The following is a 287021-nucleotide window of genomic DNA, read 5'->3' on the forward strand; positions in this document are numbered from 1 at the left end:
TCCTGGGGGAAACCCAGCAACTGATGGGGGACACGGTAAGCAGCTGCAATCGACTCAGAAGCTTGGCGTGGGGCCCAGGGCCTCCTTCCCATCCTCTCGCCATGCGCTGGCCTGGTAGCAAGGAGCCTAGTGGGGACTTCTGGACTTCATGGACTTCTGTTCTTAGGATGTGGTGCTCTGCTATCACTCCTGGGAAGGACAGGAGAGTCCCCTAAGTGCCCTCTGGGAACCTTTCCTGCCCCACAGAGCTGCACCCATTTCCCCATGGTCTAGTGTCCATGTCACCCCAGCCACCATCGAGAGTTGCTCCCATCCCTGGCAGCCTGGGAGGCCAAGGACTGAGTGGTGATGGTGACTGACTGAGGCACATGGGCGTGGGAAGCTGGTCTTGCTGCTGGTAAGGCTGGACCCGCTCTCGAGAGATTGGGAGGATTCAGTTGGCAGGGGCTGCTGACCTGCCCCATTCAACAAGGCTGCCATCCTGTGGTTTCAGCTTTTGTCACTGGGGTGTGTTGGGGAAAGGTCTCAAGCTCTCCCCATCCCACTTCACTGCTGCCAGAATCCCTCCCGCCCCCCACCACCCTTCTAGAGCCCCCGCCCTGCCCTACCTGGGTGGGGATGGAGGTAGGGGTGGAAGAGAGGGTTCTCCGAACTTGAGCGGTGTCCCCAGGTGGGTTGGAGGTGGAACAGCTGTCACGGGCACTGATGGGGAGGTGGCAGGAGCTCACCCGACAAGGAGGGGGGTTGGCACTGGAGGTCACTAGAGAGGACAGCAAGCCTCCATCCTGGGGGTCAGGAGGGTGAATCTACCACTCAGACATGAGCAGCTGCTGGGTGGAAATGATGGTGCTGGTTCCAGGTGCTCTTCATCCTCCCTGATTTCTGGGGAGTGTCTCAGTCTCTGACATGTTCTCGTTCCCCTGCAGCACGAGGATGTCACAGCCAAGGTCATGTGCCAGCTTCACATCATCCGGCACTTGCACCAGATGCCCGAGGCGCTGCAAGGACTGTGGCTCATCTGACGCTCTTCAAGGTTCCCCTCCCTGTTCAGCAAGTCCCGCTCCCTGCTGCAGGTACTGCTCTGTCTCACTGTAAATGCCAGGCTAGTGGAAGCGGAAATGGAGGCCCTGGCATTCGCAGAAACTCTCTCCCCTCTCTGTGGAGCTGTGTCCTTCCCTTGGCCCCCCAAATTCCTTCATCTGGGGCAGGAGCTCTTTCCCTCACACCCATATCCCTCCCCTCTTTCCTTGATCTCACCCCCATCCCATTCCCCGTGCTCCCAGGCAGAGATCTTCCTGCCCCATATGGCGCAGAAGGACCTTTGGGTCAGGGCTACAGACTGCGTGCCCAACTGAAGCTCAGGAAGCTCCACATTTGAAGAGGTGAGGATGGGACAGAGGCTCAGGGCTAGCTTCATCTCCTGCCCTTTATTCTTCCTTTAGCCCTTCTCTGGGCTCTCCGAGTCTGAGATAAAGAGGAGCCTCCTCCCCCCGTGTCTTCTAGGCCCTGGGGTGTGCGACAGCCTCCCAGATGGGTGCAGTCAGAAGCTGAACCACCTTAGGAGCAGTGGGGACAGGTCCCTTGTCCAAGGAAGCCAAGCAGTGATAGTTCTCAAAGAGGCTGAGAAGGAAGACCCCGCTCCCTCTTGGAGGTAAGAGCCATTGACTTCTTTGGGCATCTGGGTTTCTTGGGGGAGAAATGGGATCCCTGCTGCATAGCCTGGCTGGGAGCTTCCCCCGTCCCTGGGACAGAGAGATCTCCATCAATGTGCCAACCTTGTTTTTTTCCAAGCAAGAGGCTCCCCAGAGAACTCCTCCTCAAACCTCTTCTCCTGGCAGGGTTTCTGGGAGGAGGCTCCCGTCCCTCAGTCTCCAACTCCATCATGCAGTCTCTTTCACCTAACATCTCTGCCCTCCAGCTCCCCTTCCCGCAGCAGGACAAACGGACCTTCAGCTCCTAGAGAACAGACTCTGACCTCCTTCTGATCAGCAATGGGGTTTCCCCATCCCCTCAGCAAACCTGTCAGCCGGGCTGGACCAGATTTGAAGGAGGAGGTATCTAACAGGTTGGCCTGGCCAATGGCTGCCTATCCTGGGGCTAGGCCAAATTGATGATCAAGTGAGCCCCACCTGAGAGGAAACAAGGGAAAACAGCATCAAAAGTCCAGAAGCAGAGTGAGCTGTTCAGTAGACGGCCTTGGGCCAAACCCTGGAGTCCAGGGTAGGACTGGCTTCTCTCACTGTCCCTAAGGAAGGGGACATAGAAGACCAGAGAAACCCAAGAAGGGCAACCTGAACCGAAATCAGGCTGAGGTAGAACTCCCCATGAGGGTGGAAGACCTTGTTTCTGTTCAAGACATTTTGGGACTTTGTTTGCAAGGAGCACAACCCAGGAAGGAGTGGAGTAAAGGACAGTCACCTGGTTGGAGGGCTGAGTTCCCAGCCAACAAACTGCAAGAGTGAGTATGAGCGGGGTTGCTCGCCCAGAGAGAAAGCGGTGACACGAGGCCTGGCCAGCATCTAGCGGTGAGTGAACTCTGGTACACACCCAAAGTGGCCGTGTCTAGAGCCCTGTGTAGGCTCTTCTGTGGGAAGTTCCCATGGGTCAGTGGGGCCGGAATCTCTCCTGCTCCTTTGGTCTCTGGGCTTCCCACAAGATGTCTGGTGAACTGCCCTTGGACTTTGGGCCCAGCACCGCTCAGAAATTATTCGCTACCTTCAGAGAGACAGGGCACAGCTCAGCCTGTTGGGTAGGCTGGAGAATCACACTTCACTCGAACACACAACACTGAGGTGGTTTGGGAAGCATAGTAACAAAGAAGAGATTTAAGTGATACTAAGCAAGAGAAAGAGACACATTTCAAAGAGAGAAACAAAACACAACACACTTTGTAGTGACTAAAACTGAATCTTAACAAGTCACAATCTTTGCCTAAGCAGTTTCCAGACTAACATCTCAGCTTTCCAAACAGATCTTCTTTGATGTCTCTGTAGGGTAGAAAACTTCTCTGTCGAATCCGCTGATTTGATTGCTTCGTCTTCTGGTTTCAGAACCTCTGTTCTCCTTCTGGGCTGCCTGGACCCTGATTGTAACATCTCTCTGGCCCAGCCTCTTACACAGATGTCTGCTGCAGCCAGCCCAGTGCAGGGAGCAGTGAGGACAGATGATCTCCTCCTGTCAGACCAACCAACAGGGGTCCCATTGAGGCTTAGATGGAAGATCCCAGGCATCTCCTGGAGGTAAGAACCGTCCACTCTTCTGGGCACTTGGGGCTGTTGCAAGAAAGAGGGGGCTCCTGTTCCATAGCCTATTTGTCCTCATGACTGTGTTTCTTTCTTCTCAGAGGATGCGCCCGGGACCCTGGAGACTGTTTTGTGCAGGAGGTTTGAGCGGGGAGAGATCACTCACTGTCCTGACCCCTGGGTCATTAACCCGGGTCTGCAGGGTTCCTGGGAGCAGCCACCCTCCAGCACGCCACCTGGAAGCCTACGAAAAACTGCTTACCTAGGACTGACGAAGTCCAGACCCAGTTTGAGGCTCCTATTGGCAGAGTCCCAGAGCAGCTAATTGGCCCCCAGGACCTCCTTAAAACAGCAGCAGGAACAAGAAGCTGTCTGAACAGCTGAGCTCCTCCCCGGCTCTGGATCGTGTGTTGGCTGTTCCTGCTCCCACCCCCCAGGCTTGATTTCCTGGCATCCTGACTCGGGGTGACTCATCTGACTTGAGGTGCTGAACACAATTTAGTCTTTTGCTTCTGCCCTTCCAGTGTCCTGACCCAGCTGACTCTCGACTCCTGTCTCGTGAGTGTGGACTCTGCCTCTGACCACTAGGTCTGGCTGCCCATGACCCAGCTATGACACTGACTTTTCTACAATTCCTCCAATGCCCTTTTCTGCTCTCCAGCTCTGCTCTCCCAGCAAGACACACCGATGCCTTGGCTCCCAGAGTCCTGCTTGCCTGCTAGTCAAGGGCTCATGGGGAGTGTTTGTCTTGCCCCCTCCCCCACCACAGCTGCTTGTCCTCGGGGACTCTCCCTAGCGCAGAGGAGAATCCGTCCTGGCAGCAATTCAGGAAGTCACAGAGGGATGGTCTGCTCAGCTCTCTCTGCAATGCCACTGCCCAAGAGCATTACAAGTGGGTGCCCAGTGACTGCGCCGGCAGCTCCTTGAGACACTCCTGGGGGCAGGGTAGTTGTGTTTCACGATGACCGCGGGAAGCCATGCGAAGAGTGCGGCATTGAGGAGACTCACCTGCTGTCCCAAAGGGTTTCTGTTCTCCTGCACGGTCAGACCATGGGGCCAGGTTGCAGAATGGGGAAGAGCTGGTTGGTGATGAGTCGGAGGATTCACCATACAGGTGGTAGCAGCTGCAGATCCTGGAGTCCCTGTGGTCGGGTTACCATGCGTCCGGAGTTTCCCGGACATGTCCGGCTTTTTGGGTTTTAAATTGCCCTCAGGGAGGAATTGGTAAAACTCTCCAAAGGGCCGGGATTTCCCTCCCAATGCAGCACTCTGGGGGAGGAGGGGGAGCTGCGCACTCTGTGGGGGAGCACGGCACTGTGTCTGGCTCCGCACCCCAGACACACTGCTCTGAGCAGCAGGGTACGGGGGCCGGGGGGGCTGGAGAAGGGGCATGGGGTCCCAAGGGACAGTCAGGAGACAGGGAGCAGGAGGGGTTGGATGGATGAGAGGTTCTGGGGGGAGCCTGTCAGGGGGTGGGCATATGAAGAAGGGTCCGGGGAGTGAAGGGACAGGGAGCGGGAGGGGTTGGACGGGGCGGAGGTTCGGGGGGGAGTCAGGGGCAGGAAGCAGGGGGGATTAGATGGGTTGGGGATTCTGCGGGGGCAGTCAGGGGACAGGGAGTGGTTGGATGGGTGTGGGAGAGCCAGGGGTCTGTCAGGGGGCGGGGGTGCGGATAGGGGGCGGGGCAGTCAGAGGACAGGTAGGGCATGGAGTTCAAGGGGGGCAGTTAGGGTGGAGGGGTCTAAGGAGGGGGCAGTTGGAGAAAGGGAGAAGGAAGACTTAAATAAAGGGCAGGGTCCTGGGAGGGGGTGATCAGGGGACAAGGAGCAGGGGGGGTTGGATGGGACGGCGGTTCTGTGAGGGGCAGTCAGGGGGCAGGAAGTGGGAGGGAGTAGATAGGTGGCAGGGCTACCACTCCTCCCCCGCCCTCGGAGTGTCCTCTTTTTTGAAAGTTCAAATATGGTAACCCTAACCTATGGGCCAAGCCTCCACTCCTGAGAGTTCAGGCGAACCTCCCCCTGTTCTCAGGGAGTCTTTGGCTTTCGCGGCTGGGCCTGCCTGCCGAGACAGAGGACTCAGTGTTTCCATTAGGCTGCTCAGTTGCAAATGCAGCCACCCAAAGAGGTAAAGAATGGAAGCGAAAGAGCAAAGCTGGACCCTCCACTGAGCTCCTGCAATCAAGTGAGCACAGCCTGGGAGAGACGAGAGAAAGCTTCAAGGTGGCTGGTGGCTGCATGGAGCCAGGGGAGGAGAAATAAATAGTTCATGATGAATCCTACGGACTTTGTCTTGTGTGGTGAAGGGTTTAAAATGGGTCTAGTTACTATCACATTCAACTTTACAATCCCTGTGTCTGATTGAAGGGCAGGTCTAGAAAGGTCAGAGGTTGCTCGAGGAACTTCAAGTCTCAGATTCTGTCCCTATTGCCTGCTTTGACCAGCTGATCTCAACCCAACACCGCCCTCAGGTGGTCGCAGTGGTGAGCTTTTCCCTCTTTTTCTGGATTCACCGCGGGCATGGGGACAGGATACATGTGGCCAAGGAAATGGAGAGGCATGGGGGTCACTTGCAGAGGCATGCAGAGAACTTGCAGAGTTGCCTGTTCATGCAGTTCCTATGGGGGAAGCACGGTAGGGTACCGTGCACTCCGGGGCACCATTTCCAATTTTGGTGGTGGCGGGGAGGATAATTTCACCATGATTCCAGGGGCTACTTAGGCACCTGAAAACTCTAGTGTTTTGACAGATAACTTAGCAATGAGCTGACAGGAACACTTGCCAGACTGCTTTCTGGGGAAGACAGCTAGAAGAATGGATCCAGGGAATGGTTCTGTAGCTCTGAGCTGTTTGGACACTTTCAGGGAACATTCCCGATGCAAGACAGAGATCCCCAAAGTTATCCTGGGTAACCCTGAGAGACTTATGGAAAACTAGCAGATCCCACATCTCTGCTGTCACTTTGCACGGACAAACTCAGACTGTCCGAACCTGTTCATGTATTTTACCTGCTTTAACCTCTCAAGAACTTTCACGTATAAAAGAAAGAAAATTAAATAAATGACATAGGTACACCGATAAAGGGCTGTAGTGTAAAGCCGATCTCAGAGTTGTCCCATTGAAATGGAATTATTCACAGCAGTAATTAAAGTTAAATATGCACGTAAGTGTTTCCAGGCCCAAGATTAAGGCCATAGCTTATGAGAGGTGCAGATGCAAGAAGAGAAGAGCTGTGCAAAAACTGAAATGCCACTTGGAACCTGGCCCAAACAATGCATCATGAAAAATAAACTCATCTTCTTATACAGTAACAGAGCTGGTTCAAAAGGGTTTTACACTGACAATGCAACCTTTGAACTAAAAATGCCACTTTGGATTACATTGATCATTTGAAAAAAGTTACCTCTTTAAAAAAAAACATTTGGGATTTCTCTGCCCACTTGAGAGAGAACATGGAGTTTTTCCCACCAAAACGAAACAAAAATTTGATCATTAAAAACATTTCCAAATAAGTTGGAAGAATATGGGGGGGGGAGTGGTTTCTTCTTCAATTTTCATGACCCTCTCCACCCTCCCTATTTTTGACCAGTTCTAATTGTGAATAAATGTCTGTCTATACATGAATGATAAATATGTCTGCTACTGAAACATTTACAAACAATGGCTCTCATCAGGAGCACTGAGGTCACATTACGCAGAGAAACATCCAGGCCTGCAGGGTTCACATTCTCCAAGACATAAACCGCCCCAGGACGGGAATGTCACACACAACACAGCATGACTGGCCCGTGTTGGTTAGGTGCATGTTTTGCTGTTGCTGGCAAATTGTGCTTTTCTGAGGGTGGGGGGAGTTATATTTGAAAGGAGTTCTTCATCCTCTCCCACTCTCATCCAGGGGTGCCGGAACAGGGGAGACCAGGGCCCACCACTTTTTACTGGCCATAAGTGTGTGCGACTGGATGATGAGGGAGAGAAGGGAGTGGGGAGGGCAGTGTTTTGGGGGCAAGGGGCGGCATGAAGTGGGAGCTCAGGGAGAAAGGCGGTGGGAGGGGTCCTCAGGGAAAAGGGCAGTTTGAGGGGGCAGGACCTCGAGGAGAAGGGGTGGCACAGAGGGTGGGCCACAGTTTTTGTGCCAGCAGCCCCCCCCACACACACTGCGGGGAGCTCAGATTCCTGGGAATCCTGCGGACTTCCAGGCTACTGGGAGGGATGAGTCAGCAGCTTCCTGAAGACGAGTTGGGAATAGGCAAACACTTTCCCTCTACCTTTCCAAAACCCACACAGGTATAGTAAGACTAGCACCCCCACCACTGCCACCACTCCACGCACCATGAGACGATTCCAGGACACTGGCTCTGAAACAAAAGAGAGAGAAAGGCCCCATGACTAAGGGACTCCGTTAAATCATCCCACTGCTGCCATGAGGATCCCAGAAGATGAAGACGTTCCTGGGGTACAGTAAGAGCTGAGTTGGGTCGAGTGCACATGGGCAGCACTCAGAGCAGCGGGAATGAGATCTCCAGGCTCATTATCCCCATCGGCCAACCTGACGGAGGGAGAAAGGTGAGCCCGGCAAAGCAGCCCCTGTTCCAGACTCTGGGAACTGGGATTTTTAAGATGCTCCAAGATGGGGTCCCTCAGGTTCTTAAGGTTAGAGGGGACGGTTAGGATCATCTCCTCCAGTGTCTCCTGAAGCGTGGGGAAGGGCTAGCCATGGTGGGAAGGGTGGGGTTTGAAGATGTATAGAGGAAAATGGGGGCTGGGGTCACTAACACATTGCTGATGGGTAAGGGGCACGATTGGTTTCTTTGCCTTGAGGAGGGGTCTCAGCTTTTAAAAGTTTTGGGAAGAATAATTTAGTCTGAGCCCTGGCATAACCCAGGCCAGAGAACGTCGCCTACTGATTCCTGCACCCAGTCCAGTGATTTATGGCACTGACTTGGCATTGAGAAGGATTTTATCGTAGGCTTACATCTAGCTGCAGAAGAGAAAGGGCATTAGAAGCTGAAAGACCCCAGAAGTGGCTCTGGTTTTCTACTCAAAATAACCACCCGGGGCTGATTTTCCCCAGCCCAGCACCTTGCAGTCATGCACCCAGCGCCTACTGAGTTCGGTGTGCAGGCAGGCTCCCAAATCCAGACAGTGGCACGTCACATCCGCTTTGCCCTGGTGTCAGGGACTGCCCTGAGCGCCCACCCTGCAAACACTTACGCACCTGAGCCCTCCCAGTGCGATCCAAGGCTACTCCTACAGTTGGAGTTAAACATGTGGTTAAAGCGTTTGCAGAGGTTCCAGAGAGCTGAGGCTCCATGTAAAAGGAACTATACTTCAGTTATTCCAATCTTGGGTTTATGAGATGCTCCTGCCCGCCCCCTCCCTTCACAGCTGAGTCTCCCACCCAGTGGAATTCTCCAAGGAACTTCCCACTCCGAGACCCTACACACTGTGTCCAGCGCTAGCTGTCCCTCTGGCCCAATCCCATGCTTCAGGACATAGTCTGAACGCCACCGAGGTCAGTAATTAATTCCCCACCTGCATTTACAGCATGGTAAAACTAGCCATGTATGTTACAGCGGGTTCTTGCTTTTCCTGGAAGCATCAGATATTGTCCCCTGGGCTGGACCAGACAGGACAGCAGCCTGAAATGCCCTGCGGCATTGACTTGAACTCAGACTGACCCTGTGGAAAACGGGCTCAGCCACCTGGACAATTAGGTAATCTTGGCGAGCTGTGAGATTTCAAACAAGTTGTATTTGAGTTTGGCTTGGCAATCCTGGGTCAGGGACTGACGTGAGGGGTTGGGAGACAATAAAGGGAAAGGGTCTGAGAAAGGGCGTCCCTTACAATAAATCGTTCAACCAGTCACTGTTGAAGTGAGATGCTTTACAGATGCTCACAGACAGGCTCTCCCACCAGCTAAGAATTTGGACACTCTGGCTCCCTGCTGGGACCACCTTTGCTATTCACTTGCAAACAGGGTGGATAAAAATCAATGATTTAAAAAAAAATAAAAAAAATTGGATTTTTTTGATAAAATGGTTTTTGCCCCTCAAAAAGCTATCTAAAGATAGTTTTAATTAAGATACATTCTAGCTCAAAGATCTCTCATCATGGAATAGGGATGATAAATTCTAATTCTATAGTATGAGACAATATATTCATGTAATGTTTAAGAAAAGTTTTGTAAATGAGTTCCAATACTTCATGGATGAAGGACCCAATCTTATGGGGTTCCACAGGCTTCTGTATAGATTGTGTAGGTTAATCTTTCTATCTACCCAATGGGATTCAGTGCTCAGTCTAGAAGATACCATCAGAGATGCTTGGTTTTGCAGTTCTCAAACTGTGGATTTGTGTCTCCAGAGGTAATATGCTTGTTAACAGCAAAAATGTTTTCAAATAAATAAATAAATATGGAGAGATGATATACAGCCTGGCAAGAAAATCCTCCAAATATTAACGATTAACCTGTTGAATTGGAGATATTTATGAAGTCATTGGGAGGGGAACTATCTGCTTCAATAACCTTGGGTAAATGAAATAACCAAACAATCATTCATTTTCTGAGATAGCTGTACAACTCATCTGAAAAGTTTTCAGAATAAATCACCCTTTAAAAATGTATAGTGTGTACCTTCTAAAAATGAAACCTACATCTATCTCTGAGTTGTGAAGAACATGTATTAAGGTTATAACAACCAACAAGAATACACTTTTATGTAGAAATCCATGATTAAATCGAGTCTTCCTGACTAGTGATTTAAATCAATTTGATTTAAAATCAAATCCACCCTGTTTTTGCTGACCAACAGGCAGTTCTGCTCCCCAGGCCCTTCCGGGGTGTCACTGCCCCAAACTCAGCTGTTAGAAAACCAGGAAATGCTCAGCTGAGATCTTCCCCATGTAACACTAGGAAAGAATCTTAGCACTACAGCGGAAAACGAACCACAGAGCTCTGCTAACCAGGAGGAGCTCAGTTATAGGTGCCGGTTCCCCCTTCAGGTGGTCTTGTTCCTGAAGGTACCTCTCCCCTTGACAACCCTTCACTCCCCACCCATTGCACTTCATGCAATTCTGCTGCAGGGCAGCACAACGGGAAGTGTGCAATGCAATCATTCTCATGTCCTTCCGTCCATTCTTGGTCCTGTAAGGACACTGAAGTGCCAGGCCTTCAGCAGCTGCAGTGAGAGCGAGAGGGTCTCACACTCTTGTGCATCAGGCCACGTTTATAGAGCCCTGTGCGAGTACAACATTTGTTTCTGCACACGATCCACGGCTACGAAGCGGATCTCTGCAGATTTGCAGGGCGCTGCCCATTTATACCTGGATTTAGGAGCCGAACTCTGGGCATTATTTTGCAAAACCTGCTCAAGACTTTTAGAGCTTTTTCGTAGCAAACCATGGCGTTTTTTAAACCCCCGACATTCCATGACTGAGCAAAACATCTCCAGGAACATCAACAATGCTGGCTCGAAGAGAGGTAGGACTCTTCTTAAACAAAAAGATTTTAAACGAACAACTTGCTACCAAAAAGTTTGAGATATTTGCTGTGGCAGAACAAAGGGGGTTTTGATCTAAAAGAATGTGACCCCAAGCTTCTTACAATTCGTTCTACAGGCATGGGGCTTGTGCATTTTCTGCTGGGGCTTGGCCGGACAAAGAGCCAGAGCTCAGCCCTAACAATCAACCGGGAGAGCGGAGTCAGAGGTGAGGAAGGCCTGGGAAGATCCTGAGACAGGGAATGAAGGGGTGTCACATCCACCTGCTCCTTCCTGTAGGTAGATCACAGAAAGATCTAGAGGTGAGTGCTGGGGTTTCCCTGCCATGAGTGGGCAGCGTGCAATTAACAAGGGCTGCTTCTCATACTCACACACACCCCCCATCACGCCATGCACACCTCTCACGCCGGCACCAGATCTGATTTCATCTCATGCATTTACACAGCACATCTCTGCAAGCAGATTATCACCCCCAGGGTCCATAACTCCAGTTAACTCTGCAGTGAGGACATGCTCCCCCCAGCCCCAAGACCTTAAAACCCAAGGTCGACTCCCCCTGCTCGAGAAGACACACGCTTCAACCCTGCCCCACCCCGCAGCCCCAGTTCCCTAACCTGGGGCTTGCCAGGGGATTCTCTGCTTGTGATCAAGTGGGGCTGGCTGGATGCAAGGCGCTGGCCAGTCCTCTCTGTCTCCAGCTGCTAAACTGCATTCAAAGAAAGTTTACAAAATAATCCCTCCCCCCTCCTCTGTGTGTTCTTTCCACGCGCTCTTCCCTCCGTCCCTATTCTCTGCGCCTCTCAGTCTCGCCTGCTCAGCCAGCAGCTGGGGATTTGCAAATCAATAAATAAAAATAAAAAAACTGGACAAAAAAGCCCCAAATATTTTCTGTAAAATCGACATGGGCAGGACCACCAGTGCTGGACCTAGCGGGGCCGCCCCCCCCCCCCCCCCCGGCTTGAAGCGGTTTCCATCTTATCCAGGGTTTACAGTTTGGCTCAGTGGCTCTCTGCCCCCTCACTGTACAAATGGTTCCAGCGCCCCTGGGCGGGACAGGGCCTGAAGAAAGGGGCATGCGGAGGTGTTGGGAACACATGGGCCCTGCAGCTCCCCCCCGCCATGCCCCCCCCCCCGCCCGCCCCAGCTCTACCTTCTCTAACCCCCAGACAACACACCTCCCCCTCCCCTTTTCTGCTTAGGACTCCAGCCCCACTGAACGGGCCAGACCGGAGATGGAATCTCTTCCCTGAAGTGCCATCCAAAAACCCAGAGGGGCGGGCTGGAAGGAAGAGCCCCAGAAACACCCCGACCCACGGCATGGCAGAGGTGCAAAAGGAACGGGCGAGATCGGCGGCAACTTCACCAAAAGCTAAGGCCAGCCCCCCGTCACCTGACTCTACGAAAGCGCAGTAAGCTGGTGGTGTAAACGGGGCATGGGCAGTTCCACCAGACGATCAACAGAGCCGGTTAGAGATTCATTTAACAACTCCGGAATGGCTTTGCAATGGGAGGAGAGTTTTCCGAGCCATGCTTTGCTTCCTGAGGCGGTCAAGATTTGAGCTTTACTAGAGGATTGTACAGGATTCAGGCATTCTCTAGTTCCTCCTTTGTCAGCCCCTTGCCCTAACACCCTGCCTGCCCTGGGTGCTCAGCTGAGCTCTCCCTCGCTGCACGGTGCAAAACCAGAACTATCCCATTACTCTCCCCTGCTGTGTCTCTCTCCCTCTCTCCCCTCAGGCCAGGCTGCTGCTGCCCCAGGGGAGCTCACTGGGGTCGGGGGTGTCTCTGTGCTGGGTCCCCGGGGCTGTTGCAGACCCTTCCTCCTGCTGGGGCTGGAGGCCCTGTTCAAGCTCCCCTTGGAGAGAAGCGCGCTGTGTTCACAGGAGCAGGACCAGCCCCGCAAACCGACCGCCCGGCTGTCCCAGAGGTTCCCGAGCCCAGCGCTCACCCCCAGCCCAGCCGCATCCAGCAGCTTCTCCCTGCGCCAAGGCACCGCAGCCCGTGGGGCATCTTCAGGGCAGCGGAGCTCCAGGTACTGCCGCTTCTCTGCCCAGGAAAGGGATGGGGAGAGGCTGATGCTGACCCTGTGGGGCTGAGCTGAGCAGCAGCAAGTGCAGCCAGTCCCTGTGGGGATCCCCGATGGCTCCCTGGCTCCAGCTGCTGTTTGGGAGGCAGGGAAGGGGCCCTACAGCCAGGCAGGCTGCACAGCTGCACGCCCCATAGAATCATAGAATCATAGAATATCAGGGTTGGAAGGGACCCCAGAAGGTCATCTAGTCCAACCCCCTGCTCAAAGCAGGACCAATTCCCAGTTAAATCATCCCAGCCAGGGCTTTGTCAAGCCTGACCTTAAAAACCTCTAAGGAAGGAGATTCTACCACCTCCCTAGGTAACGCATTCCAGTGTTTCACCACCCTCTTAGTGAAAAAGTTTTTCCTAATATCCAATCTAAACCTCCCCCACTACAACTTGAGACCATTACTCCTCGTTCTGTCATCTGCTACCATTGAGAACAGTCTAGAGCCATCCTCTTTGGAACCCCCTTTCAGGTAGTTGAAAGCAGCTATCAAATCCCCCCTCATTCTTCTCTTCTGCAGGCTAAACAATCCCAGCTCCCTCAGCCTCTCCTCATAACTCATGTGTTCCAGTCCCCTAATCATTTTTGTTGCCCTTCGCTGGACTCTCTCCAATTTATCCACATCCTTCTTGAAGTGTGGGGCCCAAAACTGGACACAGTACTCCAGATGAGGCCTCACCAATGTCGAATAGAGGGGAACGATCACGTCCCTCGATCTGCTCGCTATGCCCCTACTTATACATCCCAAAATGCCATTGGCCTTTTTGGCAACAAGGGCACACTGCTGACTCATATCCAGCTTCTCGTCCACTGTCACCCCTAGGTCCTTTTCTGCAGAACTGCTGCCTAGCCATTCGGTCCCTAGTCTGTAGCTGTGCATTGGGTTCTTCCGTCCTAAGTGCAGGACCCTGCACTTATCCTTATTGAACCTCATCAGATTCCTTTTGGCCCAATCTTCCAATTGGTCTAGGTCCTTCTGTATCCTATCCCTCCCCTCCAGCGTATCTACCACTCCTCCCAGTTTAGTATCATCCGCAAATTTGCTGAGAGTGCAATCCACACCATCCTCCAGATCATTTATGAAGATATTGAATAAAACCGGCCCCAGGACCGACCCTTGGGGCACTCCACTTGATACCGGCTGCCAACTAGACATGGAGCCATTGATCACTACCCGTTGAGCCCGACAATTTAGCCAGCTTTCTACCCACCTTATAGTGCATTCATCCAGCCCATACTTCCTTAACTTGCTGACAAGAATACTATGGGAGACCGTGTCAAAAGCGTTGCTAAAGTCAAGAAACAATACATCCACTGCTTTCCCTTCATCCACAGAACCAGTAATCTCATCATAAAAGGCGATTAGATTAGTCAGGCATGACCTTCCCTTGGTGAATCCATGCTGGCTGTTCCTGATCACTTTCCTCTCATGCAAGTGCTTCAGGATTGATTCTTTGAGGACCTGCTCCATGATTTTTCCAGGGACTGAGGTGAGGCTGACTGGCCTGTAGTTCCCAGGATCTTCCTTCTTCCCTTTTTTAAAGATTGGCACTACATTAGCCTTTTTCCAGTCATCCGGGACTTCCCCGGTTCGTCACGAGTTTTCAAAGATAATGGCCAGTGGCTCTGCAATCACAGCTGCCAATTCCTGGGGCTGGTGCTGGGGCTGGTAGGGAGGTATGGGGAGGTGGGGATTTCACAGCAACTTTAACTAATACACTGAAATGTTTCCATCAACATTTTGTGCTAGGGAAAATTGGGTGTTCGATTAAAGACAATTTTTTGTGGAAAGTGTCATTTTAACAGGAAAAAATCAATTTTTTGTTGGAAAATTCAAAAACCAAAAATGGTTTGGATGATGTGGGGGTTTTTGTTTTGTTTCTTCCCCAATTTGGGACTAACTGTTTTCCGGTGCTGGTAGAAGGTTTTGGCGGGGTTGGCCATTCTTGGCAGAAGTTTTTCATGATCTTGCTCTCCTGGATGGGGAGAAAAGCTTGAAAAGGTGATCCCCCGCCCCAAAAGGCTCCAACACCAGGAGCTGGAGAACAGAACCCAAACTTGTTGGCTTAAAACCAACGAGACTTTAAAAACAATCGTTTTTCAGGGGGTCTCTGACTTGTGATTTTTTTTTTTGGTCACTTGCAATTTGCCACGTGGGATAGAACCAGCTTGGGCAGGATCCAGATGTTAGCCCATCTAGAGAGGCCTGGCAGTGGCTCATACACAGCAGCTGTGGGAGTTAGGGACAGGAGAGTGATTTTCTGAAATTACTCCTAGCAAGGGAAGGAGCCGGGGAAATGCAGTATACCCTGGGGAATCAGGGACACTCAGGGGGAGGCCACAATGACGCTGCTCAGGAGTTTTGCTCTGACATGCTCAGCCCTCGTGGAACAGAGCCCCCGGCCTTCCCCTCCACGGGCACTGACTTATTTTTCCCCGTAGATGCTCCACCCTGTTCGGCCCTTAGCCCCTACTCTTGTTCCACCTCTTTCCCAGGGCACCAACACCTCACCGCGCTCTTCACCCTTGTATCTCTCCAAAGCCAGCCAGCCAGAGCGGGGTGGCACCTCCTCCCACCCCACAACGACCCCTTGCTGCAACTGTCATGAGTAAGTATCGGGGAATGAACCCCTCTGCTAGGGCTCTCCCAGGCCGGGATCTCATTGTCTGGGGGCGGGGGGGATTTGCTGGGGGGTGTCTCTGTTTTGCGCTCTCCCAGCTCCGCTCTTCTTTCTCTGTTAATCCTCCTGGGGTGGAAGCCACCTTCCAGCTCTCCGCTGACCTGCCTGTGCCCCTCTCCTCTCTCTGCCAGGCCTCTGCCTTCACTGGGAGCTCTCGCTGGGGTGGGGCTGCTGCGGACTCTGCTCTGAGCTCTGCCTGCGTATGGGGGAGCTGCACTGGAGCCCCTGGAGGGGTCAGGGACCGCAGGGAGAGCCAGCATCTCGCAGGGTTTCCTATTTCACACCGATCTCTGCACCATTGCTGCACCCAGGGCCCACTGCGCTGGGAGAACCATTGAGGGCCTGACTCTGGGGAGTGGCTTTGCCAGGAGCTGTGTCCTCCAAGAATCGGCCCAGAGATGTCTGGAAACTAGGCCACGGTCTGAGATTGACTTGCTTATTCTGATACCTGTTGCTCCCAGGCTTCCCCCAGCTGCTCTTGGCCAGCGGATGCAGCTCGTTGTCCCCATCTAGTGGCCACATCCCAGCTTTTCGCTCCCTCTTGCTTTTCTGTCAGTGAGCTCAGCAGTAGGCAAGGCGCTGTAGAAGACACTGTGAGGGGAGGAGAATTAAATTCATGGAGGTGTTGCCGGCACCCAGTGCCAGAGGCGAACAACAGCAGGGGGGGTTTGTTACCCGGTATGCATCACTTAATAATCACAACGGGGTGGAGAAGCAGAAAAGTTTATTTGCAGTTGCAAACAAGGTACAGGGGGAATAGAATTTTAAATTTTGCACATTAGAGCAGGTCATTACACACACTTTTATATTCCTTAATGCGACTGCACTACACATTAGGTAATTAAAACTTTGCACAAATATTTTGCTTTTTTTATATGGTTTACAAGAATGTTTATTTTTTGCAACTTTTAACAAGCATTTTTAGCAACTTAACCAACCAGCACATCTTGTTTGGCCTTGTAGCTGTTTTTTTTATTATTTTTAACTTGGCGTTAGCAAACTTTACACTATGAGGCATTATATGCGGCTGCAACATTGTTTTAAGAGCAAAAGAGCTTACTCAAACCAGCCAGGCCTGAATTTTATTAAGGGGGGTTGAGAAGAAGCTCTTAGGGCTTTAGCAGGGAGACTTTTTTGACCTTTATGGCCTTTTATTTTTTTAATTTAACTAGTGGCCATGCCCTGGGGTTTTTAACAATTTTTTTTTTGAGAATATTTATTTTTATTGCTTGAGTTTTTTTATTTTTATTTACTTACCAGCGGGCTATGCATAAAATTAAGATTTTTAAAACTATGCAAAATAAGCATTTTTACCAGGACTATATATAACATAGTAAATATAACATGATTCATACAGGAAAAAAAACTTAAATAATAGGCTAAATAACTTATTTAGCTACGGGGAAAGGCTTCAACTAGAAAATTAGCTTAGCTAATTTTCTCTGGTATGCTGATGAATGCTCTTTGCTAGCTGCTTTAGGCGTTGGAAATCAGCTTTTACGGACGGCTCTGCATCTGTTATATTAAAGCAACACATGCTTGCAAACTCCTGGCATAGGCGACCATGGCGTAGAAGTAAATAGTCTACAGCCAGCCTGTTCTGTAGCATGCCCTGACGTACTTCCCCTAACTCATGTGAGAGTTGGGCCAGGACGGCTGAGGTTAAATTAATGGCCTTTGCCACTGTGCAGGCAAGGTGCTCTACTGCGTGGTAATTATGCACCACAAGCCCAGGGATACTAACGAAAGAAAAGGCCAGAGCTGCTGCCTTAGTCTCTGAGAATAAGGTTCTCTGAGAACGACGTTGCGTTCACTGCACTCTGGGCCAGTGCCAGCCAGGTATCTACGGGTACAATGCTTGAAATAGCAGTACCGGTTAGGCACATGGCTAAGAGGGGGAATAAAATATACTTTTTTATTTATTTTTTTGCTTTTTTGGTGGGCTGCTGTTTAAATAGTAATTTTAGTCTAATATCTTCACTGGAGGGGGCTGAATGCACGGTCTACCTTTCAGCCGGGGGGCGGGAGGGGGGGGGTTGACACGTCTTTCAGCTGGGTATAATGAATCTAATTCTTATGTCCCTCGGCCTTTGCGGCCGTGTGGGAGACCAGCAGGACGGTATAGGGTCCCTTCCACTTTTTCTGGAGGGGCTCGTCTTTCCAGGTACGTACGAGCACTGAATCACCAGGCTGCAGGGAGTGGATGGGTGAGTCCAAGGGTAGAGGCTGGGAATCCTTAGCATACCTGTGAAGAGACAAAGAACAGCAGAGCACGGCTGCGGAGCAGAACTAGGGGCAGGGCATCAGGCCACCGTAGGGAGGCCTCCTGGCATACTTTCGAGAGATGTTGCTTAAGGGTCTGATTGATCCACTTCACTACCCCACTGGCTTGAGGTCTCCAGGGTGTATGGAGTTTTCAGGGAATCTGTACGGTGTCTGAGATGCTTTTGTCATAAATATAAAGGGAAGGGTAAACCCCTTTGAAATCCCTCCTGGCCAGGGGAAAGCTCCTCTCACCTGTAAAGGGTTAAGAAGCTAAAGGTAACCTCGCTGGCACCTGACCAAAATGACCAATGAGGAGACAAGATACTTTCAAAAGCTGGGAGGAGGGAGAGAAACAAAGGGTCTGTGTCTGTCTGTATGCTGCGCTTGCCAGGGACAGAACAGGAATGGAGTCTTAGAACTTTTAGTAAGTAATCTAGCTAGGTATGTGTTAGATTATGATTTCTTTAAATGGCTGAGAAAAGAATTGTGCTGAATAGAATAACTATTTCTGTCTGTGTATCTTTTTTGTAACTTAAGGTTTTGCCTAGAGGGGTTCTCTATGTTTTTGAATCTAATTACCCTGTAAGATATCTACCATCCTGATTTTACAGGGGGGATTTCTTTATTTCTATTTACTTCTATTTTTTATTAAAAGTCTTCTTGTAAAACACTGAATGCTTTTTCATTGTTCTCAGATCCAAGGGTTTGGGTCTGTGGTCACCTATGCAAATTGGTGAGGCTTTTTATCCAACATTTCCCAGGAAAAGGGGGGTGCAAGTGTTGGGAGGATTGTTCATTGTTCTTAAGATCCAAGGGTCTGGGTCTGTAGTCACCTAGGCAAATTGGTGAGGCTTTTTACCAAACCTTGTCCAGGAAGTGGGGTGCAAGGTTTTGGGAAGTATTTTGGGGGGAAGGATGCGTCCAAACAGCTCTTCCCCAGTAACCAGTATTCGTTTGGTGGTGGTAGTGGCCAGTCCAAGGATAACGGATGTAATATTTTGTACCTTGGGGAAGTTTTGACCTAAGCTGGTAAAGATAAGCTTAGGAGGTTTTTCATGCAGGTCCCCACATCGGTACCCTAGAGTTCAGAGTGGGGGAGGAACCGTGACATTGTGGCACAGTGGTGGGATTAACCTGAAATCATTTTGAGATCCAGTTGAGATTTTTTGAACTAGAAATACAGATTTTAAAAAGGAATTTTTAGGAAGTCCAGGAAGCAGCTTTGAAACTGAAAGCAGCTTGGTTTCTCTCTGCTTTGTGGCCAAGCAGAGACAAAAGGGGATTATCTTGTGAATTGCAGGTTTTCTTTGCCTGGAGGCAGGGTACTTAACTCCTGCAGGGAAATTCACAGTCTTCCAACCCAGAGGTTTTTTTTTTTCTTTTCTTCCTAAAAGTAAATAGGGGGGGTGTGCTCTACCCATTTGCCTGGAGACAAAAGTGGCAGGGTTTTTTTCAGGATTTTGATTTTTTTTTTGTTTTACAAGGAGCACAGGTTTGAAAAGAAATTTTTTTTTTCTTTGGGCTGGGTAAGCAGGTTTCCAAGTAGTTGGAGGTTTTTTGCTTTAATTTGGGCCCAGAGCAGAGACAAGGGAATTGTCTTTTTCTGTAGGCTGACAATCACTATCAGAGAATAGGTATTCTATTCCAGCACAGCAAAATTTTACAGCCAAGTTTTGTTTGTTTATTTCTAAACCTCGGGTGTAAAGTTAGTTAAAAACAGAGAGGTTAGAATGGCCAAATCCTCGGCTCGACTACAGCTGGAATTAGCCAAATTTCAGGCTGAGGAAAAACAAAGGGAACATGAAAGACAGATAGAACTCATGCGGCTGGAGAAGGAGGTACAGGAGGCTGCCCACAAGAGGGAAATGGAGGCAAGGAAGCATGTGGAGGAGATGGAGAGGATAAAGGCCCAGCAGAATATACCAACAAACCCTAGCAATCCTTCTCCAGGTACCACTTCCCATCCCAGAAAGTTCCCCACCTACAAGGCAGGTGATGATGCTGAGGCCTTCTTAGAAAACTTCGAAAGGGCCTGCCTTGGGTACAACATCTCTACTGACCAATACATGGTAGAGCTGAGGCCGCAGCTCAGTGGACCCTTAGCTGAGGTGGCAGCTGAAATGCCTAAAGAACATATGAACAAGTATGAACTGTTTAAATCCAAGGCGAGAGTCAGAATGGGGATAACACCTGAGCAGTCTCGTCAGAGGTTCCGAGCCCTAAGGTGGAAACCAGACATGTCATTTACCCGACATGCCTACCACATTGTGAAACATTGGGATGCCTGGATATCAGGAGCAAGTGTTGAATCTCCAGTAAATTTGCCCTTCCTAATGCAAATGGAACAATTCTTAGAGGGTGTTCCTGAGGAAATAGAAAGATACATCCTAGATGGGAAACCCAAAACTGTAATCGAGGCAGGAGAGATTGGAGCCAGATGGGTGGAGGTGGCAGAGAAGAAGAAAACTGGTCGCAGTTGGAGCGGAGACCAGAAGGGACCACCCCAGACCACACCCTATTACCGGGGGCCGCCCAAAGCCCCACCTACCTCCCAAAGAACCCTCCAGACCCCTTATCGTCCCACCACCCCGTTCTCCAGCAACCCACCTCGCCCCGGTGACCCGTCAGCTGGACGATGTTTTAAATGTAACGAGCTGGGGCATGTAAAGGCCAACTGCCCCAAGAACCCCAACAGATTACAGTTCATTGCACCGGAATCACACCAGAGGTTCACAGGCCCAGATACCTCCCAGATACCCTTGGAGCGGAGGGAAACTGAGTGTGGGCGGGAAGAAGGTCACCGCGTGGAGGGACACCGGAGCACAAGTGTCAGCTATCCATGCTTCCTTAGTGGACCCCAATTTAATCAACCCAGAGATCCAAGTGACGATTCAACCCTTCAAGTCCAACTCTTTCAATTTGCCTACAGCCAAGTTGCCTGTCCAGTACAAGGGCTGGTCAGGAATGTGGACTTTTGCAGTCTATGATGATTATCCCATCCCCATGCTGTTGGGGGAAGACTTGGCCAATCATGTGAAGCAGGCCAAGAGGGTGGGAACGGTCACCCGCAGCCAGGCTAAACAAGCCGTGAGGCCTAGCTCTGTTCCGGAAACTTCTATCAGAACCCGGTCAGAGGTGATGGACCCGGACCCCAGGCCAATGTCTGCAACAGCAGTAGTGGATCCAGTCCCAGAGACCCAGACGGAACCAGTCCCAGAACCGGAACCAGCCGAACAACCAACACCAGACCCCGTGTCAGCACTGAATCCAGTACTTGCAACCTCAACACCAGAGGGTCCCACTGAACCTGAACTGGCAGCAGCCGATAACCCTACCCAAGAAGCTCAGCCGGAGCCTGAATCCCAACATAGTGCACCAGCGGAGAGCGGTTCACAGTCAACAGAAGCAGCTCCATCCTCTATATCGCTTCCAGAGGGACCAAGCCTAGGTCCACAATCCAATGAGGAACTGATGTCTCCAGCATCAAGGGAACAGTTCCAGACTGAACAGGAAGCAGATGAAAGCCTCCAGAGAGCTTGGACGGCGGCACGGAGCAACCCACCGCCTCTCAGCTCTTCTAATCGATCCAGGTTTGTTGTAGAAAGAGGACTTTTATACAAGGAAACTCTTTCTGGTGGACACCAGGAAGACTGGCATCCTCAGAGACAGTTGGTAGTTCCAACTAAATACCGGGCCAAGCTCTTGAGCTTAGCCCACGATCACCCTAGTGGCCATGCTGGGGTGAACAGGACCAAAGACCGTTTGGGGGGGTCATTCCACTGGGAGGGAATGGGCAAGGATGTTTCTACCTATGTCCAGTCTTGTGAGGTGTGCCAAAGAGTGGGAAAACCCCAAGACCAGGTCAAAGCCCCTCTCCAGCCACTCCCCATCATTGAAGTTCCATTTCAGCAAGTAGCTGTGGATATTCTGGGTCCTTTTCCGAAAAAGACACCCAGAGGAAAGCAGTACATACTGACTTTCATGGATTTTGCCACCCGATGGCCGGAAGCAGTAGCTCTAAGCAACACCAGGGCTAAAAGTGTGTGCCAGGCACTAGCAGACATTTTTGCCAGGGTAGGTTGGCCCTCCGACATCCTCACAGATGCAGGGACTAATTTCCTGGCAGGAACTATGAAAAACCTTTGGGAAGCTCATGGGGTAAATCACTTGGTTGCCACTCCTTACCATCATCAAACAAATGGCATGGTGGAGAAGTTTAATGGAACTTTGGGGGCCATGATACGTAAATTCGTAAATGAGCACTCCAATGATTGGGACCTAGTATTGCAGCAGTTGCTCTTTGCCTACAGAGCTGTACCACATCCCAGTTTAGGGTTTTCCCCATTTGAACTTGTATATGGCCGTGAGGTTAAGGGGCCATTGCAGTTGGTGAAGCAGCAATGGGAGGGATTTACACCTTCTCCAGGAACTAACATTCTGGACTTTGTAACCAACCTACAAAACACCCTCCGAACCTCTTTAGCCCTTGCTAGAGAAAACTTACAGGATGCTCAAAAAGAGCAAAAAGCCTGGTATGATAAACATGCCAGAGAGCGTTCCTTCAAAGTAGGAGACCAGGTCATGGTCTTAAAGGCGCTCCAGGCCCATAAAATGGAAGCATCGTGGGAAGGGCCATTCATGGTCCAGGAGCGCCTGGGAGCTGTTAATTATCTCATAGCATTCCCCACCTCCAACCGAAAGCCTAAGGTGTACCATATTAATTCTCTAAAGCCCTCTTATTCCAGAGAATTAAAGGTGTTGCGGTTCAGTGATGAGACAGAACACAGCTTTTTGCAAGCAAGCAGGCTGGTCAGCGGAGATGGGCTGTTCTGCCCCCCCTGCCTTCCACCTTCTCCTTTTATTATATTTCTCCCCCTATGCATTACACACTGCTACACAAAGGAATGTATGACGTTGATTCATATGCTTAGTTACCATCCTCTATCTACTACAATCCTGGTTCTCAGGCCTTGAGCCCAGGCTAAAGAAACCTCCCACAGTTGCTGTCCAAACAATCAAGTTCTCAGGGTTCATATCTAGCCCTTGTCCTTGGATAGAGCAATGTGTGCATTGCTCCTAGGAAACAGTCAGGGTGTGCCCCGCCTGCTTCCAGGTGAAATAGCTAGACATTAACCCTTCAAAAGGTTTGTCAGTTTACAGCCCAGGGAGGAGACGACGCTGAGTGGCCTGAAGGTGTCTATTACGAAGGGAAATGTGCTGGTGGTGTGGAAGAGGTGAACCTCTCCATGACCCTTGGGCGTATGCAGCGACAGCAGATCCAGGAGCTGTGCACTAGCTACGCGCCAACGTTCTCAGCCACCCCAGGACTGACTGAATGGGCATACCACTCCATTGACACAGGTAATGCTCACCCAATTAGGGTCCACCCTTACCGGGTGTCTCCTCAAGCTAAAACTGCTATAGAACGGGAGATCCAGGATATGTTACAGATGGGTGTAATCCGCCCCTCTGAAAGTGCATGGGCATCTCCAGTGGTTCTAGTTCCCAAACCAGATGGGGAAATACGTTTTTGCGTGGACTACCGTAAGCTAAATGCTGTAACTCGCCCAGACAACTATCCAATGCCACGCACTGATGAACTATTAGAGAAACTGGGACGGGCCCAGTTCATCTCTACCTTGGACTTAACCAAGGGGTACTGGCAGGTACCGCTAGATGAATCTGCCAAGGAAAGGTCAGCCTTCATCACACATCTCGGGCTGTATGAATTTAATGTACTCCCTTTCGGGCTGCGAAATGCACCCGCCACTTTCCAAAGACTTGTAGATGGTCTCCTAGCGGGATTAGGAGAATATGCAGTCGCCTACCTTGACGATGTGGCCATATTTTCGGATTCCTGGGCAGACCACCTGGAACATCTACAAAAAGTCCTTGAGCGCATAAGGGAGGCAGGACTAACTGTTAAGGCTAAGAAGTGTCAAATAGGCCTAAACAGAATGACTTACCTTGGACACCAGGTGGGTCAAGGAACTATCAGCCCCCTACAGGCCAAAGTGGATGCTATCCAAAAGTGGCCTGTCCCAAAGTCAAAGAAACAGGTTCAATCCTTCTTAGGCTTGGCCGGTTATTACAGACGATTTGTACCGCACTACAGCCAAATCGCTGCCCCACTGACAGACCTAACCAAAAAGAAACAGCCAAATGCTGTTCAGTGGACCGGAAAGTGTCAGAAGGCCTTTAACCAGCTTAAAGCAACACTCATGTCTGACCCTGTACTAAGGGCCCCAGACTTTGACAAACCGTTCCTAGTAACCACAGATGCATCCGAGCGTGGTGTGGGAGCAGTTTTAATGCAGAAAGGACCTGATCAAGAATTCCACCCTGTAGTGTTTCTCAGCAAAAAACTGTCTGAGAGGGAAAGCAACTGGTCAGTCACTGAAAAAGAATGTTATGCCATTGTCTACGCTCTGGAAAAGCTACACCCATATGTTTGGGGACGGCGTTTCCACCTGCAAACTGATCATGCTGCACTAAAGTGGCTTCACACCGTCAAAGAAACTAACAAAAAACTTCTTCGGTGGAGTTTAGCTCTCCAAGATTTTGATTTCGACATCCAACACATCTCAGGAGCTTCTAACAAAGTGGCTGATGCACTCTCCCGTGAAAGTTTCCCAGAATCAACTGGTTAAAATTGTCCTTGAGATGTGGAAAATATTGTTAGTCTTTATGTACTTGGTAGTATATTTAGAGATGCATGTGTCTTATTAACTCTGTTTTCCTAGAGCTCCAGGAAGAAATCCCAGGCAGTGTTTCACCCTAGCTGAGATTTGGGGGGCGTGTCATAAATATAAAGGGAAGGGTAAACCCCTTTGAAATCCCTCCTGGCCAGGGGAAAGCTCCTCTCACCTGTAAAGGGTTAAGAAGCTAAAGGTAACCTCGCTGGCACCTGACCAAAATGACCAATGAGGAGACAAGATACTTTCAAAAGCTGGGAGGAGGGAGAGAAACAAAGGGTCTGTGTCTGTCTGTAGTCGTCTTGGCCAGGGACAGAACAGGAATGGAGTCTTAGAACTTTTAGTAAGTAATCTAGCTAGGTATGTGTTAGATTATGATTTCTTTAAATGGCTGAGAAAAGAATTGTGCTGAATAGAATAACTATTTCTGTCTGTGTATCTTTTTTGTAACTTAAGGTTTTGCCTAGAGGGGTTCTCTATGTTTTTGAATCTAATTACCCTGTAAGATACCTACCATCCTGATTTTACAGGGGGGATTTCTTTATTTCTATTTACTTCTATTTTTTATTAAAAGTCTTCTTGTAAAACACTGAATGCTTTTTCATTGTTCTCAGATCCAAGGGTTTGGGTCTGTGGTCACCTATGCAAATTGGTGAGGCTTTTTATCCAACATTTCCCAGGAAAAGGGGGGTGCAAGTGTTGGGAGGATTGTTCATTGTTCTTAAGATCCAAGGGTCTGGGTCTGTAGTCACCTAGGCAAATTGGTGAGGCTTTTTACCAAACCTTGTCCAGGAAGTGGGGTGCAAGGTTTTGGGAAGTATTTTGGGGGGAAGGACGCGTCCAAACAGCTCTTCCCCAGTAACCAGTATTAGTTTGGTGGTGGTAGTGGCCAGTCCAAGGATAACGGATGTAATATTTTGTACCTTGGGGAAGTTTTGACCTAAGCTGGTAAAGATAAGCTTAGGAGGTTTTTCATGCAGGTCCCCACATCGGTACCCTAGAGTTCAGAGTGGGGGAGGAACCGTGACAGCTTTGGACGATTTTTGACGTGAAGTGTGTTTTATTGTCAGATTTTATTCACTGGGGAAGTCCAAAGGGAGGAATAATCTTTTTAACAAACTTGAGAGCCACTGTCCTGGCAGTGCAATTGCGACATGGAAAGGTTTCTGACCATCTGCTGAATCCATTTACTATGACAAGGAGATACTTGAACTTTTGGGTCCGGGGAAACTTAGCAAAGTCTATTTGCCACACCCGTCCGGGGCCTGGAGTGGGTTCCAGGGCCGCTGGTGGTACTGGGTGTCCTGATTGGGGGTTATTCTTTTGACAGACTAGGCATTTTGTTTGTACTTGGGCAGCTAGGGCTCTGAGTCTGGAGGTTATGAAGTACTTTTTTATTACTTGGATAAGTGCCTCCCTGCCAGCATGAGTGGTTTGATGTAATTTTTGTAATACTGGCAGAATTAGGCCCTTTGGTAAGAGGACTTTCCCTTCTGGGGAATGAAGCCATCCCTCCTTTTCCTGGAGACCAAGTTTGTCAGCTAGCTGTTTCTCCTCCCCAGAATACTGAGGGGTCGGGAGCTTCCCCACTGATGGGATAAGGGCATGCATATAGGTGTTTTTAGTCTGAGGGAACAGCAGGGTGGCAGCATGCTTTGCCTCTTTATCTGCCCTGGCATTACCCCTGGTCACATCTTGATCCTCCCTCTGATGGGCCTTATAGTGTCCCACTGCCACTTCCAAAGGGAGTTGCACTGCCTCTAGAAGCCGGAGGATTTGGGGCCCGTACTTGACTGGGGAGCCTTGGGCTGTCAGCATTCCCCTCTGCTTCCACAGGCCAGCAGGAGCATGCAGCACCCCAAAAGCATATTTGGAATCAGTGAAAATATTGACCTGTTTTTTTTTTTGGACAGTTCGAGTGCACGGGTCAGGGCCACTAGCTCAGCCAAGTGGGCAGAGGTCCCAGCGGGCAAACTTTCAGCTTCCACGGTGTCACTGAGGGTTACAATAGCATAACCCGCCGTTTTTTGCTCATTTATTACCACGCTGCTACTATCAATGTACCACTCATAATCTGCATTTGGGAGGGGCACATCCTTCAAGTCCGGGCGGCTAGAATATTGGGCATCTATGATTTTTAAACAGTCATGTTTCTGTTTCTCAGTTTTTGGTAAGAGGGTGGCAGGGTTAAGGGATGGACAAGGCTGCAGCGTGACCTCAGGGTTCTCTAAGAGCTTTGCTTGGTATCTTGCCATACGCGCTTGTGTGAGCCAGAGGCCGCCCTTAACATCCAGTAAAGCGCGTACCATGTGTGGTGTAAAAATCTGTATTGTTCCCCCTAGTGTCAGTTTCTCTGCTTGTGCCAGGGTCAGGGCGGTGGCTGCCACTGCCCGCAGGCACGCTGGCCAGCCCTTGGCTACTTGGTCCAGTTATTTCAAAAAATATGCCACCGGACGTTTTCATGCTCCTAGCAGCTGTGTGAGTACTTCCAGGGCCACCTCCTTTCGTTCATGTACATACAACTGAAATGGCTTGGAGAGATCTGGCAGACCTAGAGCCGGGGCTTCCATTAGCTTTTTTTTTAGGATTTTAAATGCCCTGTCAGCCTCTGGTGTCCAATGAAAGGGGTCATGGTCTGCTCCTTTTACACAGTCGTACAGGGGTCTAGCCTATAGTTCAGACTCTGGGATTTATATTCTACAGAAGCCTGCCATCCCCAGAAATGCTCTGAGCCGCTTGCGATTACTCGGGATAGGAACTTGGCATATGGCTTTTATTTTTTTATTTGAAAGCTGGCGTTCCCCCTGCTGTATGTAGAACCCGAGGTACTGTACCTGCGGGAGAGCAATCTGAGCCTTACTTCGTGCTACCCGATATCTTTGGAGTCCCACAAAATTCAGGAGACTAAAAAATCTATTTCTTCATTTCCCACCCGCATTTTTACTTGGGGTTCCGGGGGTAGGATGATCTGTTTCCCCTGACACCCTTATTTTTGTTTTTTTATCGCCATCATAGAGGTACTTCCCCTTTTCTTTTTGTTTGGGCACTTATTTTTTTAGTGTCCCTATTGCCGACACAGGGCACACTGATTGCGCCCCAGTCGTCTTTTTCGCGGGCCTGGACGTCCGTGTCCACGGCCCCTTTTTTTTGTTTACTTTCCTTCGTGCCTGCCTGCACTGCCGCTACCATTAATTTTACTTGCTTTTTTTTTTTTTTACTTCTTTTAAACTATGCACTTGATTTGCTGCTTCTAAAATCTGTGCCATGGTCATACTTATCAAATCCTCCTTTTTCTGTAGCTTTCTCTTAATGTCGGGGGCTGCCCTGCTTGTAAATAGTTTTTTAATAATTGCCTCAGTTTGTGGATTATTAGGATCTGCATTGGTATACTGTTGGATCGTGTTTCGAATGTGCTGCAAAAAAGCTGCAGGGCTTTCCTTTGGATCCTGCACTACCTTCTATGGTTTAGTTTAATTATTCTGTCTGACAGCTGCATGACGGAGTCTATACAGTAGCAGCTCCTTATAGAAGGTGTGGTGGGTCATAGCCTGATTGTCATTTGGGTCCCACCTAGGATTTTTTATAGGAACTTGATTATCTGGGATCGGGACATTGTTACGGTCTTGGTCATATCGCCTTTTCGCTTTTTTCCTTGCTTTAGCTATGACCTGTTCTTGTTTAACCTCAGTCAATAATGTTTGCTGAAGGACATTACAATCATCCCAGCCTGGCTTGTATCTGCTAAGACATCCCTCAAAGACCGATACCAACTTGCTTGGGTTGATAGAAAATTCTCCATCCTGTGCTTTGAAAGCGGCCAGGTCCATAGGATTAAAAGATGCATGAGTATAGACCTGCATGGTAAGAGCTTGTCCTTTCTATTGCATTAGGGGCGATTTTAGTCTTGGTAAGTAACGGGTATATTCCAGCAGATGGAGCCTGAACCCCACTATGAGCTTCACTAAGAATCTTACTTTGAGCCTCGCTCTGTGTGGGTGTAGGGGCCGAAGAAGACACCGGATCTGCCATTACATTTGGGGTGGGGATCCGGGGACTGACATTAATTGCTACAGGGCCAATCGGGGTTAAATTACAGCATTGTAAAATATCAGTACGAGACTATAAGGTTATAAACAAGTAAGCATACAAATGCTTATTCTACTTCCCCGTTCGCTGACAGAACAGGAGTAACTGGAGGATTGTATTATGATTTAGTGATCCTCCGGGAGGCCACTGTTCTTGGTCCTCTAATTGGTACTGAGGCCAGTCAACTGTACAAAATCGCTTTAATTTACCCTTAGTCATTGGATCTGATCCAAATATCTTCCAATTTACTAAAATACACTCTAGGGGCGTGCATCGTACCGTACCTCCCGTGCTCTGTTCCTGTCCGATACCTACAGGGTAACTGTGGGTGTCCCCAGGTTCCAACAGAGCATATAATCCGGATTTCAAAAGGTTCCTACCTTATCCAAGGGACCGGTTCCCCAACATTGCCCGCAGCTGCTCCTCCCCTATATCCAAGGAACAGGTTCCTCACCGTCTCCCACAGCTGCTTCTCCACTATGTGAGTGTCTTGCACCGTCGTTCCCTCCGTGGTTGATCAAACTCCTTCTCCTCTGAGGCCCCCAATGAACTCACCGGTGTGTGCTGGGCGTCGGTTGTCGCTGCAATCCTCGACTTCCAGAAGGGATCTGGGCAAGGCTAAATTGCATCCTCGTCACCCCACGTTGGGACTCCAAAAGCTGTTGCCGGCACCCAGTGCCAGAGGCAAACAACAGCGGGGGGGGTTCGTTACCCGGTGTGCGTCACTCAATAATCACAACGGGGTGGGGAAGCAGAAAAGTTTATTTGCAGCTGCAAACAAGGTACAGGGAGAATAGAATCTCAAATCCTGCACATCAGAGCAGGTCATTACACACATTTATATTCCTTAATGCTACTGCACTACACATCAGCCAATCAAAACTTTGCACAAATACTCTGCCTTTCTTATATGGGTTAGGACAATGTTTATTTCCTGCAACCTCTAACAAGCATTCCTAGCAACTTAAAGAACCAGCACATCCTGTCTGGCCTTGTAGCTCTCTCTCCTATTATCTTTAACTTGGTGTCAGCAAACCTTACACTATGGGGCATTGTCTGCATCTGCAACATTGTTTTAAGAGCAAAAGAGCTTACTCAAACCAGCCAGGCCTGAATTCTATTAAGGGGGGTTGAGAAGAAGCCCTTAGGCCTTTAGCAGGGAGACCTCTTCGACCCTTATGGCCTTCCATCTCCTCAACTTAACTAGTGGCCATGCCCTGGGGTCTCCAACAGAGGTAAATGGAAAAGGGGATGTAACCAAAGGTAGATGGGGCCAGACTAACCTGAGCTCTTTCTTTGAGCTGAGAACTGGTTGTTTAGAGAAGGGAAATGCAGCAGATCTAATATACTTGGACTTCAGTAAAGCATTTGATACGGTATCACGTGGGAAATTCTTAGCTAAATTAGAGAAGACGGGGATCAGTACAAGAATTGTAAGGCGGGTAAGGAACCAATTAAAGGGGAGAAGTCTGGAAACTCAAATATGGGATCGGAGGGAGGTTCCTAATGGAGTTCTTCAAGGATCTGTTTTGGGATCCATCTTCATTAATCTCTTTATTAATGGTGTTAACCCAAAAAGTAGGAGAGTGATAACAAAACTTACTGATGATTAAAAAGCTGGGAAACATGGTCTGTCCAGAGGGGGTAGAATATTATACAGGAAGATCTGGATGACCTTGAAGACTGGAGTACCAGAAGAAGGATGACATTTAAAGGTACCAGGTGCAAAATCCTGCACTTAGGGTCTAATAAGAAGAATTTCTTCTTGATGCTGGGGCTCATCAGTTGGAGGCGACAGAGGAGGGGCGAGACCTTGATGTGTTGGTCGATTATACGGTGACTGAGCCACCCATGTGATGTGGCCATGAAAAAGGCAAATGTGATGCTAGGATACATCAGCTGAGGCACTTCCAGTCGAGACAGAGAAGTACGAAAGTACATGGCCCTGGAGAGCCCTCCTCTAGAATCCTGTGTATGATTCTGATCATTCGAGAAAGATGAATTCAGAGTGAAACAGGTACAGAGAAGAGTTCTCAGGATGATCAGGGAATGGAGGGCCTGTCTCACGAGAGAAGGCTGGGAGAGCTGGGCTGGTTTAGTCTAGCAAAACAAAGGCTGAGAGGGGATCTGATGGCTCTCCATAAATACATCGGGGTAAAGACCAGGGAGGGTGGAGAGCTGTTCTAGCTAAAGGACAATGTAGGCCCAAGAACAAAGGCGAATCAACTGGCCAAGAACAAGGTCAGGCTGGGAGATTAGAAAGTTTCTAACCATTTGAGGAGGGAGGTTCTGGAACAGCCTCCCAATAGGGGCAAACTTTATTAGTTGTAAGAGAGCATTGGACACATTTGAGTGTGACTGTATGAGAGGGTTGCTTGTGGGATGGGGGTGGACTGGGCAACCCTGAGGGTCTTGTCTCGTATATGTCTTATGGTCCCAAGTCTCTTGCTTCAGCTGGTCACATGCAGGGGTCAGGAAGAGATGTTCCTCGCCAGTGTATTCTGGGTTCGGTGGAGTGTGTGTAAGGTGGGTAAGGAACAGAAAGGAAGCCCTGCTGGAGCTGCGAATGGGTTTGGCTGGTGTGGGGTTGCAATTGGCGTGTTACTAATGAACGGTGAAGCCTTGAGTTATGGAGCTCACTCGAAGTGAGTGCCAAGGAAACCTGCACACCGCCCCGCTGTGTATCCTGTATCTGCCACAGAAGGAGTGAAGAGAATCAAGAGAGCTGTCTGGGGTGACCTAAGGCCAGAACCGCAGGGGGCTCTGGGGTGGGACTGAGGAGTATTGACAAAACTGGGCTAGCAGGGAGCTGCTGGTCGGGATTGAGGGGCATGAGATCTTTGTCTACAGTGAAATGGTTGTCCAATTCGGTTCCTAGTTTGATGTTTTTGCCTTCATCCCTCCACCTGCATGAGCAGCACAAACCTCTGCGCACTTGGCCTCTAACCCAGCCACAGGGCTCTGTGCTTGTAGATTTCAACCATGCTTCGTACTTTGCTGTGAATATCACATTGCAGCTGCCAATGGGAGATGCTGCCAGGGATTTCTATGGAGCAGCAGATAGCCCAAAAGCCAGGGCTCCGACGGAGCCCCAACACGACCCTGACAGCAGCGACATGGAGGAGATGGAGGTGGAGGAGATGGGAGAATGGGAGGGCGAGGAGATGGATGTGGATTAGAACATCTGGGATTTGAGAAGTGCTGGGTGTGCATATGGCACCATACGATGCACCCACACGAGAGGGGCTTCCTCACCTCTCACTGTTTACAGAGCTAGGCATCTCAGGGGTTCTCTTATATATATATTATTATTCCTTTCTTCTTTGCACTTACACACTTTGAGCAGATTTAGGAATGAATAAATGTTCCGTTTCCAGTGGTGCCAACAGCTCTGGGATTCGGACACGATACGGGAACAGGAGGGTAACGTGCATCAAATCTCTTCAATCCAGACAGCGTGATCAGCATGGGCAGCAGGTGTCATGGGGCTGTGGGCACTGAGGTTGCAGTGCCCCGGGGCTGGGGTCTCGCCCCCCGACCTCTGCCATCCAGTGCTGGGGCTGTGGGCTGTGGTGAGGGTGCTTTGGGCTCCTGCGGGGGAGAGGTAGGTAGAAGGGGAGGGAGGGGGGCAGAAGGGGAGTGGCGGGACCTCAGGCACAAGGGGAAGGGCCAGGGGCTAGGCTTCCTGGGTGGCCAACTCACTGGCAGCCAGTGCTGATCGCAGAGTAGACAAATGATCGTCAGGCTTTGTGCTGACCAGGTCTAAGTCAGAGCAGCCTTGGGGCTGCTCTAATGTACATTCCGCTCCACGTAGGCCCGGGTAAGCTGAGAATAGCTGTACTACAATGCCTTCTGGCCATGGGAAGCAGAGCAGTTGAGGCCTTTCCACCAGCCAGGGAAGCCTCTATCTGCAGGTATCCTCTGAGGGTATTGACCCTGTGACATTGCACTTCATAAGCTTTATAAAAATGTTTAAGTGTGAATACGATGTAACTGGAATATGCTTTATGCAAAAGGTCTCTCTAAGTTTTGTAATGAGACCTTACAAATCTACTGAGTGTGTTCATCCTATTTGGATGAATGTGTCATTCTTGTATCTGAAATTAGGAATATGAGATATCACTCTGAGGTCCTACTGTAGTTATGCAAAGTGTGGGCCATTAATGGTGGCTTAGAATCTTGATGGCTCCCATTAGCTAGGACAACTGACTGTAGATGGCTCTGTTCACCTGCAAGCCTTCACCGCATACGTGCGGGCCAGTCCTGAAAGAATGGAGGGGGGCTCACAGGACATGTGAACATGTCACATGATACTTGAATCCGTCTTTAACCTGGTGCTTTTCCATTTAGAAGGAGGAGTGGAAACCCAGAGAGACCGTGAGAGGATTCCCGCCTTGTGCCAAAGATATCAAAGGGAGTGGAACAGAACAAAGGGGGCTGCCAGTCATAAGAAATCCCCGAGTTACCACCTGAGCTGGAACAAGGCTGTACCAGGGGAAAGGATTGGGCCCAGACTGGAGGGAGTCCAGTCTGGGAAAGAAGCTTATTGGAACATCTCTCAGGGTGAGATTTATCTGTATTCCGTTTCTTAATGTATTAGGCTTCGACTTACGTGTTTTGTTTTATTTTTCCTGGTAACTTATTTGTTCTGTCTGTTATTACTTGAAACCATTTAAATCCTACTTTTTATATTTAATGAAATCACTTTTGTTTATTAATTAACCCAGAGTAAGTGATTAATACCTGGGGGAGCAAACAGCTGGGCATCTCTCCCTATCAGTGTTATAGAGGGTGGACAATTTGAGTTTACCCTGTATAAACTTTATACAGAGTAAAACGGATTTATTTGGGGTTTGGATCCCATTGGGAGCTAGTTGCTGGAGACAGGTGACCTGTTGAGCAGTTTTGGGTTAAAGTCTGCAGTGTTGGGGGTGTGGCCCAGACCTGGGTCTGTGTTTGCAGCTGGCAAGCATGTCTGGCTCAACAAGGCAGGGTTCTGGAGTCCCAAGCTGGAAGGGAAAATGGGCTCAGAGGCAAATTCAGCACGTCAGGTGACAGGGCATTGCAGGTGTTCTCCTCACCCTGGTCGAATGCCTTGTGCGGGTTGTACCTGGGGGGTGCAGGGGTGGAATGAGCCGGGGACGTCTGCCCGTTTGAGTGATCCATAGCAGGCATACGAGGCACTTTTGGGGGAGCCTTGTCCAGGCCTGCCATGGGTCAGCTCTCTCAAACCACCACCCCTGGCAGCGCAAGCCTGACCTTCCAGCCCCCTGCAGGCCTCGCTCTCTGTGTACAGGTTAGCGATCGACACTCCCAAAACCTCTGAGCGTCCCTCGGGAGTGCTCAGCCCGTTCCCCGGAGCACATGCAGAACTGTGACTCTAATCCCACAGGCGCGGTCCACAGCAGCTTGTAAGATTCAATTCAGGCCAACCACTCTATTGAGAACACAGCAATTAGATATACAGAAAACAGGAATGAGTTTATTATCAAAGAACAGAGATGCAAGTGAGAGTGAATAAATACTGGTAACACCCATTGTTTCATGTTCTGTGTGTATATAAATCTCCCCATTGTATTTTCCACTGAATGCATCCGATGAAGTGAGCTGGAGCTCACGAAAGCTTATGCTCAAATAAATTGGTTAGTCTCTAAGGTGCCACAAGTCCTCCTTTTCTTTTTGCAAATACTGGAAAGTAATGGTAACATAGGATTTTGTTTTCTAACACTTTCTAGAGCCGGGGTTCTCACAAATTTTTGGCAGCCTCAGAATGAGGCTCTGACAATACTGAACTAACTGTAGGAAAAACAAATAAATAAATTACATGTGCATATTTACATAGGGATTTTTTGCAGACTCAATAATAAATATAAGGTACAGTTGTGTCTTATCTTTACTGGACCTAAACACAGAACAAACCAGTGCTTTGCACAGTCTTGTCTTTTTTGTTGTTCTTTTGCTTTTTTGGTCAAAGGTGGACGGCTGTACAACAATTCTGAACTAAATTTAAAAATGCTTTACATAATAGAAAGGATAATGACTAATAACGAAAGAATGAATTTTTCCTCAGTCCCTGGAAAAATCATGGAGCAGGTCCTCAAAGAATCAATCCTGAAGCACTTGCATGAGAGGAAAGTGATCAGGAACAGCCAGCATGGATTCACCAAGGGAAGGTCATGCCTGACTAATCTAATCGCCTTTTATGATGAGATTACTGGTTCTGTGGATGAAGGGAAAGCAGTGGATGTATTGTTTCTTGACTTTAGCAAAGCTTTTGACACGGTCTCCCATAGTATTCTTGTCAGCAAGTTAAGGAAGTATGGGCTGGATGAATGCACCATAAGGTGGGTAGAAAGCTGGCTAAATTGTCGGGCTCAACGGGTAGTGATCAATGGCTCCATGTCTAGTTGGCAGCCGGTATCAAGTGGAGTGCCCCAGGGGTCGGTCCTGGGGCCGGTTTTATTCAATATCTTCATAAATGATCTGGAGGATGGTGTGGATTGCACTCTCAGCAAATTTGCGGATGATACTAAACTGGGAGGAGTGGTAGATACGCTGGAGGGGAGGGATAGGATACAGAAGGACCTAGACCAATTGGAAGATTGGGCCAAAAGGAATCTGATGAGGTTCAATAAGGATAAGTGCAGGGTCCTGCACTTAGGACGGAAGAACCCAATGCACAGCTACAGACTAGGGACCGAATGGCTAGGCAGCAGTTCTGCAGAAAAGGACCTAGGGGTGACAGTGGACGAGAAGCTGGATATGAGTCAGCAGTGTGCCCTTGTTGCCAAGAAGGCCAATGGCATTTTGGGATGTATAAGTAGGGGCATAGCGAGCAGATCGAGGGACGTGATCGTTCCCCTCTATTCGACATTGGTGAGGCCTCATCTGGAGTACTGTGTCCAGTTTTGGGCCCCACACTTCAAGAAGGATGTGGATAAATTGGAGAGAGTCCAGCGAAGGGGAACAAAAATGATTAGGGGACTGGAACACATGAGTTATGAGGAGAGGCTGAGGGAGCTGGGATTGTTTAGCCTGCAGAAGAGAAGAATGAGGGGGGATTTGATAGCTGCTTTCAACTACCTGAAAGGGGGTTCCAAAGAGGATGGCTCTAGACTGTTCTCAATGGTAGCAGATGACAGAACGAGGAGTAATGGTCTCAAGTTGCAGTGGGGGAGGTTTAGATTGGATATTAGGAAAAACTTTTTCACTAAGAGGGTGGTGAAACACTGGAATGCGTTACCTAGGGAGGTGGTAGAATCTCCTTCCTTAGAGGTTTTTAAGGTCAGGCTTGACAAAGCCCTGGCTGGGATGATTTAACTGGGAATTGGTCCTGCTTTGAGCAGGGGGTTGGACTAGATGACCTTCTGGGGTCCCTTCCAACCCTGATATTCTATGATTCTATGATTCTAATATATCTGCCAATATGTCCAAAGTTTCTTTCACACAAAAAAACCCCCAGTCAACATAGCCCAGTAATAATAATGATAACAGTAACAACAAAATCTGAGCCGTTGCTGTTGTCTTTTCAGCTTGGTTTTTGCATCATTTAACAGCTTGCGCCTCTGAAGCTCACCGTAGTAATTTGGTTCAACTTCCCTTGCACAAGTGCTGTAGGGACGTTGCACGACATACATTTCAATTTGATGAATTTCTCTCTCACACTGCAACTTGTTCAGAAATGGGATCAGATGGCTTCGGAAACACAGGAAAGTGCCTTTCCCCCTGGTGCTGAAGTGTTTCTTTTTCTTTCTATGTTTTGCTTTTCTGAGCAGAAGGTCCCAGAGGAGCCACCTGCTGTCACATTCAAGGTCATTTTCTGGCACTAGATTACCTGAAATACTTTCTGATACCCAGTCACATTTTAACTTTTTCACCTCCCTCCCCACCCCCATGAACAATCGCAACCTACCCAAACACCACGCAGTGAGATGGCCCATAGCCACTTACAGAGCTACAATAACATGAGATGTAAACACAGTGGTTAGAGGTCTATAAAATCATGAGTAGTGCAGAGAAAGTGACTAAGGAAAAGCTATTTACTTGTTCCCATAACACAAGAATTAGGGGCCACCAAATGAAATTAATGGGCACCAGGTTTAAAACAAATAAAAGGAAGTTCTTCCTCACACAGCGCACAGTCAACCTGTGGAACTCCTTGCCTGAGGAGGTTGTGAAGGCTAGGACTATAACAGGGTTTAAAAGAGAACTGGATAAATTCATGGAAGTTAAGTCCATGAATGGCTATTAGCTAGGATGGGTAAGGAATGGTGTCCCTAGCCTCTGTTTGTCAGAGGGTGGAGATGGATGGCGGGAGACAGATCACTTGATCATTGCCTGTTAGGTTCACTCCCTCTGGGGCACCTGGCGTTGGCCGCTGTTGGCAGACAGGATACTGGGCTGGATGGACCTTTGCTCTGACCCAGTATGGCCGTTCTTATGTTCTTAGCCAAAGAATACACTTTGTGACTTGAAAGAAAACCACACGTATGTAGCTCAGCTCTGCCGGCATGGTACTATTTAAAAGGGAGCACGCATGAGGATTTATGGCATTTAGAAGACACCTTTAATACTGAACATCTGAGCGATTGTTGGGGCACTTTGGAGGCTCTTGTGGCTGCAAAACAATCAGCTGCTGGCTGCATTTGAGAAATGCTGTTCTGGAGTCTAAATGAACAAGGCCTTCCCTTAGCCACATGCTGGGGAAATGAGGTAAGACTCCTTCTCATGAGATCACTCCCTCTCAGCTGCAGAGAAAAGCTTGACAACGTAACCCTGAGTTTAAAAGGTTCAAAAGCAGAAGGCACATACGGAGTTTAAACGAGACACACTTATTGCTTGAGGGCCCCACTGCCTGATTTTGAGATCTTGGCTTGTTCAAGTAGGTGTGAGTTGTATAAGTGTCACTTCTAGGAGTCTCATTTTGAGCCCCTTTCGAGTGCAGTCTCTTTTCCCATCTGTCAAGGTTTCTTCCCCACTTTGAACTCTAAGGTACAAATGTGGGGACCTGCATGAAAACCTCCTAAGCTTACTTTACCAGCTTAGGTTAAAACTTCCCCAAGGTACAAACTATTTGACCCTTGGACTTCCACTGCCACCACCAAAAGTTTAACCGGGTTTCTGGGAAAGTGTTGTTTGGAAACGTCTTTCCCCCCAAAATCCTCCCCAAAACCTTGCACCCCACTTCCTGGGGAACGTTTGGTAAAAATCCTCACCAATTTGCATAGGTGACCACAGACCCAAGCCCTTGGATCTTAGAACAATGACAAAAGGATTCAGTTCTTGAAAAGAAACATTTTAATAGAAGAAACAGTAAAAAGAAAAGGATCACCTCTGTAAGATCAGGATGGTAAATACCTTACAGGGTAATTAGATTCAAAACATAGAGAATCCCTCTAGGCAAAACCTTAGGTTACAAAAAGACACACGGACAGGAATATTCATTCTATTCAGCTCAACATATTTTATCAGCCATTTAAAGAAATCATAAGCTAACGCATATCTAGCTAGATTACTTACTAAGTTCTAAGACTCCATTCCTGTTCTGTCCCTGGCAAAAGCCTCACCCAGACAGACACAGACCCCTTTGATGTTCTCCCTCTTTCCAGCTTTTGAAAGTATCTTGTCTCCTCATTGGTCATTTTGGTCAGGTGCCAGCGAGGTTATCCTAGCTTCTTAACCCTTTACAGGTGAAAGGATTTTTCCTCTGGCCAGGAGGGATTTTAAAGGTGTGTACCCTTCCCTTTATATTTATGACACCATCACATACACTTCAGGTTTGCTACAGATCCACCGTCTTCCCATGTAGCACCGTGAGCTGCTGACCCCTTTCTCGTCGTTCAGATACGCGCAGTCACCTCCTCCTCTTAAGTGAAACCTGCCACACAGAAGCCAGGGAGCTGCAGTCAGGCAGAGGCTGGGCATTTCACACCAGTCCCAGCCAGGGGAGCCGTTCTCCACAGTGCAGGCCTGAGTGCGGAGCAGCTACTCTCCCAGCCCCTCAGAAGCAGAGCTCAGGACAGCGGGGGCTTTGCAGAACCGCTGACTGTTCCTGACCCTCTATGCTGAGCAGCCCACAGGGGTGCTGAAGAATGGACAGTCCCCAGCAGGACAGAGAGAATTTGTTAGACTGATTGTCAAAAGGGACCGGCCCTCTAACAAGAGGGGCAGACCATCACCAGAACCAGACGACTGAGCAGGAAAAGCGGGGGACAGGAAGGATCTCGCCTCCTTGAAACACATGGAGCAGAACCAAGATGACACTGAAAGAAGAAATTGCATTCAGGGGTTTCCTTCTCCGTTTATCTATAACTCTTGAGCTTTCCATTGGGCATGGGGGAAAAAGAGAGTGTTGAAGAAGTTCCTTTGTGAAAGCATGTGTTCCTTGTTTGTAACCCTCACGTGAGTCTCCCAGAGTTCATCTGGTGTGGAGGGTGGAGCTCTAGGGACAACATGCCTCTCGGGAGATTTGGGAGGGTTCAGCACTGGTTTTGGATCCTACAGCAGCTGATCTGGAGGGTCCCACATCCTAAGGAGCATACCAGACAGGGAGTCTGTACCCCAGGAGAATGCCACAGAGGCTCGAACTCAGGACAGTGTCTGGTAGCTCTTCAGACCCAGTGAGGCTGGAAGCAGGTGGGATCCAAAGGTTGGGTCCAATACAGCAGAATGGGGACTGTCCATTGGGGAGCCCTGACCCAGCGCCAAAAGAGCCTGATTTTTCAAAGTACTGAAGTAACCCAGACCAGAGAAGTGGGGGGGGTCTCCATCCCCCTCTAATGGCTGGCCTGCAAAAGAGCTTTATCAATCGGGGGGGAGTTTCAGTTAAAGAAGTGGATTCTTTCGCTCCTATGGCAGAGGCTCATGCTTCTACTGCTGAAGTCCCAGGGTTCAAGCAGCGCTGGTTTTGTGATCACACTTGGAGCCCACTGAAACCCATCGCGGGGTGGTGGCTGGGCAGCCATCACTACTGTACCCCGTTCCCGTGGGAGCCCCAGGCGTCCAGCACCTGTGAACCGCAGGCTCCTTTAACATCGGTGCCTTGTTGCGGATTCAGAGGCCTCACCAGCCAAGTCACTCAAACCTGCTGGCTGCAATCCCCAGCGGGACCTGCACCTGCCATGCAGTGCTCGGCATGCTGCCCTCTCTAGCGGCCACTGTTAACCTGAGCTCCCTGCTGCCTCCTTTCCCCAGGGGGGGTCAGACACCCCAGGGACCTTGCTGAAGAGGGCTGGGGGAGAACAGCGAGTGTCCCAGCTGAAATCCCAGCGCGCTGCGAGGGCATCTCTGGCTATGGCGGGCTCCGTCTCCGGCCCAGCACCATGCTGCGGGGAGGAGCCGAGAGTTCAGGGACACGCCGGCTCCCATCGGTCTCCGATACACGCAGGACGCGAACGGACCAGGGTCGTGTCTGGTGGTTTCACTAGCACTGAATGGTGGATCTACCTGAGCTCAAACCGCTCAGACACCAGAATCCCCAAGCCCAGGGAATTTGTCCAGAGGGGTGAGAGAGACTCACAGGTGGTTGAATTTGGTGCCATTGGCCCATTTCCAGGGCTGACCCTGCTCCCTCCAGAGGCCGATCCAGTGGTCATAGACACCCTTATGGCGCAGCAGGAACGCCTTAAAGAAAGCTGAGGGACAGCAGGTATCAGCCCCACCTCCCATGCTCCCCCCCACCGCCCCTCCAGGGCTCTGTGCTGCAGAGAATCCCAGTCACATATTGAAGTGTGCTCAGTTTATTTTCAGGGGGGATTTTCCCCTCCTTCTTGCAAAGCACAAGATCCCCCGGGCAGTCTTAACCCTCCCACCACACACAGCAGCCCCACCCCGGTGCTCCCAGTCACCCACACCCCAAGTCCCCCTGAGCTGGGGGCAGCTGTTGGGTCTGAGCTCTCTGCAGAGACGTCTCTTCTCACAGAGCAGCCACTGCTCACCCCAGCAAGGCAGGAGGAGGGAGGGAGGCAAGCTGAAGTGGGAGGGGTCAATGTGAAAGGATCCCCTCCTCCCCCGCCTCCTCAGCTGGCTGCTCCTTTCCCATCCCCACAACAGGAGCACTGGCTGGGTTCTCAGTTCCACTCCAGCAGCCAGCAGGCCAGGAGATGCTTGAGCCAGCCCTGCCCTAGACAGAAGCTGTCTCCCTATTTGGGGAGGGGGGCAGCGGAGAATGGGCAATCCCTGTGATCACACACAGACAGTAGGGCCCTGGGCCCAGCCAGGGCTGGCGTTCAGCGGCTGGAAGTTCATTCACTCCGGCCTCCCAGCACGGGAGGGCTCAGAGCTGCTCCTCACTCCACGGGGCAGAGCCCAGGTCCTGCTGCAGCAGCCATCCCTGTGCCCAGATTAGTGTCTGGCAACTCGAGAGTCTCTCACCGTTTCCTGCTCAGTGTCGATCCCAGCCAGGGAGGCACCCAGGGCAGAGCAGCGGCTTCGGCTGTCGGTCCAGCTCCCTTCCGTCTCTGAGAAATAGTAGCATTTCCCTTGGTATCCCATCCAGCCGTCCGGGCACGAGGGGCTCGCAGGGGGGCACAGATCAGCTGATGAAAGCTGAGAGGTCAGCGCTGAGAATGAGACAGTCACATGGAGGGTAAGAATTGCAACGAGAATTGGGCATTTGACTGGTACAAAAATTGGTCAACTGACCAGTCAAATCTGTCAAAGAGTGGTCAGATATTTTAAAATACCAATTTATCAGAATTGGTTACCTCCCGCCAGGAAGAAAAAAGAGCAAGATGTCATTGTCTCCAGTAGGTTTAGCTTTCGATAGATACGGATCTACCTAATTTTTTTAAAAATGTACTTCACTGAGTTATTTTAGCTCAGAAAAAAAAGGCAAAACAATGAAACCAAGTTCTGGAAAACACCAGTGAGGCTCCAAGACGCAATCCGAAAGGCAGGCTGCCTCCTACCCCCAGGGCTCTCGCTGGAGCATTTGACTGCGGCCAAACAGGCAGTCAATTGACCGGCTTGCCAAGCCCATTGGGACCCCCAGCTGGGGCTGGTCCACTGCAATCAGATGCAGGGGGACGGAGACGTTTGTCACTGTAAATTTGCCTGGCAAGAAGGATTCCAGGGACACTCCCAGCCTGGGAGGGACTGACACAGCTCAGAGCATTTCACCCCAGGCACAAGATCAACAGCTGGACGTTCAACCTAGCAACAAACAGCAGGTGAACAACTGAGAAGAATGTGGGAACTTTCACTCAGGGACATGAAAGCCACAAGGGGGCGCCAGAAACCACAGCCACGGGAAATGACCTGTTGCACTGTGGGCCAGGAATGATGGAACTTAATTCACCTCCTACCTGCAGACTTTTCTCTCCCCAAACACAGCAGCAAGAAAGGCACTTTCTGGAAGCCCTCACGGCAGTGTAACCCTTTCAGAGCCATGAAAGAGCAGCAGTGGGGTCACCCATAAGTGACACCAAAGAGGATTTGAAAGGCCTGTCTAGTTGAGAGGAGTTGGACTCAAACCCCTCCAGATGTTTTCGAGCACGTCACTTTTGTTTGCACCACAGTAACTCGGTAGCTGGTTTTCAAGCCTTCCCATGTGGCTGGCGCTCAGCGAGGAACAGACACTCTAAGTTGGGAAGAGTTAGGAAACGTGGCAGCGGTGATCAGAAAGCGAGCATGTGTTCACCTCACTCACAAGGCATGTCTGACCCTGTAGATTTCACTGTCCAGTGCACGGTAGCCCACACCCCTGCCCTACTGAACTGAGCAGAGAAGTCAGTGACTAACAGTTGATGGCACAGGCTGTCTCCACCATCCATCTCCAGCTCAGATGCCACATGTTCTGCAGAGCTCCCTGCACCTGCAGGTGTGTAACCAACCCTAAGCTCACAGATTCCCACCTTACACAGTGAGAACCAATGCTGCCCATTGCAACAGCCTGCCATTACAGCAGGGAGCTGGGATTCAGGGCGCATCTGTATCCGAGCAATCTGCACCAGTATAATCACAGTGACGCAGTGACATCAGGGCAAACACCTCCTGGAGATGCGCTGGAGCAGTGCGGCTCGCTCTGGTAACTTCCTGCAGCAAACTGCACCAAGGCAAGCTCCTTTGTGCACCAGTGCAGTGCGTCTGCTTTAGCGGTTTGCACCAATTCAACTGCACGGATGTCATGACATCGGCACAGAGGATTCCTAATGCAGACGGAGCTGGATTCAATCCCCTCTGCCAGCTGCTAAACCCTCCTGGGGCCCAGTGATCGGATCCCAGGACAATAGAGAAATCCCACCCCCGACATTCCCCAGCACGCCCTGCCCCAGACAACGGGGGGATACAACAGGGTTCATGTTCACCGCAAACAGACGCCCTCTGCATGAGCACACGCTGTCTGTGCAGCCCGGGGGAGTGAATGGTGCTAAGGGACCCTTCCTGGCCAAGCTCAGCGATTGGGGGGTTTCCACACTGCGCTGGTGGAGGGGTCTTGACTTAATTCTATGGCTCATTTCAATAACACGGCAGCACCTGCCGCCCGGCCACAGGCATGACCTGAAGATCCAGGAAGGCCAAGCTGGTAACCTCAGAGCAACACAGGGAAGGCAAAGGGCTCAGGGTTGCACTGCATCCTGTCCCACTGGACACCCTGGTCAGGGACTGCTTCATGGCGCGTGGCAAAGGTGACTTGGGTCCAAAGTGCTCAGAGATGGGCTGGGGGGGCTAATGTCAGTCAGATCATCCTGACACAGAGAGTGCCCAGGTGCAGGGGTCTGGGAGGAAGATCCCCCAGGAATCCTCTGCCCCAGGGGCAGAAGCCGGACAGGCCGGGAGGAGAGAGTGAGTGTGGCAGGTCACGGGGGAATGGGATGCGCGGAGATCGTAGATGGAGGGGAAGGGAGCGGGGCGGAAGCTGGGAACTCACCTGCCAGAGCAATGATGGCAGCAATCAACGCAGACCATACAACTATCACTGCAACCACAACTCTACAGGTTGGACTTTTCTTGCAGTTCCAAGGAGGGTCTGAAACAGAAAGACCCGTCAGGCAGGGCTGGGAGGACACGTCTCACTGACAGCACCGGGGCTGGAGCTGCCCTGGAACATGCACCGTTCTTGTCTAGTTTTTGTAAAGCTCTCCAACACCACTTTCTACAAACCATTACCCTCTGATCCCACTGAGGGTTTCCAAAAGTTAGTGCCTGTCTCACCCACCGCAACCTGCAAGGTCTCGTGCCAGCAAAGGGAAGCTGCTCCCAGATCTGGAGCTGCATTCGCATGTCCTGAGGGCTGTCCTGCACCATGGTTACCACGGGCAGGTAGGTCATCAACCTCCATCTCTGTCCCAGCTGCAGGATGGCCTCTGGTTCCTGCTCCCTCAGGCACCTGGAGATACTGAAAAAGGGGTGGGGTTGGCAGAGCAGGAGAACACCCCATGAGGTTAAGAAATGGCAGTGAGAGCCTTTTCCCTCCCTGGGAGATTATGGTGTCCCTCTGTGGGGACTCCCTTCCTGGCAGATGCTATTGAGCTATTGAAAGAGCTCAGCCTGTTTAGATTATAAAAAAGATTGGGTGGTGACATCATAGAAGTGTTGAAGTGACTTCATGGAGAGAAAATATTGGGTATTAAAGGGCTCATTAATCTAGCAGAGAAAAGAATAACAAGACCCAGTGGCTGAAACTCAAAAGAGACCAATTCGTATTAGAAAGAGGGCACACATATTCAACAGTGAGGACGAATCACCAAAGGAAGAAACTAGAAAGGGAAGTGGTGGGAATTCCCCACCTCTTGATGTCTTCTAATGAAGACTAGATGCCTTTCTGGAACGTGTGTAGTCAAAAATTAGCTCCTATGCTCTACAGAAAGCATGTGATATGCAGGGGGTCAGATGACACGCTCTAATGGTCTCTTCTGTCCATAAAGTCTTCTAATTGATAAAAAATGAGCGTAGCATGGGGAGAAGCCTCTGATGTTTTACTGTGTTCGGCTTGAGCCCACAATGAACGCTCATTGAGAGGGGTGATCCAGGGGAAGCAGCTGAAACATCCAATGTGGCTGGACAGGGGCAGGACATCAGCACTGCAGGGGAGGGGTGGGTGTGGCAGTGACATCACAAGGGCCTTTGGCAGGACCTCAGCCTATTGGACAAAGGTGGTAGGGAGGCGATGACCTCACAGAGAGATCTTGACATCAGCCAGGCAGGACAGGGGTGCAGGACAGGGGCAAGCTCGGAGATCCCTGTGGCTTTGCTTCAGCACGTCTCCTTCTCGAGGTCTCTCCTAGAGGACTGAGAGAGCATTCACTTTCACATTCGTGAGCGCAAGGAGGACCCTCTTCGGAGTTTTCTCCTTTTCTTTTAGTGGTTTTGCTCGAAAACAGACGTCCCTGTATAGAAGGTAAGAGCCTCGGAGAGGTTTGGAACCTGTTCAGTCTGATCCATCAGGTGTCGGCTGATTTTTAGGAATGGAAAACACTAGATTGCGGGGGCAGCATTTTATTTCTGACCTAAGACTTTGTCCCTTAGAATTACTGGGGACATTGGGGTTTCTCCTTTTTGTTTTCCCTTTTCCTGTCTCTCCCTCCTTTCTTGTCTTCTCTTGCATCTTTGTCCTTTCCCCCTGCTTTCCTTTCACCACCAGGACCTGTCTGTGCGTGTGGAGTTGGGGACGGAGGGGGGGAGGGGGGGTTGCACTCCAACTCTCATTGCGGGAGGCCCTCCCAAAGACATGTGGCTGGAATAGTGCTCTAAGAGTGACTCCCTCCGGTGGTGACCCGGGACATCTGGTGAGAACTCTCAGCTTTCTGCTTCTCAGAGTCTCAATGCTGATTGGGGGAGTTTGGGGCTATTGTGAGGGAGGAGGCTCAGGTCCTTGTGACCCTCTTTTAAGACCAAGGAAATAGGGCGTAACCAAACATGTATTTGATTGCTCTTGCCGCTTTTCTCCATTCATTGTCTTGGAGTAATTCACGATTCTCTCTCTAATGGGCTAGTTCTTCTAAAATACTTACTAAAGAATTAGGTTTTAATAAAGCCAAATGCAACCCCATACCTCCAGTAACAAAGGAGTCAGGCGGCACCCTACAGAATTGGGGACAATCCGCTGGAAAGCAGTGACCCTGAAAAGGATTTTGGGGTCATAGTGGACAAGCTGTTCAACATGAGCTGTCAATGTGAAACTGTGTTAAAAAAGGTTAAAGCCATTCTTGGCTGGATAGAGTAGTGAGGATGGAAAGGGAAGTGAAAGAGCATTGGTGAGACTGATGTTGGAATGTTGAATCCAGTTCTTGTGTCCACATTTTGAATATTATGTTAAAACAATTGGAGAGGGTGCAGAAAAGATTCATAACTGAGTGATGGGATGATGCCCTATTATGAGACATTGAAAAAGCTCAATCTGCTTAGTATATACAAGAGAAGAATGAGAAGTGAGTTGCTTGACTTCATGGAGAGAAAATGTTGAGTATAAAAGGGCTCTTTTATGTCTCAGAGAAAGGCATGACAAAACCCCATGGATGGAAGCAGAAATCAGAAAAAGGATAATGACAATAAGACCCAGATTTGTAAGAGGGTGGTGTTAGGGGGCTTATTCCTTCACCCACTTACTTCCCTGGTCCTTCTCACATGAACAGAGAGCAACAATACCCGAAGTCCAAAGGTGCAAACAATTCGATGTTTATTGGGGTGAACTTCCAGCAAGCATGATTCCAGTTTCCTTCCTTAGTATCCTCCTTCCCAGCTCTGACACCACAGAGCCTTACGCCTATGTCCCTGTTCCGATTCCTGCCCTTAGCCAAGCATGATTCCAACTTCCTTACTCCCATTCCCTGTTCCCATTTCCCCCTTTAGCAAAACATGATTCCAATTTTCTTACCCCCATTCCCTGTTCCCATCTCCCCCTTTAGCAAAACATGATTCCAATTTTCTTACCCCCATTCCCTGTTCCCATCTCACACACCCACATGCCCACCTCCACCCACACCCCCCCCCCCATTGACTACAGATTATATAGTAAAACTTGAGTTCTGCTTAGCTATACCTTAACCAATCATTTTCCTGAAATTTAACTAACCAATCCTAACATATTGTAACATGATTATGTCACCAATTATATCCCACCACCTCAATTAGTTTACACCTAGCAAAAGTAAAAATACAGCAGACAGGAACAATCACAGAACCAGACAGAGATTATACAGACAAACAACAGCAAAGTGGGAACTATAATGACAAAACAATACAGAAGTGAGGATTTCACATCCCAGCTATTGATAAGTGAGTTCTTGCCAGACAGGATGCTATCAAACTAAGTTTCCTTTTACATTTTCTAGGCACTTCCCTTTCTCTGGAGGTGATAGGAATACAATCCTGTCCTGATAGTGCCTAACAGCCTTTTTTTCAGCACCTTATTTCAATGTGACTAGTTTGGAATGTGAGGATGTGACCGTTCGCTTCCCAGCTTATGGCTGCCTCTGCTGCTTAGCCAAAGGCCTGAGCCTAAGAACAGGGCCTCAGACTGTCACAGTAAGAGAAGGCCCTTACACCAGCAGACAGTGATTTTGATTCTTTCTTTTATACCTCTATCACTAGCCAAGTGATAAGAATACACCTAAATTCTTAGAGTATAGGCCTTTACAGACAGGCCTGAATATCTATATCCTAACAGGTGGTTTGTCATTGGCACAAAGTACCAAGAGAAATGATGGCTTCTCCATCTCTTGATCTCTTCGAATAAAGACTAGATGCCTTTCTGGAAAATGTTTGAGTAAAAGAAAAGCCCAGCTCTTCTGACATACAGGAGGCCTTAGGATACGCAGGGGATCAGATTAAATGCTCGAATGGTTCCTTCTGGCCATAAAGTCAACTAACTTGTGAAAACCTAATTGCGGCCTGGGGAAGAACTTCTGTGTTCTACTATGTAGTCGGTGTCACCCCACAAGGAAGTGACATTGAGTGGGGTGATCCAGGGGAAGCGGCTGAAACATCCAATGTAGCTGGACAGGGGCAGGACATCAGCACTGCAGGGGAGTGGTGGGTGTGGCAGTGACATCACAAGAGCCTTTGGCAGGACCTCAGCCTATTGGACAAAGGTGGTGGGGAGGCGATGACCTCACAGAGAGAACTTGACATCAGCCAGGCAGGACAGGGGTGCAGGACAGGGGCAAGCTCGGAGATCCCTGTGGCTTTGCTTCAGCACGTCTCCTTCTCGAGGTCTCTCCTGGAGGACTGAGAGAGCATTCACTTGCACGTACGTGAGCGCAAGGAGGACCCTCTTTGGAGTTTTCTCCTTTTCTTTTAGTGGATTTGCTCGAAAACAGACGTCCCTGTATAGAAGGTAAGAGCCTCGGAGAGGTTTGGAACCTGTTCAGTCTGATCCATCAGGTGCTGGCTGATTTTTAGGAAAGGAAAACATTAGATTGTGGGGGCAGTATTTTATTTCCGACCTAGGATTTTGTCCCTTAGAATTACTGGGGACATTGGGGTTTCTCCTTTTTGTTTTCCCTTTTCCTCTGTCCCTCCTACCTTTCTCTTCTTGCTTCCTTTGTCCTTTTCCTCTGCTCTCCTCCCACCACCAGGAGCTCTGTGTGTGGAGCGGGGTCCGGGGGGGTTGTGGGAGGCCCTCACAGAGAGGTGAGACTGGACTAGTGCTCCGAGAGTGATCCCCTCGGTGGTGACCGGGGCCATTCTTTGGGCTATTTAATGAGAACCCTTAGCCTCCCACCCCTCAAAGTCTCAACCTTGATTGGCTGAGGAGGGGGCTATTGACAGGGAGGAAACTCTGGTCTTTGTTGTTCTCTTTTATGACCAAGCAAATAAGTCACAATCAGTTATACGTTTGACCAATGTGGATGCTGCTCTCCATTCATTGTCTCGGAGCAGTTCATGATCCTCTCGAACATTCCAGTTCTTCTGAAATAATTGCTGAATAATTACTATGAACAATTGTTGGTCTGTAGCTCATTTGAGAGCAATTCTGCTACTGACTGGCTGCATCAGCTAAGACAAGTCCCTGCTCCTTTCTCAGCCTTCGTTTCTCCTTCTGTCAAGAATGAATAACAATCCTCTCCCACCTACCTCACCATGGGTGGATGCTGGGGATCCACTGAACAGTGTCACTCGGAGCAGTGCAGACTAGGGGGTGTCCTATCACACTGAGCCATATCAGATTATAACCTAATATTCAATTTGATTTGTATTTTATTGTTTTGAAATTGTGAAAAGCAGCAACTACTTAGCTCAGACTGAAGCATCTCATCCAATTTTCTAGAGCATAGTGTCTCCCCTTTGTGTATGACGAGACAGTTGAATGCACTGTGACGGACAGGAGATGCTCTTGTTTTGCAAACAGATATTTTTGCAAAGAATTTTCATCCTACTTGTTATGATTTCAAGAAACAAAGTGGTTTCGTTTGAATGGATTTTCTGACAGAAAAAGGTTTCCATGAAAATGTTCACACCTTATTTCCTGGGCCTTATCCCTGCCTCTGGGGGGTTGTTGTCTGTTAGTTAGAACAGGAATCAGGACAGTTGTCTTCTCTTTCTGGCTCCGTCACCGCTTCGCTGTGTGACACCTTGGGTAGGTCCAATGGGAACAGGGTCAATTCTCTAACTCCAGGCAGCAGGAAGCCTGGGTGAGATAAGGGATGTTAAGGCCATCTGCGAAGGAGAAAGGGATGTTTCCAGGTGTTGAATGTCAAGAACTCTAAACTTTGCTAAAATGGATAGTCTCGAGAAACAAGAACTAGTTGGGGCCAAACTTTAACCATTGTCTTTTATAAAGCCCATTCAGGAATGTGAGTCCCAGAGAGCCATAGAGAGGGGGAGCAACTTGCCCAAAGTCCCACAGATCAAGAGGCAGCAATGGAAGCAGGAGTGACACTCTCTCTCAAAGGCAGGGGGACCAGACATTAGGGCCTGGTTTCAATTGCCAGCTGTGGGAGGGAGTGTGCGGCAGTGGTCAGTGAAAGGGTCCATCCATGGCTCTGACACTCGGTGTGACCCTGTGGTCGCAGCTGAGGCCCGTTTGCCGTCAGTAGGGTTGGGGTCCCATGGCTACAGCCCAGTGGGTTTGGGAGGCTCCAGGAAGGTGAGTAAAGTGCTGGGATGTCAGGATCCCAGAGGCGCTGTCACCTCCGCCCTAGGGCCGTGTTCTGCACCCCCTGCTGCTGGCTGAGTTTCTCCGTCCCTTGGCAATCAGACAGACTCTTGTTTTCACAGCCAGTCGATCGCCCTCCTGTCATCACCCTGCCTGCTGGCTGGGCAGGGTAACTCCTGAGGTCACCACACTCTCCAGCCTGCCTTGGGCTTGGAGAGTGAGGAGGAGGGTGAGGGACGTCTGCTGACCCTGAACATCTGCCATCCATTGTACCATCACTGAGAGCACGTGAGTGGCATTCGGGTTCCATTCGGGTTCCTCGGTGTGTTCCCCTCTCTGTCTGGGGGAGAGACTATCTCCAAAGGGGGATTTCATTTGCAAACAGCCCCCAAGAGCCCCTCACTCTTAGGCCAGGCAGGGGCTTCTCCAGAGCCGTCTCCAGTGTGTTTGGAAAGGTTCCAGCAATGGGGCTTCCCAGCCCTTCCCCTCCCAGCCCTTCCCTCCCAACCCTTCCCCAGGCTGAGAGTCTCTGAGGTGAGCCAGACCCTGTGAGCTGCTGAGCCTGGAAATCAATGGGGAATGAGGAGGGCTCTGTGCTTCCTGTGCCGAGGGCCTTTGTGACTTTGATGTGAGGAATGATTTCCCAGGAGAAGTCCGGACTCCTGGCTTCTGTTCCTTCTCTAGCCTGGGCGGGAGAGTGGCCTGGGACGACAGGAGGGGACTGCTTCTCCAGAGTAACCGATGGTCTTTGGGACTGACCTCATTGCTGGAAAAGGATGAGACTTCCTGGCTATTGCAGCAGCAGGGATTACGAGGGGGAACGTTGGGAGCGGATCATGCAATGAACTCCTGCCCGTGTGTGTAGATGGCACTCCCTGCACTCCTGTGCGGGCAGAGGGGGCGGCTGTGGTTGGAGGAGGGAGGAGGAGGGACGGAAAAGGCCCAGGAGTGAAAGGCTGCCTTGAGCCCAGTCTCACCCCTGCTCCCCGCTCGGTTCCAGGATGGCCAGGCTCCTGCGGATGTTGCGGAGGAAGGCTCTGCAGGTGGCCCCAGAGCCTGAGGGAAGCAGCTGCCGTCTTCCCAAGGGGCAGAGCAACCCCTGCATTCCTGCTGGCGGGGAAGCAGCTCCCGTCCAGGCCAGACGGCGGAAGTGCCCGGCCTTCTGGAAAAGGACCCCGGCTCCCGGCGCAGGCGCCGAGCTGGGAGAGGCCCCGACCAGGCCCCTATGGAGCTGGCCCAGGCTGCGGTTTCGCAGACAGGACCCATCCCAGGAGGGGCGCCGGGCAGGGTGGCTCTGGGGCTTGTTGTGTGGGCAGCAGCGGCCCCAGGAGCCCAGACCTCCTTCCCATCAGGAGGCATCGCCCTGTCCGGTCTCTGAGGACCTTCCAGCCCCTGCAGGCCAGGAGGGGGAAGGTCCCTGTCCCAGCACGGGCAGCTCAGCATGGGACAGCGGCAGCACCTGGGCATCTGGCAGCAGCCAGGCCAATGGAGGCCACTGCTTTGTTCCAGGTGAGGAGCCGGGCTGGGCTCCGGGAGGGCTGAGGACGGGATGTGAACACCCTGGGCCCAGATGCTCTCCCAGGGATACGGGCGGGGGGTCCCAGGCCAGGTGTCTGGCCTGAGCCCCGCGAACCCCACGGACAGCAGCAGCCATCACACAGCTGCCCCTTCCACACGGGGACCTGGGGGTGGGGGCATGAAGAGCTTCTGCCACTTTGGTCCTTGCTGCTCCAGGGCCGGGGGAATCGGCACCTCCCCTGGAGTCCTGGCCAGTGGAGGGGGGGTTCTTCTCTGGGCTTCTGCAGCTGTTGGGGGCTGAAGGCATCCCTGAGAGGGAGGTTTGGGGCCCCATCTGCCCTGGGTGCCTGAGGTGGGAAGGGGGTCTTGAATCCTGCTCTGCCCACCACGCCCCTGTCCTTCCCTCCCTGGTGCAGGGACCCCCCTGGATTCGGAGCAGGAGGAAGGGGTGGACGTGGCCAAAGATGAAGCTGCTCTCAAGGTCATCCGAGAGCAGCTCCAGTGCAGAGATAAGGTACAAATGTTCCCCACTGGGCTGGAACCAAGATTGCCCTGTCCCTTCCCAGCATCCCCACCCCCTGCCGAGGGTCTTGTGCCTCCTGATCCACCACCCCCAATGGGACCCTTTTACATCCATGATGTGGGACCCCCAAGATGGGGGTGTCCCACAACAGCCAAGGTCATCTCCCCCCACAGGAACTGTTCCAGTTCCTGATCCTGCTTGTGTAGGAGTAGTGGGGGATTTGGACAATAGGCGGGTCCCCACAATCCCCCATTGAGGCCTGAGCCCTGGAGCTGGTGTGGGTGGGGCAGGAAGGTCCCTCATTAACAGGTTCTCTCTCGCTATACCCCACTCCCGGTGGGTACAGGATGAGGGGCAGCAGCTCCTGTTCCTTCAGGCCATCTACCCCGCATGTCTGGCTGCACGGGAGAGAGGGGAGGACACGCTGGAGCCGCGCTGCTGCAAGGCGGCTGTGGTGAAGAGGATCGTGGTGAGTGAGACACGCCATACGGCAGCTGGAGGGAGGGGGAGAATTGTGGGGCTGGGGGGCAGCTGAGAGTGGGGGACAAGGAATCTCATGGTTCCAGCTCAGTCGTCGGGATGGGGCTGAATGGGGGCAGTTTTGACAGGGAGGAGGAGAGAAGGGGATTGGGAGTGAGCTGGGCAGGAATCCGAGAAGGGGGACAAGTCGGATGGGCAGGAAGGAATTGGAGGAGCGGGAGGTGGTGGGGGATCCTGCTGGCCATGTGGGGCACTGGCTGTGTCATCTCCTCACTGGGAGGCGTCAGTCGGGCCTGAATCTCACACGCTCCTTTGTCTCTTTCACGTCTCACAGGAGCTCATCGAGGAGCTTCCCGATGACTCGTCACCCAGCGCCGTCCTCGCCCACTCCCTGGCTGCAGTGGGCTACCTCTGGTACTGAGACAGCCCCACCCCCCCACCCTGCCGGCTCCCCTCACCCCAGTGCTGCTCAGGCCCAAGGCTGGGAGTCACCATCACTGTCCCTCCCAAGTCACCTCCCAAGAGTGGTGCCTCTGGCAGAGATGGTGGGGTGGGGAGGGTCACTCTCTCCTGGCAGGGCTCTTCTTTTCACTCCCATAACATGACAGGGGCCTTGGGGAGGGGCTCATTCCCGGGCTCCGATACAGGAGGGGCAGCAGGCTCCAGGGAACAGCAGCTATTCCTGTCCTGCCACTGTCTGTCTGGGACACCTTGGCCTTGTCATTCCCTTGCGAAGTGCCTCAGTTTCCATTCTCGCCAGACTGTGCCTCTATCCCTGTGGCTTGGTGTCTGTGTTGGCGACAGTCCCACCCAGTACTGCACAGTCTAATACCAGCTCCTCTCTCTTGCCAGCACCATGAAACCTGCCCTGGAGCCAGCCCTAGAGACCCACCTCTTGCGAGCTGCCCTTCACTCCGTCTTCACCCTGGGCACGGAGAAGGACACCACCGGCATCCAGGTACCTCCTCCTCCATCCTCCTCCTCTTCCAGAGTAGTCCTTGGTCCCTACTCCCTTGATTAGCTGGAGCTCCAGATTTAGGGGTGGGGTAGTGGAGATGGAACAAGCTGCAGGCTTGGATCCTTCCCTCCAGCAGGGAAGAGATTACCCCTCCCTGGGGGATTTTTCTTTCTTTCTTTCTTTCTTTCTTTCTTTCTTTCTTTCTTTCTTTCTTTCTTTCTTTCTTTCTTTCTTTCTTTCTTTCTTTCTTTCTTTCTTTCTTTCCTAAGCCGTGTTTGGCCCAGAAGCCCAGGTTCCATCCATAGCAACTTGGCTGTTTCATACTCTTCTGCCTACAAGGCCCTCTGCAGAGACCTGCTAAGCTCATGGATTAAAGGTCCAGGGGTCATCAATTCTTGCAAATTGCCTGCAGTGGGATGTGAAGGAGAGAGGCCAGGAGATGTGTTTGGGAGTCTCCCCAGTGCTTCCCAGAGACCCCTCTTCCCATCCTGTGGCAGGTGTAGGCCCAGGTTCCCTAAGTCTGACCCATGCTTTGCAGACTCTGCAGAAAGTCATCCCAGAGGTCCTGGATGCCATGCTGGGGAACCTGCTGGCAGAATCCCCAGACACAGACAGGCTCCACTTCATCTTGGAGGTGAGCCCCATTTCACCGTAACTCTTTGGGGGACTGGTAAGGAGAGACTGGAAGATCCATTTTCTACTCTGTCCTCCTAGCTGGGTCCCCAGTGGGCTGTCCTTGGTTGGTGGGTCAGTGCAATGTAGTGTCAGGTCCTTCCTTCTTGAGGAACAGAGGAAGGAGCTGGGACTCCAAGCCAGAGCTCTGCCTGGTTCTGCTGAGCACTAAGCACAGGGCTCCTGGCTGTCTTGGGGAGAGAGAGTCTGAAAATCCACCCTTCCCCCTCCCCTCCAACACACAGAGCCCATGAGATTAGGGAGCTACTTCTCAGAGAAGAGGCACATGCTCCTTCCTAGAGAAACAGGAGGGCCCCAGGGAATCAGCCCTTCCCTCTGATCTGCTCTGAAATTCCTGGGGGGATTGTGCTCTCAGTCACTCCCTACTTCCCCCCAAGGATTTGCATAGCAGGGAAGGGCCGAGGGTTCAGTCTTCTTTCTGGTGAACTGTTCAGGAATCAGGAATTCTGGGAGGATGGGACCAGCCCCTAGATTGTCCCAATCTAGAGAGACGCGGAGAAGTTGTGACCTGAAGGGTACAAGCTGCATCCTGGGGGAAAGAATCCCCTTCTAAAGCTCTGCCATCAAGGACTCAGCTATTCCCCCCTGCGCAGAATGTCTCAGGCCCCTGGGGCTGGAGGCGTGGGGGGCTCATTTGTAAAGCAGGAGCAGCTGGCCACTGAGTCTGACCTGCCTCCTTTCCCCACAGCATATCAACCTCTGGGTCGTGTCCAGGGTGTCGCAGGAGCGAGCCAGGGCCATCAGGAGCAGCACAGCCCTGCTGAGATACACAGTCACTCTCCCTGAGTTTGACGTAAGTGAGTTCCGAGCCCAGCTTGCTGGCTCCAGGCGGAGGCGGGCTGGCTCCAGCGGGCTGCAGGATCTGCTGCTGCTGCCGGGGCTGTGGCTTAGGAGGGTTCTTCATGGGGAGGCAGAGTCAGAGCAGGACTGAGCTAGCTTGAGTCAAGTTCTTCTTGTCCTGGTTCAGTGTTGACCCTGGGCCTTTAAGGGGACCATGCTCCAGCCCCTGCTTGGCATCCCGGGCTCCCTTGGCAGCAGAGCAAATGAAGGCTCGATCTCAAGCTCCTCTCCCCCAGCATCTCCTGTAGAGGGGCTAAGGGGAAGGAGCCCTCTGGCCCAGGGTGGACAGGGAGCTGAGAGGAAAATGCTGATGGAGTCCCCTCTGCTCTCCCTTCCATTAGATCTCAGCCAAGTTCCCTCAGATGGGTCGCCATGTGGCCCAGCTGGCTCTATTTGTCAGCGATCCAGACAAGGACATCAGCCGGCAGGCCAGGGAGGGGACTTACCGGCTCTACCAACTGCTGCTCCAACAGAAGGGTAAGGAACCCAGCTGGGACACGGAACCCAATAGGGGACTGAGAGTGACCATATGTTGATAATGGGACCCTAGACCATTTCTCTCAGACTGACCCCAGCCGGAGGACAAGTCTCTCTCTGCCTCTGTTCTTCTCCACTCCACTGTGGAGCCACCAATGGGATTGGAAGGACACAGAAACTGCAACCAGAATGAGGAGAAAAGTCGCTCTCTCTCTCTCTCTCTCTTCCAGGTCTGACCATACATGACGCGGAAGATCTCTGGTGCTATGACTGGCACCAGGACAGAAGGCTCTTAGGCTACAAGAATACAGCCAGAGTGGGGGAGGTAAGGGCACTGTGCCAGGGCATGACACAGCTCAGGGAGTGTAGCTGGCTGGGTTCCCTGCAGTGGAGGCCTCCTGAAGACAGGAAAAGAGCCCGCTCCTTATTTCCAGCTCAGAGTTCCTCATCCAGCAACCAGTGGGACACGCTGGTGCGAAAGGTCCCACACTGGGACTGGGCCAGGAGTCTCCTTGTTCTTGTCAGGCTGCAGGTTGGATTCCCCTTGAAGAAACCAAGGAGCTGCAGATGCCATTCCCAGCGAGGAGAGAAATCACTAAGCTGCGGGGAAGAGACCTTTGGTCTGTCAGCTCCAACCCCCTCCTCCCCTCAACAACACACGCACACTCCTCTAGCCGCTGAGGTGCAGGAGATCTCTCTGCTGGAAGCAAGACAGAGTCCCCTGTCGTCTCTGTGCCCTGCACAGCAGAGTGGGCCTGCTCACACACATTAGAGATCCATTTCCAGCCCATCCTGGCCCCTGCCATAAATTGCCTTCCCGAAAGAGCCACTGGAGGCTTTGGTCCCTCAGCATCTGCGACCTTTTAATAAAGGGGCTTCCGTGAGCCCTGGGACCCTGAAAGCCTCCTGGGGAATGAACTGCCTTGGCCACAGCAGCTCTCTTCCCCGCCCTTTGGGGTACTAGACGCCATTGTACCGCCAGGACTTGGAGGCTGGCTCTGGGCAATCTACTCGAGCCTCATGTCCTCTTGGTTTTAGGTCTTTGAAAAATTCTTCTCCGTCGGGCAGAGAAGATCCTTCGTACAGACAGCATTGCTGGCCATCCACGACCCCCTGCTGCGTGTCAGCCAGGCTGGGCTGGTGCTGGTCTACTCCCTCCTGGGGGAAGCCCAGCAACTGATGGGGGACACGGTAAGCAGCTGCAATCGACTCAGAAGCTTGGGGTGGGACCCAGGGCTTCATTCCCATCCTCTCGCCATTTGCTGGCCTGGTAGCAAGGAGCCTAGTGGGGACTTCTGGACTTCATGGACTTCTGTTCTTAGGATGTGGTGCTCTGCTATCACTCCTGGGAAGGACAGGAGAGTCCCCTAAGTGCCCTCTGGGAACCTTTCCTGCCCAACAGAGCTGCACCCATTTCCCCATGGCCTAGTGTCCATGTCACCCCAGCCACCATCGAGAGTTGCTCCCATCCCTGGCATCCTGGGAGGCCAAGGACTGACTGGTGATGGTGACTGACTGAGGCACATGGGCGTGGAAAGCTGGTCTTGCTGCTGGTAGGGCTGGACCCGCTCTCGAGAGATTGGGAGGATTCAGTCGTCAGGGGCTGCTGACCTGCCCCATTCACCAGGGCTGCCATCCTGTGGTTTCAGGTTTTGTCACTGGGGTGTCTTGGGGAAAGGTCTCAAGCTCTCCCCATTCCACTTCACTGCTGCCAGAATCCCTCCCACCCCCCGCCACCCTTCTAGAGCCCCCTCCCTGCCCTACCTGGGTGGGGATGGAGGTAGGGGTGGAAGAGAGGGTTCTCCGAACTTGAGCGGTGTCCCCAGGTGGGTTGGAGGTGGAACAGCTGTCAGGGGCACTGATGGGGAAGTGGCAGGAGCTCACCCTACAAGGAGGGGGTTTGGCACTGAAGGTCACTAGAGAGGACAGCAAGCCTCCATCCTGGGGGTCAGGAGGGTGAATCTACCACTCAGACATGAGCAGCTGCTGGGTGGAAATGATGGTGCTGGTTCCAGGTGCCCTTCATCCTCCCTGATTCCTGGGGAGTGTCTCAGTCTCTGACATGTTCTCGTTCCCCTGCAGCATGAGGATGTCACAGCCAAGGTCATGGGCCAGCTTCACATGATTCGGCACTTGCGCCAGATGCCCGAGGCGCTGCAAGGGCTGTGGCTCATCTGATGCTCTTCAAGGTTCCCCTCCCTGTTCAGCAAGTCCCGCTCCCTGCTGCAGGTACTGCTGTGTCTCACTATAAATGGGGGACTAGTGGAAGCAGAAATGGAGGCCCCTGGCACTCATAGGAACTCTCTCCCCTCTCTGTGGAGCTGTGTCCTTCCCGCGGCCCCCCAGATACCTTCATCTGGGGCAGGAGCTCTTTCCCTCACACCCATATCCCTCCCCTCTTTCCTTGATCTCACCCCCATCCCATTTCCCGTGCTCCCAGGCAGAGATCTTCCTGCCCCATATGGCGCAGAAGGACCTTTGGGTCAGGGCTACAGACTGTCTGCCCAACTGAAGCTCAGGAAGCTCCACCTTTGAGGAGGTGAGGATGGGACAGAGGCTCAGGGCTAGCTTCATCTCCTGCCCTTTATTCTTCCTTTGGCCCTTCTCTGGGCTCTCAGAGTCTGACATGAAGAGGAGCCTCCTCCCCGCATGTCTTCTAGGCCCTGGGGTGTGTGACAGCCTCCCAGATGGGTGCAGTCAGAAGCTGAAGCACCTCAGGGAGCAGTGGGGACAGGTCCCTTGTCCTAGGAAGCCAAGCAGTAGTAGTTCTCAAAGAGGCCTAGAGGGAAGAGCCCACTCCCTCTTGGAGGTAAGAGCCATTGACTTCTTTGGGCAAAATGGGTTTCTTGGGGGAGAAATGGGATCCCTGCTGCATAGCCTGGCTGGGAGCTTCCCCCATCCCTGGGACAGAGACATCTTCATCAGTGTGCCACCCTTGTTTTTTTCCAAGCAGGAGGCTCCCCAGAGAACTCCTCCTCAAACCTCTTCTCCTGGGAGCGTTTCTGGGAGGAGGCTCCTGTCCCTCAGTCTCCAACTCCATCATGCAGTCTCTTTCACCTAACATCTCCGCTCTCCAGCTCCACTTGCCGCAGCAGGACAAACGGACCTTCAGCTCGTAGGGAACAGACTCTGACCTCCTTCTGATCAGCAATGGGGTTTCACCATCCCCTCAGCAAACCTGTCAGCCGGGCTGGACCGGATTTGAAGGAGGAGGGTATCTAACAGGGTGGCCTGGCCTATGGCTGCCTAGCCTGGGGCTAGGCCAAATTGATGATCAAGTGAGCCCCACCTGAGAGGAAACAAGGGAAAACAGCAGCAAAAGTCCAGAAGCAGAGCGAGCTGTTCAGGAGATGGCCTTGGGCCAAACCCTGGAGTCCAGGGTAGGACTGGCTTCTCTCACCGTCCCTAAGGAAGGGGACATAGAAGACCATAGAAACCCAAGAAGGGCAACCCGAACCGAAATCAGGCTGAGGAAGAACTCCCCACGAGGGTGGAAGGCCTTGTTTCTGTTCAAGACATTTTGGGACTTTGTTTGCAAGGAGCACGACCCAGGAAGGAGTGGAGTAAAGGACAGTCACCTGGTTGGAGGGCTGAGTTCCCAGCCAACAAACTGCAAGAGTGAGTATGAGCGGGGTTGCTAGCCCAGCGAGAAAGCAATGACATGAGGCCTGGCCAGCATCTAGCGGTGAGTGAACTCTGGTACACACCCAAAGTGGCCGTGTCTAGAGCCCTGAGTAGGCTCTTCTGTGGGAATTTCCCATGGGTCAGTGGGGCCGGAATCTCTCCTGCTCCTTTGGTCTCTTTGGGCTTCCCACAAGATGTCTGGTAAACTGCCCTTGGACTCTGGGCCCAGCACCGCTCAGAAATTATTCGCTACCTTCAGAGAGACAGGGCACAGCTCAGCCTGTTGGGTAGGCTGGAGAATCACACTTCACTCGAACACACAACACTGAGGTGGTTTGGGAAGTATAGTAACAAAGAAGAGATTTAAGTGATACTAAGCAAGAGAAAGAGACAAATTTCAAAGAGAGAAACAAAACACAACACACTTTGTAGTGACTAAAACTGAATCTTAACAAGTCACAATCTTTGCCTTAGCAGTTTCCAGACTAACATATCAGCTTTCCTAACAGACCTTCTTTGATGTCCCTGTAGGGTAGAAAACGTCTCTGTCGAATCCGCTGATTTGATTGCTTCGTCTTCTGGTTTCAGACCCTCTGTTATCCTTCTGGGGTGCCTGGACCCTGATTGTAACATCTCTCTGGCCCAGCCTCTTACACAGATGTGTGCTGCAGCCAGCCCAGCGCAGGGAGCAGTGGGGACAGATGATCTCCTTCTGTCAGACCAAGCAACAGGGTCCCATTGAGGCTTAGATGGAAGATCCCAGGCATCTCCTGGAGGTAAGAACCGTCCACTCTTCTGGGCACTTGGGGCTGTTGCAAGAAAGAGGGGGCTCCTGTTCCATAGCCTATTTGTCCTCATGACTGTGTTTTTTTCTTCTCAGAGGATGCGCCCAGGACCCTGGAGACTGTTTCGTGCAGGAGGTTTGAGCAGGGAGAGATCACTCACTGTCCTGACCCCTGGGTCATTAACCCGGGTCTGCAGGGTTCCTGGGAGCAGCCACCCTCCAGCACGCCACCTGGAAGCCTACGAAAAACTGCTTACCTAGGACTGACAAAGTCCAGACCCAGTTTGAGGCTCCTATTGGCAGAGTCCCAGAGCAGCTAATCGGCCCCCGGGACCTCCTTAAACCAGCAGCAGGAACAAGAAGCTGTCTGAACAGCCGAGATCCTCCCCGGCTCTGGACCGTGTGTTGGCTGTTCCTGCTCCCACTCCCCAGGCTTGATTTTCTGGCATCTGGACTCAGGGTGACTCACCTGACTTGAGATTCTGAACACAATTTGGTCTTTTGCTTCTGCTGTTCCAGTGTCCTGACCCAGCTGACTCTCGACTCCTGTCTTGTGAGTGTGGACTCTGCCTCTGACCACTAGGTCTGGCTGCCCATGACCCGGCCATGACAATGACTTTTCTACAATTCCTCCAATGCCCTTTTCTGCTCTCCAGCTCTGCTCTCCCAGCAAGACACACCGATGCCTTGGCTCCCAGAGTCCTGCTTACCTGCTAGTCAAGGGCTCATGGGGAGTGTTTGTCTTGCCCCCTCCCCCACCACAGCTGCTTGTCCTCGGGGACTCTCCCTAGCGCAGAGGAGAATCCGTCCTGGCAGCAATTCAGGAAGTCACAGAAGGGACGGTCTGCTCAGCTCCCTCTGCAATGCCACTGCCCGAGAGCATTACGAGTGGGTGCCCAGTGACTGCGCCGGCAGCTCCTTGAGAGACTCCTGGGGGCAGGGTAGTCGTGTTTCACGATGACCGCGGGAAGCCATGCAAAGAGTGCAGCATTGAGAAGACTCTCCTGCTGTCCCAAAGGGTTTCTGTTCTCCTGCACGGTCAGACCATGGGGCCAGGCTGCAGAAAGGGGAAGAGCTGTTTGGTGATGAGTCCAAGGATTCACCATAAAGGTGGCAGCAGCTGCAGATCCTGGAGTCCCTGTGGTCGGGTTACCATGCGTCCGGAGTTTCCCGGACATGTCCGGCTTTTTGGGTTTTAAATTGCCCTCAGGGAGGAATTGGTAAAACTCTCCAAAGGGCCGGGATTTCCCTCCCAATGCAGCACTCTGGGGGCGGAGGGGGAGCTGCGCACTCTGTGGGGGAGCACGGCACTGTGTCTGGCTCCGCACCCCAGACACACTGCTCTGAGCAGCAGGGTACGGGGGCCGGGGGGGCTGGAGAAGGGGCATGGGGTCCCAAGGGACAGTCAGTGGACAGGGAGCAGGAGGGGTTGGATGGATGAGGGGTTCTGGAGGGAGCCTGTCAGGGGGTGGGCATATGAAGAGGGGTCGGGGGAGTCAAGGGACAGGGAGCGGGGGGGTTGGACAGGGCGGAGGTATGCAGGGGAGTCAGGGTCAGGGAGCAGGAGGATTGGATGGGTTGGGGGTTCTGCGGGGGCAGTAAGGGGACAGGGAGTGGTTGGATGGGTGTGGGAGAGCCAGGGGTCTGTCAGGGGGTGGGAGTGCGGATAGGGGGCAGGGCACTCAGGGGACAGGTAGGGGCTGGAGTTCTAGGGGGGCAGTTAGGGTGGAGGGGTCTAAGGAGGGGGCAGTTGGAGACAGGGAGAAGGAAGACTTAAATAAAGGGCAGGGTCCTGGGAGGGGGCGATCAGGGGACAAGGAGCAGGGGGGGTTGGATGGGTTGGCGGTTGTGTGGGGGGCAGTCAGGGGGCAGGAAGTGGGAGGGAGTAGATAGGTGGCAGGGCTACCACTCCCCCCCCACCCTCGGAGTGTCCTCTTTTTTGAAAGTTCAAATATGGTAACCCTACCCTATGGGCCCAGCCTCCACTCCTGAGAGTTCAGGCGAACCTCCCCCTGTTCTCAGGGAGTCTTTGGCTTTGGCGGCTGGGCCTGCCTGCCGAGACAGAGGACTCAGTGTTTCCATTAGGCTGCTCAGTTGCCAATGCAGCCACCCAAAGACGTGAAGAATGGAAGCGAAAGAGCAAAGCTGGACCCTCCGCTGATCTCCTGCAATCAAGTGAGCCCAGCCTGGGAGAGACGAGAGAAAGCTTCAAGGTGGCTGGTGGCTGCAGGGAGCCAGGGGAGGAGAAATAAATAGTTCATGATGAATCCTACGGGCTTTGTCTTGTGTGGTGAAGGGTTTCAAATGGGTCTAGTTACTATCACATTCAACTTTACAATCACTGTGTCTGATTGAAGGGCAGGTCTAGAAAGGGCAGAGGTCACTCAAGGAGCTTCAAGTCTCAGATTCTGTCCCTACTGCCTGCTTTGACCAGCTGATCTCAACCCAACAGCTCCCTCAGGTGGTCGCAGTGGTGAGCTCTTTCCCTCTTTTTCTGGATTCACCGCCGGCATGGGGACAGGATACATGTGGCCAAGGAAATGGAGAGGCATGGGGGTCACTTGCAGAGGCATGCAGAGAACTTGCAGAGTTTCCTGTTCATGCAGTTCCTATGGGGGAAGCACGGTAGCACGGGGCACGATTTCCAATTTTGGTGGTGGCAGGGAGGATAATTTCACCCTGATTCCAGGGGCTACTTAGGCACGTGAAAACTCTGCTGTTTTGACAGATAACTTAGCAATGAGCTGACAGGAACTCTTGCCAGACTGCTTTCCGGGGAAGACAGCTATAAGAATGGATCCAGGAAATGGTTCTGTAGCTCTAAACTGTTTGGACACTTTCAGGGAACATTCCCGATGCAAGACTGAGATCCCCAAAGTTATCCTGGGTAACCCTGAGAGACTTATGGAAAACTAGCAGATCCCACATCTCTGCTGTCACTTTGCACTGACAAACTCGGACTGTCCGAACCTGTTCATGTATTTTACCTGCTTTAACCTCTCAAGAACTTTCACATATAAAAGAAAGAAAATTAAATAAACGACATAGTTACACCGATATAGGGCCGTAGCGTAAACCCGACCTCAGAGTTGTCCCATTGAAATGGAATTATTCACAGCAGTAATTAAAGTTAAACATGAACGTAAGTGTTTCCAGGCCCAAGATTAAGGCCACAGGTTATGAGAGGTGCAGATGCAAGAAGAGAAGAGCTGTGCAAAAACTGAAATGCCACTTGGAACCTGGCCCAAACAATGCATCATGAAAAATAAACTCATCTTGTTATACAGTAACAGAACTGGTTCAAAAGGGTTTTACACTGACAATGCAACCTTTGAACTAAAAATGCCACTTTGGATTACATTGATCATTTGAAAAAAGTTACCTCTTTAAAAAAAACATTTTGGATTTCTCTGCCCACTTGAGAGAGAATGTGGAGTTTTTCCCACCAAAATGAAACAAAAATTTGATCATTAAAAACATTTCCAAATAAGTTTGAAGAATATGGGGGGGGAGAGTGGTTTCTTCTTCAACTTTCATGAACCTCTCCACCCTCGCTATGTCTGTCTGTATGTCCATGAATGATAAATGTCTGTATGTACATGAATGATAAATATGTCCGCTACTGAAACTTTTACAAACAACGGCTCTCATCAGGAGCACTGAGGTCACATTACGCAGAGAAACACCCAGGCCTGCAGGGTTCACATTCTCCAAGACATAAACCGCCCCAGGACGGGAATGTCACACACAACACAGTGTGACTGGCCCGGGTTGGTTAGGTGCATGTTTTGCTGTTGCTGGCAAATTGTGCTGTTTTAAGGTGGGGGGGAGTTATATTTGAAATGAGTTCTTCATCCTCTCCCACTCTCATCTAGGGGTCCCGGAACAGGGGAGACCAGGGCCCACCACTTTTTACTGGCCATAAGTGTGAGCGACTGGATGATGGGGGAGAGAAGGGAGTGAGCGGGGGCAGTGTTTTGGGGGCAAGGGGCGGCATGAAGTGGGAGCTCAGGGAAAAAGGCGGTGTGAGGGGGGGCCTCAGGGAAAGGAGCGGTTTGAGGGGGCAGGACCTCGAGGAGAAGGGGTGGCACAGGGGCTGGGCCACAGTTTGGGTGCCAGCAGCCCCCCCACACACACTTTTAGGAAGCTTTTGCCCATCCTGCCCTCATCCCAAATTAATTTGTTGCAGTAAGAAAACTTTGAGCAACAAGGAGACTTAGAGACCCACAATATAACCGCCAAAATCCTCACCTGCCCCTCGAGCTGGGCAAACAGAATTTTTTGGTAGCTGGCAATTCCAAAAAAGAGTTGGAAAAAAAACGGTTTCAGGTTGAACAAAACTAACATTTTTCCAAATTTTTGATGAACCAAAAAGCTTTAAAAAAAAAAAAAAAAGACCCAGGAACATTTCAAGGGTTGTAACTTTTTGAATCTTTAAAATAAAATTGAAGGACATTTTTAAACAAAAAAATGTTTCAAACTGAAAAATCAAAATGGTTTGTTTGGAAAGCGTCTAAACGAAATGCTTCGACTTTTTAAGAACTGTGGGGAGGGTCTGGACGTGAACAATTCAGCAGACCGGATACGAATTCGCAAACAGGTCTCCTTCCCCATTATCCAGGGCTGAGTTTCGATTCCTGTTTCTGGTTCCCTGGGCCTGGTCCCCGTCCCTGTCACACACTGCGGGGAGCTCAGATTCCTGGGAATCCTGCCGACTTCCAGGCTGCGGGGAGGGATGAGTCAGCAGCTTCCTGAAGACGAGTCGCAAGTAGGCAAACACTTTCCCTCTTCCTTTCCAAAACCCACATCGGTACAGTAAGACTAGCACCCCCACCGCTGCCACCACTCCACGCACCAGGAGACGATTCCAGGACACTGGCTCTGAAACAAAAGAGAGAGAAAGGCCCCATGACTAAGGGACTTCGTTAAATCATCCCACTGCTGCCATGAGGATCCCAGAAGATGAAGACATTCCTGGGATACAGGAAGAGCTGAGTTGGGTCGTGTGCACATGGGCACCACTCAGAACAGCGGGAATGAGATCTCCAGGCTCATTATCCCCATCGGCCAACCTGACGGAGGGAGAAAGGTGAGCCCGGCAAAGCAGCCCCGTTACAGAGTCTGCGAACCGTGATTTTTAAGATGCTCCAGGATGGGGTCCCTCAGCTCTTAAGGTTAGAGGGAACGGTTAGGATCATCTCCTCCAGCGTCTTCTGAAGCCTGGGGAAAGGCTAGCCGTGGTGGGAAGGGTGGGGTTTGAAGATGTATCCATGAAAATGGGGGGTGGGGTCGCTAACACATTGCTGACAGGTGAGGGGCACGATTGGTTTCTTTGCCTTGAGGAGGGGTCTCAGCTTTTAAAAGTTTTGGGAAGAATAATTTAGTCTGAGCCCTGGCATAACCCAGGCCAGAGAACGTCGCCTACTGATTCCTGCACCCACTCCAGTGATTTATGACACTGACTTGGCATTGAGAAGGATTTTATCATAGGCTTAAATCCAGTTGCAGAAGGGAAAGGGCATTAGAAGCTGAAAGACCCCAGAAGTGGCTCTGGTTTTCTTCTCAAAATAACCACCCGGGGCTGATTTTCCCCAGCCCAGCGCCTTGCAGTCATGCACCCACCACCTAGTGAATTTGGTGTGCAGGCAGGCTCCCAAATCCAGACAGTGGCACTTCACATCCACTTTGCCCTGGCGTCAGGGACTGCCCTGAGCGCCCATCCTGCAAACACTTACGCACCTGAGCCCTCCCACTGCGATCCAAGGCTACTCCTATGGATGGAGTTAAACACGTGGCTAAAGCATTTGCAGAGGTTCCAGAGAGCTGAGGCTCCATGTAAAAGGAACATTACTTCAGTTATTCCAATCTTGGGTTTATGAGATGCTCCTGCTCGCCCCCTCCCTTCACAGCTGAGTCTCCCACCCAGTGGAATTCTCCAAGGAACTTCCCACTCTGAGACCCTAGACACTGTGTCCAGCGCTAGCTGTCCCTCTGGCCCAATCCCATGCTTCAGGACATAGTCTGAATGCCACGGAGGTCAGTAATGAATTCCCCACCTGCATTTACAGCATGGTAAAACTAGCCATGTATGTTACAGCCGTTCTTGCTTTTCCTGGAAGCATCAGATATTGTCGCTGGGCTGGACCAGACAGGACAGCAGCCTGAAATGCCCTACGGCATTGGCTTGAACTCAGACTGACCCTGTGGAAAACAGGCTACAGCTCCCTTTAAAAAAAAATAAAATAAAAAATTAATTCATAAGGAAGACTAGAGGTAAAATTTCCAAGTCCACTTAAGTCACTTTGGTGCTTTTGAAAATTGTGCCCTCTAAAATCAGCCCCGATCCCTGTAGCGGCCACTCCTGTAAGCTGTCAAGTTCTGGCCCATTCCTGTAAGTTTGCGTTTGTGGCGTTTTTAATACAAGCCGCATTACATGCCACAAAGAACCCTGGGTGGTAAATTTTGAAATACAACAAGAACAACAGGAAGAGGAAAAATATGCTCCACACATGCAAGTTGATCAAGTTCGTGTTGTCATAGGAAACTTAACTTGTGTGTCCGAACCGCACAACATTACTGCTGCACTCATATTGGTTTTGCATCTCATTATTTTTAAATAGCAAAGAGAAAAAAATAATGGGCTTAATAACGGTGCCATCTGGGCTTTGAGTTTTACCAACTCTTCACAGCAGAAGAAAGATTGGCGTTCTCCATTGCCTTATGCCTGGGTCTGAATTCTCAGCAGTGCCAAGTTTTCACTTGGCTCAGCAGAGAGGGATGAGAAAAGGGGGCTTGAAGTCACCCTTTTGTTCCCCCAAGATTCGGCTGGCTGGTGCCTGAAATAGCACCTGACATAAAACGTAGAGCACCGTTGAGGCTGCTCTAAGTTACACTGGCTGTCGTGGCAGCAGTTCTGAGCCAGCATTATGCACCACACTCTCTTTGCTACCACACCAAGTCCCCAGACTAAGGATTGGGAGGCGGCAGGTGACATAGGGAGACACACCAGCTTTGTGCAACCGAAGAATTTCTAAGCTGCCCCTTATGGGCAGTTGGCATGAGGCCCAGGATCAAACTCCTTGTGCCGTGATGGGTGGGTGAGGGAAGAGTTCTGGGCCCCAATCCAGCCATACCCTGATCCTGGTGTGTGTAATTTACACTAGTGTCTGCAGTTCTTTTGGTATTTCATGCTCACTTTGCATCAGTGTAAAGGTGACACAAACAAAGTGCAAGGCAACAGAGAGTCCAGCCCCCGCCCTCCCCCCACACTGATCGCTTTAACTAGAAGTTTCAATTGCAACCAAAATTGTGGAGAGATTTAAAAAAAAAACAACCCAGAATCACAGGAGCTCTGGTAATCAAGTGATCCATCCCCTGTCACCCATTCCCAGCTTCTTGAAAATATAGACTAGGGAAACCATCCCTGCCCATGCTAGCTAATAGCAGTTGAGGGACCTGTCCTCCATGAAATTATCTAGTTCTTTTTTGAACCCTGTTATAGTCTTGGCCTTCACAACATCCTCTGGCAAGGAGTTCCACAGGTTGACTCTCCATTGTGTGAAGAAATACTTCCTTTTGTTTCTTTTAAACCCGCTGCCTCTTAATTTCATTGGGTGACCCCTGGTTCTTGTGTTATGAGAAAGAGTAAACAACACTTCCTGATTTACTTTCTCCACATCAGTCATGATTTTTTACACCTCTATCTTATCCCCCATTAGTCATCTCTTTTCCAAGGTGAAAAGTCCCAGTCTTATTAATCTCTCCTCACACAGAAGCTGCTCCACGTCCCTCATCATTTTTCTCACCCTTTTCTGTACTAATGGAGGCAGCGAGGCCTAGAGCGCTGGACTCGGAGTCCCGTTGCTGTGGGAAGTGTCTGTACTAAAGGGCTGCAGCAGCTATCTAGACAAATTGGAGGATTGGGCCAAAAGAAATCTGATGAGGTTCAATAAGGATAAGTGCAGGGTCCTGCACTTAGGACGGAAGAACCCAATGCACAGCTACAGACTAGGGACCGAATGGCTAGGCAGCAGTTCTGCGGAAAAGGACCTAGGGGTGACAGTGGACGAGAAGCTGGATATGAGTCAGCAGTGTGCCCTTGTTGCCAAGAAGGCCAATGGCATTTTGGGATGTATAAGTAGGGGCATAGCGAGCAGATCGAGGGACGTGATCGTTCCCCTCTATTCGACATTGGTGAGGCCTCATCTGGAGTACTGTGTCCAGTTTTGGGCCCCACACTTCAAGAAGGATATGGATAAATTGGAGAGAGTCCAGCGAAGGGGAACAAAAATGATTAGGGGACTGGAACACATGAGTTATGAGGAGAGGCTGAGGGAGCTGGGATTGTTTAGCCTGCAGAAGAGAAGAATGAGGGGGGATTTGATAGCTGCTTTCAACTACCTGAAAGGGGGTTCCAAAGAGGATGGCTCTAGACTGTTCTCAATGGTAGCAGATGACAGAACGAGGAGTAATGGTCTCAAGTTGCAGTGGGGGAGGTTTAGATTGGATATTAGGAAAAACTTTTTCACTAAGAGGGTGGTGAAACACTGGAATGCGTTACCTAGGGAGGTGGTAGAATCTCCTTCCTTAGAGGTTTTTAAGGTCAGGCTTGAGAAAGCCCTGGCTGGGATGATTTAACTGGGAATTGGTCCTGCTTCGAGCAGGGGGTTGGACTAGATGACCTTCTGGGGTCCCTTCCAACCCTGATATTCTATGATTCTATGATTCTATCGTGTTTTAAGTGCAGACAGAGCCTGAGCCGTAAAGCAGGTTCCTTCCCACCTCCTCCCTTTGCAGAAAACACCCCTCGGCTTCAACATCGACAGAATCCTCATGCAAAGCGATTTCTTCTCCAGGCCGTCTACAAGCCTCTCTCCTTGCAACTTGAAGAAAACTGAATGGTTGACAAACAGGGCCTCAGAGACCTGATCTGCTACATGCCCCGCCTACCCGTGACAGGCACCCATAACTAGCTTTCAAGCTCCTTCCCCTCTCTCCCTGCACGGGCACAGTGTGATCTGCTTGGCGTCTGAGTCTCACACCGGCTGAGCAGCAGGCAAACCTAGAATCAAAGTGGTTCATAACGTGGTCATTTGATCTCCCCCAAAGGGCTGGGGGTCGCCCTGCACTCTGCTGGAGAACTCTCAGCCATCTAAAAAAAGAACAGGAGGACTTGTGGCACCTCAGAGACTAATAAATTTATCTGAGCATAAGCTTTCCTGAGCTACAGCTCACTTCATCGGATGCATTTAAAACCCTGCTGCAGTGATCTGAGCACCCTTGGCTGTATGGAAAGCAGATCAACTTTAGCTGGTTGGGGGTTTTGTTAGGGGGAGGAGGGGATCTCAGAAATCCCTTGTCCAAATGGCCCTGTGCCCCCCCCGAGGCACACAAACTGTCAAGGCTCCAAGTCAGTGGGTGGATTTCAGAGCAGGCAGGAGATCGGTGCTTTAGGCAGAGAGCTGGCGCTTTGCTAGAATAAAATCTCTTCAGCTGCCCTCCAGTAAGATCCCGTCCTTCAGCGCCTCGTCCCCAGTGCTTGCTTGGGACCCCAAGTGAGGGTCAGCCCCAGACCCCCCCCCACACGGCGGGCTGAGACACGCGGCGCTGCTGGGACGGCAGTTCAGAGGGGGTGTTAGGACACTTTGGCCCATCAGTTAAAAGACAAAGAAACGAAGTCTGCCCTGGGGACCAACGGAGACGTCTTCTCTCACTGCAGAGAAAAATCACTTCCCCTTCCACCCCAAAACGATCTGCGCTCGTGATTTGTTGCCCAGCAGCAGAGCTCTTGTCTCGGGAGGCAACTTCAGCTCCTGCAGGTTACCCGCCTATTTTGCCCCCCTTAACCCTCCTTCCATCTGGTCCGCGCACAGCCCCCTCCCCAATAGACCCCGCGCGACTCCCTCCCCCATCTGGTCAGCAGACAGCCCCCACCCCAATCGACCCCGCCCCATCCCCTCCCCAATACCCCCACCTGATCAGCGCACAGCGCCCTCCCCAATAGACCCCACCTGCCCCCGCTCCCATCTGGTCAGTGCACAGCCCACTCCCCAATAACCCCACCCGAACCTCCTCCCCCATCTGGTCAGCACACAGCCCCCTCCCCAATAGACCCTGCGTTCCCCAGTGTGATCGATGCACCCACCCAACTCTTCTCCCCCTCCAACCCGGCACCTCCCTGCTCGCCCTCTCCCCGATCCGTGCACAACACCAGCCCCTCCTCACCTGCTGGAGGAGACCCCCAGCCCCCAATCGCTCCGTGGGCAGCCGGCGCCTGGAGCCCGGCTCGCAGCTCGCCCAGGCTCATGTCCCCTGGAGCCAGAGCCCCCGCCCCCCGGGGAGCGGGCTCAGAGTGACCCCGGCGGGCAGGCAGAGGGAGCAGCGAGGGGACGGGCTGCCCCGCTGGGAGCCGCCAGGCTCGGGGAGAGGGTCCCGCGGCTGCAGCCCCGCTCAGCTGGGCAGGTCAGCAACACGGAAGGGAAACGCACCCAGCTGTCTGCCCCCAGGGAGCTTCTTTTCCATGGGTCCAGATGATGAAGATGTCAACAATATAGCGTAAGTAGAGTAGGGGCATTAGGGGACGAGAGCTGAGGAAGTGTTGTTCTAAGTCAGCCATAAAAATGTTGGCATACTGTGGGGCCATGAGGGTACCCACAGCAGTGCTGCTGATTTGAAGGTATACATTGTCCCAAATGTGAAAGAGTTATGGGTGAGGACAAAGTCACAAAGTTCAGCCAGCATGTTTGCCGTGATATTATCGGGGATACTGTTCCTGATGGCTTGTAGTCCATCTTTGTGTGGAATGTTGGTGTTGAGAGCTTCTACATCCATAGTGGCCAGGATGGTGTTTTCAGGAAGATCACCGATGGATTGTAGTTTCCTCAGGAAGTCAGTGGTGTCTGGAAGATAGCTGGGAGTGCTGGTAGCATAGGGCCTGAGGAGGGAGTCTACATAGCCAGACAATCTCGCTGTCAGGGTGCCAATGCTTGAGATGATGGGGCGCCCAGGATTTCCAGGTTTAAGGATCTTGGGTAGCAGATAGAATACCCCAGGTCGGGGTTCCAGGGGTGTGTCTGTGCTGATTTGTTCTTGTGCTTTTTCAGGGAGCTTCTTGAGCAAATGCTGTAGTTTCTTTTGGTAACCCTCAGTGGGATCAAAGGGTAATGGCTTGTAGAAAGTGGTGTTGGAGAGCTGCCAAGCAGCCTCTTGTTCATATTCCGACCTATTCATGATGACAACAGCACCTCCTTTGTCAGCCTTTTTGATTATGATGTCTGAGCTGTTTCTGAGGCTGTGGATGGCGTTGTGTTCTGCACGGCTGAGGTTATGGGGCAAGGGATGCTGCTTTTCCACTATTTCAGCCCATGCACGTCTGTAGAAGTCCAGTCTGTTGTTTCAACCTTCAGGAGGAGTTCACCTAGAATCCTTCTTTTTGTAGTGTTGGTAGCAAGGTCTCTGTGGGTTAGTATGTTGTTCAGAGGTGTTTTGGAAATATTCCTTGAGTGGGAGACGTTGAAAATAGGATTCTAGGTCACCACAGAATTGTATCGTGGGGGTGGAGGGGCAGAAGGAGAGGCCCCGAGATAGGACAGATTCTTCTGCTGGGCTAAGACTATAGTTGGAGAGATTAACAATATTGCCGGGTGGGTTAAGGGAACCACTGTTGTGGCCCCTTGTGGCGTGTAGTAGTTTAGAGAGTTTAGTGTCCTTTTTCTTTTGTAGAGAAGCAAAGTGTGTGTTGTAAATGGCTTGTCTAGTTTTTGTAAAGTCCAGCCATGAGGAAGTTTGTGTGGAAGGTTGGTTTTTTATGAGAGTATCCAGCTTTGAGAGCTCATTCTTAATCTTTCCCTGTTTGCTGTAGAGGATGTTGATCAGGTGGTTCCGCAGTTTCTTTGAGAGCGTGTGGCACAGGCTGTCAGCATAGTCTGTGTGGTATGTAGATTGTAATGGAGTTTTTACCTTCAGTCCTTTTGGTATGGTGTCCATCTGTTTGCATTTGGAAAGGAAGATGATGTCTGTCTGTATCTGTATGAGTTTTTTCATGAAGTTGATAGATTTCCACTCCATACGGCTAAATTCAGTGCCTTGCACCATGACAGGTTTCAGAGTAGCAGCCCTGTTAGTCTGTATTTGCAAAAAGAAAAGGAGTACTTGTGCACCTTGTTTGATGCAATAGAGAAGGGGGAGCCGGGTTAAATGGAGGCGGGGCTGAGGGCAGGGGGCATGTGCATCGGCCGCTGTTGTGAGGAAATCGGGCACTGGCGTTTCAGCTGTGGCTGAGGTCGTGCTGTGGCTGTGAACTCACCCGGCGGGATGCGGCTGCAAGCCGGCCTGGCTGGTGCGCGGGACCTCACCTCCTTCCCCACGGCTGCGCCGCTGGGCGCTATTCCTGTGGGTGAGACGCTCCCGGTCCCAGGGGTCCCTGAAAGAGCCACCCAGGGCTTGGGGGGGAGGGTGGGTGCTGCTGGCTGCTCCGCGGTGGCTCGCTCTCTGCGCGGCGGGGTTTGCGGGCTGGTTACAGTCACAGCCGGGCTGGGGCGAGGGGGCACAGTGGGCCCGAATGGGGTGGTGGCCGGGAGGGGAAGGGCTCGGGGCTGGGGACTGAATGGGGGTCGGGGCTCCAAATAGGGAGAGTGGGGCTGGAATGGGGGTGGAGCTCGGGCGGGTGTCTAGGAACCGCATGGGGGTGGGGCTCCAAATGGGGGGCTCGGGCGGTGGCTGGGGACCGCATGGGGAGGGCAGCGCTGTGGCAGGGGCCGGTTCTTGGCCGAAGGGAGGTGGATTCTGGGCCAAAAGGGGGCGATTTGGGGGGCGGGCCCCGGGCCGAAGGGCGGGGGGGGTTTGAGAGCCCCCCCGGGAAGGGAAAGGAAGGGTCGGGCAGAGGAGCGCAGGACACTGGTTCAAGTCCCGCCCTGCCAGGAGGGGGCTGGGCCAGGGACAGGGCTGTTTCGAGCCCCAGCCCCGTCCCCTTATGATATCCCTACTCACACTTACTTCTAGGAGGATTGTGTGTGTGAGGAGGGTCTTCTCCCCCACCCCCCAGCTGGGTGCCTGTCACTGGTGGGTGGGGCCTGTAGGAGATCAGGTCTCTGCGGCCCTGGGGGCGGAGGGGCCGATAGGAGTTAAGGGGTTTTAATCATCATGGCACCACCTCTGGCATACTGCATACTGGGCAGGCAACGAGAAACCACAAATGGCCTCCCCCACCCCTGACCTGTCCTGCTTGGTCTGTCTCGGGTTCAGATCGTCTGGAGCAGGGACGGGGAGCCAGGGCCAGGACCTCTGCCTCGGCTTTGCTGCTGCCAAATCGGACCCACTCAGACCGAGAGGAGCCGACCCCAGCCCAGCACCTGCAGCAGCGTCTGTGGCCTGAGTGTCGCTGAGAGGGACAATGGGACCAGCAGCTGGGTTGCTGAGAGCGAAGATCCGCTGTAGGAGTTGTGTGTTAATGGCAATGGACACCTGGAGCCTGGAGGGAACCCAGGTAATGGGGCATCTCTGCCTGGGGGCAGGCTGGAGAGAGACACTGAGACTGCCTGGGGTGCTGGAAGGGGGCGTGGCCCTCCCACTTTTTGTCACTGGCCCCGCCCCTCCTCCTCCTCTTCCCCCTGAGGTCCCCCCACCCCACCTCTGGCTGGCAGCTGCAGTGCAGACAGTTGCAGGGAGCTGTGGATGACCCTCCACTTGCCTGGGGTGGGGGGCCGAGAGCAGCCCTGGTCCGTATCCCTCCCCGCAGGCTCCCTGCCCAGAGCAGGGGGAGTGTCTGTACTTCCCCACAGCTGCTGCTCTTACCATGGCCCTGCTGCTGCTCTGAGGCCCTGCTACCCAGCCAGAGCCGGATCTTGGTAACAGCCCCAGGGTAGCTCTAGGGAGCCATGGACCCTCCATCTGCCCTTGGTGGGGGGGTCTGCCTGACCCTCTGGGCTCCCCTCCCAGAGCGTCTGACTGAAGGAGCAATCAACAGAACGGTGCATGTTCCAGGGCAGCTCCAGCCCCGGTGCTGTCAGTGAGACGTGTCCTCCCAGCCCTGCCTGACGGGTCTGTCTGTTTCAGACCCTCGTTGGAACTGCAAGAAAAGTCCAACCCCTAGAGTTGTGGTTGCACTGACAGTTGTATCATCTGCTTTGATCGCTGCCATCATTGCTCTGGCAGGTGAGTTCCCAGCTTCCGCCCCGCTCCCTTCCCCTCCATCTACGATCTCCGTGCATCCCATTCCTCCGTGACCTACCACGGTCCCTCTCTCCTCCCGGCCTGTCCGGCTTCTGCCCCTTGGACAGAGGATTCCTGGGGGATGTTCCTCCCCGACCCTCCTCCTGCTCCCTCCCAGACCCCTGCACGTGGGCACTCTCTGTGTCGGGACGATTTGACTGACATTAGCCCCCCCAGCCCATCTCTGAGCACTTTGGACCCAAGTCGCCTTTGCCATGCGCCATGAAACAGTCCCTGACCGGGGTGTCCAATGGGACAGGGTGCACCGCATCCCTGAGCCCTTTGCCTTCCCTGTGTTGCTCTGAGGTTACCAGCCTGGCCTTCCTGGATCTTCAGGTCACGCCTGTGGCCGGGCGGCAGGTGCTGCCGTGTTATTGAAATGAGCCGTAGAATTAAGTCTAGACCCCTCCACCAGCGCAGTGTGGAAACCCACCAATCGCTGAGCTTGGCCATGAAGGGTCCCTTAGCACCATTCACACCCCCGGGCTGCCCAGACAGCGTGTGCTTGTGCAGAGGGCGTCTGTTTGCGGTGAACATGAACCCTGCTGTATCCCCCCGTCGTCTGGCGCAGGGCGTGCTGGAGACTGTCGGGGATGGGATTTCTCTACTGCCCTGGGATCTGATCACTGGGCCCCAGGAGGGTTTAGCAGCTGGCAGAGGGGATTGAATCCAGGTCTGTCTGCATTAGGAATCCTCTGTGCCGATGTCATGACATCCGTGCAGTTGAATTGGTGCAAACCGCTAAAGCAGACGCACTGCACTGGTGCACAAAGGAGCTTGCCTTGGTGCAGTTCGCTGCAGGAAGTTACCAGAGCGAGCCGCACTGCTCCAGCGCATCTCCAGGAGGTGCTTGCCCGGATGTCACTGCAACACTGTGATTATACTGGTGCAGATTGCTCTGATATAGATGGGCCCTGAATCCCAGCTCCCTGCTGTAATGGCAGGCTGTTGCAATGGGCAGCATTGGCTCTCACTGTGTAAGGTGGGAATCTGTGAGCTTAGGGTTGGTTACACACCTGCAGGTGCAGGGAGCTCTGCAGAACATGTGGCATCTGAGCTGGAGATGGATGGTGGAGACAGCCTGTGCCATCAACTGTTAGTCACTGACTTCTCTGCTCAGTTCAGTAGGGCAGGGGTGTGGGCTACCGTGCACTGGACAGTTAAATCTACAGGGTCAGACATGCCTTGTGCGTGAGTGAACACATGCTCATTTTCTGATCACCGCTGCCACGTTTCCTAAGTCTTCCCGACTTAGAGTGCCTGTTCCTTTTAAATAGTACCATGCCGGCAGAGCTGAGCTACATCGGTGTGGTTTTCTTTGAAGTCGCAAAGTGTATTCTTTCGCTAAGAACATAAGAACGGCCTTACTGGGTCAGAGCAAAGGTCCATCCAGCCCAGTATCCTGTCTGCCGACAGCGGCCAATGCCAGGGGCCCCAGAGGGAGTGAACCTAACTGGCAATGATCAAGTGATCTCTCTCCCGCCATCCATCTCCACCCTCTGACAAACAGAGGCTAGGCACACCATTCCTTACCCATTCTGGCTAATAGCCATTAATGGACTTAACTTCCATGAATTTATCCAGTTCTCTTTTAAACCCTAGCCTTCACAACCTCGCCTTCACAACCTCCCCAGGCAAGGAGTTCCAGAGGTTGACTGTGCGCTGTGTGAAGAAGAACTTCCTTTTATTTGTTTTAAACCTGGTGCCCATTAATTTCATTTGGTGGCCCCTAGTTCTTGTGTTATGGGAACAAGTAAATAGCTTTTCCTTAGTCACTTTCTCCGCACCACTCATGATTTTATAGACCTCTAACCACTGTGTTTACATCTCATGTTATTGTAGCTCTGTAAGTGGCTATGGGCCATCTCACTGCGTGGTGTTTGGGTAGGTTGCGATTGTTCATGGGGCTGGGGGGGGAGAGGTGAAAGAGTTATAAATGTGACTGGGTATCAGAAAGTATTTCAAATAATCTAGTGCCAGAAAATGACCTTGAATGTGACAGCAGGTGGCTCCTCTGGGACCTTCTGCTAAGAAAAGCAAAACAGAGAAAGAAAAATGAACACTTCAGCACCAGGGGGAAAGGCAGTTTACTGTGTTTCTGAAGCCATCTGATTCCATTTCTGAGCAAGTTGCAGTGTGAGAGAGAAATTCATCAAATTGAAATGTATGTCGTGCAACATCCATACTGCACTTGTGCAAGGGAAGTTGAACAAAATTATCACGGTGAGTTTCAGAGGCGCAAGCTGTTAAATGATGCAAAAACCAAGCTGAAAAGACAACAGTAACGGCTCAGATTTTGTTGTTACTGTTATCATTATTATTACTGGGCTAGGTTGATTGGGTTTTTTTGTCTGTGAAAGAAATTTTGGACATATTGGCAGATACCTTCTTTCATTATTATTTGGACTTCTATTATGTAAAGGATTTTTAAATTTAGTTCAGAATTGTTGTACAGCAGTCCACCTTTGACCAAAAAAGCAAAAGAACAACAAAAAAGACAAGACTGCGCAAAGCACTGGTTTGTTCTGTGTTTAGGTCCAGTAAAGATAAGACACAACTGTTCCTTATATTTATTATTTAGTCTGCAAAAAATCCCTACGTAAATATGCACATGTAATTTATTTGTTTGTTTTTCCTACAGTTAGTTAAGTATTGTCAGAGCCGCATGCTGAGGCTGCCAAAAATTTGTGAGAACCCCGGCTCTAGAAAGTGTGAGGATTTTGTTTTCTATGTAACCATTACTTTCCAGTATTTATTCACTCTCGCTTGCATCTCTGTTCTTTGATAATAAACTCATTCCTGTTTTCTGTATATCTAAGTGCTGTGTTCTCAATAGAGTGGTTGGCCTGAATTGAATCTTACAAGCTGCTGTGGACCGCGCCTCTGGGGTTAGAGTCACAGTTCTGCATGTGCTCCGTGGAACGGGCTGAGCACTCCAGAGGGACGCTCAGAGGCTTTGGGGGTGTCTATCGCTAACCTGTACACAGAGAGCGAGGCCTGCAGGGGGCTGGAAGGTCGGGCTTGCGCTGCCAGGAGTGGTGAATTAGCCTCTTAAGTCCCCTTGTGAATCCAGCCCTACCGTTCATTGGGACAAGTCCTCAGCTCCCTGAAGCTGTCCCGTTACCCAGGTCGCACGGTGCAGGTTTCCTCTCACCCATCAGACTTCGTTTTTAAAGGAAAGCTGAGATGCAGGAGATCAAGGTGGCGCTTCCAATGAACAAGTACCAGGTCACCCACCCCATGGGATTCAGCCTCGTATGGTCCTTGCTCCAGACCCCCAACTCTGTGGGTCTCAAGCAGGGGTACACGTATCCCTGGGGTACACAGAGCTCTTCCGAGGAGTAGGTCAACTCATCTAGATATTGGCCTAGTTTTACAACGGGCTACATAAAAAGCACTAGCGAAGTCAGTGCAAACTAAAATTTCAGACAGACACTGACTTGTTTACACTGTTCTATATGCAATACACTGACATGTAAGTACAATACTTATTTCCAATGGATTTATTTTATAATTGAATGGTAAAAATGAGAGTCAGCCATTTTTCAGCAATAGTGGCTGTGGCAACATTTGTATTTTCATGTCGGATTTTCAAAGCAAGTCATTTTTAAGCCACGTAAAACTTGGGGTACGCAAGAGAAATCAGACTCCTGAAAGGGGTGCAGTGGTCTGGAAAGGTTGAGAGCCACTGCCCTAACTCATCTCACAGCCTGGGACGTCTTCTCGACTGACGCTCCGCAGGAAAGCTAGAGATGAAAGACAACACCAGAGCCCAGCTTCCCAGTACAGGGAGGGGGAGGAAAGACTCACCCCTGGGCCTTTCCTTGTTACAGGGACCCACAGTGACACGGACTCTCTCTCACTCTGCAGCTTCTCAGGCTCTGCAGATGGGAACAGCTACGGGTGGATAAAAGGCAGCCAGGTTCTGTCTGAGACGTGTGCTGCGGAGCTCAAATGGATCTACCAGAAAGAAGCGGCCATGATATAAACAGCGCAACTGAGGATCCACATTTGTGTATCTGTAATGTGAATTACCCCCCTGTGAAGACTCCTGGGTAGGGCCCTACCAAATTCACCCATCCAGTTTGGTAAATTTCACGATCATGAGATTTTTAAAAGTCTTTTACATTTCACAGTTTTAGCTATTTCAATCTGAAATGTCACCCTGTTGTAACTGTGTGGATCCCATCCCAGAAGAGAGTCATGGGGGGTCTCAAGGCTATTGGGGGAGGGGTGTCACGGTATTGCGACCCTGACTTCGGCACTGCTCCTGGCAGTGGTGCTACCTTCAGAGCTGGGCTCCCGGCCGGCGGCCACGGAGCTTTCTGCTGCTGGGGGAGGTTCCTGGAGGTGGCTCTGATCTGGCCCTGGGAGCAGCCCATGCAGGGGACGAGGTCCTGTTCCTCCCCAGCCCAGCCCGAACTTGCAGCTAGTTCCTGGCACACGATAGGAGCCCCTGCCCGGGACGCTCCCAGCCCTGCCCCTCCCCCGTTCCAGGGTCCAGCCCTGCCACTAGGATAGTCCACTAGGATGCTGGCAGGGGGGTAAGCCTTGGGCAACAGGGTCTAAAGTGGCAGAGAAATAAGCCACTGGGCGTTTCTTTTCTCCGTGCATCTGAGTGAGAACTCCAAGTGCACACCTAGATTGTACGTGGCAGAAAAGGGTAAAAGGCTTAGAATAGTCAGGCAGCCCTAAGGCAGGGGCAGAAGCCAAACCCTGTTTGAGGGAAACAAAGACTATCCTAGCTCTGTATCTAGTTAATGTTCACCTGAATTTCCCCCAAATCGAGCATTTGATTCTTGACAATGTTTCATACAGAGAAACTCCAGGCAGGGAGTGAGAGTCCTATGATGAGCACATTTCCAATGCCCACCCTGGTAGCTTACTAGCTCTCTCCATTGCTTTCTATGCCATTGTGTAATGTCCTACAAGGCTTCCTCAGGGCTTCAAGGTTTCCTTCTTGAAACTTGAAACTTGATCAGGTAACAGGCCCCTGATCTGATTACCCAAAACCCCCAACCAGAACCTACCTACCTGCCTACTTACTTATTTTTTAATGAATTAACCCTGAAATTCTCACCATGCTGTATCTTTGGTCTGGGTTTGTTGCTAGAAGGAGCTTCTCAGTAATATGAAGATGGAATAAAAACATACCAGATTGATGACAAAGTTCAAACATGTTGGCCTTGTCTTGACACAGAATGTAATATGGGGTGATTATTTCTTCCCTGCATGGGGGGCAATGTTTAAATGTTTATGGCAATGCCATAAAATTATGAAAAAAGGTACCAAGTGGTAATATTGCACAAAATTACCCCCTCCACACAAAAAATTAATAGTAAATTATAAAAATACTGTAAAGGCACATCTGTCTCCAACATGTGTCTTAACCACAAAATACAGGTTGTGTGTCAATGCTCATAAAAATTAAAAAAACTTACACATATAAAAAAATTGGGATCCCTTTAGTTTCCAGGAAACGCAAACCCATAAAAAAAGGTTAACACTTTCATAAACATGCACAAAATGTAGGTATCAACAAAATCACATTATTTAAAAAAATGCCCAACATGTAAAAATTGAGCTCCCTATGGAAGACTCCAGCAGAAACCATCCCTCTACTAATAATCAAGCCATAAAAGACCCATTCAATCCCTAACACTCTTAAGAAAGTATAACTATATTTGTAACTTGTGCAGAGGTCTGTATAAAGTTTCTGTATGCTTGGGTAATTATAACTTTAATAAAACTTATAAAATAAAATAAACCTTGCATTGGTAAATGTATGTGTGGTCACTACCTTTGGTCTTTGTGTTCCTAAAAACTCTAAATCTAAAGCAAGTAGCAAAGGTAACTTTCACTGTGTTAAGCTTAAAACTGTAGCTGCCAGAGCCGAACCCACGGTGGTGTAATACCACATTGCAAAATTCACTTTAAATAAAATTAAAGGCTACCCCCTGACAGCTGCAGCCCTCAATACCAGCTCCAGCACCACCTTCAGCACCATCCCCACTGCCTGCAGACCGACTTCCATGCTACCACGTCCAGCAGCCACTGGAAAACTCTGGGGTTGGGTGGGCTCTGAGCAATGCATGGAGTGAAATGGGCAGATGTACCATGTGCATTCCACCCCCATAAAACAGCATTCAATAAGATCAACATTTTGACTAGGGGGAAGGAGAACTGGAGGTGCCCTTCTGACTTCCAGTTCCACTATTAGTGAGCCCATGGAGCTTGGACTTTAGCTATTGGTCCCCTTTCGCACAGGAAGAAAAGGAGGACTTGTGGCACCTTAGAGACTAACCAATTTACTTGAGCATAAGCTTTCGTGAGCTACAGCTCACTTCATCAGATGCTCATGCTCCAATAAATTGGTTAGTCTCTAAGGTGCCACAAGGACTCCTTTTCTTTTTGCGAATACAGACTAACATGGCTGCTACTCTGAAACCTGTCCTTTTGCACAGGGTTGCACTTTATTTCACACTGCACACTTCTGAAGAATTATTTGTGGACAGGAAGTTATGGTGCCTGCAATGGTCTTTGGGTTATTTCAGCATTTTGTTTTGTTAATGAATTGGCTGGCTTGGACAATACATTGGCATATGAGTGTCAGGAAATAAAGGAAGAGTCAGGAAGTTGTATCCAAAGATTTTAAATAAAATATCAGATTCTTTTAAAAGCAACAGCAAATAACCAAGAGCAAATCAGCACATAGGAAATAGACACAATGCCAATGTACAGCATTACAGTCCCTCATCACATCTCCACATCACCCAGTGCTGCAAGGATGTAGGTGTGTAAGCCATCCCTTGTTTCCCTTGTTCACCTGGACCCAACCTCTGTGATGACAGCAGGAGCGATGGAAGCTCCATAAAAGTGTGGGGAGCCACCGGCACCTAAACTCTGGCCCTGCCCTCCCCCACTACCCCTTTTCCCAATGCCCTGCTCCCACATCACCCCTTCCTCCTGAGCCCCCACCCTCACACCACCTCTGCCCCGTAAGGCCCTACCCCTGCTCACTCCTCTCTGCCCCCGCATCGCTTGCTCTTACGGCTTGTTAAAAGTTGGAGGGCATAGTCCCCCATTTTTAAAAGTGATGGGGCCATGGACCCCTGACTCCCCATTCCAGCACCCCTGGATGACAGGTGCACATTCTGGATGTCTGTATGGGACTGCAACCAGCAGTGTCTTTCTCCTTGCAGATGCTAGGCAGAGCACAGCAGACCACAGCCATATGGATGGCACTGGCTATGTTGGTGTCCAAATGGTCTGTTGGTGGCACCATATTGCCTTCAGCCTGCCAAATGTGCACTCCATGTCCCTAGAAATCCTAGTGCCAAACACGAAACTACAGCATTCATGTCAACACACGTGTATGGAGTACGGATCATGTGCAGCTCGGCAGTGTGGACTTTTACAAGTGGACTTGACTAATGTGTGCACATGCCTGCAAGGCAGGATGGAGCACACGCTGCAGTGTAGACACACCCTTAGCTACTAACCTGACCAGTGGCTAGAGTTCTCTTGGATTGCAGAGGCTAGTGACAGACAGGCTGCACAATCTTAGGACCAAGGAAATTGGCTTGTCTTCCTCCATCTCTGCTCTCAATGGCTCTTAAATCCAGGGACACCACCCCTCTTCCAGGTTTATAGAAGGCTATAGAAGGTTTATAGAAGGCTCTGCAGAAACATTGGAGACCTCCAGCATCTTAGGATGAGGATGTGTGAGGCTAGACTGGCTGATGACAAGTGTCCCAGAGGGGTATTTCTTCCTGTGTCTCAGGGACACAGTCTGAGCTGTGATTGCAAATCCCAGACCCAGAGCCAAGGGTGGATTTTCTCCCCAGCAAAGGAAGCCGGTGGGAAAGTGAATATCAGTACCCCTTTATCAGCATCAAAAAATGCCACCTTCCCCACTTCATAGTCCAGAGAAACCCGGATCCTCTTGGGCACCTGCTTCAGGGCCAATGGGGAGCAAGGAGAAGTGACAGCGAGGTACTGATTCCCCCAATGGCCCACAGCCCAGATCCCCTCCTCAGTGCTAAATATGATCTCTCCTTTCCTCCTCACAGACTCTCTAGCGATCCCCACAGCCCAGTATCCCCCATGTCCCACCTCCACCTCCCAGTAATGTCTCCCTGAGTTGAACCCCTCGTAGCCCAGCACACAACGTTCATATTCAAATCTCTTAGGATTGTCGAGGCAATCCAGCCGTGTGAATAGCCGTTTAACACTTTTGCAATCCACAGACAGGAGAAGATGGGGATGAACTGTGTCTGGATCCAAGTCACATTCTCTGGGAAAGAAAAAATCAGAGCATTAAGGGCAGAGCTCAGCCCTGCGGGAGAGTTTGATCATGTCAGTGACAGAATCTGCCCCAGATGGAGTGTGACTTAGGGAATCGCCTTCCTCCAGAATTTACCAGGTTGGAATGGGGAGCAGCTCTGAGATCTCAGCACAGTGCAGGGGAGAGTCACTCCCCTGACAGAGATGTGTCAGTAACAGAGTGAAGGGATCAGCTGGGCCAGGCCTCAGAATCAGGGTCTATCCCCTCCTGGCCCCACCTCTCCCCATGGAGGGGACTAGTATCCCTGGGGGGACACAGCAGATTATATGAAGTCAAGAATATTGACACAGCTCCCCCCCCCCCAAGTGCTTTATTTCCAGCATGAGTCCTTTTGTTTCCCAGCTGCTTCCTCCTTTCAATGTGATATGGGCCTCCTCACTCTCCTCCCCTCTCCAAATGCTGGATCTCTGACGTGCTCCTTCCTCAGACAGCAACAGGCCACATGGGGCAAGGACTTGACATGCCTCAGATTTCACTGCTCAGCAGCAGGTCCCGTTTCTCCCAAGGGCGGCTGCTCTGGGGAACTGCACTCACCCTCCTGTTAATTGCTATCATCTTCAAAACTGCTCATCATCCCACCCTTCCCTTCCCTTCCCTTCCCTTCCCTTCCCTTCCCTTCCCTTCCCTTCCCTTCCTCTCCTTCCCACCACCACCTTCACTCCCCCACCCATCTCTCCTCCACTGCTCGCTCTGGCTCATGTGCAGGAAGCAGGATCTTCCTCCCCTACATTTTATTTCCTCACTTACCCCAGCCCCTCTAGCTGTAATTCTAGTCAACACTTTTCCCATCTCCATCATCATGGTATCTAGACACCAGACACAGAATTCAGTTGCTCCTTGTCTGCAGAGCATAGCTCTGTCCCTCTCCCAGGCAGTGAGGGCTGAAGAAAAGTGAGGAGGAGACATGAGCAGGAGCAGGAAGGCAATTGATGGGAAGACAGGGCAGGCCTTGGCCCTGGGGTAGCAGCTGGGCAGGGTCATGTTCCATTGTACAATGACTGGGAGGTGCTCTCAGAAAGCCCTTCAGGGGGCAGGGCACATGCAGACAGAGGAGTGGGAGGAGCTGTGTATGATCTGGATGCATTGTGCTGTGGCAGGACATAGGCATAAAACCTGCCTCACATCCTGATGCGCACCAACATACAGGATGCTTGTGAGGTCTGCCCTGAACTACTCACTGCTGCAATCAAGGAGAAGGTGCAACATTTTCTTATGAAAGGTGATGGACATTGATACAGTATGATCTTCAATTACCTTTTTCCAGAGGGGCAGCAAGCTTTCTCCAGCCTGAAACCAACCACATAATCAGAGATGAGAATTCCCCAGAACAAATTCTCTAGGATTCAATAGGGTACAGAATGGTACACTGAGGGAAAAATAGATTTATAATGTCTATCAGATGTTTATGATAAAATAAAGAATCAGAAACACACCTAGATTGTGTAAGTGCTTCTCTCACAGAGGCTACACCTTTAACACACTCTTTTGTATTATGTCAGGTTCCATTAACTATGCAACTGTCAAAAAACTTACGATCTGATTTTTCAACGGACACATTAGAATTAGGATGCAAAATACCTGGTCAGAAAAGCCTGAACCTGGTCCCACCGAGGTCAGTGAAAAATCTCCCATCTATTTCAGAGGGAGCAGAATAGAACATATATGTGCAGCAATCGTGAAAAGATGGCTGCACGTGCTTAACTTTACAGATCGGAGTCACTCCACTGAGTCCCATGAGTTCTACTCAGATACAGCAAGTCAAATCTGAAAGCTAATCCTAATTTTTGAATTAAAAGTGTTTTTCTTGACAAATTGCCTTTTTCAGAAACAAACATTTTTCTTCAAAACATTGCCAATTTAATTTCAATTTTATGACAAAGATCCACTTTCCACTTCTTTTCTGCACTATTTCTCAGTACTGTCAGGATCAAAGTTAAATCTGACAGCTCCTTTCTTTTCAAATCCCTTATCTTATTTTGTTTATTCTGTGTGACATTGATCAGCCTTACCTCTATTCCACATTTTTTAAAATCGAAATTGAAAAAAGAAAAACAACCTCCCCCAAGAAATAAATAATCAGAAAAACAACCCTGCCCCCCCAAAATCAATCAACCTAACAAAAAAACTAAATAAACGTCAACACCACAATGACAACAAAACTCTCTGATCAGTATACAACTGCATGCAAAAAATAGAAAGAAGCAAAAGAAGACTTACCAAGCTCTGCAGTAAGTTTCCCTAAAAATGTAGAGAAATAAATATTCATTATTATATCCAGTTTTATCATCCAGAGCTTCTATCCCCCTGGATACACAGTTGAAAGGCTGTATTCTCTATGTATGAAATTCACACTATCGGTAAAGAGGGCAGTGTCTGAGTTATGGGAGTGTTGGGCAGAGAGATGTTACAATTGACAATACTTAGCTGTGATGATTCAAAAAGGGCTTGGTTTTAAACCTGAAAGTTGCTAGGAACTTTTTCCTCCCTGGAATAGATGCATTTATTTACTTCCCTGGCATGGGGTGTTTCTGTAGGGCCCAGCACTATAGAGCTCAGGTGCACTGCACTTTGTTAGCAAAAAGAGATTTCAGTAAAGATACCACAGGCAGGACACAGAGCACCTCTGAAGCCTCGCAATGGCCAGTGTACTCACTTTGATCTCAGCTGCAGCTCCTGCACATCCCCTATCTGGAATCTACAAAATCCTGGCCTGGCGGCTTCACTCCCATTTCTCTGCCGACCTGATACTTGTCATGTGACAATGGTAAAGCTCAACAGAGTCATTTTCTATATCACTGACCAGATCATGTTGTTATAATAAGGAAACAGAGCTATCCCTAAAACTCCTCAGTCTCTATCTTCATTTCTCCCTGTACTTCACTGTCCAGCCCCAGCTTCTGGCTTCCTGCATAGATTTATAGTACATATAGCCACACACACACACACCTCTTTCTCAGCAGTTGTTGACGTTATTTTGGCAGGTGTTAATAGGATTGTGATCCAAAGAGGATCACAGACTTTGTTAAACCCAAGCATCTGCCTTCAGGTTCAGTAGAAAGAATCATTATGGCCTTTTGTGTTGTGATCCAGCTAGAAATAATGAAAACTACTGCCCAGTGCACTGGGCACAAAGCCAACCCAGGTAGATTAACAGGGCTATCACTGATAGTGAACTCAGGGGCTAAAAGACCGTGTGTGTGTGTGTGTGTGTGCGCACGTGCGTGCATGTGTGTTTGTTGGAGGTAGAAAACCAAAAGAAACCTGGCAAAGGAGTTATGGGTGTGAACGGAAGCAGATAGGGCTCCTTGGGCACAGAGCTCACTACAGTGGAAGATTGGGGATTTTCTGAGCAAGGAAACTGTCTGCTGTTGTTGGTTTCTACTGTGTTCTAGGATAAAAGACTTTCCTCTACATATTCTGTAAATAACAAGATGACACCAAGAATAGACCTAACTTGTATCTATCAGAAACAACTCTGCACAAAGGGGAAAAACTGATACCAAGCTGGCATGAAGCCCTTCCCCGCTGTGCAGGAGGGCACAGAGTCCCCCTTGTCTCCCACTTAATGTCACCTCCCGCAGGAGGGGAATTTCACCCTCAGTGAAGATACATCTTAAATCATGTTCTCTATGTTCTCATCTCCTACCTATTGAATTATCATCAATACATTATTGTGATATTTCATGTGAGTTTCAAGTTGGTGTTCCTTTATTACCAATAATCACAACAACAAAAATTAACAGCAAACAACTTCATAGAACAGTTTCTATTAGGAGAAAACATTTGAAAAGCAAGTTGTTTAAGAATATTTACAGTTAATGTAGATTGAAAGAAATGTTTTCATTATATGAATCCTTAGCACCTCGATAAACATTAAATTTTTGTTTCACTAATCATGTGACTACATTGGAGTTCAATATCAAAGAGTGAGTATTTCCAAGTTGTGAAAGTTCTGAATTCCCAGCAGAATTAGAGCCCAGTCCTGCTTCCTGGCATATCCTACATATCCAGCAACTTTGTTGGGAGCTTTAGGGGTGCAAGGAGTGTAATTTCAGGCCCTAATATTATCAACTGTATTGTTCTAGGACTTGTGCATTTAGTGCTTGATCCTTCACTCCCTGAAGTCAATGACAAAGCTCTTATTGATGATAGTGGTGTTTCTGGTTCTAAAATCTCTCCCATAATAAATAATAAATAATAAATAATAATAATAATGAGGAGACAAATTTGTGGAAAATTTTACTTGTTGGAGGAAAGATAATGACACCAATGTCGGTATCACATTTCCCAAACAAATAAATAAATAAAATAAACAGCGATAAATAAAAATTATTACTAGAAAATATGAATGGCCATACTGGGTCAGACCAAAGGTCCATCTAGCCCAGTATCCTGTCTTCCGACAGTGGCCAATGCCAGGTGCCCCCAGAGGGAATGAACAAAACAGGTAATCATCAAGTGATCATCCCATAGCCCATTCCCATCTTCTGGCAAACAGAGGCTTAGGGACACCATCCCTGCCCATCCTGGCTAATAGCCATTGATGGACCTATCATCCATGAACTTATCTAGTTCTTTTTTGAACCTTGTTATAGGCTTGGCCTTCACAACATCCTCTGGCAAAGAATTCCACAGGTTGACTCTGCGTTGTGTGAAGAAATACTTCCTTTTGTTTCTTTTAAACCTGCTGCCTATTAATTTCATTTTATGACCCCCTAGTTCTTGTGTTATGAGAAGGAGTAAATAACACTTCCTTATTTATTTTCTCCACACCAGTGATGATTTTATAGACCTCAATCATACCTCCCCTCAGTTGTTTCTTTTCCAAGCTGAAAAGTCCCAGTTTTATTAATGTCTCCTCATACGGAAGCTGTTCCATATCCCTAATAAATTTTGTTGCCCTTTTCTGAACCTTTTCCAATCCCAACATATATTTTTTGAGATGGGGTGACTACATCTGCATGCAGTATTCAAGATGTACCATGGATTTACACAGAGGTATCTATCCCTTTCTTAATGATTCACAACATTCTGTTTGCTTTTTTGACTGATGCTTCACATTAAGTGGATGTTTTCAGAAAACTATCCATAATGACTCCAAGCCCTGGTCTACACTAGGACTTTAGGTCGAATTTAGCAGCATTAAATCGATGTAAACCTGCACCCGTCCACACGATGAAGCCCTTTATTTCGACTTAAAGGGCTCTTAAAATCGATTTCCTTACTCCATCCCTGACAAGTGGATTAGCGCTTAAATCGACCTTGCCGGCTCGAATTTGGGGTACTGTGGACACAATTCGACGGTATTGGCCTCCAGGAGCTATCCCAGAGTGCTCCACTGTGACTGCTCTGGACAGCACTCTCAACTCAGATGCACTGGCCAGGTAGACAGGAAAAGAATCGCAAACTTTTGAATCTCATTTCCTGTTTGGCCAGCGTGGCAAGCTGCAGGTGACCATGCAGAGCTCATCAGCAGAGGTGACCATGATGGAGTCCCAGAATCGCAAAAGAGCTCCAGCATGGACTGAACGGGAGGTACGGGATCTGATCGCTGTATGGGGAGAGGAATCCGTGCTATCAGAACTCCATTCCAGTTTTCGAAATGCCAAAACCTTTGTCAAAATCTCCCAGGGCATGAAGGACAGAGGCCATAACAGGGACCCAAAGCAGTGCCGCGTGAAACTTAAGGCGCTGAGGCAAGCCTACCAGAAAACCAGAGAGGCGAATGGCCGCTCCGGATCAGAGCCCCAAACATGCCGCTTCTATGATGAGCTGCATGCCATTTTAGGGGGTTCAGCCACCACTACCCCAGCCGTGTTGTTTGACTCCTTCAATGGAGATGGAGGCAATACGGAAGCAGGTTTTGGGGACGAAGAAGATGATGATGAGGAGGAGGTTGTAGATAGCTCACAGCAAGCAAGCGGAGAAACCGGTTTTCCCGACAGCCAGGAACGGTTTCTCACCCTGGACCTGGAGCCAGTACCCCCCGGACCCACCCAAGGCTGCCTCCTGGACCCGGCAGGAGGAGAAGGGACCTCCAGTGAGTGTACCTTTTAAAATACTATACATGGTTTAAAAGCAAGCATGTGAAAGGATTAATTTGCCCAGGCATTCACGGCTCTCCTGGATGTACTCCCAAAACCTTTGCAAAAGGTTTCTGGGGAGGGCAGCCTTATTGCGTCCTCCATGGTAGGACACTTTACCACTCCAGGCCAGTAGCATGTACTCGGGAATCATTGTACAACAAAGCATTGCAGTGTATGTTTGCTGGCGTTCAAACAACATCCGTTCTTTATCTCTCTGTGTTATCCTCAGGAGAGTGATATCATTCATGGTCACCTGGTTGAAATAGGATGCTTTTCTTCAGGGGACACTCGGAGGTGCCCGTTCCTGCTGGGTTGTTTGCCTGTGGCTGAACAGAAATGTTCCCCACTGTGAGCCACGGGGAGGAGGGAGGGTTGAGGGGGTAGCCACGCGGTGGGGGGAGGCAAAATGCGACCTTGTAACGAAAGCACATGTGCTATGTATGTAATGTTAACAGCAAGGTTTACCCTGAAAGACTGTAGCCACTGTTTTATAAAATGTGTCTTTTTAAATACTGCTGTCCCTTTTTTTTCTCCGCCAGCTGCATGTGTTTCAATGATCACAGGATCTTCTCCTTCCCAGAGGCTAGTGAAGATTAGAAAGAAAAAAAAAACGCACTTATGATGAAATGTTCTCTGAGCTCACGTTGTCCTCCCACACTGACAGAGCACAGAGGAATGCATGGAGGCAAATAATGTCAGAGTGCAGGAAAGCACAAAATGACCGGGAGGAGAGGTGGCGGGCTGAAGAGAGTAAGTGGCGGGCTGAAGAGAGTAAGTGACGGGCTGAAGAGAGGGCTGAAGCTGAAAGGTGGTGGCAGCGTGATGAGAGGAGGCAGGATTCAATGCTGAGGCTGCTGGAGGATCAAACTAATATGCTCCAGAGTATGGCTGAGCTGCAGCAAAGGCAGCTGGAGCACAGACTGCCACTACAGCCCCTGTGTAACTAACCACCCTCCTCCCCAAGTTCCATAGCCTCCACACCCAGACGCCCAAGAACGCGGTGGGGGGGTCTCCGGCCAACCAGCCACTCCACCACAGAGGATTGCCCAAAAAACAGAAGGCTGGCATTCAATAAATTTTAAAGTTGTAAACTTTTAAAGTGCTGGGTGGCATTTTCATTCCCTCCTCCACCACCCCTCCTGGGCTACCTTGGTAGTCATCCCCCTATTTGTGTGATGAATAAATAAAGAATGCATGAATGTGAAGCAACAATGACTTTATTGACTCTGCAAGCAGTGATCGAAGGGAGGAGGGGAGGGTGGTTAGCTTACAGGGAAGTAGAGTGAACCAAGGGGCGGGGGGTTTCATTGAGGAGAAACAAACAGAACTTTCACACCGTAGCCTGGCCAGTCATGAAACTGGTTTTCAAAGCTTCTCTGATGCGCACCGCGCCCTCCTGTGCTCTTCTAACCACCCTGGTGTCTGGCTGCACGTAACCAGCAGCCAGACGATTTGCCTCAACCTCCCACCCCTCCATAAATGTCTCCCTCTTACTCTCACAGATATTATGGAGTGCACAGCAAGCAGTAATAACAGTGGGAATATTGGTTTCGCTGAGGTCTAAGCGAGTCAGTAAACTGCGCCAGCGCGCCTTTAAACGTCCAAATGCACATTCTACCACCATTCTGCACTTGCTCAGCCTGTAGTTGAACAGCTCTTGACTACTGTCCAGGCTGCCTGTGTATGGCTTCATGAGCCATGGCATTAAGGGGTAGGCTGGGTCCCCAAGGATACATATAGGCATTTCAACATCCCCAACAGTTATCTTCTGGTCTGGGAATAAAGTCCCTTCCTGCAGCTTTTGAAACAGACCAGAGTTCCTGAAGATGCGAGCGTCATGTACCTTTCCCGGCCATCCCACACTGATGTTGGTGAAACGTCCCTTGTGATCCACCAGAGCTTGCAGCACTATTTAAAAGTACCCCTTGCAGTTTATGTAGTCGCTGGCTTGGTGCTCCGGTGCCAAGATAGGGATATGGGTTCCATCTATGGCCCACCACAGTTAGGGAATCCCATTGCAGCAAAGCCATCCACTATGACCTGCACATTTCCCAGGGTCACTGCCCTTGATATCAGCAGATCTTTGATTGCGTGGGCTACTTGCATCATAGCAGCCCCCACAGTAGATTTGCCCAATCCAAATTGATTCCCAGCTGACTGGTAGCTGTCTGGCGTTGCAAGCTTCCACAGGGCTATCGCCACTCGCTTCTCAACTGTGAGGGCTGCTCTCATCTTGGTATTCATGCGCTTCAGGGCAGGGGAAAGCAAGTCACAAAGTTCCATGAAAGTGCCCTTACGCATGCGAAAGTTTCGCAGCCACTGGGAATCGTCCCAGACCTGCAACACGATGCGGTCCCACCAGTCTGTGCTTGTTTCCCAAGCCCAGAATCGGTGTTCCACTGCATGAACCTGCCCCATTAGCACCATGATGCATGCACTGGCAGGGCCCATGCTTTCAGAGAAATCTGTGTCCATGTCCTGATCACTCACGTGACCACACTGACATCGCCTCCTCGCCCAGTATCGCTCTGCCAGGTTCTGGTGCTGCATATACTGCTGGATAATGTGTGTGGTGTTTAATGTGCTCCTAATTGCCAAAGTGAGCTGAGCGGCCTCCATGCTTGCCTTGGTATGGCATCCACACAGAAAAAAGTCACGGAACGATTGTCTGCCGTTGCTCTGACGGAGGGAGGGGCGACTGACGACATGGCTTACAGGGTTGGCTTACAGGGAATTAAAATCAACAAAGGGGGTGGCTTTACATCAAGGAGTATTTCAGGCAGGACTTCACGGAGGGTTCCAATAAGAAATGGTGCACCTAAGTAATTGTTCTTATTGGAACAAGCAGGTTGGTCTGGCCTCTGATTGATACATGGCTAGATTTACCTTGCTGCACCTTCTCTGTGAGTGACTGCAGTGTGACCTAGAGGAATGAGTCCCCTAGACGGGGCGGGAGGGGGGGAAGCGAATGAGTACAAAACAAATCTAGTCTTTTTCTTGTTTTGATCCACTCCATCTATCTTTTACATCTTTGGCTGGCAGCAGACGGTGCAGAAGGACTGCAAGCCATCCACATCTCATGGTTGCTCGGCAGGAGATGGTACAATAGGACTGCTAGCTATCCATATCGCCTCCTGCTCACCATAAGATGGTTCAATAGGACTGACTGCAGGACTAAAGAGAATGACCTGGTCAAGTCACTTCTAATGTAGTCCCTGCACCCATGTCTGCCCAGGTGCTCCTGGCCGACATGGCCAGGAGCACCTCGGACATGACGATGACGGCTACCAGTCCTATTGTACAGTCTGCTGCCACAAGGCAAGGGGTTGCTGCTGCTGAGTAGCAATGCAGTACCACGTCTGCCAGCACCCAGTAGACATACGGTGACGGTTACCTGAGCGGGCTCCATGCTTGCCGTGGTATGGTGTCTGCACAGGTAACTCAAGAAAAAAGGTGCGAAACGATTGTCTGCCCTTGCTTTCATGGAGGGAGGGAGGGAACGGAGGCCTGATGATATGTACCCAGAACCACCCGCGACAATGTTTTAGCCCCATCAGGCATTGGGATCTCAACCCAGAATTCCAATGGGCAGCAGAGACTGCGGGAACTGTGGGATAGCTACCCACAGTGCAACACTCCGGAAGTCGACGTTTGCCTTGGTACTGTGGAAGCACTCCACCGAGTTAATGCACTTAGAGCATTTTCTGTGGGGACACACACACTCGAATATATAAAAACGATTTCTAAAAAAACGACTTCTATAAATTCGACCTAATTTTGTAGTGTAGACATACCCTAAGCAAGTGATTTTTAAGTCAGGAGAAACTTGTGGTATGCAAGACAAATCAGACTCCTGAAAGGGGTGCAGTGGTCTGGAAAGGTTGAGAGCCACTGCCCTAACTCATCTCACAGCCTGGGACGTCTTCTCTTTTCACTTTTCTCTAATTGTATGTGTCCCGTTATATATAAATGTGAAGGCTCAGCTGGTGTAACTCAGTGAAGTTCCTTTGCAAGGACATTTCCATACAAAACCATTATTTTTTGTTGCTTCTACATTTTTCATGTTACTTTTTAGTTTTTCAGATGTAGCCTTACTGCTTTTATTAGAAGAAAATCTTGCATTATATTTTCCTTTATAATGTTTACCTTTTATTTTAAATAAATAAATAGTGATACCAATGAAACATGCAAAAATCATCAGGATCACCGACAGAGCCACCATCCATGGATTCGCCTTTGGGAAAAAGGCAGCTGTAAAAGAAAACCCCAGAGGGACTCACATAACTCTGTAAGTAAGGGCAAAAATCAAAGGATTCCACATCATATAAAGCTACCTCCAGCAGGAGTAGTCTAAAACAAAGGTGGAAATACAGCCCTGTCTGCAGTGCACAGAGCACCAGAAACCTATATTACAAGGACTCCAACCAACACAGGCATCAATTCACAGATCAGCGTATGAATCAGCCTGGTTTAATTCACTGCTGTTGTTGCACAAAGAGACAACCTTGTCCAATGCCTAAAGCACTGGCTTCAGACTCAGGAGACTGAATTATGTTCCCCACACTTCTGGTGCCCTGCTGTATGAGCTTTACTATGTCATTTCCCCTCTGTTGCTCTATTTCCTGTCCAGTCTTTTGCTTGTCTTGTTCATTTAGTTTAGAACTATCATAGTTTATTTGTACAGTGCTCAGCACACTGGGGCTGCAATCATGGGCGGTGCGTAATGGAGGCTTGGGGAGAGGCCAGAAGCGGGAGTGCAGTGGCGGATTACCGCACAGACCCACAGGGCCTATGCCCAGGGGTCCTGGCCAATTTGGGGCCCCCGGAAAAATCCCCACTGCAACAGCCTTGGGGGTGGAGGAGCTCTTACTCCAGGGCCACAGTGGGGACACAGAGCCTTTCTGGACTCGGGGTGGCAGCAGACAGGGTGGAAAGGAACAAGCGGGGTGTGGGCCTCGAGAGAAGAGGTGGAGTGGGGGTGGAATGGGGGCAGGTTCGTGGTTGGAACAGGGGCAGGCTCACAGGGGAAGGGGTGGAATGGGGTGGGGCCACGGATAGGGCCTTGGGAGGAATGGTGGAACGGGGGATGGGCTCTGGGCTTGGCGCTCTGGCCAGGGCCAATTGCTCTGCTGCAGTCCCGGCCATGGGTGAGAGCTCAGCCCCAGCTGGGGCTATGCTCTGAGCCCCTCCTCTCCATGGTCCCAAAAGAGCTCTCAGGCAGAAGCAAAAGCAGAAGCTCCCCCTGCAGTTCCCAGCTGCCTCTCCTCATAGTCACAGCTCCCAGCTTGCCGGCTCCGGCAGCTGTCACACAGGGCGACACCATGTGACCAAGCAGGGCCAGCAAATCCTGGCAAAAGTCTGGGGGAGCATGTGACCCCATGTGTCCCGCCGTGTCACCACTGCAGGGAGGAAGGTCTCGGGTTTCAGCCCCACTCCTGAAGCCCCAAGCCCCAGCAGGTGCTTCCCATGGGGCTGAAGCCCTGAGACCCCCCTCCCCACAGATTTGAAGCCCCAAACTCCTGCAGTCATGCCCCAGCTCTCAAACTTCTGAAGATTGTCATATGTGGCTTGGAGAGTCAGTAAGTTTGGCCACCTCTGCTATACAGTATAGGTGGGATCTTCAAAAGTGTCTGAATTATTTAGGAGCATGAGTCTTGTTGACTTTCAGGATACTTTTTGAAAATTCCACCATTGGTTTGTTTCTTTTGTAGGGTTTTTTTTCTAAATATCATACTCTAGCCTTCATTGCTATTGATACATTTTAATGTAGTTAACCAATCTGCTGTTGTATTTTTTCTGTTGCTGATCACAGTGTGTTGCTTTGGTGGTAACTGACCTGATATATAAAATAATGTTGATTCCTTTTTTTGGTTGGTGTGGGTGCTCTTGACTACGCAAGACAAGTTCTGGTGTGAATTCTCTGTAATAACGATGGAATTTTCAATGTCAAACAGCTCATTGGCTTCTTTGGAATTTGTTTCAGAGAGCGATGGTAAATGCTGTCCACTGGCATCTCTCCACAGCACCTCAGGCTGTGGGTACCAGCCAACCGATCGACACACCACCCGGATCCCTCCATCCTGATAATCCTCAACAGAGATGTGAGGAGCAGTGCCTGAAGCTAGAGAAAATTAATAAATCAGTATTAATTTATGCACATGTTCAGCCTGGAGGATAAACATTTAAACTTTCCTTTTATTCCCTATACTCATGGACTCAGGAAACAATATGAGCAAGAAATTATAATTATTTCATGGAGCGGGAAGGGAAAACTTTTTCCTTCACTAGTTTTCCATTCCAGGATCTACACATGGCAAAACATTGTATTTCATGATTTCATGAATCCGTTAGCTGGTAAATGATCTTAACACTAACGGATAAAGAAAAAGATTGAGAAAAATAAAAGTTATATTTCAAATGTACCTTCAGGTGAAATATCTCTTCTTTGATCATATACAGTCTGCTTTAGCTAGCCCTATGGGTACATGTCAAAGACAGAGGAGAAAAGTCTGTCCATGTCTGGTCAAGTTTAACCCAGAGCTCAGTATGTGTGGCTGCTCCTAAGCCCCTCTTCACTGGTGAAAAGCAGTGGAGGAGGAATGGGCTTTCACAGGAGGAATTGTTCTCCCTCCTTAAAGTTTTAGCAGCCTTCACCAGAATGAAACGAGATAGCACCAGAGTGACAAGGAGCCAGCAGAACACTAGCCACTCATTTTCAGACGTGGAGTAGCTAGTGTACCCCTTATCCAATGTACTTCATGTTTGGATGAAGAATCATTCCTCGCAACGGACTTGGGGAAATTTTTCAAAACCACCCAAATGACATAGGAACTTAAATCCGATTTACAAAAGTGACACACTGGAGTTACTGCTAGGAAATAAATTGAAGGTAACAGGAAATTTTGAATAGTAAAATGCAAATAAGAATCACTGAGAACGCTCTCCAAAGGAAATACAGGCACATAGAACTATAGGATTGGAAGGGAACTCAAAAGGTCATCTAGTCCAGCGGTTCTCAGCCAGGGGTCTGTGGCCCCACAGGGGGCTATGAGCAGGTTTCAAGGGGTCCACCAAACAGGGTCAGCATTAGACTTGCTGGGGCCCAGGGCAGAAAGCCAAAGCCCCCACCCTGCTGTGCATGGCTGAAACCTGAGACCCGTCACACGAGGTTGAAGCCGAAGCCTGAGCAAGGTAGCTTCGCAGGGCCCCCTGTGGTGTGGGGCCCTGGGCAATTGACCTGCTTGCTATCCCCTAATCCTGGCCCTGGCTTTTAAATGCAGAAAAACAGTGATTGTGGCACAATTGGACTGTAGAGTTTTTACAGCAAGTTGTGGGGGAGGGGGCTCAGAAAGAAAAATGTTGAGAACCCTTGATCTTGTCCACTCACCCACACTGAGACAAGATTAAATACTCCTAGGCCATCCCAAACTCGTGTCTGTGAAACCTCCTTCTTAAAAAACCTACAATTGCAAGAATTCCATGACCTGCCTAGGTTACCTGTTCCAGTGCTTAACTATCTTCATAGTTAGAAAGATTTTCCTGCTATGTAGCCTAAATCTCCTTTTTTTTCCACTGCAGCATCATACTGTTGGCTCCATATTCACTTTGTGGTCCACTAAAATCTCCACATCCTTTTCTGCAGCATTGCTGCACAGACAGTTATTCCCATATTGTATTTGTGCATTTATTTTTTCCTTCCTACGTGTATTTCTCTTTGCATGTTTTTACTCAATTTCATGTTGTTGATTTCAGACCAATACTCCAGTTTATCAAGATCATTTTGAATTCTAATCCTGCCCTCCAAAGGGACTGCATCTTTCCCAGCTTGGTGACATCTGCACATTTTATAAGTGTACTCTCTACTGCATCATCTAAGTAATTAATGAAAATATTGAATAGTACCGGACCGAGGAATGACCCATGTGGGATCCCATTTGATACATCCTCCTAATTTAACAGCAAACAACTGATAACTACTCTTTGGGTTCAATTTTTTAATCAGGTTGTGCACCCACCTTCTAGCAATTTCAGCCAAACCACATTTCCCTGGTTTGCTTATGAGATTGTCATGTGGGATTGTGCCAACAGCCTTACTAAAAATTAAGATAGATCACATCTATTGCTTCCCCACACGCTACTGACCTGACACCTTTAGTTCCAATTGGGCTTCTTCATAATCCATACCCTCTTGAACAAAACAGCTATACTGTCCTTCATCAGAAGGTCTGATATTGAAAATTCTCAAGGCAACATTTCCATCGGTGAGACCATCTTTAAAGAGCTCTGTCCTCCGCTGATATTCTGACATCTGCTGCCCATACTGGTCCTTTCCATCACTATAGCGATGAACAAATGGAGAGAGTTGGGACCGGAACCACGTCACCTCCATGTTCTCAGCGCTCATCTTGGGGGACAGGTGACAGGGTAACACAATCTCTTCTCCCACAGTGGCAATGACAGGCTGGTCAGGTCCAACCACTTTAAAACGAGCTAAGAAATGTACCAGGATACAAGGAAGATAAACTCAGAGAAAGCATGGGAAATTCATATACATTTCTTTAACAATACACACAAACAACAAGATCTATTTCATGTATTTTATATTCCATGGGGCATGAAATTATATATGGAGTTTACAAGAAATAATGCATTTCCACAACTGTAAATTATTCGCAAAAAGAAAAGGAGTACTTGTGGCACCTTAGAGACTAACTCATTTATTTGAGCATAAGCTTTCGTGAGCTACAGCTCACTTCATCGGATGCATTCAGTGGAAGTGAGCTGTAGTTCACGAAAGCTTATGCTCAAATAAATTGGTTAGTCTCTAAGGTGCCACAAGTACTCCTTTTCTTTTTGCGAATACAGACTAACACGGCTGCTACTCTGTTAAATTATTGTTATACCAGATGTAGGGTGAAACCTCATTGAATCTGGTGGGTGTAATAGCCACCCTTCATTCAGAATAAATGATAGAAGCAATGAAGCTCCTTTATGGAGTAAAGTAGCTGAAACTTTCAGAGCCACCACTCAAATTACATGCCATGTGCAAGTCTGGTCAAGAGCTGAGCTATGTGGGCATAGTGCAAATACAGAGGGATGGGTATTGCTTTGGTAGAGCTGTGTGCTTGTGTGTGAGAGCAGAAGCAGAGAAAAAACACTAAAGAAGCAGACAGAAAAGGCTGCAAAGAAAGGCCAGAGACAGCCAGAAAAGCACTTGAAGCATGTGAAAGCTAAGAGAGAACTTGTTGGGCAAAGTTTTGGTTGAAAGCGGCTTGGAATTGTGAGCAAAGAAATTGCCTCCTGCTGTTTGATTCCTACTGTGTTCAATGATGCGGGACTTTGTGTACATTCTATGTAAATAAAAAGGATTTCATCAAATAAATACCTGACTCCATCAGCAATTTCTCTTTCTAATGGAAAGAACCCATAAGACCCTGAATACTGGCTACCCACTCATGTCTAAAGGGTTAATATTATGTTTATGTAAGCAGGGTCTGAATGAATGCTTCCCTGACAGCTAGCTGGGAGTGTGTTTATGTAAATACAATTTGTTCCTGCTCTGCTTACATATTCAACAGATGCAGAGGTGTCAAAGTGATCAACTTTAACTGGTGTTGGGTACAAATCACCTTAGTACTGAATGCAGGAGTAGTGAAATGCTGTTACCAATGTTGTAATTATTGTTGGAATACAGAGAAGCAGTACTGTGGTTAACCTGTCCCAAATAAGGGGGACCATCCTCAGTTGAAAGAACCTTGTTAAGCCAGGGGCTCAAATGTCAGCGCCCTGTGAAAGTAAGAGGGGTGGGGACAAGTATCCCAGTGAGAAGGCAGCACACCCTCACCAAGGGTCCTACCTAGACTGGTTCAACCTGTTCCTCCCCACAGGTCAAATAATAGCATTAAATAGGCTTCATTAGAACCCTCTTTGTTAATTTAATTGTTCGATCAGAGCTGAAATCATTTGTGGTGCGACTGTGTTTCTGCCCTGCCTGCTAAGAGCTAAAATTACTAAGAAACTGATGTGCAGAGGACACAGCAGAGAGGCAGATGGCAGCAGAAGGTGACTGACAGCTGGTGAATGAGTGGCTGTTGAGGCAGAGAGGCGCAACAAGCAGCCAGCAGGGCAGTGGCAAAGAAGCGTGATGAGTGGCTAGCAGGGCAGCTGGTGGAGAAGCAAGGTGAGCGGCCAACAGGGCGGCTGGTGGAGAGGTGTGCCAACAGCGGTGACCAAGCAGCCAGCAGGCTGACAGTGGAGAGGCGCGGTGAGCATGGTGAGCAGACATCTGGCAGGGTGGCTGGCAGAGAGGGGCAGCGAGCGAGTGCCCGAGCAGCGCTACAAGTAAGGAGCCTCTTTACCCCCTCTCCACACAAGGTGGGAGGTGAAGTCTGTAGATGCACCTCTGAACTCTGGGTCTGCACTAACCAAGGACAGCAACTGTGAGTGGGGTGCAGAGAAGGGTTGGGCATGTGAAGGGGGCTTTTGGGTTGCTGGACTTAAGAACCTGAGGGGAAAGGACACTGCCCAACCTACTTGGGGTTGGGTCGTTTACCCATGGTTTATTTTTATGGACCCTAGTTGCAGTGTTTTCCCAAATTAACACCCAGTTGCTTCCCTCCTTTTATTAAAGTTTCTTTTCTATACTCAGACTCTATGCTTGTGAGTGGGGAAGTATTGCCTCTCAGAGACACCCAGGGGTGGTGTGTAAATTTCCTAGGATACTGGGTGGAGGATTGAGCCAGTTCTGTGTTGTATCAACAGAAAGGAACCCCTAGATATTGAACATGGCCCTGACTGCTGCTGGCTCCACCAGGCAGAAAGATTATATTTTAAAAAATACTGAAATACATTCCCAGCACTTGTCATGGGGAGCAAGTGAGAGGATCACAAAATGTCCCCAACCCCAGTTACAGTGACAGGGTGATAAGGTTCAGTCACTCTACATTGTGCTCTGAAATGTGCCACAACATAAAAGAAAATTAACTCAGAGAGAAAAATTACTTTTCTTTTGCCTCCTCAGTCCTGTCAGCCTCATGCAGTAGTGTGCTATGCAAATAAAATAGGATTAGATCTGATAAATTAGGCAACGAAATTTGGAGGAAATTTTAAAGGGCTGGAAACCTGATCCCAATCCCATTGAACCAATGGAACAGTTCTCATTTACTTCAATGGGATTTGGATCAGCCCTAATGGGCTCTCCTTTTGTTGCTCAGGTTCACAGGCTGTGGAAGCCTTTAATCTCCAGAGGGCTAGTTTCAATTTAAGATAGTGCAAAGTGTAGCATCCTACTTGGTTAGCTGTGCTCTGCACATGGGACACTGTGTACCTGACCTCTGTGATATGCTCTTACTTCCAGTATATTTTGTGTGCACTTCAAAGCACTGGTTTTTGACATATGAAGCATTAAGTGGTTTGGGACCAGATTAGTGCCTCTTTCCTAATGTGATGTCCCAGAGACTGAGAGCAGATGGAGTGTCTGAGCTAACAACCCCACGGGTTCTAATGGGACATTTTCAATAAAGGGTCGTCAGCTGTGTATCTCATTTACCCTCTTGTTCAACCTACTGACTTATAGTCCCTGCTCTCTCTAGGTGTTTGAGAAGGGAATGAGTGGAAGAGGACATCAGTGCATTAAGATGAGTTAGACAGTTATTAGTCCTGAAGGTTTGGACAGGCAGTGAAGACACTTTTTAAAAAAACACTGTTGTTTCTGTTTGGAATTTGGGTTGTTTTTTGTTTAGCCTTCTGTTTACAACTAAACATCTTACTGGGCATCTTTTCAAACCCCTGCTATTTATTTACTTAGATTTTTATCCTCCTTCAATAATAGAGTGTTATCCATTGCTGACAACTTTTAAAAACACATGCATGAATAAGCAAATCTAAAAACTATCCCAAGAACAATGCAACAACCCAGCAACAGGATAAGCAGAGCAAAATTGAATAAAGAAGTTGCCAATCTTGCTTTGTGGTTCTGTTTACACACTGTAAGTAGTTCCATTGTCTTCAAGTGAAGCCCATTTGTAAGTCACTGTAAGCCTAGATAAATCATATAAGAAACTATAGAAAGAGATGGGATTCCTACCTGATTCCAACCTGTGAAGAGAACAAGTAATGAAGAAAATAATCAAATCAGGCAGAGAGCATCTGGCTGTGGTGCTATGGCAGAATGAGAGAACCTGCATCCTCATGGGAACTTGGTCTAGATAACAGGATGGACATGGAGAAAAACAAACAAACATCATAGTAAACAAAACAGTGATTATGAGATGCTGGTTATTGGATTTTGAGGGACAGAAGATCACAGAGGACACAAATAAAATGGGATATATGCATTGCCAAGTAAATTTATTGTGTTATGCAGTTAGAGCAACCATTCCATTAAAGTTGAAAACATGTTTCTATTATGAGTCCGAGTTTGTCCCATTCCCACCCAATCCACACTGCTCCCCACCTCGAGGTCGCTGCTTCCCCCACTCCTCTATATCCTGCTTCTCCCCTCTGGGTCCTCCCTGCCCAAAGGTTCCTGCTTTTCCTCAATTCCACTTTCCCCTCTCCAGATGCCTGCTTTCCCCAACTCTGGTTCCCTGATTCCTCTCTCCCTCCATTTTCCCCTCTCCAGGGGAGAGCCCTAATCACTAGGCTATTGACTAGCCTGAGATGGAAAAAGAAAAGGAGTACTTGTGGCACCTTAGTGACCAACCAATTTATCTGTAGCCTGAGATGGAGTTTTTTCAATCTTTCCTGGTGGATCTGTTCCACTTTGAGTAAATAATGAAATATTTATTAGAGCAGGAACTTGAACCTGAGTCTTCTACAGCCAAGAGGAGGGCTCTCATCACCAAGCCACCCTCTCTCCTCCACTGCAGCACTGCTGAACATATAATTTAATACAGAGTGGAACAGCTCCAGCAAGAGAGCCTGAGAAACAGAGACAGAGAAATGTACAGGCAATGAGCCAGAAAAGTCACAATACATTCAACTGCAGTGAGAGTCCTGGAGCTTCTTTTATTCCTTTGATAAATTCAGAACTTCTCTTCACATCAGCAGGAGATTTGCCATGGTTAACTCCAGCTGCTAGTTACTAGTTCTGCCTCACTAGTATACCATAACAGAAATATCCAAGAAAAAAAGCTCAGAGACATGGGATGCTTTCATGGAAGTATCTGAATGATCCTATTACATGCATTCCTCTTCCCCCCTTCTCCTTCCTCTCTACCCACTTCCTTCCTTCCCCATCTCTAGCCCTCTCCTCTGAACTTTGCTTCTATTCTTTACTTCATAATTTTTCTTTAACTAGTTGATTTTCCATAAGCAGATTTTGTTTGTAAATTGTTTAATGCAAATAATTGAGGTATATTTTGACCATTCATATTATATATATATATATATATATATATATATATATATATATATATATATATATATAATTAAATGTTTCAAGTATGGCTAACATTAGGTAGCAAATGGTTAATATATCATGAGAATTTAATATAGTTTATTATGTTTGTTTTTTCTCTGTATATATTTATATTTTAAAAAATTAAAAAAACAAAACAAAGAAAATAAGACTCAACTCCAGGAGGTTTACAAGGAAAAGGTACCAGGAGGGGGATTGCCTCGGAGAGAAAATAAAATCACGCTGCTCTGTAGAACCTTGCTGATCCACAGATGCAAGGAGTCCCCAGGTCCAGCAATGCACTGGAATCATGAGGGGTTAGGGGGTAGATGTTCCCGGTACACTGGAAACATGAGGAGGGTGGGGTGAGGTAGATGTTCCCGGTGCACTGGAATCATGGGGGGCGGGGAGGGGGCTAGATGTTTCTGGTACACTGGAATCGTGAGGAGGATGGGGTGGGGTAAATGCGAACAAAGCAGCTGTGTCCTTATCGTAATGCTCCAACCTGCCAGCAGCAGCAGCCAGAGCCCAGAGCTGCTTCCTGAGCCTGGATGGAGGGGCTGCCTCTGCTACTGAAATCAGGTTCAAAGAAATAAAAGTTCAAAGAAATAAAGCTAAGGGGAAGGGCGGGCATGAAATGGTTGATTTTCCCTGTGCAGTTTGTTGCTAGACTGAGAACTGAATTCCAGCATTGCAGTGACTGATCTGGTAAAGTTGTTTTAATTCATCGTGTCTGTATTTTCTGCAGGGTATTTTGCTGTAGTGAGATCAGACACATTTCAGCTTCTTCTGCTATCAAAAAGCTAAGCAGTTTGCTTTCCCTTTTAACTTTGAAAGAATCAGTGAAGGAAATAAAATGGTGCGAACCCACCCTTTGGCTGGGGCTCTTGATCTATTGAATTAAGCCTCCTTTTCCACAACATCCTTTCTGTAAACCCAGAGGCACAGTCTGACTTCTGTATTTGCAGGGTAGAGGGCTTAATAAGTACAGGTCTGACTTTGGATGCGCTCTGCAAGTCCCCCAGGAGTTCACCCGGCTGTGAACCAAGCAGCACTTGGGGATGCAGGGGGAGCAGCAGCGCAGAGCTCAGGGAGGAAGCCCCTGGACACCCGGCTCCCCTCCCCTCCTGCCAGGCGCTGAGGGCACTCGGCTGCTGTGGGGACATCCCATGTGCATCTCTGTCAAGGGGAAATGACTCTGGCGGGCTGTGGAGCGCTCTGATAAAAGCTCCTGCAGCTGCCTCTTTCCTTCCCCTTTTCTCTGAAAACCATGTTTTTTCCCCAGCAAAGTGACCACCCCGGCTGCAGCCCCAGCACAGAACGGGTGCTCTGGCCAGCATGAGCCTCCTGCTGCCTGCACCAAGACCGGTAGGGCCAGATTTAGGGAAAATGGCACTCTGGGTGAACTTGTATTTTGCTGCCCCCCACATCACCCCTGGCCCCACAGGCTTACTGGGATCCCCCCACCACCTCTGGACCCTGCTGCTTCCCCACGTTTGTATTGAAGAGGTGCCACAGGTCAGCCCTGGCACAAATTAAGAATTGTCAGGCGGCCTGATACCAGCAGCTCCTGGCCGCGTGCCCAGCTCTGACGGCAACGCCACCACCAGCAGCAGCACAGAAGTAAGGGTGGCCTGGTAGATGCTGTATTGCCACCCTTACTTCTGTGCTGCTGCTGTGGCTCCTGGTGCCTGATGCTCTGCCCGCGGCTCAAGGTCGGTTTCATGCTGTCACAAGGAGGCTGCATCTTGCCAGAGCCCAGGGCCCTCCTGCAGCTCTCTGGACACTACTGGCTCACCGGGGTGCCATTTCAGATTTTGTGGGGTGGGGGCAACTTTAACCATGGTTCCAGAGACTACTTAGGCACCTGAAGACTCTTGGGTTTTTTGCAGATAATAACTTAGGAATTAGCTGACAGGAGCACTACGTCTAATTGTTACATAAAGAAAGAACAAATATATACAAACTCCAATTAAAGCCACATTTTAAGTTTATATGTAAATTTAGATCAGGAGATAATACAGCAAGATATTCCCAATCCCAAACCTTGAGGTATCAGTTCTGAAGCTTTAACACAGATATCAGAAACACAAGTTTGATACGTTGTACACTATCGTTAATAATAAAAATAAATAAAATCTGACTCTGTGTCCCTGCCATTATCTACTCTATTTTAGTCAATTGTTTTTCACTCCCCCAAAAAAGTATTTACTTAATTGTAACATACATGATGAAGGTTTTTTCTCTTTTATTAAGAATGGGAATTTATTTTTCTAATTATTTTGGCATTTATGTTTACCAATCACAACCATGTATGTGACTCACGAACATTTGACTCCATCATTGCTGTTAGGTATCATAATTGGAACTGCATTTATTTTCATATGAATTTTAAGGTTTTTTTACAGATATAACTAAAAATACTACTTGAAAATAAGTGACTTTCATCTGCCCAGGGTCTAAAGTTATGTGTTTAGCTAATGTTTTTTAACCTGGCAGTGCTCAGGTGAGTACAAGCTAAAGTTATATTCTAAGAGGATGTTATTATTTGATTATACCATTTTAAATAATTAATGACAAAGCACAAAATAGTAATAAAAATAAGGAAAATTACTGCAGCCAGGACAGATTAGACATTTTAGAACTCACTACTCAATGAATTAAATATAAGCATAAGAGGGAAATAAAATTATGAAATGCCCGCTGTTAGGGGGCTTATTCCTTCACCCACTTACTTCCCTGGTCCTTCTCGCATGAACAGAGAGCAACAATACCCGAAGTCCAAAGGTGCAAACAATTCGATGTTTATTGGGGTGAACTTCCAGCAAGCATGATTCCAGTTTCCTTCCTTAGTATCCTCCTTCCCAGCTCTGACACCACAAAGCCTTACACCTGTGTCCCTGTTCCCATTCCTGCCCTTAGCCAAACATGATTCCAACTTCCTTACTCCCATTCCCTGTTCCCATTTCCCCCTTTAGCAAAACATGATTCCAATTTTCTTACCCCCATTCCCTGTTCCCATCTCCCCCTTTAGCAAAACAAGATTCCAATTTTCTTACCCCCATTCCCTGTTCCCATCTCCCCCTTTAGCAAAACATGATTCCAATTTTCTTACCCCCATTCCCTGTTCCCATCTCACACCCCCACATGCCCACCCCCACCCACACCCCGTCACTTCCTCATTGACTACAGATTATATAGTAAAACTTGAGTTCTGCTTAGCTATACCTTAACCAATCATTTTCCTGAAATTTAACTAACCAATCCTAACATATTGTAACATGATTATGTAACCAATTATATCCCACCACCTCAATTAGTTTACACCCAGCAAAATTAATTATACAGCAGACAGGAACAATCACAGAACCAGACAGAGATTATACAGACAAACAACAGCAAAGTGGGAACTATAATGACAAAACAATACAGAAGTGAGGATTTCACATCCCAGCTATTGATAAGTGAGTTCTTGCCAGACAGGATGCTATCAAACTAAGTTTCCTTTTACATTTTCTAGGCACTTCCCTTTCTCTGGAGGTGATAGGAATACAATCCTGTCCTGATAGTGCCTGACAGCCCAATAGCACCTTATTTCAATGTGACTAGTTTGGAATGTGAGGATGTGACCGTTCGCTTCCCAGCTTATGGCTGCCTCTGCTGCTTAGCCAAAGGCCTTAGCCTAAGAACAGGGCCTCAGACTGTCACAGTAAGAGAAGGCCCTTACACCAGCAGACAGTGATTTTGATTCTTTCTTTTATACCTCTATCACTAGCCAAGTGATAAGAATACACCTAAATTCTTAGAGTACAGGCCTTTGCAGACAGGCCTGAATATCTATATCCTAACACCCGCCCCCCCCCACAGCAGACAGGAGGCTCCCAGGAGCAGCTTGGCCGGGTCGGTTCCAAGCAGGGAGGTGGGTGGGGACAGATGGCCGGCCGCAGATGGCCGAAGAGCAGCGGGGGAAGGAGGGACAGGACACCCCTGCTCCGGAGGCACCAGCCAGCACATCATAGAATCATAGAATATCAGGGTTGGAAGGGACCTCAGGAGGTCATCTCGTCCAACCCCCTGCCCAGAGCAGGACCAATCCCCAACTAAATCATCCCAGCAGGGCTTTGTCAAGCCTGACCTTAAAAACTTCTAAGGAAGGAGATTCCACCACTGGTAATGCATTCCAGTGTTTCACCACCCTCCTAGTGAAAAAGTTTTTCCTAATATCCAACCTAAACCTCCCCCACTGCAACTTGAGACCATTACTCCTTGTTCTGTCATCTGCTACCACTGAGAACAGTCTAGATCCATCCTCTTTGGAACCCCCTTTCAGGTAGTTGAAAGCAGCTATCAAATCCCTCCTCATTCTTCTCTTCCGTAGGCTAAACAATCCCAGTTCACAGAATCACAGAGTTGGAAGGGACCTCAGGAGGTCATCTAGTCCAACCCCCTGCTCAAAGCAGGACCAGTCCCCAGTGTTTGCCCCAGATCCCTAAATGGCCCCCTCAAGGATTGAACTCACAACTCTGGGTTTAGCAGGCCAATGCTCAAACCACTGAGTTATCCCTCCCCCCTCAGCCTCTCCTCATAAGTCATGTGTTCCAGTCCCCTAATCATTTTTGTTTCCCTCCACTGGACTCTCTCCAATTTTTCCAAATCCTTCTTGTAGCGTGGGGCCCAAAACTGGACACAGTACTCCAGATGAGGCCTCACCAATGTCAAATAGAGGGGAACGATCCCGTCCCTCGATCTGCTGGCAAATGCCCCTACTTATACATCCCAAAATGCCATTGGCCTTCTTGGCAACAACGGCACACTGTTGACTCATATCCAGCTTCTCGTCCACTGTAACCCCTAGGTCCTTTTCTGCAGAACTGCTGCCTAGCCATTCGGTCCCCTAGTCTGTAGCGGTGCCTGGGATTCTTCCGTCCTAAGTGCAGGACTCTGCACTTGTCCTTGTTGAACCTCACCAGACTTTGGGCTACTGCAGTGGCTGCAGTTCTTCTGCATGGCTTGGCACTACTAGAAACCTGTTCCACAATGCTTGGGACTGGGAAGCAAATTCCCTGCTGCAGAACTGCTTCCCCACATCGGAGCCTGAGTTTTGTGGAAGACTTAGTGCTGGTTCCCATGTGATGCTGGACATCACCCACAGTAGGAACAAGTACTCCGGAGATCCCAGGTCTGTGGCCATGTGCCTCAGGCCACTGAAACAGGCTGCCCACCATAACAGCATACCCAGGGAAGACTCAGAACTGAAACACAAATCAAAGGAGAAAACAAACACCTACCCTGTCTCAAGTGTCTGTAAGAAACATCTCAGCAGTTCCAGGATCTTTGTAAAAAAGAAAAGGAGGACTTGTGGCCCCTTAGAGACTAACAAATTTATTTGAGCATAAGCTTTCGTGAGCTACAGGTCACTTCATCCTTGTAGGTTCCCATCTCCCCCTGCCTTGAAGATACAATTAACGAAGAAGATTCTAAACTATGAATTCAAGTATCAGGGGGTAGCCGTGTTAGTCTGTATCCACAAAAACAACAAGCAGTTCAGATGCAGACGTGGTTTTTTTACCCACAAAAGCTTATGCCCAGATAAATCTGTTAGTCTTTAAGGTGCCGCCAGGGCTGGGTCAGATCAACCCCCAGGAACTTCCCCTGCCTGCAGGAAGCTCTGCACTGTGAAGGGGTCTCGGTGGGGGGGTTCCAGGTGAGAGGGGATGAAGGTCAGTGGCGGGGGCTGCGTGTGGGGGTTCTAGATAGATGGGGGTTGGGCAGACAGGGGGAGCAGCTCCCCATACATTGACCCCTTCTCCCACCTGCACCCCACACTGAGCCTCTCTGCGTTGGGAGCCCTATACACCCAGAATCCCTCATCAAGCAACCTGAACCCAAACCCCCACCCCCAAGCCTCACCCCGTGCATCAGGAGCCCCTCGCACCCAGAATCCCCCCACCAAGCCCCCTGAACCCTGCCCATTGAGCCTCATACCATGCATAGGTATCTCTAACCCACTGAACCCCAAACAGCGGCAGCCTGACCCACCAAGTCCCACTCCCCCAACCCCTCCCCCCCGCACACACACACTGAGCCCTAACCACCTTCACCTGGACTCCCCTGTAGAGTCCCAGTCCCCCTGCACCCAGAACCCCGCACCAAGCCCCTGTATATCCAGATTCTCACACATACCTGCCCCCCACCCCCACTCAGCTGCCCGCACCCAGATTGCACCACACAGAACCCTGGTACTCTTGAGGAATTCTGTACCGAAAAAGTAAATATTTTAAAATTCTGAGAAGTTAGGCATATTTTATTTTTCAAAATGACACAGTAACACAATAACAATATAATCACACCATTTTCAATTATTTTGGTAATTTATTTCAATGTATTTGGTGATTATACTGTGTTATCTTGAAAAATAAAATTTATAGAATTTTGCAGAATTTTAAGATATTGTTTGCACAATTTTTATTTTTTTGGTACAGAATTTTTAAATTTTGGTGCAGAATTCCCTCAGGAGTACTATTTGAAATCGTCAGCCTCCATTCAAATCTGGTTTGAGCTTAGCCAAAAGAGGAGTTTCACTGATTTTCTGACTAATTGCCCCATGCTAGCTCAGAGGACCAATCAAGGGTAGGGAAAGGCTGGGTGGAACAACAGGTTTTGAGGCTAAGTTTTGGGGTGACTTTACTTCTGCAGCGTTTTGCATTCCAGAGTCTCCTTGTGCTGTAGCGTGAACCCTCACTTCCACGCTGGGGAGTTTTGGCAGACCTAACTCAGGATTTCTGAGGTTTGTCCACTGGGGAGAGTGACTTACTGCAGGGCAACTATCAAGGAGCAGGGTTACCAACCACTCCCTTCTGCTGGCTGCTTGGCAGTTCCTGAGCCTGCTTCAGCATCTGGACCTGCTCTGTGATATCTGCTGCAGCCACTGCCTTCAGTCACCCTCAGACTCTGCTACAAAGGGGGTGGGGGGAAGGGTAGACAGAGGGAGCCCAAATGGGAGGGGAGAGATGACAGAATGTGTTCAGGGGCCAAACTGTTTCCAGAAATGGGTCAGACAGGTGGAAGCAAGGGAAGGAGAGAGTCAAAGGGGCAAAGTCAGGGGTAGGAGCCTGGGTTAAGAATTGCAGGGATGCAATGCCAGACAGGGGCAGGGGGGATAAAAGTTGTCACAAATGGAACATGTTTCCAGAACTGACCATCATAGAATATAAGGGTTGGAAGGGACCTCAGTGTGAGGATATAGATATTCAGGCTTGTCTGTAAAGGCCTATACTCTAAGAATTTAAGTGTATTCTTATCACTTGGCTAGTTATAGAGGAATAAAAGAAAGAATCAAAATCACTGTCTGCTGGTGTAAGGGCCTTCTCTTACTGTGACAGTCTGAGGCCCTGTTCTTAGGCTAAGGCCTTTGGCTAAGCAGCAGAGGCAGCCATAAGCTGGGAAGCGAACGGTCACATCCTCACATTCCAAACTAGTCACATTGAAAGAAGGTGCTATTGCGCTGTTAGGAATAAAATCCTGTCCTGATAATGCCTATCGCCTCCAGAGAAAGGGCAGTGCCTAGAAGATGTAAAAGGAAACTTAGTTTGATAGCATCCTGTCTGGCAAGAACTCACTTATCAATAGCTGGGATGTGAAATCCTCATTTCTGTATTTGTTCTATCACTGTAGTCCCCATTTCCCCATTGTTTGTATAATCTCTGTCTGGTTCTGTGATTGTTTCTGTCTGCGACATAATTAATTTTGATGGGTGTAAACTAATTAAGGTGGTGGGATATAATTCATTACATAATCATGTTACAATATGTTAGGATTGGTTAGTTAAATTTCAGGAAAATGATTGGTTAAGGTATAGCTAAGCGGAACTCAAGTTTTACTATATAGTCTGCAGTCAATCAGGAAGTGGGTGTGTGGGGTAGAAATGGGAACAGGGAATGGGGGTGGGGAAACTGGAATCATGTTTTGCTAAAGGGGGAAATGGGAACAGGGAATGGGGGTGGGGAAATTGGAATCATGTTTGGCTAAGGGCAGGAATGGGAACAGGGACACAGGTGTCAGGCTCTGTGGTGTCAGAGCTGGGAAGGGGGACACTAAGGAAGGAAACTGGAATCATGCTTGCTGGAAGTTCATCCCAATAAACATCGAATTGTTTGCACCTTTGGACTTCGGGTATTGTTGCTCTCTGTTCATGCGAGAAGGACCAGGGAAGTAAGTGGGTGAAGGAATAAGCCCCCTAACACTCAGGAGGTCATCTAGTCCAACCCCCTGCTCAAAGCAGGACCAATCCCCAAATAAATCATTCTAGTCAGGGCTTTGTTAAGCCAGGCCTTAAAAACCTCTAAGGATGGAGATTCCACTACCTCCCTAGGTAACCCATTCCAGTGCTTCACAACCCTCCTAGTGAAATAGTTTTTCCTAATATCCAACCTAGACCTCCCCCGCTGCAACTTGAGACCATTACTCCTTGTTCTGTCATCTGCCACCACTGAGAACAGTCTAGCTCCATCGTCTTTGGAACCCCCCTTCAGGTAGTTGAAGGCAGCAGGCTGCTATCAAATCCTCCCCCTCACTCTTCTTTTCTGCAGACTAAATAATTCCAGTTCTCTCAGCCTCTCCTCATAAATCATGTGCTCCAGCCCCCTAATCATTTTTGTTACCCTCCGCTGGACTCTCTCCAATTTTTCCACATCCTTCTTGTAGTGTGGGGCCCAAAACTGGACACAGTACTCCAGATGAAGCCTCACCAATGCCAAATAGAGGGGGAATGATCATGTTCCTCAATCTGCTGGCAATGTTCCCACTTATACAGCCCAAAATGCTGTTAGCCTTCTGGGCAACAAGGTCACACTGTTGACTCATATCCAGCTTCTCGTCCACCTAGGTCTTTTTCTGCAGAACTGCTGCTGAGCCCTGGTCTACACTACGAGTTTAGGTCGAATTTAGTAGCGTTAGATCAATTTAATCCTGCACCCTTCCACATGACAAAGCCATTTTTGTCGACTTAAAGGGCTTTTAAAATTGATTTCTGTACTCCTCCCTGATGAGGGGATTAGCGCTGATATAGACATTGCCAAGTCGAATTTGGGGTAGTGTGGATGCAATTTGACGGTATTGGCCTCCGGGAGCTATCCCACAGTGCTCCATTGTGACCACTCTGGACAGCACTCTCAACTCGGATGCTCTGGCCAGGTACACAGGAAAAGCCCCGCGAACTTTTGAATTTCATTTCCTGTTTGGCCAGCGTGGCGAGCTCATCAGCAGAGGTGACCATGCAGTCCCAGAATCACAAAGGAGCTCCAGCATGGACCAAATGGGAGGTACTGGATCCGATCCCTATATGGGGAGACAAATCCGTGCTATCAGAACTCCGTTCCAAAAGACAAAATGTCAAAATATTTGAAAAAATCTCCAAGGGCATGATGGACAGAGGCTACAACAGGGACACACAGCAGTACTGTGTGAAAATTAAGGCGCTCAGGCAAGCCTACCAAAGAGCTAAACGGCTACTCCGGGTCAGAGCCCCAGACATGCCGCTTCTATGATGAGCTGCATGCAATTCTAGGGGGTACCCCTACCACTACCCCACCCCTGTCTGGGGACTCCAGCAAGAGGGGAGTCTCAAGCAAAAGGGATGAGGATTTTGGGGACGAGGAAGATGATGATGAGGAGGAGGATAGCGCACAGCAGGCAAGCGGAGAATCCCTTCTCCCGACAGCCAGGAATTGTTTATCACCCTGGAGCCAACCCTCCCAAGGTGGGCTCCCAGACCATGAAGCCGGAGAAGGCACCTCTGGTGAGTGTACCTTTGTAAATATAATACATGGTTTAAAAGCAAGCATGTCTAATGATTAATTTGCCATGAAGACTTAGGATGCATTTGCGGCCAGTACAGCTACGGGAAAAGTCTGTTAACGTGTCTGGGGATGGAGCGGAAATCCTCCAGGGACATTATTAAGGGGACATTCAGAGGTGGCTGTTCCTGCTGGGCTGTTTGCCTGTGCTGAAAAGAAATCATCCCCGCTTTTAGTTACGTGGTGGGGGGACCCGTTCACGCTGAGCTGTTCACGTTTGGCTGGCAGGGATCTTCCCTGATACTAGTCACATGGTGGAAGGAGGGGTGAAGCAATCATCCCAGAGAATTGGAGGACGGGGGTTTAGTTGGGTTTGTTCTGCATGTCAACCCGAAAACTGCAGTCCCTCCTTTTAAATGGCCAGCCCAACGGGTGCTTGGTATGGGAAAGGAGGGAGCTGCTGTGTGAAGCCATTCCCACATGTTATGAAGGTTGAAGAAGCTGAAAGACTGTGGCTTACCATGGCCGCCTGCAAGCCGAATTCTGTTGCCCGGCCCAGCGTGTGTGATCTCTCACACCAAACCGGCACACCCTCAATATAAGAGGCAAAATGCAACCTTGTACCGAAAGCACATGTGCTATGTAATGTTAACAGCTTGGTTCACCGTGAAAGAGTCTACCCATTGTTCTCTAAAATGTGTCTTTTTAAATACTAATCTCCCTTTTTTTCCTCCCACAGCTGCAAATGTTTCAATGCTCCCCCTATCATCTCCATCTCAGAGGCTAGCGCAGATAAGAAGGTGAAAAAACGCACTCGCGATGAAATGTTCTCTGAGCTCATGCAGTCCTCCCGCACTGAAAGAGCTCAGCAGAATGCATGGAGGCAAACAATGGCAGAGTCCAGGAAAGCAGAAAATGAACGCAAGGACAGGAGGGATGAGCAAAATGAGAGGTGGCGACAGCGTGATGAGAGAAGGCAGGATGCAATGCAGAGGCTACTGGGGGATCAAACTGATATGCTCCGGTGTCTGATGGAGATGCAGGAAAGGCAGCAGGAGCACAGATGGCCGCTGCAGCCCCTGTGTAACTGCCCGCCCTTCTCCCCAAGTTCCATCGCCTCCTCACCCAGACGCCCAAGAACGCGGGGGATGGCTCCGGGCACCCAACCACTCCACCCCAGAGGACTGCCCAAGCAACAGAAGGCTGGCATTCAATAAGTTTTGAAGTGCAGTGTGGCCTTGTCCTTCCCTTCTGCCCCACCCCTCCTGGGCTACCTTGGAAGTTATCCCCCTATTTGTGTGATGAATTAATAAAGAATGCATAATCTTGAAACAACGACTTTATTGCCTCTGCAAGCGGTCCAATCCTCTAATTTGCCTAAGTCCCTCTGTATCCTATCCCTACCCTCCAGCATATCTACCACTCCTCCCAGTTTAGTGTTGTCTGCAAACTTGCTGAGGGTGCAATCCACACCATCCTCCAGATCATTAATGAAGATATTGAACAAAACCAGCCCCAGGACCGACTCTTGGGGCACTCCATCTCAGCACTCCCACCCTTCCCCCAGAGTTCCCAAAGGCAGAGTTGAGCCCCATGTCTAGACAAGGCTGCCCTTCTCTGTCTGGAATGATGCAGTCAGCTTCTAAGGGAGGTCTCATTCAGTGACAGATTTTACACCCACACCATCCTATAGTGCAAGTTTATTCTTTATGATCCTATGGCTTCAATGCTGACTGAGTTCCTGGTTTGTCCATCCCCTGAGCCCAGGGCGTGTTCCCAGGGAAGGTCAAGTGATGAATTCATATGGGGAGCAATGAATGCTCACTTCTGCAGGAAAAGAACTATAATCAAATAAAAAGAATGAGGAGTCCTTGTGGCACCTTAGAGACTAACAAATTTATTTGAGCATAAGCTTCCATGGGCTAAAACCCACTTCATCGCAACACCCATTGTTTCATGTTCTCTGTGTATAGATATATCTTCCTACTGTATTTTCCACTGCATGCATCCCATGAAGTGGGTTTTAGCCCACGGAAGCTTATGCCCAAATAAATTTGTTAGTCGCTAAGGTGCCACAAGGACTCCTCGTTCTTTTTGCTGATACAGACTAACACAGCTGCCACTCTGAGACCTATAGTCACTGGAACAGAGTTCTGCACCCTGCATCTTCTATCTGCCAGTGCCCTGACCACCAGGGTACAGAGTCATTGTTGCTTTCTTCACTTTCTTGCTCTGGCTCAGTGACTTTTCATTATTTATTCACAGTGGAACAGCTTCACCAGGAGAGACTAAGGGAACCTCTCATCAGAACATTCTATAGCTCAGTGCTTGGGGCTTTCATCTAAGGCAGATGTGAACAAACTATGACCCGCGGGCCACATCCGGCCTGCCCGTCCTCAAGGGACCGTCCTGCCCGGCCCTTGAGCTCCCGGCCAGGGAGGCTAGCCCCCGACCCTTCCCCTGCTGCCCCCCCTCCCCCGCAGGCACTCCGGCCATGGTGGCGGCACAGCTGCCAGTCCTGGCGCTCTGAGCAGCATGGTAAGGGGGCAGGGAGCGCGGGGGGGCGGGGGGGGGGTTGGATAGGGGCAGGGGTCCCAGGGGGCGGTCAGGGGACAAGGAACAGGGGGGGTTGGATGGGTCGGGGATTCTGAGTGGAATTCTGAGGGGGGCAGTCAGGGGGCGGGAAGTGGAAGGGGGCGGATAGGGGGCAGGGCCCTGGCTGTTTGGGGAGGCCCTCCGTACAGTTTCACAACCCTGATGTGGCCCTTGGGCCAAAAAGTTTGCCCACCCCTGACCTAAGGAGTCACTTGCACTCAGTAGGAGACCCTTTCTCCCCACCAAGCAGAGTGTAATTGAACCTAAATCTCCCACTCCCACTAGTCTAAAAGTTATAAAGGATCTGCCTCTGGATTTTGCATGAGTCCCATTCCAGTATGCTCAGAACACATATAACGGATCAGGCCCCACAGGTGTCCCACTGCCTGTCTTCTGGTTTAAGGATCCCACTGGTGCTTAGACATGAGTTAGGTGACTGGATGCCTAGAGTGAGGCAGCAGTGCTCATGCCCAGAAGCAGAAACTTAGATGCCATGTTGGCATTCAGTGAGTTTCATGTGCCTAGAGGGGTAGGTGGCAGCTAAGCAGGGGTTGTCTGGATTTCACTGGCACCTAATTCTGGGAGTTAGGCACCTAAATCTGGGCTTTAGGCACCTAAGTCCCTTAGTGATCTGGGTTTTCACCTCTCTGTGCCTCAGTTTCTCTATCTGTAAAATGGGGATAGTGAAATTTATGTCCATTGTAAAATACTTGAGGTCCAATGATGAAAAGACAGAAGCTGACAGGCATGAGATTGTTTTTCAACATGAGTGACTGGATCAGTTTCAGAGGAAGAAGAAGGATTGCAAGTGCTTTGGAGAATAGGATTAAAATTCAAAATGATTTGGACAAACTGGAGAAAGGTCTGAAGTAAATCAGATGAAATTCAATAAGGACAAATGCAAAATACTACACTTAGGAAGGAACAATCATTGCACGCATACAAAATGGGAAATGACTGCCTAGGAAGGAGTATTGCGGAAAGGGATTGGGGGTCATAGTGGATTGCAAGCTAAATATGAGTCAACACTGTAACGCTGTTGCAAAAAAAACAAACATCATTCTGGGATGTATTAGCAGGAATGTTGTAAGCAAGACATGCAAAAAAAAAAGGAGGACTTGTGGCACCTTAGAAACTAAAAAATTTATTTGAGCATAAGCTTTCGTGAGCTATAGCTTACTTCATTGGATGCATTCAGTGGAAAATATAGTGGGGAGATATATACAGAGAACATGAAACAATGGGTGTTACCATACGCTCTGTAACGAGAGTGATCAGGTAAGGTGAGCTATTACCAACAGGAGAGTGGGGGGGGGACTTTTGTAGTGATAATCAAGGTGAGCCATTTTCAGCAGTTTACAAGAACATCTGAGGAACGGGGGGTAGGGGGGAACATGGGGAAATAGTTTTACTTTGTGTAATGACCCATCCACTCCCAGTCTTTATTCAAGCCTAAGTTAATTGTATCCAGTTTGCAAATTAATTCCAATTCAGCAGTCTCTTCTTGGAGTCTGTTTTTGAAGTTTTTTTGTTGAAGAATTGCCACTTTTAGGTTTGTAATCGAGTGACCAAAGAGATTGAAGTGTTCTCCGACTGGTTTTTGAATGTTGTAATTCTTGACGTCTGATTTGTGTCCATTTATTCTTTTACATAGAGACTGTCCAGTTTGGCCAATGTACATGGCAGAGGGGAATTGCTATCACATTGGTAGATGTGCAGACATGAGAAGTAATTCTTCCGCTCTACTCTGTGCTGATTAGGCCTCAGCTGGAGTATTGTGTCCAGTTTTGAGTGCCACATTTCCGGAAAGATGTGGACAAATTGGAGAAAGTCCGGAGAAGAGCAACAAAAATGATTAAAGGGCTAGAAAATGTGACCTATGAGGGAGGATTGAAAAAAATTGGGTTTGTTTAGTCTGGAGAAGAGAAGACTGAGGGGGGGCATGATAACAGCCTTCAAGATATAAGGTTGTTACGAGGAGGAGGGAGAAAAATTGTTCTCCTTAACCTCTGAGGATAAGACAAGAAGCAATGGGCTTAAATTGCAGCAAGGGTGGTTTAGGTTGGACATTAGGAAAAACTTCCTAACTGTCAGAGTGGTTGTCAAGGTTCCTCCCCCACTCTGAACTCTAGGGTACAGATGTGGAGACTTCCATGAAAGACCCCCTAAGCTTATTCTTACCAGCTTAGGTTAAAAACTTCCCCAAGGTACAAGGTTTGCCTTGTCCTTGAACAGTATGCTGCCACCACCAAGCGTTTTAAACAAAGAACAGGGAAAGAGACCTCTTGGAGTCATCTTCCCCCAGAATATCCCCCCCCCCAAGCTCTACACCCTGTTTCCTGGGAAAGGCTTGATAAGAATCCTCACCAACTGGTACAGGTGAACACAGACCCAAACCCTTGGATCTTAAGAACAATGAAAAATCAATCAGGTTCTTAAAAGAAGAATTCTGATTAAAGAAAAGGTAAAAGAATCACCTGTGTAAAATCAGGATGGTAAATACCTTACAGGGCAATCAGATTCAAAACATAGAGAATCCCTCTAGGCAAAACCTTAAGTTACAAAAAGATACAAAAAGAGGAATACACATTCCCGCCATCACAGCTTATTTTACAGGCCATTAAACAAAAGAAAATCTAACGCATTTTCTAGCTAGATTACTTACTAACTTTACAGGAGTTGTAAGGCTTGCATTCCTGGTCTGTTCCCAGCAAAAGCATCACACAGACAGACCAATCCCTTTGTCCCCCCCTCCAGATTTGAAAGTATCTTGTCCTCTCATTGGTCATTTTGGGTCAGGTGCCAGCGAGGGTACCTTAGCTTCTCAACCCTTTACAGGTGAAAGGGTTTTGCCTCTGGCCAGGAGGGATTTTATAGCACTGTATACAGACAGGTGGTTACCCTTCCCTTTATATTTATGACAGTGGTTAAGCACTGGAATAAATTGCCTAGGGAGGTGGTGGAATCTCCATCATTGGGGATTTTTAAGAACAGGTTGGACAAACATCTGTCAGGGATGGTCTAGATAATACTTAGTCTTGCCTTGAGTGCAGGGGACTGGACTAGATGACCTCTCAAGGTCCCTTCCCGTTCTAGGATTTCTATGATTCTATGATTCTAATTTCTGCTAGCCGGACTGGGGAAACTGGAAAGGGAGACTGTGAAGAAATGAGGTGAAAATGCCACCAAATTTTCCAAAGAAATTTCCCATCTTAACAAGCTGATCAGTGAGATGGAAGGGAAGTGCCAGCAGCCAACAGCCAGCAAGTGAATTCCTGCAGGGGAAGAAGCTTATCTAAGAAATGCAGGTGGAGAAGCTTATCTAAGAAATGCAAACAGACCTGGAGAAAGGAGGGGCTGTGGGCAGCTGGATTAAAAAGCTGAGCACAGAAAGCGTGCATTCAGAGGCAGCCTGAACCTTTTCGAGCAGGCCTGAAAAATGACACATTTTCACCCCTATGACATATACTCAATTCCTGTCCACCATTATCTCCTGACTCTGCACAGGACTGGCCTAGTGAGCAGGGCTAGGGTCAGTGAGATGATCTTAGAAAGACTTTACTGACTTAGTGTGTGTGTGTGCGTGTGCATCTGTGCATGCATCCTCTTTTACGCGGCTCCTGCTGCAGAGAAAATGATAGTCCAGTAGTTCAGGTGTTGGTTAACCTGAGAGACCCAGGCTTAATTCCTGCTCTGTGTGAACTTAGACAAGTCATTTCTTCTGCCTGTGCCTGACTTTTCCTCTTCTAAAGTAGGAATAAAAACCCTTCCCCACCTTCCAGAGGTGTTGTGAGACTGAACGTATCAAAGCTTGGGAGGTGCTCAGATAGTGCAGGGATGAGAGCCGGAGAAGCACCTGCAGTAGCTAGAAGTGGAGGCATTTCCTTCCCACATCAAAGCACTAACAAATCACATTGGGTTGTCTCCAACTTTCCTGATTTCACCCTGACTCTTTCAATAGCTGGCATTTCTCTTAATGCCCCAGCTCTTGCAATCCTATGGTGAGAGGAGAATCTCAGCTCTCATTCTAACAACAGTCAGTTTCTTGCTCTTGTGGTGAAGTAGAAAAACTTGAGAACACGACTAGAAGAAAATCTCAGTGCTCAGAAAACCAAAAAGTCCAAAATGTATTTTTTTAGAAAATAAATCTCATGTTTCCTTTAGTTAATCTCATGATTTTTGAACACTTGGTGCTTGCAAAATTGCATTGGCATTGATCAGTTTATGTTTTCCGGTCTTTCTTTCTTTCTTTCTTTCTTTCTTTCTTTCTTTCTTTCTTTCTTTCTTTCTTTCTTTCTTTCTTTCTTTCTTTCTTTCTTTCCAAATAGTGCAAATATATCAAAATACCAGATTTATCATAACACACAAAGTAAGTAAAGAGGGTTAGACTAAAGGGAGGGGAGGAGAAGCAACTTACCTACGTTAAGGGTCTACATTAATATAGACCTCTAAAAAGTGAGCCCAAATGTCTTTGAATTTTTCAGGCCTTCCCCCTGTACAGAATGCTGGTCATTCATTAGGTGTGAGCTCAGCCATATCACTGAGCTGGGCATAAATGTTTGGTGTGGACTGAGTTGTCCATTTTTGCAGGACTAATTTTCCAGTAACCAAAGCTGCACACTGGAACCACACCCCCTTCTTACCAAATATTCCTGATACATGGAGGTTATGTCCAAGAATAAAACATAAGAGGGAGGGCTCCAACTTAGCATCCAATATCAATTTGGTCCTTTTACCCACCTCATCCCAGAATTTCCCAAAGCATATGAGCTATTGTAGCACCAAGACAGTTAAATTTCTAATAGTGATCAACATTTAGGAAGCCCTCTACCATTAGCCTATGTGGGGACCAGTTTATTTGAAAGGTGGTCTGCAGTTGCTTTCTTTAACAGTAGATACAATTGTATTCCATTGCGTCGGAGATATCTGTGTATCCAAATCTCTATTCCAAGCAGCTCTTGAGTTATCAGTCTTTGACTGAGCTTTTTAGGCCAGAAAACCGTAAAAGGATAAAACCGCTGGCTGAATAAATCCAGGAAGTTTCCTACAAAATAATAAACGTTCTGGAGGTTCTGGAGCTCCCAATACATCCAGTCCAAATACATTGGTAAACCAATGTTTTAACTGTTATTTAAATGTTCCAGAACAGGGCAAGGCAAATTGTTACTGTAGGTCTACAAATGGTTTAAACTGATTACTGTCAATTAGCCAAGACACAGTCATAATTCCTCTCTCCATCCAATCCCTCCACATCAAAGTTTTGCCATTGATTTTAAATACAGTATTACACCAGAGAACTGCTTCTACATGGAAGGAAGAATGGAAGCAGAACTTTCTAACTACATTTGACCAGGCTTGTTCTGCAGCAACTCTTGTAGGAGCTCATGAGCCAATAAATCTATAATAATTTGAACCTACAATCATAGGCACAGACTTTCACTGTTCCCGGTGGGTGGTTGACCCCACCCCCGCCCCTGGCCCTGCCTCTGCACAGCCCTCACCCCACCCCCATCCCATCCCTTTCCCAAAATCCCCGTTCCATTCCACCCCCTTCCCAGAAGACCCAGCCCCTGCCCCCCCTCTTCTCTGCCTCCTCCCCTGAGCCCACCGTGTCCCCGCTCCTCCCTGCTCCCTCCTGGAAAGTCCTAAGTGCTGCCAAACAGCACTGGGAGGTAGGCAGAGGAGTGGAGACATGGCTTGTTTGTGGGGGGGAAGGAGTTGAGGTGGGATGGGGGGTGAGGGGAGCTTGGCTGCCAGTGGGTGCAGAGTGCTCACTAATTTTTCCCTGTGGGTGCTCCAGCCCCGGAGCACCGGTGGAGTCGGTGCCTATGCCTACAATGCATGAAAAGGGGAGAGAGAGTACTAATTCTCGTTCAATGTAAATTCACGGTGGGGTTAGTACAGTTATATGTAACAGCCCCAAAGATGACTTAACAAAAAGGAGGTAGAATAATTAAGGCTAAGATGTGTAATAAACTTGTTGGATCATATTAAAGAAGTTCTGTATTAAAATCACAAATGAGTTTGATTCCCCATAGTTCAAATTCCAGGGTATTACTAATTAAGAGGTCTCTTGGTTTTTGGTACTGTTTCTCTCCCTCTATGTGTGAAACTTGCAAGCTGCTAACTGTGTTAGTACATTCTAAGACAGAGTCTGTTCTCAAAGCAATTCACAGAGAGAGAGACTCAAAACAATACTCTAACAACAGAAACAGCACCCAGAGACTCCCCGCCCTTTTGTTGTATTAACAATTGTCATTAAAATAGAGATAGAGGATGGATGTGGATGGATGCTTGGTGTGGATAATAACTGAATGATCAGGGAGGTGCCAGCCTAAGAATCCAGTGTCCATCGGCTGAAGAAGGCGTCAAGTGGAAATAACCAGAGGACCCCCCCTCCCCGGAGGGCAGACTGGAATCCACCCAACAGCCTCAAGAATGGGAGAACCAAAGAACAAGATAACATCTTGGAGCCATCAGGAATGTGCTATCTGCTGATTGATTCAGCAACAGCATGATGAAGCAATTCCCATAGACTGGCATAGGAAGAAATTCCTATAAAAATAGACTCTAAAAAGTGAGAACTTTGGGGTCTGATTCTGCAAACCAACTTCCAGGAGCATCAGATGAGCATCTGACAAGGCCCTGCTCCCTCCTCATGTCCAGGCCACCTGGCCAGTGGCTTGGCATGAGCAACTCTAAGGCTGGTAACTATGATAACAACCTTGCAGAACCTGTGTGTGTGTGTTTGTATGAATGAATGTGTGAATAAATATGAGACTGAATGGAATGTTATAGCTATAACTAACTGCTTACTATGATTCTTTCTGTATTCACAATAAATGTGGTATTTTGCCTTTTTCCCTTTAATAAGATCCTGCTGGTTTTTATTTTATTGGTATAACAAACTAAAATTCATGGAAGCCGTGACCTGTCTGTGACTTTTGCTGCCGCAGCTTCATGGTTTCTCCTGCCACCATGGTGGCTGGGAGCTGCGGGGTTTCCCCCTGCCCCTCCCCGTGTGCAAGGCTGTCATGCATGTGCATCGCTGGAATCTTGCCAGGGCCCTGCTGGCTGCCAGCTCTAGTCCCTTGGCCCCAGGGCCTGAAGCAGAAAAGGTCACAGAGGGTTCCTTGACTTCTGTGACCTCCATGACATAAACATAGCATTAAGGACAATTAGTCAAGTAGGGGAAATGAAATCCCCACAGAGATAGGGGGACGGGGGAGCTGTAATTTGTTCAGAGCCAAGCTAGGTTTCTTGGCTGCTCCTGAAAGAAATATTCTAAAAATATTATTGAATTTCTTAAAATAAATGAGGAATGGAAACAGGGAGACAGCTCAGGACTTATGACATTCTGGGAACAACGGTCATTTCCAAAGCAGCCTTAGTGTCAATGAGCATCAGACTTTTAAAACACTGATTCCAGTTTAAGTAAGTTTTTAGCATGTAAAAAGAAAAGGAGGACTTGTGGGACCTTAGAGACTAACAAATTTATTAGAGCATAAGCTTTCGTGAGCTATAGCTCATTTCATCGGATGTAGCTCACGAAAGCTTATGCTCTAATAAATTTGTTAGTCTCTAAGGTGCCACAAGTCCTCCTTTTCTTTTTACGGATACAAACACGGCTGCTACTCCGAAACCTGTTTTTAGCATGTGAATTTCACTTCACTCCTTAGACATATAGCCCCAGCTCCTGCAAGCTCATCATCACAGGCAGATGCTAATGCCCATATGAAGCCCCCGTGACTCTCCACACCAGCACAGGGGGCTGACTGCAGGATCAGAATCCTAATGGTATTGTTTTCACAAAAGCCTCCAGGGCTGTAATGTTACCAGCTTTCCTGCTTTTTCAATTCTCAATCAGTTTCTCAACTTTCAATGAACTAGTCATTGAACTAAACTAGTTGAATAAACTCTAAAGAAGAAAATATTCTCTCTTCACCTGCATAAGAGAACACTGCTCTCTAAAGCCGGTTTAGCATTTCAACAAACTCTGGTTCCAGGTTCCTAGCCTGTGACTTCCACCAGTTCAGTGGTTTGCCTTTCTTTAAAACTTCTCCGGGACATGTGTACTGCTTGAATATTATTTTATGTATATCTAATTTAAATGCTTTTAGTAGATTAGAGATCGAGTTTAGGCCATAACATATGTTGTCATAATTTTCAATTTAATTTTCATTTGATACATTTTGATCCCTCAGGGAGCACTCAGGCCATAGTCTTTTCTCTGGAACCACGAGGGCTAGAAATGTAATTCTACTTTAAATGAAATCTGAAATTTGCACAATCTCAAAACTAGAGATGCCAGGCTTCAGAAAAATCACCAAATATTGTGAGACAAAATAAAATCCCCAAACTCACAAGAATATTATGTGAGCTGACAATACTGTAGCTGGACAAAAAAAGTTCAACAAAAATGATTTTTCACATGATTTTTAGGAAAATATTCAAAATGATTTTTCTGATCATTTCAATGAAATTATGCTAAATGAAAAAAAATATTTCACATTGATTCAAAATGAGACATTGTAATTAAATGGAATAAAAGATTTTATTAACCAGTTCTCCTATCCTTTCTAAAAAGAAACACAGAGGGGGAAATGATAGTTGAAGAAAAAGAAAAACTAAAAACAAAATTTTGTTTTAATAATATTTGATTAAAAATTGAAAAATCCATAAAATATTTCAAATAAAATAGAAATAATTTTAAAATACATTTTCACAATAATAATTCCATTTTTCCCACCTAGCTTTACTTCTATGGATTTCTTTATGAAATCTCACCTCCAATGGATTTTCACACAAAAGGAGCTTATCTGTCACACAATATATAAATTTGCCTCTTCTTTATTATGTTATGAAATCCCCTATTCAGCAACACTCTCAAACACAGGATCAAACTTAGACACATGCTTAATTCCCATGATTTAATCAGGAGAAAAGGATGCAATTTTCTATTTTGATTGATTCTGGAAATAATTTTCCTTTTTTCCCTTGAAAGTATCAGAAGCAAAAGGATTCAGCCCCACAGTCAGCTCTAGAAAACTGAAATGACAACAGGCAGAAAAATAGACTGATAACCACTGGATTTGGCGCAGTAACTTTCTTCCTGTATTCTAAATACTGGAAGTTATTTTTTTACAAATCTTTTCCCTGACATCACTGAGAACAGAATGAGGCCCAGGGTTCTTCAATAAAACAAAATAGCAAAATAAACAAATTATTAATTCAACCTGCTGTACAAATCTCATGGTACACTGCTACGAAAATGAGCAATGCATTTGAATGTTAATCAATTTGAATGTACATGTATTGTAGTGTTAATAAAGAGTGAAACAAATTACAAGTTCTATTGGTAATAAAGACAAGTTTTTGAGCCATAAAGACCTGAAGAAGAGCTCTGTGTAGCTTGAAAATGTGTCTCTTTCACCAACAGAAGTTGGTCCAATAAAAGATATTACCTTACCCACCAGGTGTCTCTAAGTTCATCAAAACTCAGACTTCTGAAAACCAGGACATACAGAGTTAATGCAGAGTTGACTCTGCTCCACTGGAGCTGGCAATACTTACGATGAATTTTCTGCATACACTCCAACGGCCTTCACTGTGTTAGGTACACCTGTGTTGAGTGGTGGATGAATTAGGTGGAGCACCTTGGGAGATCTCTGAGTCTGATATGAGGAGAGTGGGGGGGTTAGTTTGAGAAGTGTCTCAGAGCTCTGATTGTGATATGAAATCTGAGTCTGCACACACACACCCATACTCCATATACGCTATCAAAGGAAAGAGGGGCATCTTTAAAAATCTAGCCATTAGAGCCCAGTTCTGCTTCCTCGTATCTCACATATTCTCATTGGCTTTGTTGGGAGTTCTGGTGGTGCAAAAAGTGGAATTGCTGGACCTCAAATTATCAGCATTACAGTAACTCGTCACCTAACACTGTAATTATGTTCCTGAAAAATGTGAATTTATGCAAAATGATATTAAGCAAATCCAATTTCCCCATAAGAATTAATGTAAATAGGGGGAGTTAGGTTTCAGGGAAATTTTTTTCACCAGACAAAAGACATTATATACATATACAGTATAAATTTTAAACAATTTTAAATGAACAGTTTAATATTGTACACAGCAATAAATGATTGTGAAGCTTGGTTGAGGTGGTGGAATAGGAGGGTGGAATATTTCCCAGGGAATGCCTTGCTGCTAAATGATGAACTAGCACTCAGCTGAGCCCTCAAGGGTTAATAGGCTGTTGTTAATGTAGCCTTACACTCTACAAGGCAGCATGGACTGAGGCAGAAGGGAGGAAACACAATAGATGCAGGGCAGTAGCTGCAAACACTTCCCTGCAAAAACTGAACATGATGATGAGCCCACGCTATCCAGCTGGAGTGCACCACTCCCTCCTCCTGACAGCACATGCACAGCTGCACAGGTGCTGACTTTCCAAAGTGCTGGGGGGTGCATGCATGAGTGAGAGAGACGTGCATTGCCCCTTTAAGTATGCTGAGCCCAGTTCAGGTATGTTGCCCTTTTAAGCAGGTCCCCCAGGTCAGACAGGAAGCAACAGCTTCCAGGAAGCTCCCTCCTTTCTGTCCCTGAGCCCAGTCTCCCTCCTCTGCTTTGTGGAGAGGGGGTATGGAGCGAGGGGGGGCAGGAGCAGGGGGACATCCTGATATCAGCACCCCTCTCCCCCACTTCCCCATCAAGCAGGAAACTCCTGAGAGCAGCTCCAAGGCAGAAGGCAGGGCAGGAGCAGCAGGGCAGTGTGGGGAGGGCCACCTGAAATGCTGCTGGGCAGCTGCTGAGCCACATACCTTACAGAGAATTTAGGGGAGCTGATGGGGGGGGGCTGTGAGCCCCCCTTGGTTCTAATCCCCACAAGGAGGGGCTGCTCTTCTGGAGAATCCTGCAAGCAGTGGACAAAGCAGGCAGCTGCCAAACGACTTATAAGGGAGCATTTTGCAACTTTAAACGAGCTTGTTCCCTAATAGATCAGCAACGAAACAATGTTAACAGAACAACATTAAGTGAAGAGTTACCGTATTGTTTTAGTGATATGACTTGTGCATTCAGTGCTTGATCCTAGACTCACTGAAGTCAATAGCTAACTGATGTTAATGCAGTATCAGGGCTTTAATCTTCTTCTGGTTAAAAAACTTCACTCAAAAAAGTACATAAATAAATAATCAAACACCCTTATCAGGAGACAAATTTGTACACAACTTTTATTTGTTGGAGGAAAAAGCATAACACTTACCAATTTCTGTATCATGTTTCCCTAAAAAAGAAACAAAAATAAATATAAATTATTATTAGAAACATAAGGTTTCGTTTTGTGAAAGATGAACACTGATTATATAATTCATGAGTCTTTGATGGATTTCACTTTCACAACACCAAGAGAAAAAGGTTTTCCTTCCTCCATCTCTTACCTGTTGTTTCTCACTATTGTCAGAACTGAGGTTAAGGCTGAGAGCCCATGTTTATTCAGACCCCTATTTTCTACTGTGTATATTTTTTTCATACTAATTGTTGGGGTGAAATTTATCAAGCTTAGTGTCATCCCAATTTCTTTTTAGCAATAAATGAAATTCCTAAAGTCCATCAGGACTGAGGGGAGAATAACTGCACAGGTCGGGGGGAAGTGGACTGAAAGAGTGAGGAGTGGACAGTGGTTTGATCTCACACACCCCCTTTCCCAAGTGCTCCAGTCAGCTTGAGGCAGTACTGGGGAGACGTTCTCTCTGCCTGGTAAAGGGCTTATGCAGATCACTGCCCCCTGAAGCAAAGGGGAACATTTGTAACATTTCTTTCCCTGTGCTGCTGGGGACGGGGGCTTGGCCCAGGGTAGAATTTCATTCTTCACCTTTTTCATTTATTAGAAGACAATTTCATGCTAAATACATTACATTTGCCACTGACTTTTACCTTTTATTTTAAGTAGACAAAGAAGCAAGGCCAATAGAAACAAACAAAACCACCAGGATCACACTCAAAGCCATCATCCAGGGATTCACCCCAGGGAAAAGGAACCTTCTTCAATGCTTACCCAGACAGTAGGCCATAGCGATCGTTCGCCATTTGGTCCGTTCCTGCACAACCGGAAAGGCTTGACAGCCTGAGAGTCCAACATCGGAACAGCCTTGATGAACCCATGGAATAGGGGGTCTACCTCTGGGCCGCCTTCACCCCTTGTTGGTGGAATTTTATCTTGGAAAAAGGAACCTGAGAAATAAAACTCCCAGGACTTGCATTAGTTTGGAAGCAGGGACAAAACTAATTTTTTTCTATTGTATGTGTGCAATAAGAGTGGAAGCATGGCCTCATCTACACTACATAAAAGTCCAGATACTGATTTTAAAAATGACTCTAGGCAACACAGCTTTAGCACTGATTTATCTGTGAATGAACAGGACTAGTTTGATTCATTGGCATTCAGAGGTTCATAGAGCTCAGGGGCAAATTCTCTGCTCATAAGACCACATTGACTTCAGTGGAGTTATGTCTGCAAATATTTTGGCCTGCAGTGTTCAGCGACATTCAGGAATTGCCAAATTAATTAGAATATTTTTGCAACTCACTAGTTCCCCACAATATTTGGATGAATCATTATCACAATTAATCCAAACATTAAGTGAAGCAAATTAATCAGTCTTCACTTGCTGTTCTTGTGTTTTCAATGTTTAGGTCGCCGAGGCAGGGTGGGCATTTCAGACATGCCTACAGCATTCTCCATATGTGGCTTGTGCTCTGGTTTTGTGAAACTTGTGTAAGTCAGCTTAATAGTGACCTATATTCATTAGCATAAGTCCATCAAGAACTGACTTAAACTAAATATATAGGCCACTCTGAAACTGAAATAAGAGTGTTCAGACAAGAGGTATTATCAGTAACTAAATAGATAGTCAGTGCAACTTTTGTGAGTAGACAAAAGCAAAGTGAGCGATGAGCCCAAGTTCCATGGAATGTCAACAGAAAGAGCACCACACAATTTGCATGACATTTCATACAGTGAAAAGATAGCAAACAAACCACAGCATCAGAATTACTACATTCTAGAAATCATTGAGAGGAAGATAGGTGTGCAGGAATAAGCTGTTTCTATGCAGTGCTTAATCTGTAATGAAAGAGCTGCTGGGGCTCAAGCAATTTTTTTACTTTCATAACTGATGCAGCGAGGCCAGAGGACTATGAACCGTCAAGCCTAGAGGTGCCGGGGCTCAGCCCTGCCAAGCCCTGGCACACATTAAGCACTGGTTTTATGGTTCTGTGATTTGGGTGAATATTTATTCTCAAAATTATGGGAGAGGATTTTTGTTTGTTTGCTTTTTGGGTGGGGGAGTAAGAGTTTCAGGACATTCAGAGTTAGATTAAATTTACATGAAACTCAAAACTCTGGTACACTGAATATTCAAAATTCAGGTAATCAGACTGCCTGAACTGTGACCCTGTGAAGATACCACTCTGCCATTTTCTTTGCTTGTATGTAGATTGTAAAATGTGCACCACGGATTCTTCAGTTCTTTGTTTCCTGTATTTTGTTTTGTTTCTGGTGGTGGTAATTTCAGTGTGGGGTTTGACTGGTAATTGACCTGCTACGTAAATTGTTGATTCCTTTTCTTGATTGAGAAAGGTATTACTGATCCAACAGTTTGAATGTTCTCTCATAATAACAGAATTTTCTGTTTCAAACAGGCCGTTATGCCCCAGGGATTTTGCTTCATAGATTGATGGTAAATGTTGCCCACTGAGATCGCTCCCTAGCACCTTGGGCTCTGGGTACCACCCAGATGACTGACAAACCACCCGGATCCCTCCACCCTGGTGATGCTCAATAGAGATGAGAGGGTTGAAGCCCAAACCTGTGTATATATACATACTATACATGTGGATATCCATGGGCATTTCATCAACATCAAACTGGGATGGTCAAGGAAGGTGCATGATGCATGCATCTTTAGGAACACTGGCCTGTACAGAAATCTGCAAGCAGGGACTTTCTTTCCAGAGCAGAAGATTCCAGTGGAGGATGGTGAAATGCCAATAGCAATCCTGGGAGACCCAGTGTACCCTTTATTCCAAAGGCTCATGAAACCTTAGATGGGAAATCTGCACAGCAGCAAGGAGTGCTTCAACAATAGGTTGAGCAGGTGCAGAATGACTGTACAATGTGCCTTTGGCAGATTAAAAGCATGCTGGTGCTGCCTTTATGGAATGCTAGACCTAAATGAGGAAACTATTCCCATGGTGATAGCAGCTGGGGGCATGCTCTATAATAGCTGTGAGGCTAAGGGTGAAATGGGGGAGTGGGGGAGGTTTAGATTGGATATTAGGAAAAACTTTTTCACTAAGAGGGTGGTGAAACACTGGAATGCGTTACCTAGGGAGGTGGTAGGATCTCCTTCCTTAGAGGTTTTTAAGGTCAGGCTTGACAAAGCCCTGGCTGGGATGATTTAACTGGGAATTGGTCCTGCTTCGAGTAGGGGGTTGGACTAGATGACCTTCTGGGGTCCCTTCCAACCCTGATATTCTATGATTCTATGATTCGATGATAAATGTTTCCCACAGTGTGGAGCACGGAAGCGGATCACCTGGTGGCTTATTTTAAGCAGCCAGATACCAGGACTACTAGAGGAACATAATGGGAGGCTGTTGGAATCAGGGAGGCTTTGAGACAACATTTTGATAATGAACACCAGTAATGTGTATTTCTACAAAGCACTCTGCCATGCTTTGTTAACTTGCTGCTTTGCATTAAAATTTTGATGATTCCTGACCAGGATTTGCAGTCAGCAAGTGTATAACTGTCAGCAGCGACCACCATGTGTCGGCGACAAATAAAGATTGGTATCTTTCAGAGTTTGTTTTTATTAAATAACAATTAACAACACACACAAAAGGATTGGTGGGAAGGGAGAAAAAAGCGTATGGCAGTACGCTCTCATAACTGTGTGTAAATCCAGCTATCGTTTTGGAAACTGTCCAAAGGGATGGATGGAACGGCATACAGAGATGTTCTGGGATGTTGCAAGGAATGCGTGGGAGGAGTTTGGGGAAGGCATGGAAAGCAGTTCTGTAATGGCTGGTGAGGGAGCACTCATGTGTTCTGCCTGGAGCATGATTAGGGACCTCAACATTGCTGTTTGCTCCTCCATCATTTTTATCATCCACTCCTGGCCCTTTACAATGTGTTCCTTGCTCTCCTTTCTGGCCTCCCTGTGAGTTTGAATTTTTTTTCCTTTAAAGTCTTTGTCCACTCCCTGTATCCTCTTTTTTCAGCCTCAGAGGATTGGAGCACCTCTCAGAACATGTCCTCCTTGCTGCACCTTGGTCACTTCCTTATTTGGTGGAGGTGCTCCCCCAGTGTGTAGGAAGATCCCCTGAAGGCCAAATCTATAGAAACACAAGAAACAATTCACAGAAGCATGATTTTTAGTTCACGCACAGCACTGAACTAGGTGTTTTTTTAAAGGGATCACTGCAGGTGTCTAGGGACAATATTGCTAATTCAGCCACCATTTTCCACAGGTGGGGGTCATAGAAGCCAATATCTCACTCCTGAGGGTAAGCAAGGATGCAAGGGTGCATCTCCTACAGGCATGGGATTCCAGACCCACTCGGCTGGGCCTGATGCTCATGGGGAGGGAGCTTGAGAGGGAGGTGAGGACCTTGTATTCCCCATCCTTCAGACACATTGTCCAGTATCCATTCCCAGGTGTGAGTCTGACTGGCCCCTTCCTGCTCACAGATTCTCTACAAACCCCCAGAGTCCAGCCTGTCTTGTCTTCCACCTCCACCTCCCAGTAACACCTCCCGTCCATAAATCCCTCAGCACCCAGGACAATGGGGAAAGTATCAAATCTCTTAGGATTATCGGGAAGATCCTGTGGGGTATGTTCATCTCTCACATGTTTAAGATCCTCAGACCAGGATGAGCCAGGGATTTGATGTGTCTGGATCCAGAGTCATGTTCACTGGGGAGAGAGTCACAGAATCAGTGCCAGGGTCGGGGGCTGGTCACTAGGATGAAAGGGAAGTTAACCTTCATTCCCATTAATCACTGTGTCATGGGGCCCCCATGCAATGCCAGGAGGAAGGATATGCCCCAGGGGTGGGAGGGGAACCAGAGAGTTGTGGGGAGGAGCAAGTGTGAGGGGGTTGGGATCAAAGGCTGGGAGATGGTTGGGCAAGGGAAAGGATTTCCACCCACAGGAAGGAGGGACAAGCACCAAAGGGACAGAGAGGATTGAGGGGTGGTGCGGGTGTCAGGGGGGCTATAGGGGACAAGGGGAGATGTAGTCACTGCGGGGCAAAGAGCAGGAGAGGGAAGGTGCCTGAGGAAGAGGAGGTGAGGTAACGGGGAGGCACCAGAGGGACAGAGGATGTTGAGGGGAGGGGCCTTCATGGGGAAGAAAGTGGTTGAAGGAAGAGCCAGGTATCAAGACGGCAGAGGGAAGGGGCTTGCATCAGTGAGGCAGAGGGGGTGAGCAGAGAGCCAGATGTTGGGGGTGAGGGAAGATGCAGGTATCAGAGGGTGTGGTGGGGCAAGCGGAAGAACAGGCATCAAAAGGTGGAAAAGGCAGGTATCAGTAGTAAGAGGGGGGAAGAGGGAAGGGACAGGCCACATGGGAATAGAGGCAGAGAAGAGAGGAGTGGGACAGTCACCTGGGGAGAAAATGGGGGCAAGGGAAGCCCTGGGCACCAGAGGATAAAGGAGTGGTGAGGAAAGAGGTGGGCACCCAGGGTTAGAGGGGGGCAAAGGAGAAGGGTGGGCACCAAGTGGGCAGATAGGGAGAAAGAGAGGGGCAGGCCCAGTGGGGCCTGAGGGGGGACAAGGGAAGGGGTGGGAACCACTGAGGCAGAGGGCAGCGAGAGGATGTAGCTGATCTGCAACTGCTAGCAGCCAATATCTCTGATGATGGGACACTAGATGGGGAGGACTTTGAGTTACTACAGAGAATTCTTTCCCAGGTATCTGGCTGGTGGGTCTTGCCCACATACTCAAGGTCTAACTGATCCCCATACTTGGGGTCAGGAAGGAATTTTCCCCTGGGTCAGACTGGCAGAGATCTGAGGGATTTTCACCTTCCTCTGCAACATGGGCATAGGTCACTTGCAGGTTTAAACTAGTGTAAATGGTGGATTCTCTGTAAACTTGAAATCTTTAAATCATGATTTGAGGACTTTAGTAACTCTTCCAGAGGTTAGAGGTCTATTTCTGGAGTGGGTGGGTGAGGCTCTGTGGTCTGCAATGTGCAGGAAGTCTGACTAGATGATCATGATGGTCCCTTCTGACCTTTGAGTTTATGAGTAAAGTAGATCCCAGCAAGGGACTTTTGTTTCAGATTTTTCAGATTACATGGAGTTATTTAAGTAGTGCCGAAGAGGGTAAACTGAGGCAAGGTACTTGCAGGGCCACCTTGAGGCAGCTGAGTGGAGTACTTAAATGTGCTTCCCCTGACTATATGGTATCAGAAGTGGAATCTGAGATCCCATTCCACCAAGAACGGATGACCAAGCAGCATGGCACAAGCACTTCCATGACGGTGGGACATTCACTCTCTCAAGGTAGTGTCAGGAGGGCAGCAACAACTATGGGAGTTCCAGCTCCCATATTTCGAAGGAACTAAGCAACCACAGTGGAGCCTCAAAGAAGGTCAGTGATTTGAAAGAGTCAGCCACCACAGACAACCACAAGAGAAGAAAGCACAGGACTGGTCCAATATTAGGTACCGACCGTGGGCAAGATGGGCAAATAAGATGGGGTTGGCCCCCAGAAACCAGGATGCTGAGACTGGCCTGGTTTCCCAGAAGAGTCAGAGAAGAGGGGAGTTCCAGGTTATTAAATACGTCCTGCCATGGGGAAGTCATGCCATCCTGCCATGGGGAAGTCAGGCCTAGCTACTGTCATGTCAAAACAGACGACTGTAGGAATCCCTTTTTGCTCCAGGAAGAGTGAGCCCTTCATGGGTTTGTTTCAAATGTAGGGAAAGGGACATGTAAAATACTGCTTTCCTACAAGAACTCTGGATTTTGGAAAGAAGGGGTGTTGCTATGGGGCAGTAAGAATTTCTAATACTGGGCAAAATGAATAGCTAAGAAAGTAGGTCCTGGGGTATAAGCTTCAGGGGAAGAGGCCAGCCAAGGGTTTCAGACTTCGCTCCGCTTACCAGGGGTATCTTAAGTTCACTCCCAGATTCAAAGTTTGGGAGTTTGGGGAGACTGAGTAGCTCCCTCCAGAAGTCTGAAAGGACTCCAGTAGAAAAAGGTGCAACAAGAAGCTCTAGAGAACAGCAGGCTCTCTGGGCCAGGGCAGCTGGGGAGAAGGCTAAATGTGATTCAAAAGTTTTGGTGGTCTCGAGAGATGGGTGTTATAAGAACTCTGAGAGGGATATTTAACAGGTATGTAATTAGCAGGCCCACGTGTGGACTTTCTCATAGAAACTGGCCAAGCAATGGGAGCAAACCCAGTAACCAGTGGACAGGCAGAAGGAGCTACTCACAGAGCAGGAGAGAAGCCATCTGGTTGTGAGTAAGAAGAGTAAATGAGTCAAGGCTCTGAAGAAGGAACATGGCATTCAGCAGAAGAAATTCTGCTCTAGCTTCCAGAAGCCCAGCAGTTGAAGATAAAGCTCCAACACCCGTGTGAGCCAAGTACCGGGGAGATTATTCAAATGTAGGAGAAACTCACAGCTGCTGAATGTACCAAGTGCCAGGCACCACACCACAGGGATGAAGTGGCAAATGCAATTGTCAATACCCCTTGTCAAGGATCCCTGGTCCTAAACAAGAAGAAACACCTGGAGCCCTGAATAGTTCAGCCAAGAGAGGAGCAAAGCAACAGGGAGACGGCAAACAAGAGTCTCAAGACAGCCAAACTGCAGGCTGCCAAGGTAGAAAATGAGCCATGCAAGGGGAAAGCTACTCAGGAGCCAAAACTGAAAGAGCTTGAACAAGCCCTAGGCCTTGTGAATGAGATGCTCCAGAAAGGGCTACAGAACAGGAGTAGTGTGGCTGGAAAACTAGAAGAGTGTTTGCTGGGATATATGAGCCTGCTACGCTGGTTAGATGGTAGTAACCAGGAGACCTTGAAACTGAGGATATGTCTGCATTTGAGATAGGAGGTGTGATTCCCAGCTTCTGTAGACATACCCTCCCTAGCTCTGCTCAATTTAGTGTGCTAGCTGGGGAAGTACAGGCACATTGGGCCACCCATTTGAATACATACCAAAGAGGTCCAGGTGAGTTTGTACTTAGGTGGCTAGGTCAATCTGCCACCTGTACTACCCTGGCCACATGGCTATCTTTAGGTGCTAGCCTGGGTACATCTACGTGAGCTGGGAATCACCTCCCAGCTCAAATGTAGATGTATCCTGAGACAAAAGAAGGAACAGCTCCTAGAACAAGTTAAAGAACTAGAAAGGCTAAAGCCAATGGCTCAGGAGATGGCAAAGATGCATGAAGAGGGCTCTGGTATGTGCGATAACACAGAAAGTCCAACAATAAATTACCAGGAGGCTGCATGTACACAGGGGAGAGGAGTGATGCTGTGGGTGTCCTAGAGGACTTTTTGGGGGAACAAGTTGATCACCCACAGAAGGACTGGATGTCGATGGGCACAAAGACAGAGGTGGGGGCTACAAGGGAAGCTGCACTAGTGGCCATGTCCTCTATAGCTACCCAGCAAAGCCATCCACTAATGAACTGGAGACAGCTAGAAGAAAAGGTTGCTGCAGCTGAAGGGAGTAGGGCAGAAGGCCTTGCACAACTAAACACCCTCCAGGCCCAAAGGCTGAGGTCTGGCAGGCGCGAGAGGAGATGCAAAGCTCAAGGGACTGGATCTCAGCCCAAGCCATCCAGCAGGAGCAGGAGCTGGCCTGTCTTAGCACTGAGAAAGTGACCAGGGAACAGCAATCTTTGTTGTTGCAAAAGGAGATGACAAAGCTCCAGAACCAGTTTAAGATTGAGGGTGGAATGAAGCCCAACTCTGAGACACATCCGATGTTGGAGATCCCAGAGGCTGAGGTGATGGCCTTGTGGCAAGAGCTGAAATTATGCCAGAGAGAGAAAGCATGGCTTCTCCAGAAAACTGATCAGTTGGGCAGTGAGGTATACCAGCCGGCTGGAGAAAAGAACAGCGCTGAGGTGGGTTTAGAGGTACAGGACCATTGAGTGGAAGATGGGCTGTCTGAGGAGGGGATTCCACATGCTGAAAGGAAAAGCCACCATGTTAATTACTTTAAAACACACGTTCAAGAGGAATCTGAAATAATAAGGGACAAGACAGGGGACCTCTCCCCCAGAGGCCTGAAATAGCAACACAAAGCCTGAACCAGAGCAGGTCTAAAAAGAAGTCCATCCTAAAGGAAAGGCTGTCCACCCCAGGGGAGGAGCAGAAAGGTACTTTTCCAGCTGATAACATTGCACATGGTCATGTGGGCTGACGAGGATCTGAAATGGACTCCCCTAGCTCCTTTATTGAAGGCTTCAGGAAAAAAAGATTCAGTGTTTAATAATTAGAAACATTAACAAGAAGATAGTCTGAGTAAAAGATTACCTTGACTCCAAAGGGTGCATGTGAGTCTACTGGGGGATGCTGCTGTCCCAGAGACCATGAGGCAGCCTTATGCTGATTGGGCCAGTAGACTTGACTGACAAAGAGTACAGTAATTAAGTGTAGTGTAGACATGCCCTTACAAGGAGTACAAGTTGTTGTGAGCTACTCCATGCTGAAGACTATGGGGGATTTTACCCATCACATGAGCTACATAGAATGTTGGGGACACAACTCCTGGTCTCTTCATACTTTGGAATAAGGGCCTTGCAGATTTCCTTGTGGCAGCAGGGCAGGAAGTATCCCCTGTAGAATATAACCGACATTACCCATGGTCAAGTCTACCTTTGGGTACAGGGGGGATATGTCACGGGGACTAGCCCTTTAAGGGGAATCAGTGCCCAGGCTACCTGTGACATGCTCACAAAAAGGAAAACCAGCCATCCCAGACCCAAATGGAAGTAACTAAATCCTTAGATGGGTTACCAGAGCTCAGCTGAAGGGACCCCAGAAAGAGGAAGTTGCTGAGGAGAGGGGCTCCCAGGAGAGCTCACTAGAGCAGAGAGCCTAGAGAGAGGAGCTCCCAGAGATGACTATTACAGCAGCAGCAGCTGTAGCAGGACAGAACCCTGCAGGTGAGGGTTGTAGGGAAATATGTGCAGTCTGAACTGAAGCCAGCTCCAGGAAGAAGGGCTGCAGGTTCCTGACTCAAGGAGTGTGAGGAGTTTGAGGGAGAGCCAGGGGCTGGAGCAGAGTGAATGAGATTTTATTTTTGATGGTTTACTTGGACTCAAAATAGGGGACTTTTACTGAGATCTTTCAGACAGTGCGCAGTGCCATTGACCAATCAGGGGATGGTGGGGTGGAAGGAAAGGGTTAATCCCAGTGTGGTGCCACGTTGCTGCCCAGCCCTGGCTGGTCTCTGCCCTCCGAGTGCAGCACAGGGCGTGTGTCTCTGAGCAGATCCCTGCCCACTTGGCCAGGCCATTTGTCCCAGGCAAGTTAGATGTCTTCAAGTCACCAGAGCCTGATGAAATGCATCCTAGAATACTCAAGGAGCTGACTGAGGAGATATCTGAGCCATAAGTGATTATCTTTGAAAAGTCATGAGAGATGGGAGAGATTCCAGAAGACTGGAAAAGGGCAAATAGAGTGCCAACCTATAAAAAGGAAATAAGGACAAACCATGGAATTAAAAATTAGACAGCTTAACTTCTGTACCCGGAAAGATAATGGAGCAAATAATTAAGCAATCAATTTGCAAACATCTAGAAGATAATAAGGTGATAAGTAACAGTCAGCATGGATTTGTCAAGAACAAATCATGTCAAACTAACCTGATAGCTTTCTTTGACAGGATAACAAGCCTTGTGGATGGGGGGAAGCGGTAGAACGTGGTATATCTTGACTTTAGTAATAAAGCTCTTGATACTGTCTCACCTGAGCTGCTCATAAATAAAGTGGGGAAATGCAACCTAGATGGAGCTATTTTAAGGTGGGTGCAAAACTGGTTGGAAAACCGTTCCCAGAGAGTAGTTATCAGTGGTTCACAGTCAAGCTGGAGGGGCATATCAAGTGGAGTCCTGCAGGAATCAGTTCTCGGTCCAGTTCTGTTCAATATCTTTATCAATGATTTATACAATGACATTGAGAGTACACTTATAAGGTTTGCAGATGATAGCAAGCAAGTGCTTTGGAGGATAGGATAAAAATTCAAAATGATCTGGACAAACTGGAGCAATGCTCTGAACTAAATAGGATGAAATTCAATAAGGGCAAATGCAGAGTACTCCATTTAGGAAGAAACAATCAGTTGCACACATACAAAATGGGAAATGACTGCCCAGGAAGGAGTACTGTGGAAAGGGATCTGGAGGTCATAGTAGACCATAAGCTAAATATGAGTCAACAGTGTAAAACTGTTGCCAAAAAAAAACAATCATTCTGGGATGTATAGCAGGAGTATTGTAAGCAAGACATGAGAAGTAATTCTTCCTCTCTACTCAGTACTGATTAGGCCTCAACTGGGTTATTGTGTCCAGTTCTGGGTGCGACATTTCAGGAAAGTTTTGGATAAATTGGAGAGAGTCCAGAGAAGACCAGCAAAAATGATTAAACATCTAGAAAACATGACCTATGAGGGAAGACTGAAAAAACTGGGTTTGTTTAGTCTGGAAAAGAGAAGACTGAGAGGGGACATGATAACAGTTTTCATGTACGTAAAAGGTTGTTACAAGGAAGAGGGAGAAAATTGTTTTTCTCAACCTCTGAGGATAGGATAAGAAGCAATGGGCTTAAATTGCAGCAAGGGAGGTTTAGATTGGACATTAGGAAAAACTTTCTAACTGTCAGAGTGGTTAAGCACTGGAATAGATTGCCTAGGGATGTTGTGGAATCTCCATCACTGGAGATTTTTAAGAACAGGTTAGACAAACACCTGTCAGGGATGTTCTAGATAATATTTGGTCCTGTCATGAGTGCAGGGGACTGGACTAGATGACCTCTCGAGGTCCCTTCCAGTCCTATGATTCTATGATTCTCTAATGGAGCTGCGCCATGCCCCATCCCTGATATTCCCCTTTTCAGTAATTAACCATGTTCAGCCACCAGATTATTGCTTGGACTTTCAATGGCTTAATAATAAAGCACAGAGGAGCCACATCTCACCATGTATTTCCCTGTGAGATTCTTTTAATCCTGTGGGAGGATGTGTGTTGGACCAGAGCAGAGCACATCATCAATTCTCAGGGACCACAGCCAACTGGAGTACATTAGAGCAGCCCCTAGGACAGCTTGATAATCAGGGAGCCAACACCAGTTCCCTCACTGTCCTCATCCCCCTCCCTGAGCAGATCTTGGCACCGCAGAGAATCTGGGCCTCCAGTTCAAAGAACTCTTCCTGTATAAGTGTCTCCATAATCTGGATGATGCTGGCCTGACTCCAAGGGGTGCTGAGTGCCTGCAACTCCTGCCGGCTTCAGTGGGTCAGACCCATGTGCCTGATTCTACAGCTGTGGTATGTGGAAGCCACACAGGACTCAGCAGGCCCAATCCTCCTCCAAGGAAACCAACATCTGCGGAGAGCTCACAGGGCTGGGCCCTATTTGTATAAAACAATTCTTGTTCTTGTTACACTGTCTCTCTGGTCAGTAAGTGAAGTTTGTTTTTACAAGTATTTTCAAGGGTTAATATGAAAAATAAAACTGATAATATGCATATTTCAATGCCACAGATTTTCTATTTATTATTTCTGGGTAATATCTGTATATTTGTTTCTTATCACTCCTTCCTCTGGATTTTCCCTTGTCTTGTAAATTAACTGTTACAGTAACATGCTTCAGTTTTTTACACTAACATTTCTTTTGCACACACAGCTCTGAGTGTTCACTTTCCAAGTTTGAGCTTAATCAAAACTAGTAAAAATGCACGTACCTTTCACTGCCTCATATTCCGCTGGAAGGTAAAAGACACCTTCAGTTAATGTTGAGTCACCAAAATTAATGGGCAATAGTCGAACTAAGAGTGACGTCTCCCGCACTGATGATACGAATGTTCTGAAAGATCTGTCAATAGGACGCTAAGCAGAGAAGAGCGCAGAGCAGAGCTTCTTATGGGGACAGGGACCCAAGCTGTCCTGTCCCAGCTGTTACATGTACTAACTTATACACCTCAGATACTGCACACATAAACCTGGACCAGAGAGCAGGGCTTGCTGGCTCCAAGTCACCGTTCCACGTCCCTCCCACACTGATCCCTGCAACCTCCTCCCCACCTGCCACTCTTCATCCCCCATCCTCTGCACAGACACACATGCCTTTAAGCCCCACCCCAGGCCATATCTCCACATCCCATGCTGGTCTGCTGCTCCCACTGCACATTATTATTTACATTCCAGTAGCATCTAGAGGTCGCACTCAGGGCTGGGCCCCACTGCGCTAGGTCCTGTACACACACGCTCAGGGCTGGGGCCCACCATACTAGGTCCTGTACACAAACACTCAGGGCCGGGCCCCACTGCGCTAGGTCCTGTACACACACGCTCAGGGCTGGGGCCCACCATACTAGGTCCTGTACACATACACTCAGGGCTGGGCCCCCACTGCACTTGGTTCTGTACACACACACACACCCCAGACTATAAAAAGACACAGTCCCTGCTCCAAAGAGTTTACAATCTAGGGTCCTGACCATGCAAAAGCCCAGGTATAATTTTACTCACAAACCTGCTTCTCTTCCCCACACCTCTCCAACTACTGCCCCATCTTCCCTTCCGGGTTGTTTCTGCTACCACATCCCCCACCGTCTTATTGTCCCTTCACTAAGACCCTCTGCCCCACCCAGCACCACACCAGCACAAGCTAATAGTCTTTGCCATTAGTCCCTTCACCATTCAGCCCTTCCCTGTCTGTCAAATCCACCAGCTTTACTGAGCTGTCAACACTGTCTTCCCATTGCATAGAAAACATTTTTTGCCCTCTTGGGCAAAATGGTAAGGGCTGCTCCTGGCAGGCTGGGTCACCCACCTGTCTGCTTCTCCCTCAAGCACCTCAGTGTTTTCTCCCCTTCCGTGCATGGAGAAAATGCCCCATCAATATTTGTAAAGCTGCTCCCTTATTCTCTCTTAAATCCCTCCTCCAAACACATATATGCTGTGGCCCCAGTAATCTCTCTTGTCTGGAACTGGCTGGGCAAGTGATGAGCTGGACTTTGGTTTCTTTTTATCATTACCTCGCTGCTTGCCCTCCCAACCCCTCACGTCCCTTGTGTTTTTCATCCCTCTGTAATAGCCTGTCTGTCATGCAAAGGGTGAGCTCCCTGGGGCAGGTATCTCTTTGTTATATGGAGTTTGTGTGGACTGAAGGGAGACAGTGGGTGTGTCTGGGAGGCCATAGAAGAGGCTGAGCTGGGAACTCACAGAGGTCATTAGAGATTTTGGTGAGAGTGGTTTCAGGGGAGTGAATGGGGAAGAAGCTCAATTGGAGAGGGTCTAGGTCTAGGACAGGAGCGGCAGAAGATTCCTAAAAGTGCGGGGCCCACCATCACCCCAACCATGGACCCTCCCCCTCACAGCTCTCATTCCCCCAAGGCCCCTCCCTCACAGCGCCCATTCTCCCATGGCCCCGCCTTCGCACCGCCCCTTCTTCCTGAGCCCCTGCACTGCCTCTTCCTCCCAAGACCCCGCTCCCCGCTTGCTCCTTTGTGCCCCCTCACCCCATTACTTGTTCTTATGGCAGGTAAAAAGTGGAGCTCCATGGCCCCTTGGTGCCCCCTATTCCAGCACCCCTGTCTAGGATGGAACAGGAGGAGAGAAACTCCAGACTGTGATTGTAGACAGAGCGTTCATTGAGCTTAGCGGGAGAAGGGAGAAGGGACAGTAGGTAGAGAGGCAATTAGGATCAGGGATGGAAAGTTTTAGGATGGGAGAGACTAAGTGTCACAAGGTGGCTGGTCTTTTAAGGAGAGTTGGGGCCCAGTTCCACCCTGAGATTAATCAGCTGATGCTGAGGCCAGGGATCAAGTGATGGCTTGAAGATCTCCTGGTCCTAATAAAAGCTTGGCCAGCAAGTTCTTCAGCTAAGGGAGAGCTTCAGGGAGCAGGAAGACTCCAGGAGGAGACCCTGAGGCAGGGAAAAGAGCCCAGTTCCTGTATGATTCTCAGGCAGACAGCTGGTGGGGTGCAATCTTGCAGGGAGGGGCTAGGCCCATGCAGAAGATCCTGGCTCAGGGGAAATGATGTCTGTTGTGCTGGGGAGCAGGGTGAGGTGGTTATAGAGTGATTCTCAATTAATATTTGATTAAAGTTTAACACCTTAAAGAAAACAGACAGAGTGAGCCTCATACCAGAATATCCCATAGCCCAGTAGTTAGAGCACTGTCCTGAGAGTTGGGAGACCCCTGTTCAAATCCTTTCTCCTCATCAGCAGAGAGAGGGGACTTCAACCAGAGTCTCCCACATTTCGGGTGGGTACCCTAACCCCTAGGCTAAAGGTTATAAGAGAGTTTTGCCTCCTCCCAGTCTCCCACCTCTGTTCTTTGTGTCATTGGGTGACCTCTGAGCATGTCTACAGGATCAGTCTTCATAGGTGAGACAGGTGCTCCTTCCTCCAGTTTGTGGGTCACTTTGGGGCTCAGGTGGGAGATAGGTGCCTAAACGTCTAGAGCAAGGCAGCCATGTATATGCCCAGAGGCAGAAACTTAGACACTGAGAGAATTTTTACAGCAGAGATTTCTGTCCTGAGTGAGTTTAGGCACCCACACAGTTATGCATCAGCCAAGAGGGGTCTTGTGGATCACGGTGCCTAAAACTAGGATTGAGATGCCTGTCTCTGGGTTTAGGTGCCTAAGTCTCTTTGCAGATCTGTGCCATAATGCACAATGCAATTCCCCTTAATATGGAGTTAAAACTGAGAGGACATGTACTTGTAACTTAAGGGTAAAAGTCATTACAAGAATCTTGTAATTATCCCCAAACCAAATGTTATATACCCAGACAATACAGAATTATGGTTATATTTAAAAGAAATCCAAACATTCCATGGTCTCGAAATGCAGCTAAGGCACCTAAACAACCTTAACTCTGCCCTGTAGTAACATCATGAGGGGGGAAATTGGAAAAAAACCCTTAAAACATTGTGTTCCTATAAAATCAGTTTCATTTAATGTAGAACCACAGACACTGTTCTGCACTGATCAGACCTGTATGGTTAATGCATAGAGTTGCTGTAGAGTGGAGCTGAGGTTGTGGGTGTACATGCTCACTGCAGGTGAAATCCTGCCCTCTCCCTCATTACATGTGTATGGAAGAGCCACAACACAGGGGGATCCTGAGTGAGGGATCCTGTTAAATATTGGACAAGTCTCTCAGGGTTCATCTACATTGCAAAAAAAACCCCAAAACAAAACACAACAGTGGGGCCCAGAGACTAGGCCAACTGACTCAGGCTTGGGGAGCCCATGCTACAGGGCTAAAAATAGCAGTACAGACATTCCTGCTTGGGCTAGCACCTGTGTTCCGAAACCCAGTGAGGGGGAGGGCCTCAGAGCCTGGGTTCCAGCCCAAGCCGGAATGTCTACAATATTAATATTTAGCCATGCAGTGCAAGCCCCAGGCTCTGAGATTTGCTGCCGTGGGTGGGTTTTTTGCAGTATAGACGTACCCAGTCTCCAGCAATGACACCGGCCCAGGATGGCAAGTGTTATTCAGGGCCCTGGATTCAGAGAACCATTTCTATAGTTCCCATGGGCTTTATTATTCGCCTTCAGAGCCCATTTGTGTGAGCATGAGCAGCCCCTGAGCTCACAGCTTGGGCCCTGGTGCCAATATGGAGACGTTCCCCATCACTCATTAAAACAGGCTGTAACTCCATCAGCTAAAACTGAGCTAAAGGTGGTAAACTGTGACTACTCTGCATCAAATGTGTCTTTCAATCGAGTTAAGTTGGCTTCACTGAGCTAACTCGACTATCATGACATGAAATCTTCAACCCATCCCATTGGTCCCAGACACTGACATTTCTGCCTCTCCATCGCAGATTGCAGAGTCTCTAGAGGGAGAAAAAGGCAAGAGGTGATATTTCATGCTGTTGTGTTTATAACAGCAAACCCATGGCTAATGTAACTGTTCCACACACTCAAAGGCCACCACTGGAAGGTCCCAAGGGAAAAGGACAAGACATATGATTGTTCTACCCTAGTACAAACCTAGGAGGTGCCTTCATGCCCCTTGGTACCTGGAATTCCTGCTTCTGTCAGGGGAATTCTCTGTCCATCTGTATTTCTGAAATGCCCAGCAATGCGGGATCCAGGTACTCATGAAACCTTTCTAGTTAAAGGCCCTTCACATTCTTCACTTAACATCCACTCACTCCTAAGCTGGCAGGAGGGGGAAAACCCCTGACCTGTGGCCTTGGAAACACCAGCAGATGCTGCTCAAATGCAGAAATTTTGCTGGTATGAATGGCTGGATCCTGCACCCCTGAAATCAATGGAATCTTTGTCTTTAACTCCAGGGGGTGGAGGATCAAGCCCTACTCCTGCAGTCCTTGCATGTGAGTCACATCATCTACTGAGCTCAGTGAAAATGTAGAAAGCACCAGGACTGCAAGATGGGACCCTTGAATACACTCAGACTTTGATCTTAGAGCTTGTGTCATCCCAGCCCATCTTTCCAGGGCTTACTCTTGTTTAGATAAGAGCAGGTCTATCAGCTGCTTTTCCCAGTGCAAACTGTGTGTTCAATACACTTATCACTGGTTTAACAAGGCCATTGCAGCTCTGCCTCAGATTGAATCCTCCCCCTGTAAATGCAGAGTTAATTAATAACCCTGCCCTTGCTGGGATGGATTGTTTGGAGAAACTCCTGTACCATCACTACTGCAGAGTCAGATGTTTTGAGCCCAGCCCCCCAGATAGGAGAGGAATGGCTCTGGGTGATCTTAGGGGAGCAGCAGAGCTGGGGGTACAGAGGGGCTGGGCAGCTAAGGGGCTATTGGGTGGTAGGAGGAGTATGGGGTTGTTGCAGGTGCTGTGGGAGAGATGTGGGAGAGAAGGTTTATTCATAAAAGGAAAAAGATATAGATGAGAGCTAGAACTGGTTAGAACTGGTAGAATCAATTACATACAGTGATGGCAAAGTTCTTGATGGCAGGCTTGCAGCAGTGATAGAATAGACTGCAGGTTCAAATCAAGTCTCTGGAGAACAGCCACAGCTGGGATGGGTCATCAGTCCTTCGTTCAATGCTTCAGTGTAGCAAAGTCCCTCCAGAGATAAGAAGCAGGATTGAAGACAAGATGGAGGAGCTGCAGCAGCTTTTTATATTCTCTTGTCATGTGGTCTTTCTTTCTTTGTTCCAAAGACAAGCTGTCCATCACATGGCATGGAAAAACCGCAGAGTTCTCTCCATAGGCATGTCCCTGCATAACTTGCTGAGTCACAAGGCGTGTCTGCCTTCTCTCAATGGGTCAAATGTAAAGCTGATGGTCCTAACAAGCAGGCTAGGCAGAGCTGACACCAACTTGTCTGGGGTGTCACCCAGAAGCATAGCATAAGTTTGAAATACAGACAGTATAGAGCCAATACTTATATCTTTAAATAAAAAAATGATACATGCAAACAGATAGCATAATCATAACCAGCAAATCATAACCTTGTCTTAGACACCTCATTTGACCCCCTTTATACAAGATTTGGTACCACTACAGGACCTTGGTTGCAGCAATGATCTATACGGTCCCAGATTATGTCAATAACGTCACGGATGGGGCGGTGGGATGGGAAAGTATTGCGGGTTCTTGGGGGTGCAGAAGGGACAGCTGAGGGACTGGGGCTGTGGGGAGCTCTGTTTGGGGCAGAAGGGCTTGGGGAAGCAGGGGCCACAGGAAGAGAATGAAGGCTCAGAATGGGAGAACCCCTGCAAGGGGCACTAAGGCAATCACACCATAAGTGACTGCTCCCTCTTTGGCCTAAGTAGTTAGCCAATATTTAGGACCTTACTGGGTTGTTTCTGTCACACATGACCCCTGTACAGTGTCCAAGTGGGCTGGGCCAAGAGGGAGAATCCCACCCAACAATGGCCTTAGAGGGGAGGCAGAGGGAGGGGGAGATTAGTGTTCACACTTCTCAGCACATGATGGGACAAGGGGAGAATCCTGATCCTCAGACTGGGTGGTTGCTTTGTAACTTTGCAGTCGAGATACTGTGGTGATGGACACCAGAGTCTGTAGCTACATAGACACAGGAGGTGTGTTCAGGGATAGCCAGGTGTGTGTGTATAAGTGAGAGTGAGAGATGTGATACTCCCTGTACAGCGTCCTCACTGAGAGCAGATGGAGCGACTGGCTGGAGCTGAGGAGAGGCCAAGCTGCAGGAACTGGTTGACATGAGGGTAGCCCATGGCTCCGTGTTGCAATGACTATTCTCAACTCACCCCACAGCAGGAGGCAGTTGGCAGAAGGGAAATGCCCAGTTGCTGTTAGGGCAGCACTTTTAGGGGAACAAGGAAGTGAAATTAAACCTGTCACTCCTGGTTCACACAGGGGCAAGCAGGAAAATCAGGCCAAGTGAAGGTGAGGAAGCTGCCAACTGGCCTGTGTCATCTGACAAGTCTGCACAGCAGCTGCTCCGTGCAGAGCAGGGTGGGGGGAGGACACACCCCGACAGGGCCGGGCTGTTGTGGTTGTGGGCGGTTCTCTCCCCAGGCCCAATGGTAGGTGGTGTCTGTGGGTGGAGAGGGCACAGGGCTGCTCACTCCAGAGCGGCACCGAGCTTGAGGAAAGCACAGGGGGGCTGGCAGCTCCCAAGGACAGACAGAGCTGGGGCCAGAGACTGATGGTAAGGACTGACTGGCCCTACCCACACCATCTTTTCATTCGGGCCCTGGGGCATCTGTACAGAGGGACTGGATACCTCCCCCGCATTCCCCATCACATCGCCCATGGATCCAGGCAGATCTGGGAACCTCCCTCCCCACTTCAGTCCCCTGTTGCCCTTTTAAGTCTCCATCTCTCCTTCCCCCTCTCCTCTCCCATCGGGTTGGGAGACTCTGTCCCTGGCCCAGTCCCAGGGCGGTCGCTCTCCCGGAGCTGGCTTGGCTCCTGCAGGTGCTCAGGGGGGCAGAGCCTGGTCGGGTCAGGGAGGGCAGCAGCTCTGGGACTCGCAGACCCCCGCCCGGGAGCAGAGATGGGGTGAGGAGGGGCCGTTTGTGGAGGGTCACTTTCCTGGGGGCTCCGGCTCAGGAAGTCATTCAGGGATCCAGGGATCTGCCTGTCCCTGAAACACCAGGAGCAGGAACAGCAAACCCTACACCACACATGACAAATAGAGAGTGACAGACACACGTCAGGGGCAGGGACAGGAAAACACAGAGGCCTCATGTAAATCAGGAGTTACTCACTGGAGTCACTGGGCCTGATTCCCCACATTGCAGAGGTGGCAGTGCAGATTCTCTCTCTCCTTCCCAGGAGCCAGTGATGGGGGATGCAGCCCCATGCACTCTAAGAGTAGGGCCGGGGTTAGTGCCAGCCCAAGGAGAGACAGATGCTCTCACGCGGCACTGGGTTCAGTGGAACCCTGTTTGGGGTCAGGCTAGGGATAAGTGATACCCATAAGAGCTATGAATTTTTGTGGAAGTTGTTTTTCCTGGGACTGGCTCATTGTGAGTAAAGCTCAGGGGATTCAGACTGACCATAGAATCATAGAATCATAGAATATCAGGGTTGGAAGGGACCTCAGGAGGTCATCTAGTCCAACCCCCTGCTCAAAGCAGGACCAATCCCCAATTAAATCATCCCAGCCAGGGCTTTGTCAAGCCTGACCTTAAAAACTTCTAAGGAAGGAGATTCTATCTACCACCTCCCTAGGTAACGCATTCCAGTATTTCACCACCCTCCTAGTGAAAAAGTTTTTCCTAATATCCAACCTAAACCTCCCCCACTGCAACTTGAGACCATTACTCCTTGTCCTGTCCTCTTCTACCACTGAGAATAGTCTAGAACCATCCTCTCTGGAACCACCTCTCAGGTAGTTGAAAGCAGCTATCAAATCCCCCCTCATTCTTCTCTTCTGCAGACTAAACAATCCCAGTTCTCTCAGCCTCTCCTCATAAGCCTTGTGTTCCAGACCCCTAATCATTTTTGTTGCCCTTCGCTGGACTCTCTCCAATTTATCCATATCCTTCTTGTAGTGTGGGGCCCAAAACTGGACAAAATACTCCAGATGAGGACTCACCAATGTCGAATAGAGGGGAACGATCACGTCCCTCGATCTGCTGGCTATGCCCCTACTTATACATCCCAAAATGCCATTGGCCTTCTTGGCAACAAGGGCACACTGCCGACTGATATCCAGCTTCTCGTCCACTGTCACCCTAGGTCCTTTTCCGCAGAACTGCTGCCGAGCCATTCGGTCCCTAGTCTGTAGCTGTGCATTGGGTTCTTCTGTCCTAAGTGCAGGACCCTGCACTTATCCTTATTGAACCTCATCAGATTTCTTTTGGCCCAATCCTCCAATTTGTCTAGGTCCCTCTGTATCCTATCCCTGCCCTCCAGCGTACCTACCACTCCTCCCAGTTTAGTATCATCTGCAAATTTGCTGAGACCAGTCTGAGTCTTCAGATGTGGGGCAGGAGTTCACAGCCCCCTTTTCTGTCCCAGCACCTGAGATGTGCTGAGTGGCCCCAGTTCCCACTGAAACCAATGTGAACTGCAGGTTCATGTCCCAGGGAGATGGAAGCTCCCTAAAAGTGGGGGGACCCTCAGTACCCAAATGTGGCCCCACCCCACACTGCCCATTTCCCCCAAGGCCCTGCCCCTGCCTCATCTCTTCTCCGCGAGCCCCCATCCTCATGCTGCCCATTCCCCCCAAGGCCCTGTGCTTGTATGTCCCTTCTCCTGAGGCCCTGCCCCCACGCTGCCCCTTCCCCCAAGACCCAGCCCCTGCTTGCTCCTCTCCCCCATGTCCGGCTCCCCTGTCTCAGCCTCTCTCAAAAATCATGCAATGAACCATCCCTGTTAGGAGGTGCTGGGGGCCTCTGCTCCAAAATCTGTGCTTGGATCCATGCCCAGTGAAAGCCAGTATGGAAGGAAGCTGCCACTGGCTCCCAGAGGAGGGCAGGGACTGGGGTCAGTGGTGTGGCTTCAGTTTAAGAATCCCTCCCTTGGTGCTGACAATCTTGCTGATTCCATCCAATATCTAATCTTCTGTTTCTGGTTTCCTCCACTGGGTAACAGCACTCTACAGATAAGGTTGAGACAAGCTTATATTTAACAGCTGGTCTTTTAAGTGCTATATAATTTAAATCAGGGGTAGGCAACCTATGGCACATGTGCCAAAGGCCAGGTCCTGGCCACACATCCGGGGGGGCTCTGCATTTTAATTTAATTTTAAATGAAGCTTCTTAAACATTTTAATAACCTTATTTACTTTACATATAACAATAGTTTAGTTATATATTATAGACTTATAGAAAAAGACCTTCTAAAAACTGTATTACTTTAGACCTTCTAAAATGTATTACTGGTACGCGAAACCTTAAATTAGAGTGAATAAATGAAGATTTTCACACCACTTCTGAAAGGTTGCCGACCCCTGATCTAAATGCTGCTGTGGGTTGTCTTGAAAACTGCTGTGCCTTTTGCAGGTCTGGGCTAGAGTTCATTGTTCAAATTTAAAGTGATCTGAGTAAGGGCTTTCCAGGAGGCAGGGCCCCACCCCCTCAAAAAAGTGACAGTAACATTTTCTGGTTTAAATATTTTTGCACAAACTTGGGGCTCAGCCTATTGCTCTGATTCTACCCAAACTGATACCAGCTGCTGAGGACTGATCTCAGCTAATGCCTGGCACCACTGCCCCTTTGGGGAAGCAATACTGTAAAAGTTAATAATTGTTAAAGTTAGCTCCAGCTAGTAACTGTCTCAAGCCTGGGTGCTGCAGAGACATGTGCTGCAGGGCTGCTGCTCTGTGTCACAGGAGAGTGTGTAGAAGCACAGCTGGTGTTGGTCACTGGGTAGCTCAAGGCAACATGCTGCAGGAATCAGAGAAGAGCAATTACCCAGAGACTTTAACTTGGAGTCCTTTCCTTAGCAAAGTACTGAGGCTGCCTGTCTGCTGTGCCTCAGGAAGTGGGCTTCTGTTGGAAACTGTCTGAAGGGCAGAACTTTTTCTTTAAGAGCCGATATTTCAAAGTTCTCTAAAATCCACATGCATCCTTTAAATACTGCTGTGTCATATTAGGGCCAGGGGTAGAGTTAGGGGTGAAAGTTGTGATCATTTGGTGAGGGCATTGCTCAGATATAGCTCTTCCCCCAGCAATAAAGAGCTTATTGTCACAAAGTCCCCGGAAAAATCATGGAGCAGGTCCTCAAGGAATCAATCCTGAAGCACTTACATGAGAGGAAAGTGATCAGGAACAGTCAGCATGGATTCACCAAGGGAAGGTCATGCCTGACTAATCTAATCGCCTTCTATGATGAGATTACTGGTTCTGTGGATGAAGGGAAAGCAGTGGATGTATTGTTGCTTGACTTTAGCAAAGCTTTTGACACCGTCTCCCACAGTATTCTTGTCAGCAAGTTAAAGAAGTATGGGCTGGATGAATGCACTATAAGGTGGGTAGGAAGTTGGCTAGATTGTCGGGCTCAACAGGTAGTGATCAATGGCTCCATGTCTAGTTGGCAGCCAGTGTCAAGTGGAGTGCCCCAGGGGTCAGTCCTGGGGCCGGTTTTGTTCAATATCTTCATAAATGATCTGGAGGATGGGGTGGATTGCACTCTCAGCAAATTTGCAGATGATACTAAACTAGGAGGAGTGGTAGATACAGTGGCAGGTAGGGATAGGATACAGAGGGACCTAGACAAATTGGAGGATTGGGCCAAAAGAAATCTGATGAGGTTCAACAAGGATAAGTGCAGGGTCCTGCACTTAGGACGGAAGAATCCAATGCACAGCTACAGACTAGGGACCGAATGGCTAGGCAGCAGTTCTGCGGAAAAGGACCTAGGGGTGACAGTGGACGAGAAGCTGGATATCAGTCGGCAGTGTGCCCTTGTTGCCAAGAAGGCCAATGGCATTTTGGGATGTATAAGTAGGGGCATAGCCAGCAGATCGAGGGACGTGATCGTTCCCCTCTATTCGACATTGGTGAGTCCTCATCTGGAGTATTTTGTCCAGTTTTGGGCCCCACACTACAAGAAGGATGTGGAAAAATTGGAGACAGTCCAGCGAAGGGCAACAAAAATGATTAGGGGTCTGGAACATATGAGGAGAGCAACCTCATCCTATCCTTGTTGAACCTCATCAGATTTCTTTTGGCCCAATCCTCCAATTTGTCTAGGTCCCTCTGTATCCTATCCCTACCTGCCACTGTATCTACCACTCCTCCTAGTTTAGTATCATCTGCAAATTTGCTGAGAGTGCAATCCACCCCATCCTCCAGATCATTTATGAAGATATTGAACAAAACCGGCCACAGGACCGACCCCTGGGGCACTCCACTTGACACCGGCTGCCAACTAGACATGGAGCCATTGATCACTACCCGTTGAGCCTGACAATCTAGCCAACTTCCTACCCACCTTATAGTGCATTCATCCAGCCCATACTTCTTTAACTTGCTGATGAGACTTATGAGGAGAGGCTGAGGAAACTGTGATTGTTTAGTCTGCAGAAGAGAAGAATGAGGGGGGATTTGATAGCTGCTTTCAACTACCTGAGAGGTGGTTCCAGAGAGGATGGTTCTAGACTATTCTCAGTGGTAGAAGAGGACAGGACAAGGAGTAATGGTCTCAAGTTGCAGTGGGGGAGGTTTAGGTTGGATATTAGGAAAAACTTTTTCACTAGGAGGGTGGTGAAACACTGGAATGCGTTACCTAGAGAGGTGGTAGAATCTCCTTCCTTAGAAGTTTTTAAGGTCAGGCTTGACAAAGCCCTGGCTGGGATGATTTAATTGGGGATTGGTCCTGCTTTGAGCAGGGGGTTGGACTAGATGACCTCCTGAGGTCCCTTCCAACCCTGATATTCTATGATTCTATGATAAGTACTCTAAAATCCATATAAGGATCAATAACCTGGAGAAGGTCAATAAACTTTTCTCATCTGTTCTCTACATCTCACCCCGTTTCACTTTCCCACCTACTCTGTGACACTCCCCCCCACCCTTCCCTCACCTCATTCTGTGCATGTGAAGAGCTGATCCAAGCAGTGAGGGGACCAGACATCAACAAGACACAGACAGCCATGGCCTCAGCACCTTCCACAGAGAAAGTGTTAGAAGAAGCCACTTGCTCCATCTGCCTGGAGTACCTGACAAAGCCGGTGACCACAGACTGTGGGCACAACTTCTGCCGAGACTGCATCATCCAGTACAGTGAGCATGGGGAGCTTCAATCAGGCACGAAGATCCCCTGTCCCCAGTGCCGAGCGCCGTTCCAGGAATGGAAACTCCAGCCCAACAGGCAGCTCGCCAATATTGTAAAGAACATCAAACTATTGGGGTTAAAGTCAGGAAATGTGCAAAAGGAGAATCTTTGTGAGAGACATGAGGAGAAGCTCCTACTCTTCTGTGAGGAGGACAGAGAAGCTATCTGTGTGGTTTGCAGGCAGTCCCAGACTCATCACACTCATGCTGTGATCTCCATACAGGAGGCTGCCCAGGATTACAAGGTGAGAATCACTGCTGCTCTTGGCGAAGGAATCCCTTAAAGACCCCATTATGTTTCTCTCCAGAACCAGCTGCTGGGGGCTGAGTGGGGACTCACATGGCTTAAGAGAGGTGGAGCCAGGCACTGCCAGGCTGGACAGTGAGGGGTCCGGCTGCCTCCCCCAACCCCCAGACAGGTAGTGAAGAGTGGAGCCAGCCATGTCCATCTCTCTGCCAGGCTATGTCTCCAGTGCCAGGTGACCACAGCCACCTTAGAGAACCTGAGTGGGGAAAACCAGGGCTTGTGCCCTTCCCTCTTCAGTGTGTGGGTGAGGCCTGATGGGTTGGCTCAAACAGTGGGTTTAGGGCTTGTTGGCACCTTTGCAACATCAGGAAGGTGGCACCATGGATTCTGCATTACATGGATGTCTCCCAGGGAGGCTCACGCATGTCCCAGTTCAGCTTTCCCCAGCCTAGGCAGGATGTGTATGTGGCTTGTGGAGATCCATGAAGTTGTTTGATTAGAGGCTAAATGGAGCAGAAGTGGAGCCTGTGGGGAACAGACAAAGGAAGGGGAGCCAGTCAGTGTGGGAAATAGGTAACTTTGGCCCTGAGATTAGTGACTTCCCCCAAACACGGATCACCTGAGAGCTGAGGCAATGGGAGAAGGGACATAGAGAAATGTTATGTTTGAACTAGCAGAGAAGGCAATAGACAGACATAGGGAGCTGACAAATAGCTTCTGCTTTGGTGGCTTTATTGTTCAGCTGCAAATCTGAAACTAACATGAAAGCGAAGCTTTGCACTGGAAAGGGTGGAGTGCTCAAACATTGAAAGGAACGGTACATCACATTCGTCCACCCTGCTGTAAAAAACTTTCCAGACACATATACACTATCAATTACATGGCTAACATGAAACACTGTATAACCTAAGTAACAATTGCAGGTGGACTACTGCATACTTTTAAATCTGAAGGGATCATGCTTCCGTTGAATAGCAACACTCTAACTAAACAATTTATAAGTTCAAGTACATGGCTCGTTATTGTATTCTCTTGTGACGGTGGTGTGGCCGTGTCCTGAACTACTGGAACAGTCAGTGGTCAGGAATCAGCTGGATCTGGTATGCAATCACCTGGATCTGGTACCAAAGTTTCTCTTAACAAGTCATTAAGACTAGGAGTTGTAATGGAAGAAGATTCAATCGAGCAACAGAAAGTCCTATTGGGACATCCCCGGACTTCGGTACTTGTTGAGGCTGCAACTGGTCCATATGTGATCTCCATAAAATACCATTGGCTAGTTTTACCAAAAACAATACAAGTCCTGTGCATTTTACACATTCTCCCGGCACCCATTCTCTCAACAACTGTAGTTGCGAGTCCACATTAAGTCTTGAACTTGAAAAGAATGATGATGCATCTCACATAATCAGTTTGCATAGATTGGGATTTGGCTACAAGTGCGGCAATATCAGGATGTAGCAGGTCCCAACAGGGACGCAAAGATTGCTTCAAGCAAAGAGTTTCCGTTGGCTCCTAGGTAGTAGTATGGGGTGTGTGCCTGTAGATGTGTAAGGAATTTTCCAGTCTCTGACTCAAAATAGATTTGTTGCTTTTAAGGGTTGCTTAAGTGTCTGTACAAAAAGAGTTCTGCTAGTAAGTTTGAAGCCCGATAGTATGAGCATATGTGCTGAATTCCGTTTGAAGCTAGGAACCTCTGAAATTCTGCAGAACAGAATTGAGGTCCATTGTCACTCACTAACTGTAACAGTAAACCAAATTATCTGAACAAGGTGCGAAGATGTCCAATGATCTTAGCAGTAGTAGCAAAAGTCATGCTGAAAACTACTGGTCATTTCAAATGGTGTTGACTAAGACCAAAAACATGTAACCTTCTAAAAATCTGGCAAAGTCCATGTGATTAAGTGTCCAGTGTGTCTGAGTTCACAACCAAGGTGTTTGAACAATCTGGCCAGGATCATATTGAATTTGCTGGCACATAGGTATCGGAAGAAGATGAAGTGCTATAATTTGTCAATCCCGTCTAACAGATGTGACTCCAGGCTATGGCCTTCATCTGTACGATTCTAAGATGGGCTTTGTGAAGAGCTTCCAAACCTGAGATTGAACTGATTTTGGAATGAGCATTCACATTTCCCATAAGATGCAACCGTAATTCACAGATAATTCATGTTGACATGACATGAATTGTGTAAACTGGGGATTCTTACAATTGAACCCTGTACCTTGTGGTACCATTCCCTTCACAAGAGAAAGCACATCATCTGCAGCAGTTTCTTTGTTGATGCCTGTGCTAGTAATAGGTAACCTATTCATCAAGCTGAGAGAGAACATTTCATCCGAAGTTTCTTTGGGTAAATGAGAGGTTGGGTATGGCTTGTGTGATGGCCTATCAGCATTGCCATGCTGAGTCCCTTTATGGAACTGGATAGTACAGGAATGAGCCAAAAGTAGCAATGCCCATCATTGCATGCAAGCAGTAGCTAATGACGGAATTCCATGTTTCAGTCCAAATATTGAAAGTAAGGGCAATGATCCATCTGCAAAGTAATATGTCTATGTAGTGAGGCAGAGTGGCCTCCCACTGACCCAGAGCAGGAGGGTCCTGCTTGGTGGAGAATGTGGGCAGCAACCTGACCCCTGCAGTAAGAGGTTCTGCATATGCCATGCCTTAGATATCCCTAATGGGAGAGATGGAGCTTGACAAACTCATTAAGTATCTGGCCAAGAGCAAACAGCAGCAGTAGGTGTCATAACTCCAGCAACAACGGCAACTAGTACAGGTGCTGGGGGCCAAACAGCAACTGTTCTGGGATTTGGGGGCCCAACGCCGTGAGGAGCAGCAACAGTGTCTCCAACAGCTTGCAACCCTGCTACCTGGACCCAGTGGGCCACCTCCCAGGGGTACAATGAATCCCCCTACGTTTCCCATTGCCCTCTTGGCCCCCTACCTGACTGAGGCAACCCAGATCGCCTATCGGGGCCTCCCAATCGATGAGGCACAAGATTATGGATGCATGAAGTTGCCCATTTTAGATGCCTTGGACATCATGCTGGAGACCTTGCACCAGCAAAATTGGGCTAACACCTACCCGCTGGGGGCCTGGCCACAGGTCATCGCCCAGAAGATAAAAGACCTCTGCTGGCAATGGCTGCATCCTGAGCAGTGGTCAGCAGGTGAGGTCGCTGAGCAGATCACCCTAGAGCAGTTTGTTCATGTCCTCCTGCCCCAGGGGAGGGCTTGGGTACTCCGGCACTGACCCACAACATTTAGTGCGGCTGTCACCTTAATGGAGGACTTCTTGGCCACTGAGAATCCTATTGGGCCAGGAGCCTGAGCCCTGGCCTCAACGCTCGATTTGATGCTCCTTGGCCCAGCAAGGAAGCCCAGGCCGAAGGAGCCCATGGCCGAATCCAAACCCATGACGATAGGGCAGCAAACAACCACTGGGCCCATGTGGCAGAGATGCTCCAACGTTGCTGACAAGACCACAACCCAAATCCCTCAGAGGTGATCCCCTGGCCAGGGCAACTAGAGCCTGGACCCTGCTTCTCCTGCAGCCGGCTTAGGCACTTACAATGGAAGTGTCCCGAGATGGACTGCATCTTCGGCCAAGTCTGTACCGCAGAGTCTCAGGCCAGCAAACAACCACTGTGAAGTTTGGGTGAAAACGAGTCACAGCCCTCATAGACTCAGGCTGTAGGCAAAACCTCATCCACCAGGAATTTGCCCCTGGCCCCACACAAGCACGTTGAGAGATACACCTCCAATGCATCCACAGGGATGTAAAATCGTATCCCAGTACCTAGATCTCTCTGATCATTAACAGACTGATGTGGGTGTTGACACTGGGGTTGGCTTCCACCTCACCTATCCGGTCATCCTGGGATGAGACTGGCTGGGGTTTGACAGCCTTCTTCGGAAGACGAGGAGGAGGCTGAAGAACCCCAAGGGGAACACCCTGATGAGCCCCCAGTCCCAGTGACGATGCTGGGCCTCCCTGTGGAGAGTCCCATGATGACCCCCCTTTACAGATTTTTGTTGCAACCAGAGGGATGAGCCCACACTGAGCTGGGCCTACAAACAGGTAGGCCAGGTCAACCGAGCCATGACTGATCTCCTGAGGGCTGCACAATGGACCCAATTCAAGCTGACAGGCAATCACTTCTACCATGTTAATCAGAACTCCCAAACTCAGGAAGTCTGGACCCAGTTGGTTGTCCCCCACAATCCTAAGAAGGCCACCTTGAAGCTTGCCCACGACATTTCCATGGCTGGCCACCTGGAACAAGAGAAAAACCTGGCCTGAGTTCTGTCATGCTTCTTCTGCCCTGGAGTCCATCAGGAGGTAAAGGTCTAATTCACCTTATGCCCTGAGTGCCAACTAGCTGTCTCTGTCGGGGTGGCGAAAGCACCCTTGGTCCCCTTACCCATGGTCAGGGATCCCTTTGAGCAAATTGCGATGGACCTGGTGGGTCCTCTCCTAAGAGTAATGCGGGGTTCCAGGATAGCCTCATACTGATGGATTATGCCACTCACTTCCCCGAGGCCATCCCATTATGGAACACTTCCATCGCAGCTGAACTGGTGAAGGTATTCTCTTGTGTGGGCCTTCCCCCTGAGATTCTCATGGATCAAGGGACCAACTTCACTTCCCGGCTGATCCATCAGGTGTGTACCTTGTTGTGACATGTATGACAGTTTCTGGGCTTAGCTGGGTATTACTGACACTTTGTGTCCCAGTTTGAATCCATCACAGCACCCCTCATGGCATTCTTAACCAAGGACCGCCCATGTCGGTACGCTGGTGAGCAGAATGTGAAGATATGTTCTGAGCCCTAAAGGAAAGCCTGGGTAGGGAACCCATGCTCTTCAGCCACGATTTCAACTGTGAGTTCCTGGTCCAAATCGATGCTTCAGAGGTGGGGCTCAGGGCAGCCCTCTCCCAGGAGTTGGATAGAGAAGAGCATCCCACCCTCTATATCTGTGGGAAGCTCTCCCCGCCCCGAGAATGTAACTATTCAGTTATACAGAAGGAGGCCCTGGCTGTTAAATGGGCTATCTTCCCTTTCATACTGATCACCGACCACAAAGCCTTAAAATGGCTAAATACCACGAAAAGTACCAATGCCAGATTGATAAGATGGTATCGCATCCTCCAGCAATTTGCCTTTACTGTCTGACGCTCAGCAGGTAAGGATAACACTAACACAGATTTTCTGTCTGACCTGGGGGGAGTCAGGATGGCAGCCATGAAGACCAGATGGACTTAAGGGGTGTGTGTGTGTAGTGAGGCGAAGTGGCCTCTCACTGAGCCAGAGGCAGAGGGACCACTCTCCGAACTCAGGTGGGCAGAGCCAGACCATGCTCACCCCTCCGACTGGAAGTCAGGGGGTGGGACAAGAAATATATAGGGCTGGTCCTGGAGCTCAGTTGGGCTGCAGCTGCTGAAGGAGACAGATGCCTCTTGACCTCTCCTGAGCTGGGAGACTTCAGCGGACCGCTGCTGAGCTGAGGAGTGACCAGAGCTTCTGGAGCCATGCACTGACCAAGGCATTGAAGAGTCGCTGGGACTGGCACTGGACTTCTACCCCAACAAACTGGAGGACCACCCGCGGATCCAAGTACACCCCATGGGGAGTGTAGGAAGTGGCCCAGAGGCAGCCGACCCCAGTCTGGCTGTATTGCTGCCGGAGACCTGCTCAGCGAGTTGCAGCTGGATTCCCTGCTGACCCAGTGGTGGAATACTCCACCACTGTTAGGGCCCTGGGTCGGGGCCTGATGGAGTCGGGTGGGCCTGGGCCCCGCTGCCACTTCACCCCTGAGGTGGCAGTCTCCCCTTGCTAGGCCAAGAGGCCTGCATTTGTTGGCCATCTGCTGGAGCTCGGATACCCAACCCTCTTGCCGTTCTACACAGAGCCACAGGCTCCTTGCTGCCCCACCCTGACCGAGGGCTTGGGCTCATAACTGTTTGCTGCTCTGCCCTGACTGCAGGCCAGAGGCATAGACAGTTTCTTGACCCGCCCTACTTGGGGGTCTGGGACCCCGAGACTCATTTGTGGATCTGCCCAGACTGCAGGCCAGAGTCATCTAGTCTGTGTAGTGCTCTGCTAATTCCCTGATTGTGGGTGACGCTCAGTTATGTAGTGAGGCGGAGTGGCCTCCCACTGACCCAGAGGGAGAGGGACCCCTGCTAACCCACTACAGACTACCATATAGGTAGGTATGGAACAGCCAAATACCAAAGATAATGCTGAGAGCTCTTAGCTCTATTTGCACATAGCTCTTCTCAGAAGTGATGAGTGTTTGTGGTGCAAAGGTGATTGGTTTCTCTATACCATTAGGAAAAATGTTGGCGAGAACTGTGCCCACTCCATATGGTGAAGCATCACAAACCACTTGCAATGGAATCAAAACATCAACGTGCATTAGAACGTAAACTGACGTCAACAGTTTCTTTACTTCATTAAATGCATGCACACACTCTTAAAGATGACAAAACTGTCACCAGATTAGGAAGAAATTTACTGCAGCAGTTAAGCAGTCCTAAGAATGAACATAACTGTGACATGTTCTCTGTCAGTGGTGCTTCAAGAACCATCTCCTCTTCTCTGGCAATTTCCTTAAGCCCAGGGCATCAATTACATATCCAAGGTATTCAGCTGAAGATTTGAAAAACTCACAATTGTCTTGAAAAATCCTTAGTCCATGGTCTTCCAAATGTGTCAAAGCAGAACCCAAATTTCACAGATAATTCTCTTGATCCTTTCGTGTAACAAAGATGTCCTCCAAGTAACACTGAGCTCCATTCAGTCCCTTCAGAATCTCATCCACGGCTTTCTAGAACAGGGCAGGTGCTGATGTGATACTAAAAGGCAACCTTTTATAACAAAGTAAGACTTTTTGTGTGTTGATTGAGCCAGCATCTTGCAAATATCTCACAATCTCCATTTGTAGGTATGCACTGAGCAAATCCAATTTACTGAAACACTGTCTACCACTAAAAGTATTTAATAAATCTTCAGTGTGAGGTAGTGGTTACTAATCTGCACATAAAACTGGATTAAGCATCACTTTGAAATCTCCACATATTAAGACTGAGTCTTTCCTGATCACTGGTACAATGGGTGTAGACCACTCACTGTGTGAAACTGGTGACAGGATACCAATGTTCACTGAACGGTCCAGATCAGCTTCCACCAGATGCTTCAGAGTATAAGGCACAGCTCTGGGCTTGCAATGTTTTGGCTGGCTGTCAGTGAGCTTCCCTGAGACGTTTATCTGTCTAAGTTCTTTCAAAAACTTTAGAATGTCTGTCCAGTATTTCCTGAAGATTTTGAGGTACTTCTGTGATCACTTTGATCTTGATCCAATTCATCTTGAGCTTCTCAAGTCAAGATCTTCCAAATAATGGTGGATACTTTCCTTCAATCACATAAAAAGGTAAAACAACTGATTGGCCATCTAGTTGAACTTTTACCTGGCATATCCCTTTTTTGGACTAATTTTTCCCCCACTATAAGTCTTTAAAGTGGACGTTTCTTCCAGAGGAACTTGTGGCAATATCTAGTGATAGGCAGATACAGAAATCAATGAAACAGTATCAAGCTCCATTCTTGTAGGAACTGCTTCAGTCAGATGCCATCCTTGACTCCAGCTTCTGATAAAACATGAAGTGCTAAATCTTGATTTAAAAAACCCAGGATTACTTGTGGCACCTTAGAGACTAACACATTTATTTGGGCATAAGCTTTCGTGGGCTAAAACCCACTGCATCGGATGCATGCACGAAAGCTTATGCCCAAATAAATGTGTTAGTCTCTAAGGTGCCACAAGTACTCCTTGGTTTTTTTTGTTGTTGATACAGACTAACACGGCTACCACTCTGAAATCTTGATCAGTGTCCCTACAGCTCTTGTCTTTTTCCACATTATGAATTCCCAACTTCCATCATTTCTTAGGTTCAGTCTTCATAGGTGTCTTCTTGGATGTACAGTTACTATGTGTTGCTGGTCTCTGAACTGTGTGACAGGTCACAGCGATGTGTCCTCTCTTCTGGCAGTTCTAACAAATGGCCTGGCATGCCCAGTAATCCTTCTCCGCACGGGTAGTTTGTGCACTATAGCCCCATGGAAATTCTTCATGTTCCCATGGTCCTCTGTCTCACTAATTCAGAATATGAACTCCTCAGTTCATACTAATGTCCAGAAATGTTCTTTGCAGTTTCCATGGCAACAGTCACCTCAACAGCCTTCTTGAATGTGAATGGTGACATAGTCAGTAACGTCTTCTGAACCTGGTCATTGCATAATTGAGAGATACATTGGTCATACAAGGCATCACTTAATGTTTGTCTGAACTGACAGTGCTCTGACAACATCCTTAGAGAAGCAACAAACTGTGCTACTGATTTTCCAGTTCCCTGATCTTGCTGATGGAACTGAAATTGTTCTGCTATCACTGATGATGTAGGAGAAAAGTGTTCCCACATTGTGGCAGTAATTGTGGCATACTTGGCAGTTCTTGGCACAGTTGGAGACAATAAATCATGTGGCAGTCCATATGGCTTCAGACCAGTCACTGTCAGCAAGATTGAAATTCGTTGTCTGTTGGGAAACTACAAATTACCCTGCAAAATTGCTCAAAAAATTTGAGGCACACCACCTGGGATTTTAGTTTTCAACAAATTCATCATCATTGCCCACAAAAGGTGCCATTTCTCTGCTCTCCTGCTCTTCAAGCCTCCTGGATAACCTTTTCTGCCACAGAGAAATTCTTCCATTGTTACTGCACTGTCTGTGCTCGACACGCCCCCCCGCTGGTTGTGTGTCCACACTGCAAACTGCAGAATTCTGCCTTTGGCTGGCTGCGCTTGTGCTCTCTCTGCTAGCAATCGACCCTCATAGCAAGTGAAGGCTCCCCTTCCACTCTCCTGTGTGGCAGAGTCCTTGGAACCCCAACAAGGCTGGGGGGCTCAACCCACAACCTTGTCATGGTCACTCAGGTCAGGGACTAGGGTGTCCCCACTCCGGGGTGCTCTCTCCACACTGGATGCTTCCCTGACCCACTGATCATTACATACAGTTCAAAGCAAATAGAATTTATTAAACAGCAATCGATTTTAAAAAATAAGGAAACAATGGGAAAGGCTAAAGGAAAAGACATGTCACCCCGCTCGGTGGCATGGGGACGTCACAACCAGCGTCTCTGGAATATCAGGGCTGTTCACAGTCTGTTCCTCACACATCCCAGGCCTCCTGCCCAGGCTCTGGCTGTGCTGCAGGGATGCTGCAGGAACTTGCTCTGGAGGTGGCCACACGCTCTAGGTGGCAGGACCCATCTCCCCAGTGTCATCTGCCCCGTCGGGGTTACGATCCCCCCTCCAAGTCTGGCCTGCAAGGCCTCTTGGCTGGGGGCATCTCCCTGCACTGGGCCCGCTGCCCAGGGTCCCCCTTGCTCTCCCCAGCTGCTCACCACACCCAGCTCCGGACTCCTCCAGCCCGAGCTCCAGCTCCACCACTCTGCCTCAGCACGGCGGCTGCTGCTGCTGCTCTGCCTCCAGTTCCCTGGGCTGCTTCTCTGGCCCCCCTGGCTCTGGTTGCTGCAGCTCTCCCCCCAGGACAAGTCTGCTCTGGGGGCTGCTTCTGTGACTCTGCTCCCAGCAGCGACCTGCTTCCTGCGCTGCTTTTCTGGCTCCTCTGGATCTGGCCCAGCTCTGCTCCCCAGCTCAGCTCAGGCCCCTGCTTTCTCTTTAGCTCAGCCCCACTCTGCCTGACCCAGGCAATTCCAGCTCACATGGAGGGCAGAACCCCCCTGGCCTCCTGACTCCCTGATTAGCCTGCCCACCCTGTCAATCAGGCTGACCTGGAGCATTGGCCTCTCCCCACTGTTCCTGGGGACTGTCAGTCTCAGGGTCCTGATTTCCCATCCACCCTTCCCCTTTCTTTTGGTACTGGGAGCTAACAACTAAAACACCCCCATTGAGTTTTAGTAAGGGGACAAAGCGAGCTGATGGAAAAACAGCTTCTGCCCTGGTGGTTTTATTGTCAGCTGAAAAACTGAAACTGTGCAAGTGAGGCTTTGCACTGGGGAGGGGGGAGTGCTCAAACATTTAAAGGGACAGCACACCACAAGAAGGGGCCAGATCCTTGGCCCAATGGTGACTGATTGGTAATGCCCATAAACATACATTCATCTCCCTTCTGAGGCCTCCCCTGCCCAGGTGAGCACTCGGTTCTGAAAGGCTGCAGCTTGGCTCAGTGTCCTCAAACTTCAGCTAAACGCCTCCGTTTCTGAGAAATCTTGGAGCAGAGCAGACAAGTGGGGAAGAGTCTCCCCCAGGATCAGTGTCTCAGCCAGACAATGCCTCAGAACGTGCCGCTCTGACGCTGCTGCCTCTGCCCAGGTTATTCTCCTGGCTTTGCTATTGAAATGTGCATTTCTTACAGGGCTGGACTGAGGCACCCCAGCCGCAACATGCTGACAAGGGGCCCTGTCGCGGCCCTGGCCCCATTAGCAGTAGTTGTGGAAGGGGCCACCCACACAAGGGCTGTCTGCTGCGGGTGGAGCCTGTGAACCTATTTAGACAAGCAGGAGGAGAGGCTGGGGGCTCCCTCCCCTTGGGAATCCCAGGGGCTGGGTGTCCTTTTTTCCCACAGGATCAACAGCAAGAATCCTCTCCCTCCCATTGAGAGAGAGAGATACTCGAAAAGGCTCAGGGAGCCCCCCCCCCCATCTATTAGCCAAGGTGTCTATGATTGGATGGGGGAGCTGAATCATATGACCTACCCCCTGCTGCCACACAAAGCCCCTCTTTTTGCGGAGGGGTTGGCTGTCCCCCAGAGCAGTGAGGCTTGGTGTCAATGTTCCATACACATAAATGGAGCCGTCCCCTCTCATGGCACTGGGCTCAGGCTCTCTACAGACTCAGGCAGGAATCGCTGTGTCTGTCACATTTGGGGCATGTTTTGAATATTTTCTTTGCAACCCAGAAGGTTTGAAACATTCTCTTTTTAATGAAAGCCAAAAGCCTGATTTTATCACATAACTCCAGTAGCTGGGGCCTAGACATGGGTTTGTAGTGCCCCTGTTTCATCTGGCCCTGCCTCCTGCAAATTCCACCCATCAGATGTGCAGATTAATGGCTATCACACATGGTGCCCCTGCAGGTGAAACTCCAGGAAGCCCTGGGTCCTCTGAGGCTGGAGCTGGAGAAGGCCCTGGAGCTGACATCTGAAGAGGAGGAGAAAACCACAGAGTGGCAGGTGGGTGTCTGGGTTTATCCTTCCCCGAGCCCTTCCCCCTGCAGTGTTCCCAGGGTGAGGGGCCAAAAAGCTATAGGCTGATATTACAATCTCCTCTGGCTGTTTGCTCCGAGATGGTGCCATGGTACCAGGAGCGGGCAATGTTTCTGGTGGGGATCACAGTGAAGCATACCAGGGGACAGTTCCTGTCCCATGGTCCATGGCACAGATTCACCCCCGGGCTCTCTGGGGGCAAGAAGGAGATGACATACTCTTACAATGGGTGTGCAGTGTTTGCATGTGAGTCCATTGCCCCATCATACCCACAAACCACGCTGAGTAACTGCAGACGCAGACAGCCCTCAGGAGTGCCAGATCCTCAGAGGTGCTCTCTGCACATCCACACCCAGGGCACCGGGCTCAGTGTGGGCAGATGTTGCCCTGGCCTTTAGGAGTTTGGCCCTAAGGGAGCAGAGCTCAGGGCAGCCCTGGGACTCACTCAGCTGAGCAGACAGAGACAGCCCTTCTTCTCTGCCATCCTCTGCAGCCATCATGGGGCCACTTGACTCATTAATCCTCAGCTGCTGCCTCCTACAATTATAACTACATGGCTGTGGGCAGCCAGCCGGCCTGCCAATATTCACAAAGCAGATACTGTAGTTGTAGAAGGTTGGCATTTGTGTAGAATATATATATTCTATTTGTTCACTCACCCCCACTTCTGGTATTCTCATTCTAGGCGGGGTGGGTGTGCCTATGCAAATGAGATCGGCCCCTGAAGTTCTCTTCCACAACTTGCCACACCTCACCACCAGATGTCAGGGTGGAGCTCATCCTGACACTGCTTACACGCAAAAAGAAAAGGAGTACTAGTGGCACCTTAGAGTCTAACCAATTTATTTGAGCATAAGCTTTCGTGAGCTATAGCTCACTTCATCGGATGTATTCCGATGAAGTGAGCTGTAGCTCACGAAAGTTTATGCTCAAATAAATTGGTTAGTCTCTAAGGTGCCACTAGTACTCCTTTTCTTTTTCTGGTACTCATATTTAGTTTGTGATCTACTATGACCCCCAGATCCCTTTCTGCAGTACTCCTTCCTAGGCAGTCATTTCCCATTTTGTATGTATGCAACTGATTGTTCCTTCCTAAGTGGAGTAGTTTGTATTTTTCCTTATTGAATTTCATCCTGTTTACTTCAGACCATTTCTCCAGTTTGTCCAGATCATTTTGAATTATAATCCTATTCTCCAAAGCACTTGCAACTCCTCCCATCTTTGTATCATCCGCAAGCTTTATAAGTGTGCTCTCTATGCCGTTATCTAAATCATTGATGAAGATATTGAACAGAACCAGACCCAGAACTGATCCCTGCGGGACCCCACTCATTATGCCCTTCCAGCATGACTGTGAACCAACAATAACTACTTTTTGGGAATTGTTTTTCAACCAGTTACACACCCAACTTATAGTAACTCCATCTAGGTTGTATTTCCCTAGTTTGTTTATGAGAAGGTCCTGCAAAACAGTTTCAAAACCCTAACTAAAGTCAAGATATACCACATCTACCGCTTCCCCCCATCCAAAAGCATGTTACTGTGTCAAAGAAAGCTATCCGGTTGGTTTAACACGATTTGTTCTTGACAAATCCATGCTGACTGTTACTTATCACCTAATTATCTTCTAGATGTTTGCAAATTGATTGTTTAATTATTTGCTCCATCATGCATCCCATGAAGTGAACTGTAGCTCACGAAACCTTATGCTCAAATAAATTTGTTAGTCTCTAAGATGCCACAAGTACTCCTTTTCTTTTTGCGGATACAGACTAACACGGCTGCTACTCTGAAAGCTAAATGGTCTGTAATTCCCCAGGTTGTCCTTATTCCCCTTTTCATAGATTGACACTATATTTGCCCTTTTCCAGTCTTCTGGAATCTCTTCTGTCTTCCATGACTTTTCAAAGATCACATCATAGTGGAGCTGAAACCAGGGAATTAGGCCTAAGCTCTTTTTGTGCAGTCACTGGGATCTGTGCTCCTCAGTCACTCAGACATAAGCAAAGATCCACCTCTGTCTGTGTAGTGCCTGGCACAACAGGGAACTAGCCTGAGTGGCCTCTAGACCCCACTGCAATGTCCTCCATGTCCCCCTGGCACCCACCCCTCTCTGCAACTCCCACAGCACCTGCCCCTCCAGGTCCCTTGCTACTGCCCCAAATTCCTACCTCCTGCCCCATCCCTGAGCACCTTCCCTCTGCCCCCTGGCACCTGTCTTTCCTCTTCCCTCACCACCACCACCCTTGTTCCTGCAGCCTGCCCTTCCCCCCCTGCCTCCCTGACATCTGTCCCCTTCCTCTGCCAGCCTTTATCCCTCTCTTCTCTGCAACCCCCACTACTCCCCTCCTATCCTTTCTGATTCCTTGATGCCTGACCCGTCCCTCCCACTACTCCATGGAGATCTCCCCCTTCCCTTCCCATCTGCTCCCCTTCCCTGGTGCTTGTTCCTCCCCTCTCCTATGTCCCTCACAAGCACCTGCCCCTCTTTCCATCTCCTCTCCTTCCCCTGCCCCCTTGGCCTTAGATGGGGCCCTGACTCTCCTTAAATGGCCAGCAACCTTGTGTCACAGCAATTAATGGGGACACAGGTTAATTTCCCTTTGATCCCAGTGACCAGCCCCTGCCTCCAGCACTGACTCTGTGACTCTCTCCCCAGTGGATGTGACTCTGGATCCAGACACGGCTCATCCCAGCCTCATCCTGTCTGAGGATCAGAAAACTGTGACATACGAAGACAAACAACAGGATCTGCCTGACAATATTAAGAGATTTGATACTTATCCCATTGTCCTGGGCTTTAACAAATTGACAGGAGGGAGGCATTACTGGGAGGTGGAGGTGGGAGACAAAACAAACTGGACTCTGGGGGTTTGTACAGAATCTGTGACAAGGAAGGGGAAGATTTACCTATCACCTGAGAATGGATTCTGGACAGTGTGTCTGAGATATAAGGAATACAAGGCCCTCACCTCCCATTTAACGCCACTGTCCATGAGCGTCAGGCCCAGCCGGGTAGGGATTTTCCTGGACTATGAGGCAGGAGAGGTCTCATTTTACAATGTGACTGACAAGTCCCATCTCTTCACTTTCACTGACACTTTCTCCGGAACGCTCCACCCTTATTTTTATACTTAGAGTTTACAAAGAGGGATTTAGAAACACATCTCCCTTGATAATCTGCCCAGTCCCAGCTCAGGCTGGAGGGAATCTCTGTTCCTGACAGTGACACCCATGGAGGAGCCTGTCCCCTCCCAGCGCTGACCAGCCCCCAGGTGTGTTCCTATAAGGATGGCCTGGGGAATCATCTGCCTGCCACCGCCTCCCCCGCAGTTCCCAGCACCAAGCCTGTGAGCTAGGGGAGAGGAGAGGGGCAGAGGGGGGATGTAGGCTGCTGGGTTGTGGGCATGCAGAGGCAGAGCTGTGTGTAGACACAATGTCAGGGGTGGCTGCTGTTGCTGATGTAAGGGGGACTGTTGTCCCCTTACTGAAACTCAATGAGGATTTTTGGTTGGCCCTCCCAGTAACAAAGGAAAGGGGAATTGCAGATGAGAAACCAAGACCTTGGACTGACAGTCCCCAGGACCAATGGGGAGAGGCAAATGCTCCAGATCTGCCTGATTGACACAGCAGGCAGGCCAATGAGGGAGTAAGGAGAGCGGGGTCCCATCCTCTGTCTGCCCATAGGGGCCGAGCTAGAGCCACAACAGCCAGAGCGAGAGAAGCAGGCCAGGGTTCAGCGCTGTGCTGGGAGCAGAGCCACGGCAGCCAGAGCCAGAGGAGCAGCCCAGAGAGCTGCGCCAGGGGCAGAACAGCAGCTGCGCTGAGGCAGAGCGAAGCTGGGGCTGGGGCTGGGGCTGGAGCAGTCCGGAGAGCAGCTGGGGAGAGCGAGGAGGACCCTGGGCAGCGGGCCCAGTGCAGTAAGACCCCACCAGCCAAAAGGCCTTGCAGGCCAGAGTTGGCAGCAAACCATCACCCTGATGTGGGGGCCGATGCTGGGGAGATGGGTCCTGCCACCTTCTCCCCAGCACCGGTCACCGCCAGAGCAAGTGTCCGACCCGCAGCATCCCTGCAGCGCAGCCAGGGCCTGGGCAGGAGGCCTGGGACGTGTGAGGAACAGACTGTGAACTGCCCGTAAATTCCAGAGACGCTGGTTGTGACGTCCCCGTGCCACAGAGTGGGGTTACTTGTTTCCTTTAAGCTTTTCCATTTTTTCCTTATGTGACATTATTGACATAAACTATGACCACATAGATCATTGTTGCAACCACTATTATATATTTGCAGCAAATATTGTACAAAGGTTGTTGTGTGAGATGTCTATGAAAAGGTTATGATTTTCTGGTTATGGTTATGCTGTCTGTATGTGTGTAGCATTTTTGTAGTTGAAGTTATGAATATTGGCTATGTACTTGTATCTCAGTGTGTTTTGATTCTAAGTAGCCTTAGTGAAGCTTTTGGTCAGCTTCTTGAGAAAGGACTGTTCTCAGTAAGTGCCCAATCAAGAAACAGGTAACTGACAATGACTCTGGGAGATGCCAGTCCACATCTGAGCTTTCCTGGGAACGTTCAAACTAACACGTAAACAATGGCGTTGGCCTGCAAACTGAGTCATGCATGGTGGACATGTGACTTGCCCATGTGACTCCAGACTCCATCTTGCTGCTGTCATTTTCCGCAGTAAGAACAAAAGGGGTCCTTCCACAGGCAGAGAATATAAAAGGCCCTGAAAACCCTTCCATTTTATCTTCAGTCCTGCTTCTGACCTCTGGAGGAACTTTGCTACACTGAAGCTCTGAACAAAGAACTGTATGACCCATCCCAGATGTGGATGTACTCAGAGACTTAATTTAAACCTGCAGTTTATTCCATCACTGCTACAAGCCTGAACCAGGAGCTTTGCCATTACTGTATGTAACTGATTCCATTTAACCAATTTTAGCTCTCATATATATTTCTTTCTTTTATGAATAAACCTTTAGATTTTAGATTCTAAAGGATTGGCAACAGCATGATTTGTGGGTAAGATCTAACTTGTATATTGACCTGGGTCTGGGGCTTGGCCCTTTGGGATCAAGAGAACCTTTTTTCTTTTATTGGGGTATTGGTTTTCATAACCATTCGTCCCCATAATGAGTGGCACTGGTGGTGATACTGGGAAACTGGAGTGTCTAAGGGAATTGCTTGTATGACTTATGGTTAGCCAGTGGGGTGAAACCAAAGTCCTCTTTGTCTGGCTGGTTTGGTGTGCCTTAGAAGTGGAGAAACCCCAACCTTGGGCTGTAATTCCCCTGCTTGAAGCAATTTGTCCTGAATTGATAATCTCAGAAGTGTCACACCAAAGGCAGCATCTTTACACCTTATATTTTTTAATTTGTTGCTGTTCAGTAAATTGTATTTGCTATGAAATGTATATAATGATCAGTGGGTCAGGGAAGTGTCCAGAGTGGAGAGAATACCTCAGAGTGGGGACACTCTAGCCTTTGTCCTAAGTGACAATGACAAGATTGTGGGTCAAGCCCCCCAGGAATCCTTGACCCAGTGATGTTGGGGGTTATGAGGACTCTGCCACACAGGAGAGTGGAAGGGGAGCCCTTGAGGTTAGGCAGGCTTCTGTGTAAAGGGACTAGGAGTGAGGACTCAGATCCTTTCTCAAGTCAATTCCATTGGGGTAGTGTATAAGCCAGGAAAGTTCCCCACAATAGCGGGACCATTCCCCCGCTTACACTAGGGTGGAGTGGGATGGGAGGCTGCAGCAGTAGGAAGTGAAGAGCCCAGATCACAAGAGGAAGACTTGGGGGAGGGGTATATAATGGAGGGGGGGAAGGCCACAAGTAGGAAGAGCCCCTTGCAGAAATGAAAGGGAAGAGACCCCAGTATATGGAGGTGGAGCTCTGAGAAGTGGATGGGGAGATCCCAGGGAAGGGTTGAGTGGGCAGAAGGGAGGGATCCAGGAACAGAGAAAGCTGAAGTCAGGGAAGGGAGGAATGGTGTTAGGAGAGGTGTGAACAGGGGTAGGCAATGTGTCCATTCACAGACCCAAGTGTCCATGGTAAAAATTTTGAGGTCCGTGATAATTTTTCAAAAAAACGTTGAATGACTGAATGACATAACCCCCCCTCCCCCAGTGTCCATCACTAAGTTCAGTAATTTTGCAAAGAGTCCATCGCATAACATGGTGGTGCCGATCCCTGGGTGTGGGTGCCCCCTGCACTCTCTGTTTTTGGGGGAGCCACTAAGCACATGTGGCTCTCAGAATCCTCAGTACAGACAGAACTGATCAAGGTCCCATCTGTGCCCTTAGCTGCACTGCCTCACAGGGCATCTGTGGGACCCTGCAAGACTTGGGGGGAAGGGGAACGTTTATCAGAACTTTATTCTACTGCAAACAATGCCACGGTGTTAGCTGTGCTGGGGCGGTTCTGTTCAGTAACCGGATACCTGGGCAGGCAGTTTGATTTTGTATACAGGCCCACAGTGGGAGAGAGGGGGTGAGTGTGGAGTTGGATGGAAAATAGATCCTGGGAGTGATGGTGAAAAAGTAGCACTCATTGAACGTCTTCAGGGAACCCGGGAACTTGGGTTCACTGATTGTTACACCAACTGGCCCAGAAAGCCTGCTGCTGTGTACCCCGAGGAGCCGGAAGAGGCCTGAAGGCCACAGGTACCAACCCCCGGGGAGGCAGGAAGTAGCCCAGGGGCAGCCCCAGGGGCTGTGGCTCAGTCGGCGTGTTGCGGCTGGATCCCCACCGACGCAGGGGCAGCCGATCCTGCCCCTGCCAGGGCCCTGGGGTGGGACATGGTGGAGTAGGGTGGGGCCGCGTCCCCCTGCCACCCCACCCTGGGTGGCTAACTCCCTACACTTTTCTGAGAAGCTCCTGCTCTGGAGAAGGAGCTTCCTTTACCAGTCACCTTTGCAGACTGTTTGTTCGCTGGCCGCCTGAGACTCCTCAAACCCAGGCCCCAGCCCACCTGCAGACTGTTTGTTTGCTGGCTGCCTGAGCCCCACCCAGGCTAAAGCCAGCCCTGAGATTGTTTGTTGCTGGCTGCCTGAGCCTCCTCAAGCCCGGGGCCCAGTTCAGTTATAGACCCTGTTTAAGGGCTGGCAGCTTGAGCCTCCCAAGCCCAGGCTAAAGCTGGCCTGTGACTGTTGGTCGCTCAGCCCTATTGTGGGCTCTTGACTGTCCTGCGGACTCTGGTCCTGGCCAGACGGGACTGGACTGAGTGGCCTCCCTCACCATGGGAGAGCGAGGGACCATTACAGTGTGCCATCTATCGCCCTGCTGCTGTTAGGGAATCCCAATGCCACAAAGCCATCCACTATTTCATGCGCATTGCCAAGAGTCAGAGTCCTTCATAGCAGGATGCGATTAATGGCCCTGCAAACTTGCATTCATGTGGCCCCAGTGGTGGACTTCCCAGCTCCCAACTAATTCATGCCCAACCAGTAACAGTCTGGAGTCTCCATCTTCCACAGAGTGATCACCATGTGCTTCTCCACCCAGAGGGCAACTTTCATTTTGGTGTCCTTGTGCTTCAGTGCTGGGGCAAGCTCTGCACACAGTTCCATGAAGATGACTTTCCACACAAGGGCGGCAGGGATCATAGGCCAGGAGAGGCTAAGCCTCCCAAAACTGCTGATCCACCACACGTGAACAGCGACACCTGGGCCATGGCCACGCCTGAACTCCGCCCTGAGGTCCCACTCTTCCCTCTGAGGCCTGCCCTCACTCCACCCCTTCCTGGCTCTGCTCTGCCCATTCCCCTGAGGTCCCCACCACATACTGCTCACTGAGTAGGAGGAGAGGAGTGAATGGTGACAGCAAGCAGTGGGAAAAGGGTTTCAGTGGGGAGGTGGCTGAACAGCTCCACCCATTCCCCCTAGGTCTCCTCTGCCCTCTGCTTGCTCCTCTCCTCCTCAGCAGACAAGAGGAGTGACGGTGAGGGGCAGGCAAGGGGGCCAAGTGGTAGCAAGCCATGGGGTGGAGCATGGGCAAGGCGTGGAGAGGGGCAGGGGGTGGGGCAGAGTGGGGGTGGGGCAGGGCAGAGCTTGGGCAGGGCCACCAGAGGAAGGGGCGGGACAGGGGGATAGATTCCCCTAGGGGAAGCTTCACCAACTGGCCATATTTCCACATCCAAAAGTTGTGCAGCCACTGCCTATCATCCCAAACCTACATAATATGATCCCACCACTCAGTGCTTGTTTCCCGAGCCCAGAAGCGACGATCCACCATATGCAGCTGCTCCATGAATGCTAAAAGTAATCTTGTGTTGTTCCTTTCCATGGCACACAGCAGGTCAGGGAACTCTGATTCCTGTCCAGATTGGGAGTCCATGATATGCTACATGACCATCCATGATGTGTTTATAACAGTGACCACAACGGTAGAGAGCAGTGCAGGATCCATCCTTTCAGAGAGAGATGGCGGGCACACAGTAAACAGGGACCATTGAAAAATGCCATGAAACACAGTTGGAAGCCCATGGAATGATAGGGTGGGAAAAACTGCATCATGGGACGTTGAGCCTGCACTCATGACACACTGCGATCCACTCTGTGTTCCCACAACTCCTAGCTGCAGAAGGTGCTGAGTAGCACAGTGGGATAGCCACGCACAGTGCACTGCTCTTACTGTTGAGCACTAAGTGTGGACGCGCTCTGCCGACGGAAGAAGCATTCTGTGAACATGCACAAGTGATGTAATTATACTGGTTTTTGATTGTTGGCATGACTTCAGTCAACAGCATTGTACCCAGTTGAACTAAATATATCTGCAGTAGCATGTCTAGTCATTGCTCCTTTCCCACCACAGTTGAGTTTCCACTCCTGGTCCCAGGTGGTTGCTCCCCAGACACTATCAGGTCTCCTCAGTCTGTTCCCAGATCACCATCTTGCAGCTGGAACAGACAAGTGTCCTGAGAGCCTAGTGGATTGGACGTATCTGTTTATCCCACACACTGTGCAGTGCAGGAGCCTTCTAACCAGCTCCCCTCATGCACGCTGCCCACAGCCATTGGACTTCAACCCTGACCTGGGGAAAATCTCTCTCTAAAGCTGAGATGAAAGTTCTGATTCCACTAGCCATTGAGTCATTGGCCTCTGCTGCTGAGACCGATGACAAAGGGAACCAGTCAGTGCAGGTCCTGCTAGTTATATCTGTGTATGATGGTGACACCTGCCCCACTAGGGACCAGGCTGAGATTCCAGCACCTTCCACAGTGGCCTGTGACCTGCCACCAGATGAACTTTCAGCCACTGAGAGGGGTTTAGCATTTGATCCTTTGTGTTCCTTTGTCACTATTGTCAGTTCCTGACCTACTGGCTGATTGCTCAGCTCTGTACTGCAATGCCATCTCATTCCATTTTCTTAGGGTCAGAGACAGTTTTTCCTCACTGCTGGTTGATGAGGTGTCCTTTGTTTCCTTATAGCTGGAGGCAGTCTTTTTTTCTTGTACTCCAAGAAGAGGAAGATAGGTGGGGCAGCTGGGGAGAGGAAAGAGCAGGAGAATGGAAGATTTGAAATAATAAGGGAAGGGGATACAGTAGAAAGAAAGAAGCAAGGCAAAGGGTGAAGGTGAAATCAAGTGAGAGGAAAGAAAAGGAATAGCTGGAAGGAGAAAAGAAAAGGCAGAAACCTTCAGGTTAGAAACTTTACAGTTTTTATATACTCCCATCCTGTTACTGCACAAAGTCCAGGCTGCACCATCCTGGATCATTGGCTCCCAGGGTGTCTCTTTAAATCTGCTCCTGCACAATGCCAGAGGGACCAGGTTCTCAGGACAGCTGTCTGGGGATTCCAGCTGAGTAACAACAAGCCTGTGGCAGGAGGGGACCTGCCTAATTGCTGCTCCATTACTGGCTCTGGAGAGTGAAATTCTTTCCACTCTGCAGAGAGATCCCAGGGTATTTCTAAGCACAGCCAAACATCTCCAAGTGGAAGCTGCTTCCAAGGATCTGGTGTCTACAGACTGTGAGCACCATTTGAGCTGAGCCTGAATCACCAAGTCCTGGGGAGAGGAATCAGAACGAGACTTCTCCCATCCTCATTGCAATGACACTGCTGGGCAAAGGAACTTCTGGCCAAACCAGCACCAGGAGCTGGCACAGTGTGGCATCTGAGCCATGCCCTTTATCTGACCATGCCCCTGCTACCAGCTACAGGCGGGGCCTGGAGTAATAGGAGCCCTGAGGGAAGAACTCATGTTTACAAAAGCAAGAAGAGCCAGAAGGGAGAGTGTGTGAGTCAAGGGCGAGATTTCAAACTGCTCTGTGAGAAGAATCAGATCCCAACTGTGAGATTTGTGACAGATAGAGGAGGCTGCCCAGAGTAATGTGGTAGGAAAGCATTGTCCAGTGTAACATTTCCTAGCTGTTGTCGATTTCTCTGTAAGATCCCAGCACCTCTGACCTTCTTGCTCCTCTGTCGGACTTCATCTTTCTAAGCTGTCTACCCATAACCATTAAATAAATAAAGTATTTGTTGGCCTTTCTCTGTATGCACTGCACAGCCCAGAGTGAGAGCAGGGCACCACTGGGTGACACAGGAATCCTGATCTGTTGCAGGAACACCACTACGGTGTGCCCCTGAGAGTTAAACTGTAACCCAGGAGCCTCAAACCTTTTGGGTGGGGTCTGGGAAAGGGCGCATTTAAGCATGAGGCAGGCTGAGGTGTCAGCACTGCACCCAGAGAGTCTAGGCAGTCAGACACTGGGTCCCCATTCTCAAGAGGAGGTATTAGACAATAGGTCTTCACCCCAAGAGTGTGCTAGGAGATTAGAGTACAGGCTGGACTCTGTTCAAAGGCTCTGTAACCGTGAAATACCCCACGAGCCAGAGCAGCAGATTCTCCTCCCAGCTGTCCTATGGGGTGGCTCACTGTCATCTGTGCCACCCGCACACCAAGCAGAAAGGCAAGCTGAGAGTGCCAATATGCACAGCATGCAAATCACCTGAGCAGAGGAATGAACTCCTTGTCCCTGAGCTCAAAGAACACTGCCTATTCCCTCAAATCAGTACATGGTGCCATGGGTGTTCTTGACAAAGGAGTTTCTGAGGAAACATTTGCTCACATAGATACTAAAACTTTGGCAGCTCACTACGTTCTGAGATATTCCTAAACTGGTCTTTCATGCCATTGAAAAGCTGATCTCAGGGGCAGTCCAATGGGACACATTTTTGGACGGTCAGAAATCTAGATTTGTTTCAGGTAATCACAGGGTTAGGAGGGACTAAAAGGGTCATCCACGCTAACTCCCTGCCAAGATTCAGGAGCTGTTGTGTCTAAACCATCCAAGACAGACGGCTATCCAGCCTCCTTTTGAAAACCTCCAGTGAAGGAGCTTCCACAACTTTCCTAGACACTGTTCCATTGTCCTACTGTTCTTACAGTTAGCAAGTTTTTCCTGAGCTTTAATTTAAATCTGCTATTCCTAATTCTAAAACAAAGTGTTATAAAAATCTGAAAATGATAAAAGCAGAGTATTTGGGGGTATGTTTTGGGAACCCCTTGACCAAATAACTCCAAAATAGCCTCACAAGCTCTATTTCAGACTCTTTTAAAGAGTACCATGTTTAGAAGGAAGATATATATCCACATGGGTTTCAATGCACTTCCAAGTTCATAAGCAGGTCATTTTATGGAGGGTGGCAGCTCTACAGCCCCTTGATTAAACCAGTCAACTTGCCCCCCCATAGAGTGTACCCCACCTTACTCTTAACTTGTCTTTTGGTCAGTGGCGAATCAAATCCTCTGCACCTCCTCGCTCCCTCAAAAGAGTGGAAAACACCAAGCAGAAAAAAGCTTTATATTTATTAAAAAGGTTCAGTTAACAAAAAAATGAGGGCTTCAATCACTTAGGGAGTGATTATGTAAGGTCAGAACAGAGAAAAAGTGCAACATTTGCAGAAATCACTTTTCCAAGGCATTAAAATGGCTCCACTTTTCATGAACCAGTGAATTAAATAGATGGATTACATAATGAATGACACCATCACGTTCAGTAGCATCTCCCAGTCCCTCTGTCACCCTGGCTCATGTCTCTCCTTGTCACTTTCTTTCACTTTCACTCTCCCACTCTCTGAGCTCCTATCTGACAGTCTCTGACCCCTACAGTCAGCTACACTCCTCAAGGATCACACAGGCCAGTGACAAACAGGTTGCACAATTCTTGGAGCAATGCGGTTGGTTTCTCCATTTCAGTAGCATCTTGGTCTTTATACTTTAACAATTCAGAGGCCCCATCAAGCCTTATGGTCATACAAACTGATTGTATGGTAGAAGGCTTTCAGGAAGACAAGCGTTCTCCAGGGTCATAGAAATTAGGGTGTCTGAGGCTAGAGAAGTTGATTTCAGGGTCTTTAGAAGGGATGTTTTCCCCAAGTGTCAGGGGCACAGTCTGAGCTGTGATTGTTCACTCTGAACCCAAAGCCAGGGGTGGATTCTCTCCCCCCTGAAGGAAGCCGGTGGGAAAGTGAAGATTGGGGCATCATTATCAGCATTCAGAAATGTCACCAGCCCCTGTTCATAGTCCAGACAAACCCGGATCCTCCTGGGGACCCAGCTCAGGGGCAGAGGAATTTTAGGGGAGGTGAGAGCCTGGAACTCACCCCACCACTGCTCCATAGCCCGATCCCCCACTCAGGGTTAAAGCAGAACAATCCCTTCCTCCTCACAGACTCTCTGGCAACCCCCACAGCCCAGATTATTTCACCTCCCACCTCCACCTCCCAGTAGTATCTCCCAGATGTGAATCCCTCACAGTCCAGCACGCACTCCAGGGTATCAAATCTCTTGGGATTGTTGGGCAGTCTGTGCCATTTGTCTCCCCATCTGACATTTTTCTGACCCTCAGAGAGGAGGAGTTGGGGATGAGCCGTGTCTGGATCCAGAATCACATTCACTGAGGAGAGAGGGAAGCAGAGTATTAGAGCCAGAGATCAGCCCTGAGGTGAGTGGCCTGTCCACTCATTCCTATGAATTTAATATATATAATGCATATGGATATCTATGAAAATCCCAGGGTCAGAGTTAAGGGTGTTTGGATGATAGTGAGAATGTTTCCGTTCATTGCTGTGGGCATGAACTCAGCGTTAAGGTTGGGGTTGGATTGTTTGTCCGACTTCAACTTGGGCACGTCTTAGTAATGTTTTTATTTTTAGGACTGGTTGTGTCATGGTCAGCATTGGCTTAGCTACAAGTTCAAGAAAACATTTTCATGGGAATTTTCTCGTAACTGAAAAATAATCTCCACCTTGAAATCTCACCCTGTCTGTGTGATCCTAGAGTATTCTCTTTTTTTTCCTCCAGTTCAACTGGCAGAGTGTCTACAGGGAGAAAAGATAAAATCAGTGAGATTTTATGTTGTGATATTTATAACAACATCCCCACTCTTAATTCACATGACTGTGTTTTAATTGTGGCAGAGAAACAGACAGAGAGGGACAGAGACACACACAGGTCTTTAATACAAACGAGTCTGAAACCTTCCATTTTCTCTTTCATTCAGGCATCTCACAGCAATGGAATCAATATCCATTAAGTCTCTCAACCATCCTAGGAGGTACAATCTCTAAGAGTTGTTTACTGTTCTCTCATCCTCCCTCTCCAACCCTTGGTTGATTTGTCTCATTCTCCTATTGCATTTTGTCATGACCTAGACCCAGATCCTGTAAGGACTTTAGCGTGACTATAATTTTATCTACTTTGGGCCCTTTGCCATTAATAGAATGTTAAGGGTTTGCAGGATCAGGGCCCTGAGCTGTAAGCTCTTTGGGTCTGTTTGCTCAGCATCTGTACAGAGCTCAGAACAATGTGGTCCTTGTTGTCCATTGACTGAAATACAAACAACAACAAAAACATTGTATAGATTTGGAAATTAAGGCTGGAAGAGGTTTGGCTCAATGGGCCAGATTCATGCCTGCACTGGCAAAGGGATAGAAGGGGACAGTTTTTGATCTCCCTATTCATAGTATCATCGAATCATAGAATATCAGGGTTGGAAGGGACCTCAGGAGGTCATCTAGTCCAACCCTCTGCCCAGAGCAGGACCAATCCCCAACTAAATCATCCCAGCCAGGGCTTTGTCAAGCCTGACCTTAAAAACCTCTAAGGAAGGAGATTCTACCACCTCCCTAGGTAACGCATTCCAGTGTTTCACCACCCTCCTAGTGAAAAAGTTTTTCCTAATATCCAACATAAACCTCCCCCACTGCAACTTGAGACCATTACTCCTCGTTCTGTCATCTGCTACCACTGAGAACAGTCTAGAGCCATCCTCTTTGGATCCACCTCTCAGGTAGTTGTAGGCTGCTATCAAATCCCCCCTCATTCTTCTCTTCCGCAAACTAAACAATGCCAGTTCCCTCAGCCTCTCCTCATAAGTCATGTGTTCCAGTCCCCTAATCATTTTTCTTGCCCTCCGCTGGATGTTTTCCAATTTTTCCACATCCTTCTTGTAGTGTGGGGCCCAAAACTGGACACAGTACTCCAGATGAGGCCTCACCAATGTCAAATAGAGGGGAACAATTACGTCCCTTGATCTGCTGGCAATGCCCCTATTCAACGGTTACAGAGGCCAGTACAAGCCTAGCACATGATAGAGAAGTCCTGAGGTCCTGGCACAGTTGCACCCTTGTGCCACTGGCCTCCTGTGATATTTCCCAGGTGTACCCAGGGTTGTGAGCACTTCACTGCCATGTGCCTTACCATGAGAAGCCATATCTGCGCCTGCCTTGGGCCAGCTCCCAACTCCATTGGCCATAGGCAACACAAGCACTGCCCTCTAGGCCCCGCAGGCCCTGCAGTCTCACTTCACGTTACTGATTGGCTCATTCCAACCCTCAAACCCTGCAAGCATCTCCCTGGAGCGTCCGTCCCCTGGTTCACCGGACACTCGTAGTGTTCACGGATTCGCTGCTTCTAAAGAAACAGTGCACACCAGTTTAGCCGTTACACTTCAGGTCACTGTGCTGCTTGACACAAGGCACTTAGCTATTTTTGTATTGAAAACAAGCACCGTATACTTTTATTTAACAAAGAATCAAGATTCAAGTCATAGCAAGTAGTATTGGAAACAAATGGTTACATTTAAAATAGGGCTGTCAAATGACTAAAAAGCATTAATCGTGATTAATCACGAGATTTTAAAAAGTTGTGATTAATCGCAGTTTTAATTGCACTGTTAAACAATAACAGAATACCATTTATTTAAATAGTTTTGCTCTTTGGGGGAAGAGTGTGTGTGTGTGTGTGTGTGTGTGTGCGTGCGTGCGCGCTGGGGAAGCGTTGTCTCTTTAAGCAGAGCACTCAGAAGCCTGAGCACTTTTTCAGCCAACAGCAGCTCCTGTCGACCGCACTCATTCCTGAGCTGGCAGCAGCAGCAGACAGGCTCCCCCTGTTCCCTGACCCCAGCTCAGCAGTAACCAGGTACATGGGTGGGGGCAGGGGGAACCCCAATATCAGCCCCCACCCCACCCCTTCCACTCTGTGAAGAAGAGTGAAGCCAGGTTCCTAGTCTGGAGTAGCTTGGTCTGGGGTGGCTCCATGGGTGGGAGGGAGGAGCAGCAGTGGAGAAGGGTGATGCGGGGAGGAGCACCCCCGCCCTGGAGGCATGCAGCAGCACCCCCTGAGCACGGCACCCTAGTATGCAATTAATGCACATTAAAAAAAGTATTGAGTTCTTTTGAGTTAATCACATGCATTAACTGTTATTAATTGGCAGCCTAATTATTATTTTTATTACCAATATTTGCACTGTACAATTTGCAATCTACAAGTCGAAGCGTGAAGGGGCATACAAATATTTAACATATCTGGCACAAAAATACCTTGCAATGCCCGCTACAACAGTGCCATGAAAATGCCTGTTCTCACTTTCAGGTGACATTGTAAATAAGAAGTGGTCAGCATTCAGCAATTGGCTGAACAAGAAGTAGGACTTAGTGGACTTGTAGGCTCTAAAGTTTTACATTGTTTTGTTTTTAAGTGCAGTTATGTTACAAAATATTCTACATTTATAAGTTGCATTTTGACAATAAAGAGATTGCACTCCAGTACTTGAAAGGAATTGAAAACTACTATTTCTTTTGTTTATCTTTGTTACAGTGCAAATATTTGTAATAAAAATAATATAAAGTGAGCACTGTACACTTTGAATTCTGTGTTGTAATTTAAATCAATATATTTTAAAACATAGAAAACATCCAATTTATGATAAATTTAAATTGGTATTCTATTATTGTTTAACAGTGCAATTAAAACTGCCATTAATTGTGACTAATTTTTTTAATTTAGTTAATTTGTTTTGCATTAATTGCTTGAGTTAACTACAATTGAGAGCCCTAATTTAAAACAAAATCATAATACATACTCTAGAGCCCAGTCTCAATTAACAAGGTACTCTCCTATCTAATTAAGTATTGCTCACCCAAAAATCCTTGCAGCAATTTACAGCCAGGTTGACTGGGATCCTTCGTTCCTGAGGCAAATATGCTGCCAGTCTGCTTCCACACAGATATATCAGGACAATCCATTGTCCTTATTCCTAAAGAAGACACCCTCCTACTGGTTGTTTTTTCCTATATTTTCCTTTCTTGTAGATTTCAAAATCTCTTAAACAGCATCTGGCTCACTATGCAAATAGGCCTATAGTGTGAGAACACAATATAGAATACCCAAATATCTGGATAGAGATGTGTATCTGTTACTCCCCCAGTGGAAGGAACATTTCCAATGTAGGTCACGCCCAGATATATCCCAAAAATTCATTGTCTTTACTTGTAAACAGGACCCCTGCCTGCTCTTTATTCCTTTCTGTAAAATTTTGCTCTTGAAGATTTCTTTTGATGAGCATTTGGCAGAGTAGGCAAACAGGCTCCATTGTGAAATCATAGAATCATAGAATCATAGAATATCAGGGTTGGAAGGGACCCCAGAAGGTCATCTAGTCCAACCCCCTGCTCGAAGCAGGACCAATTCCCAGTTAAATCATCCCAGCCAGGGCTTTGTCAAGCCTGACCTTAAAAACCTCTAAGGAAGGAGATTCCACCACCTCCCTAGGTAACGCATTCCAGTGTTTCACCACCCTCTTAGTGAAAAAGTTTTTCCTAATATCCAATCTAAACCTCCCCCACTGCAACTTGAGACCATTACTCCTCGTTCTGTCATCTGCTACCATTGAGAACAGTCTAGAGCCATCCTCTTTGGAACCCCCTTTCAGGTAGTTGAAAGCAGCTATCAAATCCCCCCTCATTCTTCTCTTCTGCAGGCTAAACAATCCCAGCTCCCTCAGCCTCTCCTCATAACTCATGTGTTCCAGTCCCCTAATCATTTTTGTTGCCCTTCGCTGGACTCTCTCCAATTATCCACATCCTTCTTGAAGTGTGGGGCCCAAAACTGGACACAGTACTCCAGATGAGGCCTCACCAATGTCGAATAGAGGGGAACGATCATGTCCCTCGATCTGCTCGCTATGCCCCTACTTATACATCCCAAAATGCCATTGGCCTTCTTGGCAACAAGGGCACACTGCCGACTGATATCCAGCTTCTCGTCCACTGTCACCCCTAGGTCCTTTTCCGCAGAACTGCTGCCTAGCCATTCGGTCCCTAGTCTGTAGCTACATACAATACCCAAACATACAATACCCAAAACATACAATACCCAAAGCACCCATGACCAGACAGAGAAATAAGTATCTGTAACCTCTTGTTTGAAAGGAATATTCTTGAGCTAAATCACCTCCTAGTGACCCACCCTAATCCCAAATCCTTGAGAACACAATTTTCAGAAGAGACATATAACTACTTAAACAGTGTCTGGACATATATTTTGCAATGATTATGGCAACCAATGGGCTCTTGGTAGAGTCCTCACATGCCACCCTTCGGTTAACTACAATTCCTATATCTGACCCAGAGGATCTCTGCAAAACCCTCTGCACCCCCTGTGCCCTCTGCCTGTTGGCACCAAGAGGTCCCTGGTTTACACCCCTATCCAGCTTTGCAAGGGTGCAGAGTATGAAAGACACATCTTTAACCAGATCATCCACCTTTTATGACATTGGCAGACCAAGTGCCAGCTCTGACCAATGCTGTAGGCATTAGCTAAGCACTGACAAACTCATAGCTGGAAACAAACCAGCTCACATGTACATTAGTTTTGTTCAAAATACATATTAGTCTTATATGAATGTATTTAATACTTAGACTCTATGAAATGCTTATAAATTGCAGCATGCATTAATCTCCCTTGTAATACTTGTGTTCCATGCTATAAGGAAATATGTCAGTTTTGCTTTATAACTTTGAAAATGTTTGCTCTGAACCTGTAAACCCAAGCATGGGAACTTCCCTCCTCCCCTCCCCCTTCGCCCCCCCCCCCCCGCCCCTTTAAGGAGACCTAGCAAGATTAAATTTGACATTAAGAAACATCACAATACAAAGGATTGGTGAATGGCCCTATCACACCTTGGAAATGCCCCATGCAAGGAAGCTCTTCTCATGGACTGGTAAGCCAAATGTAAAAGAAAAAACAGGGTCACAAGAAGATTTGTCATCTCTTTGCTCTTTGGACTCTCACAGGCCAGAGACATTAAATGAAGGCAGGGATCGCCAGGGGCTACCCCTGCATTTGCCCTAAAAGACATTTTGAATTGACAGATTATTACATCTCTGTCATCTTTAGGAATCTTAGCTGGTAATTCATTTGTGTGTATATTTGCTTGCTTTAACCTGTAAATAACTCTCGTATTTCATTTTTGTAGTTAATAAACCTTTAGATAGTTTATTATAGGATTGGCTACAGGAATGGTCTTTGGTGTAAGATCAAGGGTACCAGCTGATCTGGGGGAAGTGACTGATCTCTTGGGACTAGAAGCAACCTGAATATATTGTGATTTTTAGTGTAAAGCCTTGTCTACACTACATAATTTTGTCGGCATAATTTTGTCGGCAAAAGTCAGGTTTCATTGACAAAACAGTGGAGGTGTACACACTGCAGTGTTCCTTCTGCCAACAAAACTCTCCTACTTTGCCAACAAAATAAAACCACCTCGTCAAAAGGCATAGAGCTATTTGCAACAAAGTTATATCAAGAAAGTGTTAATGTATACGCCGCGCTTGGTTATGTTGCTAGAAATGGCCTCTAGGAGGTGTCCCAAAATGCCCATCCTGACTGATCTGGTCAGCAGTTTGAACTCCACCGCCCTGTACCCAGGTACACACCCTTTAAAGGCCAGGGAATTTTTGAAATTCCACTTCCTGTTTCCTCGGCATGGAGAGCTCACATATCATCTCCCCAGCTGACCATGGTGGCTCCACGCAGCAAACATTCTCCCACTCAGAGTACCCCGCAGTTGTTGGATCTGCTGGTACTATGGGGAGAGGAGGCTGTGCAGTCCCAGCTGCACTCCAGCTGTAGGAACTTCGATACCTGTGGGCAGATTTCTCATGGTTTACTGGAAAAGGGGTATGAACAGGACAGTGCTGAGTGAAGATAAAGGAGCTGAGGCAGGCGTACCAGAAGGCAAGGGAGGAAAACCGTTGCTCTGGTGCTATGCCAAAGACCTGCTGCTTCTATAAGGAGCTGGCCGCCATCTTTAGCAGTGAACCCATCTCCACCGCCAAGAGCCTCGTGGATACTTTAGCGGGGCTGCAGGCAGCGGACAGTAGACTCAACCCCAAGGACAAAGTTGTGGATGAGAAGTTTGAATTGGAAGACAATGTGGAGCACACAGCAGGGTCGTCCTGTGGTGCAGCAAGTCAGGACCTCTTTTCCACTCAGGAGGGGTCTAGCAAGTCCCAGCAGTCTGGCTCTGGCATGCATGATACAGGAGAGGAGAGCTTTGGTAAGTGATCTTTTTGAGTTGATACTGCTCAGTTATCTGACGTAGAGCTGTCCTTTGCTCTGTATAGTCTAGAAGTGGGTGAAGGGATAGGGGCCGGTTTTGTTCAATATCTTCATAAATGATCTGGAGGATGGTGTGCATTGCACTCTCAGCAAATTTGCGGACGATACTAAACTGGGAGGAGTGGTAGATACGCTGAAGGGCAGGGATAGGATACAGAGGGACCTAGACAAATTGGAGGATTGGGCCAAAAGAAATCTGATGAGGTTCAATAAGGATAAGTGCAGGGTCCTGCACTTAGGACGGAAGAACCCAATGCACAGCTACAGACTAGGGACCGAATGGCTAGGCAGCAGTTCTGCGGAAAAGGACCTAGGGATGACGGTGGACGAGAAGCTGGATATGAGTCAGCAGTGTGCCCTTGTTGCCAAGAAGGCCAATGGCATTTTGGGATGTATAAATAGGGGCATAGCGAGCAGATCGAGGGACGTGATTGTCCCCCTCTATTCGACATTGGTGAGGCCTCATCTGGAGTACTGTGTCCAGTTTTGAGCCCCACACTACAAGAAGGATGTGGATAAATTGGAAAGAGTCCAGCGAAGGGCAACAAAAATGATTAGGGGTCTGGAACACATGATTTATGAGGAGAGGCTGAGGGAACTGGGATTGTTTAGTCTGCAGAAGAGAAGAATGAGGGGGGATTTGATCGCTGCTTTCAACTACCTGAGAGGTGGTTCCGGAGAGGATGGTTCTAGACTATTCTTAGTGGTGGAAGAGGACAGGACAAGGAGTAATGGTCTCAAGTTGCAGTGGGGGAGGTTTAGGTTGGATATTAGGAAAAATGTTTTCACTAAGAGGGTGGTGAAACACTGGAATGCGTTACCTAGGGAGGTGGTAGAATCTCCTTCCTTAGAAGTTTTTAAGGTCAGGCTTGACAAAGCCCTGGCTGGGATGATTTAATTGGGGATTGGTCCTGCTTTGAGCAGGGGGTTGGACTAGATGACCACCTGAGGTCCCTTCCAACCCTGATATTCTATGTTCCTATTCTATGTCTCCACGCGGATTTTACATCAAGTTAGCTATCTCCGTGTAAACACACTTTTGCAGTGAAGACAATGCCTGGGAGACTCCTACCTCAAGCCCCGAACTTCTGGTTGAGCTAGAAATTATTTGCAACTTTTAAGAGCCCACTGATTGAAAGAGGTTAAACACATACAACATTTCTCCATTTTATCTTTGTGCAACTGACAGCACTCTGTGTAGTCAGGTTTCAGAGTAGCAGCCGTGTTCGTCTGTATTCACAAAAAGAAAAGGAGGACTTGTGGCACCTTAGAGACTAACCAATTTATTTGAGCATAAGCTTTCGTGAGCTACAGCTCACTTCATCAGATGCATAAAGTGGAAAATACAGTGAAGATGTTTTTATACACACAGACCATGAAAAAATGGGTGTTTATCACTTCAAAAGATTTTCTCTTCCCCACCCCACTCTCCTGCTGGTAATAGCTTACCTAAAGTGATCACTCTCCTTACAATGTGTACGATAATCAAGGTGGGCCATTTCCAGCACAAATCCAGGGTTTAACAAGAATGTCTGAGGAACAGTGGGGGGGAGGGGGAAGGAATAAACAAGGGGAAATAGGTTACCTTGCATAATGAGTCAACCACTCCCAGTCTCTATTCAAGCCTAAGTTAATTGTATCCAATTTGCAAATGAATTGCAATTCAGCAGTCTCTGGTTGGAGTCTGTTTCTGAAGTTTTTCTGTTGTAATATCGCAACTTTCATGTCTGTAATTGCGTGACCAGAGAGTGAAGAAGAGTGAAGCCTGTTGATGGTTCTTTAGCCACTTGGATGTGCAGCAGTGCAGCTGCTCACAATGCACATAGAGGCAGGGGTAGGAAAATGGCAGTCCAGCATCAGAGTTACTCATGCCAAGCCACTGGCCAAGTGGCCTGGACATGAGGAGGGAGCAGGGCCTTGTCAGATGCACATCTGATGCTCCTGGAAGTTGGTTTGCAGAATCAGACCCCCAGAGAAGCATTCACCAAATCTTTGGAAGCTGTGCACTGCTTCAGGACAATACAATCAGTCATGTCTCTCTCCCCCCACACCCTCCACATGTGTATTTGTCAAGACCTAATCATCTTTATTTATACCTCCTCTGTACCCCTCTAACTAGTGCTTCGTACACATCCCCAGGGGAAGGGGAGGGCAAATGAGTGCACCCCACGCTCAGAGAGACACTGACCTGGGAGCGATTTCTAGACACGGTTGAAAATCTTTTCCAAAGGAAGGATTGTCTGTAGAAAAGTGACTATTTTTGGAATGCAAGGGTTTTTCGTGAAAGATTGTCAAGACTAGGACTTTCCTGTTTTCACAATATTGTTCTGACACTTTTAAAATCAATCTTTTGTTCACTATATACTCTGTTCCATGCCTCTACCCCCTTTGACCCAAAACCTGAGTTTGTTTTGGGTTAAAGTGGGTGGAGGCATGGCAGAGTAGCAGCCGTGTTAGTCTGTATCCGCAAAAAGAAAAGGAGGACTTGTGGCACCTTAGAGACTAACAAAGACATTTGAGCGTAAGCTTTCATGAGCTACAGCTCACTTCATCGGATGCATGCAATGGAAAATACAGTGTGGAGATTTTATATACATAAAGAACATGAAAGAATTGGTGTTACCATAGAGACTGTAAAAAGAGTGATCAGGAAAGGTGAGCTATTACCAGCAGGAGAGCAGAGGTGGGCGGGGGAGGGGGCAAGAGGGTGAAGAAAACCTTTAGTAGTGATAATCAAGGTGGGCCATTTCCAGCAGTTGACAAGAACAGTAGGGGGGGGGGGGGAATAAACAAGGGGAAATAGTTTTACTTTGTGTAATGACACATCCACTCCCAGTTTTTATTCAAGCCTAAATTAATTGTATCCAGTTTGCAAATTAATTCCAATTCAGCAGTCTCTCCTTGGAGTCTGTTTTTGAAGTTTTTTGTTGTTGAAGAATTGCCCCTTTTAGGTCTGAGTTTGAGTGACCAGAGAGATTGAAGTGTTCTCCGACTGGTTTTTGAATGTTATAATACTTGACGTCTGATTTGTGTCCATTTATTCTTTTATGTAGAGACTGTCCAGTTTGGCCAATGTACATGGCAGAGGGGCATTGTTGGCACATGATGGCATATATCACATTGGTAGATGTGCAGGTGAACGAGCCTCTGATAGTGTGGCTGATGTGATTAGGCCCTATGATGGTGTCCCCTGAATAGATATGTGGACAGAGTTGGCAACGGGCTTTGTTGCAAGGATAGGATCCTGGGTTAGTGGTTCTGTTGTGTGGTGTGCGGTTGCTGGTGAGTATTTGCTTCAGGTTGGGGGGCTGTCTGTATGCAAGGACTGGCCTCTCTCCAAAGATCTGTGAGAGTGATGGGGCGTCCTTCAGGATAGGTTGTAGATCCTTGATGATGCATTGGAGAGGTTTTAGTTGGGGGCTGAAGGTGATGGCTAGTGGCGTTCTGTTATTTTCTTTGTTGGGTCTGTCCTGTAGTAGGTAACTTATGGGTACTCTTCTGGCTCTGTCAATCTGTTTCTTCACTTCAGCAGGTGTGTATTGTAGTTGTAAGAATGCTTGACAGAGATCTTGTAGATATTTGTCTCTGCCTGAGGGGTTGGAGCAAATGCGGTTGTATGGTAGAGTTTGGCTTTAGACAATGGATCGTGTGGTGTGTCCTGGTTGGAAGCGTTATTCTAAGTCAGCCATAAAAATGCGGGCAGACTGTGGGGCCATGCGGGTACCCATAGCAATCCGGCCGACTTGAAGGTATACATTGTCCTCAAATGTGAAAGAGTTATGGGTGAGGACAAAGTCACAAAGTTCAGCCACCAGGTTTGCCATGACATTATCGGGGATACCGTTCTTGACGGCTTGTAGTCCATCTTTGTGTGGAATGTTGGTGTAGAGGGCTTCGACATCCATAGTGGCCAGGATGGTGTTTTCAGGAAGATCACCGATGGATTGTAGTTTCCTCAGGAAGTCAGTGGTGTCTGGAAGATAGCTGGGAGTGCTGGTAGCATAGGGCCTGAGGAGAAAGTATACATAGCCAGACAATCCTGCTGTCAGGGTGCCAATGCCTGAGATGATGGGGCGTCCAGGATTTCCAGGTTTATGGATCTTGGGTAGCAGATAGAATATCCCAGGTCGGGGTTCTAGGGGTGTGTCTGTGCGGATTTGTTCTTGTGCTTTTTCAGGGAGTTTCTTGAGCAGATGGTGTAGTTTCTTTTGGTAACCCACAGTGGGATCAGAGGGTAATGGCTTGTAGACAGTGGTGTTGGAGACCTGCCTAGCAGCCTCTTGTTTATATTCTGACCTATTCATGATGACGACAGCACCTCCTTTGTCAGCCTTTTTGATTATGATGTCTGAGCTGTTTCTGAGGCTGTGGATGGCGCTGTGTTCTGCACGGCTGAGGTTATGGGGCAAGTGATGTTGCTTTTCCACAATTTCGGCCCGTGCACGTCGGCGGAAGCACTCTCTGTAGAAGTCTAGTCTGTTGTTTCGACCTTCAGGAGGAGTCCACCCAGAATCCTTCTTTTTGTCGTCTTGGTAGGAAGCTCTCTGTGGGTTAGTATGTTGTTCAGAGGTGTGAGAAATATTCCTTGAGTCGGAGACATCGAAAATAGGATTCTAGGTCACCACAGAACGGTATCATATTCGTGGGGGTGGAGGGGCAGAAGGAGAGGCCCTGAGATAGGAAAGATTCTTCTGCTGGGCTAAGAGTATAGTTGGATACATTAACAATATTGCTGGGTGGGTTAAGGGAACCACTGTTGTGGCCCCTTGTGGCATGTAGTAGTTTAGATAGTTTAGTGTCCTTTTTCTTTTGTAGAGAAACAAAGTGTGTGTTGTAAATGGCTTGCCTAGTTTTTGTAAAGCTCTCCAACACCACTTTCTACAAACCATTACCCTCTGATCCCACTGAGGGTTACCAAAAGTTAGTGCCTGTCTCACCTCCCGCAACCTGCAAGGTCTCGTGCCAGCAAAGGGAAGGTGCATTCTGCAGATCTGGAGCTGCATTCGCATGTCCTGAGGGCTGTCCTGCACCATGGTCACCACGGGCAGGTAGGTCATCAACCTCCATCTCTGTCCCAGCTGCAGGATGGCCTGTGGTGCCTGCTTCCTCAGGCACCTGGAGATGCTGAAATAGGGGTGGGGTTAGCAGAGCAGGAGAACACCCCATGAGGTTAAGAAATGGCAGTGAGAGCCTTTTCCCTCCCTGGAAGATTACGGTGTCCCTCTGTGGGGACTCCCTTCCTGGCAGGTGCTGTGCTTTCGTTCCTGCACACTGCCAGGAGGCCCAGCTCCCAACCCTAGCAGCTTGGCTGTTCCATCCCCTACTGTGTACCGAAACTGACTTGAAAGGACTATCCAAGCCCCTCCCAGGCCTGCTCCCATTGCGGGTCTCTCTCCTGGCTGAGCACAGGCTGTTCTTATATCGCCCAACAGGCCTGGATCCTAGTTACATGCTGCTCCTTCCCATGTGACCCCTGCACTTATTCCCTTCACCTGGGGATAGGTTCAGTTGAGCTACTACCCCTTTCATGGCCATCTCCCCCTGGGACAGCCTGAAACTGGAAACCTGTGCTCAAACAGGAACTGTTTGCTAGGAAAGGTGCTGAAGATACACTGGAAAAGGAAATCCTTTGGACTGGATTGAAATTATTCCAAAGGAAAGTGAATGAGAGAAAACGCCCAGCGTTATCCTCCTAGCGAAAGAAAAAAAATGAAGGTTTTTAAGCATTAGAGCCAGCTGGTCAGAAACAATCTTTCTTCTCCAGTGACATGAAGTTAAAGGACACGGAGAGGAAGAAAACCTCCACTCGGGTTGTTACTGGAGCTGAAGTAGAGAGGCCAGGACAAACACGGCTAGGGCCCAGGACTGACTATCAGCAGATTGGCCATTTTCTATTCCTGACTTTTTGACCATGAACGAACCTCTTTGCTTCTGTGTGCCTCAGTTTCCACGACTATAAAATAAAGCTACTCAAGGTTATGTTTTTTTGTCTTCTGTTTTTCAAGGCGGGACACTTCGACACATTTGGGGCCTGTCTGTGCTACCGGTCTAGAGTGTCTTTGTAAGCTGATGACCCCCACATGTTGTTCAGAAGCTATGGATGACACAAGCTCCTACATTTGTTCTGTGCTTAGCCTCTAGGTCACAGCTGGGCTGGGCGGCCTTTTCTCTCTGTGCTGTGTGGAGCAGATTATGGGCACGAGGGGTATGAAGAGGTTCTCAAGGACTAATTCTTGAAAATAAATATCAATGAACTGCAACCTAAATAAAATATCACTGCTGCTAAAGTTGGTGGGTGATAAAATAGTAGCAGAGTGGTAATTAATGATGAGGAGAGGGCAGTGACACAGACCAATGGGATCCCTTGATAAAGTGGAGCCATTCAAAGAAAACAAGTTGGAAAAGAACCAAAGGAAGGGTCCTATAGCTAGCGACAAAGCATGCAGGCCACACCTACAGAGTGGGGAAGTGTATCCAGGAAAGCACTGATGGTGAAGAGGATTTCGGGGCCATGCTAGGCAAGCCATTCAACATGAGCACGCAGGGTGATGCTGTGGTGAACAGGGCTAAAGCCATCATTAGATGTATGAAAAGAGTAGTGAGGAGCATAGGGAGATGACACACCATGAGGAAGAAAAGGAGTACTTGTGGCACCTTAGAGACTAACCAATTTATTTGAGCATAAGCTTTTGTGAGCTACAGCTCACTTCATCGGATGCATACTGTGGAAAGTGTAGAAGATCTTTTTATATACACACAAAGCATGAAAAAATTTGGATTTGTGCTGGAAATGGCCCACCTTGATTATCATACACATTGTAAGGAGAGTGGTCACTTTAGATAAGCTATTCCCAGCAGGAGAGTGGGTTTGTGTGTGTGCAGTGGGGGGTGTGTGTGTGAGAAAACCTGGATTTGTGCTGGAAATGGCCCAACTTGATTATCATACACATTGTAAGGAGAGTGATCACTTTAGATAAGCTATTAGTAGCAGGAGAGTGGGGTGGGAGGAGGTATTTTTTCATGCTTTGTATGTATATAAAAAGATCTTGTACACTTTCCACAGTATGCATCCGATGAAGTGAGCTATAGCTCACGAAAGCTTATGCTCAAATAAATTGGTTAGTCTCTAAGGTGCCACAAGTACTCCTTTTCTTTTTGCGAATACAGACTAACACGGCTGTTACTCTGAAACCATGAGGAAGACTGATCATGGAATCCTGCATGCAGTTTTGGCATCCACCTTTGAAAAAAGATTTGGAAATATTGGAGATGGGGCAGCAAAAAGCAATGAAACGTTTTGAGGGCTGGAGAAAAATGCCTGCGAATAAGCTATTGAAAGAGCTCAGCCTGTTTAGATGATAAAAAAGATCGGGAGGTGACGTCATTGAAGTGTTGAAGTGACTTCATGGAGAGAAAATATTGGGTATGAAAGGGCTCATTAATCTAGCAGAGAAAAGAATAACAAGACCCAGTGGCTGGAAACTCAAAAGAGACCAATTCATATTAGAAAGAGGGCACACATATTCAACCGTGAGGATGAATCACCAAAGGAACAAACTAGAAAGGGAAGTGGTGGGAATTCCCCACCTCTTGATGTCTTCTAATGAAGACTAGATGCCTTTCTGGAATGGGTGTAGTCAAAAACTAGCTCCTACGCTCTAGAGAAAGCATGAGATATGCAGGAGGTCAGATGACATGCTCTAATTGTCTCTTCTGTCCATAAAGTCTGCTAATTTATGAAAAACTGAGCGTAGCACGGGGAGAAGCCTCTGATGTTTTACTTTGTTCGACTTGAGCCCACAATGAACGCTCATTGTGTGGGGTGATCCAGGGGAAGCGGCTGAAACATCCAATGTGGCTGGACAGGGGCAGGACAGCAGCACTGCAAGGGAGGGGTGGGTGTGGCAGTGACATCACAAGGGCCTTTGGCAGGAACTCAGCCTATTGGACAAAGGTGGTGGGGAGGCGATGACCTCACAAAGAGATCTTGACATCAGCCAGGCAGGACAGGGGTGCAGGACAGGGGCAAGCTCGGAGATCCCTGTGGCTTTGCTTCAGCACGTCTCCTTCTCGAGGTCTCTCCTGGAGGACTGAGAGAGCATTCACGTTCACATTTGTGAGCGCAAGGAGGACCCTCTTCGGAGTTTTCTCCTTTTCTTGTAGTGGTTTTGATCGAAAACAGACATCCCTGTATAGAAGGTAAGAGCCTCGGAGAGGTTTGGAACCTCTTCAGTCTGATCCATCAGGTGCTGGTTGATTTTTAGGAAAGGAAAACATTAGATTGTGGGGGAAGTATTTTATTTCCAACCTAGGACTTTGTCCCTTAGAATCACTGGGGATGTTGGTTTTTCTCCTTTTTGTTTTCCCTTTTCCTCTGTCCCTCCTACCTTTCTCTTCTCGCTTCCTTTGTCATTTTCCTCTGCTCACCAGGAGCTCTGTGTGTGGAGCGGGGGCCGGGGGGCGTTGTGGGAGGCCCTCACAGGGAGGTGAGACTGGAATAGGGCTCCGAGAATGATCACCTCGGTGGTGACCAGGGCCATTCTTTGGGCTATTTTATGAGAACCCTTAGCCTCCCCCCCTCAAAGTCTCAACCTTGATTGGCTGAGGAGGGAGCTATTGACAGGGAGGAAACTCTGGTCTTTGTTGTTCTCTTTTATGACCAAGCAAATAAGTCACAACCAGTTATATCTCTGACCAATGTGGATGCTGCTCTCCATTCATTGTCTCGGAGCAGTTCAATATCCTCTCGAACAATCCAATTCTTCTCAAATACTTGCTGCATAATTACTATGAACAATTGCTGGTCTGTAGCTCATTTGAGAGCAATTCTGCTACGGACTGGCTGCATCAGCTAAGACAAGTCCCTGCTCCTTTCTCAGCCTTTGTTTCTCTTTCTGTCAAGTACGAATAACAATGCTCTCCCACCTACCTCGCCATGGGTGGATGCTGGGGATCCACTGAAGAGTGTCACTTGGAGCAGTACAGACTAGGAGGTGTCCGATCACACTGAGCCATATCAGATTATGACCTCATATTCTCTTTTATTTGTATTTTATTCTTTTGAAATTGTGAAGAGCAGCAACTACTTAGCTCAGACTGAAGCATCTCATCTAATTTTCTAGATCATAGTTGGTTTCAGAGTAGCAGCCGTGTTAGTCTGTATTTGCAAAAAAGAACAGGAGGACTTGTGGCACCTTGGAGACTAACCAATTTATTTGAGCATATGCTTTCGTGAGCTACAGCTGTCGTGAGCTACAGATGCATCCGATGAAGTGAGCTGGAGCTCACGAAAGCTTGTGCTCAAATAAATTGGTTAGTCTTTAAGGTGCCACAAGTACTCCTTTTTCTTTTTGCTAGATCATAGTGTCTCCCCTTTGTGTATGACGAGACAGTTGAATGCACTGTGACAAACAGGAGATGCTCTTGTTTTGCAAACAAATATTTTTGCAAAGAATTTTTATCCTACTTCTTATGATTTCAAGAAACAAAGTGGTTTCATCTGAATGGATTTTAAGACAGAAAACGGTTTCCATGAAAATGTTCACACCTTATTTCCTGGGCTTTATCCCTGCCTCCGGGGGGGTTGTTGTCTGTTAGTTAGAACAGGAGTCAGGATTGTTTTCTTCTCTTTCTGGCTCCGTCACGCTTTGCTGTGTGACACCTTGGGTAGGTCCAGTGGGAATAGGGTCAATTCTCTAACTCCAGGCAGCAGGGAGCCTGGGTGAGATAAGGGATGTTAAGGCCGTCTGCGAAGGAGAAAGGGATGTTTCCTGGTGTTGAATGTCAAGAATTCTAAACTTTGCTGAAATGGCTAGTCTCGAGAAACAAGAACTAGTTGGGACCAAACTTTAACCATTGTTTTTTTTAAAGCCCATTCAGGGATGTGAGTCCCAGAGAGCCATGGAGAGGGGGAGCAACTTGCCCAAAGTCCCACAGATCAAGAGGCAGCAATGGAAGCAGGAGTGACCCTCCCTCTCAAAGGCAGGGGGACCAGCCATTAGGGCCTGGTTGCAATTGCCAGCTGTGGAGGGAGTGTGCGGCAGTGGTTAGTGAAGGGTCCATCCATGGCTCTGACACTTGGTGTGACCCTGTGCTCCTAGCTGAGGCCCGTTTGCCGTCAGTCGGGTTAGGGTCCCATGGCTACAGCTCAGTGGGTTTGGGAGGCTCCAGGAAGGTGTGTAAAGTGCTGGGATGTCAAGATCCTGGAGGCGCTGTCACCTCCGCCCTAGGGCAGTGTTCTGCAACCCCTGCTGCTGGCTGAGTTTCTCCGTCCCTTGGCAATCAGACAGACTCTTGTTTTCACAGCTAGTCGATTGTCCAAGTGTCATCACCCTGCCTGCTGGCTGGGCAGGGTAACTCCTGAGGTCACCACCCTCTCCAGCCTGCCTTGGGCTTGGAGAGTGAGGAGGAGGGCGTGGGACGTCTGCTGACGCTGAACATCCGCCATCCATCATCCCATCACTGAGAGCAAGTTAGTGGCATTCGGGTTCCTCGGTGGCTTCCCCTGTCTGTCTAGGGAGAGGCAGAAATGGGGAGAGACTATCTCGAAAGGGGGATTTCCTTTGCAAACAGCCCCCAAGAGCCCCTCATTCTTAGGCCAGGCAGGGGCTTCTCCAGAGCCGTCTCCAGTGTGTTTTGAAAGGTTCCAGCAATGGGGCTCCCAGCCCTTTCCTTGTGGGACACCGTTCCCCAGGCTGAGAGTCTCTGAGCTGGGCCAGACCCTGTGAGCTGCTGAGTCTGGAAATCAAGGGGGAACGAGGAGGGCCCTGGTCTTCCTGTGCCTAGGCTCTTTGTGACTTTGACGTGGGGAATGGTTTCCCAGGAGAAGTCCGGACTCCTGGCTTCTGTTCCTTCTCTAGCCTGGGTGGGAGAGTGGCCTGGGACGACAGGAGGGGACTGCTTGTCCAGAGGAACCGATGGTCTTAGGGACTGACCCCATTGCTGGAAAAGGATGAGACTTCCTGGATATTGCAGCAGCAGGGATTAAGAGGGGGAACGTTAGAAGAATATCATGCAATGAACTCCTGCCCGTATGTGTAGATGGCACTCCCTGCACTCCTGTGGGGGCAGAAGGGGCTGCTGTGGTGGTTGGAGGAGGGAGGAGGAGGGACGGAAAAGGCCCAGGAGTGAAAGGCTGCCTTGAGCCCAGTCTCACCGCTGCTCCCCGCTCGGTTCCAGGATGGCCAGGCTCCTGCGGATGTTGCGGAGGAAGGCTCTGCAGGTGGCCCCAGAGCCTGAGGGAAGCAGCTGCCGTCTTCCCAAGGGGCAGAGCAAGCCCTGCGTCCCCGCTGGCGGGGAAGCAGCTCCCGTCCAGGCCAGACGGCGGAAGTGCCCGGCCTTCTGGAAAAGGAACCCAGCTCCCGGCGCAGGCGCCGAGCTGGGAGAGGCCCCGACCAGGCCCCAGTGGAGCTGGCCCAGGCTGCGGTTTTGCAGACAGGACCCAGCCCAGGAGGGGCGCCGGGCAGGGTGGCTCTGGGGCTTGTTGTGTGGGCAGCAGCGGCCCCAGGAGCCCAGACCTCGTTCCCATCAGGAGGCATCGCCCTGCCCGCTCTCTGAGGCCCTTCCAGCCCCCGCCGGCCAGGAGGGGGAAGGTCCCTGTCCCAGCATGGGCAGCTCAGCATGGGACAGCGGCAGCTCCTGGGTCTCTGGCAGCAGCCAGGCCGATGGAGGCCACTGCTTTGTTCCAGGTGAGGAGACAGGCTGGGCTGAGGGAGGGGTGAGGATGGGGATGTGAACACCCTGGGCCCAGACACTCTCCCTGGGATACGGGGCCGGGGGGGAGGTCCCCATCCCAGGTGTCTGGCCTGAGCCACGGGAACCCCACGGACAGCAGCAGCCGTCGCACAGCTGCCCCTTCCGCACGGGGACCTGGGGGTGGGGGTGTGAAGAGCTGCTGCCACGTAGGTCCTTGCTGCTCCGGGGCTGGGAGAACAGGCACCTGCCCTGGAGTCCTGGGCAGCGGAGGGGGGCTCTGCTCTGGGCTTCTGAAGCTGTTGGGGCCTGAAGGCATCCCTGAGAGGGAGGTTTGGGGCCTGATCTGCCCTGGGTGCCTGAGGTGGGAAGGGGGGTCTTGAATCCTGCTCTGCCCACCACGCCCCTCTCCTTCCCTCCCTGGTGCAGGGACCCCCCGGGATTCGGAGCAGGAGGAAGGGGTGCACATGGCCAAAGATGAAGCTGCTCTCAAGGTCATCCGAGAGCAGCTCCAGTGCAGAGATAAGGTACAAATGTTCCCCACCTGGGCTTGAACCAAGATTGCCCTGTCCCTTCCCAGCATCCCCACCCCCTGCCGAGGGTCTTGTCCCTCCTGATCCACCACCCCTAATGGGGCCCTTTTACATCCATGATGTGGGACCCCCAAGATGGGGGTGTTTGTCCCACAACAGCCGAGGTCGTTTCCCCCCACAGGCACTGTCCCACTTCCTGATCCTGCTTGTGTAGGAGTGGTGGGGGATTTGGACAATAGGCTGGTCCCCACAATCCCCCATTGAGGCCTGAGCCCTGGAGCTGGTTTGGGTGGGGTAGGAAGGTCCCTAGCTAACAGGTTCTCTCTTGCTATACCCCACTCCCGGTGGGTACAGGATGAGGGGCAGCAGCTCCTGTTCCTTCAGGCCATCTACCCCGCATGTCTGGCTGCACGGGAGAGAGGGGAGGACATGCTGGAGCCACGCTGCTGCAAGGCGGCTGTGGTGAAGAGGATCGTGGTGAGTGAGACACGCCATACGGCAGCTGGAGGGAGGAGAGAGACATGGGTTTGGCAGGGGTATGGCCGGGCTCATGGGTGGGGACTGGGTGGTGTTGGAGGGGGCAGCAGAGGACAAGGATTCCTCGGGCTGAAGACTTGGGAGAAGAGAAGGGAGAAATTGTGAGATTGGTCAGTAGTGGGCAGGGGGGGAATTGTGGGGCTGGAGGACAGCTGAGAGTGGGGGCCAAGGAATCACATGGTCCCAGCTCGGTCATCAGGATGGGGCTGAATGGGGGCAGTTTTGACAGGGAGGAGGAGAGAAGGGGATTGGGAGTGAGCTTTGCAGGAATCTGGGAAGGAGGACAAGTTTGATGGGCAGGAAGGAATTGGAGGAGCGGGAGGTGGTGGGGGATCCTGCTGGCCATGTGGGGCACTGGCTGTGTCATCTTGTCACTGGGAGGTGTCAGTCGGGCCTGAATCTCATACGCTCCTTTGTCTCCTTCACGTCTCACAGGAGCTCATCGAGGAGCTTCCCGATGACTCATCACCCAGCGCCGTCCTCGCCCACTCCCTGGCTGCAGTGGGGAACCTCTGGTACCGAGACAGTCCCATCCCCCCACCCCGCCGGCTCCCCTCACCCCAGTGCTGCTCAGGCCCAAGGCTGGGAGTCACCGTCACTGTCCCTCCCAGGTCACCTCCCAAGAGTGGCGCCTCTGGCAGAGATGGTGGGGTGGGAAGGGTCACTCTCTCCTGGCGGGGCTCTTCTTTTCACTCCCATAACATGACAGGGGCCTTGGGGAGGGGCTCATTCCGGGGATCAGATACAGGAGGGGCAGCAGGCTCCAGGGCACAGCAGTTATTCCTGTCCTGCCACTGTCTGTCTGGGACACCTTGGCCTTGTCATTCCCTAGCTAAGTGCCTCAGTTTCCATTCTCGCCAGCCTGTGCCTCTATCCCTGTGGCTTGGTGTCTGTGTTGGCGACAGTCCCACCCCCATACTGCACAGTCTAATAGCAGCTCCTCTCTCTTGCCAGCACCATGAAACCTGCCCTGGAGCCAGTCCTAGAGACCCACCTCTTGCGAGCTGCCCTTCACTCCGTCTTCACCCTGGGCACGGAGAAGGACACCACCGGCATCCAGGTACCTCCTCCTCCTCCATCCTCCTCCTCTTCCAGAGTGGTCCTTGGTCCCTGCTCTCTTGATTCACTGGAGCTCCATCTTTAGGGGTGGGGTAGTGGAGATGGAACAAGCTGCAGGCTTGGATCCTTCCCTCCAGCAGGGAAGAGATTACGTCTCCCTGGGGGATTGCTTTCTTTCTTTCTTTCTTTCTTTCTTTCTTTCTTTCTTTCTTTCTTTCTTTCTTTCTTTCTTTCTTTCTTTCCTAAGCCGTGTTTTGCCCAGAAGCCCAGCTTCCATCCATAGCAACTTGGCTGTTTCCTACTCTTCTGCCTACAAGGCCCTCTGCAGAGACCTGCTAAGCTCATGGATCAAAGGTCCAGGGGTCATCAATTCTTGCAAATTGCCTGCAGTGGGATGTGAAGGAGAGAGGCTGGGAGATGTGTTTGGGAGTCTCCCCAGTGCTTCCCAGAGACCCCTCTTCCCATCCTGTGGCAGGTGTAGGCCCAGGTTCCCTAACTCTGACCCATGCTTTGCAGAGTCTGCACAAAGTCATCCCAGAGGTCCTGGATGCCATGCTGGGGAACCTGCTGGCAGAGTCCCCAGACACAGACAGGCTCCACTTCATCTTGGAGGTGAGCCCCATTTCACCATAACTCTTTGGGGGACTGGTAAGGAGAGACTGGAAGATCCATTTTCTACTCTGTCCTCCTAGCTGGGTGCCCAGTGGGCTGTCCTTGGTTGGGGACGTCAGTGCAATGTAGTGTCAGGTCCTTCCTTTTTGAGGAACAGAGTAAGGAGCTGGGACTCCAAGCCAGAGCTCTGCCTGGTTCTGCTGAGCACTAAGAACAGGGCTCCTGGCTGTCTTGGGGAGTGAGAGTCGGAAAATCCACCCTTCCCCCTCCCCTCCAACACACAGAGCCCATGAGATTAGGGAGATAGTTCTCAGAGAAGAGGCACATGCTCCTTCCTAGAGAAACAGGAGGGCCCCAGGGAATCAGCCCTTCCCTCTGATCTGCTCTGAAATTCCTGGGGGGATTGTGCTCTCAGTCACTCCCTACATCCCCCCAAGGATTTGCGTAGCAGGGAAGGGCCGAGGGTTCAGTCTTCTTTCTGGTGAACTGTTCAGGAATCAGGAATTCTGGGAGGATGGGACCAGCCCCGACCCCGAACATTGTCCCAATCTAGAGAGACGCAGAGAAGTTGTGACCTGAAGGGTACAAGCTGCATCCTGGGGGAAAGAATCCCCTTCTAAAGCTCTGCCATCAAGGACTCAGATATTCCCCCCTGCGCAGAATGTCTCAGGCCCCTGGGGCTGGGGGCATGGGGGGCTCATTTGCAAAGCAGGAGCAGCTGGCCACTGAGTCTGACCTGCCTCCTTTCCCCACAGCATGTCAACCTCTGGGTCGTGTCCAGGGTGTCCCAGGAGCGAGCCAGGGCCATCAGGAGCAGCACAGCCCTGCTGAGATACACAGTCACCCTCCCTGAGTTTGACGTAAGTGAGCTCCGAGCCCAGCTTGCTGGCTCCAGGCGGAGGTGGGCTGGCTCCAGCGGGCTGCAGGATCTGCTGCTGCTGCCAGGGCTGTGGCTTCGGAGGGTTCTTCATGGGGAGGCAGTGTCAGAGCAGGATTGAGCTAGGCTTGAGTCAAGTTCTTCTTGTCTTGGTTCAGTGTTGTCCCTGGGCCTTTAAGGGGCCCACGCTCCAGCCCCTGCTTGGCATCCCAAAGCAGCTCCGGGCTCCCTTGGCAGCAGAGCAAATGAAGGCTCGATCTCAAGCTCCTCTCCCCCAGCATCTCCTGCAGAGGGGCTAAGGGGAAGGAGCCCTCTGGCCCAGGGCGGACAGGGAGCTGAGAGGAAAATGCTGATGGAGTCCCCTCTGCTCTCCCTTCCATTAGATCTCAGCCGAGTTCCCTCGGATGGGGCACCATGTGGCCCAGCTGGCTCTATTTGTCAGCGATCCAGACAAGGACATCAGCCGGCAGGCCAGGGAGGGGACTTACCGGCTCTACCAACTGCTGCTCCAACAGAGGGGTAAGGAACCCAGCTGGGACACGGAACCCAATAGGGGACTGAGAGTGACCATATGTTCATAATGGGACCCTAGACCATTTCTCTCAGACTGACCCCAGCTGGAGGACAAGTCTCTCTCTGCCTCTGTTCTTCTCCACTCCACTGTGCAGCCACCAATGGGATTGGAAGGACACAGAAACTGCAACCAGAATGAGGAGAAAAGTCGCTCTCTCTCTCTTTCTTCCAGGCCTGACCATACATGAGGCGGAAGATCTCTGGTGCTACGACTGGCACCAGGACAGCAGGCTGTTGGGCTACAAGAATACAGCCAGAGTGGGGGAGGTAAGGGCACTGTGCCAGGGCATGACACAGCTCAGGGAGTGTAGCTGGCTGGGTTCCCTGCAGTGGATGCCTCCTGGAGACAGGAAAAGAGCCCGCTCCTTATTTCCAGTTCAGAGTTCCTCATCCAGCAACCAGTGGGACACGCTGGTGCTAAAGGTCCCACACTGGGACTGGGCCATGAGTCTCCTTGTTCTTGTCAGGCTGCAGGTTGGATTCCCCTTGAAGAAACCAAGGAGCTGCAGAGGCCATAGCCAGCAACTAGAGAAATCACTTAGCTCGGGGAAGAGACCTTTGGTCTGTCAGCTCCAACCCCCTCCCCACGTAACAACACACGCACACTCCTCTAGCCACTGAGGTGCAGGAGATCTCTCTGCTGGAAGCAAGACAGGGTCCCCTGTCATCTCTGTGCCCTGCACAGCAGATTGGGCCTGCTCACACACATTAGAGATCCATTTCCAGCCCATCCTGGCCCCTGCCATAAATTGCCTTCCCGAAAGAGCCACTGGAGGCTTTGGTCCCTCAGCATCTGTGACCTTTTAATAAAGGGGCTTCCCTGAGCCCTGGGAGCCTGAAAGCCTCCTGGGGAATGAACTGCCTTGGCCACAGCAGGTCTCTTCCCCGCCCTTTGGGGCATGAGACGCCATTGTACTGCCAGGACTTGGAGGCTGGCTCTGGGCAATCTGCTCGAGCCTCATGTCCTCTTGGTTTTAGGTCTTTGGAAAATTCTTCTCCGTCGGGCAGAGAAGATCCTTCGTGCAGACAGCTTTGCTGGCCATCCACGACCCCCTGCTGCGTGTCAGCCAAGCTGGGCTGGTGCTCGTCTACTCCCTCCTGGGGGAAGCCCAGCAACTGATGGGGGACACGGTAAGCAGCTGCAATCGACTCAGAAGCTTGGGGTGGGGCCCAGGGCCTCCTTCCCATCCTCTCGCCATGCGCTGGCCTGGTAGCAAGGAGCCTAGTGGGGACTTCTGGACTTCATGGACTTCTGTTCTTAGGATGTGGTGCTCTGCTATCACTCCTGGGAAGGACAGGAGAGTCTCCTAAGTGCCCTCTGGGAACCTTTCCTGCCCCACAGAGCTGCACCCATTTCCCCATGGCCTAGTGTCCATGTCACCCGAGCCACCATCGAGAGTTGCTCCCATCCCTGGCAGCCTGGGATGCCAAGGACTGACTGGTGATGGTGACTGATTGAGGCACATGGGCGTGGGAAGCTGGTCTTGCTGCTGGTATGGCTGGACCCACTCTCGAGAGATTGGGAGGATTCAGTTGGCAGGGGCTGCTGACCTGCCCCGCTCAACAGGGCTGTCATCCTGTGGTTTCAGCTTTTGTCACTGGGGTGTGTTGGGGAAAGGTCTCAAGCTCTCCTCATCCCACTTCACTGCTGCCAGAATCCCTCCCGCCACCCTTCTAGAGCCCCCTCCATGCCCTACCTGGGTGGGGATGGAGGTAGGGGTGGAAGAGAGGGTCCTCCGAACTTGAGCAGTGTCCCCAGGTGGGTTGGAGGTGGAACAGCTGTCACGGGCACTGATGGGGAGGTGGCAGGAGCTCACCCGACAAGGAGGGGGGTTGGCACTGGAGGTCACTAGAGAGGACAGCAAGCCTCCATCCTGGGGGTCAGGAGGGTGAATCTACCACTCAGACATGAGCAGCTGCTGGGTGGAAATGATGGTGCTGGTTCCAGGTGCTCTTCATCCTCCCTGATTCCTGGGGAGTGTCTCAGTCTCTGCCATGTTCTCGTCCCCCTGCAGCACGAGGATGTCACAGCCAAGGTCATGTGCCAACTTCACATCATCCGGCACTTGCACCAGATGCCCGAGGCGCTGCAAGGGCTGTGGCTCATCTGACGCTCTTCAAGGTTCCCCTCCCTGTTCAGCAAGTCCCGCTCCCTTCTGCAGGTACTGCTGTGTCTCACTGTAAATGCCAGGCTAGTGGAAGCGGAAATGGAGGCCCTGGCATTCACAGAAACTCTCTCCCCTCTCTGTGGAGCTGTGTCCTTCCCTTGGCCCCCCAAATTCCTTCATCTGGGGCAGGAGCTCTTTCCCTCACACCCATATCCCTCCCCTCTTTCCTTGATCGCACCCCCATCCCATTCCCCGTGTTCCCAGGCAGAGATCTTCCTGCCACATATGGCGCAGAAGGACCTTTGGGTCAGGGCTATAGACTGTCTGCCCAGCTGAAGCTCAGGAAGCTCCACATTTGAAGAGGTGAGGATGGGACAGAGGCTCAGGGCTAGCTTCATCTCCTGCCCTTTATTCCTCCTTTGGCTCTTCTCTGGGCTCTCCGAGTCTGAGATAAAGAGGAGCCTCCTCTCCCCGTGTCTTCTAGGCCCTGGTGTGTGCGACAGCCTCCCAGATGGGTTCAGTCAGAATCTGAACCACCTTAGGGAGCAGTGGGGACAGGTCCCTTGTCCGAGGAAGCCAAGCAGTGGTAGTTCTCAAAGAGGCTGAGAAGGAAGACCCTGCTCCCTCTTGGAGGTAAGAGCCATTGACTTCTTTGGGCATCTGGGTTTCTTGGGGGAGAAATGGGATCCCTGCTGCATAGCCTGGCTGGGAGCTTCCCCCATCCCTGGGACAGAGACATCTCCATCAATGTGCCACCCTTGTTTTTTCCAAGCAAGAGGCTCCCCAGAGAACTCCTCCTCAAACCTCTTCTCCTGGCAGGGTTTCTGGGAGGAGGCTCCCGTCCCTCAGTCTCCAACTCCATCATGCAGTCTCTTTCACCTAACATCTCCGCCCTCCAGCTCCACTTCCCGCAGCAGGACAAACGGACCTTCAGCTCCTAGAGAACAGACTCTGACCTCCTTCTGATCAGCAATGGGGTTTCCCCATCCCCTCAGCAAACCTGTCAGCCTGGCTGGACCGGATTTGAAGGAGGAGGTGTCTAACAGGGTGGCCTGGCCTATGGCTGCCTAGCCTGGGGCTAGGCCAAATTGATGATCAAGTGAGCCCCACCTGAGAGGAAACAAGGGAAAACACCATCAAAAGTCCAGAAGCAGAGTGAGCTGTTCAGTAGACGGCCTTGGGCCAAACCCTGGAGTCCAGGGTAGGACTGGCTTCTCTCACCGTCCCTAAGGAAGGGGACATAAAAGACCAGAGAAACCCAAGAAGGGCAACCCGAACCGAAATCAGGCTGAGGCAGAACTCCCCATGAGGGTGGAAGGCCTTGTTTCTGTTCAAGACATTTTGGGACTTTGTTTGCAAGGAGCACAACCCAGGAAGGAGTGGAGTAAAGGACAGTCACCTGGTTGGAGGGCTGAGTTCCCAGCCAAGAAACTGCAAGAGTGAGTATCAGCGGGGTTGCTAGCCCAGAGAGAAAGCGGTGACATGAGGCCTGGCCAGCATCTAGCGGTGAGTGAACTCTGGTACACACCCAAAGTGGCCGTGTCTAGAGCCCTGTGTAGGCTCTTCTGTGGGAAGTTCCCATGGGTCAGTGGGGCCGGATTCTCTCCTGCTCCTTTGGTCTCTGGGCTTCCCACGAGATGCCTGGTAAACTGCCCTTGGACTCTGGGCCCAGCACTGCTCAGAAATTATTCGCTACCTTCAGAGAGACAGGGCACAGCTCAGCCTGTTGGGTAGGCTGGAGAATCACACTTCACTCGAACACACAACACTGAGATGGTTTGGGAAGCATAGTAACAAAGAAGAGATTTAAGTGATACTAAGCAAGAGAAAAAGACACATTTCAAAGAGAGAAACAAAACACAACACACTTTGTAGTGACTAAAACTGAATTTTAACAAGTCACAATCTTTGCCTAAGCAGTTTCCAGACTAACATTTCAGCTTTCCTAACAGACCTTCTTTGATGTCCCTGTAGGGTAGAAAACTTCTCTGTCGAATCCGCTGATTTGATTGCTTCGTCTTCTGGTTTCAGACCCTCTGTTCTCCTTCTGGGCTGCCTGGACCCTGATTGTAACATCTCTCTGGCCCAGCCTCTTACACAGATGTGTGCTGCAGCCAGCCCAGTGCAGGGAGCAGTGGGGACACATTATCTCCTCCTGTCAGACCAAGCAACAGGGGTCCCATTGAGGCTTAGATGGAAGATCCCAGGCATCTCCTGGAGGTAAGAACCGTCCACTCTTCTGGGCACTTGGGGCTGTTGCAAGAAAGAGGGGGCTCCTGTTCCATAGCCTATTTGTCCTCATGATTGTGTTTCTTTCTTCTCAGAGGATGCGCCCAGGACCCTGGAGACTGTTTTGTGCAGGAGGTTTGAGCGGAGAGAGATCATTCACTGTCCTGACCCCTGGGTCATTAACCCGGGTCTGCAGGGCTCTTGGGAGCAGCCACCCTCCAGCACGCCACCTGGAAGCCTACGAAAAACTGCTTACCTAATACTGACGAAGTCCAGACCCAGTTTGAGGCTCCTATTGGCAGAGTCCCAGAGCAGCTAATTGGCCCCCAGGACCTCCTTAAACCAGCAGCAGGAAGAAGAAGCTGTCTGAACAGCCGAGCTCCTCCCCGGCTCTGGACCGTGTGTTGGCTGTTCCTGCTCCCACTCCCCAGGCTTGATTTCCTGGCATCCTGACTCGGGATGACTCATCTGACTTGAGGTGCTGAACACAATTTGGTCTTTTGCTTCTGCTCTTCCAGTGTCCTGACCCAGCTGACTCTCGACTCCTGTCTTGTGAGTGTGGACTCTGCCTCTGACCACTAGGTCTGGCTGCCCATGACCCAGCCATGACACTGACTTTTCTACAATTCCTCCAATGCCCTTTTCTGCTCTCCAGCTCTGTTCTCCCAGCAAGACACACCGATGCCTTGGCTCCCAGAGTCCTGCTTACCTGCTAGTCAAGGGCTCATGGGGAGTGTTTGTCTTGTCCCCTCCCCCACCACAGCTGCTTGTCCTCGGGGACTCTCCCTAGCGCAGAGGAGAATCCGTCCTGGCAGCAATTCAGGAAGTCACAGAGGGATGGTCTGCTCAGCTCTCTCTGCAATGCCACTGCCCGAGACCATTACGAGTGGGTGCCCAGTGACTGTGCCGGCAGCTCCTTGAGAGACTCCTGGGGGCAGGGTAGTCGTGTTTCACGATGACCGCGGGAAGCCATGCGAAGAGTGCGGCATTGAGGAGACTCTCCTGCTGTCCCAAACGGTTTCTTTTCTCCTGCACGGTCAGACCATGGGGCCAGGTTGCAGAATGGGGAAGAGCTGGTTGGTGATGAGTCGGAGGATTCACCATACAGGTGGTAGCAGCTGCAGATCCTGGAGTCCCTGTGGTCGGGTTACCATGCGTCCGGAGTTTCCCGGACATGTCCGGCTTTTTGAGTTTTAAATTGCCCGCAGGGAGGAATTTGTAAAACTCTCCAAAGGGCCGGGATTTCCCTCCCAATGCAGCATTCTGGGGGCGGAGGGGGAGCTGCGCGCTCTGTGGGGGAGCACGGCACTGTATCTGGCTCCGCACCCCAGACACACTGCTCTGAGTAGCAGGGTACGGGGGCCGGGGGGGCTGGAGAAGGGGCATGGGGTCCCAAGGGACAGTCAGGAGACAGGGAGCAGGAGGGGTTGGATGGATGAGGGGTTCTGGGGGGAGCCTGTCAGGGGGTGGGCATTTGAAGAGGGGTCGGGGGAGTCAAGGGACAGGGAGCGGGAGGGGTTGGATGGGGCAGAGGTTCGGGGGGGAGTCAGGGTCAGGGAGCAGGGGGGATTAGATGGGTTGGGGTTCTGCGGGGGAGTCAGGGGACAGGGAGTGGTTGGATGGGTGTGGGAGAGCCAGGGGTCTGTCAGGGTCGGGGGTGCGGATAGGGGGCGGGGCAGTCAGGGGACAGGTAGGGGGTGTAGTTCAAGGGGGGCAGTTAGGGTGGAGGGGTCTAAGGAGGGGGCAGTTGGAGACAGGGAGAAGGAAGACTTAAATAGAGGGCAGGGTCCTGGGAGGAGGTGATGAGGGGACAAGAAGCAGGGGGGGTTGGATGGGATGGCGGTTCTGTGGGGGGCAGTCAGGGGGCAGGAAGTGGGAGGGAGTAGATAGGTGGCAGGGCTACCACTCCCCCCCCACCCTCGGAGTGTCCTCTTTTTTGAAAGTTCAAATATGGTAACCCTAACCTATGGGCCAAGCCTCCACTCCTGAGAGGTCAGGCGAACCTCCCCCTGTTCTCAGGGAGCCTTTGGCTTTCGCGGCTGGGCCTGCCTGCCGAGACAGAGGACTCAGTGCTTCCATCAGGCTGCTCACTTGCAAATGGAGCCACCCAAAGACGTGAAGAATGGAAGCGAAAGAGCAAAGCTGGACCCTCCACTGAGCTCCTGCAATCAAGTAAGCACAGCCTGGGAGAGACGAGAGAAAGCTTCAAGGTGGCTGGTGGCTGCATGGAGCCAGGGGAGGAGAAATAAATAGTTCATGATGAATCCTACGGGCTTTGTCTTGTGTGGTGAAGGGTTTAAAATGGGTCTAGTTACTATCACATTCAACTTTACAATCGCTGTGTCTGATTGAAGGGCAGGTCTAGAAAGGTCAGAGGTCGCTCGAGGAGCTTCAAGTCTCAGATTCTGTCCCTATTGTCTGCTTTGACCAGCTGATCTCAACCCAACACCGCCCTCAGGTGGTCGCAGTGGTGAGCTTTTCCCTCTTTTTCTGGATTCACCGCCGGCATGGGGACAGGATCCATGTGGCCAAGGAAATGGAGAGGCGTGGGGGGTCACTTGCAGAGGCATGCAGAGAACTTGCAGAGTTGCCTGTTCATGCAGTTCCTATGGGGGAAGCACGGTAGGGTACCGTGCACTCCGAGGCACCATTTCCAATTTTGGTGGTGGTGGGGAGGATAATTTCACCATGATTCCAGGGGCTACTTAGGCACCTGAAAACTCTAGTGTTTTGACAGATAACTTAGCAATGAGCTGACAGGAACACTTGCCAGACTGCTTTCTGGGGAAGACAGCTAGAAGAATGGATCCAGGGAATGATTCTGTAGCTCTGAGCTGTTTGGACACTTTCAGGGAACATTCCCGATGCAAGACAGAGATCCCCAAAGTTATCCTGGGTAACCCTGAGAGACTTATGGAAAACTAGCAGATCCCACATCTCTGCTGTCACTTTGCATAGACAAACTCGGACTGTCCGAACCTGTTCATGTATTTTACCTACTTTAACCTCTCAAGAACTTTCACATATAAAAGGAAGAAAATTAAATAAATGACATAGGTACATCTATATAGGGCCGTAGTGTAAAGCCGATCTCAGAGTTGTCCCATTGAAATGGAATTATTCACAGCAGTAATTAAAGTTAAACATGCACGTAAGTGTTTCCAGGCCCAAGATTAAGGCCACAGCTTATGAGAGGTGCAGATGCAAGAAGAGAAGAGCTGTGCAAAAACTGAAATGCCACTTGGAACCTGGCCCAAACAATGCATCATGAAAAATAAACTCATCTTGTTATACAGTAACAGAGCTGGTTCAAAAGGGTTTTACACTGACAATGCAACCTTTGAACTAAAAATGCCACTTTGGATTACATTGATCATTTGAAAAAAGTTACCTCTTTAAAAAAAACATTTGGGATTTCTCTGTCCACTTAAGAGAGAACATGGAGTTTTTCCCACCAAAACGAAACAAAAATTTGATCATTAAAAACATTTCCAAATAAGTTTGAAGAATATGGGGGGGAGTGGTTTCTTCTTCAATTTTCATGACCCTCTCCACCCTCCCTATTTTTGACCAGTTCTAATTGTGAATAAATGTCTGTCTGTACATGAATGATAAATATGTCTGCTACTGAAACATTTACAAACAATGGCTCTCATCAGGAGCACTGAGGTCACATTACTCAGAGAAACACCCAGGCCGGCAGGGTTCACATTCTCCAAGACATAAACCGCCCCAGGACGGGAATGTCACACACAACACAGCTGGACTGGCCCCTGTTGGTTAGGTGCATGTTTTGCTGTTGCTGGCAAATTGTGCTTTTCTGAGGGTGGGGGGGAGTTATATTTGAAAGGAGTTCTTCATCCTCTCCCACTCTCATCCAGGGGTGCCAGAACAGGGGAGACCAGGGCCCACCACTTTTTACTGGCCATAAGTGTGAGCGACTGGATGATGGGGGAGAGAAGGGAGTGGGGAGGGCAGTGTTTTGGGGGCAAGAGGAGGCATGAAGTGGGAGCTCAGGGAGAAAGGCGGTGTGAGGGAGGGCCTCAAGGAAAAGGGCAGTTTGAGGGGGCAGGACCTCGAGGAGAAGGGGTGGCACAGGGGGTGGGCCACAGTTTTTGTGCCAGCAGCCCCCCCACTTTTAGGAAGCTTTTGCCCATCCTGCCCTCATCCCAAATTAATTTGTTGCAGTAAGAAAACTTTGAGCAACAAGGGGACTTAGAGACCCACAATATAACCGCCAAAATCCTCACCCGCACCTCGAGCTGGGCAAACAGAATTTTTTGGTCACTGGCAATTCCAAAAAAGAGATGGAAAAAAAAAGGGTTTCAGGTTGAACAAAACTAACATTTTTCCAAATTTTTGATGAACCAAAAAGCTTTAAAAAAAAAAAAAAAAGACCCAGGAACATTTCAAGGGTTATAACTTTTTGAATTTTTAAAATAAAAGTGAAGGACATTTTTAAATAAAAAATAGTTTCAAACTGAAAAATCAAAATGGTTTGTTTGGAAAGTGTCTAAATGAAATGCTTCGACTTTTTAAGAACTGGGGGGAGGGTCTGGACGTGAACAATTCAGCAGACTGGATACGAATTCGCAAACAGGTCTCCTTCCCCATTCTCCAGGGCTGGGTCTCGATTCCTGTTTCTGGTTCCCTGGGCCTGGTCCCCGTCCCTGTCACACACTGCGGGGAGCTCAGATTCCTGGGAATCCTGCGGACTTCCAGGCTACTGGGAGGGATGAGTCAGCAGCTTCCTGAGGACAAGTTGCGAGTAGGCAAACACTTTCCCTCTACCTTTCCAAAACCCACATAGGTATTGTAAGACTAGCACCCCCACCACTGCCACCACTCCACGCACCATGAGACGATTCCAGGACACTGGCTCTGAAACAAAAGAGAGAGAAAGGCCCCATGACAAAGGGACTCCGTTAAATCATCCCACTGCTGCCATGAGGATCCCAAAAGATGAAGACGTTCCTGGGGTACAGCAAGAGCTGAGTTGGGTCGAGTGCACATGGGCAGCACTCAGAGCAGCGGGAATGAGATCTCCAGGCTCATTATCCCCATCGGCCAACCTGACGGAGGGAGAAAGGTGAGCCCGGCAAAGCAGCCCCTGTTCCAGAGTCTGGGAACTGGGATTTTTAAGATGCTCCAAGATGGGGTCCCTCAGGTTCTTAAGGTTAGAGGGGACGGTTAGGATCATCTCCTCCAACGTCTCCTGAAGCGTGGGGAAGGGCTAGCCATGGTGGGAAGGGTGGGGTTTGAAGATGTATACAGGAAAATGGGGGGTGGGGTCACTAACACATTGCTGATGGGTGAGGGGCACGATTGGTTTCTTTGCCTTGAGGAGGGGGCTCAGCTTTTAAAAGTTTTGGGAAGAATAATTTAGTCTGAGCCCTGGCATAACCCAGGCCAGAGAACGTCCCCTACTGATTCCTGCACCCAGTCCAGTGATTTATGGCACTGACTTGGCATTGAGAAGGATTTTATCATAGGCTTACATCCAGCTGCAGAAGAGAAAGGGCATTAGAAGCTGAAAGACCCCAGAAGTGGCTCTGGTTTTCTATTCAAAATAACCACCCGGGGCTGATTTTCCCGAGCCCAGCGCCTTGCAGTCATGCACCCACCACCTAGTGAATTTGGTGTGCAGGCAGGCTGGGAAGATCCTGAGACAGGGAATGAAGGGGTGTCACATCCACCTGCTCCTTCCTGTAGGTAGATCACAGAAAGATCTAGAGGTGAGTGCTGGGGTTTCCCTGCCATGAGTGGGCAGCGTGCAATTAACAAGGGCTGCTTCTCATACTCACACACACCCCCCATCACGCCATGCACACCTCTCACGCCGGCACCAGATCTGATTTCATCTCATGCATTTACACAGCACATCTCTGCAAGCAGATTATAACCCCCAGGGTCCATAACTCCAGTTAACTCTGCAGTGAGGACATGCTCCCCCCAGCCCCAAGACCTTAAAACCCAAGGTCGACTCCCCCTGCTCGAGAAGACACACGCTTCAACCCTGCCCCACCCCGCACCCCCAGTTCCCTAACCTGGGGCTTGCCAGGGGATTCTCTGCTTGTGATCAAGTGGGGCTGGCTGGATGCAAGGCGCTGGCCAATCCTCTCTGTCTCCAGCTGCTAAACTGCATTCAAAGAAAGTTTACAAAATAATCCCTCCCCCCTCCTCTGTGTGTTCTTTCCACGCGCTCTTCCCTCCGTCCCTATTCTCTGCGCCTCTCAGTCTCGCCTGCTCAGCCAGCAGCTGGGGATTTGCAAATCAATAAATAAAAATAAAAAAACTGGACAAAAAAGCCCCAAATATTTTCTGTAAAATCGACATGGGCAGGACCACCAGTGCTGGACCTAGCGGGGCCGCCCCCCCCCCCACGGCTTGAAGCGGTTTCCATCTTATCCAGGGTTTACAGTTTGGCTCAGTGGCTCTCTGCCCCCTCACTGTACAAATGGTTCCAGCGCCCCTGGGCAGGACAGGGCCTGAAGAAAGGGGCATGCGGAGGTGTTGGGAACACATGGGCCCTGCAGCTGCCCCCCCGCCATGCCCCCCCCGCCCGCCCCAGCTCTACCTTCTCTAACCCCCAGACAACACACCTCCCCCTCCCCTTTTCTGCTTAGGACTCCAGCCCCACTGAACGGTCCAGACGGGAGATGGAATCTCTTCCCTGAAGTGCCATCCAAAAACCCAGAGGGGCGGGGTGGAAGGAAGAGCCCCAGAAACACCCCGACCCACGGCATGGCAGAGGCGCAAAAGGAACGGGCGAGATCGGCGGCAACTTCACCAAAAGCTAAGGCCAGCCCCCCGTCACCTGACTCTACGAAAGCGCAGTAAGCTGGTGGTGTAAACGGGGCATGGGCAGTTCCACCAGACGATCAACAGAGCCGGTTAGAGATTCATTTAACAACTCCGGAATGGCTTTGCAATGGGAGGAGAGTTTTCCGAGCCATGCTTTGCTTCCTGAGGCGGTCAAGATTTGAGCTTTACCAGAGGATTGTACAGGATTCAGGCACTCTCTAGTTCCTCCTTTGTCAGCCCCTTGCCCTAACACCCTGCCTGCCCTGGGTGCTCAGCTGAGCTCTCCCTAGCTGCCTGGTGCAAAACCAGAACTATCCCATTACTCTCCCCTGCTGTGTCTCTCTCCCTCTCTCCCCTCAGGCCAGGCTGCTGCTGCCCCAGGGGAGCTCACTGGGGTCGGGGGTGTCTCTGTGCTGGGTCCCCGGGGCTGTTGAAGACGCTTCCTCCTGCTGGGGCTGGAGGCCCTGTTCAAGCTCCCCTTGGAGAGAAGCGCGCTGTGTTCACAGGAGCAGGACCAGCCCCGCAAACCGACCGCCCGGCTGTCCCAGAGGTTCCCGAGCCCAGCGCTCACCCCCAGCCCAGCCGCATCCAGCAGCTTCTCCCTGCGCCAAGGCACCGCAGCCCGTGGGGCATCTTCAGGGCAGCGGAGCTCCAGGTACTGCCGCTTCTCTGCCCAGGAAAGGGATGGGGAGAGGCTGATGCTGACCCTGTGGGGCTGAGCTGAGCAGCAGCAGGTGCAGCCAGTCCCTGTGGGGATCCCCGATGGCTTCCTGGCTCCAGCTGCTGTTTGGGAGGCAGGGAAGGGGCCCTACAGCCAGGCAGGTTGCACAGCTGCACGCCCCATAGGTGCTGGGGCTGGTGCTGGTAGGGAGGTATGGGGAGGTGGGGATTTCACAGCAACTTTAACTAATACACTGAAATGTTTCCATCAACATTTTGTGCTAGGGAAAATTGGGTGTTCGATTAAAGACAATTTTTTGTGGAAAGTGTCATTTTAACAGGAAAAAATCAATTTTTTGTTGGAAAATTCAAAAACCAAAAATGGTTTGGATGATGTGGGGGTTTTTGTTTTGTTTTTTCCCCAATTTCGGACTAACTGTTTTCTGGTGCTGGTAGAAGGTTTTGGCGGGGTTGGCCATTCTTGGCAGAAGTTTTTCATGATCTTGCTCTCCTGGATGGGGAGAAAAGCTTGAAAAGGTGACCCCCCACCAAAAGGCTCCAACACCAGGAGCTGGAGAACAGAACCCAAACTTGTTGGCTTAAAACCAACGAGACTTTAAAAACAATCGTTTTTCAGGGGGGCTCTGACTTGTGATTTTTTTTTTTCGGTCACTTGCAATTGGCCACGTGGGATAGAACCAGCTTGGGCAGGATCCAGATGTTAGCCCATCTAGAGAGGCCTGGCAGTGGGTCATACACAGCGGCTGTGGGAGTTAGGGACAGGAGAGTGATTTTCTGAAATTACACCTAGCAAGGGAAGGAGCCGGGGAAATGCAGTATACCCTGGGGAATCAGGGACACGCAGGGGGAGGCCACAATGACGCTGCTCAGTAGTTTTGCTCTGACACGCTCAGCCCTCGTGGAACAGAGCCCCCGGCCTTCCCCTCCACGGGCACTGACTTATTTTTCCCCGTAGATGCTCCACCCCTGTTCGGCCCTTAGCCCCTACTCTTGTTCCACCTCTTTCCCAGGGCACCAACTCCTCACCGCGCTCTTCACCCTTGTATCTCTCCAAAGCCAGCCAGCCAGAGCGGGGTGGCACCTCCTCCCACCCCACAAGGACCCCTTGCTGCAACGGTCATGAGTAAGTATCGGGGAATGAACCCCTCTGCTAGGGCTCTCCCAGGCCGGGATCTCGGTGTCTGGGGGCGGGGGGGATTTACTGGGGGGTGTCTCTGTTTTGCGCTCTCCCAGCTCCGCTCTTCTTTCTCTGTTAATCCTCCTGGGGTGGAAGCCACCTTCCAGCTCTCCGCTGACCTGCCTGTGCCCCTCTCCTCTCTCTGCCAGGCCTCTGCCTTCACTGGGAGCTCTCGCTGGGGTGGGGCTGCTGCAGACTCTGCTCTGAGCTCTGCCTGCGTATGGGGGAGCTGCACTGGAGCCCCTGGAGGGGTCAGGGACCGCAGGGAGAGCCAGCATCTCGCAGGGTTTCCTATTTCACACCGATCTCTGCACCGTTGCTGCACCCAGGGCCCACTGCGCTGGGAGAACCATTGAGGGCCTGACTCTGGGGGGTGGCTTTGCCAGGAGCTGTGTCCTCCAAGAATCGGCCCAGAGATGTCTGGAAACTAGGCCACGGTCTGAGATTGACTTGCTTATTCTGATACCTATTGCTCCCAGGCTTCCCCCAGCTGCTCTTGGCCAGCGGAGGCAGCTCTTTGTCCCCATCTAGTGGCCACATCCCAGCTTTTCGCTCCCTCTTGCTTTTCTGTCAGTGAGCTCAGCAGTAGGCAAGGCGCTGTAGAAGACACTGTGAGGGGAGGAGAATTAAATTCATGGAGGTGTTGCTGGCACCCAGTGCCAGAGGCGAACAACAGCAGGGGGGGGTTGTTACCCGGTGTGCGTCACTTAATAATCACAACGGGGTGGAGAAGCAGAAAAGTTTATTTGCAGCTGCAAACAAGGTACAGGGGGAATAGAATTTTAAATTTTGCACATTAGAGCAGGTCATTACACACACTTTTATATTCCTTAATGCGACTGCACTACACATTAGCTAATTAAAACTTTGCACAAATATTTTGCTTTTTTTATATGGTTTACAAGAATGTTTATTTTTTGCAACTTTTAACAAGAATTTTTAGCAACTTAAACGACCAGCACATCTTGTTTGGCCTTGTAGCTGTTTTTTTTTATTATTTTTAACTTGGCGTTACCAAACTTTACACTATGAGGCATTATATGCGGCTGCTACATTGTTTTAAGAGCAAAAGAGCTTACTCAAACCAGCCAGGCCTGAATTTTATTAAGGGGGTTTGAGAAGAAGCTCTTAGGGCTTTAGCAGGGAGACTTTTTGACCTTTATGGCCTTTTATTTTTTTAATTTAACTAGTGGCCATGTCCTGGGGTTTTTAACATTTTTTTTTGAGACTATTTATTTTTATTGCTTGAGTTTTTTTATTTTTATTTACTTACTAGCGGGCTATGCATAAAATTAAGATTTTTAAAACTATGCAAAATAAGCATTTTTACCAGGACTATATATAACATAGTAAATATAACATGATTCATACAGGGAAAAAATAGAGAGCTTAGCTAATTTTCTCTAGTTTGCTGATGAATGCTCTTTGCTAGCTGCTTTAGGCGTTGGAAATCAGCTTTTACGGACGGCTCTGCATCTGTTATATAAAAGCAACACATGCTTGCAAACTCCTGGCATAGGTGACCATGGCGTAGAAGTAAATAGTCTACAGCCAGCCTGTTCTGTAGCATGCCCTGACGTACTTCCCCTAACTCATGTGAGAGTTGGGCCAGGACGGCTGAGGTTAAATTAATGGCCTTTGCCACTGTGCAGGCAAGGTGCTCTACTGCGTGGTAATTATGCACCACAAGCCCAGGGATACTAACGAAAGAAAAGGCCAGAGCTGCTGCCTTAGTCTCTGAGAATAAGGTTCTCTGAGAACGACGTTGCGTTCACTGCACTCTGGGCCAGTGCCAGCCAGGTATCTACGGGTACAATGCTTGAAACAGCAGTACCGGTTAGGCACATGGCTGAGAGGGGGAATAAAATATACTTTTTTATTTATTTTTTTGCTTTTTTGGTGGGCTGCTGTTTAAATAGTAATTTTAGTCTAAGATCTTCACTGGGAGGGGCTGAATGCACGGTCTACCTTTTAGCCGGGGGAGGGGGGGGCGGAGTTTGACACGTCTTTCAGCTGGGTATAATGAATCTAATTCTTGTGTCCCTCGGCCTTTGCTGCCGTGTGGGAGACCAGCAGGACGGTATAGGGTCCCTTCCACTTTTTCTGGAGGGGCTCGTCTTTCCAGGTACGTACGAACACTGAATCACCAGGCTGCAGGGAGTGGATGGGTGAGTCTAAGGGTAGAGGCTGGGAATCCTTAGTATACCTGTGAAGAGACAAAGAACAGCAGACAGGGAACACATATACTGAGAGAGAAACTTGTTTTTTAATTTTTACTTTTTTTTTTTACATAAGCGGTGTACTATTTATAGGCCGTGTTTTTTTAAACATAATTTTAAAGGGACTGAGCTTTAATTTACCCTTTGGGAGAGCACGGCTGCGGAGCAGAACTAGGGGCAGGGCATCAGGCCACCGTAGGGAGGCCTCCTGGCATACTTTCGAGAGATGTTGCTTAAGGGTCTGATTGATCCACTTTACTACCCCACTGGCTTGCGGTCTCCAGGGTGTATGGAGTTTTCAGGGAATCTTTACGGTGTCTGAGATGCTTTGGACGATTTTTGACGTGAAGTGTGTTTTATTGTCAGATTTTATTCACTGGGGAAGTCCAAAGGGAGGAATAATCTTTTTAACAAACTTGAGAGCCACTGTCTTGGCAGTGCAATTGCGACATGGAAAGGCTTCTGACCATCTGCTGAATCCATTTACTATGACAAGGAGATACTTGAACTTTTGGGTCCGGGGAAACTTAGCAAAGTCTATTTGCCACACCCGTCCGGGGCCTGGAGTGGGTTCCAGGGCTGCTGGTGGTACTGGGTGTCCTGATTGGGGGTTATTCTTTTGACAGACTAGGCATTTTGTTTGTACTTGGGTAGCTAGGGCTCTGAGTCTGGAGGTTATGAAGTACTTTTTTATTACTTGGATAAGTGCCTTCCTGCCAGCATGAGTGGTTTGATGTAATTTTTGTAATACTGGCAGAATTAGGCCCTTTGGTAAGAGGACTTTCCCTTCCGGGGAATGAAGCCATCCCTCCTTTTCCTGGAGACCAAGTTTGTCAGCTAGCTGTTTCTCCTCCCCAGAATACTGAGGGGTTGGGAGCTTCCCCACTGATGGGATAAGGGCATGCATATAGGTGTTTTTAGTCTGAGGGAACATCAGGGTGGCAGCATGCTTTGCCTCTTTATCTGCCCTGGCATTACCCCTGGTCACATCTTGATCCTCCCTCTGATGGGCCTTATAGTGTCCCACTGCCACTTCCAAAGGGAGTTGCACTGCCTCTAGAAGCCGGAGGATTTGGGGCCCGTACTTGACTGGGGAGCCTTGGGCTGTCAGCATTCCCCTCTGCTTCCACAGGCCAGCAGGAGCATGCAACACCCCAAAAGCATATTTGGAATCAGTGAAAATATTGACCTGTTTTTTTTTTGGACAGTTCGAGTGCACGGGTCAGGGCCACTAGCTCAGCCAAGTGGGCAGAGGTCCCAGTGGGCAAACTTTCAGCTTCCACGCTGTCACTGAGGGTTACAATAGCATAACCCGCCGGTTTTTGCTCATTTATTACCATGCTGCTACTATCAGTGTACCACTCATAATCTGCATTTGGGAGGGGCACATCCTTCAAGTCCGGGCGGCTAGAATATTGGGCATCTATGATTTTTAAACAGTCATGTTTCTGTTTCTCAGTTTTTGGTAAGAGGGTGGCAGGGTTAAGGGATGGACAAGGCTGCAGCCTGACCTCAGGGTTCTCTAAGAGCTTTGCTTGGTATCTTGCCATACGCGCTTGTGTGAGCCAGAGGCCGCCCTTAACATCCAGTAAAGCGCGTACCATGTGTGGTGTAAAAACCTGTATTGTTCCCCCTAGTGTCAGTTTCTCTGCTTCTGCCAGGGTCAGGGCGGTGGCTGCCACTGCCCGCAGGCACGCTGGCCAGCCCTTGGCTACTTGGTCCAGTTATTTCGAAAAATATGCCACCGGACGTTTTCATGCTCCTAGCAGCTGTGTGAGTACTTCCAGGGCCACCTCCTTTCGTTCATGTACATACAACTGAAATGGCTTGGAGAGATCTGGCAGACCTAGAGCCGGGGCTTCCATTAGCTTTTTTTTTAGGATTTTAAATGCCCTGTCAGCCTCTGGGGTCCAATGAAAGGGGTCATGGTCTGCTCCTTTTACACAGTCGTACAGGGGTCTAGCCTATAGTTCAAACTCTGGGATTTATATTCTACAGAAGCCTGCCATCCCCAGAAATGCTCTGAGCCGCTTGCGATTACTCGGGATAGGAACTTGGCATATGGCTTTTATTTTTTTATTTGAAAGCTGGCGTTCCCCCTGCTGTATGTAGAACCCGAGGTACTGTACCTGTGGGAGAGCAATCTGAGCCTTACTTCGTGCTACCCGATATCCTTGGAGTCCCACAAAATTCAGGAGACTAAAAAATCTATTTCTTCATTTCCCACCCGCATTTTTACACGGGGTTCCGGGGGTAGGATGATCTGTTTCCCCTGACACCCTTATTTTTGTTTTTTTATCGCCATCATAGAGGTACTTCCCCTTTTCTTTTTGTTTGGGCACTTATTTTTTTAGTGTCCCTCTTGCCGACACAGGGCACACTGATTGCGCCCCAGTCGTCTTTTTCGTGGGCCTGGACGTCCGTGCAACGGCCCCCTTTTTTTTGTTTACTTTCCTTCGTGCCTGCCTGCATTGCTGCTACCATTAATTTTACTTGCTTTTTTTTTTTTTACTTCTTTTAAACTATGCACTTGATTTGCTGCTTCTAAAATCTGTGCCATGGTCATACTTATCAAATCCTCCTTTTTCTGTAGCTTTCTCTTAATTTCGGGGGCTGCCCTGCTTGTAAATACTCCTTTAATAATTGCCTCAGTTTGTGGATTATTAGGATCTGCATTGGTATACTGTTGGATCGTGTTTCGAATGTGCTGCAAAAAAGCTCCAGGGCTTTCCTTTGGATCCTGCACTACCTTCTATGGTTTAGTTTAATTATTCTGTCTGACAGCTGCATGACGGAGTCTATACAGTAGCAGCTCCTTATAGAAGGTGAGGTGGGTCATAGCCTGATTGTCATTTGGGTCCCACCTAGGATTTTTTTATAGGAACTTGATTATCTGGGATCGGGACATTGTTACGGTCTTGGTCATATCGCCTTTTCGCTTTTTTCCTTGCTTTAGCTATGACCTGTTCTTGTTTAACCTCAGTCAATAATGTTTGCAGAAGGACATTACAATCATCCCAGCCTGGCTTGTAGCTGCTAAGACATCCCTCAAAGGCCGATACCAACTTGCTTGGGTTGATAGAAAATTCTCCAGCCTGTGCTTTGAAAGTGGCCAGGTCCATAGGATTAAAAGGTGCATGAGTATAGACCTGCATGGTAAGAGCTTGTCCTTTCTATTGCATTAGGGGCGATTTTAGTCTTGGTAAGTAACGGGTATAATCCAGCAGATGGAGCCTGAACCTCACTATGAGCTTCACTAGGAATCTTACTTTGAGCCTCGCTCTGTGTGGGTGTAGGGGCCGAAGGAGACACCGGATCTGCCATTACATTTGGGGTGGGGATCCGGGGACTGACATTAATTGCTACAGGGCCAATCGGGGTTAAATTACAGCATTGTAAAATATCAGTACGAGACTATAAGGTTATAAACAAGTAAGCATACGAATGCTTATTCTACTTTGCCGTTTGCTGACAGAACAGGAGTAACTGGAGGATTGTATTATGATTTAGTGATCCTCCGGGAGGCCACTGTTCTTGGTCCTCTAATTGGTACTGAGGCCAGTCAACCGTACAAAATCTCTTCAATTTACCCTTAGTCATTGGATCTGATCCAAATATCTTCCAATTTACTAAAATACACTCTAGGGGCGTGCATCGTACCGTACCTCCCGTGCTCTGTTCCTGTCCCATACCTACAGGGTAACTGTGGGCGTCCCCAGGTTCCAACAGAGCCTATAATCCGGATTTCAAAAGGTTCCTACCTTATCCAAGGGACCGGTTCCCCAACATCGCGCACAGCTGCTCCTCCCGTATATCCAAGGAACAGGTTCCTCACTGTCTCCCACAGCTGCTTCTCCACTATGTGAGTGCGTTGCACCGTCGTTCCCTCCGGGGTTCATCAAACTCCTTCTCCTCTGAGGCCCCCAATGAACTCACCGGTGTGTGCTGGGCGTCGGTTGTCGCTGCAATCCTCGACCTCCAGAAGGGATCTGGGCAAGGCTAAATTGCATCCTCGTCACCCCACGTTGGGACTCCAAAAGCTGTTGCCGGCACCCAGTGCCAGAGGCGAACAACAGCAGGGGGGTTCGTTACCCGGTGTGCGTCACTCAATAATCACAACGGGGTGGGGAAGCAGAAAAGTTTATTTGCAGCTGCAAACAAGGTACAGGGAGAATAGAATCTCAAATCCTGCACATCAGAGCAGGTCATTACACACATTTATATTCCTTAATGCTACTGCACTACACATCAGCCAATCAAAACTTTGCACAAATACTCTGCCTTTCTTATATGGGTTAGGACAATGTTTATTTCCTGCAACCTCTAACAAGCATTCCTAGCAACTTAAAGAACCAGCACATCCTGTCTGGCCTTGTAGCTCTCTCTCCTATTATCTTTAACTTGGCGTCAGCAAACCTTACACTATGGGGCATTGTCTGCATCTGCAACATTGTTTTAAGAGCAAAAGAGCTTACTCAAATCAGCCAGGCCTGAATTCTATTAAGGGGGGTTGAGAAGAAGCCCTTAGGCCTTTAGCAGGGAGACCTCTTCGACCCTTATGGCCTTCCATCTCCTCAACTTAACTAGTGGCCATGCCCTGGGGTCTCCAACAGAGGTAAATGGAAAAGGGGATGTAACCAAAGGTAGATGGGGCCAGACTAACCTGAGCTCTTTCTTTGAGCTGAGAACTGGTTGTTTAGAGAAGGGAAATGCAGCAGATCTAATATACTTGGACTTCAGTAAAGCATTTGATACGGTATCACGTGGGAAATTCTTAGCTAAATTAGAGAAGACGGGGATCAGTACAAGAATTGTAAGGCGGGTAAGGAACCAATTAAAGGGGAGAAGTCTGGAAACTCAACTGTGGGATCGGAGGGAGGTTCCTAATGGAGTTCTTCAAGGATCTGTTTTGGGATCCATCTTCATTAATCTCTTTATTAATGGTGTTAACCCAAAAAGTAGGAGAGTGATAACAAAACTTACTGATGATTAAAAAGCTGGGAAACATGGTCTGTCCAGAGGGGGTAGAATATTATACAGGAAGATCTGGATGACCTTGAAGACTGGAGTACCAGAAGAAGGATGACATTTAAAGGTACCAGGTGCAAAATCCTGCCCTTAGGGTCTAATAAGAAGAATTTCTTCTTGATGCTGGGGCTCATCAGTTGGAGGCGACAGAGGAGGGGCGAGACCTTGATGTGTTGGTTGATTATACGGTGACTGAGCCACCCATGTGATGTGGCCATGAAAAAGGCAAATGTGATGCTAGGATACATCAGCTGAGGCACTTCCAGTCGAGACAGAGAAGTACGAAAGTACATGGCCCTGGAGAGCCCTCCTCTAGAATCCTGTGTATGATTCTGATCATTCGAGAAAGATGAATTCAGAGTGAAACAGGTACAGAGAAGAGTTCTCAGGATGATCAGGGAATGGAGGGCCTGTCTCACGAGAGAAGGCTGGGAGAGCTGGGCTGGTTTAGTCTAGCAAAACAAAGGCTGAGAGGGGATCTGATGGCTCTCCATAAATACATCGGGGTAAACACCAGGGAGGGTGGAGAGCTGTTCTAGCTAAAGGACAACGTAGGCCCAAGAACAAAGGCGAATCAACTGGCCAAGAACAAGTTCAGGCTGGGAGATTAGAAAGTTTCTAACCATTTGAGGAGGGAGGTTCTGGAACAGCCTCCCAATAGGGGCAAACTTTATTAGTTGTAAGAGAGCATTGGACACATTTGAGTGTGACTGTATGAGAGGGTTGCTTGTGGGATGGGGGTGGACTGGGCAACCCTGAAGGTCTTGTCTGGTATATGTCTTATGGTCCCAAGTCTCTTGCTTCAGCTGCTCACATGCAGGGGTCAGGAAGAGATTTTCCTCGCCAGTGTATTCTGGGTTGGGCGGAGTGTGTGTAAGGCGGGTAAGGAACAGAAAGGAAGCCCTGCTGGAGCTGCGAATGGGTTTGGCTGGTGTGGGGTTGCAATTGGTGTGTTACTAATGAACGGTGAAGCCTTGAGTTATGGAGCTCACTCGAAGTGAGTGCCAAGGAAACCCGCACACTGCCCCGCTGTGTATCCTGTATCTGCCACAGAAGGAGTGAAGAGAATCAAGAGAGCTGTCTTGGGTGACCTAAGGCCAGAACTGCAGGGGGCTCTGGGGTGGGACTGAGGAGTATTGACAAAACTGGGCTAGCAGGGAGCTGCTGGTCGGGATTGAGGGGCATGAGATCTTTGTCTACAGTGAAATGGTTGTCCAATTCGGTTCCTAGTTTGATGGTTTTGCCTTCATCCCTCCACCTGCATGAGCAGCACAAACCTCTGTGCACTTGGCCTCTAACCCAGCCGCGGGGCTCTGTGCTTGTAGATTTCAACCATGCTTCATACTTTGCTGTGAATATCACATTGCAGCTGCCAATGGGAGATGCTGCCAGGGATTTCTATGGAGCAGCAGATAGCCCAAAACCCAGGGCTCCGACGCAGCCCCAAGACGACCCTGACAGCAGCGACATGGAGGAGATGGAGGTGGAGGAGATGGGAGAATGGGAGAGCGAGGAGATGGATGTGGATTAGAACATCTGGGATTTGAGAAGTGCTGGGTGTGCATATGGCACCATACGATGCACCCACACGAGAGGGGCTTCCTCACTTCTCACTGTTTACAGAGCTAGGCATCTCAGGGGTTCTCTTATATATATTTTATTATTCCTTTCTTCTTTGCACTTACAAACTTTGAGCAGATTTAGGAATGAATGAATGTTCCGTTTCCAGTGGTGTCTTCATGCCAACAGCTCTGGGATTCGGACACGAAACGGGAACAGTAGGGTAACGTGCATCAAATCTCTTCAATCCAGACAGCGTGATCAGCATGGGCAGCAGGTGTCATGGGGCTGTGGGCACAGAGGTTGCAGTGCCCCGGGGCTGGGGTCTCACCCTCCGACCTCTGCCGTCCAGTGCTGGGGCTGTGGGCTGTGGTGAGGGTGCTTTGGGCTCCTGCGGGGGAGAGGTAGGTAGAAGGGGAGGGAGGGGGGCAGAAGGGGAATGGCGGGACCTCAGGCACAAGGGGAAGGGCCAGGGGCTAGGCTTCATAGGTGGCCAACTCACTGGCAGCCAGTGCTGATCGGAGAGTAGACAAATGATCGTCAGGCTTTGTGCTGACCAGGTCTAAGTCAGAGCAGCCTTGGGGCTGCTCTAATGTACATTCCGCTCCACATAGGCCCGGGTAAGCTGAGAATAGCTGTACTACAATGCCTTCTGGCCATGGGAAGCAGGGCAGTTGAGGCCTTTCCACCAGCCAGGGAAGCCTCTATCTGCAGGTATCCTCTGAGGGTATTGACCCTGTGACATTGCACTTCATAAGCTTTATAAAAATGTTTAAGTGTGAATATGATATAACTGGAATATGCTTTATGCAAAAGGTCTCTATAAGTTTTGTAATGAGACCTTACAAATCTACTGAGTGTGTTCATCCTATTTGGATGAATGTGTCATTCTTGTATCTGAAATTAGGAATATGAGATATCACTCTGAGATCCTACTGTAGTTATGCAAAGTGTGGGCCATTAATGGTGGCTTAGAATCTTGATGGCTCCCATTAGCTAGGACAACTGACTGTAGATGGCTCTGTTCACCTGCAAGCCTTCACCGCATACGTGCGGGCCAGTCCTGAAAGAATGGAGGGGGGCTCACAGGACATGTGAACATGTCACATGATACTTGAATCCATCTTTAACCTGGTGCTTTTCCATTTAGAAGGAGGAGTGGAAACCCAAAAAGACCGTGAGAGGATTCCCGCCTTGTGCCAAAGGTATCAAAGGGGGTGGAACAGAACAAAGGGGGCTGCCAGTCATAAGAAATCCCCGAGTTACCACCTGAGCTGGAACAAGGCTGTACCAGGGGAAAGGATTGGGCCCAGACTGGAGGGAGTCCAGTCTGGGAAAGAAGCTTTTTGGAACATCTCTCAGGGTGAGATTTATCTGTATTCCGTTTCTTAATGTATTAGGCTTAGACTTGCGTGTTTTGTTTTATTTTTCCTGGTAACTTATTTGTTCTGTCTGTTATTACTTGAAACCATTTAAATCCTACTTTTTATATTTAATGAAATCACTTTTGTTTATTAATTAACCCGGAGTAAGTGATTAATACCTGGGGGAGCAAACAGCTGGGCATCTCTCCCTATCAGTGTTATAGAGGGTGGACAATTTGAGTTTACCCTGTATAAACTTTATACAGAGTAAAACGGATTTATTTGGGGTTTGGATCCCATTGGGAGCTGGGTGCTGGAGACAGGTAACCTGCTGAGCAGTTTTGGGTTCAAGTCTGCAGCGTTGGGGGTGTGGCCCAGACCTGGGTCTAGGTTTGCAGCTGGCAAGCATGTCTGGCTCAACAAGGCAGGGTTCTGGAGTCCCAAGCTGGAAGGGAAAATGGGCTCAGAGGCAAATTCAGCACGTCAGGTGACAGGGCATTGCAGCTGTTCTCCTCACCCTGGTCGAATGCCTTGTGCGGGTTGTACCTGGGGGGTGCAGGGGTGGAATGAGCCGGGGACGTCTGCCCATTTGAGCGATTCATAGCAGGCATATGAGGCACTTTTGGGGGAGCCTTGTCCAGGCCTGCCATGGGTCTGCTCTCTCAAACCACCACCCCTGGCAGCGCAAGCCTGACCTTCCAGTCCCCTGCAGGCCTCGCTCTCTGTGTACAGGTTAGCGATAGACACTCCCAAAGCCTCTGAGCGTCCCTCTGCAGTGCTCAGCCCGTTCCACGGAGCACATGCAGAACTGTGACTCTAATCCCACAGGCGCGGTCCACAGCAGCTTGTAAGATTCAATTCAGGCCAACCACTCTATTGAGAACACAGCAATTAGATATACAGAAAACAGGAATGAGTTTATTATCAAAGAACAGAGAAGCAAGCGAGAGTGAATAAATACTGGTAACACCCATTGTTTCATGTTCTGTGTGTATATAAATCTCCCCATTGTATTTTCCACTGAATGCATCCGATGAACTGAGCTGTAGCTCACAAAAGCTTATGCTCAAATAAATTGGTTAGCCTCTAAGGTGCCACAAGTCCTCCTTTTCTTTTTGCAAATACTGGAAAGTAATGGTTACATAGAAAACAAAATACTAACACTTTCTAGAGCTGGGGTTCTCACAAATTTTTGGCAGCCTCAGAATGAGGCTCTGACAATACTGAACTAACTGTAGGAAAAACAAATAAATAAATTACATGTGCATATTTACATAGGGATTTTTTGCAGACTCAATAATAAATACAAGGTACAGTTGTGTCTTATCTTTACTGGACGGGTAGTGATCAATGGCTCCATGTCTAGTTGGCAGCCGGTATCAAGTGGAGAACCCCAAGGGTCAGTCCTGGGGCCGGTTTTGTTCCATATCTTCATAAATGATCTGGAGGATGGTGTGGATTGCACTCTCAGCAAATTTGCGGATGATACTAAACTTGGAGGAGTGGTCGATACGCTGGAGGGGAGGGATAGGATACAGAAGGACCTAGACAAATTGGAGGATTGGGCCAAAAGAAATCTGATGAGGTTCAATAAGGATAAGTGCAGAGTCCTGCACTTAGGACGGAAGAACCCAATGCACAGCTACAGACTAGGGACCGAATGGCTAGGCAGCAGTTCTGCGGAAAAGGACCTAGGGTGACAGTGGACGAGAAGCTGGATATGAGTCGGCAGTGTGCCCTTGTTGCCAAGAAGGCCAATGGCATTTTGGGATGTATAAGTAGGGGCATAGCAAGCAGATCGAGGGACGTGATCGTTCCCCTCTATTCGACATTGGTGAGGCCTCATATGGAGTACTGTGTCCAGTTTTGGGCCCCAAACTTCAAGAAGGATGTGGATAAATTGGAGAGAGTCCAGCGAAGGGCAACAAAAATGATTAGGGGAGTGGAACACATGAGTTATGAGGAGAGGCTGAGGGAGCTGGGATTATTTAGCCTGCAGAAGAGAAAAATGAGGGGGGATTTGATAGCTGCTTTCAACTACCTGAAAGAGGGTTCCAAAGAGGATGGCTCTAGACTGTTCTCAATGGTAGCAGATGACAGAACGAGGAGTAATGGTCTCCAGTTGCAGTGGGGGAGGTTTAGATTGGATATTAGGAAAAACTTTTTCACTAAGAGGGTGGTGAAACACTGGAATGCGTTACCTAGGGAGGTGGTAGAATCTCCTTCCTTAGAGGTTTTTAAGGTCAGGCTTGACAAAGCCCTGGCTGGGATGATTTAACTGGGAATTGGTCCTGCTTCGAGCAGGGGGTTGGACTAGATGACCTTCTGGGGTCCCTTCCAACCCTGATATACTATGATTCTATGACCTAAACACAGAAGAAACCAGTGCTTTGCACAGTCTTGTCTTTTTTGTTGTTCTTTTGCTTTTTTGGTCAAAGGTGGACGGCTGTACAACAATTCTGAACTAAATTTAAAAATGCTTTACATAATAGAAAGGATAATGACTAATAATGAAAGAATGTATCTGCCAATATGTCCAAAGTTTCTTTCACAGACAAAAAAACCCAATCAACGTAGCCCAGTAATAATAATGATAACAGTAACAACAAAATCTGAGCTGTTGCTGTTGTCTTTTCAGCTTGGTTTTTGCATCATTTAACAGCTTGCGCCTCTGAAGCTCACCGTAGTAATTTGGTTCAACTTCCCTTGCACAAGTGCTGTAGGGACGTTGCACGACATACATTTCAATTTGATGAATTTCTCTCTCACACTGCAACTTGTTCAGAAATGGAATCAGATGGCTTCGGAAACACAGGAAAGTGCCTTTCCCCCTGGTGCTGAAGTGTTTCTTTTTCTTTCTATGTTTTGCTTTTCTTAGCAGAAGGTCCCAGAGGAGCCACCTGCTGTCACATTCAAGGTCATTTTCTGGCACTAGATTATCTGAAATACTTTCTGATACCCAGTCACATTTTAACTTTTTCACCTCCCTCCCCACCCCCATGAACAATCGCAACCTACCCAAACACCACGCAGTGAGATGGCCCATAGCCACTTACAGAGCTACAATAACATGAGATGTAAACACAGTGGTTAGAGGTCTATAAAATCATGAGTGGTGCGGAGAAAGTGACTAAGGAAAAGCTATTTACTTGTTCCCATAACACAAGAATTAGGGGCCACCAAATGAAATTAATGGGCACCAGGTTTAAAACAAATAAAAGGAAGTTCTTCCTCACACAGCGCACAGTCAACCTGTGGAACTCCTTGCCTGAGGAGGTTGTGAAGGCTAGGACTATAACAGGGTTTAAAAGAGAACTGGATAAATTCATGGAAGTTAAGTCCATGAATGGCTATTAGGTAGGATGGGTAAGGAATGGTGTCCCTAGCCTCTGTTTGAGATTTGAGACCTCTCGGGAGATTTGGGAGGGTTCAGCACTGGTTTTTGGTCCTACAGCAGCTGATCTGCAGGGTCCCACATCCTAAGGAGCATACCAGACAGGGAGTCTGTACCCCAGGAGAGTGCCACAGAGGCCCGAACTCAGGACAGTGTCTGGTAGCTCTTCAGACCCAGTGAGGCTGGAAGCAGGTGGGATCCAAAGGTTGGGTCCAATACAGCAGAATGGGAACTGTCCATTGGGGAGCCCTGACCCAGAGCCAAAAGAGCCTGATTTTTCAAAGTACTGAAGTAACCCAGACCGGAGAAGTGGGGGGGTCTCCATCCCCCTCAAATGGCTGGCCTGCAAAAGAGCTTTATCAATGGCGGGGGGTTTCAGTTAAAGAAGTGGATTCTTTCGCTCCTATGGCAGAGGCTCATGCTTCTACTGCTGAAGTCCCAGGGTTCAAGCAGCGCTGGTTTTGTGATCACACTTGGAGCCCACTGAAACCCATCGCGGAGTGTTGGGCAGCCATCACTACTGTACCCCGTTCCCGTGGGAGCCCCAGGTGTCCAGCACCTGTGAACCGCAGGCTCCTTTAACATCGGTGCCTTGTTGCGGATTCAGAGGCCTCACCAGCCAAGTCACTCAAACCTGCCGGCTGCAATCCCCAGCGGGACCTGCACCTGCCATGCAGTGCTCGGCATTCTGCCCTCTCTAGCGGCCACTGTTAACCTGAGCTCCCTGCTGCCTCCTTTCCCCAGGGGGGGTCAGACACCCCAGGGACCTTGCTGAAGAGGGCTGGGGGAGAACAGCGAGTGTCCCAGCTGAAATCCCAGCGCGCTGCGAGGGCATCTCTGGCTATGGCGGGCTCTGTCTCCGGCCCAGCACCGTGCTGCGGGGAGGAGCCGAGAGTTCAGGGACACGCCGGCTCCCATCGGTCTCCGATACACGCAGGACGCGAACGGACCAGGGTCGTGTCTGGTGGTTTCACTAGCACTGAATGGTGGATCTACCTGAGCTCAAACAGCTCAGACACCAGAATCCCCAAGCCCAGGGAATTAGTCCAGAGGGGCGAGAGAGACTCACAGGTGGTTGAATTTGGTGCCGTTGGCCCATGTCCAGGGCTGACCCTGTTCCCTCCGGAGGCCGATCCAGTGGTCCTGGACACCCTTATGGCACAGCAGGAACACCTTCAAGAAAGCCGAGGGACAGCAGGTATCAGCCCCAGCTCCGGTGCTTCCCCACCCCCCCATCCAGGGCTCTGTGCCGCAGAGAATCCCAGTCTCATATTCATAGAGTATCAGGGTTGGAAGGGACCTCAGGAGATCTTCTAGTCCCACCCCCATCCCCAATTAAATCATCCAACAGATTTTTTGCCCCATATCCCTAAATGGCCCCCTCAAGAATTGAACTCACAACCCTGGGTTTAGCAGGCCATTGCTCAAACCACTGAGCTATCCCTCCCCCCATATTGAAGAGTGCTCAGTTTATTTTTTTGGGGGGGAGGCGGTGTTCCCCTGCCTTTTGCAAAGTACAAGATCACCCAGGCAGTATTAACCCTCCCCCTGCACAGAGCAGCCCCACCCCTGTGCTCCCAGTCACCCGCACCCCAAGTCCCCCTGGGCTGGGGGCAGGTGCTGGGTCTGAGCTCTCTGCAGAGACCTCTCTTCTCACAGATCAGCCCCCGCTCACCGCAGCAAGGCAGGAGGAGGGAGCGAGTCAAGCTGAAGTGGGAGCGGTCAATGTGAGAGGATCCCCTCTTCCCCTCCTCCTCAGCTGGCTGCTCCTTTCCCATCCCCACAACAGGAGCACTGGCTGGGTTCTCAGTACCACTCCAGCAGCCAGCAGGCCAGGAGATGCCTGAGCCAGCCCTGCCCTAGACAGAAGCTGTCTACCTATTTGGGGAGGGGGGCAACTGAGAATGGGCAATCCCTGTGATCACAAACAGACAGTAGGGCCCTGGGCCCAGCCAGGGCTGGCGTTCAGCAGCTGGAAGTTCATTCACTCTGGCCTCCCAGCACGGGAGGGCTCAGAGCTGCTCCTCACCCCACGGGGCAGAGCCCAAGTCCTACTGCAGCAGCCACCACTGTGCCAAGATCAGTGTATGGCAATTCGAGAGTCTCTCACCATTTCCTGCTCACTGTCGATCCCAGCCAGGGAGGCACCCGGTGCACAGCAGCGGCTCCGGCTGTCGGTCCAGCTCCCTTCCGTTTCTGAGAAATAGTAGCATTTCCCTCGGTATCCCATCCAGCCATCTGGGCACGAGGGGCCAGCAGGGGGGCACAGATCAGCTGATGAAAGCTGAGATGTCAGCACTGAGAATGAGACAGTCACATGGAGAGTAAGAGTTACACCTAGAATTGGGCATTTGACTGGTACAAAAATTGGTCAACTGATCAGTGAAAACTGTCAAAGAGTGGTCAGATATTTTAAAATACCAATTTATCAGAATTGGTTACCTCCCGCCAGGAAGAAAAAAGAGCAAGATGTCATTCTCTCCAGTAAGTTTAGCTTTCGATAGATACGGATCTACCTAATTTTTTTTTAAAAATGTACTTCACTGAGTTATTTTAGCTCAGAAAAAAAAGGCAAAACAATGAAACCAGGTTCCGGAAAACACAAGTGAGTCTCCAAGATGCAATCCGAAAGGCAGGCTGCCTCCTACCCCCAGGGCTCTCGCTGGAGTATTTGACTGTGGCCAAACAGGCAGTCAGTTGACCGGCTTGCCAAGCCCATTGGGACCCCCAGCTGGGGCTGGACCAAGGCAATCAGACGCAGGGGGACGGAGACGTTTGTCACTGTAAGTTTGCCTGACAAGAAGGATTCCAGGGACACTCCCAGCCTGCGAGGGACTGACACAGCTCAGAGCATTTCACCCCAGGCACAAGATCAACAGCTGGACGTTCAACCTAGCAACAAACAGCAGGTGAACAACTGAGAAGAACTTGGGAACTTTCACGCAGGGACATGAAAGCCACAAGGGGGCGCCAAAAACCACAGCAACCGGAAGTGACCTGTTGCACTCTGGGCCAGGAATGATGGAACTTAATTCGCCTCCTATCTGCAGACTTTTCTCTCCCCAAACACAGCAGCAAGAAAGGCACTTTCTGGAATCCCTCACGGCAGTGTATCCCTTTCAGAGCCATGAAAGAGCAACAGTGGGGTCACCCATAATTGACACCAAAGAGGATTTGAAAGGCCTGTCTAGTTGAGAGGAGTCGGACTCAAACCCCTCCAGATGTTTTTGAGAACGTCACTTTTGTTTGCACCACAGTAACTCGGTAGCTGGTTTTCAAGCCTTCTCATGTGGCTGGCGCTCAGCAAGCAACAGACACTCTAAGTCTGGAAGAGTTAGGAAACGTGGCAGCGGTGATCAGAAAACGAGCATGTGTTCACCTCACGCACAAGGCATGTCTGACCCTGTAGATTTAACTGTCCAGTGCACGGTAGCCCACACCCCTGCCCTACTGAACTGAGCAGAGAAGTCAGTGACTAACAGTTGATGGCACAGGCTGTCTCCACCATCCATCTCCAGGTCAGATGCCACATGTTCTACACCTGCAGGTGTGTAACCAACCCTAAGCTCACAGATTCCCACCTTACACACTGACAGCCAATGCTGCTCATTGCAACAGCCTGCCATTACAGCAGGGAGCTGGTATTCAGGGCCCATCTGTATCCGAGCAATCTGCACCAGTATAATCACAGTGACACAGTGACATCAGGGCAAACACCTCCTGGAGATGCGCTGGAGCAGTGCGGCCCGCTCTGGTAACTTCCTGCAGCGAACTGCACCAAGGCAAGCTCCTTTGTGCACCAGTGCAGTGCGTCTCCTTTAGCGGTTTGCACCAATTCAACTGCACGGATGTCATGACATCGGCACAGAGGATTCCTAATGCAGACAGACCTGGATTCAATCCCCTCTGCCAGCTGCTAAACCCTCCTGGGGCCCAGTGATCAGATCCCAGGGCAGGAGAGAAATCCCATCCCCGACAGCCTCCAGCACGCCCTGCCCCAGATGACGGGGGGATACAGCAGGGTTCATGTTCACTGCAAACAGACGCCCTCTGCATGAGCACACGCTGTCTGGGCAGCCCGGGGGTGTGAATGGTGCTAAGGGACCCTTCATGGCCAAGCTCAGCGATTGGGGGGTTTCCACACTGCGCTGGTGGAGGGGTCTCGACTGACTTCTACAGCTCATTTCAATAACACGGCAGCACCTGCCGCCCGGCCACAGGCGTGACCTGAAGATCCAGGAAGGCCAGGCTGGTAACCTCAGAGCAACACAGGGAAGGCAAAGGGCTCAGGGATGCGCTGCACCCTGTCCCATTGGACACCCTGGACAGGGACTGTTTCATGGCGCATGGCAAAGGCGACTTGGGTCCAAAGTGCTCAGAGATGGGCTGGGGGGGCTAATATCAGTCAGATCATCCCGACACAGAGAGTGCCCAGGTGCAGGGGTCTGGGAGGGAGCAGGAGGAGGGTCGGTGAGGAAGATCCCCCAGGAATCCTCTGTCCCAGGGGCAGAAGCCAGACAGGCCGGGAGGAGGGAGTGAGCGTGGTAGGTCACGGGGTAATGGGATGCACGGAGATCGTAGATGGAGGGGAAGGGAGCGGGGCGGAAGCTGGGAACTCACCTGCCAGAGCAATGATGGCAGCGATCAAAGGAGACGATACAACTATCAGTGCAACCACAACTCTAGGGGTTGGACTTTTCTGGCAGTTACAAGGAGGGTCTAAAACAGACAGACCCGTCAGGCAGGGCTGGGAGGACACGTCTCACTGACAGCACCGGGGCTGGAGCTGCCCTGGAACATGCACCGTTCTGTCGATTTCTCCTTCCATCAGACACTCTGGGAGGGGAGCCCAGAGGGTCAGGCAGACCCACCCACCAAGGCAGATGGAGGGTCCATGGCTCCCTAGAGCTACCCTGGGGCTGTTACCAAGATCCGGCTCTGGCTGGGTAGCAGGGCCTCAGAGCAGCAGCCGGGCCATGGTAAGAGCAGCAGCTGTGGGGAACTACAGACCCTCCCCCTGCTCTGGGCAGGGAGCCTGGGGGGAGGGATACAGACCTGGGGCTGCTCTCAGCCCCCCACCCCAGGCAAGTGGAGGGTCATCCACGGCTCCCTGCAACTGCCTGGACTCCAGCTCCCAGCCAGAGGTGGGGTGGGGGGACCTCAGGGGGAAGAGGAGGAGGAGGGGAGGAGCCAGTGACAAAAAGTGGGAGGGCCACGCCCACTTCCAGCACCCCAGGCAGTCTCAGTGTCTCTCTCCAGCCTGCCCCCAGGCAGAGATGCCCCATTACCTGGGTTCCCTCCAGTCTCCAGGTGTCCATTGCCATTAACACACAACTCCTACAGCGGCTCTTCGCTCTCAGCAACCCAGCTGCTGGCCCCATTGTCCCTCTCAGCGACACTCAGGCCACAGACGCTGCTGCAGGTGCTGGGCTGGGGTCAGCTCCTCTCGGTCTGAGTGGGTCCGATTTGGCAGCAGCAAAGCCGAGGCAGAGGTCCTGGCCCTGGTTCCCCGTCCCTGCTCCAGACTCTCCAGCTGATCTGAACCCGAGACAGACCAAGCAGGACAGGTCAGGGGTGGGGGAGGCCATTTGTGGTTTCTTGTTCCCTGCCCAGCAGCCCAACCCCCTGCCAGAGGTGGTGCCATGATGATTAAAACCCCTTAACTCCTATCGGCCCCTCCGCCCCCAGGGCCTCAGAGACCTGATGTCCTATGGGCCCCTCCCACCCGTGACAGGCACCCAGCTGGGGGGTGGGGGAGAAGACCCTCCTCACACACACAATCCTCCGAGAAGTAAGTGTGAGTCGGATATCAGAAGGGGAGTGGCTGGGGCTCGAAACAGCCTTTTCCCTGGCCCAGCCCCCTCCTTGAAGGGCGGGACTTGAACCAGTGTCCAGCACTCCTCTGCCCAGCCCCTCCTTTCCCTTCCGGGGCGGGGCTCTTCCGAACCCCCCCCTGCTCTTCGGCTCGGGGCCTGCCCCCCGAATCACCCCCCTTTAGCCCAGAGTCCCAGCCCTTCGGCCAAGGACCGGCCCGTGCCACTGCGCTGCCCTCCCCACACGGTCCCCAGGCACCACCCAAGCCCCGCCCCCCCTTCGGAGCCCTGCCCCCCATGCCGTCCCCAGCCCCGAGCCCGAGCCCCGCCACCCATTCGGGCTCCGGTCCCTCCCCCTCCCCATTTGGTCCCCAGCCCCTAGCCAACCCCCTCCCCGGTCCCTCCCTCTCCCATTTTGGTCCCTGACCCCGAGCCCCGCCACCCATTCAGGCCAGGACCCGGGCCCTTCCCCCTCCCCATTCGGGCCCGCGGTCCCCCCTCGCCCCAGTCCGGCGGTGGCTGGAACCGGCCCGCAAACCCCGCGGCACAGCAAGCGAGCCGCCGCCGAGCAGCCAGCAGCACCCACCCACCCACCTGCGGCCCAGGCAGGGACCCCTGGGACCCGGAGTCTCACGCGCGGGAAGAGCGCCCAGCGCCGCAGCCCGGGGAGGAGCTGAGGTCCCAGCAGCCAGGCGGGCTCGCAGCGGATCCCACCCGGTGAGTTCGCAGCCACAGAGCGACCGGCTTCCCTGTGACCCCCGCGCCAGCTTCATTCCCACGTGGGTCTGAACAGCGGAAACGTCCCTGCCCGGGGGTCACCGCAACAGCGGCCGATCCCCGCCCTAGCCCCGCCTCCATTTAACCCCTCGACTCCCGGCCGCTCCACTCCCCACAAACCTTCCCCCTCTCTCCCGGGCTGGCTGGGTGCCCGAGCGGCGTCCCGCCCGGCCCCGGGCAAAGCTCCGATCATGGCTCAGTCCTCGCCCTCCCTGGCCTGCCCGCCCTGCCAGCTCTCCTCCTGAAACCTTGTCCTCCTTCTGCCCTCCCCTGCTCCCCCCACCCCCGACCCCTCTGATCGCTGCTTCCCCTCCTGCCAGCTCCCCGGGACGCTTCCATAGGCTCTGTTCTTGGTCCTCTGGGGCTGACCAAATAGTATATAAACACATGGGGCGGGGAGGGTCCTTACTGGTTTGTTTTGGTGTAACAGTGTGTGACAAGGAGGGGGGAGGTCTTGAGAAAAATAAACAAACAAACCAGTAAATGTGACATGGTTTATGGCCAGCCTCCCCCTTCTGTTCTCTTCTCCCTCTGCCCCTCGTCTCTGGGTTGTCTCCTCTGTAAACACAAATTCAACTCCCCTCTCCATGCTGACAACTCACCCATTTGCCTCTCTGCACCAGCCCCATCTCCTGCTGGCCAAATGAACACCTCAGCCTGTCTCTGGGACATCTCCTTGTGCCTACCTAGCTGTCAGCTCAAGCCCAACATGGCTAGAGCAGAGCTCTCTGTCTCTCCCCTCCTGTCCAAGCCCTCTCTATTACCTCCTTTCTCCATCGCTGTGGACAAGGCCAGCATCCTGCCTGTCACTCAGGCCCATAACCTGTCATCTTCCACTCACACCTCTCTCCAGGTCAGGGGTGGGCAAACTTTTGGGCCCAAGGGCCACATCGGGGTTGCAAAACGGCATGGAGGGCCGGGTAGGGAAGGCTGTGACTCCCCAAGTAGCCTGGCCCCAACCCCCTATCCACCTCCTCCAACTTCCCGCCCCCTGACTGACCCCCATCCCTAACCGCCCCTTCTGGGACCCCATCCCCTAACCAACCTCTGTCCCTGAGTGCCCCAACCCCTGTCCACACCCCTGCTCCCTGACAGCCGCCCCCCCCAGGATTCCCACACCTATCCAACCCCCCTGTTCCCCATCCCCTGACCGCCCCCCCCAGAACCTCCACCCCATCCAACTGCCCCCTGTCCCCTGACTGCCCCTTATCTAACCCACCCCTCACCCGCTTACCACGCTGCTCAGAGCAGCAGGAGCTCGCAGCCACGCTGCCCGGTAGGAGCAGCAGGCCAGAGCACCAGCGGCACAGTGAGGTGAGGCCGCAGGGGCGAGGGGACAGCGGGGAGGGACCTGGGGCTAGCCTCCCCTGCTGGGAACTCAGGAGCCGGGAAGGACAGTCCCGCAGGCTGGATGTGGCTCGCGGGCCATACTTTGCCCACCTCTGCTCTAGGTCCTCACATCCAGGGCTGTGCTTAAGTCTTGTGGTGTTTTCCTGCATAACATCTCTAAGATACAGCCTTTCCTCTCCATCCATACAGCTAAACTTCCCATCCCGGCTTTGATCACATCACATCTCAGTTACCGCCACATGTTTCTCTTTTCCCTCTTCCCCAGCTCATATCCATTCAGAATATTGCTGCAAGCTGCAAAGATCATTCTCTGAGCCCACTGCTTTCACCATGTCACCCCTCTTTGCATCCCTCCACTGGCTCCCCCTTCTCTATTGCATCAAACAGAAGCTGCTTGTCTTCTCTTTCACGGCCCTTCACATACTGTCCTCTCCCAACCGGACATCTCTCATTCACTGTACCAAGGTGTTGACTCCCACCTCCAATCGGTCCATGCTGCCAGCAACACCCACTTGTTAAATTTTCAGACAACCACCTTCATGCTTTCTGCCACATGCCCTTCATGCTCGGAAGGAGAGCCCCTTAAACATTTGCAAACCTACCTCATTATCCATCTCCAATTCCCAAATCAAAGCTCTTCTTTGCCCTGGTGTCTACCAAAAATTCAACAGCCTGTCTCCTGGGGCGCTGAGACCACTGCCTATCATACCGACCGACACAGTCTCATTATTTCCTTGCACTCCCCTGTCTGTCTGTCTCCATCTGTCTCTTGTCTTATACTTAGATTGTCAACTCTTTGGGGCAGGGACTGTCTTTTGTACTATTTTGTACAGCACCTCGCACAATCGGGTCCTGATCCATGACTGGGGCTCCTATGTGCTACAGTAATACAAATAACACAGGCTAGAGAATGTCACTATTATGGCTTCAGTACCCTCCTCCCCCCCCCCCACCACCAAAAAGCAGCAAAACAAAACAAAAAAAAAATCAACCTCCCAGCTCAAAACGTATGTGTTTACACTCAGCTGGCGAACTCAATGTAAAGTACTAGTAGAGGTGAGGGAGAGGTGTCTTTTCCCTTGATGTAGCTAGTCCAGGAATGCTATACGCTCAGCCTGGTATTTACCTGGACAAGTGACACAGAGGTTAAAGCCACCTGTGCCTTGTCTCCACTCGGATTTTACATCAAGTTAGCTATCTCCGTGTAAACACACTTTTGCAGTGAAGACAATGCCTGGGAGACTCCTACCTCAAGCCCCTAACTTCTGGTTGATCTAGAAATTATTTGCAACATTTAAGAGCCCACTGTTTGAAAGAGGTTAAACACACACAACATTTCTCCATTTTATCTTTTTGCAAATGACAGCACTCTGTGTAGTCAGTTTCACTGCTTCCCCCAGAGAAGCATTCATCAAATCTTTGGAAGCTGTGCACTGCTTCAGGACAATACAATCAGTCATGTCTCTCTCCCCCCACACCCTCCACATGTGTATTCGTCAAGACCTAATCATCTTTATTTATACCTCTTCTGTACCCCTCTAACTAGTGCTTCATACACATCCCCAGGGGAAGGAGAGGGCAAATGAGTGCACCCCACGCTCAGAGAGACACTGACCCGGGAGCGATTTCTAGTCATGGTTGAAAATCTTTTCCAAAGGAAGGATTGTCTGTAGAAAAGTGACTATTTTTGGAATGCAAGGGTTTTCAGGAAAGATTGTCAAGACTATAGGACTTTCCTGTTTTCACAATATTGTTCTGACACTTTTAAAATCAATCTTTTGTTCACTATATACTCTCTTTCATGCCTCCACCCCCTTTGACCCAAAACCTGAGTTTGTTCTAAGTGGAAAATATGCAACTAATTTTTTTTGCGAAAGAGAGGGAAGAGCATCTTTGCGAGCAGGCTGGCTAACCTAGTGAGGAGGGCTTTAAACTAGGTTCACCGGGGGAAGGAGACCAAAGCCCTGAGGTAAGTGGGAAAGCGGGATACCAGGAGGAAGCACAGGCAGGAATGTCTGTGATGGGAGGGCTCCTGCCTCATACTGAGAATGAGAGGCGATCAGCAGGTTATCTCAAGTGCTTATATATGAATGCACAAAGCCTTGGAAACAAGCAGGGAGAACTGGAGGTCCTGGTGACGTCAAGGAATTATGACATGATTGGAATAACAGAGACTTGGTGGGATAACTCACATGACTGGAGTACTGTCATGGATGGTTATAAACTGTTCAGGAAGGACAGGCAGGGCAGAAAAGGTGGGGGAGTAGCACTGTATGTAAGGGAGTAGTATGACTGCTCAGAGCTCCGGTACGATACTGCAGAAAAACCTGAGTGTCTCTGGATTAAGTTTAGAAGTGTGAGCAACAGGAGTGATGTAGTGGTGGGAGTCTGCTATAGACCACCGGACCAGGGGGATGAGGTGGATGAGGCTTTCTTCCGGCAGCTCGTGGAAGCTACTAGATCGAACGCCCTGGTTCTCATGGGTGACTTTAATTTTCCTGATATCTGCTGGGAGAGCAGTACAGCGGTGCATAGACAATCCAGGAAGTTTTTGGAAAGCGTAGGGGCCAATTTCCTGGTGCAAGTGCAAGAGGAGCCAACTAGGGGTGGAGCTTTCCTTGACCTGCTGCTCACAAACCGGGAAGAACTAGTAAGGGAAGCAAAAGTGGATGGGAATCTGGGAGGCAGTGACCATGAGTTGGTTGAGTTCAGGATCCTGACACAGGGAAGAAAGGTAAGCAGCAGGATACGGACCCTGGACTTCAGAAAAGCAGACTTCGACTCCCTCAGGGAACGGATGGGTAGGATCCCCTGGGGGACTAACATGAAGGGGAAAGGAGTCTAGGAGAGCTGGCTGTATTTCAAGGAATCCCTGTTGAGGTTACAGGGACAAACCATCCCGATGTGTCGAAACAATAGTAAGTATGGCAGGCGACCAGCTTGGCTTAACGGAGAAATCCTAGCAGATCTTAAGCATAAAAAAGAAGCTTACAAGAAGTGGAAGGTTGGACATATGACCAGGGAAGAGTATAAAAATATTGCTCGGGCATGTAGGAATGAAATCAGGAGGGCCAAATCGCACCTGGAGCTGCAGCTAGCGAGAGATGTTAAGAGTAACAAGAACGGTTTCTTCAGGTATGTTGGCAACAAGAAGAAAGCCAAGGAAAGTGTGGGCCCCTTAATGAATGAGGGAGGCAATCTAGTGACGGAGGATTTGGAAAAAGCTAATGTACTCAATGCTTTTTTTGCCTCTGTCTTCACGAACAAGGTGAGCTCCCAGACTGCTGTGCTGGGCATCACAACATGGGGAATAGATGGCCAGCCCTCTGTGGAGAAAGAGGTGGTTAGGGACTATTTAGAAAAACTGGACGTGCACAAGTCCATGGGGCCGGATGTGTTGCATCCGAGAGTGCTAAAGGAACTGGCGGCTGTGATTGCTGACCCATTGGCCATTATCTTTGAAAACTCGTGGCGAACGGGGGAAGTCCCGGATGACTGGAAAAAGGCTAATGTAGTGCCAATCTTTAAAAAAGGGAAGAAGGAGGATCCTGGGAACTACAGGCCAGTAAGCCTCTCTTCAGTCCCCAGAAAAATCATGGAGCAGGTCCTCAAAGAATCAATCCTGAAGCACTTGCATGAGAGGAAAGTGTTCAGGAACAGTCAGCATGGATTCACCAAGGGAAGGTCATGCCTGACTAATCTAATCGCCTTCTATGATGAGATTACTGGTTCTGTGGATGAAGGGAAAGCAGTGGATGTATTGTATCTTGACTTTAGCAAAGCTTTTGACACGGTCTCCCACAGTATTCTTGTCAGCAAGTTAAGGAAATATGGGCTGGATGAATGCACTCTAAGGTGGGTAGAAAGTTGGCTAGATTGTCGGGCTCAACGGGTAGTGATCAATGGCTCCATGTCTAGTTGGCAGCCGGTGTCAAGTGGAGTGCCCCAGGGGTTGGTCCTGGGGCCGGTTTTGTTCAATATCTTCATAAATGATCTGGAGGATGGTGTGGATTGCACTCTCAGCAAATTTGCGGATGATACTAAACTGGTAGGAGTGGTAGATACGCTGGAGGGCAGGGATAGGATACAGAGGGACCTAGACAAATTGGAGGATTGGGCCAAAAGAAATCTGATGAGGTTCAATAAGGATAAGTGCAGGGTGCCGCACTTAGGACGGAAGAACCCACTGCACAGCTACAGACTAGGGACCGAATGGCTAGGCAGCAGTTCTGAGGAAAAGGACCTAGGGGTGACAGTGGACGAGAAGCTGGATATGAGTCAGCAGTGTGCCCTTGTTGCCAAGAAGGTCAATGGCATTTTGGGATGTATAAGTAGGGGCATAGCGAGCAGATCGAGGGACGTGATCGTCCCCCTCTATTCGACATTGGTGAGTCCTCATCTGGAGTACTGTGTCCAGTTTTGGGCCCCACACTACAAGAAGGATGTGGATAAATTGGAGAGAGTCCAGCGAAGGGCAACAAAAATGATTAGGGGTCTGGAACACATGAGTTATGAGGAGAGGATGAGGGAACTGGGGTTGTTTAGTCTGCAGAAGGGAAGAATGAGGGGGGATTTGATAGCTGCTTTCAACTACCTGAGAGGTGGTTCCAGAGAGGATGGTTCTAGACTATTCTCAGTGGTGGAAGAGGACAGGACAAGGAGTAATGGTCTCAAGTTGCAGTGGGGGAGGTTTAGGTTGGATATTAGGAAAAACTTTTTCACTAGGAGGGTGGTGAAACACTGGAATGCGTTGCCTAGGGAGGTGGTGGAATCACCTTCCTTAGAAGTTTTTAAGGTCAGGCTTGACAAAGCCCTGGCTGGGATGATTTAATTGGGGATGGCTCCTGCTTTTGAGTAAGGGGTTGGACTAGATGACCTCCTGAGGTCCCTTCCAACCCTGATATTCTATGATTCTATGATTCTATGAAAAATGTTGATATACATTTAAACATTTGATGAGTCCCACCCCAGAGATGGCTGCATTTCAGCACCGGATGAACGATCGCAGCGCATTGTTACCATATGGCTGTCAACCAGCTGCTGCACCCAACCCCAGAGGCAGTTATATTTCAGTACTTGGCAAGCAATTGTTGTACCAATAAAATAAAAACTAGCAGGATCTTATAAAAGGGACAAGGCAAAATGCCACATTTATTGTAAATATAATAAAAAGAAATATAAAACTCACACTGTTGTATTGTTACTTATTCCTTACTTAAATATATATATATATTCATTCATTCATTCATTCATACCAGTTCTGCATAGGGGTTATAGTTACCAGCCTAGAAGTTGCTCGTGACAGAGTACTGGCCAGGTAACCTGTACACGAGAGTGGAGCCGAGTCCGTGTCAGATGCGCATCCGATGCTCCTGAAGGGTAGTGGCAGAACTGGAGACTCAAAGTTCTCAGTCCTTAGTGTCCATTTTTGTAGGAATTTCTTCCTATGCCAGTCCGTGGAATTTGCTTTGTCATATTGTTAGTCATGACTGCTCCAGGACGGCTGTCAGGTGCTCATCAGCTTTCTTCATCCTTTGAATTGGTCAGGTGGATCCTAGTTTGCCCTCCGGTGGGGTTCTCTGGTTGTCTCCACCTGGCGTCTTCTTCGGCCAATTGATGTTAAATTCATAGGCTGGCACTTCCCTGATTATTCAAAACCCACCATTCATTCACATACATTCCTTACTTTAATAAAAACACATTTCTCATTTCACCGACTATTGTTATTTTATTTGAGACTCCATGTCTCTTAACATTCCTTCGGTATTGACTTTCTTTTATCATACAAAGGTGTTATTTTTTTGAGACTCCCCGTTTTTTAACATTCCTGATCCAAACAGTAGAGGGTGGGAGTCTCTATGTGGCATTTCTATGAGTGCCGCTCCAAATCGCGGCTCTTCGCTGTGTTACAAAAATTCATGTCAATCTCCATCACAAAGTAACCCTTTGCAAAGTAGAGCCAATTGAACATAGCCATTTAAGAAAGTCACGTTAATTGATTGGTTTACATTTATAAATGTCAATCTCAATTACAATCAATGGAAAGCCTCAATACAGAGAAAGCAGAATCAATTGATCGGTTTAGTTTTACCGATTTAAATGGGCAGGTTTCAGAGTAGCAGCCGTGTTCGTCTGTATTCGCAAAAAGAAAAGGATGACTTGTGGCACCTTAGAGACTAATCAATTTATTTGAGCATAAGCTTTCGTGAGCTACAGCTCACTTCATCATATGCATAAAGTGGAAAATACAGTGAGGATGTTTTTATACACACAGACCATGAAAAAATGGGTGTTTATCACTTCAAAAGATTTTCTCTCCCCCACCCCACTCTCCTGCTGGTAATAGCTTACCTAAAGTGATCACTCTCCTTACAATGTGGATGATAATCAAGGTGGGCCATTTCCAGCACAAATCTAGGGTTTAACAAGAATGTCTGAGGAACAGTGGGGGGAGGGGGAAGGAATAAACAAGGAGAAATAGGTTATCTTGCATAATGACTCAACCACTCCCAGTCTCTATTTAAGCCTAAGTTAATTGTATCCAATTTGCAAATGAATTCCAATTCAGCAGTCTCTGGTTGGAGTCTGTTTCTGAAGTTTTTCTGTTGTAATATCACAACTTTCATGTCTGTAATTGTGTGACCAGAGAGTGAAGAAGAGTGACGCCTGTTGATGGTTCTTTAGCCACTTGGATGTGCAGCAGTGCAGCTGCTCACAATGCACATAGAGGCAGGGGTAGGAAAATGGTAGTCCAGCATCAGAGTTACTCATGCCAAGCCACTGGCCAAGTGGCCTGGACATGAGGAGGGAGCAGGGCCTTGTCAGATGCACATCTGATGCTCCTGGAAGTTGGTTTGCAGAATCAGACCCCCAGAGAAGCATTCACCAAACCTTTGGAAGCTGTGCACTACTTCAGGACAATACAATCAGTCATGTCTCTCTCCCCCCACACCCTCCACATGTGTATTCGTCAAGACCTAATCATCTTTATTTATACCTCCTCTGTACCCCTCTAACTAGTGCTTCATACACATCCCCAGGGGAAGGGGAGGGCAAATGAGTGCACCCCACGCGCAGAGAGACACTGACCTGGGAGCAATTTCTAGACACGGTTGAAAATCTTTTCCAAATGAAGGATTGTCTGTAGAAAAGTGACTATTTTTGGAATGCAAGGGTTTTTCGTGAAAGATTGTCAAGACTAGGAATTTCCTGTTTTCACAATATTGTTCTGACACTTTTAAAATCAATCTTTTGTTCACTATATACTCTGTTCCATGCCTCTACCCCCTTTGACCCAAAACCTGAGTTTGTTTTGGGTTAAAGTGGGTGGAGGCATGGCAGAGTAGCAGCCGTGTTAGTCTGCATCTGCAAGACTAACACTGTTTCAGAGTAGCAGCCATGTTAGTCTGTATCCACAAAAAGAAAAGGAGGACTTGTGGCACCTTAGAGACTAACAGGTTGTGGGGCTGTCTGTACGCAAGGACCGGCCTGTCTCCAAAGATCTGTGAGAGTGATGGGGCGTCCTTCAGGATAGGTTGTAGATCCTTGATAATGCATTGGAGAGGTTTTAGTTGGGGGCTGAAGGTGATGGCTAGTGGCGTTCTGTTATTTTCTTTGTTGGGCCTGTCCTGTAGTAGGTAACTTCTGGGTACTCTTCTAGCTCTGTCAATCTGTTTCTTCACTTCAGCAGGTGTGTATTGTAGTTGTAGGAATGCTTGATAGAGATCTTGTAGATATTTGTCTCTGCCTGAGGGGTTGGAGCAAATGCGGTTGTATGGTAGAGTTTGGCTGTAGACAATGGATTGTGTGGTGTGTCCTGGTTGGAAGCTGGAGGCATGTAGGTAAGTATAGCGGTCAATAGGTTTCCAGTATAGGGTGGTGTTTATGTGACCATCGCTTATTAGCACCGTAGTGTCCAGGAAGTGGATCTCTTGTGTGGACTGGTCCAGGCTGAGGATGATGGTGGGACGCAAATTGTTGAAATCATGGTGGAATTCCTCAAGGGCTTCTTTTCCATGGGTCCAGATGATGAGGGTGTCATCAATGTAGCCCAAGTAGAGTAGGGGCATTAGGGGATGAGAGCTGAGGAAGCGTTATTCTAAGTCAGCCATAAAAATGCGGGCATACTGTGGGGCCATGCGGGTACCCATAGCAATCCGGCTGACTTGAAGGTATACATTGTCCCCAAATGTGAAATAGTTATGGGTGAGGACAAAGTCACAAAGTTCAGCCACCAGGTTTGCCGTAACATTATCGGGGATACTGTTCTTGAGAGCTTGTAGTCCATCTTTGTGTGGAATGTTGGAGTTGAGAGCTTCTACATCCATAGTGGCCAGGATGGTGTTTTCAGGAAGATCACCGATGGATTGTAGTTTCCTCAGGAAGTCAGTGGTGTCTGGAAGATAGCTGGGAGTACTGGTAGCATAGGGCCTGAGGAGAGAGTCTACATAGCCAGATAATCCTGCTGTCAGGGTGCCAATGCCTGAGGTGATGGGGCGTCCAGGATTCCCAGGTTTATGGATCTTGGGTAGCAGATAGAATATCCCAGGTCGGGGTTCTAGGGGTGTGTCTGTGCGGATTTGTTCTTGTGCTTTTTCAGGGAGTTTCTTGAGCAGATGGTGTAGCTTCTTTTGGTAACCCGCAGTGGGATCAGAGGGTAATGGCTTGTAGAAAGTGGTGTTGGAGACCTGCCTAGCAGCCTCTTGTTTATATTCTGACCTATTCATGATGACAACAGCACCTCCTTTGTCACCCTTTTTGATTATGATGTCTGAGCTGTTTCTGAGGCTGTGGATGGCGTTGTGTTCTGCACAGCTGAGGTTATGGGGCAAGTGATGTTGCTTTTCCACAATTTTATCCCGTGTACGTCGGCGGAAGCACTCTCTGTAGAAGCCCAGTCTGTTGTTTCAACCTTCAGGAGGAGTCCACCCAGAATCCTTCTTTTTGTCGTCTTGGTAGGAAGCTCTCTGTGGGTTAGTATGTTGTTCAGAGGTTGGAGAAATATTCCTTGAGTCGGAGACATCGAAAATAGGATTCTAGGTCACCACAGAACGGTATCATATTCGTGGGGGTGGAGGGGCAGAAGGAGGGGCCCTGAGATAGGACAGATTCTTCTGCTGGGCTAAGAGTATAGTTGGATACATTAACAATATTGCTGGGTGGGTAAAGGGAACCACTGTTGTGGCCCCTTGTGGCATGTAGTAGTTTAGATAATTTAGTGTCCTTTTTCTTTTGTAGAGAAACAAAGTGTGTGTTGTAAATGTCTTGCCTAGTTTTTTTAAAGCTCTCCAACACCACTTTCTACAAACCATTACCCTCTGATCCCACTGAGGGTTACCAAAAGTTAGTGCCTGTCTCACCTCCCGCAACCTGCAAGGTCTCGTGCCAGCAAAGGGAAGGTGCATTCTGCAGATCTGGAGCTGCATTCGCATGTCCTGAGGGCTGTCCTGCACCATGGTCACCACGGGCAGGTAGGTCATCAACCTACATCTCTGTCCCAGCTGCAGGATGGCCTCTGGTGCCTGCTTCCTCAGGCACCTGGAGATGCTGAAATAGGGGTGGGGTTGGCAGAGCAGGAGAACACCCCATGAGGTTAAGAAATGGCAGTGAGAGCCTTTTCCCTCCCAGGAAGATTACGGTGTCCCTCTGTGGGGACTCCCTTCCTGGCAGGTGCTGTGCTTTCGTTCCTGGGCACTGCCAGGAGGCCCAGCTCCCAACCCTAGTAGCTTGGCTGTTCCATCCCCTACTGTGTACCGAAACTGACTTGAAAGGACTATCCAAGCCCCTCCCAGGCCTGCTCCCATTGCGGGTCTCTCTCCTGGCTGAGCACAGGCTGTTCTTATATCGCCCAACAGGCCTGGATCCTAGTTACATGCTGCTCCTTTCCATGTGACCCCTGCACTTTTTCCCTTCACCTGGGGATAGGTTCAGTTGAGCTACTACCCCTTTCATGGCCATCTCACCCTGGGACAGCCTGAAACTGGAAACCTGTGCTCGAACAGGAACTGTTTGCTAGGAAAGGTACTGAAGACACAATGGAAAAGGAAATCCTTTGGACTGGATTGAAATTATTCCAAAGGAAAGTGAATGAGAGAAAACGTCCAGCCTTATCCTCCTAGCGAAAGAAAAAAATGAAAGTTTTTCAGCATTAGAGCCAGCTGGTCAGAAGCAATCTTTCTTCTCCAGTGACGTGAAGTTAAAGGACACGGAGAGGAAGAAAACCTCCACCCGGGTTGTTACTGGAGCTGAAGCAGAGAGGCCAAGACAAACACGGCTAGGGCCCAGGACTGACTATCAGCAGATTGGCCATTTTCTATTCCTGACTTTTTGACCATGAGCGAATCTCTTTGCTTCTGTGTGCCTCAGTTTCCACAACTATAAAATAAAGCTACTCAAGGTTATGTTTTTTTGTCTTCTGTTTTTCAAGGCGGGACACTTAGATACATTTGGGGCCTGTCTATGCTACCGGTCTAGAGTGTCTTTGTAAGCTGATGACCCCCACATGTTGTTCAGAAGCTATGGATGACACAAGCTCCTACATTTGTTCTGTGCTTAGCCCCTAGGGCACAGCTGGGCTGGGTGGCCTTTTCTCACTGTGCTGTGTGGAGCAGGTTATGGGCACGAGGGATATGAAGAGGCTCTCAAGGACTAATTCTTGAAAATAAATATCAAAGAACTGCAACCCAAATAAAATATCACTGCTGCTAACGTTGGTGGGTGATAAAATAGTAGCAGAGTGGTAATTAATGATGAGGAGAGGGCAGTGACACAGAGCAATGGGATCCCTTGATAAAGTGGAGCCATTCAAAGAAAACAAGTTGGAAAAGAACCAAAGGAAGGGTCCTATAGCTAGCGACAAAGCATGCAGGTCACACCTACAGAGTGGGGAAGTGTATCCAGGAAAGCACTGACTGTGAAGAGGATTTCGGGGCCATGCTAGGCAAGCCATTCAACATGAGCACCCAGGGTGATGCTGTGGTGAACAGGGCTAAAGCCATCATTAGATGTATGAAAAGAGCAGTGAGGAGCATAGGGAGGTGACACACCATGAGGAAGAAAAGGAGTACTTGTGGCACCTTAGAGACTAACCAATTTATTTGAGCATAAGCTTTTGTGAGCTACAGCTCACTTCATCGGATGCATACTGTGGAAAGTGTAGAAGATCTTTTTATATACACACAAAGCATGAAAAAATTTGGATTTGTGCTGGAAATGGCCCACCTTGATTATCATACACATTGTAAGAAGAGTGGTCACTTTAGATAAGCTATTCCCAGCAGGAGAGTGGGTTTGTGTGTGTGCGGTGGGGGTGTGTGTGTGTGAGAAAACCTGGATTTGTGCTGGAAATGGCCCAACTTGATTATCATACACATTGTAAGGAGAGTGATCACTTTAGATAAGCTATTAGTAGCAGGAGAGTGGGGTGGGAGGAGGTATTTTTTCATGCTTTGTATGTATATAAAAAGATCTTCTACACTTTCCACAGTATGCATCCGATGAAGTGAGCTGTAGCTCACGAAAGCTTATGCTCAAATAAATTGGTTAGTCTCTAAGGTGCCACAAGTACTCCTTTTCTTTTTGCAAATACAGACTAACATGGCTGTTACTCTGAAACCATGAGGAAGACTCATCATGGAATCCTGCATGCAGTTTTGGCATCCACCTTTGAAAAAAGATTTGGAAATATTGGAGATAGGGCAGCAAAAAGCAATGAAACATTTTGAGGGCTGGAGAAAAATGCCTGTGAATAAGCTATTGAAAGAGCTCAGCCTGTTTAGATGATAAAAAAGATCGGGAGGTGACGTCATTGAAGTGTTGAAATGACTTCATGGAGAGAAAATATCGGGTATTAAAGGGCTCATTAATCTAGCAGAGAAAAGCATAACAAGACCCAGTGGCTGGAAACTCAAAAGAGACCAATGCATATTAGAAAGAGGGCACACATATTCAACCATGAGGATGAATCACAAAAGGAACAAACCAGAAGGGGAAGTGGAGGGAATTCCCCACCTCCTGATGTCTTCTAATGAAGACTAGATGCCTTTCTGGAACGTGTGTAGTCAAAAACTAGCTTCTGTGCTCTACAGAAAGCATGTGATATGCAGGGGGTCGGATGACATGCTCTAATTGTGTCTTCTGCTCATAAAGTCTGCTAATTGATGAAAAACTGAGCATAGCATGGGGAGAAGCCTCTGATGATTTACTGTGTTCGGCTTGAGCCCACAATGAACGCTCATTGCGTGGGGTGATCCAGGGGAAGCAGCTGAAACATCCAATGTAGCTGGACAGGGGCAGGACATCAGCACTGCAAGGGAGGGGTGGGTGTGGCAGTGACATCACAAGGGCCTTTGGCAGGACCTCAGCCTATTGGACAAAGGTGGCGGGGAGGCGATGATCTCACAGTGAGATCTTGACATCAGCCAGGCAGGACAGGGGTGCAGGACAGGGGCAAGCTCGGAGATCCCTGTGGCTTTGCTTCAGCACGTCTCCTTCTCGAGGTCTCTCCTGGAGGACTGAGAGAGCATTCACTTTCACATTTGTGAGCGCAAGGAGGACCCTCTTCGGAGTTTTCTCCTTTTCTTGTAGTGGTTTTGCTCAAAAACAGACGTTCCTGTATAGAAGGTAAGAGCCTCGGAGAGGTTTGGAACCTGACCAGTCTGATCACTCAGGTGCCAGCTGATTTTTAGGAAAGGAAAACACTAGATTGTGGGGGCAGCATTTTAACTCAGACCTAGGACTTTGTCCCTTAGAATTACTGGGGACACTGGGGTTTCTCCTTTTTGTTTTCCCTTTTCCTGTCTCTCCCTCCTTTCTCGTCTTCTCTTGCATCTTTGTCCTTTTCCCCTGCTTTCCTTTTACCACCAGGACCTGTCTGTGCATGTGGAGTTGGGGATGGGGGGTTGCTCCCAAAGACATGTGGCTGGAATGGTGCTCTAAGAGTGACTCCCTCCGGTGGTGACCCGGGACATCTGGTGAGGACTCTCAGCTTTCTGCTTCTCAGAGTCTCAATGCTGATTGGGGGAGCTTGGGGCTATTGTGAGGGAGGAGACTCAGGTCCTCCTTACTCTCTTTTAAGACCAAGGAAATAGGCCATAACCAAACATGTATTTGATTGCTCTTGCCGCTTTTCTCCATTCATTGTCTTGGAGTAATTCACGATTCTCTCTCTAATGGGCTAGTTCTTCTAAAATACTTACGAAATAATTAGGTTTAAATAAAGCCAAATGCAACCCCATAGCTTCAGTAACAAAGGAGTCAGGTGGCACCCTACAGAATGGGGGACAATCCGCTGGAAAGCAGGGACCCTGAAAAGGATTTCGGGGCCATAGAGGACGAGCTGCTCAGCACGGTCCGTCAATGTGAAACTGTGTTAAAAAAGGTTAAAGCCATTCTTGGCTGGATAGAGTAGTGAGAATGGAAAGGGAAGTGAAAGAGCATTGGTGAGACCGATGCTGGAATGTTGAATCCAGTTCTTGTGTCCACATTTTGAAGATTATGTTAAAACAATTGGAGAGGGTACAGAAAAGATTCGTAATTGAGTGATGGGGATGATGCCTTCTAATGAGACATTGAAAAAGCTCAATCTGTTTAGTATACACAAAAGACAAATGAGAGGTGAGTTGCTTGACTTCATGGAGAGAAAATGTTGAGTATAAAAGGGCTCTTTTATGTCTCAGAGAAAGGCATGACAAGACCCCATGGATGGAAGCAGAAATCAGAAAAAGTATAAAGACAATAAGACCCGGATTTGTAAGAGGGTGATTCGTCATTGGCACAAACTACCAAGAGAAATGATGGATTCTCCATCTCTTGATCTCTTCGAATAAAGACTAGATGCCTTTCTGGAAAACATTTGAGTAAAAGAAAAGCCCAGCTCTTCTGATATACAGGAGGCCTTAGGATATGCAGGGGATGAGATTAAATGCTCTAACGGTTGCTTCTGGCCATAAAGTCAACTAACTTGTGAAAACCTAATTGCGGCCTGGGGAAGAAGCTCTGTGTTATACTGTGTAGTGGGTGTCATCCCCACAAGGAAGAGTCATTGAGTGGGGTGATCCAGGGGAAGCGGCTGAAACATCCAATGTGGCTGGACACGGGCAGGACATCAGCACTGCAAGGGAGGGGTGGGTGTGGCAGTGACATCACAAGGGCCTTTGGCAGGACCTCAGCCTATTGGACAAAGGTGGTGGGGAGGCGATGATCTCACAGAGAGATCTTGACATCAGCCGGGCAGGACAGGGGCGCAGGACAGGGGCAAGCTCGGAGATCCCTGTGGCTTTGCTTCAGCACGTCTCCTTCTCGAGGTCTCTCCTGGAGGACTGAGAGAGCATTCACTTTCACATTCGTGAGAACAAGGAGAACCCTCTTCGGAGTTTTCTCCTTTTCTTGTAGTGGTTTTGATCGAAAACAGACATCCCTGTATAGAAGGTAAGGTAAGAGCCTCGGAGAGGTTTGGAACCTCTTCAGTCTGATCCATCAGGTGCCGGTTGATTTTTAGGAAAGGAAAACATTAGATTGTGGGGGAAGTATTTTATTTCCGACCTAGGACTTTGTCCCTTAGAATCACTGGGGATGTTGGTTTTTCTCCTTTTTGTTTTCCCTTTTCCTCTGTCCCTCCTACCTTTCTCTTCTTGCTTCCTTTGTCATTTTCTTCTGCTCTCCTCCCACCACCAGGAGCTCTGTGTGTGGAGCTGGGGCCGGGGGGGTTGTGGGAGGCCCTCACAGAGAGGTGAGACTGGAATAGGGCTCTGAGAATGATCGCCTCGGTGGTGACCAGGGCCATTCTTTGGGCTATTTGATGAGAACCCTTCGCCTCCCCCCCTCAAAGTCTCAACCTTGATTGGCTGAGGAGGGAGCTATTGACAGGGAGGAAACTCTGGTCTTTGTTGTTCTCTTTTATGACCAAGCAAATAAGTCACAACCAGTTATATCTCTGACCAATGTGGATGCTGCTCTCCATTCATTGTCTCGGAGCAGTTCAATATCCTCTCGAACAATCCAATTATTCTCAAATACTTGCTGCATAATTACTATGAACAATTGCTGGTCTGTAGCTCATTTGAGAGCAATTCTGCTACTGACTGGCAGCATCAGCTAAGACAAGTCCCTGCTCCTTTCTCAGCCTTCGTTTCTCCTTCTGTCAAGTACGAATAACAATCCTCTCCCACCTACCTTGCCATGGGTGGATGCTGGGGATCCACTGAAGAGTGTCACTTGGAGCAGTACAGACTAGGAGGTGTCCTATCACACTGAGCCATATCAGATTATGACCTCATATTCTCTTTTATTTGTATTTTATTCTTTTGAAATTGTGAAGAGCAGCAACTACTTAGCTCAGACTGAAGCATCTCATCTAATTTTCTAGATCATAGTTGGTTTCAGAGTAGCAGCCGTGTTAGTCTGTATTTGCAAAAAAGAACAGGAGGACTTGTGGCACCTTAGAGACTAACCAATTTATTTGAGCACATGCTTTCGTGAGCTACAGCTGTCGTGAGCTACAGATGCATCTGATGAAGTGAGCTGGAGCTCACGAAAGCTTATGCTCAAATAAATTCATTAGTCTCTAAGGTGCCACAAGTACTCCTTTTTCTTTTTGCTAGATCATAGTGTCTCCCCTTTGTGTACGACGAGACAGTTGAATGCACTGTGACAAACAGGAGATGCTCTTGTTTTGCAAACAAATATTTTTGCAAAGAATTTTCATCCTACTTCTTATGATTTCAAGAAACAAAGTGGTTTTATATGAATGGATTTTCAGACAGAAAACGGTTTCCATGAAAATGTTCACACCTTATTTCCTGGGCTTTATCCCTGCCTCCAGGGGGGTTGTTGTCTGTTAGTTAGAACAGGAGTCAGGATTGTTGTCTTCTCTTTCTGGCTCCGTCACGCTTTGCTGTGTGACACCTTGGGTAGGTCCAGTGGGAATAGGGTCAATTCTCTAATTCCAGGCAGCAGGGAGCCTGGGTGAGATAAGGGATGTTAAGGCCGTCTGCGAAGGAGAAAGGGATGTTTCCAGGTGTTGAATGTCAAGAATTCTAAACTTTGCTGAAATGGCTAGTCTCGAGAAACAAGAACTAGTTGGGGCAAAACTTTAACCATTGTTTTTTTTCAAAGCCCATTCAGGGTTGTGAGTCCCAGAGAGCCATGGAGAGGGGGAGCAACTTGTCCAAAGTCCCACAGATCAAGAGGCAGCAATGGAAGCTGGAGTGACCCTCCCTCTCAAAGGCAGGGGGACCATCCATTAGGGCCTGGTTGCAATTGCCAGCTGTGGAGGGAGTGTGCGGCAGTGGTTAGTGAAGGGGTCCATCCATGGCTCTGACACTCAGTGTGACCCTGTGCTCCTAGCTGAGGCCCGTTTGCCATCAGTAGGGTTGGGATCCCATGGCTACAGCTCAGTGGGTTTGGGAGGCTCCAGGAAGGTGTGTAAAGTACTGGGATGTCAGGATCCTGGAGGCGCTGTCACCTACGCCCTAGGGCAGTGTTCTGCACCCCCCTGCTGCTGGCTGAGTTTCTCCGTCCCTTGGCAATAAGACAGACTCTTGTTTTCACAGCTAGTTGATCGCCCTAGTGTCATTACCCTGCCTGCTGGCTGGGCAGGGTAACTCCTGAGGTCACCACCCTCTCCAGCCTGCCTTGGGCTTGGAGAGTGAGGAGGAGGGCGTGGGACGTCTGCTGACCCTGTACATCCGCCATCCATCATCCCATCACTGAGAGCAAGTGAGTGGCATTCGGGTTCCTCGGTGGCGTCCCCTGTCTGTCTAGGGAGAGGCAGAAATGGGGAGAGACTATCTCCAAAGGGGGATTTCCTTTGCAAACAGCCCCCAAGAGCCCCTCACACTTAGGCCAGGCAGGGGCTTCTCCAGAGCCGTCTCCAGTGTGTTTGGAAAGGTTCCAGAATGGTTCCTTCCCTTGTGGGACACCGTTCCCCAGGCTGAGAGTCTCGGAGCTGGGCCAGACCCTGTGAGCTGCTGAGTCTGGAAATCAAGGGGGAACGAGGAGGGCCCTGGTCTTCCTGTGCCTAGGCTCTTTGTGACTTTGACGTGGGGAATGGTTTCCCAGGAGAAGTCCGGACTCCTGGCTTCTGTTCCTTCTCTAGCCTGGGTGGGAGAGTGGCCTGGGACGACAGGAGGGGACTGCTTGTCCAGAGGAACCGATGGTCTTTGGGACTGACCCCATTGCTGGAAAAGGATGAGACTTCCTGGCTATTGCAGCAGCAGGGATTACGAGGGGGAACGTTGGGAGCAGACCATGCAATGAACTCCTGCCCGTGTGTGTAGATGGCACTCCCTGCACTCCTGTGGGGGCAGAAGGGGCTGCTGTGGTTGGAGGAGGGAAGAGGAGGGACAGAAAAGGCCCAGGAGTGAAAGGCTGCCTTGAGCCCAGTCTCACCCCTGCTCCCCGCTCGGTTCCAGGATGGCCAGGCTCCTGCGGATGTTGCGGAGGAAGGCTCTGCAGGTGGCCCCAGAGCCTGAGGGAAGCAGCTGCCACCTTCCCAAGGGGCAGAGCAAGCCCTGCGTCCCCGCTGGCGGGGAAGCAGCTCCCGTCCAGGCCAGACGGCGGAAGTGCCCGGCCTTCTGGAAAAGGACCCCGGCTCCCGGCGCAGGCGCCGAGCTGGGAGAGGCCCCGACCAGGCCCCAATGTAGCTGGCCCAGGCTGCGGTTTTGCAGACAGGACCCAGCCCAGGAGGGGCGCCGGGCAGGGTGGCTCTGGGGCTTGTTGTGTGGGCAGCAGCGGCCCCAGGAGCCCAGCCCTCCTTCCCATCAGGAGGCATCGCCCTGCCCAGTCACTGAGGCCCTTCCAGCCCCCGCCGGCCAGGAGGGGGAAGGTCCCTGTCCCAGCACCGGCAGCTCAGCATGGGACAGTGGCAGCACCTGGGCCTCTGGCAGCAGCCAGGCCGATGGAGGCCACTGCTTTGTTCCAGGTGAGGAGCCAGGCGGGGCTGTGGAAGGGGTGAGGACGGGGATGTGAACACCCTGGGACCAGACACTCTCCCAGGGATACGGGTGCGGGGGGAGGTCCCCATCCCAGGTGTCTGGCCTGAGCCACGGGAACCCCACGGACAGCAACAGCCGACACAGCTGCCCCTTCCACACGGTGACCTGGGGGTGGGGGCGTGAAGAGCTGCTGCCACGTAGGTCCTTGCTGCTCCGGGGCTGGGAGAACAGGCACCTGCCCTGGAGTCCTGGGCAGGGGAGGGGGGCTCTGCTCTGGGCTTCTGAAGCTGTTGGGGCCTGAAGGCATCCCTGAGAGGGAGGTTTGGGGCCCGATCTGCCCTGGGTGCCTGAGGTGGGAAGGGGGGTCTTGAATCCTGCTCTGCCCACCACGCCCCTCTCCTTCCCTCCCTGGTGCAGGGACACCCCGGGATTCGGAGCAGGAGGAAGGGGTGCACATGGCCAAAGATGTAGCTGCTCTCAAGGTCATCCGAGAGCAGCTCCAGTGCAGAGATAAGGTACAAATGTTCCCCACCTGGGCTTGAACCAAGATTGCCCTGTCCCTTCCCAGCATCCCCACCCCCTGCCAAGGGTCTTGTCCCTCATGATCCACCACCCCTAATGGGGCCCTTTTACACCCATGATGTGGGACCCCCAAGATGGGGGTGTTTGTCCCACAACAGCCGAGGTCGTTTCCCCCCACAGGCACTGTCCCACTTCCTGATCCTGCTTGTGTAGGAGTGGTGGGGGATTTGGACAATAGGCGGGTCCCCACAATCGCCCATTGAGGCCTGAGCCCTGGAGCTGGTTTGGGTGGGGTAGGAAGGTCCCTCACTAACAGGTTCTCTCTTGCTATACCCCACTCCCGGTGGGTACAGGATGAGGGGCAGCAGCTCCTGTTCCTTCAGGCCATCTACCCCGCATGTCTGGCTGCACGGGAGAGAGGGGAGGACACGCTGGAGCCGCGCTGCTGCAAGGCGGCTGTGGTGAAGAGGATCGTGGTGAGTGAGACACGCCATACGGCAGCTGGAGGGAGGAGAGAGACATGGGTTTGGCAGGGGTATGGCCGGGCTCATGGGTGGGGACTGGGTGGTGTTGGAGGGGGCAGCAGAGGACAAGGATTCCTCGGGCTGAAGACTTGGGAGAAGAGAAGGGAGAAATTGTGAGATTGGTCAGTAGTGGGCAGGGGGGGAATTGTGGGGCTGGAGGACAGCTGAGAGTGGGGGCCAAGGAATCACATGGTCCCAGCTCGGTCATCAGGATGGGGCTGAATGGGGGCAGTTTTGACAGGGAGGAGGAGAGAAGGGGATTGGGAGTGAGCTTTGCAGGAATCTGGGAAGGAGGACAAGTTTGATGGGCAGGAAGGAATTGGAGGAGCGGGAGGTGGTGGGGGATCCTGCTGGCCATGTGGGGCACTGGCTGTGTCATCTTGTCACTGGGAGGTGTCAGTCGGGCCTGAATCTCATACGCTCCTTTGTCTCCTTCACGTCTCACAGGAGCTCATCGAGGAGCTTCCCGATGACTCATCACCCAGCGCCGTCCTCGCCCACTCCCTGGCTGCAGTGGGGAACCTCTGGTACCGAGACAGTCCCATCCCCCCACCCCGCCGGCTCCCCTCACCCCAGTGCTGCTCAGGCCCAAGGCTGGGAGTCACCGTCACTGTCCCTCCCAGGTCACCTCCCAAGAGTGGCGCCTCTGGCAGAGATGGTGGGGTGGGAAGAGTCACTCTCTCCTGGCGGGGCTCTTCTTTTCACTCCCATAACATGACAGGGGCCTTGGGAAGGGGCTCACTCCGGGTATCAGATACAGGAGGGGCAGCAGGCTCCAGGGAACAGCAGCTATTCCTGTTCTGCCACTGTCTGTCTGGGACGCCTTGGCCTTGTCATTCCCTAGCTAAGTGCCTCAGTTTCCATTCTCGCCAGACTGTGCCTCTATCCCTGTGGCTTGGTGTCTGTGTTGGCGACAGTCCCACCCCCATACTGCACAGTCTAATAGCAGCTCCTCTCTCTTGCCAGCACCATGAAACCTGCCCTGGAGCCAGTCCTAGAGACCCACCTCTTGCGAGCTGCCCTTCACTCCGTCTTCACCCTGGGCACGGAGAAGGACACCACCGGCATCCAGGTACCTCCTCCTCCTCCATCCTCCTCCTCTTCCAGAGTGGTCCTTGGTCCCTGCTCTCTTGATTCACTGGAGCTCCAGATTTAGGGGTGGGGTAGTGGAGATGGAACAAGCTGCAGGCTTGGATCCTTCCCTCCAGCAGGGAAGAGATTACGCCACCCTGGGGGATTGCTTCTTTCTTTCTTTCTTTCTTTCTTTCTTTCTTTCTTTCTTTCTTTCTTTCTTTCTTTCTTTCTTTCTTTCTTTCTTTCTTTCTTTCTTTCATAAGCCGTGTTTTGCCCAGAAGCCCAGCTTCCATCCATAGCAACTTGGCTGTTTCCTACTCTTCTGCCTACAAGGCCCTCTGCAGAGACCTGCTAAGCTCATGGATCAAAGGTCCAGGGGTCATCAATTCTTGCAAATTGCCTGCAGTGGGATGTGAAGGAGAGAGGCTGGGAGATGTGTTTGGGAGTCTCCCCAATGCTTTCCAGAGACCCCTCTTCCCATCCTGTGGCAGGTGTAGGCCCAGGTTCCCTAAGTCTGACCCATGCTTTGCAGACTCTGCACAAAGTCATCCCAGAGGTCCTGGATGCCATGCTGGGGAACCTGCTGGCAGAGTCCCCAGACACAGACAGGCTCCACTTCATCTTGGAGGTGAGCCCCATTTCACCGTAACTCTTTGGGGGACTGGTAAGGAGAGACTGGAAGATCCATTTTCTACTCTGTCCTCCTAGCTGGGTCCCCAGTTGGCCGTCCTTGGTTGGTGGGTGAGTGCAATGTAGTGTCAGGTCCTTCCTTTTTGAGGAACAGAGTAAGGAGCTGGGACTCCAAGCCAGAGCTCTGCCTGGTTCTGCTGAGCACTAAGCACAGGGCTCCTGGCTGTCTTGGGGAGTGAGAGTCAGAAAATCCACCCTTCCCCCTCCCCTCCAACACACAGAGCCCATGAGATTAGGGAGATAGTTCTCAGAGAAGAGGCACATGCTCCTTCTTAGAGAAACAGGAGGGTCCCAGGGAATCAGCCCTTCCCTCTGATCGGCTCTGAAATTCCTGGGGGGATTGTACTCTCAGTCACTCCCTACATCCCGCCAAGGATTTGTGTAGCAGGGAAGGGCCGAGGGTTCAGTCTTCTTTCTGGTGAACTGTTCAGGAATCAGGAATTCTGGGAGGATGGGACCAGCCCCGACCCCGAACATTGTCCCAATCTAGAGAGACGCAGAGAAGTTGTGACCTGAAGGGTACAAGCTGCATCCTGGGGGAAAGAATCCCCTTCTAAAGCTCTGCCATCAAGGACTCAGATATTCCCCCCTGCGCAGAATGTCTCAGGCCCCTGGGGCTGGAGGCGTGGGGGGCTCATTTGCAAAGCAGGAGCAGCTGGCCACTGAGTCTGATCTGCCTCCTTTCCCCACAGCATGTCAACCTCTGGGTCGTGTCCAGGGTGTCCCAGGAGCGAGCCAGGGCCATCAGGAGCAGCACAGCCCTGCTGAGATACACAGTCACCCTCCCTAAGTTTGACGTAAGTGAGCTCTGAGCCCAGCTTGCTGGCTCCAGGAGGAGGTGGGCTGGCTCCAGCGGGCTGCAGGATCTGCTGCTGCTGCCAGGGCTGTGGCTTAGGAGGGTTCTTCATGGGGAGGCAGAGTCAGAGCAGGATTGAGCTAGGCTTGAGTCAAGTTCTTCTTGTCCTGGTTCAGTGTTGTCCCTGGGCCTTTAAGGGGCCCACGCTCCAGCCCCTGCTTGGCATCCCAAAGCAGCTCCGGGCTCCCTTGGCAGCAGAGCAAATGAAGGCTCGATCTCAAGCTCCTCTCCCCCAGCATCTCCTGCAGAGGGGCTAAGGGGAAGGAGCCCTCTGGCCCAGGGCAGACAGGGAGCTGAGAGGAAAATGCTGATGGAGTCCCCTCTGCTCTCCCTTCCATTAGATCTCAGCCGAGTTCCCTCGGATGGGGCACCATGTGGCCCAGCTGGCTCTATTTGTCAGCGATCCAGACAAGGACATCAGCCGGCAGGCCAGGGAGGGGACTTACCGGCTCTACCAACTGCTGCTCCAACAGAGGGGTAAGGAACCCAGCTGGGACGCGGAACCCAATAGGGGACTGAGAGTGACCACAGGTTGATAATGGGACCCCAGACCATTTCTCTCAGACTGACCCCAGCTGGAGGACAAGTCTCTCTCTGCCTCTGTTCTTCTCCACTCCACTGTGCAGCCACCAATGGGATTGGAAGGACACAGAAACTGCAACCAGAATGAGGAGAAAAGTCTCTCTCTCTCTCTTTCTTCCAGGCCTGACCATACATGAGGCGGAAGATCTCTGGTGCTACGACTGGCACCAGGACAGCAGGCTGTTGGGCTACAAGAATACAGCCAGAGTGGGGGAGGTAAGGGCACTGTGCCAGGGCATGACACAGCTCAGGGAGTGTAGCTGGCTGGGTTCCCTGCAGTGGATGCCTCCTGGAGACAGGAAAAGAGCCCGCTCCTTATTTCCAGATCAGAGTTCTTCATCCAGCAACCAGTGGGACACGCTGGTGCTAAAGGTCCCACACTGGGACTGGGCCATGAGTCTCCTTGTTCTTGTCAGGCTGCAGGTTGGATTCCCCTTGAAGAAACCAAGGAGTTGCAGAGGCCATAGCCAGCAACTAGAGAAATCACTTAGCTCGGGGAAGAGACCTTTGGTCTGTCAGCTCCAACCCCCTCCACACGCAAACTCTTCTAGCCGCTGAGGTGCAGGAGATCTCTCTGCTGGAAGCAAGACAGGGTCCCCTGTCATCTCTGTGCCCTGCACAGCAGATTGGGCCTGCTCACACACATTAGAGATCCATTTCCAGCCCATCCTGGCCCCTGCCATAAATTGCCTTCCCGAAAGAGCCACTGGAGGCTTTGGTCCCTCAGCATCTGTGACCTTTTAATAAAGGGGCTTCCCTGAGCCCTGGGAGCCTGAAAGCCTCCTGGGGAATGAACTGCCTTGGCCACAGCAGCTCTCTTCCCCGCCCTTTGGGGCATGAGACGCCATTGTACCGCCAGGACTTGGAGGCTGGCTCTGGGCAATCTGCTCGAGCCTCATGTCCTCTTGGTTTTAGGTCTTTGGAAAATTCTTCTCCATCGGGCAGAGAAGATCCTTCGTGCAGACAGCTTTGCTGGCCATCCACGACCCCCTGCTGCGTGTCAGCCAGACTGGGCTGGTGCTCGTCTACTCCCTCCTGGGGGAAGCCCAGCAACTGATGGGGGACACGGTAAGCAGCTGCAATTGACTCAGAAGCTTGGGGTGGGGCCCAGGGCCTCCTTCCCATCCTCTCGCCATGCGCTGGCCTGGTAGCAAGGAGCCTAGTGGAGACTTCTGGACTTCATGGACTTCTGTTCTTAGGATGTGGTGCTCTGCTATCACTCCTGGGAATACAGGAGAGTCCCCTAAGTGCCCTCTGGGAACCTTTCCTGCCCCACAGAGCTGCACCCATTTCCCCATGGCCTAGTGTCCATGTCACCCCAGCCACCATCGAGAGTTGCTTCCATCCCTGGCAGCCTGGGAGGCCAAGGACTGACTGGTGATGGTGACTGACTGAGGCACATGGGCGTGGGAAGCTGGTCTTGCTGCTGGTAAGGCTGGACCCGCTCTCAAGAGATTGGGAGGATTCAGTTGGCAGGGGCTGCTGACCTGCCCAGTTCAACAGGGCTGCCATCCTGTGGTTTCAGCTTTTGTCACTGCGGTGTGTTGGGGAAAGGTCTCAAGCTCTCCCCATCCCATTTCACTGCTGCCAGAATCCCTCCCGCCACCCTTCTAGAGCCCCCTCCATGCCCTACCTGGGTGGGGATGGAGGTAGGCGTGGAAGAGAGGGTTCTCCGAACTTGAGCGGTGTCCCCAGGTGGGTTGGAGGTGGAACAGCTGTCACGGGCACTGATGGGGAGGTGGCAGGAGCTCACCCGACAAGGAGGGAGGTTGGCACTGGAGGTCACTAGAGAGGACAGCAAGCCTCCATCCTGGGGGTCAGGAGGGTGAATCTACCACTCAGACATGAGCAGCTGCTGGGTGGAAATGATGGTGCTGGTTCCAGGTGCTCTTCATCCTCCCTGATTCCTGGGGAGTGTCTCAGTCTCTGACATGTTCTCGTTCCCCTGCAGCACGAGGATGTCACAGCCAAGGTCATGTGCCAGCTTCACATCATCCGGCACTTGCACCAGATGCCCGAGGCGCTGCAAGGGCTGTGGCTCATCTGACGCTCTTCAAGGTTCCCCTCCCTGTTCAGCAAGTCCCGCTCCCTGCTGCAGGTACTGCTCTGTCTCACTGTAAATGCCAGGCTAGTGGAAGCGGAAATGGAGGCCCTGGCATTCGCAGAAACTCTCTCCCCTCTCTGTGGAGCTGTGTCCTTCCCTTGGCCCCCCAAATTCCTTCATCTGGGGCAGAAGCTCTTTCCCTCACACCCATATCCCTCCCCTCTTTCCTTGATCTCACCCCCATCCCATTCCCCGTGCTCCCAGGCAGAGATCTTCCTGCCCCATATGGCGCAGAAGGACCTTTGGGTCAGGGCTACAGACTGCGTGCCCAACTGAAGCTCAGGAAGCTCCACATTTGAAGAGGTGAGGATGGGACAGAGGCTCAGGGCTAGCTTCATCTCCTGCCCTTTATTCATCCTTTGGCCCTTCTCTGGGCTCTCCGAGTCTGAGATGAAGAGGAGCCTCCTCCCCCGTGTCTTCTAGGCCCTGGGGTGTGCGACAGCCTCCCAGATGGGTGCAGTCAGAAGCTGAACCACCTTAGGAGCAGTGGGGACAGGTCCCTTGTCCAAGGAAGCCAAGCAGTGGTAGTTCTCAAAGAGGCTGAGAGGGAAGACCCCGCTCCCTCTTGGAGGTAAGATCCATAGACTTCTTTGGGCATCTGGGTTTCTTGGGGGAGAAATGGGATCCCTGCTGCATAGCCTGGCTGGGAGCTTCCCCCATCCCTGGGACAGAGACTTCTCCATCAATGTGCCACCCTTGTTTTTTTCCAAGCAAGAGGCTCCCCAGAGAACTCCTCCTCAAACCTCTTCTCCTGGCAGGGTTTCTGGGAGGAGGCTCCCGTCCCTCAGTCTCCAACTCCATCATGCAGTCTCTTTCACCTAACATCTCTGCCCTCCAGCTCCACTTCCCGCAGCAGGACAAACGGACCTTCAGCTCGTAGGGAACAGACTCTGACCTCCTTCTGATCAGCAATGGGGTTTCCCCATCCCCTCAGCAAACCTGTCAGCCGGGCTGGACCAGATTTGAAGGAGGAGGTATATAACAGTTTGGCCTGGCCTATGGCTGCCTATCCTGGGGCTAGGCCAAATTGATGATCAAGTGAGCCCCACCTGAGAGGAAACAAGGGCAAACAGCATCAAAAGTCCAGAAGCAGAGTGAGCTGTTCAGTAGACGGCCTTGGGCCAAACCCTGGAGTCCAGGGTAGGACTGGCTTCTCTCACCGTCCCTAAGGAAGGGGACATAGAAGACCAGAGAAACCCAAGAAGGGCAACCCGAACCGAAATCAGGCTGAGGCAGAACTCCCCATGAGGGTGGAAGGCCTTGTTTCTGTTCAAGACATTTTGGGACTTTGTTTGCAAGGAGCACAACCCAGGAAGGAGTGGAGTAAAGGACAGTCACCTGGTTGGAGGGCTGAGTTCCCAGCCAACAAACTGCAAGAGTGAGTATCAGCGGGGTTGCTAGCCCAGAGAGAAAGTGGTGACACGAGGCCTGGCCAGCATCTAGCGGTGAGTGAACTCTGGTACACACCCAAAATGGCCGTGTCTAGAGCCCTGTGTAGGCTCTTCTGTGGGAAGTTCCCATGGGTCAGTGGGGCCAGAATCTCTCCTGCTCCTTTGGTCTCTGGGCTTCCCACAAGATGTCTGGTGAACTGCCCTTGGACTCTGGGCCCAGCACCGCTCAGAAATTATTCGCTACCTTCAGAGAGACAGGGCACAGCTCAGCCTGTTGGGTAGGCTGGAGAATCACACTTCACTCGAACACACAACACTGAAGTGGTTTGGGAAGCATAGTAACAAAGAAGAGATTTAAGTGATACTAAGCAAGAGAAAGAGACACATTTCAAAGAGAGAAACAAAACACAACACACTTTGTAGTGACTAAAACTGAATCTTAACAAGTCACAATCTTTGCCTAAGCGGTTTCCAGACTAACATCTCAGCTTTCCTAACAGACCTTCTTTGACGTCCCTGTAGGGTAGAAAACTTCTCTGTCGAATCCGCTGATTTGATTGCTTCATCTTCTGGTTTCAGACCCTCTGTTCTCCTTCTGGGCTGCCTGGACCCTGATTGTAACATCTCTCTGGCCCAGCCTCTTACACAGATGTGTGCTGCAGCCAGCCCAGTGCAGGGAGCAGTGGGGACACATGATCTCCTCCTGTCAGACCAAGCAACAGGGGTCCCATTGAGGCTTAGATGGAAGATCCCAGGCATCTCCTGGAGGTAAGAACCGTCCACTCTTCTGGGCACTTGGGGCTGTTGCAAGAAAGAGGGGGCTCCTGTTCCATAGCCTATTTGTCCTCATGACTGTGTTTCTTTCTTCTCAGAGGATGCGCCCGGGACCCTGGAGACTGTTTTGTGCAGGAGGTTTGAGCGGGGAGAGATCACTCACTGTCCTGACCCCTGGGTCATTAACCCGGGTCTGCAGGGCTCTTGGGAGCAGCCACCCTCCAGCACGCCACCTGGAAGCCTACGAAAAACTGCTTACCTAGGACTGACGAAGTCCAGACCCAGTTTGAGGCTCCTATTGGCAGAGTCCCAGAGCAGCTAATTGGCCCCCAGGACCTCCTTAAACCAGCAGCAGGAACAAGAAGCTGTCTGAACAGCCGAGCTCCTCCCTGGCTCTGGACCGTGTGTTGGCTGTTCCTGCTCCCACTCCCCAGGCTTGATTTCCTGGCATCCTGACTCGGGGTGACTCATCTGACTTGAGGTGCTGAACACAATTTGGTCTTTTGCTTCTGCTCTTCCAGTGTCCTGACCCAGCTGACTCTCGACTCCTGTCTTGTGAGTGTGGACTCTGCCTCTGACCACTAGGTCTGGCTGCCCATGACCCGGCCATGACACTGACTTTTCTACAGTTCCTCCAATGCCCTTTTCTGCTCTCCAGCTCTGTTCTCCCAGCAAGACACACCGATGCCTTGGCTCCCTGAGTCCTGCTTGCCTGCTAGTCAAGGGGTCATGGGGAGTGTTTGTCTTGCCCCCTCCCCCACCACAGCTGCTTGTCCTCGGGGACTCTCCCTAGCGCAGAGGAGAATCCGTCCTGGCAGCAATTCAGGAAGTCACAGAGGGATGGTCTGCTCAGCTCCCTCTGCAATGCCACTGCCCGAGAGCATTATGAGTGGGTGCCCAGTGACTGCGCCGGCAGCTCCTTGAGGCACTCCTGGGGGCAGTGTAGTCGTGTTTCACGATGACCGTGGGAAGCCATGCGAAGAGTGCGGCATTGAGAAGACTCTCCTGCTGTCCCAAAGGGTTTCTGTTCTCCTGCACAGTCAGACCATGGGGCCAGGTTGCAGAATGGGGAAGAGCTGGTTGGTGATGAGTCGGAGGATTCACCATACTGGTGGTAGCAGCTGCAGATCCTGGAGTCCCTGTGGTCGGGTTACCATGCGACTGGAGTTTCCCGGACATGTCCGGCTTTTTGGGTTTTAAATTGCCCTCAGGGAGGAATTGGTAAAACTCTCCAAAGGGCCGGGATTTCCCTCCCAATGCAGCACTCTGGGGGCGGAGGGGGAGCTGCGCGCTCTGTGGGGGAGCACGGCACTGTGTCTGGCTCCGCACCCCAGACACACTGCTCTGAGCAGCAGGGTACGGGGGCCGGGGGGGCTGGAGAAGGGGCATGGGGTCCCAAGGGACAGTCAGGAGACAGGGAGCAGGAGGGGTTGGATGGATGAGGGGTTCTGGGGGGAGCCTGTCAGGGGGTGGGCATATGAAGAGGGGTCGGGGGAGTCAAGGGACAGGGAGCGGGAGGGGTTGGACGGGGTGGAGGTTCGGGGGACAGTCAGGGGCAGGGAGCAGGGGGGATTAGATGGGTTGGGTGTTCTGCGGGGGCAGTCAGGGGACAGGGAGTGGTTGGATGGGTGTGGGACAGCCAGGGGTCTGTCAGGGGGCGGGGGTGCGGATAAGGGGCAGGGCAGTCAGGGGACAGGTAGGGGGTGTAGTTCAAGGGGGGCAGTTAGGGTGGAGGGGTCGAAGGAGGGGTAGTTGTAGACAGGGAGAAGGAAGACTTAGATAGAGGGCAGGGTCCTGGGAGGGGGTGATCAGGGGACAAGGAGCAGGGGGGGTTGGATGGGATGGCGGTTCTGTGGGGGGCAGTCAGAGGGCAGGAAGTGGGAGGGAGTAGATAGGTGGCAGGGCTACCACTCCTCCCCCACCCTCGGAGTGTCCTCTTTTTTGAAAGTTCAAATATGGTAACCCTAACCTATGGGCCAAGCCTCCACTCCTGAGAGTTCAGGCGAACCTCCCCCTGTTCTCAGGGAGTCTTTGGCTTTCGCGGCTGGGCCTGCCTGCCGAGACAGAGGACTCAGTGCTTCCATCAGGCTGCTCACTTGCAAATGCAGCCACCCAAAGACGTGAAGAATGGAAGCGAAAGAGCAAAGCTGGACCCTCCACTGAGCTCCTGCAATCAAGTGAGCACAGCCTGGGAGAGACGAGAGAAAGCTTCAAGGTGGCTGGTGGCTGCATGGAGCCAGGGGAGGAGAAATAAATAGTTCATGATGATTCCTACGGGCTTTGTCTTGTGTGGTGAAGGGTTTCAAATGGGTCTAGTTACTATCACATTCAACTTTACAATCGCTGTGTCTGATTGAAGGGCAGGTCTAGAAAGTTCAGAGGTCGCTCGAGGAGCTTCAAGTCTCAGATTCTGTCCCTATTGCCTGCTTTGACCAGCTGATCTCAACCCAACACCGCCCTCAGGTGGTCGCAATGGTGAGCTTTTCCCTTTTTTCTGGATTCGCTGCTGGCATGGGGACAGGGTACATGTGGCCAAGGAAATGGAGAGGCATGGGGGTCACTTGCAGAGGCATGCAGAGAACTTGCAGAGTTGCCTGTTCATGCAGTTCCTATGGGGGAAGCACGGTAGGGTCCCGTGCACTCCGGGGCACCATTTCCAATTTTGGTGGTGGCGGGGAGGATAATTTCACCATGATTCCAGGGGCTACTTAGACACCTGAAAACTCTAGTGTTTTGACAGATAACTTAGCAATGAGCTGACAGGAACACTTGCCAGACTGCTTTCTGGGGAAGACAGCTAGAAGAATGGATCCAGGGAATGGTTCTGTAGCTCTGAGCTGCTTGGACACTTTCAGGGAACATTCCCGATGCAAGACAGAGATCCCCAAACTTATCCTGGGTAACCCTGAGAGACTTATGGAAAACTAGCAGATCCCACATCTCTGCTGTCACTTTGCACGGACAAACTCGGACTGTCCGAACCTGTTCATGTATTTTACCTGCTTTAACCTCTCAAGAACTTTCACATATAAAAGAAAGAAAATTAAATAAATGACATAGGTACACCGATATAGGGTCGTAGTGTAAAGCCGATCTCAGAGTTGTCCCATTGAAATGGAATTATTCACAGCAGTAATTAAAGTTAAACATGCACGTAAGTGTTTCCAGGCCCAAGATTAAGGCCACAGCTTATGAGAGGTGCAGATGCAAGAAGAGAAGAGCTGTGCAAAAACTGAAATGCCACTTGGAACCTGGCCCAAACAATGCATCATGAAAAATAAACTCATCTTGTTATACAGTAACAGAGCTGGTTCAAAAGGGTTTTACACTGACAATGCAACCTTTGAACTAAAAATGCCACTTTGGATTACATTGATCATTTGAAAAAAGTTACCTCTTTAAAAAAAAACATTTGGGATTTCTCTGCCCACTTAAGAGAGAACATGGAGTTTTTCCCACCAAAACGATACAAAAATTTGATCATTAAAAACATTTCCAAATAAGTTGGAAGAATATGGGGGGGGAGTGGTTTCTTCTTCAATTTTCATGACCCTCGCCACCCTCCCTATTTTTGACCAGTTCTAATTGTGAATAAATGTCTGTCTGTACATGAATGATAAATATGTCTGCTACTGAAACATTTACAAACAATGGCTCTCATCAGGAGCACTGAGGTCACATTACGCAGAGAAACACCCAGGCCGGCAGGGTTCACATTCTCCAAGACATAAACCGCCCCAGGACGGGAATGTCACACACAACACAGCTCGACTGGCCCGTGTTGGTTAGGTGCATATTTTGCTGTTGCTGGCAAATTGTGCTTTTCTGAGGGTGGGGGGAGTTATATTTGAAAGGAGTTCTTCATCCTCTCCCACTCTCATCCAGGGGTGCCGGAACAGGGGAGACCAGGGCCCACCACTTTTTACTGGCCATAAGTGTGAGCGACTGGATGATGGGGGAGAGAAGGGAGTGGGGAGGGCAGTGTTTTGTGGGCAAGGGGTGGCATGAAGTGGGAGCTCAGGGAGAAAGGCGGTGTGAGGGGGGCCTCAGGGAAAAGGGCAGTTTGAGGGGGCAGTACCTCGAGGAGAAGGGGTGGCACAGGGGGTGGGCCACAGTTTTTGTGCCAGCAGGCCCCCCCACCACTTTTAGGAAGCTTTTGCCCATCCTGCCCTCATCCCAAATTAATTTGTTGCAGTAAGAAAACTTTGAGCAACAAGGGGACTTAGAGACCCACAATATAACCGCCAAAATCCTCACCCGCCCCTCGAGCTCGGCAAACAGAATTTTTTGGTCATTAGCAATTCCAAAAAAGAGATGGAAAAAAAACATTTTCAGGTTGAACAAAACTAACATTTTTCCAAATTTTTGATGAACCAAAAAGCTTTAAAAAAAAAAAAAAGACCCAGGAACATTTCAAGGGTTATAACTTTTTGAATTTTTAAAATAAAAGTGAAGGACATTTTTAAATAAAAAATAGTTTCAAACTTAAAAATCAAAATGGTTTGTTTGGAAAGTGTCTAAATGAAATGCTTCGACTTTTTAAGAACTGGGGGGAGGGTCTGGACGTGAACAATTCAGCAGACTGGATACGAATTCGCAAACAGGTCTCCTTCCCCATTCTCCAGGGCTGGGTCTCGATTCCTGTTTCTGGTTCCCTGGGCCTGGTCCCCGTCCCTGTCACACACTGCGGGGAGCTCAGATTCCTGGGAATCCTGCGGATTTCCAGGCTACTGGGAGGGATGAGTCAGCAGCTTCCTGAGGACAAGTTGCGAGTAGGCAAACACTTTCCCTCTACCTTTCCAAAACCCACATAGGTATAGTAAGACTAGCACCCCCACCACTGCCACCACTCCACGCACCATGAGACGATTCCAGGACACTGGCTCTGAAACAAAAGAGAGAGAAAGGCCCCATGACAAAGGGACTCCGTTAAATCATCCCACTGCTGCCATGAGGATCCCAGAAGATGAAGACGTTCCTGGGGTACAGCAAGAGCTGAGTTGGGTCGAGTGCACATGGGCAGCACTCAGAGCAGCGGGAATGAGATCTCCAGGCTCATTATCCCCATCGGCCAACCTGACGGAGGGAGAAAGGTGAGCCCGGCAAAGCAGCCCCTGTTCCAGACTCTGGGAACTGGGATTTTTAAGATGCTCCAAGATGGGGTCCCTCAGGTTCTTAAGGTTAGAGGGGACAGTTAGGATCATCTCCTCCAGCGTCTCCTGAAGCGTGGGGAAGGGCTAGCCATGGTGGGAAGGGTGGGGTTTGAAGATGTATACAGGAAAATGGGGGGTGGGGTCACTAACACATTGCTGATGGGTGAGGGGCACGATTGGTTTCTTTGCCTTGAGGAGGGGGCTCAGCTTTTAAAAGTTTTGGGAAGAATAATTTAGTCTGAGCCCTGGCATAACCCAGGCCAGAGAACGTCGCCTACTGATTCCTGCACCCAGTCCAGTGATTTATGGCACTGGCTTGGCATTGAGAAGGATTTTATCATAGGCTTACATCCAGCTGCAGAAGAGAAAGGGCATTAGAAGCTGAAAGACCCCAGAAGTGGCTCTGGTTTTCTACTCAAAATAACCACCCGGGGCTGATTTTCCCCAGCCCAGCACCTTGCAGTCATGCACCCAGCGCCTACTGTGTTCGGTGTGCAGGCAGGCTCCCAAATCCAGACAGTGGCACGTCACGTCCGCTTTGCCCTGGTGTCAGGGACTGCCCTGAGCGCCCACCCTGCAAAAACGTACGCACCTGAGCCCTCCCACTGCGATCCAAGGCTACTCCTACAGATGGAGTTGAACATGTGGTTAAAGCGTTTGCAGAGGTTCCAGAGAGCTGTGGCTCCATGTAAAAGGAACTATACTTCAGTTATTCCAATCTTGGGTTTATGAGATGCTCCTGCCCGCCCCCTCCCTTCACAGTTGAGTCTCCCACCCAGTGGAATTCTCCAAGGAACTTCCCACTGACGTGGGACTGACGTGAGGGGTTGGGAGACAATAAAGGGAAAGGGTCTGAGAAAGGGCGTCCCTTACAATAAATCATTCAACCAGTCACTGTTGAAGTGAGATGCTTTACAGATGCTCACAGACAGGCTCTCCCACCAGCTAAGAATTTGGACACTCTGGCTCCCTGCTGGGACCACCTTTGCTATTCACTTGCAAACAGGGTGGATAAAAATCAATGTTTTAAAAAAAAAAATAAAAAAAATTGGATTTTTTTGATAAAATGGTTTTTGCCCCTCAAAAAGCTATCTAAAGATAGTTTTAATTAAGATACATTCTAGCTCAAAGATCTCTCATCATGGAATAGGGATGATAAATTCTAATTCTATAGTATGAGACAATATATTCATGTAATGTTTAAGAAAAGTTTTGTAAATGAGTTCCAATACTTCATGGATGAAGGACCCAATCTTATGGGGTTCCACAGGCTTCTGTATAGATTGTGTAGGTTAATCTTTCTATCTACCCAATGGGATTCAGTGCTCAGTCTAGAAGATACCATCAGAGATGCTTGGTTTTGCAGTTCTCAAACTGTGGATTTGTGTCTCCAGAGGTAACATGCTTGTTAACAGCAAAAATGTTTTCAAATAAATAAATAAATATGGAGAGGTGATATACAGCCTGGCAAGAAAATCCTCCAAATATTAACGATTAACCTGTTGAATTGGAGATATTTATGAAGTCATTGGGAGGGGAACTATCTGCTTCAATAACCTTGGGTAAATGAAATAACCAAATCATTCATTTTCTGAGATAGCTGTAAAACTCATCTGAAAAGTTTTCAGAATAAATCACCCTTTAAAAATGTATAGTATGTACCTTCTAAAAATGAAACCTACATCTATCTCTGAGTTGTGAAGAACATGTATTAAGGTTATAACAACCAACAAGAATACACTTTTATGTAGAAATCCATGATTAAATTGAGTCGTCCTGACTAGTGATTTAAATCAATTTGATTTAAAATCAAATCCACCCTGTTTTTGCTGACCAACAGGCAGTTCTGCTCCCCAGGCCCTTCCGGGGTGTCACTGCCCCAAACTCAGCTGTTAGAAAACCAGGAAATGCTCAGCTGAGATCTTCCCCATGTAACACTAGGAAAGAATCTTAGCACTACAGCGGAAAACGAACCACAGAGCTCTGCTAACCAGGAGGAGCTCAGTTATAGGTGCCGGTTCCCCCATATAACCTTAACTCTGTCCTCTTGGAATGCCACTTTATTGTATCTTGCAGAGTTTTGCGAATCCACAGCCTTCAAATCTCAGCAGGTTGCCTTAAAAATCATGAAATATTTAAAAATAATAAATTTGTGGTGGGGTCTGCTTTTTCATCTTTTGAGTTTTGAGCAGGGGAGGGGTGGGGGTCGGGGAAGAGAAGGGAGCAGGGGAAGTCACTTTTTTCAAGTCGTCCTACATAAACCCCATATTTTGGTTTAAACAAATGGATGTGCTTATCACAGGACTCCAGTCTCTGGGGCTTTTAGAAAATCAAACACCAAATACCGTGAGATGCATGACAAAGATCAGGGGAGTTGCCAACAGTGGGAATGAGGAATATTTGCCTAAGTCACAGGGAACTAATTGTCGGGAAGCCTCTAATTAATGCATCGTTAGGCTCTTTAGCTCTTCCCCCTGTGGATGTAGAGGCCATGGGTACCCCGGGAACATCAGTGGTCTCGTGCCTGAAGGTACCTCTCCCCTTGACAACCCTCCACTCCCCACCCATTGCACTTCATGCAATTCTGCTGCAGGGCAGCACAACGGGAAGCGTGCAATGCAATCATTCTCATGTCTTTCCGTCCATTCTTGGTCCTGTAAGGACACTGAAGTGCCAGGCCTTCAGCAGCTGCAGTTAGAGCGAGAGGGTCTCACACTCTTGTGCATCAGGCCACGTTTATAGAGCCCTGTGCGAGTACAACATTTGTTTCTGCACACGATCCACGGCTACGAAGCGGATCTCTGCAGATTTGCAGGGCGCTGCCCATTTATACCTGGATTTAGGAGCCGAACTCTGGGCATTATTTTGCAAAACCTGCTCAAGACTTTTAGAGCTTTTTCGTAGCAAACCATGGCGTTTTTTAAACCCCCGACATTCCATGACTGAGCAAAACATCTCCAGGAACATCAACAATGCTGGCTCGAAGAGAGGTAGGACTCTTCTTAAACAAAATGATTTTAAACGAACAACTTGCTACCAAAAAGTTTGAGATATTTGCTGTGGCAGAACAAAGGGGGTTTTGATCTAAAAGAATGTGACCCCAAGCTTCTTACAATTCATTCTACAGGCATGGGGCTTGTGCATTTTCTGCTGGGGCTTGTCCGGACAAAGAGCCAGAGCTCAGCCCTAACAATCAACCGGGAGAGCGGAGTCAGAGGTGAGGAAGGCCTGGGAAGATCCTGAGACAGGGAATGAAGGGGTGTCACATCCACCTGCTCCTTCCTGTAGGTAGATCACAGAAAGATCTAGAGGTGAGTGCTGGGGTTTCCCTGCCATGAGTGGGCAGCGTGCAATTAACAAGGGCTGCTTCTCATACTCACACACACACCCCCCATCACGCCATGCACAACTCTCACTCCGGCACCAGATCTGATTTCATCTCATGCATTTACACAGCACATCTCTGCAAGCAGATTATAACCCCCAGGGTCCATAACTCCAGTTAACTCTGCAGTGAGGACATGCTCCCCCCAGCCCCAAGACCTTAAAACCCAAGGTCGACTCCCCCTGCTCGAGAAGACACACGCTTCAACCCTGCCCCACCCCGCATCCCCAGGGGCTTGCCAGGGGATTCTCTGCTTGTGATCAAGTGGGGCTGGCTGGATGCAAGGCGCTGGCCAATCCTCTCTGTCTCCAGCTGCTAAACTGCATTCAAAGAAAGTTTACAAAATAATCCCTCCCCCCTCCTCTGTGTGTTCTTTCCACGCGCTCTTCCCTCCGTCCCTATTCTCTGCGCCTCTCAGTCTCGCCTGCTCAGCCAGCAGCTGGGGATTTGCAAATCAATAAATAAAAATAAAAAAAACTGGACAAAAAAACCCCCAAATATTTTCTGTAAAATCGACATGGGCAGGACCACCAGTGCTGGACCTAGCGGGGCCGCCCCCCCACCCCCGGCTTGAAGCGGTTTCCATCTTATCCAGGGTTTACAGTTTGGCTCAGTGGCTCTCTGCCCCCTCACTGTACAAATGGTTCCAGCGCCCCTGGGCGGGACAGGGCCTGAAGAAAGGGGCATGCGGAGGTGTTGGGAACACATGGGCCCTGCAGCTGCCCCCCCGCCATGCCCCCCCCGCCCGCCCCAGCTCTACCTTCTCTAACCCCCAGACAACACACCTCCCCCTCCCCTTTTCTGCTTAGGACTCCAGCCCCACTGAACGGTCCAGACGGGAGATGGAATCTCTTCCCTGAAGTGCCATCCAAAAACCCAGAGGGGCGGGGTGGAAGGAAGAGCCCCAGAAACACCCCGACCCACGGCATGGCAGAGGCGCAAAAGGAACGGGCGAGATCGGCGGCAACTTCACCAAAAGCTAAGGCCAGCCCCCCGTCACCTGACTCTACGAAAGCGCAGTAAGCTGGTGGTGTAAACGGGGCATGGGCAGTTCCACCAGACGATCAACAGAGCCGGTTAGAGATTCATTTAACAACTCCGGAATGGCTTTGCAATGGGAGGAGAGTTTTCCGAGCCATGCTTTGCTTCCTGAGGCGGTCAAGATTTGAGCTTTACTAGAGGATTGTACAGGATTCAGGCACTCTCTAGTTCCTCCTTTGTCAGCCACTTGCCCTAACACCCTGCCTGCCCTGGGTGCTCAGCTGAGCTCTTCCTCCCTGAACGGTGCAAAACCAGAACTATCCCATTACTCTCCCCTGCTGTGTCTCTCTCCCTCTCTCCCCTCAGGCCAGGCTGCTGCTGCCCCAGGGGAGCTCACTGGGGTCGGGGGTGTCTCTGTGCTGGGTCCCCGGGGCTGTTGCAGACCCTTCCTCCTGCTGGGGCTGGAGGCCCTGTTCAAGCTCCCCTTGGAGAGAAGCGCGCTGTGTTCACAGGAGCAGGACCAGCCCCGCAAAACGACCGCCCGGCTGTCCCAGAGGTTCCCGAGCCCAGCACTCACCCCCAGCCCAGCCGCATCCAGCAGCTTCTCCCTGCGCCAAGGCACCGCAGCCCGTGGGGCATCTTCAGGGCAGCGGAGCTCCAGGTACTGCCGCTTCTCTGCCCAGGAAAGGGATGGGGAGAGGCTGATGCTGACCCTGTGGGGCTGAGCTGAGCAGCAGTAGGTGCAGCCAGTCCCTGTGGGGATCCCCGATGGCTCCCTGGCTCCAGCTGCTGTTTGGGAGGCAGGGAAGGGGCCCTACAGCCAGGCAGGCTGCACAGCTGCACGCCCCATAGGTGCTGGGGCTGGTGCTGGTAGGGAGGTATGGAGAGGTGGGGATTTCACAGTAACTTTAACTAATACACTGAAATGTTTCCATCAACATTTTGTGCTAGGGAAAATTGGGTGTTTGATTAAAGACAATTTTTTGTGGAAAGTGTCACTTTAACAGGAAAAAATCAATTTTTTGTTGCAAAATTCAAAAACCAAAAATGGTTTGGATGATGTGGGGGTTTTTGTTTTGCTTTTTCCCCAATTTGGGACTAACTGTTTTCCGGTGCTGGTAGAAGGTTTTGGCGGGGTTGGCCATTCTTGGCAGAAGTTTTTCATGATCTTGCTCTCCCGGATGGGGAGAAAAGCTTGAAAAGGTGACCCCCCCAAAAAAAGGCTCCAACACCAGGAGCTGGAGAACAGAACCCAAACTTGTTGGCTTAAAACCAACGAGACTTTAAAAACAATCGTTTTTCAGGGGGGCTCTGACTTGTGATTTTTTTTTTGGTCACTTGCAATTGGCCACGTGGGATAGAACCAGCTTGGGCAGGATCCAGATGTTAGCCCATCTAGAGAGGCCTGGCAGTGGCTCATACACAGCAGCTGTGGGAGTTAGGGACAGGAGAGTGATTTTCTGAAATTACACCTAGCAAGGGAAGGAGCCGGGGAAATGCAGTATACCCTGAGGAATCAGTGACGCTCATGGGGAGGCCACAATGACGCTGCTCAGGAGTTTTGCTCTGACACGCTCAGCCCTCGTGGAACAGAGCCCCCGGCCTTCCCCTCCACGGGCACTGACTTATTATTCCCCGTAGATGCTCCACCCCTGTTCGGCCCTTAGCCCCTACTCTTGTTCCACCTCTTTCCCAGGGCACCAACTCCTCACCGCGCTCTTCACCCTTGTATCTCTCCAAAGCCAGCCAGCCAGAGCGGGGTGGCACCTCCTCCCACCCCACAAGGACCCCTTGCTGCAACTGTCATGAGTAAGTATCGGGGAATGAACCCCTCTGCTAGGGCTCCCCCAGGCCGGGATCTCGGTGTCTGAGGGCGGGGGGGATTTGCTGGGGGGTGTCTCTGTTTTGCGCTCTCCCAGCTCCGCTCTTCTTTCTCTGTTAATCCTCCTGGGGTGGAAGCCACCTTCCAGCTCTCCGCTGACCTGCCTGTGCCCCTCTCCTCTCTCTGCCAGGCCTCTGCCTTCACTGGGAGCTCTCGCTGGGGTGGGGCTGCTGCGGACTCTGCTCTGAGCTCTGCCTGCGTATGGGGGAGCTGCGCTGGAGCCCCTGGAGGGGTCAGGGACCGCAGGGAGAGCCAGCATCTCACAGGGTTTCCTATTTCACACCGATCTCTGCACCGTTGCTGCACCCAGGGCCCACTGCGCTGGGAGAACCATTGAGGGCCTGACTCTGGGGGGTCGCTTTGCCAGGAGCTGCGTCCTCCAAGAATCGGCCCAGAGATGTCTGGAAACTAGGCCACGGTCTGAGATTGACTTGTTTATTCAGATACCTGTTGCTCCCAGGCTTCCCCCAGCTGCTCTTGGCCAGCGGATGCAGCTCTTTGTCCCCATCTAGTGGCCACATCCCAGCTTTTCGCTCCCTCTTGCTTTTCTGTCAGTGAGCTCAGCAGTAGGCAAGGCGCTGTTGGGGAGGAGAATTAAATTCATGGAGGTGTTGCCGGCACCCAGTGCCAGAGGCGAACAACAGCAGGGGGGGTTTGTTACCCAGTATGCGTCACTTAATAATCACAACGGGGTGGAGAAGCAGAAAAGTTTATTTGCAGCTGCAAACAAGGTACAGGGGGAATAGAATTTTAAATTTTGCACATTAGAGCAGGTCATTACACACACTTTTATATTCCTTAATGCGACTGCACTACACATTAGCTAATTAAAATTTTGCACAAATATTTTGCTTTTTTTATATGGGTTACAACAATGTTTATTTTTTGCAACTTTTAACAAGCATTTTTAGCAACTTAACCAACCAGCACATCTTGTTTGGCCTTGTAGCTGTTTTTTTTATTATTTTTAACTTGGCGTTAGCAAACTTTACACTATGAGGCATTATATGCGGCTGCAACATTGCTTTAAGAGCAAAAGAGCTTACTCAAACCAGCCAGGCCTGAATTTTATTAAGGGGGATTGAGAAGAAGCTCTTAGGGCTTTAGCAGGGAGACTTTTTTGACCTTTATGGCCTTTTATTTTTTTAATTTAACTAGTGGCCATGCCCTGGGGTTTTTAACAATTTTTTTTTGAGACTATTTATTTTTATTGCTTGAGTTTTTTTATTTTTATTTACTTACTAGCGGGCTATGCATAAAATTAAAATTTTTAAAACTATGCAAAATAAGCATTTTTACCAGGACTATATATAACATAGTAAATATAACACGATTCATACAGGAAAAAAAACTTAAATAATAAGCTAAATACCTTATTTAGCTACAGGGAAAGGCTTCAACTTGAATCATAGTTTGCTGATGAATGCTCTTTGCTAGCTGCTTTAGGCGTTGGAAATCAGCTTTTACGGACGGCTCTGCATCTGTTATATTAAAGCAACACATGCTTGCAAACTCCTGGCATAGGTGACCATGGCGTAGAACTAAATAGTCTACAGCCAGCCTGTTCTGTAGCATGCCCTGACGTACTTCCCCTAACTCATGTGAGAGTTGGGCCAGGACGGCTGAGGTTAAATTAATGGCCTTTGCCACTGTGCAGGCAAGGTGCTCTACTGCGTGGTAATTATGCACCACAAGCCCAGGGATACTAACGAAAGAAAAGGCCAGAGCTGCTGCCTTAGTCTCTGAGAATAAGGTTCTATGAGAACGACGTTGCGTTCACTGCACTCTGGGCCAGTGCCAGCCAGGTATTTACGGGTACAATGCTTGAAACAGCAGTACCGGTTAGGCACATGGCTAAGAGGGGGAATAAAATATACTTTTTTATTTATTTTTTTGCTTTTTTGGTGGGCTGCTGTTTAAATAGTAATTTTAGTCTAAGATCTTCACTGGGAGGGGCTGAATGCACGGTCTACCTTTTAGCCGGGGGAGGGGGGGGCGGAGTTTGACACGTCTTTCAGCTGGGTATAATGAATCTAATTCTTATGTCCCTCGGCCTTTGCTGCCGTGTGGGAGACCAGCAGGACGGTATAGGGTCCCTTCCACTTTTTCTGGAGGGGCTCGTCTTTCCAGGTACGTACAAGCACTGAATCACCAGGCTTCAGGGAGTGGATGGGTGAGTCTAAGGGTAGAGGCTGGGAATCCTTAGTATACCTGTGAAGAGACAAAAGAATAGCAGACAGGGAACACATATACTGAGAGAGAAACTTGTTTTTTTAATTTTTACTTTTTTTTTTTTACATAAGCGGTGTACTATTTATAGGCCGTGTTTTTTTAAACATAATTTTAAAGGGACTGAGCTTTAATTTACCCTTCGGGAGAGCACGGCTGCGGAGCAAAACTAGGGGCAGGGCTTCAGGCCACCGTAGGGAGGCCTTCTGGCATACTTTCGAGAGATGTTGCTTAAGGGTCTGATTGATCCACTTTACTACCCCACTGGCTTGAGGTCTCCAGGGTGTATGGAGTTTTCAGGGAATCTGTACGGTGTCTGAGATGCTTTGGACGATTTTTGACGTGAAGTGTGTTTTATTGTCAGATTTTATTCACTGGGGAAGCCCAAAGGGAGGAATAATCTTTTTAACAAACTTGAGAGCCACTGTCCTGGCAGTGCAATTGCGACATGGAAAGGCTTCTGACCATCTGCTGAATCCATTTACTATGACAAGGAGATACTTGAACTTTTGGGTCCGGGGAACCTTAGCAAAGTCTATTTGCCACACCCATCCGGGGCCTGGAGTGGGTTCCAGGGCCGCTGGTGGTACTGGGTGTCCTGATTGGGGGTTATTCTTTTGACAGACTAGGCATTTTGTTTGTACTTGGGCAGCTAGGGCTCTGAGTCTGGAGGTTATGAAGTACTTTTTTATTACTTGGATAAGTGCCTCCCTGCCAGCATGAGTGGTTTGATGTAATTTTTGTAATACTGGCAGAATTAGGCCCTTTGGTAAGAGGACTTTCCCTTCCGGGGAATGAAGCCATCCCTCCTTTTCCTGGAGACCAAGTTTGTCAGCTAGCTGTTTCTCCTCCCCAGAATACTGTGGGGTTGGGAGCTTCCCCACTGATGGGATAAGGGCATGCATATAGGTGTTTTTAGTCTGAGGGAACAGCAGGGTGGCAGCATGCTTTGCCTCTTTATCTGCCCTGGCATTACCCCTGGTCACATCTTGATCCTCCCTCTGATGGGCCTTATAGTGTCCCACTGCCACTTCCAAAGGGAGTTGCACTGCCTCTAGAAGCCGGAGGATTTGGGGCCCGTACTTGACTGGGTAGCCTTGGGCTCTCAGCATTCCCCTCTGCTTCCACAGGCCAGCAGGAGCATGCAGCACCCCAAAAGCATATTTGGAATCAGTGAAAATATTGACCTGGTTTTTTTTGGACAGTTCGAGTGCACGGGTCAGGGCCACTAGCTCAGCCAACTGGGCAGAGGTCACAGCGGGCAAACTTTCAGCTTCCACGGTGTCACTGAGGGTTACAATAGCATAACCCGCCATTTTTTGCTCATTTATTACCATGCTGCTACTATCAGTGTACCACTCGTAATCTGCATTTGGGAGGGGCACATCCTTCAAGTCCGGGCGGCTAGAATATTGGGCATCTATGATTTTTAAACAGTCATGTTTCTGTTTCTCAGTTTTTGGTAAGAGGGTGGCAGGGTTAAGGGATGGACAAGGCTGCAGCCTGACCTCAGGGTTCTCTAAGAGCTTTGCTTGGTATCTTGCCATACGCGCTTGTGTGAGCCAGAGGCCGCCCTTAACATCCAGTAAAGCGCGTACCATGTGTGGTGTAAAAACCTGTATTGTTCCCCCTAGTGTCAGTTTCTCTGCTTCTGCCAGGGTCAGGGCGGTGGCTGCCACTGCCCGCAGGCATGCTGGCCAGCCCTTGGCTACTTGGTCCAGTTATTTCGAAAAATATGCCACCGGACGTTTTCATGCTCCTAGCAGCTGTGTGAGTACTTCCAGGGCCACCTCCTTTCGTTCATGTACATACAACTGAAATGGCTTGGAGAGATCTGGCAGACCTAGAGCCGGGGCTTCCATTAGCTTTTTTTTTAGGATTTTAAATGCCCTGTCAGCCTCTGGGGTCCAATGAAAGGGGTCATGGTCTGCTCCTTTTACACAGTCATACAGGGGTCTAGCCTATAGTTCAAACTCTGGGATTTATATTCTACAGAAGCCTGCCATCCCCAGAAATGCTCTGAGCCGCTTGCGATTACTCGGGATAGGAACTTGGCATATGGCTTTTATTTTTTTATTTGAAAGCTGGCGTTCCCCCTGCTGTATGTAGAACCCGAGGTACTGTACCTGCGGGAGAGCAATCTGAGCCTTACTTCGTGCTACCCGATATCCTTGGAGTCCCACAAAATTCAGGAGACTCACGGTGGCTTTAAGGCAGGGAGTTAAGCCTACAGTGGCAATTAACAGATCATCTATGTATTGCAAAAGGAGGGCTTCTTTATTATCCCACTCCTCTAGGTCCCTGGCCAGAGCCTGGCCAAAGAAGGTGGGGGAATTTTTAAACCCCTGGGCTAACACTGTCCAGCAAAGTTGCTTTTTAACTCTGTTCCGGTCCTCCCATTCGAAGGAGAAAATCTCCTGTGCTGAGGTGTCAACTGGGATGGCAAAAAAAGCATCTTTTAAATCAAGAACTGGAAAATGGGTATACTGTTCCCCTATAGAAGCCAATAGGGTATAGCAGTTAGGGACAAGAGGGTGCAGAGTCTTAACCCGTTCATTAACTGCCCTTAGGTCTTGTAGCAGCCGGTACGTGCCATCAGGTTTCTGTACGGGTAAAATGGGAGTGTTCCAGGCTGACTGACATTCCCAGAGAATACCGTACGTTAGAAATCGATCTATGGTTTCCTGTAACCCCTTTTTGGCTTCCTTCTTGATTGGCTATTACTTTACCCGCACCGGGCCTTTCCCGGGTATGAGCTGGACATGAATGGGGGTTTGGTGAGTAGCTTTTCCTGGGATCCCTGATGCCCACACAAGGGGATACACTTGGACTTCTCACTGGTCCCATTTTGGGGCTTGCATAGCCGAGGATTCAACTGCAAGGGTCATAATCTATGCATTTTCAGGGGGTAAGGTAAGGGTTATTTCATCTGGAGTAAAATGCAGGGTGGCACCTAGGCGACACAGCAGGTCCCATCCCAGCAATGGTGTTGGGCATTCAGGGAGCTATACCAGCTTATGGGATATGGTTTTGTTTCCCAAAGCACGTTCTGCTGGGGCATACACTAGGCACTTGGTATCTTTGCCTGTGGCTCCTGTCACAGTGAGGGAGTTTTCTACTGGCAACTGAAGCGGTTGATTTACAGCAGTTCGCGCCACTCCAGAGTCCACTAAAAAATCTATTTCTTCATTTCCCACCCGCATTTTTACTCGGGGTTCCGGGGGTAGGATGATCTGTTTCCCCTGACACCCTTATTTTTGTTTTTTTATTGCCATCATAGAGGTACTTCCCCTTTTCTTTTTGTTTGGGCACTTATTTTTTTAGTGTCCCTCTTGCCGACACAGGGCACACTGATTGCGCCCCAGTCGTCTTTTTCGCGGGCCTGGACGTCCGTGTCCACGGCCCCCTTTTTTTTGTTTACTTTCCTTCGTGCCTGCCTGCATTGCCGCTATCATTAATTTTACTTGCTTTTTTATTTTTTTTACTTTTTTAAACTATGCACTTGATTTGCTGCTTCTAAAATCTGTGCCATGGTCATACTTGTCAAACCCTCCTTTTTCTGTAGCTTTCTCTTAATGTCGGGGCTGCCCTGCTTGTAAATACTTTTTTAATAATTGCCTCAGTTTGTGGATTATTAGGATCTGCATTGGTATACTGTTGGATCGTGTTTCGAATGTGCTGCAAAAAAGCTCCAGGGCTTTCCTTTGGATCCTGCACTACCTTCTATGGTTTAGTTTAATTATTCTGTCTGACAGCTGCGTGACGGAGTCTATACAGTAGCAGCTCCTTATAGAAGGTGAGGTGGGTCATAGCCTGATTGTCATTTGGGTCCCACCTAGGATTTTTTATAGGAACTTGATTATCTGGGATCGGGACATTGTTACGGTCTTGGTCATATCGCCTTTTCGCTTTTTTCCTTGCTTTAGCTATGACCTGTTCTTGTTTAACCTCAGTCAATAATGTTTGCAGAAGGACATTACAATCATCCCAGCCTGGCTTGTAGCTGCTAAGACATCCCTCAAAGACCGATACCAACTTGCTTGGGTTGATAGAAAATTCTCCAGCCTGTGCTTTGAAAGTGGCCAGGTCCATAGGATTAAAAGGTGCATGAGTATAGACCTGCATGGTAAGAGCTTGTCCTTTCTATTGCATTAGGGGCGATTTTAGTCTTGGTAAGTAACGGGTATAATCCAGCAGATGGAGCCTGAACCTCACTATGAGCTTCACTAGGAATCTTACTTTGAGCCTCGCTCTGTGTGGGTGTAGGGGTCGAAGGAGACACCGGATCTGCCATTACATTTGGGGTGGGGATCCGGGGACTGACATTAATTGCTACAGGGCCAATCGGGGTTAAATTACAGCATTGTAAAATATCAGTACAAGACTATAAGGTTATAAACAAGTAAGCATATGAATGCTTATTCTACTTCGCCGTTCGCTGACAGAACAGGAGTAACTGGAGGATTGTATTATGATTTAGTGATCCTCCGGGAGGCCACTGTTCTTGGTCCTCTAATTGGTACTGAGGCCAGTCAACTGTACAAAATCGCTTTAATTTACCCTTAGTCATTGGATCTGATCCAAATATCTTCCAATTTACTAAAATACACTCTAGGGGCATGCATTGTACCGTACCTCCCGTGCTCTGTTCCTGTCCCATAACTACAGGGTAACTGAGGGCGTCCCCAGGTTCCAACAGAGCATATAATCCGGATTTCAAAAGGTTCCTACCTTATCCAAGGGACCGGTTCCCCAACGTCGCCCGCAGCTGCTCCTCCCCTATATCCAAGGAACAGGTTCCTCACCGTCTCCCACAGCTGCTTCTCCACTATGTGAGTGCGTTGCACCATCGTGCCCTCCGGGGTCGATCAAACTGCGTCTCCTCTGAGGCCCCCAATGAACTCACCGGTGTGTGCTGGGCGTCGGTTGTCGCTGCAATCCTCGACCTCCAGAAGGGATCTGGGCAAGGCTAATTGCAGCCTCGTCACCCCACGTTGGGACTCCAAAAGCTGTTGCCGGCACCCAGTGCCAGAGGTGAACAACAGCAGGGGGGGTTCGTTACCCGGTGTGCGACACTCAATAATCACAACGGGGTGGAGAAGCAGAAAAGTTTATTTGCAGCTGCAAACAAGGTACAGGGAGAATAGAATCTCAAATCCTGCACATCAGAGCAGGTCATTATACACACTTTTATATTCCTTAATGCTACTGCACTACACATCAGCCAATCAAAACTTTGCACAAATACTCTACCTTTCTTATATGGGTTAGAACAATGTTTATTTCCTGCAACCTCTAACAAGCATTCCTAGCAACTTAAAGAACCAGCACATCCTGTCTGGCCTTGTAGCTCTCTCTCCTATTATCTTTAACTTGGCGTCAGCAAACCTTACACTATGGGGCATTGTCTGCATCTGCAACATTGTTTTAAGAGCAAAAGAGCTTACTCAAACTAGCCAGGCCTGAATTTTATAAAGGGGGGTTGAGAAGAAGCCCTTAGGCCTTTAGCAGGGAGACCTCCTCGACCCTTATGGCCTTCCATCTCCTCAACTTAACTAGTGGCCATGCCCTGGGGTCTCCAACAGAGGTAAATGGAAAAGGGGATGTAACCAAAGGTAGATGGGGCCAGACTAACCTGAGCTCTTTCTTTGAGCTGAGAACTGGTTGTTTAGAGAAGGGAAATGCAGCAGATCTAATATACTTGGACTTCAGTAAAGCATTTGATACGGTATCACGTGGGAAATTCTTAGCTAAATTAGAGAAGACGGGGATCAGTACAAGAATTGTAAGGCGGGTAAGGAACCAATTAAAGGGGAGAAGTCTGGAAGCTGAACTATGGGATCGGAGGGAGGTTCCTAATGGAGTTTTTCAAGGATCTGTTTTGGGATCCATCTTCATTAATCTCTTTATTAATGGTGTTAACCCAAAAAGTAGGAGAGTGATAACAAAACTTACTGATGATTAAAAAGCTGGGAAACATGGTCTGTCCAGAGGGGGTAGAATATTATACAGGAAGATCTGGATGACCTTGAAGACTGGAGTACCAGAAGAAGGATGACATTTAATGGTACCAGGTGCAAAATCCTGCCCTTAGGGTCTAATAAGAAGAATTTCTTCTTGATGCTGGGGGCTCATCAGTTGGAGGCGACAGAGGAGGGGTGAGACCTTGATGTGTTGGTCGATTATACAGTGACTGAGCCACCCATGTGATGTGGCCATGAAAAAGGCAAATGTGATGCTAGGATGCATCAGCTGAGGCACTTCCAGTCGAGAAAGAGAAGTACGAAAGTACATGGCCCTGGAGAGCCCTCCTCTAGAATCCTGTGTATGATTCTGATCATTCGAGAAAGATGAATTCAGAGTGAAACAGGTACAGAGAAGAGTTCTCAGGATGATCAGGGAATGGAGGGCCTGTCTTACGAGAGAAGGCTGGGAGAGCTGGGCTGGTTTAGTCTAGCAAAACAAAGGCTGAGAGGGGATCTGATGGCTCTCCATAAATACATCGGGGTAAACACCAGGGAGGGTGGAGAGCTGTTCTAGCTAAAGGACTATGTAGGCCCAAGAACAAAGGCGAATCAACTGGCCAAGAACAAGTTCAGGCTGGAGATTAGAAAGTTTCTAACCATTTGAGGAGGGAGGTTCTGGAACAGCCTCCCAATAGGGGCAAACTTTATTAGTTTTAAGAGAGCATTGGACACATTTGAGTGTGACTGTATGAGAGGGTTGCTTGTGGGATGGGGGTGGACTGGGCAACCCTGAGGGTCTTGTCTGGTATATGTCTTATGGTCCCAAGTCTCTTGCTTCAGCTGGTCACATGCAGGGGTCAGGAAGAGATTTTCCTCGCCAGTGTATTCTGGGTTGGGTGGAGTGTGTGTAAGGCGGGTAAGGAACAGAAAGGAAGCCCTGCTGGAGCTGCAAATGGGTTTGGCTGGTGTGGGGTTGCCATTGGCGTGTTACTAATGAACGGTGAAGCCTTGAGTTATGGAGCTCACTCGAAGTGAGTGCCAAGGAAACCCGCACACCGCCCCGCTGTGTATCCTGTATCTGTCACAGAAGGAATGAAGAGAATCAAGAGACCTGTCTGGGGTGACCTAAGGCCAGAACCGCAGGGGGCTCTGGGGTGGCAAAGGAATATTGACAAAACTGGGCTAGCAAGGAGCTGCTGGTCGGGATTGAGAGCCATGAGATCTTTGTCTACAGTGAAATGGTTGTCCAATTCGGTTCCTAGTTTGATGTTTTTGCCTTCATCCCTCCACCTGCATGAGCAGCACAAACCTCTGTGCACTTGGCCTCTAACACAGCCACGGGGCTCTGTGCTTGTAGATTTCAACCATGCTTCGTACTTTGCTGTGAATATCACATTGCAGCTGCCAATGGGAGATGCTGCCAGGGATTTCTATGGAGCAGCAGATAGCCCAAAAGCCAGGGCTCCAACGGAGCCCCAAGACGACCCTGACAGCAGCGACATGGAGGAGATGGAGGTGGAGGAGATGGGAGAATGGGAGGGCGAGGAGATGGATGTGCATTAGAACATCTCGGATTTGAGAAGTGCTGGGTGTGCATATGGCACCATACAATGCACCCACACGAGAGGGGCTTCCTCACCTCTCACTGTTTAGAGAGCTAGGCATCTCAGGGGTTCTCTTATATATATTTTATTATTCCTTTCTTCTTTGCACTTACACACTTTGAGCAGATATAGGAATGAATGAATGTTCCGTTTCCAGTGGTGTCTTCATGCCAACAGCTCTGGAATTCGGACACAATACGAGAATAGTAGGGTAACGTGCATCAAATCTCTTCAATCCAGACAGCGTGATCAGCATGGGCAGCAGGTATCATGGGGCTGTGGGCACTGAGGTTGCAGTGCCCCGGGGTTGGGGTCTCGCCCCCCGACCTCTGCCGTCCAGTGCTGGGGCTGTGGGCTGTGGTGAGGGTGCTTTGGGCTCCTGCGGGGGAGAGGTAGGTAGAAGGGGAGGGAGGGGGGCAGAAGGGGAATGGCGGGACCTCAGGCACAAGGGGAAGGGCCAGGGGCTAGGCTTCCTGGGTGGCCAACTCACTGGCAGCCCGTGCTGATCGGAGAGTAGACAAATGATCGTCAGGCTTTGTGCTGACCAGGTCTAAGTCAGAGCAGCCTTGGGGCTGCTCTAATGTACCTTCCGCTCCACATAGGCCCGGGTAAGCTGAGAATAGCTGTACTACAATGCCTTCTGGCCATGGGAAGCAGGGCAGTTGAGGCCTTTCCACCAGCCAGGGAAGCCTGTATCTGCAGGTATCCTCTGAGGGTATTGACCCTGTGACATTGCACTTCATAAGCTTTATAAAAATGTTTAAGTGTGAATATGATATAACTGGAATATGCTTTATGCAAAAGGTCTCTATAAGTTTTGTAATGAGACCTTACAAATCTACTGAGTGTGTTCATCCTATTTGGATGAATGTGTCATTCTTGTATCTGAAATTAGGAATATGAGATATCACTCTGAGAGGTCCTACTGTAGTTATGCAAAGTGTGGGCCATTAATGGTGGCTTAGAATCTTGATGGCTCCCATTAGCTAGGACAACTGACTGTAGATGGTTCTGTTCACCTGCAAGCCTTCACTGCATACATGCGGGCCAGTCCTGAAAGAATGGAGGGGGGCTCACAGGACATGCGAACATGTCACATGATACTTGAATCCATCTTTAACCTGGTGCTTTTCCATTTAGAAGGAGGGGTGGAAACCCAGAGAGACCGTGAGAGGATTCCCGCCTTGTGCCAAAGATATCAAAGGGGGTGGAACAGAACAAAGGGGGCTGCCAGTCATAAGAAATCCCCGAGTTACCACCTGAGCTGGAACAAGGCTGTACCAGGGGAAAGGATTGGGCCCAGACTGGAGGGAGTCCAGTCTGGGAAAGAAGCTTTTTGGAACATCTCTCAGGGTGAGATTTATCTGTATTCCGTTTCTTAATGTATTAGGCTTAGACTTGCGTGTTTTGTTTTATTTTTCCTGGTAACTTATTTGTTCTGTCTGTTATTACTTGAAACCATTTAAATCCTACTTTTTATATTTAATGAAATCACTTTTGTTTATTAATTAACCCGGAGTAAGTGATTAATACCTGGGGGAGCAAACAGCTGGGCATCTCTCCCTATCAGTGTTATAGAGGGTGGACAATTTGAGTTTACCCTGTATAAACTTTATACAGAGTAAAACGGATTTATTTGGGGTTTGGATCCCATTGGGAGCTGGGTGCTGGAGACAGGTGACCTGCTGAGCAGTTTTGGGTTCAAGTCTGCAGCGTTGGGGGTGTGGCCCAGACCTGGGTCTAGGTTTGCAGCTGGCAAGCATGTCTGGCTCAACAAGGCAGGGTTCTGGAGTCCCAAGTTGGAAGGGAAAATGGGCTCAGAGGCAAATTCAGCACGTCAGGTGACAGGGCATTGCAGGTGTTCTCCTCACCCTGGTCGAATGCCTTGTGTGGGTTGTACCTGGGGGGTGCAGGGGTGGAATGAGCTGAGGACGTCTGCCCGTTTGAGTGATCCATAGCAGGCATACGAGGCACTTTTGGGGGAGCCTTGTCCAGGCCTGCCATGGGTCAGCTCTCTCAAACCACCACCCCTGGCAGCGCAAGCCTGACCTTCCAGCCCCCTGCAGGCCTCGCTCTCTGTGTACAGGTTAGTGATAGACACTCCCAAAGCCTCTGAGCGTCCCTCTGCAGTGCTCAGCCCGTTCCCCGGAGCACATGCAGAACTGTGACTCTAATACCACAGGCGCGGTCCACAGCAGCTTGTAAGATTCAATTCAGGCCAACCACTCTATTGAGAACACAGCAATTAGATATACAGAAAACAGGAATGAGTTTATTATCAAAGAACAGAGATGCAAGCGAGAGTGAATAAATACTGGTACCACCCATTGTTTCATGTTCTGTATGTATATAAATCTCCCCATTGTATTTTCCACTGAATGCATCCGATGAAGTGAGCTGTAGCTCACGAAAGCTTATGCTCAAATAAATTGGTTAGTCTCTAAGGTGCCACAAGTCCTCCTTTTCTTTTTGCAAATACTGGAAAGTAATGGTTACATAGGATTTTGTTTTCTAACACTTTCTAGAGCCGGGGTTCTCACAAATATTTGGCAGCCTCAGAATGAGGCTCTGACAATACTGAACTAACTGTAGGAAAAACAAATAAATAAATTACATGTGCATATTTACATAGGGATTTTTTGCAGGCTGAATAATAAATATAAGGTACAGTTGTGTCTTATCTTTACTGGACCTAAACACAGAACAAACCAGTGCTTTGCACAGTCTTGTCTTTTTTGTTGTTCTTTTGCTTTTTTGGTCAAAGGTGGACGGCTGTAGAACAATTCTGAACTAAATTTAAAAATGCTTTACATAATAGAAAGGATAATGACTAATAATGAAAGAATGTATCTGCCAATATGTCCAAAGTTTCTTTCACACAAAAAAAAAACCAATCAACATAGCCCAGTAATAATAATAACAGTAACAACAAAGAAAATAACAGAACGCCGCTAGCCGTCACCTTCAGCCCCCAACTAAAACCCCTCCAACGCATTATTAAGGATCTACAACCTATCCTAAAGGATGACCCAACACTCTCACAAATCTTGGGAGACAGGCCAGTCCTTGCCTACAGACAGCCCCGCAACCTGAAGCAAATACTCACCAACAACCACATACCACACAACAGAACCACTAACCCAGGAACTTATCCTTGCAACAAAGCCCGTTGCCAATTGTGCCCACATATCTATCCAGGGGACACCATCGCAGGGCCTAATAACATCAGCCACACTATCAGAGGCTCGTTCACCTGCACATCCACCAATGTGATATATGCCATCATGTGCCAGCAATGCCCCTCTGCCATGTACATTGGTCAAACTGGACAGTCTCTACGTAAAAGAATAAATGGACACAAATCAGATGTCAAGAATTATAACATTCATAAACCAGTCGGAGAACACTTCAATCTCTCTGGTCACGCAATCACAGACATGAAGGTCGCTATCTTAAAACAAAAAAAAACTTCAAATCCAGACTCCAGCGAGAAACTGCTGAATTGGAATTCATTTGCAAATTGGATACTATTAATTTAGGCTTAAATAGAGACTGGGAGTGGCTAAGTCATTATGCAAGGTGGCCTATTTCCGCTTGTTTTTTCCTACCCCCCCCCCCCCGAGATGTTCTGGTTTAACTTGGATTTAAACTTGGAGAGTGGTCACTTTGGATGAGCTATTACCAGCAGGATAGTGAGTTTGTGTGTGTGGTTTTTGGGAGGGCGGTGAGGGGGTGAGAGAACCTGGATTTGTGCAGGAAATGGCCCAACTTGATTATCATGCACATTGTGTAGAGAGTTGTCACTTTGGATGGGCTATTACCAGCAGGAGAGTGAATTTGAGTGTGGGGGGGTGGAGGGTGAGAAAACCTGGATTTGTGCTGGAATTGGCCCAACCTGATGATCATTTTAGATAAGCTATTACCAGGAGGACAGTGGGGTGGGAGGAGGTATTGTTTCATATTCTCTGTGTGTATATAAAGTCTGCTGCAGTTTCCACGGTATGCATCCGATGAAGTGAGCTGTAGCTCACGAAAGCTCATGCTCAAATAAACTGGTTAGTCTCTAAGGTGCCACAAGTACTCCTTTTCTTTTTGCGAATACAGACTAACACGGCTGTTACTCTAAAATCTGAGCCGTTGCTGTTGACTTTTCAGCTTGGTTTTTGCATCATTTAACAGCTTACGCCTCTGAAACTCAGCGTAGTAATTTGGTTCAACTTCCCTTGCACAAGTGCTGTAGGGACGTTGCACGACATACATTTCAATTTGATGAATTTCTCTCACACTGCAACTTGTTCAGAAATGGAATCAGATGGCTTCGGAAACGCAGGAAACTGCCTTTCCCCCTGGTGCTGAAGTGTTTCTTTCTCTTTCTATGTTTTGCTTTTCTTAGCAGAAGGTCCCAGAGGAGCCACCTGCTGTCACATTCAAGGTCATTTTCTGGCACTAGATTATCTGAAATACTTTCTGATACCCAGTCACATTTTAACTTTTTCACCTCCCTCCGCACCCCCATGAACAATCGCAACCTGCCCAAACACCACGCAGTGAGATGGCCCATAGCCACTTACAGACCTACAATAACATGAGATGTAAACACAGTGGTTAGAGGTCTATAAAATCATGAGTGGTGCAGAGAAAGTGACGAAGGAAAAGCTATTTACTTGTTCCCATAACACAAGAATTAGGGGCCACCAAATGAAATTAATGGGCACCAGGTTTAAAACAAATAAAAGGAAGTTCTTCCTCACACAGCGCACAGTCAACCTGTGGAACTCCTTGCCTGAGGAGGTTGTGAAGGCTAGGACTATAACAGGGTTTAAAAGAGAACTGGATAAATTCATGGAAGTTAAGTCCATGAATGGCTATTAGCTAGGATGGGTAGGGAATGGTGTCCCTTGCCTCTGTTTGTCAGAGGGTGGAGATGGATGGCGGGAGACAGATCACTTGATCATTGCCTGTTAGGTTCACTCCCTCTGGGGCACCTGGCATTGGCCGCTGTCAGCAGACAAGATACTGGGCTGGATGGACCTTTGCTCTGACCCAGTATGGCCGTTCTTATGTTCTTAGCCAAAGAATACACTTTGTGACTTGAAAGTAAACCACACCTATGTAGCTCAGCTCTGCCGACATGGTACTATTTAAAAGGGAGCGCGCATGAGGATTTATGGCATTTAGAAGACACCTTTAATACTTAACATCTGAGCGATTGTTGGGGCACTTTGGAGGCTCTTGTGGCTGCAAACAATCAGCTGGTGGCTGCATTTGAGAAATGCTGTTCTGGAGTCTAAACAAACAAGGCCTTCCCTTAGCCACATGCTGGGGAAATGAGGTAAGACTCCTTCTCATGAGATCACTCCCTCTCAGCTGCAGAGAAAAGCTTGACAACGTGACCCTGAGTTTAAAAGGTTCAAAAGCAGAAGGCACATACGGAGTTTAAACGAGACACACTTATTGCTTGAGGGCCCCACTGCCTGATTTTGAGATCTTGGCTCGTTCAAGTAGGTGTGAGTTGTATAAGTGTCACTTCTAGGAGTCTCATTTTGAGCCCCTTTCGAGTGCGGTCTCTTTTCCCATCTGTCAAGGTTCCTTCCCCACTTTGAACTCTAGGGTACAAATGTGGGGACCTGCATGAAAACCTCCTAAGCTTACTTTACCAGCTTAGGTTAAAACTTCCCCAAGGTACAAACTATTTGACCCTTGGACTTCCACTGCCACCACCAAACGTTTAACCGGCTTTCTGAGAAAGTGTTGTTTGGAAACGTCTTTCCCCCCAAAATCCTCCCCAAAACCTTGCACCCCACTTCCTGGGGAACGTTTGGTAAAAATCCTCACCAATTTGCATAGGTGACCACAGACCCAAGCCCTTGGATCTTAGAACAATGACAAAAACATTCAGTTCTTGAAAAGAAAAATTTTAATAGAAGAAACAGTAAAAGGAAAAGGATCACCTCTGTAAGATCAGGACGGTAAATACCTTACAGGGTAATTAGATTCAAAACATAGAGAACCCCTCTAGGCAAAACCTTAGGTTACAAAAAGACACACAGACAGGAATATTCATTCTATTCAGCACAACTTATTTTATCAGCCATTTAAAGAAATCATAAGCTAACACATATCTAGCTAGATTACTTACTAAGTTCGAAGACTCCATTCCTGTTCTGTCCCTGGCAAAAGCCTCACCCAGACAGACACAGACCCCTTTGATGTTCTCCCTCTTTCCAGCTTTTGAAAGTATCTTGTCTCCTCATTGGTCATTTTGGTCAGGTGCCAGCGAGGTTATCCTAGCTTCTTAACCCTTTACAGGTGAAAGGATTTTTCCTCTGGCCAGGAGGGATTTTAAAGGTGTGTACCCTTCCCTTTATATTTATGACACCATCACATACACCTCAGGTTTGCTACAGATCCACTGTCTTCCCATGTAGCACCATGAGCTGCTGACCCCTTTCTCGTCGTTCAGATACGCGCAGTCACCTCCTCCTCTTAAGTGAAACCTGCAACACAGAAGCCAGGGAGCTGCAGTCAGGCAGAGGCCAGGCATTTCACACCAGTCCCAGCCAGGGGAGCCGTTCTCCACAGTGCAGGCCTGAGTGCGGAGCAGCTACTCTCCCAGCCCCTCAGGAGCAGAGCTCAGGACAGCGGGGGCTTTGCAGAACCGCTGACTGTTCCTGACCCTCTATGCTGAGCAGCCCACAGGGGTGCTGGAGAATGGACAGTCCCCAGCAGGACAGAGAGAATTTGTTAGACTGATTGTCAAAAGGGACCGGCCCTCTAACAAGAGGGGCAGACCATCACCAGAACCAGACGACTGAGCAGGAAAAGCGGGGGACAGGAGGGATCTCGCCTCCTTGAAACACATGGAGCAGAACCAAGATGACACTGAAAGAAGAAATTGCATTCAGGGGTTTCCTTTTCCGTTGATCTATAACTCTTGAGCTTTCCATTGGGGATGGGGGAAAAAGAGAGTGTTGAAGAAGTTCCTTTGTGAAAGCATGTGTTCCTTGTTTGTAACCCTCACGTGACTCTCCCAGAGTTCATCTGGTGTGGAGGGTGGAGCTCTAGGGACAACATGCCTCTCGGGAGATTTGGGAGGGTTCAGCACTGGTTTTGGATCCTACAGCAGCTGATCTGCAGGGTCCCACATCCTAAGG

The 287021-nt window shown here is 49.6% G+C and overlaps 2 protein-coding genes, 1 long non-coding RNA gene and 2 pseudogenes across 6 annotated transcripts in view; 1 reads left to right on the forward strand and 4 right to left on the reverse strand.

Annotated features, from left to right (window-relative positions):
* Positions 1 to 37459: 37459 nt before the first annotated feature.
* On the reverse strand, positions 37460 to 229658 carry LOC311530634 (C-type lectin domain family 2 member D-like; annotated as a pseudogene). The gene is made up of 6 exons: positions 229566 to 229658; positions 228898 to 228996; positions 40914 to 41101; positions 40060 to 40163; positions 38304 to 38418; positions 37460 to 37498 (listed from the first exon to the last, which is right to left on the reverse strand). The product of its transcript is annotated as a C-type lectin domain family 2 member D-like (transcript).
* On the reverse strand, positions 80320 to 110453 carry LOC311530650 (butyrophilin subfamily 1 member A1-like). Its single transcript, XM_084647472.1, is given in 9 exon segments — positions 80320 to 81968; positions 81971 to 81979; positions 83285 to 83317; positions 84248 to 84268; positions 92263 to 92367; positions 93953 to 94237; positions 96259 to 96606; positions 100202 to 100318; positions 110263 to 110453. Coding segments are annotated over 9 exon segments (1539 nt in total). The 5' UTR covers positions 110378 to 110453; the 3' UTR covers positions 80320 to 81462.
* On the reverse strand, positions 128766 to 138495 carry LOC311530655. Its single transcript, XR_014714036.1, has 3 exons — positions 137900 to 138495; positions 129822 to 129887; positions 128766 to 129306 (listed from the first exon to the last, which is right to left on the reverse strand). It is a non-coding gene; the product is annotated as an uncharacterized lncRNA (long non-coding RNA).
* Positions 144320 to 164706, forward strand: LOC311530640 (E3 ubiquitin-protein ligase TRIM17-like). 2 transcript variants are annotated; one of them, XM_084647464.1, is made up of 4 exons: positions 144320 to 144797; positions 150148 to 150623; positions 161795 to 161890; positions 164583 to 164706. In XM_084647464.1, exons 2-4 carry the CDS (start codon positions 150198 to 150200, stop codon positions 164589 to 164591), a joined length of 531 nt encoding a protein of 176 aa, XP_084503590.1. In that variant the 5' UTR covers positions 144320 to 144797; positions 150148 to 150197; the 3' UTR covers positions 164592 to 164706. The 2 variants fall into 2 exon arrangements, with proteins under 2 accessions (XP_084503590.1, XP_084503591.1); XM_084647465.1 differs by lacking the exon at positions 144320 to 144797 and having other exon boundaries at positions 149955 to 150623.
* A 55747-nt stretch (positions 229659 to 285405) lies between the features above and the next one.
* Positions 285406 to 287021, reverse strand: part of LOC311530268 (C-type lectin domain family 2 member D-like) — a 4956-nt pseudogene continuing 3340 nt past the window's right edge. Inside the window, exons 4-5 of the transcript in view lie at positions 286250 to 286364; positions 285406 to 285444 (exon numbers count right to left, since the gene is read on the reverse strand). The product of the transcript in view is annotated as a C-type lectin domain family 2 member D-like (transcript). The remainder of the gene's footprint in view (positions 285445 to 286249; positions 286365 to 287021) is intronic.

Source organism: Lepidochelys olivacea, assembly GCF_965140295.1.
Source record: "Lepidochelys olivacea isolate rLepOli2 genome assembly, chromosome: 14".
Classification (NCBI taxonomy): Eukaryota; Metazoa; Chordata; order Testudines; family Cheloniidae; genus Lepidochelys; species Lepidochelys olivacea.

Bases quoted from the DNA above. Each gene is read 5' to 3' on its own strand.
- LOC311530640 (XM_084647464.1), top strand. From the start codon at position 150,198: ATGGCCTCAGCACCTTCCACAGAGAAAGTGTTAGAAGAAGCCACTTGC. The intron at 150,624-161,794 runs GTGAGAATCACT...GTGCCCCTGCAG, and splicing joins AGGCTGCCCAGGATTACAAG to GTGAAACTCCAGGAAGCCCT.